Here is a 263555-nt window from a genome sequence, read left to right as displayed (position 1 = left end):
TCAATATCTTATTTTACAATGTATCTAGTTTATCTTTTATCTAATTTCTATCAAGTTTCATCGTTCATTTCCCCGGGAATCGAGTAGATTTAGTTACAAATTGTTAGTTTGGGTAAAGTGAGAGATGCGCTAATCATTTGATTTTTATTTATTTCAAGAACTCGCAAAGAACTTCGATTGGAATCCTTTGGTTTTTGGCACGATTTTGATCTCCCCCAACCAACCTTTAGTACCACAACAAGTCATCCTTTAGAAAAGCAGGCCACAAAACGAAAAAAAAAGAAATGAAAAGAAAATAAAAGAAAAGAAACCAAACTTTGGCATGCGAATACAATCGATCGATCGACTGCCAGAATGCCTGAACGATCCTTCGTTCAAACGCATTGATTGAAATAGTTTATTTGCAGCCTCGACCTGGCCCTGGCCCTGGCCCTGTCTTTGGCTACTCTTGGCTGACTGCCTGCTGGACGATGGTTTATTTTTTTTCGTTTTGTTTGTTTTAACTTTTCGTTTTGTTTCTTTCTTCATATTATTTGTGATGTTGGCAGAGCGCAGAGATAATGATGACGAGCTGGTAGCCTGATGCTGGTGATGCTTCTACTCCTTGCTCCTCCTTGTTCTCGTCCAGTGTGTGTGTGTGTGTGTGTATGTGCCTTACCTGAAACGCCATAGACTGATTGGGATGCCTTGGGATACGACGTGCGCAGAATTGACATTTTCTTGTTACTACCATGGGTACAGATGTCTGTGTGTGAGTGTGTGTGTGTGTGTGTGCACAGTGGGCACGATAAGGTCGAACATGGTTGTCTCCCGCACACTGTTGCCCCCCTTAACCTCCTCCTTCTGCCCGGCCTCATTATCAATCTCTTGCTCTGATTTCCAGGCAAAAGTGCACAAATTAAAAATGCTCCACAATTGCATTTCGATCGATTCGATCAGCTTCAGTCTGTGGAATTTTCATATGAGCGCTTGATTTCAGTGAAATTACATACTTTGTAATTTTAAAATGCTACCAACTGCCGAGAGAGTTGAAGCTCACAAAAAATAAAGGAAAAAAAAAATCATCATCATCATTGCAGAAGTTGAAGAATTTTAACCCCAACGCAAAGACCAAGTCTCACTCCAAAACCAAGACCAACTCCAACTCCAACTCCGAGTCCCAGTCCAAGTCCAAGTGGTTGTCTACCCAACCGAACTGATCACTTACGCACATTTTATCACAGCCAAGCTGGAGACATCGCTGTGAGCTACAAGCTTTGTGACTTAACTCCTTCAACTCCTCCACCAGCTTCTTCGTCAGCAGCAGCAGCTCCATCGTTTGACAATAAGTGGAAAAAAGAAGCAAGAATGTGCCAAAGATTGATAGAAACTCGACCAGGAGATTACTTATATATGGCAAAGTAAATACTTACAATTAGAGCAAAGGAAATTCAATGTGATGAAAATAGATTGAAAGGAATTCATTGAATTTTGGCAATTCGAATTCCTTAAAGCTTAGAAATTTTAAAGATTACTATCAAAAATTAGTTATATAAATTGATGTTCTAAGGAAAAGATAACAAACAAAAGCAAATTTTAATCCAAAACTTAATTTTGTCACCTATTAAATTGGAACTTTAGATGCAGCATTCGATCCCAAAAGCCGTGTGGATATGGATATGGCAAAATTTATATTCTGTCCAGACTTGGAAAAACATATAAAACATGGTATTAACAAAAGTACACTCAAAAAGCAAAGACGCTGAAGGGTTCATCGGGTGGGTAATCAATCGTCATCTGCTGAGACCGATAGAAATAACAGAAAATTTAAAAAACGGTGAAATCCTTTATACTTATTTTGAGAAATAAGAAGTTTCTTACTTAGCCTAATTTAATAAGATCTTTCTAATTCTCTAATGAAATATGTCACAATAAAGTTGGCTTTGCGATCGAGTGTTTCTGTGGTAGCTTTATGTTATAGTTGTCCGATCCAATTAATTGTCGAGCTTTACCTTAAATAGGTCAATAAACCGACTTGGTTATATGAACTCTGCTTTTTGTGCTGCTTATAAATATAGAGAAGAAGAAGAAATTATAATGTCTTCTACAAGTGTTTTATAACGATTTCATATTTTAGCAGGCATTTCGGCAGTGTTGATTTTAGAAGAATATTCAATCTTTAAAATCACATTATTTAATTACTCGTCAAAATTCGAGATGATTATTGTATTTTTCTGCCTTTCTCTTTCTCTTGTATGGCAAAGATTACATTTAAATAAGCTATATCTAAAATTTCAGTTAAGATCAAGAAAGTTTGTCTATATTAAGTACTTACTTAACCTTTTGTTGTTCGCCTATTTTTGTTTTAAGTCATAACTTTGTATAAAGAGCCATTTATTGCAGTTACTTATTGAGAAATTTTATAACATGTTTTAAAGGCATTTTGTTTTGGAATAACACTCTCATTTTTCTAAACTATAGCTCAGTGACTTTTCTTGCCAAGATGGAAACATTTTAGGCCGATTTTATTCTATTAAATACATATGTATTGATATTTTGTAGCAAAATAATTGAAATTACTTTCCTGTTATACAAACTCACTTGAGACAAATTAACAGAAATTTGCTTTTTAGAATTATGACGACTTTTTGAACACGATTTGTTCAATTTATAGATGGTTGGTTTTTAGTCCTTTGTCTAGACTAATATACCCTTTGTTTAACATTGGACTCTGGGTATGCCAGTATAAAAAATAAGTTACCGTTCTACGCGCTGAAATTTGTTGTGCCATCGACAACGGATCGAATTGTCGATCCCAAGCTGCTGCTGCTGCTGCTGCTGCTGCTGTTTGCCGTTGTCTCTGGCACTGGCAGTGGTTGTGGCTTGTGGCCCGGACCGTCTGCCTGGAGTGGAAGCACCTACCTCCCCTTTACTGCCCCTTCAGTTTGTTGTCTGCCCCTTCGTCAGTCAGCTAACTGGCGATTTGATGTCAGTTTTTGCTTTAGCTGATCGCTGGCAATCGATCAAGTATTTCGCGTACATTATCCGAGATGCGTGGGATAATTCTGTTCTAATTTGTTGACCAGACGCAACTTTAAGACTTCAAGTCTTCCAGACCCAACTGCCGACTCCGACTTGGACTCCCACTCTCGATCTTTGGACTACGAAATGGGCAACTTGAACTCACATGAAACTGACGTCAGTCGCAAGGGGTAACTTCCATGCAAAGCACGCACAAAATATTTTATCATTATAATTAAATATTGACTGCTTAAAATGCTGGAAATGCGAGGAAGTTCTAAGGCATTGTGTGTGAGTTTCAATGGGCTTCGAGTCGATGGCAGAAGGTGGGTGGACACAAAAGGGGAACCGGACCCATCAGGCCATCAGGTTTGAACTTCCGCCGCTTGCACTTGTCACCACAACCAGAATCGCTCACAATGCATGCAAATGAGCTGATTCTTCGCCGGCGAAGAGGACTGTAATCAGGTGAAATGGTCACGACCTACCTGTTAATTTAATCGTTTTATGATTGTAGCGGTGCTTTTGTTTCCTGTAAGCCATACGGTACTTCGGACCTCTATGTGGCCCACAAGAAGACGAAGGAGAAGCAGTTGAAGCAGTGGAAGGTGACGACTTAACCCCTTTTTCGATTCACCCAAATGGCCCTTCATCTTCCTTCCTTCCTTCCTTCATTCCAACCATCCATCGATTGGCCATTTTATTTAAATTGTAACGACGACAACGAGTTTTTGTCTGACAAGAGGCATTTCTTGAACTCGATCCTCTGTCTGATCCTGATCCTCAGATTCCTTATGCGTTATTCATGAGCCCGAAAAGAAAACAAAAACAACAAAACCCAAACAAACTCAAAACACACTTACAAAAACAACAAAACTGGCAAAACCAATTGGCAATTGGTTCGACTTGAACTTCTTCTTGGCGTTGGCGGTTTTCTCTTTCTGCAAACTGTTTGAATTGGAAATCGAAAGATATCGAAGAAGTGAACAAGGAGCCTCAGTCCTGGTACTTTGGACTACAGATTTCTGCTTTCCAAGGTGTTCACTATGGAAGGCTTGCGGTTAAGTGGTTCATTGTCACCCCAGCGCCCAATTAGACACCTGACGGGAGTTTGTTTTGCATTTGTAAGTAGCATAGATAAGGTTGTGAATGTTTTATAATGATGTTGACTCCATGATCAAGCGGTGGAACATACTCCAATGATCGATTTGCTACCATCTATCAAACAATAATGTTTCGGATAAAAAAAAAATACTGAATATCTAATATTTATAGAACTTAAAAGGACTTTAAAACACGTAAACATTCGCTTAATTTTTAGACTTTACTTTATCCTATAATTTAAAGTTATTTATTAATTCCAAAATAATTTTTGCCTTTTGAATAAATTTGAAGATTTCTTAAATTAGATTTAAACGATCATTTCAATTTTTTTAATTGTCATAAAGACGCCAAACATTTTGTTGTAATGATCTTTAATTTGGATTAAACTATTAAAATCTTTTAATTTTGCCGAAAATTGCAACGAAGTTTATTATTCCTAATTTCCTAATCCTTAATACCATTGCAAAATATGCTAATTTGTGTTATAAATTACCGTCTGAGAAACTTTGCAACAAATATGTTTTTCCATTGACAATATCAAATTGTTTACTCGATAAAAATTAAATTACACTGTCATAGTCGAAAAAAAAAACCATGGCAAAACTCGATGGTTTCACCCAATTTCGGGTCCTGGCCTTTGAACTGCTTCATTATTGTTTTAAGGGGGGTTTCTACCTTGTGTTATAAAAAATTTCGATTTTTTTTATTGCCTTTTTGGATAGGTAAATGTTTCAAGAATACTGTGTAAAAATTTCAAGTTGAAATCTGTAAAATTACGAAAGTTGTCGGCCGTTAAGTTGAGTGGTGTCAAGCGCTCTGTGCCGGAGCGCAAATTTTCAAACGTATTTTTCTCAAAACTACATTTTTGGATCTCATGGAAGTCCTACAGGGCACAAAAATTAACCAATCGCTATGAAATTTTTTACACATGTTCTTTAGAATATTGTTCAGCGCTGGTAGTAGAATTGGCCAAAAATATTGGAAATTGTTAAATTAAAAAATTAATTAGTAACGAAAAATAGGCAAAAAAAAAATTTTTTTTCTAAAAAAGCTCATAACTTTTTCATTTTTGATCCTTTTTTCCCAATTTTACTACCAGCGCTGAGGAAAAATGTCTAGATTAAGAAAAAATTTTTATTTTCGGGTTCAGACTTCATTTGCGAACGGTAGGACTTCCATAAGGGCGAAATGGGGATGCCTTTGGAAAATTCCCCCCACCCCCCTTTTCACGGATCGGCGAAAAAAAATTTAATACATAGAATAAAGTTTTCTCAACAACTGTGGAAAATTTTATTCCTTGATCTATTATCAAAAAAAAATCTTACTTAAAAGCGCCTTTTCGGCCCAACAAGGTAGAAACCCCCCTTAAGATATAACGATGCCATCATACAAAATTTTTTGCGAAAGTTTTTTAACAAATTTGCCATTTTCCATTTTTTCAAAAAGGGTTTTTTTTACTTGCGTCTAAATTCTAAAATATTCTCTTTGTTTACAAACTTTCTTTTACAAAGTTTCTTAGAATTGAACAGGCTACAAATGTTGGAAAGACATCTAGTCCTTAATTCAGTACGTTCCCTAGCTTCGGGAAAAATCGATTCTTTACCAAATTTTGTTTTCTTTCTCGCATTTTGCTAATATCGAAAATTTTCTATTCGAAACTTGTTCATAATATGAGATTTTGGCAGCAGAAGAGATACCAGTCCTACGTATCTAATTTACGATTTAAAATATAACCATTTAATTAATTTAATTCAAACTAACAGCTTTTGTTTGGTTTTTCAAAAATATGGGTACAGCTGGAAACATTTTAAATTTATTTGCATTAGCCAAGTTTTCTTTTTAATAGATATTTGGTTCGAAATCAATTGTAATACTAATACAGATTTATAGCAAAGACATTTAATAATAAAAGGTAAATGCAGCTTAGAGTCGAAAGGTAACAATTTCTGCTCATTAAAGAAAGATTAATTTGGAAAAAGGACGATAAATTTGTAATAGCTTTTTTAGTTTGAATAATCTGATGAATATCTATGATTTTGGATAATTGCATAGTACATATTAAATATACTTTTGTTGAATATACATTAATGTACATTTATGTGTATTTTATATATTTCTTTTGAAATTTTTTGAAACAAAAAACTTGAATTATTTTGGTGGTAATTAAGTTCCTACACATTATTAATATATTTCATGATAGATAAGTCAACCTTTCGGTAAGAATCTTTGCTGCAATTCTTATTCCCATTTTCATCATCATAACAAAAAAATTCCACAAATCTTTTTATTGTAGAAATACAAAAATAAAACAACAACAGCAATAAAAAAAAAAAACATTTCACGTTTGCACTAAAAAAGAACAAAATTTACATATTTAGACTATTTAAAACACTTTGGCTTATAGCTTATAGCAATATATGTAGACCCAAGAGAGTCTATAAATAGTGTCTACCAAAAGCGAAGCTACATGGGCAATAGCAAAACAACAACAACAACAACAACAGCAACTAAATAACAAAAAAAAGAAAAGAAGACAAAAACCAAAAAACAAAAAAAAACAGCAAATCAAAAATGTTCGAAATGGTAAATGGAACAAACATTTTGTGATAAAAATATCAACACTTGCATAGACAGATAGATATAGGAGACACGATATAGTCAACATACATATACATATATGTATGTGAATATGTGTATATAGATATTTGATCTGGCAAAGGTGAAGCAGGATTACATAAATCCAAAGTGGAGCAGGAGGTGGTCATGGTGAGATGTTGGGCAAATCGAGAAATAAATTCACGTAAAATGCTAAGAAAAAACTCACGCAAATAATTAAGTATTAGAAATGTTAAAGATAAATTCCTAGGAAAATGCATGGACAGCAAAAAAAAAAAAAGTTGTTGTTGTTGTTGTTGTTGTTGCTGATGTTGTTCCCAGCTGAGCTTGCAGCCAACCTGGCCAACCTGGCCAGACTAGACAAACTGACGTGCAGTTAGAAAGACAGCCGCATTGGAGCCAGATTCGAGAGACCTCATCCTCCTCTCCTTGTTGGATGGAACCAATTAGTAAGCGCTGCACAAAACGCGTCTACAATTGTGAGAACAGAACAGATCAGAACCGAACTGAACCTTAGACCGAACGGACCCGTGTGAGTATGATGAAATGTCAGCAGGAGTAGGAGATTGTTATTGCAACATTCGATCGAACTTCACTTGTACACCGAGAGGAAAATGTCATGGGAAAAGTTTTTGCTTAACATGCAAACATGCAAAAATTGAACAATATTATTAATTAGCTACAATGTTTTATATTAATAGCTGCAATTAGATTTCTTTCTTCTTACTAATGTTCTCTGACTGTTGTGAATTCAAATGGATTCCCATATTACACATACATAGATCTCCAATTTTAAAAAAAAAAGTCATTTATAATGAAGTAAGCCGTCTCACCGACTTAGGTATACCATACACCAGTAAAGCAAATATTTAAAATTTATTAAACAATTGCATTTTCACATGCTTTTTACAAGCATATCTTAGTATCTCGTTCACTCAAGCATTCGAACACCCTAGCGCCCCCACCAGCCAACGGCCAACTCCGGCCTTATGGAAAAACTTTTTTGTGTATAACTTGGCTATTTTTAGTCCGATTTTAATCAAATTTGGTATTTAGCTGGATATAAGTATCAAATTTAAGTGTGCCAAATTGTACAAGGTAGAAAATAACCGTTACATACATTTCGGCAACTTTAATATACCATTTCAACCAATGTGTGTATGGTATAAAACATATCTTTTTGGCTACGAAATCATATTTATATATGTATGTATGTATATGTGTATGTAAATGACCATATGGGTTTAGTTAAGAACTAAATTTGAAATAATTCCAAAAATTTCATTATTTACAAAGTTGCCAAATTTTTGAGACCTCGAAGGTATATTTTTCTTACTTTGCTGTAATCTAGTTTTATCCAATTACATTTGCGAAAAGTTATATCTGTACATAACACAGACATAGATGGGCTTAAAATAAGAATTATGCCCAGACAACTCGATCGTTTTGTATTTATTTTGTATATATTGCATATACACAATCTATTAGTCATTTAGAAATTACACAAAATTTTAAAATTACTTCGAGATATTTATTGAAAAGAATTGGGACTTCTTTACCTAAAAATCATTCTATTTCTTTCCTTATATGAAAACAGATATCACAGGGGATATAGAAGAAGGTAAACTTTTAAATACTCATTTTGTTTTCTACTAATAAAATATGTGTTTATATAACTATGCACTTCACCTCACAAGGCTCTGAATTGCTGGCGGATCTTTTGTAAGTGAAATGGGGGGAATTTGCCTCTCTCAAAAACGATTTTTGAACTCAAAAAACACATGAAATGTCGGCTTCCAAACCAGTTTCCCTTTCGAAATGAACAATTTCGCCTCTCAAAATTAAGACCAGCCACTGCCGAAATTAAATAAACAAAGTCTGAGTTTAAGTTTTAATAAATTAACCAAAAGTATAAATAAAACAAAATATAAAAATAATCAAATAGAAAAAGGGCAAATAATGAATTTATATTTAAAGCTGTTTTTTAGGCCATTAGAATTTATAAACTCGCCAATCGAAAGAAAATTTACAGGCAGAAAAAAAAATTGTCTCAGAATAGCCTAGCAACCAAATTTGTTAAATTCCTTAGTTCATTACTTTAAAAATACTTTTTTAAAAAAATATTAATAAACTTTTCGAAATTGGGTTTAAAAAAATATCCTTTTAAACCAATTTTTTTTTAAATTCCAAATTCATTCTGATCTTATTTTAAACATCAAGTCCAATGGTGTGCCAAAAGTTCTTTTGGCATTTTGTATTTATAATAATGAGAACTACGACTTTCAGTTAAATGGATTAGCTCCAATATTATTTAGTAGATAGTTAGATTTCAATGCATAGTTAAGATTTAAAGTTAATCCAATCAAATTTAATAATTTTATTTAAACCCTTATGAAGTGCGCTTTAGTATTTTTACTGAGAAAACCTTTAAAAGTTCTATGTGAATTAGTTTAATATCTCTCTAATATCTATTGATCCATCTCTATTCTTAGAAATAAGCAGGAGAAGAGTGTTTCCCTTAAAGATTTCTCCATGTGCATTTGTGGGCCCGCTGCGTAGACGCACCTTATAGAGGCAAAGGCAATGTTCTATTTTGACAGTCATTATGATTAATTTAAATCATTAGGTAGCCTAGGCAGGTAACTGCTAAAAAAAAAATCAAGAAGCAAAGACATAGACTCATAGACTGCGGTTTTATTTTATTATTTTTTAATTAAATGCAGACATCAGGAATCGCAGAAACAACTTGAACCTGAAGTCAACCTCATGCTCAGTCTGTTAGCCATCCTCATCCTCCGACTCGTCTTGATCATTCTGTTTGTCGTTTTTCTTCGCGGAAGAGACAAGCTGGCGACAAGCGCTGCCTCCAGTCTGGAAAAGGCAACGATGACCATTTCAAGAGATGGATAGAAAAATCGAAGCTGGAATGCATCATCATCATTGTCCAGGAGGAGGAACATCAACATCAACATCAACAGCAACAGCAACAGCAATAACTGGGAGCCCCAACTCTCCGTTGGAGAGTGTATCGATGGATATGGATCTGTTAGTCATTGCACGTGGCCAACAGCCAACAGCCAACGGCAGCAAGCAGCATTTTCTTGTGAACATCTATTTAAGGACATGGTGAAATACTCGTACAAGTGGCCCACCAGGCAAATCCTCTAGAGGCATTGGCCATATTGGCCAAAGCACAGCAAATTCTTGGCATAGTTTAAGTGTATCGCTTTTTGCCCGAGGACGTGAACCTGGAAATGGACAACGACATCGACATGGACTTCTGTGGGCCTGTGGGGAATCTCTTCTACAAGAAGATGTTTAAAATTGTTTCTGTTGCGTTTTGTTCGTTGACATTTTCTGAAATTACAAATTAACTTAATCAGCCAAAACTGATAAGCAAAAATGATAATTAAAAAATCAATCACGAACAACAAACCAAACCCGATCAGAGGGAGGAGTCTAAAATACAAAATGTGCAATAGTATAAAATAAATTGTTTAAGTGATCTATGAGCGAACGATCAGGTTGAGTGATCATCAGTCGGAGTCATCAGCCAATCAAGTTGGGGGAAATTATGCATAAAAGTGTTGAATCGAGGGGCGTAGCCATATATATACACGATCTTATATACTATAATTAATTAAGCCATCTACCGAGCTTGAAGCTTAGCGAGACTCTTTGCCCCACACACACAAAGATAGAACTCTCTTTTTTGCCTTTACTCTTTCTCATGCATGAGAGGGGGCCCCATGATCATGGGGGCATATTCTCTATTTCTGTCTCATTCTCTTTCTCTTTACTTGCCACACACACACACACACACACAGAGTGTGTGTGAGAGGTGGCCCCAACCGGTTCAGCTCCAAGTTTGGAGCAAAACATTGACGATGCCATACGTTGGATGTTTATTAGGTATTTGCACGCCATCTGAAGCACAACGAAGGCAACAATCGATCGCAAAAGTTTTCATCGATCCGTATTTACGTCGTTTTCGTATTAGGCATTAACCACAATAAAATCAACACAAATAAAGTAAAAAGTCCAAAAACAAGTGCAAAGCTACAAATAAGTCAAAACTTAAATTCCAAAACAAACAAAAAAAAAAAAAAAATAAAAGAAAGAGAAGAAATACAATACAATAAATACATAGCAAAAATTGATAAAAGAAAATTGATATTGTAACAACAACAACAACAAAAAGGAACTGAAATTCTATATTTCCAAAGACGGCAAAAACAAAAAACAAACCGAACAAGCAAAAACCTTTTAGTGAATTGTATTAACAATTTTCTAAATCGAAATTAAATCAAAGCAACGCAAGGAGAAAAAAAAAATTAAAATATATCAACAAAATACAAGATTCCGGAATTTAAAAATTAAGCATTACAAAAGGAAACTTTAACCAAACAAACAAGACACAAAATAACGTGCAAATACAACAATACAAATAAACAGCAAAAACTAAACGATTGAGATTTCCAATTATAACTGTAAACTTAAAGAAAAAAATCGCACACACACAGAAAATTAAATTAAAACTCTCATTGGAAATAAAACTCAAACTTAATTGTCAAAACTAATCCTCGAAATTAATTGCAATTAATAAAGCAAAGATTTATTCAATTTGTTTAAATTTAGCGCCAATTGCTTGTCAACATTATGCAACACTGCGATTAGTAGCCCTGGATTTGCACCACTCACAACACTGCAGGACTGTCAGCTGTCAGTTTTTTCTATAAGTGTGCGCGACTGTGCATATACGTGAGCGTGTGCGTGCGTGTGTGTGTGTGTGTGGTTGCAAACGCCGTCGTTTTGCAACCAACAAAAACGCGTTAAAAACTAAGAATAATAATAATTCAATCATTTAAACAAAAGAACAAACTGTTGCAGCTTCGTCTGCCCAAGCAGCAGCAGCCGCCGCGCAATAAAGTTAGCAACTACGTCTGCCCCCTCTCGCGTTCGCTCTCTCTGTCACTCTCGCGGCAGCGGTGTGTGTTTTTGTGTGTTTATTTTTGGAACGTACCAGAGAGCCGTTTGATCGAACGGGAAGCGGGGAACGCGTAATCCGACAGGGTGTAACGAGGGGTAAAAAGTGTGCCACAGAAAGGTAGCAATAATAGACGCGCGCGGTGCCTTGGATTTCTACGGCTCCACGGTGGAGAACTTTTACCTCAGAATGGATCCGACGCGAGGTGACTCGCGCTATAATCTAAACTACTCGATGAGTAGTATTGGATTAAGTCTGGCCGATCAGGCCGATATGTATGGCAATCCGGCGGTGGCAGCGCTGGGTGGCGGCCGTCCACCGAGTGGTGGCCTCTTGCAGAGCATGGGTGGCGGCGGCGGCGGTGGCATGCCCATACAGCGGCCTAATCCCCCGGGCGGGGGTGGTGCTGGTGGCGGCGGCGGCGGAGGAGGTGGAGCCACAGCTAGCCAATGTCAGACCTTGGGCAATAGCCAAACACATCACAGTCCACAGCATGTGCAACAGCAGCAGCAGCAGCAGCAACAACAACAACAGCAACAACAACAACAACAGCAGCAACAACAACAACAACACCGAGGACTAAAACGTTCAGGCAGCGATTGCTATGAGGATCATCATCAACAGCAACGATCAGCCGGCTCCGGTCTCTCCATGCAGGGCCTGGACAATTGTGCTCCTGGCAGTGTTGGTCCCGTCGGCGGTGTCGATGTGGATAATAATGTCGATGGCTACAATCCTCTGCCCAATAAGAAATCACCACCAGCCAATGGCAAAAAGACAAAAGGCAGGGTCAAAATCAAAATGGAATACATTGACAACAAGTTGCGTCGCTACACGACCTTCTCAAAACGCAAAACGGGCATCATGAAGAAGGTAAGTCCAGTAAGAGGAAACGATCCCTTTCATCGCCAACCCCATCCCCATCCCCATCCTCAACCCATCACCCATATGGATGGGAGAATTGTCTCTCGGATTGGGACACGTTTTGGGCGCATGTGCAATTAATAAATGCTTCTTCTACTGCCATCCAAGTCGCCCACTTCCCTTAATCTTCAATGGCAGGCAGCAACAGCAGCAGCCGGAGCAGTTCCTTTTTTTTTCCTTTCATTGTTTCACTTTGCTCCTGATGTTGCGTTCTCTCGTTCGTTTATCGTTATGCGGCCATCGCACAGTGGTACCAGAACAGAAAGTCAAAACACATAGCCTAAAAAAGTAAAGAGATCTTTTATTCCAGACAATGTTGACATAACTATTCTGAAATTTTTTTAGGATGTGAATTCGATTTAATTTCTATTCTGATAAATATGACTCTTTGGTTAATTCTTCAAAGAAACTTTTAATTATCCAAAAAGTACCAAAATGAATTGCAATACTTACAATACTATGAAATTTGACTTCAAGGATTGAAAATCTTAATTTAAATGTATATGAAGTTTTAAAAATGTTAATCAAGAAAAGGTCAAAACAAAACGATTGAAAAAAAAAAAAACATTTGATAGGGTGAAAATCACAAATTAGATAGCGTTTTTGGTCTTATTTGTATTATTTTTTCAAATGATTTTTTGGCTTTTTGGAGTAGACTGTCCTCTTCTCCACCTCTGTTTTAAGTGTTTGAAAAATAGATAGAATTTAAGAAGACTTAGACACTCTTACTTGATATGAAAAACCTTTCACGCCAATTTGAACATTTCCATTTTGCCAGATCGTCATTCTGATTGGATTCAGATGTAACATGATCCGCAGAATTTCTTACAAGTTTCATATAATTTCTTATCCATTTAGCTGAACTTCTAGTCAAAAAGTATAAAAAAATATTGCAGTTCGGAAATTAGAGCATTAGCTCCCATCCTTCAGTAATTAAATCTCAAAAACTTTTAGTGCCTTGAGCTAATTTATTTCAAAAGTTAAAGGTTCAAATTAAAAACTCAATATCTTCGTTTAAGGCATGGTTCAGCGAACTCAATGAAGTAATAACTAACGAAAATTAGGAAAAAATGTATCCTTTTGCACTTCTTACTTTTAATATCTGCTAAGTAATTTGGAACTCGAACTCATTGCATCATAATCCATTTAAAAAAAAGACGTTGAAGTCGGGAGTGGGCTTGGCCACAATCAAAATTGTAAATATTTATATTATTCTGGAAATTTGTATTAAAGGCATATTTTATCTAAGAACTAATAGCAAACTCAGAAATTCAAATTCGTTTGAATATATATGAATATATTGATCAGTATAAAGGCTCAATATTCATTTTGCATATTCATTGGTTGGCTAGCCCTTGTAAAGTCTTTTGTATATCTAATGATATCGATTTGCCTATTGATATCATTAGGTCATCATATGCAATACAATAAATTCTCCAGTCACTGTGCATCGCGCATTCATTTTCCAATTTGAAAACCAAGTAGTTGGTCCCTGTCTTTGTGTCTGTCGCCGTTTGCCGTTGTTGGCCTCTTTGGCGGCTTGTGTAAGCGCGGTAGCCACGATTCTGCATTTCCCTTTGTTTTCGGCTGCTTCATAAAATGTTAATTTGCCGCCACAATTGCATTCAAAAGGAGAAGGAGAGAGAGGTTTAACCAACTACTTACCCACAGTCCTCCTACAATTGCGTGCTCTTTGGTTTTGGTCCCGCCAAGCATCCCATTTCCATTCTCTCCAGCTCCTGCGCCTCCACCCACTCCTTCGTTTGGCTTTGGCATTTTCAAATGAACAGTTTTCACACGCAAAAAAAGAAACACCGAAAAAATAACAACTTGCATATGAAATCCTTAGCATTTTTCACATACATAGACTCTGATCACTGGACGATCACAATGCCGATCAAAATCCCAAAAATCGTTGTCGCCGCTGTCTTAAATCACGATCTCAGCACGATCTTTGGCAACCCCGCAAACACACACCAAAAAAAAAAAAAACAAAAAAAAATCTTATGAAATATTTGACCCAAGCAAAAACGTTTTCAACTCAAAATATTTTTGCTGATGGACGTACGAGACATTCGCCAAAAATACAAAAAAATAGCAAAAAGCCCACCTTCTGAGGCGAGTTGGCGGGACAAACATTAAAAAACACTTGCGATCAAAAGTTCGCCTCATAAAGTTGCAACTGTATAAATGACCTTAAAAAGTCCTTCCATATGCTTGATTTTATGTGAGCAAAAATAAGCTTTTTTTAAGAAATAAAATAAATGTTACGATTCTTATATATCAAGTCTACAGTCAATCTGTGATATCGCACACTCGATCTGTAAGACTAAGAAAAGTGTTAGAATATATCTTTTTGCGAATTCTTAAAACTTTAATTTATTGAATTGATCTATAGTTGCATAAAAAACCATTAATTTATCGATCTAGACCTCTATTCTCGACCTTATTTATATTATCCATTCAAACTGCTGAACGTTCAAGAAAATGTAAATACATTTTGAAAATATATATGTGATCCTTTCAAAAGTCAGAAGTGTGCATAAAAGAAAGCAAGTCCGATAAGATAATGTTTACAAACGGTCTATAAAGACAGGAACTTTATTGAGACGGTCCGTTTGTTTACCTACCGGTCTGCTATTTTTCAAGCAATTTTCATAATATTAGACATTTGTAAGCTTCAAATACTCATTAATGAGGATGCAAAATTTCATAACTATGAAGCTACTGAATTATATTGTTTCCAAATCGACCAAAAAAATAAATTTTGGCAAGAAAAACTTTTTTGGTTTCGCATCCGACGATCATTAACTTAATGTGTCATTCTTTGACACTCACTCGATTTTTTAGTTAAATGGTTTGTTAATTGGACACCTGTATTTGAGGAGAGTACGCAAGGGTATATAGAATTCGGCATAGCCCAAATTTATTGTTATTTCCTAACATCCTAACTGATGTTTTGTCTTGAAATAATCGTTTGGTTGTTAGCGTTATCAAAACAGAAATTGAAAAAATCTTTCATTTTTTAAATAGTTGAAAAATTTGTCAAGTGTATAATCATTTTTATAAAGATAAAACTGCAATCGAACCGTTAGTGAGTAGCAAACAAAGTTACTCTTTGCTCTCCATATGAAGGACTGTATCAACAGGATAAGCCTTAGCTTGTTTCATCAATTTCTTCTTTTTTCCCTCTTTGTTTTTAAAGATATTTTAGCTTAAACTATAAAACCTACATACGCTTATAACTACCTATCTATATACATATATTTGACCCCAGAGACTTGAGGTTTTTTGTTGTCCTTCTGTTCTTTCGTTGGTTTTACTACCATCCTGTTTCTGCTACTTATGACAGGCGCACGCCTTGCAGACAGCGGGCCAAAGACAAAAAAAAAATCAGCAAAACAGGAGACAAACTTTTGTTTTTTTTTTTTGTTTTTTTTTGTTGACTTTGATGTGGGGGCCCTCAACGATATATTCCCTGTCCAGCTATAGTCAGTTTCGGGCCAACAGTTGACAGTTGGCAAGACAATGGGCAGTCGTTCCTACCCCCTCCGTCTTCTCCCCGGTAGTTCCTTTTTGATTTCGGCTTGGCGCTACAAATTGCGGCCAATGAACTTGATCAGACGCCATCATCATCATCAATGGCCAATGGCCAATTTTGGTCATTTTTTGGGCTAGCTAGAAAGGCGTGGGCGGGATCGCTGAAAAACGCAGAAAAAGTGAAAAGCGAAGCTACTAAGTGATCTCATTTTGTTGACTTAACCTAATTGCGTAGGTCGATGACGGTGAATGTGGTTGATGTTGTTGTTGTTCTTCTTCTTAGCGCTTAAACTTTTGCATAATGCAGAAAAGAACGAAAATCGAACGAAATGTCCGCGCACACACATGTAAAACAATGGCCAAAACCTGGCCAAAAAGGTGCCGCCAAAAGGTGTTAAATTGAAATCACGAGGCTCTTTTGAGCTTGGGAATTGTTTTTGGTTTTCTTCTTGTTTTTTTTTTTTTTTTTTTTTGTTAGTAGCACGGAAGCAACAGGCAGCGGCAGCCCGCGGCAGATTGTGAACAGATAAGCCGAGACTTGGGGCTATACGCCGCGGCTCCTTCTTGGCTGGCATTGCCCACGTCGTCGGCTTTAGCTTTTGCTTGCTTCTTCTGAGTCTCATGCAACACATGCAACAAGAATAAAAACAACAAGCCAACAATCGCCTTCTAACAAATGACTCTCAGGTCTCTGGGGCTGCCTTGTCCTGTCACCTACCACCAATTCCATCCCCTCCTTCCCTTCCTCGAATGTTGCTTGTCGTGTCCTTTTGTCTTTGTTCGAAATTCAAATTGACATGAATTGTTGGGTTCAGGCTAGGCAACAACAACGTGCCTGCCAATAGGCTACCAGTTTGCCCGCCCCCTCGACACCTACTCATCCAGCTAGTTTTGGGATCATCCTCACTATCCAATATAGCGTCAATTGTTTGCATTTACACATGTTACGATACACATAAAATTGGCAGGCAATCGATGTAGACCAACACCAACATCGCACTCCGTCGCACTACATAATGCTCCGTTGCTTCGTCGCTCCATCGGTCCCAATCGATTCGAGCAACAATTTCATTAATATTAATAAATGCTTCTAGTTGTTGTTTTTTGCTGCCTCTTGCTTAAAAGTTATTTATGCGTTTCTCCACCAAGACAGCAAAGCAAAACTTTATCGCTTTACAGTAATTACGAGCTGTTGATAGCTTGGCTAAGACTACCGTCTAACGCCTTTATGTCTATGCCCTGGAGCGGCTCGCTATAGACACCATCGAGATGGTTGCGTGATTTACCATAATTGCGTGGGAGAAACATTTTGTTTAAGGACATTACTTAGGGAATGCACAATAAGGGAAAGAACTATAGTTTTGTCAGAAAGCAGATTTATAATGAAACCGATTTATAACCAGAATAAGCCATAGGTAAATGTTTTGCACAACTAATTAATTCAAAGAGAGTTTTAAGCAAACGGATTCCTCTTAAAAACGTTTTGATAACTTTTGCAATAGAGAAGAGGTTATAAAGAGCTAATAAGTAAAGTTTTTAATCTACTATACAGTCGCCCAGAAGCTGCCAAACAATTTGAAAACACAAAGTTTAAATAAAAGTTGAGAGTTAGGCAAGATTTTTGATAAAAACTTCCAAAAATAAACATAAAGGTTACAATGCTGTCACTTCTCAAAATGTTTTATAAGCTTATTACACTGTTTCTTATTGTTAGGAATAGGGTTAATAAATTAAATTTTAAACTACCATTTAATATAACATAAGCTGCCATGGCTTTCAAACGTAACTATATACTAGTATAATACAAAAATATATTTTTATTCCGCTTTCTAATCAAAAGAAGAGCTTTGTGATTAACTTTAACTTTAAAGATCGATCTCTGATATTTATTTTTTCGCCAATACTGATTAGTAAAAGCCACGCTAAATGATTCTTAACAAATCTCAACAAATATTATGTCTAGCTTAAAAAATTTCATAAAATAGGAACTCAAATCAATATCAAATAAAAAATAACTGCAAGTTTTTCAGTAACCAAAAGGTGTCACATTGCCGTCGGTTCTTTGTTCCTTCCTTAACAATTGCTCTAATTTAAAGTAAAACTTCTTTTAAAAACAAATTTAAGACCACCTCTATTACCATATATCACGTTCCCATCGCCAAAAATGTTTTTTTTTTTGGTGTTTTTAAAGAAAATCTGCAACGTTTATTTGCCTGCCTCGTGTTATCGCAGCAACATAATCGCATAGTTTACTCGAGGGGTAAAATTTATGTGCCGTTTGGGCAACACGCTTCGACAGCTTCAGTTTTAGCCTTTTAGCTTCTTCCTCCAATATACTTTTTGATATCAAAGATTGCAAACGAATCTACTTAACACAAAACACACACACAGACCATTTACCTCTCTAACGTTCTCTTCTTCTGTTCTGTTCTGTTCGCTTGCAGGCCTACGAGCTGTCAACATTGACTGGAACGCAGGTAATGCTGCTGGTTGCCAGCGAAACGGGTCACGTCTACACATTTGCCACGCGCAAACTGCAACCGATGATCACCTCGGAGGCGGGCAAACAGCTCATACAGACCTGCCTCAATTCACCAGATCCGCCCAGTGTGGGCGGCGGCGATCAACGGATGTCGGCCACAGGCTTTGAGGAGACCGAGCTCAGCTACAACATTGCCGATGAGGACTCCAAAGTAAGACAATTGATTTATGGTCATCATGGGCACGCTCATTTAGCCCATCCGCCAGCGCCACCCTCCCACTATAGCCTCGAACAGAGTCTTATGCAATCGGGCTATAGTGGAGGTCAGGCATCACCATTATCCCATGCCCAGGCCTATGGGGGTCATCATGCGCATGTGCCACACGTGCCACCGCCCCATTCAACGCATTCCCATATGTCGCATACGCATGCGCAGCGTTAGAATTAGATTTGAGGCAGATAAACCATAGTTAAATCTAGAAAAAAAGTGAGGTCTAAGGGTCATGGTTATCGGTTGTGATTTTGCATTAACTTTATACTAAAGATCGAAAAATATAAATAATAACAATCATAAGGCTTTGAAATATTGTCTTTTGCGTTTTAAAAAACATATCGAACAATCATTTTTATACTGAAGACCGAGATCGAAAAATTTAATATTGAAATATATAGAGTTCAATGATTTTGATACGGCGATTTTGTACTAAAATGGTAACAAATTTTGATAAATATTGAATATATACCTTTGGTATATATCTTAATCCAGACTCAACTTTTCAAAATTTCTTTCTTTCCGTAAGCAAAATCACAATAATAGAGTATGACCACAAACCAGACCAAGTAAATGTACTTAGTTAGTTAGCCTGGGCAGAGTAAATGATAATGATGATGATTAGAAACAATATATATATATATACGATATATCTTTTTAGCAGATCCAAAGTGAAATATTTGGCTTCCATTTCATTCCATCCCCCCGCGCTCGTATTTTAAAGAGAAAATTTCTTAGACAATATATTCATCAAGGGGCGGATCTAATAGTTAGCCATATTACGATCTCGCCGCTCGTTTTGTTTTATACTTTAAACGAAATGGGCGTGGCAAGCTCAATTTGAAATAAACAAAGCAAAAAAAAAAAGCATTTTGTTTTAATTTATATAGTTATATACTAGTCAAAACTTAAAGGCAATTGTGCCATAGCAAAACGCAAAAGCTACAGCTCTCTATCTCTCTCTCTCTATATCTTTGAGTAGCCATATATAGTTACATATATACATAGATTTGTATGGGGATCCCCTCTCCAAAAATCCACCCACCCCCCTCTCGCCTTAAAAGCAATAGCAGTGCCATTCTGAAAGCAAGAACAAAACAAACAGAAAAAGATTTAAAAGAAGTTTGAGACAGACTCACAAATAGACGAGACTGCTTTAGTTAGTTAGTCGTTTCTTTTTTTTCGTGTTCTAAACCATAAGTGCAATATATATACTATATAAAAGACAATAATCAAGACAGATCGTTTAGAGATTTATTCATATTAAATAATTGTAGGAATTGTAAAACTTATTACTTATAATGAAACAGATTTTGCTGCACAGAGTCTAAAAAAGAAAAAACAAAACTATCAACTAATCTTAAATTGTTTAGCAAATATATATACATACATATATATCCCTCTCAATAGTAGTTTTAGATATATATATTTACATATATCTGAATTAGATTCTTTAGCCTGACGTCTGGGCCAATGAGCGTGCTCTAAGTAAGAGTTTCTTTAAGTTAATTTATGCAATTTATTTATACAAATCTAATATATATATTAAAGACACACTTTTGCATCGTTTTTCGTTTGAACCTTTGAGCTGCCTGTTGCTCTCCCCCTCTCACTCACACAGTCTTCTCCCTCACTCTATTACTAATATTTATTGTATATTTGTTTTTAGTTTTAAAGAAAAACCAAATTCTTACAGCAGCTCAAAGCTTTTTACCTCTTTTACAAGACCAATATTTTTTAAATCATTTCCAAAATTTTAAAATTTAAATTGCATTATTTTTTACAAAAAACAAAAAAGAAAACCTAACTTAAATTTAAATTTAAAAAGGAAACTAATTTAGTTTAGTTTTTTGTTGTTTTCTGTCAAACAGAATTTACGAGACAAAACAGAAACTAACCATAGTTAAATTTATTTTGCAAAACATTTAACACAAAAAAAAAACGAAAAAGACAAAAACAATTTAATTAAATGTTAAGTACAAGAAGAAGATGAAGTTAATGAATGAATATCTATTACAAATACACAAAAATATATATATTTTATTTAGCGCAATATTATTACAGAAAAAAAAAAAACAAGAAATAATATAAAAATAATAATAAACAAAACAGAAAAAATTAAAAATTATGGTAAACACATAACTAGAGATAACGATTTACGTACTTGACCAAAACGTAAACCACATCCAAATCCTGACCAGTTTGATTTGTTTTTCTCAGTTTTTCAGTTAAGATTCAAGAGCAAGGTGAAGCCTACACATGGCATACAGTGAAAAAAATCAATGCGTGGGTTGTCCATTGCTGTTTGAATGAATTTTCAAATTTCGTTGTTGTAGTTGTCGTTGTTGTAAAAGAGCTTCCGCTATACTGGCCTATTGACAATTGGTTTATCTAGGTGGGTTTTCTGTTGTGACGTCACACTGGCGTCGAGTTCATAAATCGATCAGGCAACAATTGCCCCATCATCATCATCAACATCAACAACATTGATGTTGTTGTTGCTGTCGTCGTCGTCGTCATGCACCATCAGCTGCTTGGTCTGTCTTTTCTCTCTCTCTATCTCTGTGCTCAGACACAGTTGCCTCCAGTTGGCATGCAAATCGCGTTTTCTTACTTTTTCAATGCCAGAGTCGGAGTCGGAGTCGAAGACGGAGACACCAAGCTCATGGCGTAGGCTTGGGCTTCGCTTTTGGATCTTAGTTTATGGATGACGTGTGCGCGCCACTGAAAAACTTAAACCGAAACTCAAACTCTTTCAATTCTGCCAAATCTTCTCAAGCAGCTGTCGTTTCATTCAGTTTCATTCGATGAATGAAAGTTGTAGGTGTCACCAGTAACCACCAACGCCGGTTCAGGTCAGGAACGTCATCATCATCATCATCAACATCATAAGCAACATTTAGTTGGTTTGTTATTGTGGCTGTTAGCCAGCTGACTTGACTGATAAACTACCAAAGCTCTCTTGTCTGCTGCTGTAGATCGTTTTGCCCGCCAACTCTTTGTCCAGTCGCCAAGGTTAATAGTCATTTTGCAGTGGGCTGCACGAGCTTACGAGTATTTTCTAGTTGGGCAACTTTTGCTCTTACACACATTATATATATATTATTATATATGTATATATATATCTGCGCGGGTGTTTTGACTATATAGTCAGCATAGGCAGGCATACAACATTACCTTCTATGGGATCGCTCACCTGCGCATCATCTTGAATAAAAAATCGCCCACTACCAAAGGCAAAAAGACAATATTATATATATGTATAAAAATATATATATATAGTTATTTTTTGTTGTATATATACCAAATGTTTGGCAAGTTTATTGGCATTTAATTAATTGTTGACTTTTGAATTGGATACAGATTTTCAAAAAGAAAGTTTTTGCTAATTATGAATATTTTCACAATTTCTTTTAAACTGATGTTCTCCTTTTATGGGGTAGAAAATTTTAGAATTTCAAGCAGAAATAAAAATATTATCTCTTCTTATTTTATTTCGATTTTATACTATTTTGGAATTATATTTAGGTCTTAAAGATTTTCCTATTTTAGAATTTATTTATTTTAACTTGGATCAACATTTGAAGGAGATTCTCGAAAAGGATGAATTTTAGACTTATTTGTTAAATAGAAATAATGTTTAACACTTTAAACATAATTCTTATATAGTTAAAATGCTTCTAGCTAGACTTTAAATTTCCATCATAATTTTTCAATATTTAGAACGTAAATTAAATCCAGTTTTAGGATTCTTTTTTTTGCACATTCAACTTTTTTATCCTTTTTACCACTTTGCCGCAGTTTAATAAAGCTTTTAATTGAATATTCTTCATGTTTATAAATAAATTCTTTAAATTCGAAGCTAGTTATGTCTTTACGGTCTGAATGGTCAGTTTACCTTTTAAATCATAAATAAATTGTAGCTTGGATGAGGAAATTAAACATTAGACATCAATAAAAATGTGTCATCTGAAATTGAAATCATAGAACTGATAGTTTACTTTGTTTTCTATTGACAAAAAACGTTCACTGTCGTGTTAGAAAACTATTATAGGAATTCTAGGAAATTGCAGTTTCTTGAAATACCAAATGCGTCTAACTAAGCTTTTAGTATATGGAATTTCAGATGATTTGCTAAAAATTTGGCGATAAAATTGTTTGTTGGTGCTTTTGACAATTTTGCCTCTTCTCTGTATTTTCTTTGGTATTTTCTACGATATGGCCAAAAAATAAAGCTTGTAACCAATAATCATTAATTTAAACTAACTTACATATAATTTACGAAGATATTTCACTTCATTTGGCTAAATAAATGAGTTTAATGAGTAGGCCAAGAGATGGTTATACAGCAAAGTCTGATTCATTATTTGAATGCAGGTACAAAGCTCAACCTTGTCTGCTCCTTGTGACTCTGCGCTGTTGCCCACTAAGTACACACATATCAGTTTTGCCTGTTTTTGCCAGTTTTGAGAAATTAAAAGCATTTTGCGGTTCGAATACGACTATCGAAAGCAGCCGCGTGCCACCGCCACCGCCACCACCGCCGACGAGGAGAAGAGCCTACTCCTGCTCCTCCTTCTCCTAACGACATTTCAATGATTTGCTGCTGCCTGTTGCCTGTTGTTGTTCCCTGTTGCCCGCTGCTATTTGGGGTCGCCGCCGCCGTCATGAGGCTTACGTTGGCCACGTGCGAAGCACAAGACGCACAAAAGCATTTGCAATCCTCGTCGTCGTTGTCGTCATCGTCGTCGGCCAACGATTACATACGAGGGCGACCTCTGTCAGGCAACAGTCCGTTTGGTAGCTGCTAGCAGTGGCCAGTTGCCAGTTGCCAGTTTGTGTCCAGGTTGTGTCCGAAAAAGCCACCAACAACGCAGCAACGCCAAGAATCTTGAATCAGCCTGGAACTGAGACTTGGCTCCGATGGGTTTTCTGCTGGATTTTGTGTGTTTAAGCTGCCGCCGCAGATCAGCAGCAGCAAGTTCTAACCACATGCCGCCACAATGTCCTCTTAATTTCCTAGGCAGCTGCGGCTGCGCTGCGATGATATCGTTCTTGCCGCTTCAGGTTTCCCCCCATACCCCCATCCAGTGGTCTGTCCAGAGTGTGTGTGTGTGTGTGTGCTCGTTTTTTAATTCAACTGATTGTACTGTAGCTTCTGGAATTCGGCATTTCTTAAAGCACATTGTGCGAGCCTCCGCTCTGACTCCGACTCCAGCATCAACTCCAACTCCTGCACTCGCTCCCTCGCAATCTGAAAAGGTTAAGAAATGACAATTTGTGAGCTTTTTTTTTTTTGTTTTTTAAGTTTCTTTTCTTTCGTCTGTTTGTTTGTTCTGTTGGCTGGTTACTTGGGTTTTTGTTTGTGTATTGTTTTTGCCATTGCGATTATTTAAAAGCCCCAGCGAGACTCTTTTCTTGTGGTTGTGGAGCCCTAACGAGACGCTCTTTTGGCCTTTCGGCAGGATTCACATTTAGTTAAGCAATTATTGGCCCATGGCCAACAAATAATGCGTACATTGTATGCGTTGATCTGTTCCTGCTGCTGCTTCTGCTGCCTGCCCCCCACTCCATCATTTTGACTTACTCCAATGATTTTCCATGTTAATCAAAATTCTTTGCTATCCACTATGAAAAATCTCAACGACCTTCCCCCCGTCTCCTGCCAAAGCAAAAGTTTTCCTCTAGCGCCGAACCACGCCCAATATACTTAAGCTATGTATATATATATATATATATAGATAGTCTCCCGATCACTGAAGCATGTTAAACTTACGGTTGAGTTTTCTGTTTGTTTCCTCCACCAATTGACTTATTTTGGTCAAAGGCAGAAGCAGCTCCTCTGCGCTTGACTGCCCATTTTATGGCTGAGAATTTGTTGTAGATACTTTTTTTTTTGTTTTTGTGTGTCTGCTTTTGCTTTGATTGCTTCATAAATGAGATTTATAGAGAAATTATGCCAGCTTTTGAAAACAATTTATGCTTCTATTAAGATTTCATGATATAATCACCTATCAAACATAAATTTTGTATTATAAATATTAATCAAAGCACTTGGAAAAGGTCTTAAAAGCGATTTATTTGTGAAGATGGAAAGTTTTTAAACAGTTGTTTCAAAAATTTAAATCAGTTAGTCTTTTTAAATGGCTTATTTTGGAATTTAATCCCTACTAGGATAGATTTGTTCCATAAATTTTTGCTTTTACCTCTTTCAAAAAAGTTGTTGACCATCAAAATAAGTATCATCAAATGTTGTATTTTAAATTTAGAAACTATAGAAAACAGATTTTCAAGTTTAATATCACTACAAAAATCCTGTTGATTTCTACAAAGATGATCTAAGATATAGATTCTTCGTTTTCATAACTCGATTGTACCTTATGATCAGAGAATTCTAGCAGGCAGACAGGACTTTGTCACTTTCTTAATTTACTTACTTACTTTCACTTTAGTAATAAATTCATTATAGAGGCATATTTATTTTGCTGACTTAGTTTGGCAAATATTTTCTATAAATTGTTTAAAAAGGAAATCTATTTTAACAAAGCTTAAATCTTTTCAAATATACAACTACGTAAACGCATTAAAAAATTAAAAAAAAGAACGTTCTTTAAAGTTTAAAATGAAAATCTTTTAAAAGTTATTGAAAAGTAATTGACATTTTGGTATGTCAGCTAAAACAGAGTGTCTAAATTTTTAAAAGATTTGAGAAAGCTTTTTGAAGTATATTTGTGGGTTTCAGATATAGTTAAAGTTTTCCTTTGAAAAGTACTAAATTTCCTAATAGAACCTTATAGAAGGAGCAAGAATCTGTGAGTAGCATAAAACAAAAACTTTTATTGGCTTTTGCTATTTAGAAACCTTTTGACATTATACTTATTTTAATTTATAGAGATTACAATTAGAAGTGACTTTTGTTATTTGAAATCCAAAATACAAAACTTAGTAGATTTTATATTAGTTGCTTTGTGAAATTTAAAATATGGACAGATCATAAGCTTAGTTATTATCCCTCATAGACTTCGAATTGTCACCCAATAAACTATATAAATAGTCTTGGTTATGAATTTAAAATCAAATATTCAAGCCTTTTGTATCACACAATCAGATTTTTCTTCACAAGTATTTTTTAAATTCAATTATAATAATAATAAAATAGCACAACGAACCAACAAATTTATACACATACTTTTGTGTATATAAACAAATACATCTACATATATATATGTGTATATCAAATGCTTATATACATTTGATTTCAACATTTTGTTTTTATTGTGGGCAGGAAGTGAACCGAGCTAAACAACGATTGCTCTCTTGTGCTGGTTGTTGTCATTGTGCTGGGTTCCCGAGATCTGTGGGTAGTAGAAGTCGGTTTAGATTGGCCCTGGTCGTGTGGGTTGTCCGCGTGTGCTGGTTCATTATATAATGGATGGGGCAGATGATGATGGCACCACAATACGAAATATAGATGATTCTATTCTAATGTAAACTCACTGAAGAGTAGTAGATGAACATGTGAGATTATATTGCTAAAATTCTTGAAGATGATTTTGCGAAATAGTTAACCTTAACCCTATAAGTGTTGTTGTTAACTCCTTCAGAAAAACAAAATTCTGCACTTTAATGAAAGTGCCATAAATTTTCAATTAAACTTCAGTAGGCTTCTGCCTGCCCTGTTGTTATGCAATCTTCTTCATTTTCAGTTTCAGTCTAGACATATGGAGGCCCAACCTTAGTTTGTTTGTCTGATTGGCGCCGATTAAGCAACAACTTGCTGCGAGAGAGAGAGACTTCTTCGCATTATTATTGCTGGCAGTTACCTACAATTATTTGCGAATTAACATTTATAAAAACACTTGATCCTTGTACGCGTATCCGTTGGGATGGAAAGCATTGAGACGCTTCAGCGCATTTAAAAAGTATTTTTGTGCTGCTGCAGCAGCAACAGCAGCAGCAACAGCAACAACAAACACAGCAACAACACCAACAAGAGCAATGCAGAAATATTTTGCAGCATTTCGAAAAGCCTTCAAGTCTGCTTGTATGTCTGTTATGCGGATTCATTGCAACCGCAATCACTTGTTGCTGATGTTGCAGTTGTTTCTGTTGCTGTTGCTGCTGCTGCTACTGCTACTTCTGATGTTGTGCTAAATTTCACACCAACAATGAGCGCGCGCCAACAATGAATGAAAACGACAGACGACTGACAATGACGATGACGATGGCGATGGCAAAGGCAACCACTGAACTGACGATTTGCTGGAGCAGGCAAGATGACCGTCTATATGTACTTAGTCTGACCACTACCGCGACCTGCTGGCAAAGGCTAAATCGATACCTTAATTCAAAGGAACGCCAGACCGCATTTTTGGATAATACACTCCAATTCCATTCATCTCTCATCCGCTCCAGTGAACGAACTCTATGTATTTAATTTTTGTTGTTGTTGTCTGAGTCGCTTTTGGCACGCGTGAGATTTCCTGTCCCAAGTTTCAAGTTGCCTTAAAATGACCAAAAAATACAAAGTATACATGCCCAAATTTGCAACAACTACACTTTGGGGTCAAAGATCGGAATGAAGTTTAACTAGCCTTTGATTCAAAGATACATATATGTATACAATGTAAAGCAAGCAGTTTAGTCCACACTTAAGTTGACTTGCGTAGTTGGTGAAGAAAGTGTAACTAGTATAACTGGAGTTACTTTAGTTGAAAATCAAATCATCTATTCCCAAATGAAAATTATTACTTGCCATCAGATTGTTTAATAATATGTATCTGTATTCAACGTATTAAAAACATTAAGATTTGTAAAAAAAAGAATGTTTAAATTTCAAATAATTCTTCCTTCCTTTATTGTTAATTTTAAAGTAATGTTGATAGATTCTTTAATGGACATGACATCTTTTTTGTAGAGGACTTGCTTAAGTTTTAATAATACAATAAATGTGATTTCTTTCACAGAATGTGTGTTTAACGGTTATCCCTATCATTATTATCATTTATTTAAACTGCTGCTTTAATGAGTACATACTATTCAGATAATGGTAAACTGTGAACAACTCATATTTTAGTTTTAATATTTATCAGGCATAATTGTTATCCAATTAAAAAAATTCCAAAAATTTTTTTTCCTATTTCTTGTTCACAGAATGTTCTGTCCTGTTACAACTTAAGCTAATTCTACTAATTACATCCCAAACTTCAGTTGATGTGGAATGAATAACTTCTTTGACCTTTCTCCAAGTTTAGTTTGTTGTAAAATGGCTCGTGTAATATTGTTTCTCTGTTTCTATAACTTTTATTTTTATCGGAAAACATAAATTGCTTTTCTTAACAACATTTTGTGTAGAATAATTATATAATGGTGGACAAAGCGTTCTTAAATTACAAAAAAAAAAAAAACAAAAAAGCAATCCTAAGATAAAGAATACCTGGCATTAATGCTTTTACTAACATAGAAGATCAAAAATGTATCCCTAATCTTTGTCTTTTAAGCCTACAGAAATGCATTTTAAATTTATCTGTTAAACTTCCCGTTTTTGATACTATGAAATGTATCCAAAAAGCTGTGAGAAATTGTAAATTTTATTCAAATATTAAAAAAACAGTTTGATTATTCTGCCATTTCTCTATTTCATTCTAAAATGATTTATATTTGATCATATTAGAAAATTAGAACATACTTCTTATTCGATAAACTCTAATGATCAGCATTTAGCAGAATACTTAATTTTTAAACATTTCTACAATCAGAAAAGCCTAACTCAGCTCTCGATTTCAAATCTTTCTCAAAATATTTCAAAGTCAACAACTTTCATATGTCACAGAGTACTAATTGATGAACATTATTTATGTGACAATTGCAAACTGCATTAAGAATTGAAAATCAATTCTCTCTGCGGCAAATGAAAACAAATCGAAATAGGCTAAACTATAGTATACTTTTACGTTGCAAAAATGGTTTAATAGAAGCAATAAAATCCCCATTTATTAGTCAATTTGAAGAACTAGTTTAATGTGTTTGAAAGTGAAGCTGGTTTTGGCATCAGCTGCAGGTCCTTTTGACAACACCTACGTCTTATGAAGCACAAGTGTAAGATTGTGTATGTTATTTCTGTTGTTTGGGTTAGTTTTTATTTTTGGCGCTTCCGATGGCTTATCTGCCTGGGAATTGTGGCACACAGCCCGAGTGTTTTTTTTTTGGGTTTTTGTTGTTGGTGGTGTCTTTTTTTTCTTGTTGATTGTTGCTTGTGCAATGCCTTTTAAAAAGCTGTTAACATGCGTTGTCATCGCTGCCATATGTTGCACGACAACGGCAAACGACAACAGCAACGACGACGACGACGACGACTTCGATTTCGACTCCTGGTCGCCATTGGGTCGACAATTGTTGTTGTTGTTGTTGGCGGCGGTGGTTGCTGCTGTGAATTGACTTGGTTTGACTTTGTGTCAACCACCTGGCACAACTGAACCAATTTTGTGATGGTTGCATCAACTCGCTGAACTTGAGTTTGTCAGCATACGTTGATTTCCATTGAAATCTATGCGAAAGTGGAAACGCCAGTGATTTGCGTAGCATACAGCAATAGTTATAGCTTCCTCAGTTCACATGTGCCGTCCCTTATTTGGAAGCTTGCAAAGCGCGCAAAAACCAAACACACACACACACAGACACAGATTGATATAAACGTAAGCAGCAACGAAACAGAGAGAAAGAGAGAGAGAGAGAGGAGGTAAAGTCACTACCGAGTGCAACGAGTCGTCGTCGTTGTCGTTGTCGTCAGTCGCCACATTGGCTGACTTATGACGAAAATAATTGCGGGGCTATCTGTGACTGGCGATCGCGTCATCATATGTTTTGGTAGAAAGCTCAGCTCACTGGGTGCCTGGTCCCTGTTTTCATTAGCCTCGTCGTGGACGTCGTCGTCTGCGTCGTCGTCGTATGCGGCGTATGAGTAATCAATAATAATTTTATCGCCAGTTTTCTAGCTTCAGCTCAAAGCTGAACTGCTGCAGCTCTAGCTTTAGCTGCAACTTAAAGTCTGTGTGGTCGTCGGTCGATCGCTGCTATAAAGCATTTAATTTTCATCAAATCGATTGCCATAATAATTTCACGCAAATATAGCACAGACGACAAACACAACGATTGTAATTTAGTTAATTCGCCAGAGAGCTCAGAATACGCAGAAAAAAAAAAGTGAAGAAAAACATTGTCTATGCATTTGGCTTACATGCGGTTGTTGTTGCGACTGCGCGGCGTCGGTTTGTTGGCCACGTTTGATATGCAAATTTTCACAGAATTTTGTGGTTAGCTTGTTTTTTCTCTCTCTCTCTCTCTCTTTTTTCTCGTATTATTTGTCTGTACTTTTTATGCTGTTATTGTGTTGTTACAGCGCATGGAAATTATATATACGCAAGAAAATTGTATTTTTATTGTGGAACATTGTCGCACTTTATATACATATAGAAAAATAATTGAACTCTGCCTGCCACCCAGTCAGTTGCTTGAAAATGGAAATTGCATTCAAGGGATTTTAAGGACTCTATGTAGAAATAGAATAATAAGCTAGCTAGAATTTATTGAACTTCAGGGACTATATTTATCAATCTTTGTATAACATTTGATGAAAATCCTACTGAAACGAACCAATACTCAATGAGAAGAAAATCTCAAAGTGCGCCATATGGTCTTAAAAAAATTGTATGTTTTTAGCTTTCTATTTTAATTTCTCAATCGTTTGGAATCGAAATGTCAGTCTTTTTAACAAACATTGAAATGAATTTTATAAAGAATTTAATCCTTCGTTTGCATTGTATAAAACAATTATTTTAGACTATATCTGCATAATTTATTTTATTATTTGTTTTAACACGTTTGGATTGATAAATGCTCAGTTAACTATATCACAATAAACATAGAATAAATATTTTTTGATGTAGATATGAGAAAGGACTCAAACGTTTTGTTAGTTTGGTAGCCTTTTAAACAGATCCAATAATATAATAAATTACAAAGGTATAAAAACATCAACATAATCAAACTTAGATTTTTGAAGTTGAAGTAATTTACACAATTCACCAAGTTAGTATTTGTATATTTTATTTGAGAAATTAAGTGCCCTAAAAAGCCTTCGATACTATCAAGAGAAGAAATAAAAGCATAAAACATATTCGATCGATTAAATTTTTATATATTTAAACTATAGGAAATAAAAATATGAATTCATTTAAATTACAGTAAAAACAATCTAAGGCAGATGGCAAACCCATAGAAGTTTTTGCCTGATTCCAGTTTATAAATATAAAATATTTAACCTCTATTTTGATGGGATACGCATCTGAATTAAGAGACTTGCAATCACTCCAGCTCATTCCAAAACAATTGTCGACATCAAAATAGTTTCCCTTAAAAAAAATCTAAAACTATCAGAATTGAATTCTTTGATTTTTTTGCTGTTTTTTTTTTTAGCCCAAAAGTCTTCCAAAGCCTTTCTTTCTATGTGTTTTGCCAATTCGTCTTTAAAATTTTCATTTTCTAATTCATTCATTTATAGCCTCCTCTATCTCACTCTCCTCTTTTTTTGTTCGACTTGATTTCTTCAATTAATATCAATATTTTCTATCCTTAAGTTCTGTTGCACGATTACGGATCGTAAATCCTCAATTTATAATTATTCATCTCGACATTGTGTTCTAGGAGATTTTCCTTTCGGTATGCTTACGCCGCAATTCCATATAAAAAGATTTATTAATCAGATAGAATTTACTGTACTTTCACTGCGTAATAACCAGAAAATTTTTGTTGTAATCCAAGAAGAAGGAATAGGCCACAAAGTGTTAGGACGCTTTGTATTTTATCTTGGAAATTGTGCCAAAATGTATGACTTTTGTGTCTCCACTTTACACGTTAGATTGAGATGTTTTAGAAGCAATGATTTAAGTTTTAAATTGTTCATTGAAAATTTTTGGAGCCTGCCATTGGCGTGTGTCGTGATAAGGATTATTTGTTAGATGTATTTACTAATAATTAACTAGTAACTATCAATAAATAATCGTATATATATCTTTGAAGTCCCAAAAATTTTTATTTCGGACATCCCGGACTTCAATCAGAGCGATCGTATACTCTAAAAAGTTATTAATTCCTCAAAATCAGCAAAGATTTAGTATTAATAAAGGACATACCATTAAGGACTTCAAGGACTTCTACTCATTATTATAGACCAATCAAAATCTCTTTTACAATAAGAACACTGAGAAACTAGGATTATTTTTGTTACATAAAAACTTTTATCCATTCCCAAATGATCTATAACTGATTTCCCAAAATGAAGAATTAAAAAATCTTGTCTGTCGATTGTAGATTGCAATATTATTGATGACTCGAAAAGTTTAATATTCGCATTGGAATTCTCATTTTAACTTTTTTTCACGTTTCACGTTTACTTTTACTTCATTTTGCTTCGCCAAGATACTCCAGCAGCCGTCGCCTATTCGGAGAACATGCTCTCATGCTTCTCATTCTGAATCGAATCGAAATTCATTGTCACATTTTCTTTTTTGTTTTACGTTTTTCCTTGTTGTTGTTATTGTTGTTGTGACTGTCAAAGATACAACGCGGCGTATGCGCAATATTTGCCACTGTAGGCACCTTTGGGCTGGGCGATGGCGATGGCGATGCCTTGACATGCCCACACGTCCAGCATGGCAACAAAAACAACACCCCAACAACTTTGCAACATGCCACAAAACTTTTGGAATTTATGTTGCGCCTTCTCTTGTTTTGTATTTTGTTATTTGTTTTTTCTGTTTTTTTTTTTTTCTTGTTTTCTTCTTTTTCTTTTATATCGGCGTGTGAGAATTTCTTTTGAAATGCAATTTACGCGTGTTCAAAAGGTGATTTTTTGTTTTTGTTTGCTTAGTTTTTTTTCTTTATTATATTTGTGTAGAAAATTGATAATGTGGCACGCAATTAATTCACTGGCAAACAACTGGCAACTGACTGGCGAAGGCGCAAAAATTATCACACCATTCAAATGACGCTCACGATGCGATGCAATGCGATGAGACTGTGTGTTTATCTTCTCCTTTTGGCGGCGGCATTTAACAAGCTCTGGTCGGCTGGTCGGCAGGCTTGCTGGCTGGCTAGTCGGATCGATGGCTATAGTGGTGGCGGCCTGTCTCCAAATGCATCGAGAGATGCCACCTAGAAAGCGCACGCTAGGTGTCCAATTGGCTACCAAGAAGAGAACCGCATCGCAATCGTTGTTGTCATTGAATGCGGACAATGGTGGTCCCTTTGTCAAGTCTATGGACTTGGCCTGTCAGCGCTAATTTGTTGTTGCTACTGGCTGCCAATTCGATTCGATTCCGTTTCGATGCGGTTCGTTTCGATTCGAGTTGTTACTGCAAGTTCTCAAAAATATAGCCATAAATGTTTACGCCGATCAATAAAAATCTGCATGTCCTTAATGCTGGCAACGTGCCAGGTTTACAAATTACAACAATGTCCGATGTCTGATGTCCAATGTCGGCCAGCAGATTGCTGCTTATGCGAATCGGAACGAGTATTTTTCCCACGTCTCATTAAAATTGCAGTTTAAATGCGAAGAGATCGATGAAACGATGGATGGATCGATCACTGCTTCTGCTTCTGCTGCTTCTTTTACTTTCTATCCGAAGACCAAAAGCAAACAGCAACGTCGTCGTCATTATTGTCAACTCTCAACGACTTGCCAATCGTCTGTCTGTCTGTCTGTATGTCTTTCAGTCTGTAGTCTGTCTGCCTGCCGTTCTAGATTGATGTCTCTTCAGTCAGCAGACATCAGCAGGCAAAATCTACTGGAAGGAGGACCAGGAAAAGGAGTAGTACCATCAGGAGCAGAGCTTGGCACAGTTTGCGCACTTTTTTTGCCTGCGAAAAGGTTGTGTTTGCTTGTTTTTTTGGGCCATGTCTAACATGTTGCAGTTCATTGGAGATGTAGGAGAACAAAAATCTAAGATTAGAAGATGAAAATCGTTTTAATTTGGATTGTCCAGTTTTTTAGTCATTAAAGTCAGAAACCGTTTTTATTTTTTGCCTCAATTAATGTTGTCTAACTAAACAAGCATATTGGCTTTTAGAAGGAGTTTGTCGTCTAAGTATTATTGAATAAATAAATATTTTGGAGGTATCCATTCTATTGGATGTCACGAATAAACTCAATGCAATGTGTCTTATATATGTATTCAATCTGTAGTCGAAGTGATAGCATAATATAAAGGAAGTAGAAAAATAAAATTTCAAAAGAGTTGGGAATATCATGCAACAAGGTATTAATATTAATTAGATTAATCGAACTTTTCCACTATTCAAAATGAATTTTTCTTTTATTCATATGAAAAAATACTTTTTGCAGACAATTAAACGCCGTCATACTAAATGGTCACACAAATTCTTCCATTATCAGAAAGTCTCTCTTTTCTTAAATGAAAACCCATAAGCTATGTTTAACAGCTGTGAAATGCAGGGACCATTGCCCCCTAAAGTATGCTTTAAGCAATCCAAGAATTCGCTTTTTGAAACATATAATGAAAATTTTGAATGTCCTGTGGAACAAAGAAAGCCTAGAGACGCACATTTTCGATTGATTATTTTTAGGTGACAATGCAAACGAAAAGTCATGAATTTGTTGGAAACAATGAATACTTTTCCATTATATTAAATAGATTAAGTGGCAAAGTTCTCCCATTTCAGAGCCCTAGATGCGCCTATGATGTGTTTATCACTGGGTTTTATTTCACTTTCAATATAGTAGATCTGAATATGTAAGATTATAGACTAGAGGTTCTATAAAGCTATAGTTGATTTCCATAAAAAGCATCAATTATGATAATAGGAATGTATGAAAATAAAATATTCTTACTATCAACTTCGGGATACAATTTAAGCTCATCACAGTAGTGGTTAAGGAGTAGGTTTAAACTTATTGGTATCAATTTTTGTCAAGATTGCAAACTTTGCAAAAAATATCGAGTAATTATCGAATACGGTAAATAATATCGATAGTAGCTTGATAGATTTCCACCACTATAGTAGAATGTAAAGTGCAAGTTCGTGAGTTCGTTCTGAAGTAAGGAATTAGAAGATGCTAGAATTAGAGACTACTTTCTAATCTTGATTAAGAATATTTTATTGACCTCATCAATAGAAACTATAAATAGAAAGTAGGCAGTTAGAAACTTATTAGCCAATTAGTTAATCGAAATCTCTATAAATCTCCTTGAGTAAGGACCTGTAATATCCTGACTTCCTAGGGGATAAAGTTCTGTTTCGTTGAACTATTTAAACACAAGTTAGGGTATCTAAAATTCCACGTTGTTATATAGTTTAATTAATATAATTTATATTATTATTTGTGTTTTGTACACTGCCCACATGTCGGCGGTGACGGCAACTTGATTGTTGTTGCTTGTGTTATTGGTCTTTAATATACATTTGATTCGTTATATATAGTACATACAAATATATAAGTGTATAAATTTATATATATGTTTGTATATAAGAGTATGTGCGCCTTAATTAAAAATTGCTGTGTGCTGACTGACTCGTAGGAGTTAATTAGATTGCGGAGGTGTTTTGTGGGTTGATTTCTCTCTCCGTCGATTGTCGTTCGCTTTCAAGTCAAGTTTTAGCTATTAGTCGCTCAATATTACGCGTTTTGCTGTACAGCATTGTGTTTTAGTGATCTCGAGTTCTTTCTGAGGGGTAGAGGGTGAGGAAGTGGTGAGTGGTCACAAGTGGGAGGGGTGGGTGGCAGACTGATGCTGCTGCTGCTGCTGCTGCTGCTGCTGCTGCTGTTCACACGCTGCTCATCAACAATTGCTGTCACGAATTTTCCACTCGGCGCTTTTTGCGCGCGCTACTTGTTTGTATTTTAAAATTTATTTATTTGTGCAGCATCCACACACACACACACACACACCACATATACACAGATCCATAGAGTGGTTGTTTTTGTTGTTGTTCTGTTAGTGTTTTCTTTCGTCCTCCTGGAGCGCAGTGAAGAATGCATTTGATCAGATAATGTAATTCGCATTTTAAATTGAGGCGCATTCCCAGTTATACTTCTTCTCACATGCATTTTACCTTTACCTGGCTTACCTCCTCGGTCTTGGGGGCCAATCCCTGGCTCTCTTGTCTTCTGTCTGTGTCTGGGTCTTGGCCAGCATTGCGGGCGTTGCATTATTACGCACAAGTAAATCATCGTCCAACGTTGTCGTCGTCGTCGTCGTCATCGTCATCGGTCGGAGTCCTCCTTTTGGTCGTTGTTTCCATCCAACTGGCTTGTTAAGTAATTTAGTTGACTTTTTTTTTCATTCTCCTCATTGTTTTTTCTTCTATATTTATTTCAGTTTTGTGGCATATATATTTGTTGTTTCTGTTTCTTTGTGGCTTTTTTTCTGATTGTTCATATGCAATAAATTGGCATTCAATTAGGCAATGCGTGAGAGAAGGTGTTTGATAATTTGATGAGAGACTGTCAGTTGGACATGTTTTCAAGTTAATATTAAATGATGTCATAGATAAAGATAGATCTCTTTTCAAAAACTCTTGTTACTTAGGCACTTTACAAGAGACTTTGGGAGGGTAAACTACATTCTTCAGTGGAATTCTGTTTAATAAGGGGAAATCCCATATTCTTTAGTTATAAAATATTTCTTGTTGTATTAGGGAGAAATTTTATATGTTCAAATATTGAATAAATAATCTTGTAGTAGTCATTTCTGATAGCTACTTTTTATCTCTTTCATAAAATGTTCAAAGAAAGTGACAATTTTTTCTATCAAATAATTAGTGAAAACTTTCTAATGAAAAGCAAACTTGTAGAGTTTTTTAGGTACTTTTTACCAATATTTAAGTATAGAATAAATTCTTCTATCTTAAGTTTTTGAATGACTATTTTTATTTGGGTTGGTTATTGCAATTATCGATTTGAATTTGTATAAATTTCTTGGAACTCTTGTATGGGAATTCTAATTTCTTTATTGTTTGTAATGTTGATGTACATATGTATGAAGGAAACTTCTCTTCTGATTTCTTTATTGTTTGTAATGTTGATGTACATATGTATGAAGGAAACTTCTCTTATGGTTGATTTATTTAATTCTAAAATATTTTTAAAATATTCCCATATTTGTCTTCCAGTATATAAACTAAATTTAGACAATTCGACAGTTTCGATAAATAGTCTCTATAATCGTATCTAACAAAAAACGAAACTGATTCCCCATTTTAAGGTAAACCTTTTTTCTTATTTTATTATGCTGATATTGAGATTTGATAATTGAATTGAATTCAGTTTGGAATCTATCAAGATCTACTCTCAGCTTCCTCATCATTGTTGAGTTGATCATGATGGTCGATCATGATGATGATCGCTTTGATATCACACATATCAACTTCAAGTTTTCTTCTTTTTTTTGCCTGTGATGGCATTAGCATATCGATATGCTGATCTATAACTTGGCTCAGTTGGCCAGCTCCACCCGCCTGGTTTATGGTTGATCCTGGTCGAAGCTTTCTAACGATTGCAATTCTTGTTGTTGTTGCTTTTTTGATATTTGTGACACGCAGATTTTCCATCAGTGTCAACAAGGCATTGTTTTTATTTTTTTTGCTGTTGTTGTTGCTAACGTCAACGTGGTTGGTCCTCTCATTCAGTCGAGTCAACGATCGTTCGTTTGGGTTCAGTCGATCGTTCGAGCCACAAAATGCAGAAAGCCAAAAGGAAATATCAGGCAACAGAAACCGTTTGGAACACGGCGCGTACATTTGCATAGACAAAAAAAAAAAGAAAAACCAAAAAAAATAAAAAAAATTATATGAGAGAAGTTGAGAGAGACGACCGACGGCAACGCAGTTTGGCTTCCTGGTCCTCTGGATTTATGTACCCACACAATGGTTTAAGACTGGGTTGCTTGGTGTTGCTTTTTTTTTTTTTTTTGTTTAAACACCATTCTTGTGGTTCGTTTAGCTTGTTTATTGGCATGGAAAATCTATCAAACAAAAAAAATTTGGTATTTCTTTTTTTTTTTATATTTATTAGACATTAATACAAAATAAATGTGCTTGACATTTGACCCGGCCCCAGCGACAGCGACAACCAGCAACGTGGCCACATGTTGGTTCCACTTCACACACACACACACACACATGGAGTGTAGTTACTCCTCCGCTGCCGACTCCAAAATCGATTGATTATGAAACGGCATTTGGAGGCTTTTGTCGGTATTGTCTTGGAATTTGCATTCTAACACAAATCAAAACAGGCTTTCAACACTCGCCACTTAAATGCTCGTTTATAATGTTGTTAAAATACAATAAATAGCCAGGACTCTCAGCAGGCGGCATTCGTACATACATGTATATCGTATATATCTACAGATATATATATATGTATGTACCTAGTGCTACCCCCACTCACAAGAGTTTCAGACTAAAGAGTTCTCTAGCCTGCTGGCCTGTGATCATGCTGATTTATGAAATGTGGACGCCGACATGGCGGTCAACAAAACTAAAAGGCGAACCATAGGTTTAGTCCAGACTCTTTGGACCTCTCTCTGAGTGTGTGTGATTGTAAATCTTTGATTGAGTTGTTGTTGGCATGCTGAGCTACTGTTTGGTTTTTTATGTTTACGTTTAGCCCCGTTTTTTTGTTTTTTTTTTGTTTCCAAACTCCATTTTGCTTTATTACTTATTTCATTAACCAACTTTTTCTGACGGCGATTTTCCCTTGTTTAAAAATTATTGAAAATTATAGTTATTACTGCTCAAAAATCGTCAATTTTTCTGCTGTCTTTATTTGGTAAAATTGTCCTTAAAACATTTTGTTGTTAGATTGCCGATTTGAAATTACCACACTAACTTTTTAATATTGGGCTTTAGTGAATTGAAACCAACATTCAGATGTTGTAAACTTTATATTAAACATAACTTCCATAAAATTAGGGCTTTGACTTTGGATCAGGTAACTTGTATTCGATGGAGAAATAAAATCTTTCTTGGCTAAGTAGTAAAGGATTCATGTTTCCAGCAATACAATTTTCGAAAGAACAATCTTAAAGCCTTTTTAGAACATCATCTTGATCTAGATAAAATTTCCCACTAGATTTAAAAAAAGGAATAATATCTCGAACTTGCTTTCGAGCAAGACAATATAAGATTCCAAAAAAATTTGCAAGTTTCAAAGTTACCATTTTTAGCTTAATAATCTTATGATATTTGATTTTTAAGTTATATTGATTACGTTGTATCCTTTATCTTCCACATTAAATAATAAATCTAGTATCCAATGACCTTTTTGATCTTTATGCAAAATAAATTAGAATTCCATTTTGACTATACATAAAACTTGTCGTCTCAAAAGAAGATAACTTTCAACTGATGACTTAATCACAAGAGAAAAATTGAAATTATAAAAATTATGACCATGATCAGTGGCGGATCAAAGGTTAAGGGAATGTAAAGTCGGGTAGTTTGGACGGACATTGATTAGTCCATTAGATTTCAATATAACGTAGTTAAATTAAAGTTCAATTGAATCATTATTGGAGATTTAAAGATAAGCTGACATTTTCCCCAAGGATCACCCTATGATATTAATGATTATATATATATAAGAAGGTACATAGGGTTATTATATTAAGTGTTGCTAAACGTCTGATAAAAGTATTAAAGTTAACTACTGTTATTTGCATTCTTTGTCTCATTTGTTGGTTATATGATTCCCACAATAAATTTTAGATAGAATGTAAAATCTAATAGTGAGGTGGTGAAAAATAATGAACCATAATTCGATGTTTATAATCAACAAAACATAAAAACTCAACTCTAGTAAATAACTATGAAAGAATGAAGAATTCATAAGAATTAAGAACATTATCAATGAAAATTGAATATTATCTTAATCAATCTTTCCGATCAAAGAACTTCACAAAGCGAATCGCTGGATATAGTTTGAATCAACACCTTTATGCCACAATTACACATTCAATCGGACAACTTGCATTATGCATTTAAAATCTTTTATGTAAAACACACAATGGCCAAACTAGTTAATAATCACAATTTAATTTGTAAATTCAAGTTTAAGTATCATTCAACTTACCCAACATTTTAGTGATAGTTTAAATGTCTTTGCCCCTCACTCCATATATTAGCAGTTAGCAGAAATTACCATTTTGGTTGTTTTGGTTGTTCAAGTCTTACGATCACTTCACTTCACACTTGATAGTTAATGTGCCATGTGGCATGGTTTAGTCACTTTAAATGAACATTTCACGTCTTTGTTGCAATTGCACGATCGATTGAATCAATCGATTCTCCTCAATCGTCGTGCAGCTCACGCAGTTACTCACAGACTGAAAACGTGGCCAGAAAATCACCGACTCTTGAGTCCTCCAGTTGGCTGAGAAGTCCAAGTATGAGAAACTTGTTTGTTGCCACTTAAGAGCAAAGATCGCCTGGCAGTCAAGTCAGGCCATGTGTCTGTATGTGTGAGAGAGATACTCTCTTCTGTTTACAATTTACTCTTAAATTTGTCTCCCTGCTCACCATTTTGATTAGAGACACTTATATTTTATATACATTTTATATACCTGAATTGTGGGCGTGACTTGGAGTCGACTTGACTTGAGTTGGCTGGCTGGATGGCTGAGTTACTAGTCGGGCTTGCAGTTCGTGTGTGCTGCGTATTAGATTTTATAGACTCGCTTGCTCACACATTTCCATTTTGGGCCGTGGCTTATATACAATTGGCTGAACTGCGTGGGGGACAAATGAGCAAACAAATGAGCGACAATTTATGTGTTTGCTTTTCTCGACTTGCACACGTCTCAGTCATAAAGTTTTTGCTTTGCTTTTCGCTTGGTTTTATAAATTAATTCAATCAAACCTATATTCCACAAATATATGTATTTGCCTGCCTGTTTGGTTGGGTGTAACCAGTTTTCTCGAAATTCGCTATATGAAATCAGCGAATTTCAAATTTTAGTCTTTTTGTTTTTTTGTGGGCGTGGGCACACGCAAGATCTGTTGTCTTTTTTTGCTCATTTTTGTAAAATGACACAATTCAATAGAAATCTTTTGGTGTTGACTAATGATTGGTACACAAAAAAAATTTGATTTTCAAATTAGTTGACACATTTTTTGTCTATTGACAGAATTATTTGACATTTAAACATATGTATCTAACAGAAATCAAATGTACATTTAAGGAGACAATATTTAATGAAGTTCTTTAAAGTTATAACATTGTGTTCAACTTTTCGTACTAGTGTAGCATAATCAACTAAAATGAAAGATTATAAGGTCTTATTACAGAAACGTACATTGAAATATGTAATTATAAATAAGATTTTAGTAGGTGACAAATAATTAATGTTCAAACATTTATATTTTCCTCTTCTTATCTAATAGTTTTTAGCTTTGGGTTTAACAACTTTAGCTTAAACGGATTAAACAATTTTATGTAAGATTGACCTCGAAATGGCTAATACGCATTTGGAATACATTTATAAAAGTTCGAAATCATGACAGATTAATAAAATAATTTTGTTATTTGTCTTCCGCTCTTGTTGAGCGTAATGAGCTTCGATTTGTAACTTTCATAAATAAAGTCTTAAAGTAGAACCTAAAATATCCATTTCGACATAGAAGAACACTTGAACGCTTAGTTTTTTATCTTAATCATGACAGTAAAGGTCAAGTAGTAAATTCTTTAAATTTACTTGTAAAAGGCATAATTGTGTGCCTGGGTTATTGATTGATGAATAAAGACATTCCCGGTTATAGTTTTATGGTTATTTTATATAATACTAGGATAAGTATTAATTTTTAGATAATATAGATTTAAATGAATTAATGTTTAATGTCTTTCGTCGTTTTTGTCAACACTTTTTGTCGTCTTCGATTCGTCATTTTCGTCTTACTCTTATGGCTTTTCGTCTTAAACGTTTCGTCTTCTCAAATCTTGACCATTCCCACATAATTCGAACTTATATTTTCAATCAGCTGAAAAATTTCGTTTTTGGTAGTAAACTGAAGAAAAATAACTGAAAAAGTTGTTGATTAGTTTACGTCCTTTGTGAAATTTGAATCAAACCTTGCATTTAAGCCGGCTCGAGATCAATCTTCGAAAGAACAATATTCCAATGGCATAACAAAGAGGTGAGCTCATTGTCATTGTCTATAGCTATTCCAAGAACCACCAAACCAAATCTTCAACTCTAGAACTAGTTGGGAATTACAACTGTAAAATTTTCAAAGCTTACAATAGCAGTGTCTTACTAAATTCAAATCGCCCAATCTTGTTTAATTCAAATAGTTTATTTAAATCCTCATAGAAAAATCTTTTTAGTTTATCGACATATTTATGCCTTTCAGTTTCAGTAACTCTTTATTTGACAGCAATACAGACACTTTTTTGATTAAAGCTTCCGTCAACAAAATAATTTAAATAACGTTTAAACAATGATGAAAATAACAATTTTCCAATTGTTTTATATATAGCCCCAAAAAGTTGAATTTTTTTAATGATTGTAATTAACTAGCAACACATAGACTTACATAAAATTTGTCCAGAATTACACAAAAGATTCTTTGTTCGTAGATATGGAAGAATGAAATCGAATTAAATTAATAGCCTTTATTCATCTGTTGACCAATCAATTACATAGTGCTTATAGTGCAAAATAAATACTACTGCAATTTATTATATAGTTAACAAAATTTCCATTTTCGTTTTCAAAAATATTCCAAAACGAATGTTTCCTCTTAATTTTATTGATGATTTTATCATGGAAATTATTAAAATGCATTGTTGCAAATGTTAAAAGTTTTTAAGGGAGATAAGTTTGTAAATAAATTTATGTATAAAAAATGAATCCAATTTCACACAATAAAGACTTTAACCAGTCTTTAAAACTAAATAGAAACTGTGAAATTTCAAAGACACAATCTAAATCCAATTAAAGATAAGTTTTCAAGTATTCTTATATTCATTAATGTTTGTATTAATGTCTATCAAAAACAAATTATTGTCGTCAAAAATCTCAGCAAAACTTTAATATGTATGAAATAATAACGCCTTTAAAGGACTTAAATTATATTCCAAACAAAAAGTTACTTTAGTAAAAGGAACCTTTGCAAGTCTCATCCAAATGCATTATTATCAGCTTCTTTTATTCCCTTTAATAAATTGATTATTTTTGTTGCAGATTTATCAAACACAATAAGAACTATTTTGCTAACATTATTGACACAATCGTCTTTCAATAGCAAACACAAAAACATTTTGTATCTTTGTTTTTAAGTTTAATCGCTGTCATTGGATACGAGATACCAGATTCTATGGTCAGTTTACGTGGCTTTTGTTTGCCTAAATCTAGCCAAAAGCATTCGCGGGGCAGGCAGCTTGTTGTTGTCTCATCCACCCCCACCTCTTCCATCTACTCGTCCTTCTTCACAAGACTGTTTCACATGTTGCACAGAAGGAGGCACCTAGTGAACTGGACTCTCGTTTACGTATAATTGCAATTTCCATTCAACTGTTTGTTTGTTTGTTCGGTTTTGTGGCCAAACTTCATTTCATTTGTTTGGTTTTTTGCTTGTACTTTGCGGTTTGTTAGTGCCCATCATAAATTGCTGGATTAAAAGATGGTGAAGAAGGAGGAGGAGGCAGAGGACAAGATGGAGGAGGATTGGCGGCTAATCGGTGGCGTTTCATCTGAATACTCTGCGGTTGCTACTGTTCCTGATGTTCCTCTATGTTCACTAGCTTGTTTGGCTGTCGGCTCACGCATAATTAGGCCTGACGACAATCGCAAAATACACTGCAACACAAAAGGCTAAAATAGATAATAAATGCTTTCTATGTTTAGTAGCAAGCTTATAGGTTTTTTGTCAAGTGTATTTTAACTTGGCTCAAACTGAGAACAGGCAAATAATTGCTTATTGGCAAACAATAAGGCAACTCGATATCGTTACTGCTTCTTCGATTCTATGGTTAGGCCAATCGTGGCATCTTAATGCCCTGATGACATTTAAATAGATGCTAATTCCCTCATCATAACTGCAGTAAACAGTTTGAACTAATGAATTTGAACTCACCGATTTACGATTCAACTTCCTGTTGGCTTGCTGCTCGCTTTCTTTGCGCGTGAATCCGTGTAACCGCAAAGAAAGAAAAACCGAAAACTGTGATTTGACCAAAACGAGAAGAAAGCCAGCCAGCAAGCTTGCGGATATAAACGCTTTCGGAAAATACCTCCATATTGTGGTCGGTCGTCTCGTCGCCCGGATGCGACACAACGGCAATGGCAACAGCAACAGCAAACGATGACGGCGACAACTTTTCTGAAGACCAAATGGCCAAACTCCAACTCCAACTCCAACTTTAGCTCCAACTTCAACTTCCAACTGGCAAATGTCTACGCAACTTGGTTTTCTCCTCCCTCAGCAATTGTTGTTGATGTTGTTTTCGGTATTGCTGCTGTTGCTGTTGTTGTTGTTGTTGCTGTTGTTCATTCTCGATTGCTGCTGTTTTGTGTCAACTGGCTTTGGCTTTTTGGGGGCTTTTGGCTTTTGTTTGCTGAAAGCCGCCCCATTTTGCCTGCTGCTGGCCATAACATTTGCTTAACCGTTTCCTGTTGAAAATTTTTGCCTACAGTTTGCCTGAGTTGTGATTGTAAATGTTTCTTCAACTCCCTAACTCCTACTCCCACATTTCTATTCCTGCCACATGCGCCTTGTACTATCTACAGTGGATAACAAACCTGAAATTTGTAATCAGAATAGAAATAATTGAATAAGCTTCAGCTAATCCTCTAAACAGAACAAAGAAGCATAGGGAAAGCAGTTCTTTAAAATTTATTTTTGTGTAAGAGAAGAACGAAGCAATTAAAACAAAAATGAGTCCAAATAAAGGCTTTAACTGGAAGTATATATTTGCATATATTTGTACTTTATTTGTGTTTCTTTTTACATATATTCATGAAAAACTTGATAAATTGGTTTAAGATCACATGGTATAATTTAAGGACGCATCATCTCTAACAATTTATTCATATCTAAAAGCATTTAATTATTTAAAAGTTTGTTATATAGACTTAAAAGATGCTTTATTTAAGGGTGTTGATCTATACCAATATATATCATCTAAATATTGATTGTAATTTACAATTAGATACCTTGAATTTTTCTTTATACTTCGTTTTCAGCCAAAATCTTGTCCAAAAGAAGCAAAAGAGTCTAAGACGCTACTTCAAAACACAAACTCTGAAACAATATATACATATACACTAATTAAGACTATTAATCCTGTTTGTTGTTAACGTGTCACATTCTGCTTTTCCGACAAGATTTTTTTAAAGAAGTATAGCATCAAAACGAGGTCTATATTTTCTCTTCGTACGCCGTCAAATGCCACTCTTCTGTGATCCTCTAGCAAATTGAATTGATATGACCCTTGTCCTTATAAGGCGTGGGGCATTCAGGAACTAGGTCTGTCCTCGAACTTGTAGCTTTTTCGTCCGACCCTCAGTGTGTCGACACGAATGACCGACAGTCGGAAAATGTCCCTTTTAAAACTAATTAAAAGTTTGACTAACATATAAGAACAATTGAAACTCAATAAATAAACATATACTATCTGAGATACTTTCTTTTGCGTCATTTATCTTCCTAATTTCAATTTAAAATGGACTCTTTAAGGAAAATCATTTATAAGCGAAGTCCTTTATTTAATCTTTAGAGTAGATCCAACATTTTGTATAGACTTTCCTTATCTAGAGCAATCAAATTATATCCAACTTTAGATTTCTTCACAAATGCATTCTCAAATTATCAATTTGAAACTAATATTTTTCGATGTCTGTTTGCCCCATCACCCATTGTCGTTTCTGTTGTCGGAACCTTCATGTCCGTCTATGTATCTACCCCTCTTCCCTGGCTGACTGGCTCTTTAGGCCTTGGCCGGGCTGCCAGTGCTCCTTCCTGGCAATTGTGCGTTAGATTTAAGTGCTTTCGTTGCCAAGGCTTAATTTGCATTTTTATTTTTATGTTTTCATCGAGAGCGCCAGCATCAATGGAGCCCGCTTCCATTTGGCTATTCCTTTGTTTTGTTTCGTTTGGTTTTTGGTATTCTTTTTGTTTTTATTTTTGGCTTTTGCTTTATCAGTAGCGGTAGATGCACACGGCAACAACAACTACAACAATAACAATAAGAAGCAACTGCAAAAACAACAACTACAACAAGAATAACATGCAAATGCAAATGTTTATTGGCCAAATGGCTTAAGAAAAAAACAAAAAACTGGCCAACTGATACGTCTGTCGTACTGACTGACTAAATGGCCGTCGGCTGAACATTCCTAGCGGGTGCTGACTACTGCCACAAGTTTGTCGCCTTTGTTGCCTGCCATATATCTCTCTCCCCCTTCCCCCACTCCACTAACTTCTCTCTCTCTCCCTCTTGCGATCGTTTGATCCCATGCCTTTGTGACAACCATTTTGGTAAAAACAACTAATCAATCGGCAAATGTGCCATCCGTCAATCATGGTGGTTGGTCGGTTGGTTGGCCTGGCTACTTGACTGTGGTGTAGGTCACACGACACCAACCACCACCACCACCAGCAGGCCAGAGTCACCAAATTCGAATTGACTCGCATTCACTTTGGCAAACAGAAAACTGCCAATACAAACAAATAAAATAACAAAATGCCACCTTGGTTGTGAATGTCAGTTGGCCAATTTGAAAATTCATTCATACGACTACAGTGTTAACTGGTTGAAAAGGGAAACGTTTTCACAACTTTAATGAGCACACAATGCCTAAAACAGTTTGAAAGATATTAAAGTTTGTTCCTCTAATCAACATTCAATATTTAAAGTAAATGGCTAAGTTTACACTTCCCTATATAGAAACTATTATATTAATGTCTTAAACTCGGGAATATGTAAAAATGAACTCAAAGAATTAACACCTTCTACAAGAATATATTAACCGTATCATAAGATACGTTCAGAGAATTAATCTTGAAATAAATTTGCCTATCGTTATAATTTTTTAATCAGAAAAAATATTAAAATATTATGTTAGTTAATTTAAGAAATATTTTTCTTGTTTATTTTTAAACATGTCAATTCGTCATTAGGTTTTCATTTAATATTCCTCAATAAAGTCGCTTTGAGATATTTTAGTTTGTTAATTATTCATATTTTCTTAAATATCACAAAGGGAGAACCAACTTGTTGATAGTAGAGAGAAAAATCAAAGAACTTGTCACTTGAAAATTTCCCAAAAAGGGAAAGTGACGTTTATCTTGAATAATCATAAACATAATCATTAAATTTTTATGATATTTTCTTTTTTTTTTTTTTTTACTAATCATTGAAGATCCAGTTACATAGATTATCAATAACCCTCACACATTTCACTAACTTAAATTTACAATGTAAACAATGCTTAAGTTTAATTTTAGTTAACAAATTAAAGAATTGTCAAAATTATTGAATTTAGTTAAGCTTTATCAACTCTTAATATAATTTAATAGCCAGTTTCTTAGTTTTAAAATCTTTTGCAAAAAGTTTTGCTAATTGTAAGACAAGGGAAAAAGTCCTTATGTTTTCCTATGCACTTAAAAACTTTTGAAGAGTTTACTGTAGTTCAATCAGTTTGATGACTGACTGCCTGAACTGACTGACTGGCTGACTGTTTGCTAGCATTTATTATTAGCCTTTCCCAAATTGCCTATTTTTGGAGCTGCTGATGGCCACACAGCAGCAGTAGCAGCAGCAACAATGAGCAGTTGCAACAACAACATGCCGCACATATCACAGCAAGACAAATTTCTATATAATTGCATTTTGTGGCAGGCTCTCCACCACCACCACCACCACCACCACCACCACCACCACCAGCACCAGCACCACCTCCAACCACCAACCCCACCGCCAAGCCCAGGCAGCTTACAGCGAGGCCGCTGACAATGCCTGGCATTATTTTTATATAAATTGCATGCCATTGGCCTGGCCAGGCATTCCAATTGTTGTATGCCTCCTCCAGTTTGACTTGAGGATTGAGTTGGGCTGAGCTGCTGGACTGGGGCAGGGTTCGTTGCAATTCGCATTGCTCTTGGTCACTTTTGTTTTTGTTGTTTGTTGCTGCTGGCTGCTGTTGCATTTGTTTGGTTTTTGCTCAACTCTAATTGTCATTTAATGAGACACGCTCGGCATTTAAGCACGACACACGACTGACTATCAATTTAAAATGGAGAAGCTATCGATGAACTGATTTTGAAATCACTGCTTAACTCAAAAGGAGTTCTCCGCTTGGCTAAAAGGAATTTCATGGAATTTCACAAAATTAAATAAAATCAACTTGCAAAATTGAATTACTGCAATTGCAAGTTTGCCTCCTTTATGTCACCCAAAGTATAGTTTATTTACATTTTATGGCATCAAGTGAATTAAATACAATATAAACACGAGAAGGAATATAGAAAACAGAAATAATGTCTGTAGTTTATTAAAATCTATTAAGATTGTAATTTTTTTTCGAAAATAATAAAGCCACATTGGAAATTGAAACTTTCCCTGACACTAAAAGAGAGTCATGTATCTTTTCCACAATTGAATCTTTAATGTTAACTGTCCTAAAATTCTAGTAGAGCTACATTTTCTTTTAATTGTTCAACATTATGTTAAATTAAATCTTTAGTAGATGGGATTATGTTTGAAACATTTTTGCTATAGATTGAAAGTATTTCATATTTCAATTTCAAACTGCACATTTATCCAATAAAGGGCAATAAATAGTGTTAAATATTTTTAGAAAAAATTTAATTTTTCTATATTAAGATATATTTATAATTTACATATCAAAGAACTGCTGTGAGAATCCTCTTTTTTCCTTCTCTGATCATGAATCAGTTCTTTGATCGATTAATCGTTTAGGAATCATTTCTGTTTATCAATCTCAATCCAAAGTCATAATTTGAATGGACACAAAAAAGACTCATCAATGTAATTTCTGTGAAAACAAGCTTACAAATCTGCTTGATCGAGTACACCGATCAAGTTCTTGATATTTCTAACTTGCTAAATTTCAAGAATGCCAGATTGATATGGTTTTTCAAATCGAGTTCGAAACAAACCATGTATAAACTTGTAGTCGCGCATCTGTTTTAGTCCTAGATTCTTGCATGAGGAGCAAAACACCTTTTTGATAGTTTCAAAATCTTTTACTTTTTCGAACTTCATCATTATAAATTCACAGAAGACATTGTGATTTTAAATTAGGTGCTCACCCAAAGTACTCACACGTTTTCAATTATAAATATATTATTTAAGACTTTGTGTATTCGATTACAAATTTAAGTTTTTTCTTTTTTAATCTAATATTTTAAATTTTTCAATAATTATCAATTAAATTAGTTTCTATTTAAAGTTGAAAGTAATTAAATATAATTTTTTTTAGTTAATTACTTCTGTTGCTTCCTTTATACGTAATATCAATAATAAATTCAATCTGAACCAATTTCAAAATTTTTTTTCTATTATTCTATTATCAATTAATCAATATTATTACTATATTGTATAGAGGTTACTTTTCCTTTATGAAAACATACTTAAAATAATGCCTAATCCCTATTAACAAATAATTTATTTGACTACTTAAAGTGTGTAATTGTAATTTTTATTAACTTTGTATATAGCGGACTTAATTAGTTTATCGTATGTTTAATCCAACTCAAAGCTGTTAAGGAAGATTTTTACCAGCAAGTTCAAAAAAACATTTTTTATGAACCATTAAAAAAAATACTTAAATTACGTGGACCACCCATTTAAAAATTAAATTAACAAAATATGAATAATTGATATTTGAGCAAAGATCACAAAATGAATATTGATGATGTTATTAGTGAACTTTAAACGAGTTGTAGATATTCAGTTGCCGAATTTATCAACTTTTGAAATGTTAATGTTTTGCGTTTGCGATTTTATTTTTTTGTTGTTTTTTTTTTCCATCGTTTTTTGTATTGAAACTTAAACTTTGGAAATCACATGAGAGACAGACCTACATGACCATTTTGGTGACTGTGTAACCTTTGCATGAGCAGCTCATCTTTCAACCAACCAGCGAGCGTAACAACAGTTGCACTTGTTGCTCGTGTTGCTCAAGTTGCTGGAGACAGTTTGTCTTGGCTTGGGGTTTTGCTAATTAAAATGTCTTGTGGCTGTCACTCAAAAGGCGGTCGTCGTCGTCGTCGTGGTCTTCGTCGACGACGACGACGCCCATTTTAGTCCAACAATGCAGCAATTTTACCTTACGTGTTTAACGCAGCGACAACAACAACTGCTACAATTTCATTGGAAGTCTGCGTGTGACGAAGACTTTGGGAGACGTGGCGTATGCGCAATATATACACACACTCTCCCACTCTCTCTCTCTCTCTCTGTCTACGCCTGTCTGTCTGTCTGTCTCTGTTTTTTTGTTTTTACACTGGCAAAATGGCGATCGCATTGTTACAGTTTGCAATTATTTTTCGCCTGACCACTAATCAAAATTAAAATGATGCGATTGAGCCACTTACAACAACAGACAGCAGAGAAGGAGATAATGATTATGATGACGAAGCCGACGACGACGACGACGACGACGACGATGTTGACGAATGTCATTGTTGGACGTAGGATCGCGACATTCGAGGCTCAGAAATCAATATTCTAAATTCTTTAACGCGTGTGCACATTTAAGGCAAAAAGCTCATTGAGATGCGTGGCGGCTAACAGCCTGGCCAGCACTTATACGCAATTTCGCGCCATATTTGGAGCAAACATATTGGTTTTTTTTTTCGTTTTTTTTTTTTTTATCTTACTTGCCTGGCATATAGAACAGGCCAAAGAAAAACGATCGAGGCAATCTTCTAACTACAGACTTAAGCTTAAGATCATAGCAGACTGTTTGGCTACAACAGCAAGTCTAATCCATCTCTCTCTCTCTCTCTCTTTTCTCTGTTTCTCTTTTTCTTTTAGGATGAACGTTCACCTACTTCATCTGGCAATGAATCGGATGATTCTTCGGATGTGGAAATGCCAAGTGAAGTCACAGAGCTGGACAGCAGCAAGGCAGAATTAAATACTGTGTCAGCAGCAACAGCAACAACAGCAGCGGCAGCAGCAGCCAGCACATCGACTATAGTGACTGGAGGGGGAGGAGTGGGAGCAGGGGGATCTAAGGCAATGCCAGCATTAAACCACCAGACTGATCAAGGACCCTCATCGTCAAAAGGCTGCAGTGGGGCTGCAGCAGTGCAGCCAACTGCCGCATCATCGGATAGCAAGTATGTCTATCCGGCTGCCTCGTTTGCCAATATACCGCCGGATATGCTAAGACAACTGATACAAACCGGACACTTGCAAGTCCATGCTGAAGAGGGTGAGTAGTAAACAATGTGGAAAATTCTAAATGAGAACAAGAGATAGAAAACTTGACAAACATTTTTCTTGGCAGATGGCAATCAATATGTGACTATACCACTGAGTTCTTCGGCAGCCAGTCTCATCAAGGGCAATAAGATGGCAGCCTCAAGTAGTACACAGTCTTCTAATCCTGCTCAAGTGAAGTCTGAGCAGGTGGCAGAGAAACCCCTATCTATCAAACAGGAATACGATTAACCCTAGCCTTCTAGCACCAAATAACAAACAACAAAAACTGGAAAATGCTTTTATACAGAAAATCTATACTTGCCCCATTTGCAGAACCCCGAAGCAGGCTACAATCATAATTTTCACGCACACATTAATCAACCAAAACCAGAAATAAATACTATCCAAAGTTTTCATCTTTCATTGCATAACCGGCCTGCTCTCTCATCTAAGTCATACATACGTATATCTACTTTATATCTATTATATAGAGCATATATAAAACTATTTTTATACCCTAAACTGCCTTTGGCAGATAAATATTTACATAAATGTAAGTTTTAAAGTTTCACAAGGATTAAGATGAATTCATAATAAAGATGATAATGCTTATGCTAATGCTAATGATGATGATGATGATGATGATGTTCCTAACAGCTGCAGAGTTAATGAACAAACAAACAAAATATTAAAAGAAAAAGATACGTTGCTTTGTTAATAGTTTATATTGTTTTATTATACTATATATATATACACATGAAATATGAAAAAAAACACATTACAATACATTTATACATATATACGTACATTATAAATCATTTTTTTGCAAACGAAAATAAAAATGTTTCGAGAAATTGTATTTTTAATAAAGTGAACAAGAAATTTAATTTCGAAAAGGTTTAAGCACTCATCAAAAACAACCCTTATTTTCTCACCCGTCTCTCACTCCCTCTGCAGACAAATTCCGTGCTCGAACTCGCCACCTTTTTCCCCTTCCCCCTTAAAATTGGTCTTTGGACGTCCTTCTATCCACAAGTTCGACGAAGATCGCTCGCTCGAGCCAAAAAAGATCCTTTTATGACCTGTCATAAAACTCGAGGCATGCAAATTTTTGTGTGCGTCGACTCGTAAAAGTGCCCTTTTTCTCTGCCCAGCCTCTGCCGTTAAAGAGCCACGGGAGCCAAAAGAGCCACTACGTAGCCATCCTTGGTCTAGAGGATCCTTAAAAGTTTATGCAAGGCATACTAAAGGGATTCAGAAACGTCTAGATAGTCTCCGTATGCGGTACCAGTAGGTTAGCCCGAGTTGAGACGTCTGTTTAGTAAAAATAAATAGAATAACTAGGTCTATTGAGATTTGAAATAAACCCAGATCTGTTCGAGCAAACTGAAACAGGCTAGGGGTCAGAAGGGCCTATAGGCAAATATGTATATCAAACAGGAAACATTTAAATACATGAGAAACAAACAAATCAGATTTTCTTACTATGCTGATATATAAGAGGTTCTTCTGGATTCTTTTGGCAACATTTAAATATTTCGTAAGTTCAAAGGTTTTGACTAGATTCATTAATACACATACATATATGCTGGAATTTAAAAATTATGTTATGAGCTAACTCAGTTCAACTAGAAAATTTCGTGTTAAGAATGCAGATAACGAAATACTCTTATCACAACACACGCCGAAATATATATTGCAATGAATATTTAATAAATTAAATCATTGCTCTTGGAGACATTATCTGAGTCGCAAGTGTAAAGTAAACTCAACATAAACTCATCTTGACAAATAAATAAATTTCTGAATACTTTCCAAAATGAGACTACCAAATGGTCTTGCCCTTTGTGTTCTCTTCCTTCTTCTGGGATTCCGGCAAATAATCTCAACAACTCTTTCAATATCAGATGACCACGGGGTGAGTGCATAAAAGAATAGTGAAAAGTGTCGTTCAATCTAATTGATAAATCTGTTTACTTAGGAGTGTGGATTCTCCAGTGACGAGGAAGATTTGTGTGCCTTATATTGCCATAGGTCTATGAAACTCGGTCTAGCTTATATTATTGAGTTGAAGGAAAAAATCAAAATACTCGAGGAGAATAATTCAGAGAGGGAAAATAGTCAGCTAAGCAAAGCAGTTGAGAATTTGCAAAGTAAAATTGATCAACAGAATATACAGATAGCTAATATTAACGATTTTATCACAAACTCAGTTAACAGGCAAAAAGAAATGGATGAGAAAGCCAAATCTCAAACTGAGATAGACAAATATAAGAGCACAATACAACAGTTGAAAGAGAATTTAGAAAATGTTCAACGTCAAACATCAAAAGATAAGGAAGAAAGCTTAGCTGAACAAAGAAATAAAAATAGTGAAATAGAGAATCTAAAAGAGAAATTAGCTACACAAAAATCAGATTTAGACAAAGCAATTAAAGACCTCGAGTCGAAAAACAAGGAATTTGAAGAATATCAGATTAAAGAAAAGAATTCCAGCAACAAAATTGGAGAATTGAATTCTAAAATTTCATCCTTACAGAAAAAGTTAGAAGAATCTGAGACTCAGTTGACTGATTCGAATCATTTACTTGAAAGAAAACTAAGCCAAACTAAGGAAAATTTAATCGAGTGTCAGAAGAGAATTCCAAAAACCGGTTGCAAAGGCCTCTCTTCGGGAATTCATCAAATTGGGATTCCCGGGATTGATCCGATTTCTGCTGTCTGCGAGGGAGATTTAAAAGGTGGTGGGTGGATAGTTATTCATAAACGATTTGATGGCAGCGTAGACTTTAATAGAACTTGGACTGAGTATCGGAATGGGTTCGGAAATAAGGAGGGAGAGTTCTTTCTTGGTCTGGAGAATTTGCATCGTATTACCAATTCCCAAACCTATGAACTTTACGTGCAATTGGGATATCACAATATAGCTTTCGAATTTGCTAGTTATGATAATTTTAGAATTGGCAACGAAACTACGAAATATAAGTTGGAGTCATTGGGAGAGTTTAAAGGAACAACTGAGAATTCTATGCAGTACAATTTAAAGCAAGCATTTTCCAGTTATGATCAAGATAATGATCACTGGAGTAAAAATTGTGCTCAAAACGATGGAGGTTGGTGGCATAATAAGTGTAGCTTTGCGTAAGTAACCAATTTAATTATACAAGAATGAACAATTGTCAAATATTTTGTTTATCTTAATTAGCCAACTCAACAGAAAATATTTTAATACAGATGGCAAGGGTTGTTCAACTATGAGCTGGTGGAACTGTATTTCTCTCAAATCTGTCCAGATGCTTATCCGGCCTAGATAAAGATGAACTTCATTTCAAAATAAACTTAAAACCTGGAAAACTATGCAATCAAAAAAAAATTAATATTTCAGCAACAAAACAAATAATTTTCAAACGTAACTTATAGACGGATCCAATCTTGAGTGGACAATTTTCGTTTTCTGTTTTGTCTCATTGTTATATGAGACTGACTGTCTCCCTTAAAGAATGTTTACTGTAGTTCAAATGCAAATTTAATCTTACTTTTTGTAATTTCCTATAATGATAAACACATAAATAAAAAAAAAATCAAACAACAAAATTGCGACATCTTTTTCTTATCTAGATAATATAACATGCGTTCTATTCAATTTCTCTTACAGTATACAAATATGTCCTAACCAAGGAACATGGCTTACGATTATTCGATCATGCTGAAGTTTGTATGCTTTTTTAAGTTCCTATATTCTGTGACCCCTTGGCAAATGGGCAAAACTTGTTGTTTGGAAAGAAAAGAAAGAAAGAGCATGACGAGGTGAGTTTATAATGTTAGTGTGTATGCCCATCTGCGCTTCTAAGTTGAACCAAACGGCAATACAAATAGAATGAATTATCCCCTCTTTATCAGAAAATCTAAATAATAAATAAACCAAACTAACCAATTCCCAAATTTATGAACTTTATGTGCGATTGGGATATTACAGTGGAACTTTCCTAGTTGCTAGTTATGATCATTTTAGAATTGGCAACGAAACTACGAAATATAAGTTGGAGTCGTTGGGAGACTATAGAGTAACAGTTGAGGATGCTATGAATTAAATTTAATATTTAAATGGATCATTTTCCACTTTGGATCAAAATAATGGTCAAAGTCTTCACTTTGGTAGATAATTCAAAATTTTAATTCAAATACAATGAATCTATCTAAATGATAGATAGAATAAATAAATAAATTAATAGAAAGAAGAGTTTAAATACCCTTGCAGTCCTTGGCAATAATATTTTTCATGCCCAAAATTCTTTTTCTGTAACTCAATTCATCAATATGTAATGTAAAAAAATTCATCTCGATAGTTTTCTAGCTCGATGAGTAAAACGGATAGCAACCAAAAGTTGCACAATGTGGCTGTCAATGTCTCACTGTAATTTAATAAAAACTCTATTATTATTTTGTGCAATTCATTGAAATTATGTAGTTGTAAATATGAAATTTGAATCAATAAAATATGTGGTCGGAATTTTTTCCTTTTATATCTAGATAATAATCCATTCAAGCAGTGTCCAGTTGTTAATTTATAAATACATTATAAATGAAATGTACATATATTACAAGATAGCTTTTCCGACACTATAAGGATGTATATCTCAGTATTACCAGCCGAGTCGATCCGTCCTATGCAAATCTGTCAGAACTAGAGTCAACATAATTATTCAGGTTAAATTGCTTAAAAAATTTGTATACACTGTTGAGGGTATTATAAAATTGGTCAGATGTTTGTACCGCAGAAAAGGAGACGTTTACACCCCCTAAAATTCTTAAATGAGTAATGATCTATTGATCTAAATTGTTTAGATTTCAGTCCTTTATTAGGGAGGTTTTACATTTTATAAGTTAAAGCAGTGCCTGAAATAATAATTGAAAAAATTGTTCAGCTAAAATGAATTTAAGTATCAATCAATGGAGACATTTGGTTAATAGTTTTATTCTTTTAAAGTCGGTAAGTAAGAGTGGCTCTCATTTCTGTTTACCTTTCGAAGATGTCCTAACCAGATGACGACATCTGAAGTGAATGCACATGTTTGAGTATGCTTCGGGATCAAGTTCACTTGCAGAAAGGAAAAACGTCATTAAGTACCATAGAAGTGATGGCAGAGGAATGAACAAACAACGAAAAAAAAAAATAGAAAGAACCTTGCCTTTTGGTATTTAGACGCTTGATTGATGTCCATGGATTCGTTCAATTGATTGATTGACGACATAATCTTATTGACACTTAACCTAATTAAACGACGCTCAATTCTGCTCATTGCTAGGTAGAGTAGGTGGCTAATAGGCAGTCGATAGTTTGAGTATGTATGTACCTGTTAGTAGCCACTTGAGATTGAGATTGAGGTTGCTAAGAGGAGGCCGAGGAGGGACAGGGTGGGAGACGGTCTTGCTTCCGCTCCAGGGCACTTTGCATACGAAAGACTTGTTGACCACAAAGGCGAGACGTGTGTCTCATATTAATCGAACGGGCGGTGGTTGGCACGCGCCAAGAGCTTCCTCCATAGAGAAAAAGGGACAAAGAAAAGGCAGCGAAAGAGAGAGAGAGAGAGAGAGAGATCGGGATAGAGATGGAGAATCCAAGTTTTACCAGTTCAAAGCCGGAAGCCGTTACAATGTGTGTGTTTGAGTGTAATTTTTGTTTTCTTCTTTACGTGGCCAAAAGAAAAAAAGTAAGGTACAAGAAATTATGCTTTTGGCTGTGGTTGAATTTTCTGTGGATTTCTGGTCAAAGTTGAGTGGGTCAGTAAACTTTTCTTTATGGAAACGCAATTAGCTTTGGAGTTGATTGACATTGTCCGCCTGGAATGCCTTTGGCTTTATTAAGCGCACCCACGCAATGCCGCCACTCCTATGAACCCTCATATGAATATTGATCCATAGACAGGACAACTCACTTATTCTGTCTGTCCGACCCCGTCACCCTCTCTCATTCTCTGTCTCTTTTAGTCAGTGATTATTATTAATGGCTGGTCACGCGCGCAAAACTTTGCATTGCAATTTCTCAACTTTTAGTCGCCTTTTGGTTGCCCCAGCAAACGGCCGTAGTTTTTTCTCTTCTATACGTCCGTATAATTTTGCAAAAAAAAAAGAAAATCAATACTAATGAGCCATTAAACGTTGTCTATAGTCACTCTGTCTCTCTCTTCCTCCCTGACTTGATAGCGGAAATTGAATACGGAGGCAATCCAAGCGGATGCAGCAGGAAATCGCATCAGCATCAGGTAACTGTGCTACTATCCCAGAAACCAGATACAGAGAAAGAGAGGGGAAAAAATACATCGTCAACGGAAGTCTTAGGCCATAATGCCCCTTGCGCCTGAATAGCTGAGCTGAGCATAGCATGGGCTGCTCGAACACCAAGTCCAGTACCTCTATTGACGATACCAAAGCACCAGCTGCACTCTCTCCTGCGCCAGCGCCAGCGCCAGTTTCAGCTAAATACGACAAGAAAATGGATTCAGCACGAAGGGAATACCGTAAGTTGTAATGTGCCACTAAAATCAAATGTTTCATATTTCTTGCTTGGTAGCTGCTTCGGAAGCTTTTACCATACCTTTGGATAACGAGCTCCAATCAGATGTGCCCCTAAACGAGACCCTACGACAGCCACCCAAACGGATACAACAACTCATGGAGGAGGCAGCCAGCGTTGAGCCATTGACTCTGGAGGAACTGGAGGATAAACAGCAGAAGGCCGAACAAAGACGTCAGGAATTGATGCAACAAAAATTGGAAATTATACAAAAGAATGCCCAAATGCTAATGCGGGGACATAGCACGGATGGCGGCGCCGCCGATCAGAAGGAGGAGCAACAAGAGTAATCATTTAAACATCATTAACTTTTTGATAGAAACAGAAAAACACAGCACCTCGTAGTATTTAAGGTTTGAAATACATTTGAAACAAGTTTTGCACAAAATAATCTTAAACTTGAAATATTTTAAAGTAGACACGGAAACAGAAGGGCACAAATAGATTTTTACATTTACTTACAATGTTATGACTGCTGGATTCTGTCCTTCATTATTTTATTCCTTTCCAGGAAAACTAGCTATATTCAGATAAGGGATAAGGCTAAGATACTTTTCAAAGTCTAAACAATAATTGAATCGAAACGAAAGAAAAGTCAACAAGTCAATTAAGTCGACTTAAACATTCGAATTTTGAATATACATAAGTAATCTACATACAAGCATTCAAAGTGTCAAAAGAAGGCCTTGAATCAGAATCAGTAAATCTAGCCATGCCCATTAATTTATCTGTTCGTCCTTGCAGATCAAATTTTTTTCTTCTGTAGAGAAACTCGAGAGACAACCAAGAGTTTTCCTCAATATTTAAACCACTACATTCAAAAAAGGCAAACCAATACTTCAAGTAGAATTTCATTGTTTTACTGTGCTTCTACAAGTAACGAATTGCTTTTGGATTATTCCAGTAATCTTTCAAATTTTTGGTGGCTTCATGGAATTAGGAATTGGTCAAAGGTGTAAACGAGTATTCGTACTATCTAATTGAAATATGGCACAATTGCAATAAGCTTTGACTTTTGATGATAAAGAAATTGATTTATATAATGTACTGAAATTATATATAATTATATTTGTCTAGATTTCGACCTTATTGAAGTTAATCAAAAATTTTGTTTGAGCAGGCTTCAGGTCAATCTTACTGATTTATTTGTAAGACTTTAAATCATAGGCAGCACAAAAGGTGAGCAGGTTGTCTGTATAGCTATTTCAAGAACCACCAAGTTCTATCATCAGCAGACTTCGCTAAAGAATCCACAATTGTAATGGCCATACCATATCTTCAACACTAAAACTAGTTGGGAATTACATTGCCAACTAAATGAAGCGAAAAAAGAACGGCAAAGCTTGCAACTGCAGATTCCACCTTTTTTGTGTGCATACCCATGGGCGCCAGCTGAATTAGTGTAAAGGGCTTCGCCTTAACCAACTAATCGTCGCGCCCAAATATTTTGTAATAGTATATTGTACTATATGCAAAAAAGAGGGTTTTTACAGCAAGTGTAAAACGGCGGGCCTTCCGTTTTTGGTATTTGTCTAGATTTCGACCTTATTGAAGTTAATCAAAAATTTTGTTTGAGCAGGCTTCAGGTCAATCTTACTGATTTATTTGTAAGACTTTAAATCATAGGCAGCACAAAAGGTGAGCAGGTTGTCTGTATAGCTATTTCAAGAACCACCAAGTTCTATCATCAGCAGACTTCGCTAAAGAATCCACAATTGTAATGGCCATACCATATCTTCAACACTAAAACTAGTTGGGAATTACATTGCCAACTAAATGAAGCGAAAAAAGAACGGCAAAGCTTGCAACTGCAGATTCCACCTTTTTTGTGTGCATACCCATGGGCGCCAGCTGAATTAGTGTAAAGGGCTTCGCCTTAACCAACTAATCGTCGCGCCCAAATATTTTGTAATAGTATATTGTACTATATGCAAAAAAGAGGGTTTTTACAGCAAGTGTAAAACGGCGGGCCTTCCGTTTTTGGTATTTGTCTAGATTTCGACCTTATTGAAGTTAATCAAAAATTTTGTTTGAGCAGGCTTCAGGTCAATCTTACTGATTTATTTGTAAGACTTTAAATCATAGGCAGCACAAAAGGTGAGCAGGTTGTCTGTATAGCTATTTCAAGAACCACCAAGTTCTATCATCAGCAGACTTCGCTAAAGAATCCACAATTGTAATGGCCATACCATATCTTCAACACTAAAACTAGTTGGGAATTACATTGCCAACTAAATGAAGCGAAAAAAGAACGGCAAAGCAATGTAATTCCCAACTAGTTTTAGTGTTGAAGATATGGTATGGCCATTACAATTGTGGATTCTTTAGCGAAGTCTGCTGATGATAGAACTTGGTGGTTCTTGAAATAGCTATACAGACAACCTGCTCACCTTTTGTGCTGCCTATGATTTAAAGTCTTACAAATAAATCAGTAAGATTGACCTGAAGCCTGCTCAAACAAAATTTTTGATTAACTTCAATAAGGTCGAAATCTAGACAAATACCAAAAACGGAAGGCCCGCCGTTTTACACTTGCTGTAAAAACCCTCTTTTTTGCATATAGTACAATATACTATTACAAAATATTTGGGCGCGACGATTAGTTGGTTAAGGCGAAGCCCTTTACACTAATTCAGCTGGCGCCCATGGGTATGCACACAAAAAAGGTGGAATCTGCAGTTGCAAGCTTTGCCGTTCTTTTTTCGCTTCATTTAGTTGGCAATGTAATTCCCAACTAGTTTTAGTGTTGAAGATATGGTATGGCCATTACAATTGTGGATTCTTTAGCGAAGTCTGCTGATGATAGAACTTGGTGGTTCTTGAAATAGCTATACAGACAACCTGCTCACCTTTTGTGCTGCCTATGATTTAAAGTCTTACAAATAAATCAGTAAGATTGACCTGAAGCCTGCTCAAACAAAATTTTTGATTAACTTCAATAAGGTCGAAATCTAGACAAATACCAAAAACGGAAGGCCCGCCGTTTTACACTTGCTGTAAAAACCCTCTTTTTTGCATATAGTACAATATACTATTACAAAATATTTGGGCGCGACGATTAGTTGGTTAAGGCGAAGCCCTTTACACTAATTCAGCTGGCGCCCATGGGTATGCACACAAAAAAGGTGGAATCTGCAGTTGCAAGCTTTGCCGTTCTTTTTTCGCTTCATTTAGTTGGCAATGTAATTCCCAACTAGTTTTAGTGTTGAAGATATGGTATGGCCATTACAATTGTGGATTCTTTAGCGAAGTCTGCTGATGATAGAACTTGGTGGTTCTTGAAATAGCTATACAGACAACCTGCTCACCTTTTGTGCTGCCTATGATTTAAAGTCTTACAAATAAATCAGTAAGATTGACCTGAAGCCTGCTCAAACAAAATTTTTGATATATAATTATATATAACAAGTACGCATGTACGTATATACGTGATAAGAAAAAAGTGTGCAATATGAATAAACATTTGCATTGACTTTGGAACTCAGTTCATTTATAAAGACGGTTCACTACAATTTAGCAAATGGCAAAAGTAGATAGTTACACCAATTAGTTATTTATTTTGTATAAATAATCTTCAACGAGGTATGGAACACCATTGAGGGATTCGAAAAGGAAAATCCAAATGCTTCAGGCGCTTTGTCTGACATAAGTACTACTATCCTATAGTAGCTTCTTTTCCCATACCTTCTGGTGACTTCAGAAACTGTTAAGGCCATAGTTTAGCTCGTCTCAAATCTGAGTTCAATGTTGATGAACCCCAAAAACTAATATGATGAAATTTTAAAAAGATGGATTGTTATGAAAATACTTACACTGTTCTTTCTTAGAATTAAACACAGTGTTAATTGTATAATTTATTGATTCGTTAAAAGAACTCGAAGATGGAAGTTAGTCAACTAAGCAGTGGAAAAATCTTACCGTCTGCCGCAAAGCTAAAAAAAATATACGAGGATTACAGGGTGCTCACTGGCAGAATCACCGCACACTACCCTATAGCAGTTCACTTGCATCAGTTGTAGAATCTGTAACAAAACGTATAAAAATGTCCAGCCAGAACAGCGATAAGGCTTACTTGATAGCCTATCTATTGAACTCGTTATGAAGCCGCATCTGGTCAAACAAACAAATTTCGCTTTCGCCAGAAGCACTCAAATTCGAAAAGATAGAAACATCCGATAGGTATTCTGCAATCGGTCAATGTGGGACCTCGAATTGATGGCCACAGCCTTAACAAATAGTTTCAATTCGTTTATACAGAAGTCTTTAGGGAAATATTAATAGAAATATTGTTAAAACATATACTATACATTAGAGAGCTGCATGAATGATAGAAAAATCAATTCGAGTTAACAACATTGAAAACCAAATGAATGAATTAAATAAATTTGAAAATCAATTTCAAGTATATGAGTGTGCGACTTAAAAAACTGTCCACAACATTCAAACGAAACAAAATGAATTGAATGAGTTATAATGTAAGACAATGAGTTGCTATGATTCGAATGGACTCAGACTACAATACTGTTGTTGTCGGGTACAAACACCCCATACAGAAAAATAGATGCATTTTTTTCCAACTAGTGAAGTAATATTAAAATGTGATGGATCTACCTTTGTGTATATGATGGATTAGAGAATATTATTTGTTCATAATATATAAGATAGCCTTATTTATGTTTTCTCGGTTCGTGGCAACTAGGAATCTAATTTAGAAAAATTAGATTTTACTAGATTTGTTTCAAATTGTCCGATCCAAAACTGCGCACTAAAGTTGTTGGCCCTCATTTCGCCATTATTTTCTCTACATTTTTTATCAAATAATTAGTTTTTGTTGCTTAAAAACATCCCAATAAAAATGAGACAATTCGAATGATTCGAGTGCCATAGTACATTTCGATGCTTTGACACTCAGTTCATTGCCTTTCATTAAACAGAATTACGTATTTTTAGAGATTTGACAAGTATTAACTCACATTCATTCATTATATTTTGTACTTGTCACTCATTCATTTGAATTCCATTCGAATGGATTCATTTGACTTTGACTTTTCTCTCATTCATGCAGCTCTCTATTAAACATGCGCACGGCAAAATCGAATGCGTTTTCTATTCTGAAATATCTAAAGTAAGTTTGGAAAACCTTAAACTTTTATAATACTCACCAAATAAATATTAAAAAGATGAAACTGATCTTGATTTCGCAATATAAAAAACAAATGGCTAACAATAAGTAAAATTTTGATCTGGATTTGCAGTATAAAAGTTAGATGCTCTACGGATATTTTTTTTTAGCCCTATTTGATTTCAATATTTAAAAAAAAACCGACTCTATGTAATTTTAGAAACAAACAAAAAAATTAACTAAGTTTTAGCTTAAGGCCTAGTAGTAAGAAGATTGGCTGTAATTTTCAATCACTGTCCAATCACATTATAAATAAATAAATAACCAAGTAAGTCGCTTCGCCGACTTTGGTATACCATGTACCAAATGTTTTTACTCTGTCTAGCGCCGCTACCAACCTACGGCCAATTCCGCCCTTATAAACTGTTTAGCAAAATGCAGAATGACACTGGGAATGTTGCATGGAATGTTGAGTTTGCAGGATGAGAAGCATTTTTGCTTTAGCAACATGGTTCGAAACCAATGTTGAGAACTGTCTTCAGGTCAGGTTTTATATAAGGAGGTGCCTCAGTGGAACTAACCACACAGCTTCTCGGAAATAAAAAGTAAAAAGAACAATAAAAACCAGAGAGCCGGGGATAACTTCGACCGCGTCTAAGTTTGTATACTCTTGCAACTTTTATGATAACTCTTTCCTTACCAATAGCCATCAAAGTGGAAAAATGTTCAAGCTAAAAAGGCTAATGTTTGCGTAAGAACGGCCAACAATCTTTGCATAGGAAAAAACTAAGATATTGATCAAAGTCACTGATTTCCACCGATCGTTCCTATGGGAGCTATATGATATAGTAACCCGATCTTTATCAAATTTGGCACAGTCGTTTATATGTGTAAGTAACTCACCAATATTAAATTTCACGACAGTAGCTCAGAAAATAACGAAGTTATTAAGAAAAGTCACTGTTCATGAACTCGTCTCGTCGTGCTGATCAAGAATATATATACTGTATATGGTCGGAAATGCTTCCTTCTATGCGTTGCACACTTCTGACCAAAATTAATATACCCTTTTTGCAAGGGTATAAAAACTGCTAATCAACACAAAAAGCTAGATCGACTCGGCTGCTAATCAAGAATATATATACTTAACTTCTGCTTGTTACATACATTTTGGCGACATTGAGTCACCCTATGGGTGGAGGTATAATGAGACGATTGTCTATGTATTTCGCGTCTTCGGTTTGGCTTTTTAGAAGATTTCAATGACAACAGATTCGAAATACATGAGTCTGCAGTATATATTCTTGTCAATTTTGTAATCTTTCTGACTGAATAGCTGCTCTGATATTTATTTCAAATGTTTCACCGATTTACTTACCGCTTTCTATAGCCATTCACATGAAACTTTAAAATTTAATTATTGAAAAAAAAAAGATTCTTTTGTATCGTTCACATGTTTGGGTTTTTGTGTTTTATTGTTGTTTAGCTTTAATTCATATATGGTATTGTTAGTTTTATTATTTATTATATATATATATATATCGTAGTATATATCCAAACAATTAGATTGTATGCAATTAAATCTCTTTTACCACCATTATCAATATGCATTCTGTGTACCATTTTCCTCGTTTCCGTTCTCTTTAATCGATTAATCGATCGTTTGATTAGCCAAACCACAAAAAACTTGGCTATTTAAGCTGCTTCTCTGCTCTCTGTTCGTTTGTTGTTGTTGTTGTTTATCATTATAGTAATTAGTTTTTTGTTTTGTTGTTCTTTGTTGCAGATATACATAGTATTAATTCATATCATTTTGTTTTTGGTTTCTGGATGTGTGCGTGGTTGTAAATCATGTCTTTTGGGTTTGTAGTTTGGTTTGCTCATTTTTCTATATAAATTTTTGTTTTTTTTGGTTTGGTTTGTTATATATAGAGATATATAGAACTATATATGTATATGTAGATCATATAATATACTTTTGTTTTTGCATTGTGCCATTTTGAGACTACAAATGTTGCTTTGATTTCAGCTTAACAAACATTATTCTTAGTTGTTGTTGTTGTTGTTGTTAGTTTTGTTGTATTAATTTATTAAACTACACATTGATAAAAAGGTGTATGTGTGTAGGTGTGTGTGTGTGTATGTCTCTGTGTATTTGTGTATATTTCTGTTATTTGTTTTCATATGTATTTAATATGTTATATTTCTCATTAGTTAGTTGAATTGTTTGGTGCAAGATTTCTTTGTTTCTTTGTTTGTTTGTTTGTTTATTGTTGATTTCACTATTATTAACATTATTAACTATGACAATTTGTTCGATTTGTGTTAAGTTTTGTGTATTTGGAAATGGCAGACAGTCACAACAACAGTCGATGGCTTTATCCTCTCTCTGTCAACTACTGAAACCCGAAATAAATCCCATATTTCTCTTCCTTCTTTTAAGCATCAAACACAACCATGACTTTGCCTATTTGTTTAAGGTAAAAACTCATATATTATATATTGCACAGGTCTCTGTAATAATAATATTAATACATATTCCAACCATCGACTGTTTTATCTTCAATTTTTATTTTGATATCTGCATCTCTATTGCTCTTTAATTCATTCAGCGAAAAGTTTCTCTCGGCGAATTCTCTTGAATTCTCTATGCTCAATTGGCATTTACACAAAAAATGATTTTGTTCTTAGTTAGTTGAACTATGGTGGGTTACGTTCTTAATACATACATATATCTGTATATATGTATATATGAATATATACTGTAATTTTCAATTTTTCTTTTCCTTTTTTTTGTTTTTGGTATATATATTAACTACAAATTTGTCTGGTTTTTTGTCTTTAATGCATAGTTGATGTCTTGTTGATCTTTTCCCTTTTGTTTTTTGTTTTCTAAATTAGAAAAATAACTAAAACATAAAAATAAAAACTAGAAAAACGAGCAATACAATCACATTTAACCCCTTTGCTTACTCACTCACATAATGTTACTCTCCCTCTTAAGCATCCTTATCCTTCATACATATATAAACTCTATATATATATATATATATATATATTTTTCAAAAATCAAATGAGAATTATTTCTTTTGCTCTGGCCCGCTACGATTCGTATTCGTTGACTGCGGTACAACTGCAACTTAATTACTTTCAGTGTAGTTTGAACTGTATTAAAGCTTTTTTGGTTTTTCCATACGATTTTTTTTTGTTTGTTTGTTTGTTTTCTTCTTCTCACTTTTTTTACGCCTTTTAAACTTAAACTTAATTATAGGTATATTTGCTTTATGTATGTATAATATAATCATATATATGTATGTATATACGTGTGTGTGTATATATATACATATATCAATATAATCCAAATCGTAATCCATTATATTTGTATTAAATTCTTGTTTTGCGTGGAGCAATGTGCCTACCTAAAAGTACATAAACGCCTAACAAAATGGGTTTGTTTCATGAATTCTGGGATGAGGATCGGGATAAGGATTTGACATTGGGCAAGGGTTATCTCAAAAAGGATTTCACAAAACAAAATCTAAAAGTTTCGGTTATTTTTGTTGAAAGTATTGTAACGAAAAGTAGCTTTCTTTAATCATTTTACATTCACGAATTTCTATTCGGTTCTCATTAGGTTCCTTTTTGACCTACTTTAATTTCGTTTATCCTGTTCTCAAATGGAATATTCCAACGATTTTGTATCTATATATAGGCAAATTCAAACTATCGTTAGTTTATTTTATTTGAAACATACGACCCTCGATAATTAGTATCCCGCTAAATCGAAAATCGAGATAAACCAAAAAAAAATTTGTATCTCCTTCAAAAAAATTCTTTTGATGGAAATCGCGATAATTTGAATTTCTCTGTAAGACGAAAGAAACTGATTCCCTTACCATTTCGAATTATACGAACTCGACTGTGCATAATTTCGGAATTGTATAAATCCTTGATTTTGAGGCAGAATTTCAATCTTTTACTTCTCTTTACGAATAACTATTCAATGACTTTTCTATTGAATTGAAATACTTTACTGAAACACATCTTCATTCTCTATATCAAGTGACAACTAATTTTTAAACATATAAAAAATATTTAACTGAATTAAATTAAATAAAAAAGTTGAATTGTTATGTTCATATTCTTCGTTTAAAATAAATACAAACAGAGATATCCAATCTCTATCCAAAGTTACAAACAATTAAATCAAAATGTAAAAACAATTCAATTTTTGTTATATATTTCAGTAAGTGAAAAAAATCTTTTGATTTTGTTATGCAATAACAGTATAACATTTAATAATCGAAAGAGGTTCCTTACAGTTCAAATAAGTTACATATATGATGTATAAATTTTCCTTTCTTTAAAATTTTTTGAATTTTTCTAAACGTTCTATACTCATTTGTTATTTTATTTACCAATCTATATAGATTGATATTTGTATGGAATATATATTTGACCATTGTATATTTCTTTTGTATTTTTCTGAAATTTTTCTCACTTTAAGAAAAACCTTTAAATTAAAATTTTTAAACAAATGTTAGGAGCAAAACGAACTACAAAAACTGTAAATCTTTTTAAATCACCTACAAAATTTGTGTGTGAAATATCCAATTCACAAGATACAAACATTTATGGAACTTGTTTAATTTATTTGAAAGGACATTTTAGTTTAATTATCTCTTTTAAGACATAAAATATTTTAAGTTAATTCTTTTATCTGGTTCTTCTTTTCTTCTCTTAGAAATTTATCGAAAAATGCTGTCAATTTTCAAATTTATTTTGACTCAAAAACTTTTCAACAACTTTAACCGAAACTTTTAGATCAAGTCGCTTATTGCATGTGTGTGTTGTGTTTGTGTGTGTGTGTGTGTATGTTTTAAATTAATTAATATTAGTTATGTATATATATTTTGTATATATGTCTGTGTATATAAGTATATTCGGGGGCTAGACATCAAAAAATCAGTACTGCTTTTTGTCAAATGTGTTTTTTGTTTTTTTTTTTTGTATCAATCTTCACAATTAAGCCTAATTTTGGTTTTTTTTTCGCTAAACATTTTTTTTGTGTTTTGGTTTTTATTTTTTTTATTTTTTTCTTTATCATTTTGCACACAACATTTATTGCAACTAGTTTCATTTCTGGTGATGATTTCGAATGAGGGATTAGTAGGCGAAGGAGCTGGTAGAAAGGAGCTGTATATATGTATATATGGATTTAATTGTAAACACCCCTGACCATGCCCTCGCGATTTCTGGTATGCCATTTGCAGGTTAGGATGCGGATATAAGTACGCCGGAATGAGGCATTGCAGAGGGCATAGCACATGGGATTAATGGTTGAATTAATGTAGCACAGGGCATAGAAGAAATCCCACAGCTCGGTGGGTATGCAATCCGAGCAGGTGGTCAATGGTTTGATCAGCACCAATATATTATATGGCGTCCAGGTGATAATGAAACTGAGCAGAATCGCGGACAAGGTTTTTGCTGCCTTCGACTCCTGACGCTTCTCTTGCGACTTTTTCTTTTTCTTTGCAGCATTGCGTGCATTGAGCAGGGCATGTTGGCCAGCGGCACCACCAGGGCCACCACCAACCCCCTTGCCGCCCAACTGCTTGGGTATGACTTTGGCATTGAGCAGGCGTACATCGTGTGGCGCATGGGACATGCGTCGTCCGAGGGGCAAACTAAACTCAGAGTCTCGCGATGGCAATGGCCGGCGAGTGGTTGCAGTGGGTGGCACTGTGACCACATTACCACCACCACCCAAGGCACCACTTAGGCCCACTCCGCCAACGCCGACGCCAACGCCAACGCCGACACCTCCGCCCATGCCTTGGCCCGAGCTGCCACTTAGCAGTGTCGAGGCCGTCACATCCTCGTGTATCATCTTGATGGAGGGTGCACAATCACCATGGCCACCGGTTAGGCCACTCGCTGAGCCACCACCGCCACCATTGGCACCACTTAGGCCAGACTGATGGCCGGAGATGCCGCCAATGCCGCCGCTGGTGCTATTCGCTGCACTTGCTCCATCCGAGGGCAGACGTATGAGTATCGTGTAGACTGAGTCCTGGCTAACTGAACGTGAACCAATCCGATTGCCCACTGGTAGGGCACGTGAGTCGCGCATTGTTCCATTGCTATTTGTGTTGTTGTTGTTATTGTTGTTGTTGTTGGTGATAATGCTGTTGGTGTTGTTGGTGCTGCTGCTGTTGACATTCGCATTGCCATTGCCTGTCCCATTGCTCGCTGTCGTCGTCCCATGGCCCCCATTGAGGTTGTGGTTGAGGTTCAGGTTGACACTGCCGCTGCCACCGGCGACCGCATTCATTTCCTGCATTTGGGAAATGGAATTGAGCGGCGGACGCAATGGTGTGGGTGATACATCCGGCAGTAGTATGCTGGGCGGACGTACACCGCTCACACTGCCGCCCATTGAGTAGTTATCCCGCATGACATTCATCGAGGTGCATCTACACACAGATAGAGAGAGAGAGAGAGAGAAAGGGGAAGAGAGAGAAAGAACAATCGTATGTATTTTTGTGGTGATTGGCATCGGGAGGCAAACGATTCTCAACTCTACTCGACTCAACACTGACACTGACAGGCTTAGAAAATAATAATACAACAACAATCAAATGCTGACAAGCTACAACAACAATAACAGAGAGAGAGAGAGAAGTTTAGTGTGTGAGTGAAAGGGGCGCAGGGTGGACAGCAGGCGGATGCAGTTGCTCGTCTATCAAATAACTAAAATACATACTACGTAATACACAGATACACACTACACATACAACTAAAAAGTATACAAACACACACACACACACACAGCACAGTGCCTCAAAAATTGCCGACAGGGATGGTTATTTGCCAGATCAAAGTATCAATATCTTTTTTTTTTCAATAAATTGTGTTAAAATTATAATTTGATAAAACAAAAACAACCTACATCATTTTTTATTTGTTTTATTTTGTTGCTAAGATACCAAATTTTAGTTTGGTAAACAAGTTCCAAATCATTTCTTAATAATTTAAATTTTTCCTATTATTCTCTAATTAGATGAAATGACTTTTTTTATCCAGCTTCTGCTTAATTTTAAGTGTAAATCTAATTGATTAAAACCCCCAATTTCTACTCAATTTATTAGATAAATTTCCACAAATTTTTACCAAAATTAAATGAAATTGAAGAAATATTCATTAAATTTTGAGTTGGAAAATGAATAGTTTGTAAAATATATGAATGAAAACGACTATATAGTAGACTATATTTCAAGTTACTAGAAGTAAATGATTTGTTCAAATCAAATGAAAACAAAATATTCCCTTTCTACAGTCTTTGTTATTGTAGTTAATATTTTAATTAAAATAGAAAGCATTTTCAGTTAAAAAACATAAACGAAGTTGACCATTAAGAACTATAGAAGAAAACTTCCTTTGGCTGAAAAAATTGTGCTGAAAAGGTTCAAAAATCTATGCTCAAATCTGGCAAACTATTCTATATATATCATATTTGATGATATATTTGATTCACAAATTTTGAATGAACGCTTTTAACCAACTTGAATTGAACGAGACAAAGGATCGTTAAAGTAAATAGCACACTGAATTGTCATATGAATCCCTTGATTTTTTATTATTAAAAAAAAACGCTAAGCCATTTCCAAAAATTTTTTTTTAACAATTTGCACTCTTAACTTGTTTACAAACTATTTACTGAAATGTAAATATAAAAATTAATTTTAAACAAATAATAAATATAAAGATGGTGAAATCTGCAGCCGTAAGTTTTGTCAGTCTTTTTCCCTTTTATGTATTTAGAATTCCCAACATGTTTTAGCGTGATTTGGTATAATCAGTAGAACTCTGAAAATCTGCTGATGATAGAACTTGGTGGTTCTTGAAATAGGTAAACAGACAACATAAGATTTATTGACCTCAATTTGTATCATAATCTATTATCCGAAATACTTTTCTGCAATAAACATTTATATCTTTGTCTTTTATTAACCTAGATAGTCCCTTTAATTGTTACTAACACAAAAAAGAATTGTAAAATTTACCCTTAATGAAATCCTAAACTATTACGACTTTTGTATATGTTTTGAAATGAAAAATAGATTAGGGAGAGATTGTTGAAAGCTTTCAGAGATGAATTGAACATAGGATAAATGAGTCCAACCATTCTATATACAAGTTAGGCGTTATTTTTTTAAATTCTTAATAAGTAATGAAGTAAAATCAATCTTAATATCCTACTATCAATAACTTCAATATAATATTATTTGAAATCAGGCAGGTACAAGTCTAAATTTGATGCCAGCTAATAAAATTCCTTTCAACTAGAGCCCTTCTATGGTTGGGGCAACTTTACTAACATTTTTTATAGGTTTTAGCTACGAACATTTTCCGAACTCGCCTCAGGCGTTGAAATAGTTTACGAGTTTTCTCTGCTTTGAAATATTTATATAATTAGTTGATATCTAACATTCTTTTTCCGCAGGTAAGCTAAATATTTTCATTGGAATTATGCCCAGATTCTATGGATTCCTCTTGCCACACATTCAAAACTTTTAATGCCCCCTTTTAATATCCCTATAAGTATGCAACATTTTTTGCTTTTTCTAAAACAATTCGGTAAACAAAATAAAAACTAAAAGTGCAATCAGGCAAAAACCACAAGAACAAAAAAAAAGGAAAGAAAATAAATTTATTTGTCTATATAAAATAAAAGACATAATCTATAAACTAAATCATCGATAAGAACACTTTAAACTTCTTTTGAAAAGTTGGCAAGTTTTTGTTTTTGTTTTCGTTAGTTTTCTAGTTTTCTTTTTCCATCCCTGTTCATGCCAGGAGCTCTTTGCGTGTGTGTGTGTTTGTATGCGTGTGTGTGTGTGTGCTTAGTTTCGTTTTCAGTTTCAGTTTTGTGTTTTCTTTTCATTCGGTGCAATATGATACCCCTTTCTGAGATGGACTGATGGAAGTTTTTCTTTCTTCTCTCTTTTTTGTATTGTTTTTGGCAAACATTGAACCGAATTTGATCGTTTTTTTTTTTTTGTTTTGGTGCTTTTGAGTGCAATTGAGGCGATAGAATGGAATGCAATACACAACATGTGTGTGTCTGGTGCTGGTATGTTGATTGGGGTGTTAAATAAGTGAGAACTGTGGAGAGTGCTGTGTTTCGACTCTGTTAGTCGAGAAAAAATTATTTAGTTAGACGTTTAACATGAATTGCATTGATTTTTGTTTTTTTTTTCTGATTATTGTTGTATTTAAATATTTTTTTTACTACCTGGAGACGGAGCTTTGTAAAGGAGTTTCAATTGTTACTGGTGTTGCATACCCTAAATCAGATGGCTCCTCCTGTTCATAGGCAAAATCATCGGAATCCTCGCGTCCAGAATGCCACCACGCTATGCACCATTCTTTGATGCTGCCAAAGCATGAGTATGGCTTTTTGATTGTATTGGTGCTTTTGATCTATTGAAAAGGAAGTATATTTTCAGTGAGTCCATCATCCAAGAAATCATAATAAAAAAACTCACGCTCGATTTACGTGAATGCATGCCATGGTAACCGGAATCGATAACCATATTGGTCATGTATACACTTTCCGCATCCGCTGAACTCTCCGAACGTGGCCTTCGCCAGGTATCATGGTCATTGCCACCAAGTTGGGCAAAGGCAAGTAGTCCACCAGCTGCATGATTAACCACCGTATTCTCATCACTGTAAGACAAAAAAATTTTATTACAAATAAAGAAATAAATGGAAAAACTTAAAAGAATTGTAAAAAGGCTTTTAAAGTTTGAACTTGATTTCAAACCTTGTCAAAACAATCAGTTTATACTTGGTATTAGATAATCAGATAGTCATCGAAACACCTTCTATCAATCATAAAAAAAAATGCCAAATAAGTCAGGTGGGTTCTCGATTTTTAATCGAGATTAAAACCAAATGCATTTTTGGATTCTTTACTCGTTCGATACCGAAAACGCTCAATTTCTTGCAAAAAATTCGTCGCGTTGATGTGTATGAAACAATGCTTGCTGACCATCAGGATGGTCAGGATGAGCTTGGCTCAGGACAAGCTCAAATGCATGATTACTGGAAATAAGACTTGGATTTATGCTAAAGGCCCTAAAACAACCGACCAATCGAAAGAATATCGTGCTAAAGGCGAGGCCAGGCCGAAAAGAGCACGTCAAAGTTATGATAACAGTTTTTTTTTCAATTTTCGTGGTGTGGTGCACTATGCATTGCTTCCATCTTGCCAAGCTGTTAATAAGGAATATTATTTATCGTGATGAGTCGTTTGACCAGAATTATGGGCCAACAACTCTTGGTTTTTGCATCACGATAATGCGCCGTCTCACACTGCACTTGTACTTAGCGATCATTTCGCCAAAAATTCGACGCATATCGTTCCGGAACAACCGTATTCGCCTGACTTGGCTCCGAGTGACACAGTTGGTCGCGTTTCGAGTCGATTGAGGAGATAAAAGGTAAATCAAAGAGGGCGCTGATGGCTATACTGGAAAGGGACTATTTGGCATGTTTCCAGGATTGGAAAAAACAATGCATTGACATAAGTGTATTTTATCGAGAGGGGATTACTTTGAAGGGGATGAAATTGTTTTACAAGACAGTAGTATGAATCAGAAAAAAAAATACCTTAACTAACTTGCAAAATCATATAAAATGATTCCCAACATACATACTTGTGGAAAACTTATCATTGCAAAAAATATACATAAATTTGTTGACTTTTAATTCTGATTTAATGCAATTTTTATAGATTGTTGATGAAGAGTTTTAATAAGTTAATCTATAGCATTAAGTTGGTCATTATATTGAGTAGTGTACCGTAAATTTTGAGAACTTAGATTTAAAGATTTTTGTTTAAAGTGAATTTTTATGAAAAGACCCATATTTGGAATCGGCAATAAAAATGTTTTTTGTGTTTTAATGTATCTTGTTAAGCTACAAAAAGAGTGATCTTTAAAAGCAACTTTTAAAAGAGGGATTACTTGTCGTATGGGCAATGTTACTACCGCTGGTTTAAGGCAATACTGCTTTAGTTCTTTTCTATGCAGTTATCCAATAGCTGATAAAAAAAAGGGACTTGGTCAGGGGGAGTAGTAACGTAAAAAGTGGGCCTAAAAGTCAAAACTAAGAAATGCGTTATCTTCGTAAGGTTTCTTAGAAATTCATACTAAGAGATGTTCGCAGAGGTATCACGACCAAAATGAGATTTCGGTTGTTAAATTAAAGAATTTGGAGCACATTATATATATATATATGGAGATTTTAACATTATGTAAGTGTTTGGTAACCAATTGTTTAATTTGTTCCGTATTATGATTAGCCGAATCAATGGAAAATATTCTCGAAGTAAAGTCCTAGAAGGTTTTAATATGAGCTGATGCAATTTTATTTCCCTCAAATCTGTCCAGATGTTTATCTGACCAAAATAAAGTTTGCCTCAACGAGAATTCAACAAAAGTTTACAATCAACAAAATTTTATAAATAAATTTTATGACAGGGATAACCGTCTTGGAGGCGGAATCTTGTTTTGCGTGGACAATTCCCTTTTTTCGGACAATTGTGTAATGGTCGCTATCTGCCTTACAGAATTTTCGACATTAACATTTAATCATATTTGTAATTTAAATATAAAATAATAATCAAATTGATACAATATAATAATAATCACTCGACGAGTATCGATTGTGCTGGCATTTGCTTGGTAAATTTTGGGAAAATAATTCTAGCCACAACATTTTTATTGAAATAACCAACATTTTTGCAGATTACAAAACAAACGCACAATACTAGACAAGTTAAATGTTAAAAATTTGGGTAGTTCAGTTAGAAGATTTCATTTCATCCAGTCAAATCTTCATAAAATTCGAAAATGGAGTTTTTTATGTTAAATAAGACAAATAACATTAAATCTTTTACAATTTATCACTAAACATTTTTTGTAGTTTTTTATGTAGTTTTATGACTTCACATGGCTTTAAATATTAATGGTCTGTGAGTTGTGTGGAAATTTGGAATAACAAATTTTTTTTTGCATCAATTATTAATGTCAAGCTTTATTATTAGATTTATGATTTTTCAAGTTTCAGTTTTGTATTCAGTTACATATTCAAGCTATGAAATCTAATCTAAATAAATGACCTACGGTAAGAGAACTCTAAATGTGAGAGAGACAAGAGAGACCGGCAAATCGGTCTGCTGAACCAGGAACCAGGAACCAAGGTATCAAGCCCTTTCGTTTTTAGATCTATTGAGAAAAATGACAAATTCTATTCAGTAGAAAACAACCATACTATAATTGAACCTTGAACTTCAAAACTTCTAGACAATATATAATGGAAAACCACAATATGTGCTAGTTCCTGCTTTTAGACCCCTAACTTTTGAATGAAAATGGTCATATGCCATGAGATGATCTAGAAATGTATGCATTAGTCTGGAAAAGCATTAACTATATATTATTATTTATAATAATTATTTGTCTATAAGCAATGTTCGCTTTGAAGATTTTTTATATCCAAAGAAGATTACAAAACTTCTTTATACATTTGTGTCAAAAATCGAATTCTTGGACTGCATTTTGCATACTTTTAAGGGCAAATTTCCATCATGTGTTTAGATACCAAATTGTTTGAATAAAACCTTTTTGCCAAATCTTTTGTTTTGATTGCTTGTTTTAACTTAAAAGAATTCTGAACTCTTTTTTAAATTACCTGCTATTCGAACGCTTGCTGGAATCCTTTTTGCCAGCCTGCAAATTGGGCAAATCCTTTTGCCGTTTCTTCGTTTCGCGCCAAATGCGATAGTAGAGGAAACACATGATGGTGACAGGAAAATAGAATGCCGCCAGGGCAGTGCCAAAGGTGATATATTGATTCGTTTCGATGAACTGTATATAACACTCGTCCTTGGGCACTGTGCGCTTGCCCTCGATGTAAGGCCAGCTATAGATCCAGGGTGGCCAGAGTAGCAAACTGATGCCCCAAGCGGCCCCAATCATCACGGCCGCTTTGTTTGTGGTGCGCTTGGCGCGATACGTTAATGGCCTCGTCACACTGAAGTATCGATCGAAACTGATGATCAGCAAATTCAGCACCGAGGCATTCGAGGCCAAATAGTCGAGGGCCAGCCAAGTGTCACAGACGTGGGGCCCCAATGGCCAATAGCCCAATATCGTTGTGACCGCAAATAGCGGCATGGAGATGGCGCCAATAGCAAAATCCGCTATGGCCAACGAGAATAGGAAATAATTGCTTATCGTTTGCAATTGCTTATCAATCTTAAAGGATATCATCACCATGACATTACCCGCCACCGTTACCGTGCTCAGAATCGCCGCTACGAAGCCCATAACCACCATCGAGGCGAGCGAATATCGCGGCCCCTTCGTCTCGAAACCCATTGTTCCATTTGTCTGATTGCCATACGAATCGTAGAGTCCATTCGCTGCGGTTGTTGTCAAATTCTCCAATAGAGCCGTCAGCAATGTGGTCCCAGTGGGGGACATGGAGCCGGGACTGCTGGTTGTGCTCGTTGTCGAGCTGGGCGTGCTTGTCGTCGTGGTGGTCGTTGTGCTCGTAGTTGCGGTTTTAAACAACGGCTCTAGTATGCTGGGCGGGCCATGGGCTGCCAAAGCTAAACTCATCACTGGCTCCATGGCGTATGTGTGATATTTTCTCTCGGTCTCTCTCTCTCTCTCTCTCTCTCTGAGAGTGTGTGATATTGATTTCTTATTATTATCGTTTCGTAGTGGAATGGAGTTTCTTTTTTTCCTCTTTTTCTGTTTTTTGTTTGTTTGTTTGTGGTTTGCTTTCAGTTTGCTTTCTTCTTCAGCTTATCCTTGATGCACCCACGCAAAGCTGTCGCCATTTTCGCACTGGTCCTGCAAGCAATAAACAAATTGGAAACAAGTCAGAAATTGTTATGGGAGACAACAATACAAAACACAAATGACTTTTATATACACTATCAAAAGAAAAGTCATCATAGAGGGAAACAAACAAATTTGAATATATAACAACTTTTATAATTATTCCTATTTGTTGAATTTTAAAAATTAGAATTCTTTCTTTAAATTATGAAAAGATTTTTTCCATTTCTTTACTTATACATTTCTCATATTTTCCTTTTTTTATTTGTTTTGAATAATTTTAAAATAAATTTGGCAATTTTTTGTTTGTCTATTTGTAAATAATATTTTTAAAGAATCAATTAAACATGTCAAGAAAGAGTCAAACACTCTAATTATTATAAATAAAAATTTCAGTCACTGCCCAAAAAATTAGAAAAAGAAGTGTGAAACTTTGTGTGCTATTTTCTATTTAAGGGGGAACAAATTTGTAGAAAATTCTTTTTTGGGAAATGTTTTCAAAACTTTTCACAAATCAAATTGACCTTTTGGGATACTTTCATTGACTTGTTCATAAAGATGAAGTTCTGTCAAAAGAAGAGAAATTATAGAATGTTGTCCACAGGCCTTTGAAATATCTCATTTTCCTTCTAGGCACACACACCAACACACACACGAACAAACACTGTGAGTCACATTGAGAGAAGAAAATGGAAAAATATATACTCGTATTTACAATGCCAGGGGCCGACTTGCTGCCTTTGTCCGCAAAATGACATTTTCTGTGTGATTTGTTTTAATGAAAATGTAAATGCAAAATGAAAATGAAAACTGCTTGAATGCGTTTCCTTGGCAGGCGGCAATAGCCACCATCATCACCATCACCATCATCATCACCACAACCACGCCCACAACATTTCTCTCTCTCTCTCTCTCGCTCTCTCTATCTATCTCTCTGTGTGTTATCCTCTGCTTGTTTTTGTTGTTCTTGTTATTGTTTGAATGGTGCAAAAGGAATGGAATGGGGGCCAGGGAGGCAGATGTAGGATGACAAACAATGAGGCATGGGCATGGCCATGCAACAGTCCAAGTCGAAGAAAACTTGGCTTCTACCCGGGACACTTTGGCACGGAAATGTTCAAGGCGGCTTCCTGACACTTTTCAAAAACTATTGATGTAGTCATTGGCTATATACACACACACACACACACACACATTATCTATCTATGTATCTGTATCAGTTTCTGTTCATTTGGCAGCCATTGTGATTTTGATTTTGAAAGTTTTCTCCCGCTGTCGCTGTTTGATGCTCATTCTCGCTGAAAAATGGAAAAATAAGTTACACACTCACATATTGTCGTCTGATTGATAGCATATGATATCGCCATGATTGATTCGCATTGAAAGTTTCATTTTTCTGCCTCCAATGCGAGCATTGTGCGAAAGCATAACAATGCAGCAACAACGCATACAAAATGAACAAAATATTAAATCATATTCCGCAAAAATCACAACTTTATAATTGAAATTCTATGGCCACAGCATAAAAACACACAATGCTGTGTATGTGTGTGTGAAAGATTGAACTGATTTAATGAAAAACTTGCTAACAATAAATGGATTTTCATTTTTACACAAGAGCACAAATAGGTTTATATACAGCTTTTGTATAAATCTCTATAGTTTATTTATATTTAGACCATCTTGCCAAGAATTTCAAAGGGGATTACAACATCAAAAAACATTAAAAGAATCAAATGTGTCTGTTCAAAGTTAGGTTTTACTTTTTCAAACTTATTTTGCCTTAGATGGTACACTGTTGTTAAATTGTTTTGATGAACGACTAAGGCGATAAAATATTGACTTGCAACTAATTTAAATGTTTTTAGATAAATATTAATAAAAAGTATCTTCGAAATTTCCAAAAGAAGTGGCTTAGAGTAAGGGAGCCTCAGGCTATTAAAACAACTCCGAAAGGAAAAGTTTCTGCATATTTTTTCGAATAGTTTTTCAAAGGGTTTTGACTGATAACTGTAATTCAATTTTTGGTGTATCTTTTACCCAAGTCAGAACGTTCTGTGAGTACCAATTGAAATTTAAAACCAGAGGGCCGGGGCTAACTTCGACCGCGTCAAAGTTTGTATACCCTTGCAACTTTTTTGGTAACTTTTTCCTTACCTATAGCTATCAAAGTGGAAAAACGTTTTATCTAAAAAGGATAATGTTTGCGAAAGAACGGCCAACAGTCGTAGCATAGGAAATAACGAAGTTATTGGACAAAGTCACAGTTTTCCACCGATCGTTCCTATGGGAGCTATATGATATAGTTACCCGATCCTTATCAAATTTGGCACAGCCATTAACAGATATATTAAACTAACAAATGTTTAATTTTAAAGCAATCGCGTCAAAAGTAACAAAGTTATTGATAAAAGTCACTGTTTTCGAAAGATCGTTCCTATGGGAGCTATATGATATAGTCACCCGATCTTGATCAAATTTGGCATAGTCGTTTATATGTGTAATTAACTCACCAATATTAAATATCACGACAATAGCTCAGAAAATAACGAAGTTATTAAGAAAAGTCACTGTTCGTGACTTTGCTGTTTGTATGGGAGCTATATGATATAGTGGTCCGATCCGGCTGAATCCGAGATATACAACGCCTGCAGTATATACAAGCCTACATGCAAAATTTCAGCTCTGTAGCTCTCACGGTCTAGGAGGAGTTTGCGTTGATCCAGACGGACGGACGGACGGACGGACGGACGGACATGGCTATTTGAACTCGTCTCGTCGTGCTGATCAAGAATATATATACTTTATATGGTCGGAGATGCATCCTTCGATGCGTTGCACACTTTTGATCAAAATTAATATGCCCTTTTTGCAAGGGTATAAAAATTACATCGAAATTGGCTTCTACAATTTGTAAATAAATATACAACAATTTCCAAAACCTTTTTTATCCTCATTTTTAAGCGAAGTGACCCTTACACTATTAAAGAAATCCGCTGATGATAGAACTGGTTCTTGAAATAGCTATATAGACAACCTGTTCACCTTTTGTGCTGTCTATGATTAAAAACCTTATAATCATTAAGATTTATTGACCTCAAGCTGGCTAAAACTCTAAACTGTGATACACTTTAAAAAGGTCGAAGTCTAGACAAATTTTCAGAAGTTAAATATGATTTTTATTGCGATTTGTAACTTATTTGTCTCTTTTTATAAACTTAACCCCATAGTTCAATAAGTCTTTAGGGGTCAAAACTTTAGCCGTTTGTATTACTTGTAATTCCTTTTACAAATTCCTTAAAAATAAAAATTTTCTAATGCCATTCTCGACTGCTAAATTACGCGTTGCTTGTCGCCTAATAATTTTTCAATGGGTTTTTAAACAGCATTTCGCAAAGCTGTAACAGATCAACAGATCCACTTTTGTATATAACAGATCCTAACAGCGGATCTACATTTCTATAACTAACCTACTCGGTGGCTCAGTGCAGACCTTCTAAATCTACAATTCTGGTGTTCTCGAGTTCGAACCCCGACGAAGGTGGAGTTTCCCCCTGATGAAGCAATACTGAAAAGTAGTTTTGTCGGGGATAATGGAAACGTTTATGGATAACGAATAACTAGATATTTCAATTAAACAAGCTCTGTCTTACACGTTTGGGATTTTTGTTTCTTCTTTTAAACCTTAATCCAACGTGACTGAATATATTGAACTTTGTTGAAATATATTTTCAAATGCTTTTGTGTAATTGTTTAAATATTGCATTCTATAATACTCACTCCTTAAAAGACAATAAACACAATGTGAATAGTAATGGTAAATAGTTCCAAGAACAGACATTCGAAATAGTTTTCGAAAGATCAATTCTTTAAAGTTGGACCTTATAGATTTAATCGGCCTAACAAACGCATTGAAATCGTCTGTAGAAATAGTTAAATATGTCGAATAAAAAGTTTACTTTAGCCTCTGTGGATGACCTGGAACGTAACCCTTTATTTTGGATGATATCTTTCTTAACATGGATTCGGTTCACACGGAGTTTTCAAGAACCTTTAACCCCGCGAAGAAAAAGTATCATTGTATCTGTTATTCTACAATATGTTTTCACATAAATATTGTTTTTTTCGGTTGTTCCTATGGTAGTTAATTGATTAAAAATATCGATTTCAGCAAAACTTCGCGAAAGGTAAGTTTTAGTCCAAAAACTTAAGAGACAAAAATGTTTATCTTACTAAGGCATGATAACCGATCGGTTCTTTGGCAACATAAGATATCGTAGATGCAGAAATTTTATCTAGTTTTATTTCAATGTCTCTTAATCGAACAATCCACTGAAGCAGATGACCACACAGCCAGATGATGGAGATAACAACATGGACTTGGCTTATTGTTGATGCTGAGCAAGAATAATCAACTGTAAAATATCCCCTTCTCTCGGTAACAAACATTTGACTAGTTTTATAACATTCCCAAGGCGATCAAACAAGTTTAGAAAAATATTTTGCATTACCAACTAAAATAGACATCACAGTAAAGAAAATAAAATTTAAGCCAAAGCGTTTCGATTGGTTCCTGGAAAGGGACTTAATATAAGTTTCAATATGTGCACAGTAAGAAACAAGAACTAAGCTGACAGATTTATTTGGTTCTCACAAAAATGGATTTAAAAACCTTTTGCATAAAATAAATAAAATCATCTTTTAAATCTCTTTTAATTGACAAAACTACAAACGGGGTTAAAAATCTTAAAATTCTTGGAAAAAATATGCATTTTGGCATTTAAATAATTCTGTAAATTGTTGACTATTTCAGTGGAAATTGTTAGTTTGACTGTTTAAAATGTTAAATGTTTGTAAATTGATGAGTTTTGTTTTTGTTGTGGCTTTAGTTTATCGGCAATTATTTTGGCTAAATCAAATCGATGGCCAATTAAACGCAGTGCCAAGCAATAAATCAATCAAATCTTTGTATTTATCTATCTCTCTATGAAACACACACACACACACACACAGAGAGAAAGAGATTCACATGAATGGAGTGTGGGGTATAAATCAATTGCAAAACAAGCAAACTGGCAACCAGCAGGGCGCCATAAATTGAGCCGACATATCGTATTGACAACAACAACAACAAGAACAACAACGGTAAGAACTAACTGGGAATGAGAACAACATGGCCAATAAGTGAAAAACAAATCGCAAGAAGTCGAATCGAGTGCCCTGTACACACATACTACATATACACATATACATATACATACATATATGTATGTTGCGATGTCCTTGTATCTAAATATGCCCGAGTATGTGAGTGTGTGTTTTAGTCAGTTATCCTGGCCGAATCCCTTTTTGCGTTAAAAGTAGTTGCAACTTTTGGAGAAAGAGAGCGAGCGAAAGAGAGAGAGAGAGAGAGAGAGATTGGAAAATAAACCTTCCCTACGTGCCTCAGACATGGCCACGTCAGCTTATGTTTGGGCTGGTCCTGCTAGCGCCTTTTACTCCTGGTTACTCTAACTGTCGTCTTTGTGTTACATTCAAATTTGTCAGGCAGACATCTAACCAGCCAGCCAGCCAGCCAGCAGCTCCCTGGCAAATAATCGAATTGAACGTCTTAGCCATGCCTCGTTTTCTTTCCATCCTTCTTTTTGGTTGCCATAAAAAAGGATTTATGGATTTATTATCAAAAGCGATGGCAAGGCATAAACAAACAAATACACACACTCACCTACACACATACAAGGGCATACATGAACACATATATACATATACATATGAGCAACCTGCGGCCCTCGCGGATTTGTTTGCCATTTATTAAGCTATTTTTATGACACACACACACACACACACACACACATCGACAACTTGCTAGGCGCCAGTAAATACAGTAAGTACACGCTAATTGAGACCATTGAACTTGAAAAGTTGCCTTATACATTTGCAAATTACATTTAGAATTTTTCGCATAAAAAACAATGACAGTTTAAAGAAAAAAATAAAATCGACCACAAAAAAGTTGCTTAGTTAATTAAAGATCGAACAAAAAGTATAAAATAAAATATACTCAGCATTAATCTTAAATCATTGTCTTGGAACTAATTACAACTACTTGAATGAAAAATAATTAATTAACTTTAACAAAAGTATCAACAACAAATATTCACACGCAAAAAATTCACACACGAAAACATATTTAGAAATATTTTTTGACATTTTGATAAAATTGACCAAGTAGACCTTGGGTTAAATTAAAAAATGAATTTGAAAAACATATTAAAAGCACCTTATGGTAAATCAGAGAAGGAGACAGATTGTGATTAAAAACCTTTCTAAAATTTATATTGAATAACAATTTTTTACACTTAAATTAATGAAAAATTCTATAAATTAGCTAAACATCAATTTCTTGGGAAATTTCTTGTGTTAGGAACCCATGCTATATACTAACTATACTAAGTTGACATGCAATAAAGTGCAGCACGACACGATTAAGTAATGATGCGGTTTTAAAAAGGGAGGAAGAAGCAATAAACGGAGAGTCCTAAAGAATACAACTCAAGTTCAAGCACTCAAACAGATTAAGATTGTCTTAGTAAATTATCCAAATACAGGTCAATAAAAATGGTTTCGGTATAATGGGAACAAAATAGGCAAAGAACATGAATATCAAGAGAATGATGCAAAATACATTGTTTAGTCCAACAGCTTGAAGATTCTCTCCAATTATCCAATTAAGTTCTACGCAAAATATTTCCTAAGACTTAAATGTAGATTTGAACGCGTTTTGGATGACTTATCTGCAGCTATTTAACTTTCCAGTACTGACCCTAAGACTATTTGTATAAAAAAAGGATTTTCTTATTATATCATGGTAAAACTTGTATCGAATAACCCATAGTTCTATATTTAAGTGTGAATTTCTGTTGAATTCGAATCCAATTAGGCATAGAGGATTACGATATACTTTCTAGATGACAAAAAAGCTCCCGATCCTAATGTCTGGGCCTTAAAAGAACGATGCTACGACCCAATTTCAGCGTTGGTAGACGTTCAATTTTTATGAAAACTCATTATTTTTACCACGTTTTGACCTATTGAAAAACAATCCTCGTTGTAATCCATCTATCCTGGATGCACTTTTTAAAATCCTGCCATGCTTAAAAACGTAATTTCTTCATTTGTCTTGATAAAAAGGATCCATACTAATGTTAATAAACCACTTAAGCAAAAGTTGTTATAGTCCTTACAAGGCAATTTAAGTGTGCTAACCTGACATATTTACATATTTAAAAAAAAAAAAAACAGAGTTTTAAAACTTGGTGTAGCCTACTTTGTTGGGCAAATAGCAAGGAACTATTTCATGTATATCCTTCAAAATTATATTGACCAACCATAGACCTTAAACACTTTACAGTTTTTTCGCTTCATTTAGTTGTAATTCCGAACTAGTTTTAGCATTAAAGATATCGTATAGCCATTGCAATCTTTAGCAAAGACCAAGATGATAAAACTTGGTGGTTCTTGCTCACCTGCCCGCCCTATTATGTCGCCTTTAAAAATATTTTCCTTTATAAACTTCACCACAAGCCGGCTTTTATATCAAAAAGGTCGTAATAGATATATAATTTAACAATTTTATCAATTGACACTCCAAATCATGAATGAATTGCCGGCTCCAGGTCAATGAATAAGAACACAAGGGTTTATTCCTTTCTTAATATACTTCTATCTCCAAAGGAGAATATCAGGCGGAATATTTTTTACGTTAGACATCTGTTTTGTCCCCCATGGAGTTTTAGAGGGTTTGACTAAACAAAAGCTTAAATTGTGTAACTTTAAACTAAACCTTAAACTGAAACTCTCATAAATTTTGGCACAAACAAACTATGGAAATGTTTTCCAAGAAGTCAGGGTCAAGCAAAAATGTTTTTTTATGTGTTTTGTTTTTTTTTTTTTGCTCAATTTAAAATACAAATCACTTCATTCTAACTGCCAATTTGACCCTTTTTGTCTCATGTTTGTCAGATGACAAACATAGATATGTAGCTGTAATTGTTGTGTATGAAATGATTTCGGTTAATGTTTTGTCTTGGCTTTTGAATTTAGCATACACAAATACGCACGTACAATTTCCTTTTATCATCTTAAAAGTTTCTAAGCCAACTCATTGTGGTTTTTGACATTTGTGGTCTAATTAAATTTGTAATTCTTTGCATATTTCGCAGAATTTGTGGGTTTTTTTTGTTTGTAATGCTTATGAATTGATTTGGCATTTAAAGGTTACTTTGTGGGTGGGAATAAAATGTAAATTTGCATTTAATATAACTCTTTTGGCTTAAAACATATATGTCTATGCTTTTAATCAGATTCTTTTGCCTATCTACAGATGATCTAGAGCTAGAAAAACAGCAGTTGCCTTTTTTTCAAATGAGATATTTTTCGGTCCTTTGTATTTATTTTTTTTTTTTTTTTTTTTTGGGAATTTTTATGCGGGCAACACGCGCCTACCCACACACACACACACACACAGACACATACACACAGACACACCTATTTTCGCTGGCACACAGAGAGAAAGCTTGGGCAACAACGAAAAAAAAAAAAAAAACTATATAGCTTGCATACTTTTGTGCGTCTTGTCAGAGGTCCTACGCCTCCGCCTGCTGCCTGCTGCTTGTTGTTGTTGTTGTTGCTGCTGCTGCTGCTTTATGTTAATTTTTGCGCGAGTTTAATTGCTTGCCACATGGCTACGTCTTGGGCTGCCTGCCTGGCTGGATGACGATGATGATGATGGCCTTTGCCTTTGCTTTCGCTTTCGCTTTCAGACCTGACTGGCTGGGGCTGGCTCTGGCTCTGCTGCTCTGCTTGGCTTGTTTGCGGAAATTAAATTGCTGGACTGTTGGCTTTTACCTTATGCTTGGGCTACCCGCTAAGCAGGCATATTGCTTTGTAGGTGGTTAAGAGAGACATGCGGGGGAGATGGGGTAAGTATGGGGTAGTAGGGTATAATTTGCCGCGCCCCACCAACCGACCTACAACACTCGCACAAAGTTTTAATCAAAACGAGAGCACTGGAAACAACGAAAACGAAGTCACACAGACACACAGCACACACTCACATACACTAATAAGGAAAAATGTTGCTTGACTCTCACTTACATGTGAAGCGCTGATGGTTCTCTCTCTTGCTCTCTTGCTGTTGCTGTGACTCTCACACACTCTCCCGATGCGTATGTATGTGTGTGTGTGTTTGGGTAAGTGTTGGCGTGTGTGTGTTTGTGTATGAGTGTTTGTGGAATTCTATCTCTTTTGAGCTTATTTGTAAACGCTCAGCATCAGCATCAGCCTCAGCTTCAGTTGTAACGTTGACATTGTTGTTGTTGTTGTTGTTGTTGTTGTTGTGCTGTTGATTTTGGCCATTTGCTTTGCCGCTCCCAAAAGTATGCTTTGTAATTTTTTTGTATTGTGCGCGCACATCTTTACTTGGCCTCACCGCCCCAAAGCCTAGCCTAGCCTAACCGCCCGTCGCCTGCCGCCCGTCTTCGTCGTCGCTGTCGCCTCCACCACCTCCGCCACTTCCGCCTCCACACTTCTCAGATGCTGCTGCTGCCGTTGCCGTTGCCGTTGCCCTGCTCAATTCATTTTGCCTTTCGCCAATTTTATTATACACAATGCCATCCGAACGCTTTGCGTGCCCAAAGTTTTCACATTTAACATTCTCGTAATCCAGTTAGCTTTACAATTATTATTTCAACATTTTTCCCCTGTGATCACGCCATAACAATTATATATCTCTATCACTATATATATATTTATTCTTTTTTTTATATTATTCACAACTATTTGTATATATTTTTCATTCGGTTTTTTTTTTTTTTGTTTTGTGGTTTTGCAAATTTTACACGTTTTTTGCACGCCTTTCAAATGGAATACAAAAAATTTACTACTTTTAGTTGAAAGATGAGTTTAGCGTGAGAGAGAGACTGAATTTATCGAAGCGCACGTTGGCAATTCTCGTCCGGGACTGAATCTGAAAAATTTTCAAGCATATACCTTAACGGTACTAAAGTCGCCCAGAGAAGCAAAGTGAGAGAGCGAGTGCGTGTGTGTGTGGGAGAGCAGCATCCCAGCAAATGAGAGAACACGATTTCGTCTTCGGCTTTTTTGTTAGCAGGAAACTGTTATCTCTAGGCTTTTGTGCTGGAATTTGTGTTTGTTGGGCAACATGGCGAGCATCCTCAGCAAACACCCTCAAATAAAAGTATGCTGGCTGAGGGGGATGGGAGGGAGAGAGAGAGAGAGAATCGGAGAGAGAAAGGGAGAGAACAAGACTTTGGCTAATGCGTGGGTGGCAAAAGCGGAAAAACTGTTACAATGTGAGTGTGTGAGTATGTGTATTTATGTGTGTGTGTGTGTGTGTGTGTGTGTTAAGCTGCAGCAAAAAGGAAAACGAAATGGTTGAATATGAATGAAACAGCCGCCACAGCCAAAATGCAGAATACCGACCGACCAAACCCATGAAGTGTTGGACGGAAAGCAAAGGGATGGGGAAGGGAAAGGGGGACGAGGGACGAGGGACGGGCATTGTGGGTGAAGAGGTGACTCTGAGTCGGGCTGAGTGTATCCCATCCACATCCACGAGCCCCACGGGGCATTGCTCAACTCAAGCATTCTTGCCATGATGTTCATGATGGGTATTTTTTTTTTTTTTTTTTTTTTTTTTTGCTTTCTGCTAGAAACTTGGCTTTGCCTACGATTGCTGTTTGTGCTCTTCATCAGCCAAAAGGCAACTTGGCCGTTGTCGCGTTTTATTTTTCTTTTTCACATTTTGGTTTTTTTTTTTTTTCTTTTCGCTTTTTCTGCCTTCAATGGGACTCTCTGGGCGAATTGAGAATGAGTGTGAACGCTAGAAAAGCGCATTCTCACATTTCAATTAAATAATACCACGAGCGTGTTTCAGTTTTATTATTATTATTCGAGGGGATTTTTTATTTTTTTTTGGTTTGGACATAAAATGTATCTCTTTTGCAGGCAAACAGTGGATATCAAGGGTCTATGGGATTTGGCAAGAATTGCTTCTGACTCCATGCTCCATCAAGTTCAAGTTCATATGTTAAATTAGTAAACTGTTGCCTTAAATATTCATAATATTAAATAATTCAAAAATTATTATATATTCACCTTTAAATTATTAAGAGAAGTTTCCTTGCAGCAAATTGTCTAACTAAAAATGCATGCTTTAAATATTTATTGCTTGCATTTAATTATTCTGGAAGTGCAAAAATTTTCCATATTTTTTTTTTTGTCCTTTTAGCTCAACGACAAATGTAAATTTTTATAAATTGAATGCCTTAGCTTTAATTATATATTCAAATTGAGTGCAGTCTATTCATTTAATAAAAACAAAGAGTTTCAGTAAATTTCAAAAACTTTAAAGTGTTTAATCGCTTAAATATTAAATATTATTTTTGTAAAAAGGGCAAACAATATTTTCAGAAACATAAATGTATTAAATATTTTGTAGGATACCTTCTAATTTTCTCAACTTCCAGAAACTAAATAAAGAAATGTTTTTTAGTTAGTTTTTTGGTTATTCCATTTAGTTTTAACAAAAAATACATAATTTTCTCTGAGCGAACGATTAGCACTTTCATAATATTTAATTTAATATACCATTTCACCCTGTGGGTGTATGGTATAATTATAGTTTAAGTTAAACAGCAAACCAAAAATGTTCAAATCAATAATAGTTTTCTTGTTGATCCGACTTTATTTTTATAAAAAAAAATATATTATTTTTGAACTACAAAAAAGTATGAATTGATTAATCCCCGTCGATTAATACATTTACGACATTTTTTTATCAAAATATATTATTTATGAACTACAAAAAAATATGAATCGAATTCCCCGTCGATTAATACATTTTTCATTCAAACCCGATGCAAATTAATAGAAAGCATAAAATAATGTAAATAAACAAAAAATTCAACAAAAAAAAGATATTCAAATCGGTAAATTATAGCAACTTAATTAGTTTTTTCTTTAATTTAACTAAATGAAACAAATTTTCTAAAATAAAAAAAATAAACTTGTAATTCTTATTTTTATTTAAAATTAAATGAATAGACTTATACGTAAAACAAAAAAAAATTGCTAAATCTTAAAGAAATTATCAAGAATCATAAAAGTTTGTAATTCTTATTTATATTTTAAACGAATGGACTTTTCATTTATTTATTTTATTTATTATTTTTTTTGGTTATTTATATATAAATAAGAATTATTATATTTATATCAACTAACACGCAGTCGACAAAAAAGCTAAAAAATATTTATTTTGTAATATAAATATAAATATTTATTTTGTAATAATATAACAAAAATTCAAGTTTTAAAGAAACTTAAGGAGCATAAAAGTTTGTAATTCTTATTTATATTTATATTTTAAATAGACTTTTATGTAAAACAAAAAATTTATAAAAAAAGGAGTCAAATTTTAAAAAAGTTATCAAGAAGCAAAAAAGTTTTTTCAATCAATTTTAAATATTATTAAATGTTTCACAAATATTTCATGTCTATCTAAAATATCAACTTGTTGGTCTAAATATGTTTAAACTACGTTGAAATACTTTATACTTATTTGTACGCAAATATTTTTTAGTAATTTTTAGATCATCCACGAAAAAATACTATTTTCTATCCCAATCGATGGATATAACATTTTAAAAATATATTTATGTTTCTTTGACTTCATTTCAAGATCTCCAAATGATTGAATTCTGAGTATTCTTTACTTAAGTAGGTATACAAAATTCGTATCCTTTGTGGATTTGTTCACTTTGTAACTTTTGTTGTTGTTGCTGTTGTTGTTGTTGTTGGTTTACTCTCAAGTGGCTGTGCGGGTATTAATAGCAACTCGTGTTGCGTTTAAACTGGACACACAACAATGGATCTAACGCGCCCAGTCACCCATTTCGCTAACCCAAATAACCCCCCGACCTCAACTCCAACTCCCCAACTCCACCCGAAACCTCAAGCCCCCTAGGGCACATGTTAAGGTTGGCAGAAATTTTCTATATGTTCGTCATGTATAAAAATACAAAATGGACAATGCAAGACAAAAAAGAAACAAAAATAAAGAAAGACACATACAAAATAAATGTGTGGAGGTAAGGGAAGAGTGTGTTAGAAATGTGCACAACTCAACGGTCAATTGGGGGCGAAGGAAGTTCAGGCTTATGGATTTCGAAGGTCCTCGTTGCCATTGCAATGGATATTGCTCGTTTATTTGAACTGAAATCTAAGCTAACTGGGAGGTCAAATGTATCCGTGTCCAATGCATTCACTAAATTCGAATATGTATGTATCTATCTATCTAGATTCATATGTATGAATTGGAAGTTTCTGTAATCGACAGACAAAAGCTGAAGCTCATGCTCAAAGTGGAAGCAGAAGCAAAACGGACACCACTGCGGATGAGCCATACATCTATGTCACTCATACGCAGCGTTGGTCAAATGAAAATGTACTTGAGTGGAGGAAGCATGAGAAAGCATTTTCAACTACATATTTCGCCATTAACCATTTACAAAGTATTTCTCCCTATATTCTGTGCTTACCACCTACTATTCATCATGGTGAACCTCATTGCCGAAATCAACACAGAGCAAACTTTACACATTAAACTCAAGTTGATAAATTAAAATTAATGGTAAGCAAAATTCCTAATTATATTATTTAATATTGGACTAAGAGTTTCATTTGTTTAAGTTAAGCTAACCCCCTACCTAGGTCAAATTTCAGTTGGACCAAATTTCCAATAAATTATTAAAGTGTACGATCTAGGCCAGAAGTTATCGATATCAATGAGAATTCCTTTGGAAACTTTGTCATCACATTTTACTTACGTAAAATACAATCATAATAGGGTTCAGGTCAATTGAATTAATAAAAATAAAACACCGCAGTTATTATTCTATGTTTTGAACCGATATATTTCGGTCATGCCTTCAGAGCAACTACAAAATAACAAAAACAAAACATTTTAACAATTACACAAAATTTGAAATAATAACATACAATATTTAACAAGTCAGCGCCGTTCGACGTGAAGTTAAGAACTAATTTTTTGTCAAGTAAATGTCTGTATATGTGGGCGCAATTATCGGTGTCAGTCTTCAAGTTAAGCCGTGTGGCATTCGGGTTATTGATGATGTGTATTGTTGTAGTGCCGCTCTTCATCTAGTATTCATCTAGTATCATGTACATCTAGTATCATGTCCACTGGTTGCACATTGTGTCATTAGTGCTGTTTTTGGTGAGTCTGAATAATGTCGCATTCTATAGATATGTGTTGAGGTCCTCGTTATACCCTTGCAAAATGGATAATTTAATTTTGGTCAGAAGTATGCAACGCATAGAAGGAAGCATCTCCGACCATATAAAGTATATGTATTCTTGATCAGCACGACGAGTCGAGTTCATTAAGCCATGTCCGTCCGTCCGTCTGACCGTCTGGCTCAACGCAAACTTCTCCTAGACCATTGGAGCTACAGAGTTTACATAATGCATGTAGGCTTGTATATACGGCACAGTATATCTCGGATTCAGCCATATCGGACCACTATATCATACACCTCCCACACAAACATCAAAGGCACGAACAGTGACAAACATTAGACTTCTCATATAAAACCTTTTTCACTTTGACTCATATACAAGGTAAGGATTACAAGGATTAAGATTAACAAAACAAACTTGCAAGGGTATACAAACTTCGGCGCGTTCGAAGTTAGCCCCGGCCTTCTGGTCTTATTTTGGTTTGTATTAACAGCTTAAATACTAATATAGTAACTAAAAACTAAAACTGTTATGCAAATGCATTAAAAACTGTACTGGAAAGAATGTCGTATGGCTGACCCAAAAGAATAATTTTTTTAAAAAAAGATTGAGGCCAATATGCAAAAATTGTAAGTATACAAATAAACTTTAACATTTATTTTTGATTGTTTGATTAGATTTTCTTTGATTTATTTTACACATTCAATTTTATTCTGCTTTCGAAAGTTGTGTGAGTGATTTCGGAAATGCCCATATACATACATATATATAAATAAGAGATAAGAATGAATTGTTTTAATATTTTCGTACACAACCTTATCGTTTTGGTCAATGTCAAAATGCAAACACATAATTGAATTGAAATAGATTTTGCACTAAGAAAAGAATAAATTCTTATCGCGACAAACGACAAGACAATCCGAAAAATATATAACTCAATGAATATTTCAAAATTAAATCATTGCTCTCAGAGACATTATCTCAGTCGCAAGTGTAAAGTATATTGAACATTAATAAATTCATAACTTTCGTATATTCCGCATTACTTTCCAAAATGAGAAGGAAAAATGTCCTCCCACTTGTTGGCCTTTTCCTTGTTCTTGGTTTCCAGCATGTAATCTCAGAATCTCCTCTCCCGAAGGACGATCACGGGGTAAGTGGCCAAGTGAATATTACAAAGTGAAGTTCAATCTAATTGATAATTCTGTTTACTTAGGAATGTGAATTATCCAGTGACGAGAAAGATTTGTGTGCCTTATATTGCTATAGGTCTATGAAACTCAACTCAACTCATGAAACAAATAGTCAGCTAAGCAAAGCAATTGAGAATTTGCAAAGTAAAATTGATCAACAGAATATACAGATTGCTAATATTAACGATTTCATCACAAACTCTGTCAACAGGCAGAAAGAAATGTATGAGAAAGACAAATCTCAAACTGAGATAGACAATTTAAAGACAAAAGTAGAACAATTGAAAGAGAATTTAGAAAATGTTCAACGTCAAGCAGCAAAAGATAAGGAAGAAAGCTTAACTGAACAAAAATATTTAAGAAATAAAATTGAACAAATCTTAAGAGACAAGAACACGGAAATAGATGGGGCTAGAAATAGAGAAATAGAGAATCTAAAAGAGAAATTAGCTTCCCAAAAGACCGATTTAGAAAACGCAATTAAAGACCTCGAGTCGAAAAACAAGGAATTTGAAGAATATCAGATTAAAGAAAAGAATTCAAAGAACAAAATTGGAGAATTGAATTCTGAAATCGCATCATTAAAGAAAAAGTTAGAAGAATCTGAAACTCAGTTGACTGATTCAAATCACTTAATTAAAGAACATTCCCTACAACTAAACCAAACTGCAGAAGATTTAGTCGAGTGTCAGAAGAGACCAAAAACTGGTTGCAAAGGCCTCTCTTCAGGAATTCATAAAGTTGAAATTCCCGGGATTTATCCGATTTCTGTTCTTTGCGAGGGGGATGTAGAAGGTGGTGGGTGGATAGTCATTCATAAAAGATTTGATGGCAGCGTAGACTTTAATAGAACTTGGATTGAGTATCGTGATGGGTTCGGAAATAAAGAGGGAGAATTTTTTATTGGTCTTGATAATTTGCATCGTATTACCAATCCCCAAACCTATCAACTTTATGTGCAATTGGGATATCACAATGGAACTTTCGAATTTGCTAGTTATGATAATTTTAGAATTGGCAACGAAACTACAAAATATAAATTGGAGTCGTTGGGAAAGTTTAGAGGAACAGCTGAGAATTCTATGAGCTACAATTTAAATCAAGCATTTTCCAGTTTTGATCACGATAATGATCAATCGGAAGGTTTTAATTGTGCTCAAAGGCGTGGAGCCTGGTGGCATAATTTTTGTGGCTGGATGTAAGTAACCAATTTAATTATACAAGAATGAACAATTGTCAAATATTTTGTTTATCTTAATTAGCCACCTCAACGCAAAATATTTCAATAGAGAAGACCAGGATTGTTCAAGTATGAGCTGGTGGTTGTGTATTTCTCTCAAATCTGTCCAGATGCTTATCCGGCCTAGATAAAGATGAACTTCATTTCAAAATAAACTTAAAACCTGGAAAACTATGCAATCAAAAAAAAATTAATATTTCAGCAACAAAACAAATAATTTTCCAACATAACTTCTGGACGGACCCCATCTTGAGTGGACAATATCCGTTTTCTGTTGTGTCTCATTGTTAGATGACATTCGCTGTCTTTTTAAAAGAATGTTTACTATAGTTTAAATGTAATCATAATCTAATATTCTGCCATAAAATGACCATAATGATATATAAATAAAAAAAATTGCGCCATCTTTTTCTTATCTAGATTTTATAAAGTGCGTTGTATTCAATTTCTCTTACAGCATACAAATATGTTCTAACCAAGGAGTGAACCAAAGAACCTGGCTTACGGTTATTCGATCATGCTGAAGTTTGTATACCCTTTCAAGTTCCTATATTCTGTGATCCCTTGGCAAATGGGCAAAGCTTGTTGTGTGGAAAGAAAAGAAAGAAAGAGCATGATGAGGTGAGTTCATAAAGTTAGTGTGTCTGCCCATCTGCCATTCCGTCTGGATCAACATGCAAACTCTATATCCCGTTAAAGGTATATTGCTAAAATTACAATTTTAAAATTTACTCCTTTCATTTCCTCTTTTAAGTTTAACCAGACGACAATAGAAAATTTCTATTAGAAATAGAATCAAATTATGTTTTTATCTTATTTTGATCATAAAATCTAAATAACAAATAAACCAAACCAAGGAATATTTAATCGAGTGACTGAAAAGAATACCAAAAACTGGTTGTGAAGGCCTCTCATCGGGAATTCATAAAATTGAAATACCTGAACTTCATGCGATTTCTGTTCTCTGCGAGGGAGATTTTGAATGTGGTGAGTGGACAGTTATTTATAAACGAATTGATAGACTTTAATAAAACTTTGACTGAGTATCGTAATTGATTCGGAAAAAACGACGAAAAATTCATTATTGGTCTTCAGAATTTGCATCGTATTGCCAATTCCCAAACCTATGAACTTTATGTGCAATTAGGTATCACAATGGAACTATCCTATTTACAAGTTATGATAATTCTAGAATTGCAATCGTTGGGAAAGACAGATAAGGATATTCTGGGAGTGGATTTGGATCATAGGAACGATCGGTGGAAAACAGTGACTTTGATCAATATCTTAGTTATTTCCTATGCTAAGATTGTAGGCCGTTCTTTCGCAAATATTAGCCTTTTAGATAAAACGTTTTTCCACTTTGATGGATATTGGTAAGGAAAGAGTTACCAAAAAGTTGCAAGGGTATACAAACTTTGACACGGTCGAAGTTAGCCCCGGCCCTCTGGTTTTTGGCTAAATTTGCGATTTCTTGGTTAACGGTTTGTGCGACGCAAACGAAAATTACAGAGCACTCAAATCGAAAACCACAAAAAAATTGTTTTCGAGGGCCTGATGTACATATATTATCGGGTCAAAAACTCGATGCATCGATGTACATATGCCCGATGTAATTGGCCTAAGTTACAAAAAATATTTGTAGGTTAAGCAGACGTTTCCGACCCCATAAAGAATATATATATCTTTTTCAGCATGAGAAGCTAAGTCGATATAGCCATGTCCGTCGTGGTATTTGAGCTACTTATAGCCTGGTAAGATAAAGTATGAAAATCATTATGATATATCATATAGTTTTAGAAGAATCATAATTGAAAAAATTGGAGTATCCCCATGAAATACTAATAAGTATGATAATATTGGATATAAGACCTCAGATCCCAAAGTTTTATTTTGATCGGTTAAATAGAACACAAGTTACAGCGCATGATGATCGAATACTCGTAGGCCAGCTTATCTAGTTCACTCCTTGGACATATGTATTTGTATACTGTAAGAGAAATTGAATAGAACACATTTTATATTATCTAGATAAAGAAAAAGATGTCGCAATTTTTTTGATTGATTTTTTTATTTATATATTTTTATATTAAATTGCAGAAAATTGGATTATGTTTACAGTAAACATTCTTTTAGGCAGAGAGCGAGTGTCATCTAACAATAAAGCAAAACAGAAAACGGGAATTGTCCACTCAAGATTGGGTCCGTCCATAAGTTATGTTTGAACATTATTTGTTTTGTTGCTGAAATATTAATTTTTTTTATTGCACAGTCTTACATGTTTTTTGTTAATTTTGAAAAGAAGTCCAACTTTATATTGGTCGGAGAAGCACCTGGACAGATTACTTTACATACTTGAATAATCGTCGACTTCTCTATTGAAATATTTTGCGTTGAGGCGGCTAATTAAGATAAACAAAATATTTGACAATTGTTAATTTTTGTATAATTAAATTGGTTACTTACACCCAGTCACAATGATTATGCCAATCTGTTATCTGTGTTGAAATTGAATGCATTTGCATTTTGTTATTGCTAACTATACACCTTTCTGCTTATCTCTTATATTAAGACAATCATACATATATTTACCTATGTATATAATTTTCAAATCTCAACATATATTATATATTCATGTCATATTTCATTCCATTTAAAACGCTATGATACTCTATAATATTTTCCTCTCCTAATTCTTAATTATATTTAAAACTTTTGTACTTACGACACATTAAGAAATTAATAAGATTCTTCCTTCTTATAGAATGAAAGCTCACGCAGGAGAATATCTCTTGTAGCCGAACGAATATTAGGTCCCAAGATTTTTAGCATGATTTTCATTCAAAATAAGTCCCTCTTGCGAACGCTTTGAGGGCCAGTCACGGACATGATTTTTTGAATATTTTTATGCAAACTTTCCTCGCAGGCGGTCACTTTTTAATAAAAGATAACGATACGTAATTCTGCTAGATATTATTGAAAAGCCAATAAAAACATAAGACGAGGCATTACAAGTGGAACGACTAAAAGAATTAGCAATCCTTGAGTTTATATTTTACCAAAACCGTTGCTTTGAACACTTACAACTCAAGCTTAAATAAGAAATTAACGAATTAGCCGATTTTTCAAAATGTAACGAAACGACGAAATAAGTTTACATTTACTTTAGCCTCACGCAGACGGACGAAAATACTGGAATCGTGACTGTCCGCACACGGAAGCTTTCACTGTAGTTGTAAATTATTAACCTAATATCTCTTTCAAGCACTAGCAATTATGGCATTTGGTTTGGAGGAAAGATACATCCGTACACTAGTCTGGGATTCGACACCGAATCCTTTTTCTTCAGTTGCCTAATTGACTGGGCCACTTGGACAACTCGCCCACCCAGGACTACAGATAAGTACATACATGGTATAGATGGGTTCTTCTATGCGTTGCACACTTTTGACAAAAATTTGCTAGGGTATAAAAAGTTTGATATAAATTTCTAGAACACGTGCAACCTAAACAAGATAGATATTTCCTTAACAAAGTAAATGTCATTAAAAATTTATGACAACTTTCGTAGTGAATAGAGAGAAATTTAACTTTTAATACTCTATTCATTTCAAACTTCTCATTATATTAAAGAATTTCTTTAAAAATGTAAATATTTCTAAACGTTTTTAAATTATTTAAGTTCACACAATTCATGGAATATTATTTCATTTGTATTAAACAAAAAAAAAAAGTTCAAAATGCTTTAGTTTTTAAATTTTCTATTATTGTTTATTTAATTAATCCTTCCTTTACGTTTTTCCGGTTTAGTTTTAATTTAAATATATATATTTATATATATAATAATATATTTATATATGTATATGTATATATAAAATATATAAGCATAAACGTTTACAAATATAAATATCTTTTATCGTTTCCCCGTTCTTCTACCGACCACAAAAAAAAAAAAAGAAACAGAAAAAAACAACGTATTTTTTTGTCTTCTTATTTCTTCTCTTTTCTCGCCTTATACGTTTTCGTGTTTCTTTCGTTTCGTTTTAGATTTTGTTTTTGTTATTTGTTTTTGTTTTTCCTGGAATATTTCACATATTTCTTTTTGCTAAACTTTCTCAACTCGTGTATATAGTTTCTATTTAGATATAGATAAATATATATATATTTATATATATATATGTATTTACAATAGCGATAAGGTCAACAAAATAATTGTTTGAATTGTGTAACTAAGTATATGTATACATATCTCTGTGTCTATTGTTTTGTGTTTAAGTGTGTGTGTTTAAGTATTATTAAGTCGATTTACATCTGATCTTTCGATGTGATTCGTGCAAACATTTAACATAATTTTATACACAGCTTTTATATACCTACATATATATAAATATATATGTGTGTTTGTGTGTGTGTGTGTGTGCAAATTTTGATAGACATCGGACATTTACAATAATAATTATAATCGTATTGATAATAATAATAGCATAATAGTCTAAAATACAATGCAAAATAATAAAATTAAGACTTATGAATTAAAAAAAGGTTTACGACACAAAATATAAGCTTGACCCAATGCACGTCTATTTGCTGCTTGGCATTATGTGTATATATATATATCATATATATATGTGTATATATGTATAAAGACGGGATGGGGGGATAATGATGACGGGGCGGAAGCCTTTACGAATGGCTGACAATTGATGTATACGCATAGCTGCTGCTGCTTCTGTTGCTTCATCATATTCCTGGTTGGTTTACTTCCTCCATCCTTTCGCTCTCAACCCTCGGAATATGAACTTAGACTGCTGCGTGTAGAGCCTGTGAAATGATCCCGCTGCAGTGTATCCGATGGCATAGAAACAATGAGAGCTCCGCCGTATAAGGTCTCCATTTCATCCAGCTGCTGAGCAAATGTCTCCTCCAAACGCTAGATAAATCATTTTTTGTTTTCAAAATAAATTACAAAAAACAAATAATAAATTTAGTTTTTTTTTTCGTATCTTTGAAACTTTCGAATCGAACAAGCTAAAACAACGGAAACAACAGTCATTCAATCAATCAAATCTACACCCATTAATTCTATTTAGATTAAGGCGATATATATCAAGCATGCATTAGTAGGATCTGTAGTGCATAGGATATGGAAAATATATACTAATATATATACAATATGTAAAAGTTAACGAAAAGGACTAACCTCTTGTTGCAGCCGCTGCTGTAGTTGCTTTTTGAACGCAATTAGGAGTAGTAGTAGTAGTGGGAGGAAGAGGAGGAAGAGCCGGCATGTAGTTTATATTTCAAGTTTTGTTTTTTTTTTTTTGGTTTGTATAAAATTTTGTGGTATATTTTGGTATAAAAAAATGTTAGCAGCATTTGTTTTTTTTTCTGTTTTTGATCTTGTTGTTGTTTTGTGTGTGTGTGTGTGTGTGTGTGTGTGTGTATGTTTGTGTACAGTGCAAAAGCGCATTATATTATATATGCAGATATTATTGTTCAGATATTCAATGTTATATGTATTGAGAGGACTGCTGTATTTGAAGTCTGAAAACTTGCAAACTTTCTTATCAATTTGGAAATAATATATTAATTTTTCATATCAACAGTCCAAGATTTTAATATATATATATATATATATGTATATTTAGTGATTACTATAAAGTTTTAGTAAATGCTTGGCATGTATTTTATATATATATATTTATATATATGGAATGTTTAACTATTTCCCTTTCTTTGAACTAAGTACTTCTTTTTCTTTTTATTTATTCAATAATACTGCTTATAAAACTGTTTTGAAAATGGAATGATATTTTTTCACATGATAAAAAATATAATAATTATTATTATTAAAAAAAATTAAAACAAAAAAAAAACAATGAATTCATTTTTAGAACTTTGGCAACACATAAATATTCTATATATATGGCAAGTTTCTCATTTTCGGTTCTCATGAAGATGATGACAATGGAATAATGGATGATATTCAAGGAGCAGTTGGTTATAATGTTGGGATATGCTTGAGGAGGATTAGTGTAAAGTGTTTAGTAGTAAGCCAGCACCAAGCCATGGATATGGATATGGATAAAGCAGTTCCAAGTTCCAAGCAATTAGTAAAAATAGTTTAATTAGTATTTAGATGATGTAAGCAGAGACGTAGAGTAGCTGACGTTGACGTGACTTGGCGACGTGGTGCAGATTTCATTCCAATTTCATACAGCCGACGAGTCCTCATCTAGGCTAAGCTGACGATGATTCACACGTGGCAATTTATACTTCTGGGCATATAAATCTTGATAGAAATCATCCGTTGAGGCAGCCGAATCAGCTGAAACAGAACTGCCATTATTCCGATTGTGTCCACTGCCACCATTCGAAGGTTTAACCGATGATCTCAACTGCGGCTGAACTTCATCTAGAAGGGCAGCCGCTTTGCGTCCCGAATCGAATATCAATTCGGCATCGCTCATGGTGTGTCTGTTGTTGGCAGCAATCAGATCATTAATATTGAACATGGATTGGGCGCTGCTCAGTGAGGATCTGCCACTGCTGCGACTTGCCAGCGAGGGTCGCTTGATGGCAAACGAAGTGGAGTGCAGCAATCGTTGGGTCTGAGCCGTCAGCACAGGGCCCTCGTGTATGCGCAACTCAACAGGTGCATCGCCGCCAGCGACATCCATGCGACCAAAGCGATTGGTTACCAAACCCAACTCCTCAGGAGTTTTTGGTGTTGGCGGTGTCACTGTACTTTGTCTGAATGTGCTCATGGCAGGCTTGGCAGTTAAGTCCTCGGCGCTGTTAAGAGCTGGAGTGCTTGTCACCACCTTGACCACTTCGGCTTGATTGGTGGCATCCGCCGGCATTTGGGTGATTAGACGTAATTGATTTTGTGAGGGCATAGTGGCTACACTTGCTCGCTTCATTCGCTCGGCCATGTCATCAACATCATCAGCGTCCTCTTCTGGGACCTGTTCATTAATCATTCTGGCCCTTTGCTGCTTATGCATTATCGGAGTACTGGGCACACTGCGACTCAAGTCCGGAGCCGAGCCACGGAAATTCAATGATGAACGATTGCCACCGCCCATCATGAGAAGGGATGATCTTGATCTGGGCATTTGTTGGACATCAATGAATGTGTTGCGTGGCAAGAAACGTGAGGAACGGTCATTGAATATGCCCCGCAAACGCACAGGCAATTCAACCTCAAGATCCTCGAATTCGGAACGATTCTCCACCAATCCATGTCGTTTCTCATGCTGGGTAATCAAGGCTTTGACCATGGAGTTTAATTGCTATAGTTGGTCGGTCGATCGGACGATCAGACAATCGGTTAACACACATGCAAGGCCAATCCATTTGATTGGTTTAATAGTTGATTGATTCAGTTGATTATGTTGGTTAGTAGTAGTATTTTTTTTTTTTTTGTGTGGAAAGCACAACAGCAGTAAGCATATATTTTTTTATTTTTTATCGGTTATCATGGTTTGTTTTTTTTTTTTTTTTTTGTTTTAGTTTTGTAGGCCACCAAAGTGTATGCATTTGCGTGGGGTATAAGAAGAAAGAGAGAGAGAGAGAAAGAGAAAAAGTTGAAAAAAATAATTGGATTTAGTTTAAGGCACACTTTCAGTGTTCTAGGCAACAAAACTCTCATCGAACGCATTTCTTGGATTGGCAAATTTCAAACAAATGCAAAAAATATATAGAAAATAAATTAATTATATTAACGTATTATGTTGAAGTGATAATACAAAGATCTACTAATTATTATTTATTAAAGAAGAGATCGATAATTAAACTTTCGGCAAGGTTGACTCTACTTTTTTTTAGTTGAGGAAATTGGATATGAAGTGAGACTTATTGAGTTACCTCAACAATTTAGAATTTGTGAATACGTTTATTTACATCAAACTTTGCGAGAATTTTGAATTATTTTTAAATACAACTTTCTTTTATTCATTTGCTTTTAAGAGAGTTTCATTGAGGATGTAATTGAAATTAAATTTTATGATTTGAAATGGATTGTAAAAATGTATGTCACAGAAAAATAGTATTTCTTGTTAAAGTTTATCAAAATTTAAATAAATTTAAAGATATCAGCTACATATTTCTCTCAAAATTATATTCTTATTTGATAAGATTAAAATATAAATGTTAAAATCTTCCATTAAGTCAGACGAAAGAAATATATGGTTAAAATATTAATATTGAAATCTTCAAACTCAATCTATAAAACGCAGACGAGAGATTTGCCAAAACTGCTGAGATCGATTTGGAACATGAGGTAGAGGGTATTGGCGGGGTGGGAAGGGGGAATAGGGGAACACAAAACACCATACAATTCACCAGTTAAACAATTAATTAATACAATATTGAAAATATACCAACTTTAAAAAAAAAAAATACTAAATATAATAATAATCATAATAAATCAATTCTAATTTGAATATATACAAAGTTGGTAGAGATAAAAGACTAATAGAAAAAGAAAAAAAAAACAACTACACAACTGTACAAAATAACACAAAACACCAACAAATAAAGGCGGAGAGCATATATATATAGAGTACTATATATATATAGAGAGAGATCTTCGATTTGGCTATGGGATACACACCTGTTTTCGTGGCACAAGTTGCTCCCGCCATTCACGCAACTCAGACTTAAGACGTTCATCGATCTCCGAGAGTTTGGCATGCTCATGCTCAACCAAAGCTTTGCGTTTCTCATTCTGCAGCTGTTCCAGTTCTCTGCGGGATAAAAAGATGATTAGTTTTAGCTCTCTAATGGATTTTATCACTCACCTTATGGCGCTTTCGCGTGTGGCGCGGAGTTCTTCCAGTTGCTTTTGATGTTTTACCTCAAATCGACGTTCTTCTTGCATGTAACGTTTCTTTTCCTGCTCTTGGAACTGGAATAGATCAAGGATTTTAGGTTTTTCACTGTTGGCCAAGCAAAGTTATTCTCTGATCAGACTTACCTTCTTCAAGCGATCTCTTTCCATCTCTGGATCGAGATTTGTTGATATGCGCAACGATTCACGGAACATGAGATCGCGTGCTTTGCGTTCAGCTCGTATGCGCTTCGGCAAGGCGCGTTTCTCTAGCGTCTGTTTCTTGACCATATCCTCCTCTTTGCGTTGCAGCATACGCTTAACCTGATCGAGTTCCTTCTCATGCCTAATGATCATCTGATGTCGTTGCATGAAGCACAATTCCTTGACATGCCTCTTGGAGAGTTGATGCCGTTCATGCAATTGCTTCTCCTCCAGCTCCCAGAGTAGAGCCTCACGGGTGCGCATGGCATTCTGTTTCTGTTGCAGGAAATTGCGATTTATTGTGGCCAAATGATCGCGATGTTTCTCACTGAGACGTCGCAGTAGCAATTCATGACGCTCCTTCAGCGAATCGAGGAAGGCACGCTCCTTCTCTTCATGATCCAGTTCCATGGCAGAGCGACGCTGTTTGAACTCATCCTTACGCTTGTCTTTGGGAAAGAGATCCACTTCTTGCTTGAGAAGGCGTATCTCTTGTTTTAGATTCTCACGGAAAATCTTAAGCTCTTGCTCCTGCTCGGAACGTATGCGTTTCGATGAGGATCTCAGTTCATTCTCTTGCGTCTGTTCGGTCTTTTCCACTAGCTGCTTGTGCTGGCGTGCCAAAGTATCCATATCCGCTTCGTAGGTCTTCTCAAGCGATATGCGTTCCTGCTCAAAACGTCGATCCTGTTGCTCCTTGGCCATTTGCTCTTTAATATGCAATTCAGTTTGTTGCTTCTTCTCCTGCTTCTGCAGTAACTTGAGTTCGCGCAGCTCCTGCTTGCGGAAATCGTGATCATCGTAGATACGTCCGTTCTCCTCATCGCCATAGATCACCCGACTGGTTGTGGTGGTCATTTGAACACCATCGATCTCAAATTTACGCGTTCGCTTGCGTGTCTTCTTACGCAAATTGCGCAGTTCGATTTCCTCTTTGGACAGGCCCTGTGAACCGGTCTTGGGTACTGGACGCGGTGGCTTATGTCTGATAACGACCTCCTCTTCCTCATCAATTACCGATGGATTGGTCAATTGGACAGGCAGAGGAGGTAGCATTTTGGCATTATTTGTATCCACCTCGTGCCGACTCTCCTGACTAGTGTTCGTGCCTATGCTATCCACATCGGAGCCACTGACTTGCACCTCAATGATGCCGCCACCACGTCGTCCATTCTCGCTCAACGAGCCCTCTTGATCGGCTATCGCGGGCTTGAAGCGATTCACTATAATATTAACATCTTCGGGTAGGACGCCATTCGGCTGTCGTTTGATTAACTCATTACTGCTATCCTTAACCTTGATCACTTCATCGCCAACGGTAACCACTGACACATGACTGGTGTCCATTAGCTGATCACTGTGATCATGGCTACCCGAGGCAGTATTATAGGCTGAATCATCATCCGCGTACGAGGAACTTACTATTAAGACCTCACTTTCGTCTAGCTTGCGAGCATGAACGGCCGCGGCGGCGGCAGCAGCAGCAGCAGCTGCACCAGCAGTTGGAGCAGGAGCAGCTGCACCAGCTGATGTTGTCTCATTGACCGCCAGTATCATGGAGGATTGCTTATGTGGAGGTGTTGTGGCCTCACCTAGACTATCATCCAGCGAGGGGAAATCATCATCTGTCGATGACTCATTCAGATGAGTGCTCTTGTTCATATCATTCGATACAATGATGACCTCATTTTGCGGCTGCTGCTGAGGTGGCACAGAATTATCTATAATAACAGGTGGATGGGTGCTAGTCACAACAGTGATTTGACTCACAGATTCCAAGCTATTCGGTAAGATCAAATGTTGAGCCGGGCCTGCTGGTGGTGGTGGTGGTGGTAGTACGCTAGCTGGCGGTGGAGCAGCTGGCGCATCACTGTTAATGGTAATCAATGAAGTGCTCGAGCTCAGAATTGGATTCGATACACTGCCTCCGCTCGAACTAGAGCTAGAGACCACCGATTGCACCGATATTATGGAGGAGGCTGTGGGCGATGGTGGTTGCTGTTTCGTTAGCTCCAACATATTGCCATCTTGGCCAATGGCCACTTCAATGGCGGATGTGGGCGAAGGTGAGGGTGATGAAGGAGCTGTTAGCTTCTCCGGCGACTGTCTGGCAATTGCGGCGGCTGCGGCAACGTTGGCCGATGGTGGAGGAGGTGGGGCTTTGCCCTTTTCCTTTTTCACAAAGTGCTGTTGATCGAAAAACAGAAATTACACGATGGATATCAGTGAAAAAATATGAAATGTAGTTACCTTTTTATCCGCTTCGGATTTATCGGCCAATTCCGGTGCAGTTGCTACATCTTCTGGTATCTTTTGTAGTGGTTGTTGTTGTTGTTGTTGTGGTGGTGACGGCGGCGCTGGTGCTGGCACTTTGGTATGAGCCACCGGTGCTGGCTCACTACTAACCACTGGCGCCGCATTTTCATCCTTAATTGTGTTTGGTTTATCTGGTATTGAGGAGGCCTTAATTGTTGTTGTTGTTGTTGTTGCTGCTGCTGCTGCCGCTGGCAGACTGCTACTTGGTTGGGATTGCTCTTTGGAATCCCGCGATATGGATGTAGGTGTACCTGGAACTAAACGAAACAATGAATTAAACATTTCTGCTCACTATGCTCCATGCTTACGTTTGTCAATATCTTGGCTCTGCAGCGAAGCAGAGTCATCGTCCAGGTCGAGCTGGAGCGCCGAGTTGCGGGGTTCCTGGTTAAAAAAGACAGACAGAGAGACAACAAATTAGTATTACTTTTCAATGGTCATTTAATTTTATTTTTTCCAAGCTTAACTACTTTTAGTTGGTCAAGTGGCAACAAAAGCCGCTTTAATTAAATAAATATTTTATTTCATTATGGTGAAATCACAATGAACTAGTAACAAGTCCTTAAGAAATAAAAGAATGCGCAACATCCTTAGATATCTTTTTCAGATTGACTCTCTTCGTTAAACTGTTTCCGAAGCCTTTCACCCTTACAAGCTTGTTAAAGATTATGTAATATATTTTTTGAGTCTAACAAGAAACTTAAGAGATAATATTTCCTCAAAAATCCTAAATTGAGTTTTCTATTTGATATTTATCTTATGCTTTATCCATCTTTGATTTCTCCTGCCTTCGCTTTTTAAACTAAAAATGTAATCGCTTCTGAAATTGTCCACCCCCTATGTATATATATTCGCTGTCTAATCGTTTGTGTCAGTGCACATTGGGCGTAATAGCCAAAAAGTCAAAAAGTTCATTAAACTAAAATTCAGTTTGAATGTTACAGATATAAAGTGAATTGTGTATCCATAACTACAAAGAAGGAATCAATCAAAAATATCGACAATTTCTTCGAATTTCAAATTCAGCTGATTTATAAGCATTTTGTTTGATAACAAAAAAATGTTAATAAAAGTGTTTACTTTAAAAATCTATAACTAATGTGGCGCAGGTGAATTTATAAATATTTAACCGGCTTTTTCAATAACTTTCTCTTGAAGGTATCTATAAATCCATTAACCCAACTTAATAATTACGTATACGCAATGTAATCTTATATTTCTAGTAAGAATAGGCGGCTTAGCCAAAATAATCCACAAGATTAAATGGGCCAAACGAGCAAGGGTTATATAAATTGTTGTATTTCTCTTTAATGTTTTCATTTAATTTATGATATCTCACGTTTCAAGGAATTTTTTATGGAAATTTTCTTGGAAATTTTGAAAGAGTTTACATTTTTTTATAAAGTTAATCAAAAATTCATAAAATCTTCTCTTTCATAAACTTATGATGGTTAAGAAGCCATTAAAATAAATGCAAATATGTATAGTTTTAGTAAGTAAAACAATTAACATTTATAGTTGATGATTTTTTTTTAAATCAACAAGTTTGCCTATCTATTTCTAGTAAAAGAAATTCCAAGAATGTCCCAACAAGGCCTTATAAATATAAAAATTTGTTAATCATTTTATAAAAATATACCTCGCATATCTTTACTTCAGCTTAAGACAAGACAAATTTCCAAAATTGATTACTGATTAGAAATATTAATTGCATACAGTATATACGAAACATGAAAACCTTTAAGAGACTGATAGTGCTACTGGTCTACATTAAACTACATCAAGTAGCCTTCACTACAAGAACAAAAAACAACAAGGTGGTGATAAACAGCATTTGGCAATGCTGATAAAAAATAATTTGCCCCTCGAATCCGCTTATCAGCCACGGAACGGGAACAACAACAATAAAGCAGAAGCAGCACACACACATAAGAAACCAGTGCCAGGATGTACTTAATTTGGATATCTTTTGGGAGAGGTGTGGTTCTGGGTTGTTCTGGGATCGAAAGCGGAAACTGAATCGGTTAAAGGTTCAACAATCTTAATCGTGTTTCTGTAGAACGACTTACCAACCCTCTGATAGAGCGAGCGCCGCTTCACTTGGCGTTTAAGCTTCTAAATTAATTTTAACAATTTCAACACAAATAATAAAAACAAAAAAAAACAATTTTTTTTTGATAAGAAATAAATTTGGCGACATGGCGGTAAAAATACAAAATTGTGAGAAACAAAACCAAAATAAAAATTATAAAATATTTTTCGTTTTTTAGGCAGCAGCGTGTAGAAAAAGAGAGAGATTAAGAGGACGTGAGAGAACGTTTATCATTAGATGGGTGAATATATATGTTTGCTAGCTTCCTACATATATAGATATATGCTTATGGGTTTGGTTATATGGGTAATGGTTTTTATCAAAAATAGAACTTACCTCAGCCTCATCATCGACAACCTCTTCAACAACCTCAGCCTTGTATTCCAATAATAAATCCTTAATGGGTTTGGCATCTAGATTTCGACTAATGAAACCATGCTGCAGCAACACGTCTGTGGTAGGACGCTGTTGGGGATCCTGTAAAGAGCGATGGAGGAAATAGACGAAAAGTGAAAATGAATATCTAAAGATATGTAACCCTATTTTAGAGGTAAATTTATATTTGTCTGCAGCAAATCACTGAACAATATACATATTGCAGCTACGTGCTTTATTGGCTTTCTCTATATTTTAGATGCTAAAACTGGTTTTCAACTCAAATAATTGACGTTAATCATCCTGCATAGCTTAGCCAAATGACCAGGCCGTTTTTCCAAGAATTGTATCTCATTCAAATATTATAATTCTATGAATAATACAACATATGATGTAATATTATGAGTAAATTACAAAAACTTTACACTTCAATTCATAAAAAAAAACCAAATAAAACAAAAATAGCCAAATAACTTTGAGGATTAGCAAACGAAAATGTTATCTGTTTGCCTTAAAAAGTTAATAATTTATAGATTGTTAAGCCTTTAACAATTGTTTAAGTAATATTAATTAAGATTAATTTTTTTGTCACTCACTTTGACTAAAGATATCTTGAGGAAATCATTAAACTCTTTGCTCCAACGACTCGGTTGCTCCAATTTGGGTGGTTCACTCTTTTGGATCTTAAGTAGGACACGCATGGGTGACATTTCGCTATTGGGCGGTTCCATTTGAGCCAACTCAATTAGAGTTATGCCCAGTGACCAAATGTCAACTTTATGATCATATGGATTATCGCGAAATGTTTCGCACAACACCAATTCGGGTGCCATCCAATATGGTGTACCAATAAAAGTGTCATGCTTTTGCATTGTGTGCTTGTTTTTGGCCGAAACACCAAAATCCGCTGAAATTGTAATGGCAAAAATATAAATAAATATATCTCAAATATAAAATTCTGTTTTGCCACTTTATTTACCCAATTTGACCCCACCATCCATGGTGAGTAGAACATTGCCAGCCTTTAGATCACGATGTATGACCTTATTCTTATGCAAAAATGTCAGACCCTCGGTCATGTGTTTGCAAACATAGGCAATTTGTAGCTCAGTCAACGGCTTCTCCAATTCCACCATAATGCTATCCAAGGCTCCACCATCGCAATACTCAATAAGCATCTGGAGAAGGGTAATACACCTATGATTATGTTTTATATAGCTAAAAAATGTTACTTACCCATAATTTATCTTCCAAGGAGAAGGCCTCATAGAGTTCAACAATATTGGGATGTTTTATTTCCGAGAGTATATCAATTTCTACCATATGATCGCTTAGATTCTCCTCATCCTCCAGAGTACACATTTTGGCGGCTGCAAAACGTTTCTGTTCCTTGTGTTGGGCCTTGTAGACCTTGCCAAAGGCACCATCTCCCAATTCACCGACCATTTCCCAAAATTCTGTTGGATCGGTATCCATTTTAATATTATTATAGAGGCGTTTCTTTTTCGCCTCGCCACCGCCCAGGTGGAATACCTTCTTCAGGTTATTTATAAACGACATTTTTGCGTTTATTTTGTTTGCTGTTGGCTTTTTTTTTTCTTATTTTTTGTGTTTTTGTTTGCTTTTTCTTTTAACTAAGAAATACAAATTTTTGCTAGTTTTGCGTTGTTGTTATTGTTGTTGTTATCTTCGGTTTTACAATTTTTGTTTTTTTGTTTTTTTATTTTATTTTGGCTCCTACATAGTGCAGGTGCAGGAGGAGCTGAGCTGGCCTAGCGGCTGAGCGGCTCTTGGCACTTGTCCACAACGAAGAGAAGAAAAAAAAACTAGATTTGGTGAAAGCTGCAAGAAAAGCAAGAAAAAAAAAAAACGACAAATTAAACAAAATGTAATGAAGAAAAAGAAAATTTGCTAGAGTTTCATTGATTGATTTGCCAGGTTTTGTGTGCCAAAGCGGATGATTTGCTTGGCATTTGTAGTAAATCAAAAAACAACAAGTAAAATAATATATTGTTTTCAAAGATAAGCATTTCCGACAAATTTGAAGTGGGACTTTTTGCAATAAGTTACTAAAAATATACATAGCTTTTTTAGTAGTAGTTCTAAAATAATATCTGAGAGTTTGATTCAAATCTGAACAGTAACAAATTGTAAATAAACAACTAACTGATAAGACATCCGTTAAGTGGGGTAAAAATTGGGTAAATTTCTCAATCACAAAATCATTCGTAATAGATAAACGGAGGAATAACTTGGTTCGGACTTTTTGGCGTATGAATATGAAATCCGCAACGGAACTCTCAGAGGTTTAGACGTGTATGTATGTATATGAAGATGTGATAAGGAACTCTATGGGGGACCAGAGTTTCAATGGGAGAAAGAGAGAGAGGCATCGTTTTGTGGGTGGGGTCCGAAAAAAAAGTTATTAGCCTTAAAAAAATTATGAAATTGTTTCGCTCTTGGCATTTTGTCAACATTATGATTTACGACAACAAGTTTGGAGTTTTATTGTTAGGGCAATAAGGAAACCCAAAAAAAGGAGAAAATAATTTGACGGATTGGTATTTCTGGGGGTGTGCACACCCTCTTCTTAGGTCCAATGAGGTATAAGGGTATAAACTTCAACTTCCAAAAATATGGCATTATTTGACTTAGATTGGATTATTTTGTATATAAGCCTGAGGAAAATTAGATACAAATACATGATTTGCTTTATTTTATGTGTGAATATTAAGCTGGAATAGCCAAAAACATACTTACAAAGAAGGCTCACACAGGGGCGGATCAAAAGGAGAACAATTAAAAAAACTCAATGTTTGTTATTTGTGACATTTCATCACAGCAAATCGAAAAATGCAAATAAGAGTTGCCAGATGTCAAAATTGTTTAAAAAGTTTCACCAGAGTGCGAGACAAATGTCACATTCTATTTAAGCCTCTGCGTGCGAGCGAGAGGCGAGAGTATGAGAAAAAGCATCCAATATTTGTATTCTATTTGTAGAATTACGTACAAATGTTTCCACATATGTACGGAATTATGTAACGTTTTGAAGGGGAGAAGTGACCCCCAGTGTTCCCCCACTGGATGCGCCTCTGCATACATATGCAAAATAAAAATCTGCTCGATTAATGGAATTGCTAAATGCCGAAATAATGCGAATAGGAGAAAAGTTATCTTCGCCTTAGTCATGCCTATTAGACAAGTTCTCATCGAACTTATTGCCTCTCAATTTGTTGCAATTTCAAAATAAAGCATAAAGACAATCATAGGCGTAGAGCCAGAGGGAAACAGGATGACCGACTCAAAAGGAAGATTGGCCATCAAGGACAGAGCAGCGAGGTGACTGCCAACCTATTCACAATTTTATCATTACCCCACTCCTAAGGTCAACCTGGTGCCAATTGTGATATTGACTACGCCCTTGTTTGGCAACTTCCATGTAATATGGTAATTTGAATGATTGTTTAAATGAATTTATATAACATTGTTAAAGAACATTTTTTTTCGTCTGATATTGTATACATAAATTATTCATTGTATTTTTGCAGATGAATTTGATTGTAAAAGCATTCTGTCACGCCGATTAACATACATAGAACGGGTATTTATTTATATTTTTCTAAGAATTTACAGTTAGTTTTGTTTTATTGATTTTGAACTGTATTGGCGGTTGGTATGCGAAACGAAACGAAACGGTAACGGTTATGAGTTAAAATTTTGGTTCACATGTTTTTAAGCGAATTCGAATGGCATTTTAATTGGATTCAGTCTTTTTGTTGTTTTGTTTGTTTCAATGTCCTTGGATTTGCATGGTGAGTATGCGGATGCGCGGATGTGTTCAATTGCGGATATAATTTAATAATATATTCAATAATTGGCACTTGATTTTAAACCCACACACACCCAATAGTTGATATTGCTGTTGTTGTTGGTATATTTTTAATGTTTTATTTATTTTCTTCTTCATGCCGCCAACAACAGCAAAAATAGGGCAATACACATGAAGAAGAAATAAGTGAAGAGTTACGGCTTGGGGGTTTTGGGTTTGGGTTTGGTTTCGGTCGTTGTCGTTGACGTCGTCTTCTTTCGACGCTTCTGTATGTTTTATAATTTAATTAGCAGCTCTCGAGCTCTAATATTTGTAGAAAAAAAAAACACACACTCGTACGAATGGGAGGAAAATGATTACAAACGAGAAAAAAAAGTAAAAGACGTAGACAAAAGAGCGTAAGCGTGCGTATGTGTGTGTGCGTCTGTCTAATTTTGTTGTCTGTATGTGTGTGTGTTTGTGAGCTGGTCTCTGGTTTAGTTTTTTTTTTTTTTCTCCTACTTTTATTTCTTTTGGCACAAAACTTGGTGAAACTTTTTGTGTTGTTGTTGGGTTCAGTGATAACACCACGAAACAATTTGAATTATATTCCGAATGCAATTTCGGGGGACACACAAAATACGCGCAAAGTCGCGTTTTGCATTGGCGAGACAGCAAAACGGGCGACCGACGGACAACTCATTCTTCTGCTCATTGATGATTACGCCGCCGCCAGCGACAGTCTTGACGGGGAGCGTTGGCAGCGGAAGGGGGTAGAATGGGAATGGGCGTGAAACGGGCACAGAAATTACCTCATCCTCGCGTCACTATTGATCATCGTACACTTATTCATTGATATCAGTCGGCGGGCGGTAGATTTTTTATTGTTTCACGAATTAGATAAAACTCAACTTTAGTCTTTCTTTGCGCTTTTCATTAATTGCCTGCGTTTGCGTTGCGTTTGTATTGTAATTTCTCTCCCGATAGTCAAAGATCTGGTCACACTGAGGTACGACAGAGACGACATCACAGACACGCGCAAAACAAAACTGGATAAACTCAATATTCACCACAATGACAAAATACTCACCAAACACAATTTATTTGTCGCTGTTTAAGAATTTGAAGAAAATGTTCCTTTTACTCTTAAGCCTAAAAGGTGAGTTAAGGTCACACTAATCAGCTATCTACACAAGGAGACAATATTTTACATCCAAAAAACGGAACCAGCTCGATTTCAGAAAACTTGTAACAAATAACTTTTAAACTGGCACATAAACTAAACAAGTCACATATAGTAAAAAAAATAAAATTGAACTTAAGCAGCATCTATGTAATTTTGCAGCTATATACATATATATGTACATAATTTATTAATTTTTTGATATTTTTTAATTCTTATTTAATTTGATTTCCAAAACTAAATGTGTTTTGAATTAAAAACGATTAATCTCTCTCTTTAAATATACATAAATATACCTCTTTATCTGTCTCTCTCTCTTAAATTCTAAGCAAGAAATTAAGAAAATTTTGATTGAATTCATATATAAAAAATTTAAATATTTTGCCACATATGCATATATTTATTAATTATTGTAAAAAGTGTTATGCAAATTAAAATTTTTTTTTTATAACAAAGTGGATAACTAAATGACTAAAAAAAGTAACTGTGTAAAGTAATAAAATTGCTGCGTAAGTTTTTCACACCATCTGGCAGCCCAGAGAAATAAAGATACCGTGCGAATCTGGCAACACTTGCAACGAATTTTGCTTGTCATCAATTTTGCCGCAAATAACTAAATTTTGTGGCCAATTCTATAACAAAATCCACTCCCCAAATCTAACGCTGGGTGTGTAGCAACTAAAAAACACAATTCGAAAGCAAGCGAATAAAAATAGAAACAAGAAAAATGCCATCTCTGGAGGTAAGTGTAAACAAGGTGATAGTCCATCCGCTGGTGCTGCTCTCTGTGGTGGATCACTTTAATCGCATGGGCAAGATTGGTAATCAGAAGCGTGTGGTAGGCGTCCTTTTGGGTTGCTGGCGTTCCAAGGGCGTTCTGGATGTGTCCAACAGTTTTGCAGGTAAGTTTAAAGACCTCAATGAAGGAGAAGTTAATAATAATACATATATTTTTTTCTAGTCCCCTTCGATGAGGACGACAAAGACAAATCAGTTTGGTTCTTAGATCACGATTATTTGGAGAACATGTATGGCATGTTTAAGAAAGTCAATGCCCGCGAGCGTGTGGTGGGCTGGTATCATACAGGACCGAAACTGCATCAGAATGATATTGCCATCAATGAGCTCATTCGTCGGTATTGTCCCAATTCTGTTTTGGTTATCATCGATGCCAAACCAAAAGATTTGGGATTGCCTACCGAAGCGTATATAGCTGTGGAGGAAGTGCACGATGATGGTTCGCCAACTAGTAAGACATTCGAGCATGTGCCGAGTGAAATTGGTGCCGAGGAAGCGGAAGAGGTGGGCGTAGAGCATCTGTTGCGTGATATCAAGGATACCACAGTGGGCAGTCTATCGCAACAAATCACCAATCAGCTGATGGGTCTAAAAGGTCTCAATGCTCAATTGCGCGACATCAAGCAATATCTGCAACGCGTGGGTGATGGCAAAATGCCCATCAATCATCAGATTGTCTATCAACTGCAGGACATTTTCAATCTCCTCCCAGACATTACGAGTGATCAGTTCACTGGCACCATGTACGTGAAAACAAACGATCAGATGCTGGTCGTCTACTTGGCCTCGATGGTGCGTTCCATTATAGCATTGCACAATCTGATCAACAACAAATTGGCGAATCGAGATGCTGAAGAGGGCAAAAAATCCATTGATTCCAATGATAAGGATTCAAAGGACAAGAACAAGGAGAGCAAAGACAAAGATAACAAGGACACAAAAGATAAAGACGCCAAAAAGTCCGAGGAGAAATCCGACAAGAGCAAGGACGATGGTGGCAAGTCAACAAAAAAATAGGAGCGAAAGAAAAAGCGCAAGCCTCGACGCAAACGCAAGAAGCAGCCGCCCACACCGGAATAATAGGAAACATTGCTCGTTACATTAGCAGGACGAGGATGAGGAGGAGCCACCAATCACCAAAATTAATTATCGTCAAAAACAACATTGTCAAATTGCATATATATATCCTCATCATTTCTCCATCAAAATATCTGCTCTAGTAATTATATTATAATATATAGATACACAGAAACTTGCTTTGCAATTTAACAAACAAAAAAAAAAACTCCTTTGTTATTATTTTTGTCCTCATAACACTTAAAGGCCAGATTTATGTAATTAAAATTTAATTAATTTAAAACCAATTTCAAACGCTCAACGTTTTTCAGCGAAAAAGGGGACATTTTTCAATTGGATTCGATATGGATAATCGAATGCTAAATATATGTTTTGCTTGATCTATTGGAAAACGACTCTATTCTATTTCTAAATGTATATCATTTATTGTAAAAGATGAAACATTTGTAACTAACTTTATAGTTTTCTAGTAGTGTCTTTTTTACTGGAGATTTACACAAAAAGAAAATATTTCAAAATTTTTAACCAGTCCGTAATATTCATATGTTGTTCAAGAGATCTTTACTTAGAGCAGATAATTTTAGCATTATTAAAGCTTCATTTTCTTTAATAATGATTTTAAAACTCATTGCAAACTGGTTGCCAAAAACTCTAAAATATCGGAAAAAGTATGTTCATTTGGGTATCTCCCGATTAAAGCAAACGAATATTTTCAAGTACGAGTAATGTAGAGTATAATGATTTTAAAATGAAGAAACCCATAATAATTATAGCATATAGCAGTCCTAGCAGATGCTACTGAAATATTGATTTATTCATTTACCAAAATGCCGTCCAATTAAATTTGAAAAATTCTCATTTTATTGGTTTTAAATAAAAATTTAAGTTTAAGTTGAAGCAGCAAAGTATTCCAATAAACTTTAATTTCACTAATATGTTTGGTATGTAGCTTTAGACCGATTTCAATCATGTCCTAACTTTCACATTGGAAAATTTTTTTTGTTTTTTTTTAGCATGTGCAAGAAGGCATGTGAGAAAAATTTAATATACGCGTTAGTTAATTAATTTGTTAAGTAGCCCTAGCCCTCTGTTTTTATACCGTTGCAAAAATGGTATATTCAACGCATAGAAGGAAGCATCTTTGACCATATAAAGATAACCATGTCCGTCTCTGCGGATACTCCTAGTCCTTTAAAGCCACAGCGTTGAATATTTGCACAGTATATGTCGGGTCAGATATCAGCCGGATCGGACCACTATATCATATAGCTCCCATACAAGCATCAAAGCCACGTACAGTGACTTTTCTTATAAACTTCGCTATTTTTTGGCATAGGTATTGTTGTCTATACCTATTGTTGTTTACACCTATGTATGTATAAACGACTGTGCCGAATTTGATCATGATTGGGTGACTAAATCACATAGCTTCCATAGGAACTTTGATCAATAACTTCGTTACTTCCCATGGTAAGATTGTAGGTCGTTCTTTCGCAAACATTAGATCTCTCATATAAAGGCCACTTTGACTCATATAGATAAGGAGAGATTAACAAAACAAACTTGCAACTTGCATACGAACCTCGTCGCGTTCCGGCCTTCTGGTTTTATTTTGGTTTGTATTAATAGCTTAAATACTAATGTAGTAACTAAAACTAAAAATGCAAATGCATTAAAAACTGTACTGGAAAGAATGTTGTGTAAGTGACCCAAAAGAATCATTTAAAAAAAAAGTCGAGGCCAATATGAAAAAATCGTAAGTCTATAAATAAAGTTTAACATTTCTTATGTATGCAAAAAAAATTCAAAGTTCAAAATTCTCACACAATTCGCAGATCTCGTATGAGTCGCTCTTTTGGAGTATTTTTCTCAACAGATAAAAACAGGAGGAAAATTTTTAAAAAAATTATTATTGCTGAATTGCAAAAAAATTGGACTTTCTTTGAAAGTCGGAAGTCGTGTGAGTGATTTCGGCTTAATGCTTATATACATATATATAAATAAGAGATAAGAAACAATTGTTTTAATATTTTCGTACACAACCTTATCGCTTTGGTCAATGTCAAAATTCAAACACATAACTTTAATAGAAATAGATTTTGGACTAAGAAAAGAATAAATTCTTATCGCGACAAACGACAATACAATCCGAAAAATATATAATTCAATGAATATTTCAAAATTAAATCATTGCACTCAGAGACATAATCTCAGTCGCAAGTGTTAAGTAAATTAAACATCAACAAATCCCAATTTGTATATATTCTGGATTACTTTCCAAAATGAGAAGGAAAAGTGTCCTCCCACTTGTTGGCCTCTTCCTTGTTCTTGGTTTCCATCATGTAATCTCTGAATCTCTTCTCCTAATGGATGATCACGGGGTAAGTGGCCAAGTGGATAATACAAAGTGAAGTTCAATCTAATTGATAAATCTGTTTACATAGGAGTGTGGATTCTCCAGTGACGAGGAAGATTTGTGTGCCTCATATTGCCATAGGTCCATGAAACTCGGTCTAGCTTACATTATTGAGTTGAAGGAAAAAATAAAAACACTGGAGGAGAATCATTCAGAGAGTGAAATTAGTCAGCTGAACAAAGCAGTTGAGAATTTGCAAAGTAAAATTGATCAACAGAATATACAAATAGCTAATATTAACGATTTTATCACAAACTCAGTCAGGCAGAAAGAGGTGGAAGAGAACGCCAAATCTCAAACTGAGATAGACAATTATAAGAGACAAGTAGACCAATTGAAAGAGAATTTAGAAAATGTTCAACGTCAAGCAGCAAAAGATAAGGAAGAAAGCTTAGCTGAACAAAGAAATAGAAAAAGAGAAATAGAGAATCTAAAAGAGAAATTAGCTACCCAAAAATCAGATTTAGATAAAGCAATTAAAGAGCTCGAGTCGAAAAACAAGGAATTTATAGAATATCATACTAAGGAAAAGAATTCCAAAAACAAAATTGGAGAATTAAATTCTAATATTTCATCCTTACAGAAAAAGTTAGAAGAATCTGAGACTCAGTTGACTGATTCGAATCATTTAGTTGAAAAACATTCCCTACAACTAAACCAAACTAAGGAAAATTTAATCGAGTGTCGGAAAAAACTAACAAAACCCAATTGTAAAGGACTCCCATCGGGAATTCATAAAATTGAAATTCCCGGAGTTGGTCCGATTTCTGTTCTCTGCGAGGGAAATATAGAAGGTGGTGGGTGGATAGTTATTCATAAACGATTTGATGGCAGCGTAGACTTTAATAGAACTTGGACTGAGTTTCGTAAAGGGTTTGGAAACAAAAAAGGAGAATTTTTCATTGGTCTGGAGAATTTGCATCGTATTACCAATTCCCAAACCTATGAACTTTATGTGCAATTGGGATTTCACAATGGAACTTTCCGATTTGCTAGTTATGATAATTTTAGAATTGGCAACGAAACTACGAAATATAAGTTGGAGTCGGTGGGAGAGTTTAGAGGAACAGCTATGGAGCTTATGAAGAAGAGTTTAAATTGCGCATTTTCCAGTTTTGATCAAGATAATGATCAATGGGAAGATGGTAATTGTGCTCAAAAGTGTGGAGCCTGGTGGCACAATGATGGTCAATATAGCTGGATGTAAGTAACCAATTTAATTATACCTACAAGAATGAACGATTGTCAAATATTTTGTTTATCTTAATTAGCCACATCAACGGAAAATATTTCAATAAAGAAGTCGATGATGTTTCAAGTATGAGCTGGTGGTGGTGGATTTCTCTTAAATCTGTCCAGATGCTTATCCGACTAAAATAAAGATGGACGTCATTTCAAAATCAAGGAAAATCTGGCAAAACTATGCAATCAAAAAAAAAAAAAATACATATTTCAGCAACAAAACAAATAATTTTCAAACATAACTTCTGGACGGATCCAATTTTGAGTGGATAATTTCCGTTTTCTGTTTTGTCTCATTGTTAGATGACATTTGCTGTCTTTTTAAAAGAATGTTTACTGTAGTTTAAATGCAATCATAATCTAATTTTCTGCAAAAAAACTATTGTAACATAATGATATATAAATAAAAATTGCGCCATTTTTTTCTAATCTAGATATTATAAAATGCGTTCTATTCAATTTCTCTTACAGTACACAAATATGTATGTCCTAACCAAGGAGTCAACCAAAGAACCTGGCTTACGATTATTCGCTCATGGGGCAGTTTGTATACCCTTTCAAGTTTCTATATTCTGTGATCCCTTGGCAAATGGGCAAAACGTGTTGTTTGGAAAGAAAAGAAAGAAAGAGCATGATGAGGTGAGTTCATAAAGTTAGTGTGTCTGCCCATCTGTCAGTCCGTCTGAATCAACATGCAAACTCTATATCCCGTTAAAGGTTTAGTGCTGAAATTACAATTTTGAAATTTACTCCTTACTTTTCCGCTTCTAAGTCTAAACAGACGGCAATACAAATAGAATGAAATTATGTTTTATCTTCTTTTGATCAGAAAATCTAAATAATAAATAAACCAAACTAATGAATATGAACTTATGGAATTTTAAGAATTGTCAATGAAATATACTTTGGAGTCGTTGGAAAAGTTTAGAGTAACAGTTGAGGATGCTATGAATTAAATTTACTATTTAAATGGATCATTTTCAGTGAAGATGGTAGATAATCCAAAATTTCAATTCGAATAACCTAAATCTTAATGATAGATAGAATAAATAAATAAATTAATAGAAAAACATCAAGAAGCTAACTTCGGCCGAAGTTTAAATACCCTTGCAGTCCTTGGAAATATTAATTTTACATGCTCAAAATTCTTTTTCTGTAACTGAATTCATCAATACGTAATTGCCTTCACCTACTTTTCTTATATAACTATATGAAATAAAGGTCCGATCCGCCGATTTTTATACCTGACCTCACGGTAATAAAAAGCCCCAAAAAAATTCATCACGATAGATTTTTTAGCTGGCTGAGTAAAACGGATACGCACCGACGGACATGGCTTTATCGACTCAACTTCTTATGCTGATCAAAAATATATATATATACTTTATGCAGTCCTTCTGTGCCTTACAAACATCTGATGAATTGATGATGAAGGGGTATAAAAAAAATAAGACAGATAAGAGGTTTTAAAAACCAAAATCCAACAATATTTTTATACCCTTGCAAAAGGGGATATTAATTTTCAAGGAACCATCTTTGACTATATGAAGTATATATTTTTTTGATCAGCACGACGAGACAAGTTCAAATAGAGATGTCCGTCCGTCTGGATTAACTCCTAGAGCGTTAGAGCTACAGGGTTGTAATTTTTCATGTAGGCTTGTATATAGTGCAAAGTTTGTATATCTCGGATTCAGCCGGATCGGACCCCTATATCATATAGCTCCCATACAAACGGAAAAGTCACGAACAGTGATTTTTCTAAATAACTTCGTTATTTTCTGAGCTATTGTCGTGAAACTTAATATTGATGAGTTTATTACACCTATAAACGACTGTGCCGAATTTGATCAAGATCGGGTAGTCATATCACATAGGAACGATCGGGCGACTATGTCATATAGCTGACATAGGAATAATCGTTGGTAAAGAGTGACTTTGATCAATAACTTCATTATTTCCCCTGGTAGGAATTTAGGCTGTTCTTTCGAAAACATTAGACTTCTCGTATAAAAACCTTTTACACTTTGACTCATATACATAGGTAAGGAAAAATAACAAACAACTGTCAAGGGTATACAAACTTTGGCCTCACCCCTGTGTTTTTTTCTTAATTACTTAGCAGATGCGTTGCGACGATCGAAATATATATATAAAGAATTCAAATTCAAATATGTACTTCAAATATCAATTAAACATATAAACACAACAATTTTCCCAGAATATTCATTACTTCACAAGAAACTTTGAATGTGATTTTTTTTTTTTTTGGGTTTTAAAAACCTCACTATATAATTTTGTTTAAATCGTAGTAAAAACTTTTTAATTCAGATATCGAAAATCCAACAAGAGAAACGGAGAAGAGAGAGAGAGAGAGTTCAAGAGAGGTGGACACCTAGTAAATATGTTTTGTTTTCCGTGTTTTGATGTCAGGTTATTTAGTTTTTGTTGCAGGTGCTAAACTCAGATCTCCTGCCAAATGACACCTGTATCTTTCAACTTTAGCTAAATTTTCTTGAGCTTGATGAGAGCATTCCGGAATTAACCCCATGTCCAGGGTGAGGTCCACGTACATCACCTAAGCCCCCCCACTCGGTAGAAACGTCTTATTAAGGCGTTTCGAGTGTCGAAAATTTGATTTAAATTCAAAGAAAAGTACAAAAAAAGGATGTACTAATTCTTAATAAAAACAACTATTAAAGTTCTAGGTACTAAATTTGGCGCTTTCGAATAAGTTTTTAGCTTTATGTCCTAAATCGGAAGATGAGATTGAAGCAGAAATTGTAAGATAAATCGGGTTGTGAATGAAAAATTATAAAATATTACATTGGTTAAAATTGAACCAAAAAGCAAGCAAATTGAAAACAATTATTTGTAAAAGAAGGATTGAGAAATAAGAAATGAATTTTTCAATAAAAAGAACTCGATTTTTCAGGCACCTCCAAAGAGCAAACCCCTCCCAAAGACGAAGAATTTGTGTGTCGGTTTTGTTTATATAAACTTTTTCCAACCCATTTAAAAAGAAAATTCAAATTGGTATATGTAGGTTTTTGTTTTCGTACAACCGAAATTATATTTCAAAACTAATAGATAAAACCCAAAAAACTGACTGGGCCAAGAACAAATTGTAAAATGGCTGTTTTACAATTGGTTCTTCTAGTTGGCAAATTAATCAAAGATTTGGGTTTGGGTTTTTGGTGCTAAGCTATATAGCCATTGTACAGGGTGTTTTTTTTTTTTTGGGTTTTAGTTAAAAAGCATTTTTACCAAATTTTTAGTTTTACCTACGAGTTCAACTTTAGTTTAACGCTTACTAACTAAATTCTGGACAAATACAAACATAGAGAATACTTTGTAATAGTTTTTTATGTATATTTTAAGCTAGAGGATTGTGAACGATCTGAAGAGATCTCGACGAGGCAAAGATCCTGCAAAATGGCTGATTTGCAAGATCTTTTAACCGTGACGCGATCGATAAGAGGAATTTAAACCAACCACTCGCTGGCCAAGGGAAACTTGAGCGGCTTGCAGCTGCTTAGTTCCAAGGGGGAGCAGTTATTGTCCTCGCCAGCAGCTGTTGTTGTTGTTGTTGTTGTTATTAGATTGGATTGATGTTGATTATTATCGCGACTAAAGCTAAGACTAGAGCTAACATTATGATTAGTAATATCATTAGCATTCCGTTGCAGATTGCCCTCCGTCTCGGCATCCGTGTAGTTAAGATTATTTGTGTGATAAGCGTAGTAACTGTTAAAGTCGAGCAAACGTTTGTTGCTACCCTCGGCTGATGGGGCTGCCGCTGCAGTTGTTGCTGTTGTTGTTGTTGTTGTTGTTGTTGGTGAAAAACTTGTACAATTCAAATTATAAATCTTAATATTGGTTCTTTGGGTATGTATATTCAAATGCACAGCATTATCATGTCACACCGTAGTGCCCTGTTGTCCTGGCACCACAGAACCACAATGATCGTCCGGCCTAAACGACTCCTGTAACCTTTGCCGACAATCACCCTTCGAGGCAATGCAGAACTTATAGAGCATATAGAGGGGTATGCAAAGCACCGATGAGCATGTCACAGCCCAACCCACTTGAATGCTCCATGGCGGATAGTAGAACTCCTCGCCCAACATTTCCTTGTAGCCCAATATCGAAAAGATGAAAATTGTCTAAAATTGTTGAGAAATTTTCTAATTAATTATCGACAAAATCCAATGAAAAGTCTCTCATCTTACCAATAGGAAAACTGGACTTATATAGGTCCAGCAAATGCGCCAAAATATTCCTGGCTTGGCTCCAAGCATTTGCTCCACATCGGCACTAAAACGATCCACACCGTAGAACCAAAATACTCCAGCTGCCTCCACAAAGACCACAAAGAGAATGGCTAATCCTGGTCCATAGACATTAAGGAAATTCACCAAAACAACGCCACCCTGCAAAACAAGAAGGAATTTATTTAACAAATGGAAGGATGAGACAAATTTTTACGGTTTCTCCTGTTTAATTTCCATATTAATCAATATTTGACTCATTGTCAGTTAAAATTTCGACATTAAGTGGGCTATACATTTTGGGATCTTTCAAGCCATTTTAAAGATTTCATGAAATGCATAATTAAAGTCTTCAAAAATATCTGAAACTTATCTTACAAGTAATTCAACTTATGATATGCTTGCAGTTTATTGGATTATAAGCTTGGACCTCTCAACTGGTTCACTCACTTTTATTATTAGGTTAAAACGGGGCTAAAATGTGACACTCGAAAAAGTTTTTAAAATCTGCCATAGCAGACCAGGAACTACTAAAATTCTAAATAAAATTAATAAATGTAAGGCACAAATTGGACAAATTATCCTGGCTTCATCATAATTTTCCCAATTGGCGATTCGGGTTCTTTGCCAGGGCATATAGGCCAAAATGGGAAACTACATTGCTGTCAAAGTTAATGGCAAAAACTCGGAATAATAAGAGTTTTTCTATCACGATCACTTGAAAACTTTTCTCTGTGATCGGTAAAAATCATTGAGATCAGAAAATTAGTGAATCGAATTATTGAAAACTAATTAGAACTGAGGCCATTCGTGAGACATGAGGTAGTCATACATTTTTTGTTCATTCTTAGTAAAGATAAATTTCTTTATGGACAGCCAAGCAGCCATTAAAGCCATTCGGTCGGCCAACATCCGTTCCAAAACTGTCCTCAGGAGTTGATGTGCCGTGGATGCTCCAAACATCAATAAAAAGGTGTCCAGGTGTGGAGCTACCCATTTGGAAATTCTAAAGACCTATCGAGTAAACTCGAACTCGCTGTATAGCCAAATCGAAGTGCAGCAAGTGCTACGATAGAGGTCTGAATCCCCTAAACCTACTAGACTGCTCAACTGCATCAACAGGATATTTAGGGCGACGGATGTAAAGAAATACCTCCTATGCCAATGTTCAGCCTAGGCAGAGATGTGGGATAAGTACCTGGGATCCCATCAACTCTTGGCCTTCGCAGGATACACTCACTCACTCCTGACAGATATAAGCCCCCGCTGGGTACTCTACAAATCCGGCAACACATTGGGATTATGTGGGACTCTGGTTGGATATCCATCTGCTGCACTTAACCTAACCTGGTTAAGATGCCAAACAATGTGCTTACTAAATAAAAGGAATCCTTTTTTTATCTAAGCCCAAGGACCCAGGAAAAATCTATAACCGAAATGTATTTTCTTAGATACGGTGTGCCCTATTCAAAAATTGGAATGAAAATGTATGATATCTAACTTGCTATAGTTCACTTATCCTTAACAAAAAAGAACCTTTATTAATGTGCAATATTTTTCAAACGCTTTTAACCGATCCGCTCCAAATTGTAAGAGATTTGGAAGAGTAATTTTGTCTGAAAGGTCTAATGATTAATTTTCTAGTTTTTAAACTTCTATTTTTGAAATGGTTGGTTCAGCTTTTTGAAAAAGTTCTTTAAGTTCTTTTGCACCACTAATTCTAACCCTATAATTCTCAACTGCTTTAGGCACTTGAAGAGTTACGGCATAACAATATGTAAATGGTATTTTTTGAATAAAATCGATATATGTGAATGTAGAAGAAACATTTCTATTATTTAATGGGAAAAAGTAAGACTATTGATTTTTCGGACATGTTTGGAATCAAATTTTTTCATATCAAAATTAAGTTTAGCTTAAAAATTAATGCCAAGATTTTTTCTTCAGCATGGGCTCGTTTTCTTTCACCCATTTGAAATTTACTTTCATAACTAAAGAGAGCAAACAGAATACTGTCATAAAAGGTTTTATCTTTACCCAGATAAATGCATCACCCCTAAAACGTCAGTTTAGCTTAGCCCAGTCTGATTAATGATGCATCTCTCTCTTTCTCTCTCTCTCTCTGTCAATGATATTGAATAGGTTGATCCATTGACCGGTAGAAGTTAAGTGGCTCCAGGCCGAAGTAGGTAAAATATATAGAACGCAACAAATTACAATTTCAAATGTAATCAGACAAAGTGGTGGGGGGGAAGGAGGAATACTGAAAGCGAATTACGGGGAAGATGGATAAATTCAAGAAGAAACCCAAGGCGTCAAGTGTTTGCCAATTTGGAGATGTGTGTGTGTGTGTGTTGAGTGTCCAGTTCAAACAGGCAAACAGACAGGTGATAAAAATGCAAAAGGACGAACGAAGGCAAAGAGAAACGTCTTGAGTATGTGAGTATTAACTGAAGGAACGATAAAAAGCACTTAACATGGCAATCCATCGTTGGACAAGACAATGGTTCAGTTCACTCCTCATTCGGGAGGGTTGGTTTTGCTTTCGCAAGTGGCGATTTAATGAGCCTTGTGATATCCCAAAGAGATGCATGCATATGTATAAGGACCAGCTACCTCCCGCACTAACGCACTTAGAAGTTAATTAAGCAAATCAGTAGATACAAGTAACAAGTAAACCAACTTACATAGGTCATTGTGGGCAGAGCGCAAAGGAATATGAAGGCCAACAGAAGCAGAACAAACAATTCCCTTCGTCTGCCAATCACACGAGGATATTCATCACACAAAGCGGTTATCATGGCCTCAAGGCCACCAAATGTGCTATCCAGTCCCAAGGTGATGAGCATTAAGAAGAATATAATGCTCCAGAAGACCGATCCACTCATTGTGGCTATGGCCTCCGGATAGACAATAAACACCAGGCCAGGTCCCTCCAAACCCACCTTATCAATGGAAGTCTTTTGCACATAGGCCATGTATCTGAAAGAAATCGTTCACTTTCAAAAAAATCCAATATTTTGTTCATCTCAGTGTACTCACCCCAATACTGAGAAGATGACAAATCCGGCCAGGAAACTCGTCAAACAATTAATACTACTCGTTATAAGAGCATCTCTGTAGCAATTGTTATTAAATTTATTATAACTAGATAAAGCCAATAAGGTACCAAAACCAGGGCCCAATGAGAAAAATATCTGCGATGCTGCATCTATCCAAACTTTAGAATTTTTCAGCTTATGCCATTCGGGAGTTAGATAATATTTGATACCCTCATCCGCACCAGGTAACGAAACGCCGCGTACCAATAATATAATCAAAACAACGTATGGAGCCAATGCAGTGACCCAAACAACTTTGCCGGCACTTCGTACACCCTTCCACAATGAAAAATAGACCAAAACAAAGACCCCAAAGACACACAATGCCAGAGTCGGTTTCACAGGGCCCATAAAATCCAGGCCATTACTCTTATAGCTCTCTAGAACTCTGCGCCTGCAAATGATTGTCCAAAGATTACAATTTTCCACAAAGGACATTTTCTTTCACTTACTCAAAGAACTCCTTGGCCGGTGATGTGGCCAGTTCGGTGAAATTTTCATTCGTCACTGGCATACAATTTGCCGTGTTCCATGGATTATCACAAGATGTCCATGGCAATGTTGAGGTAAATGAGGCAAACAGATAATAAACTGCCCATCCTATAATGGTATTGTAATACATTCCCATATAGATATCGATTAGGCAAATTGCATAACCAACACCTGCGAATAAATGAAAAAAAAATTTGTACATTAACATGGGTAGGAGTTATATTAGAAGTTCAGAGTTATCTTAGTTAGTTATTCAGAGGGACAGAGAAGAAATCGCCATTAAATAGTTTTTTTTAGCTTTTTCTTTAAGGAATTAAATTAAATTACAATTACTTTATGCAATTGCAAATTGTTGTAATTCGCAAGTAGTTTTAACTTTGAGTTAGCAACGAATCGAAATTTTTAATTGCATTAGTATTGCAAAAAAGTCAACGAATTTGTTTTTGTTTGTTGGATCAGAACAAATTTTAACACTGGCAACACATAATTGCTACACCAAAATTTCACAATAAATACGGATCACTACAAATTCATCACGCTATATATTCATATAATTCGTATAATTCAATAAACATTTTAAAACTTAAATCAGAGACACAATCTCATCCGCAAGTGTGCAGTGTGAACATAAAAATAATTCATTGCAATTACTTTACAAAATGAAACTACAAAGGGTTCTTTAAGTTTGTGGGGTTCTTTTTCTTTTTGGTTTTGAGCAAGCAATCTCAGCAAATCCTTCAGTGTCACAAGACAATGGGGTGAGTAAAAAAGGGAGCTGTAAAAAGTGAACTTTAATCTGATAAGTCTCTAATCTTGTATAGGATTTCGGAAGGAATACTAAGGAGAATAACCAACTCGAAGAATTTAATTCTGAAATCTCATTCTTAAAGAACAAGTTTAAAAAATCTGAAAACTAAAACTGAAAAATATTTTCTACAATTAAATCAAGCTTATAAAAATCTAGAGTGTCAGGAAAAAATACCCAAATCTGGTTGCAAAAGCCTCTCTTCGGGAATTCATCAAATTAAAATTCCCGGACTTGATTCGTTTTTAGCTCTTTGCAACGAAGATATAGGTACATACATACATAGAAGGAGGTGGATGGATAGTGATTCATAAACGATTTGATAGCAGCGTAGACTTTAAAAGAACTTGGACTGAGTATCGAAATAGTTTCGGTGATTTGGAGGAGAAATTCTTTATTGGGTGAGAGAATTTACATCGTATTATTAATTCCCAAACCCATGAACTTTCTGTGCAATTGGGATATCACAATAGACCTCTCCTATTTGCTACTTATGATAATTTTGGAAGTGGCACACTGATGATTGTAACTTGATGTAAGTAATCAATTTAATTATACAAAAATTAACAATTGTCAAATATTTTGTTTATCTTAATTAGCCGCCTCAACGGAAAATATTTCAATGGAGAAGTCTATGATGATTTACTAAGTATGAGCTGGTGGTGGAGTATTTCTCTCAAATCTGTCCAGATGCTTCTCCGACCAAAATAAAGATGGACTTCATCTCAACATTAACGAAAATCTGGCAAAACTATGCATAAAAAAAAAATTTATATTTCAGCAACAAAACAAATCATTTTCAAACATAACTTTTGAACGGATCCAATCTTGAGTGGATAATTTCCCTTTTCTGTTTTGTCTCTTTGTTAGATGACATTAGCTGTCTGCCTAAAAGAATGTTTACTGTAGTTTAAATCAAAACATAATCTTACTTTTTGCAATTTACTATAATGATATAGATGTAAATATTAAAAACGTGAATCAGAAAAAAATTGCGACATCTTTTTCTTATCTAGATATTATAAAATGCGTTCTATTCAATTTCTCTTACAGTAAAGAAAAATTTTCTAACCAAGGAGTGAACCAAAGAACCTGGCTTACGATTATTCGATCATGCGGCAGTTTGTATACCCTTTCAAGTTCCTATATTCTGTGATCCCTTGGCAAATGGGCAAAACTTGTTGTTTGGAAAGAAAAGAAAGAAAAAGCATGACGAGGTGAGTTGGTAATGTAAGTGTGTCAAATTTACAAAAGTTTAACCAGACGGCAATACAATTAGAATGAAATTATGTTTTTTATCTTCTTTCTTACGGGTTTCTTACGGTAATATACTTCATAAAAATTAATCAATAATAATTAAAGGTTTTAAAAATCGGTGGTCAACGGAAAGTTTAGTACTAGTACCCGTAGTGAATTTATAAATATACAAAGAATTTCGTACGATTCCTTTAATTTATTATATTGAGGTTTCACTGTCAGTGGGCAGTGACACAATACCAAATTCTGCATCAATGTAGGCAATTGGTAGAGTGGGAAACACATGGGGCATCAAATTGATAATCGGAGCCAGAGTCAGAGTGCAGATGTGGATTACCACACGACTGCCATGTGCACACCGCTTGGCAAAAAACACAGATAAGAGTACATTCTTCTCACGAGAAATGGGAATATAAGTATACTTAATTCAATGAATATTTCAAAATTAAATCATTGCTCTCAGAGGCATTATCTCAGTCGCAAGTGTTAAGTAAATTAAACATTAACAAATTCATAATTGTCATATATTTTGGATTACTTTCCAAAATGAGAATGAAAAGTGTCCCCCTTTTTGGCCTCTTCCTTGTTCTTGGTGTCCAGCATGTAATCTCAGAATCTCCTCTCCCAAAGGACGATCACGGGGTAAGTGGCCAAGTGAATAGTACAAAGTGAAGTTCAATCTAATTGATAAATCTGTTTACTTAGGAGTGTGGATTCTCCAGTGACGAGAAAGATTCGTGTGCCTTATATTGCTATAGGTCTATGAAACTCGGTCTAGCTTATATAATTGAGTTGAAAGAAAAAATCAAAATACTCGAAGAGAATCATTCTGAGAGGGAAATTAGTCAACTAAGCAAAGTAGTTGAGAATTTGCAAAGTAAAATTGATCAACAGAATATACAGATAGCTAATATTAACGATTTTATCACAAACTCAGTCAGGCAGAAAGAGGTAGAAGAGAAAGCCGAATCTCAAACTGAGATAGACAATTTTAAGAGAAAAGTAGACCAATTGAAAGAGAATTTAGAAAATGTTCAACGTCAAGCAGAGAAAGATAAGGAAGAAAGCTTAGCTGAACAAAGAAATAGAAATAGAGAAATAGAGAATCTAAAAGCGAGATTAGCTAACCAAAAATCAGATTTAGATAAAGCAATTAAAGACCTCGAGTCGAAAAACAAGGAATTTGAAAAATATCAGACTAAGGAAAAGAATTCCAGCAACAAAATTGGAGAATTGAATTCTGAAATCTCATCATTAAAGAAAAAGTTAGAAGAATCTGAGATTCAGTTGATTGATTCGAATCATTTAGTTGAAAAACATTCCCTACAACTAAACCAAACTAAGGAATATTTAATCGAGTGTCAGAAGAGAATACCAAAAACTGGTTGCAAAGGCCTCTCTTCGGGAATTCATCAAATTGGGATTCCCGGGATTGATCCGATTTCTGCTCTCTGCGAGGGAGATATAGAAGGTGGTGGGTGGATAGTTATTCACAAACGATTTGATGGCAGCGTAGACTTTAATAGAACTTGGACTGAGTATCGCAATGGGTTCGGAAACAAAAAAGGAGAATTTTTTATTGGTCTGGAGAATTTGCATCGTATTACCAATCCCCAAACCTATGAACTTTATGTGCAATTGGAATATCACAATAAACCTTTCCAATTTGCTAGTTATGATAATTTTAGAATTGGCAACGAAACTGCAAAATATAAGTTGGAGTCGTTGGGAGAGTTTAAAGGAACAGCTAGTGATGCTATGGAGTACAATTTAAAGCAAGCATTTTCCAGTTATGATCAAGATAATGATCAATGGGATAGTAATTGTGCTCAAATTAATGGTGGCTGGTGGCACAGACGTTGTAGTTATACGTAAGTAACCAATTTAATTATACAAGAATTACCAATTGTCAAATATTTTGTTTATCTTAATTAGCCGCCTCAACGGAAAATATTTTAATACGGAAGTCGAAGAATTTTATAGTATGAGCTGGTGGAACTATATTTCTCTCAAATCTGTCCAGATGCTTATCCGACTAAAATAAAGGTGGACTTCATTTCAAAATCAAGGAAAATCTGACGAAACTATGCAATCAAAAAAAAAAAAATTGATTTTTTAGCAACAAAACAAATAATTTTCAAATATAACTTCTGGACTTGACTACTTCTGTTTTGACTAATTGTTACATAACATTTGCTGTCTGCCTAAAAGAATATTTACTGTATTTTTAATGAAAATGTAATCTTACTTTTTGCAACTTACTATAATGATATATAAATATAAACCAGAGGGCCGGGGCTAACTTCGACCGCGTCAAAGTTTAAATACCCTTGCAACTTTTTTGGTAACTCTTTCCTTACTTATAGCCATCAAAGTGGAAAAACGTTTAAGCTAAAAAGGCTAATGTTTGCGAAAGAACGGCCTACATAGGAAATAACGGAGATATTGATCAAAGTCACTGTTTTCCACCGATCGTTCCTATGGGAGCTATATGATATATCCTTATCAAATTTGGCACAGTCATTAACAGATATATTAAACTAACAAATGTTTAATTTGAAAGCAATAGCGTCAAAAGTAACGAAGTTTTTGACAAAAGTCACTGTTTTCAACCGATCGTTCCTATGGGAGCTATATGATATAGTGATCCGATCCGGCTGAATCCGAGATATACAACGCCTGCAGTATATACAAGCCTACATGCAAAATTTCAGCTCTGTAGCTCTTACGGTCTAGGAGGAGTTCGCGTCGATCCAGACGAACGGACGGACGGACGGACGGACGGACATGGCTATTTGAACTCGTCTCGTCGTGCTGATCAAGAATATATATACTTTATATGGTCGGAAATGCTTCCTTCTATGCGTTGCACACTTTTGACCAAAATTAATATACCCTTTTTGCAAGGGTATAAAAACATCAATCAATCAAAAATTTCGACATCTTTTTCGTATATAGAGAATATAAAATGCGTTCTATGCAATTTATCTTACAGTAAAGAAAAATGTTCTAACTAAGGAGTGAACCAGAGAACCTGACTTACGATTATTCGGTAATGCTAAAGTTTGTATACCCTATATTCCTATAGAAATCTGTGATCCCTTGGCAAATGGGCAAAACTTGTTGTGTCGAAAGAAAAGAAAGAAAGAGCATAACGAGGTGAGTTTGTAAAGTGAGTGTGTCTACCCATCTGCCAGTCCGTCTGGATCAACATGCAAGCTCTATATCCCGTTAAAGGTTTAGTGCTGAATTAAAATTTTAAAATTTTCAAAAGTTTTACCAGACGTCAATACAAATATACTGAAATTATGTTGGGACCTTTTGAGGGCACAGCTGAGGGAGTTGTAAGAGAGGGTTATATGCAACGATTTTCCACAGTGGTTCAAGACAACGATCCATACGATGATACTAATTGTGCTGCAGTAGCTGTTGCCTGGTGGCATGATAATTGAAGCTGGATGTATGTAAGTAACCAATTTTAAAAAGGCGTATAGTAGCAAGTATTAACAATTGTCATATCTTTTGGATATCGTTATTAGTCGATTCAACGCGAGTGCTCAATGAGCTGGTATAATTGCATTCCTCTCAAATCTTTCCAAATGCTTATCCCACCAAAATTAAGTCTGCTTAAAATATGTACTCCAAATAATTCATATTTCAACATCAAAACAAGAATCTTCAAACACGTCTTCTAGGCGCACAGAACTTCTGAGTTTTGCTATCTGCCTAAGATAGTTACATACATTAGATACTCATACTAGATCATTTTGTGAACCCCACAAGTTCTTTTTTGATTCGATTGCTATATTAAATTAATAAAAAGAGAAATGTTTCTGTGCCGAATCTACACAAAAGAACGGAGTTTTTAATATGCGTCTATACTGTAATCCAAACATTTAACAAATGGGACATATAGCTTCAATGGAAGATATATAATGAAGTCAATCGATTTAAAGTTTGCCTTTCAGTGTTACCAAACTGCATTTCATATTAAAATGTAAATCGCTAATTTTTGAGAGTCTGTTTTAATATTTATAATTGATGTTTGGGTGTTTATTGATCTAAAAGATTATATATTTAAAAATGTACCTCGGATTAAATTCTCGGATTCTTTTTCCAAAGTTGATTTTGCATAAATCGGAATTTTGTTGGCTAAAAAGTTAATATTATTTGGGATCAAAAATACATAAATAAGCAGCAAAGAAGGCGTATGACACAAAAGTCAAAAAAGTTGACAGTAACGAGACATTTTGAGTTTCTTCCCTGAATCTTTTGGGCCAGTTTAATCCAAAAAATAAGTTGTAAATTTCATATTAAGTGAAAAAGGTATTCAAATTTATACTTGTCCAGGAGTTTCTTATCACAAATTAATAATTATTAACAATTATTAAAAACGCTTTCAAATAGAAACCAAAACTTTTTCACTTCTGGAGTTTGGCGTTGTTTCTTATAGCCGAAAGGTTTTTCTGAAAACATGGCAACGGATGGAAAAGACGGATTGCAGGAATATAACAAGAGTTTGATTAAAAAGGCCGAGACAGTGATTACGAAGAGCTTTCCCGAGAAAATTGTTCAGCTAAATGAGTTGTTGGCCTCGCCAATGTTTAATCTGAGCATTTTAAGCGAGATGAGTCATGACCTGAATATTTCCCTTCCGGATCCCGTGTTGGGCAATGAGGATGAGGAAGAGGTTGATGCATCTTTAGATAATTTGGATAACAATGATCATAGGCCGACGAATCGGGCAATATGGAAAATGATTACAGTTGTTAAGCCAATTATCCGTCAGCTAACGGAAGATGCAAATACATTGAAAATGTGGATTGTCCTCATGGTACCCAAAGTAGAGGATGGAGATAATTTTGGTGTATCCGTTCAGATGATAACACTGGCCGAAGTAGAAGAAACGGAATCAATGGCTAAGAATTGGTTTAATGGGATTTGCCGGTACTTTCTATTGCGTGCCGAGATCATTTCCTCATTGGCCCAATTTCCATATATAGAAGACTATCAACGCGCCCTGGAGGACCTGGATGAAAAGGAGCTTTTTAGTATGTGGATGGTTGCATGTGAAATACGGGATCGGTATCTTTTACTTTATGATTTGTTTACGAAGAATATTAAGAAACTAAAAGAACCACGATCCTCGAATGGTGGAGGGATCTATTAGTTGGATAGATGGTTATGCATCGATATATGTATGTCTGATGTGTTTCTAAATTAATAAAGTTCACTGTTTTCTAATAATTAAATGAATAAGGTATTAATACAATATTAAAACCCGCTGGTATATTTTCTCATTGTTAGCGTTATCTTTCAAAAACTATTTGTTAACGTATTTATGGGCTTTACTTTCCGATATAAAATTTCGTTTACCTGATTTGGGCTTATCTTATTCAATTTATTGTATCTGTTATCTCTGTTGTCAATCTGAAAAAAATGCGCTTTAAGTTATAGCTTAAGTAAGTTTGAAAGGCCCTTTTAAAGACAACTTCATTTAATTATATGATAAAATTTGATAATTGGCAAATATAACCGATGTTTTGGTGAAACATCAATACGTCCCTGAATATCGCCATCAACAAAAACATCGGTAAACATCGCCAAGAGAACATCGATGTTTTTTTACATCACTAGCTGCTACGCCCTTCAATAAATATATGTTTTATTAAAAAGATTAAAACAAAAAAATCGATTTTTTTTTTTGGTTTTTGCATTTTTGTAATGTGTAAATAATGAAAATAAATGAATATGTTTCGAAATTTGTGAGTCCTTGTCAAGGAGTAGAGAAGCGACTTCTAAATATCTTAAAACATGTTTTTAAATTCCGATAATATAGTTTTTTTTCTCCATATGGTTTTTTTTTTTGTTTTGCATTGAAAAAATATTTCTTTCTTATTCCAAAAATGACTCCTTTGGTTTTAAAGTTTTTTAATTTCAGATGATTTTTGACCACAAATCGCTTGGTTTAAATATTTGACAATATGTAGAACAACAAATAAGATATTAAAATATTTAATACTTTGTGCTATGCACTCGTATGTTTGTATAAAGTGATAAGTGTCCTAAGATCGCATTATGGTAGGCTATATTTGGATAATAAACTTAGAAATATCCAATTCGTAGTGTCCAAAATTTTTGGGATTTTGAAATTGTCAAAAATCAATTTTTTTCGCCGAGAAATGGTTTTAAAAACATTGAATAAATTTTTATAGATGTTAAACACTTCTTTTTTTTTTTAACACTTCTTTAATATTTTTAATAGTTTTAAAATATTTAGTTTAAAATGCTAAAACTAAGGATGGGGCAAAGTGGCGCATAATAACTATATTTAATTAAAAGTCCGATATATAAATATTCGATATACTAGTTATTGAAAAAAACAGTACATTTGCCAGAATCAGACGGATCAGAGTACTATATCATATAGCTGCCATACAAACGATGAAATTAACAATCATAATTGAAAGTCTAAACGAATCAACATTGTTGGTGAAAAAAAAAGTTTTTATATTAAACTATGTTTAGTTTTTTTTTGAAAAATCGTTTTTTTTTTATATAAAAAACTTGTAAAACGCCAAAGCGCCACATTGCCCAACTATTTTTGACAACGCCAATTTGGGGTATGTTCGAAAAAACCGCTATAGCTTTGTAACGGTAAATTATATCGAAACGTATTTTTGATCAATAGTTGGACAATGAATTAACCTTTTATTTAAGTGCTCATATGAGAGGATACGAGCTCCCGATCAGGATATATGAAGGAGAAAAAAAAGATGCGCCGATTAGCTCCACTCTCCCCTACATAAATAACTAATAAATTAATTGCTTAGTTTAATGAAACCCTTACCAATAAATGGAAGAAAAACTATATTTTTTAGAATCTAGATCAATTTTTTACAAGCTTTAACCGTTTTTGGAGTGCTTCAAACATAAAGTGAATCGTTTTCCTTTTCTTTTAGTTGCAATTCTCAAGTAGTTTTAGCGTTAAATGAACGGTAGAGTGTCTAGCAAATAGTTTAATCAACGTATTTCAAGTCAACTATGAAATATTTATTTTTATTTATTTATAAAATTGTAAAAAGGACTAAAAATGACAGAACTATAGTTGCCAGGACACGAATAAAAAATATTTTTGTTGATATAAAATTGTTGCAGAAATTTGAAATATTTTACATTTGCAGCATTCATAAAAGATATTCAACTTTTGAAATGGTTGAATCAACAGGTAACAAGGGAATACCAATAACTGATTGATACATAACAATGCGAAAGAAATTCCTTTGCTCTCATTCTTGTTATTATCCTAATCCTCATCATCATCATCATCATCATCATCATCATTCTCACCATCAGCAAGTTGAATACTTTTTATTCCCGCGTGACAATTTGCTTTTTTATCCAAGTTGCATCTACTTTACTTACCTACTATGTATAAACCTACTCACAAACAAAACGTTCCCCCCAGTCCGGGGGGTTTCCTTTTTAGCTTCAGTGTACTTATGAGGCCAATAAGACACGTCACGTGATTTTCTCTATATTATTTTCCGGGCTTCCTTCTATTTTTCGCCTCTCGCTCTGTCTCACTTCTTCTCTTAGTGGAATGGCAAAACGTTTGGCAGGGCAAACACTTGTTGAGCACAAAGTGATGTTTGCTGTTCTACTCAAGAACCAAACTCCGGCACTAGGCAATCCACACTGACTCAGCTCAAAAAAAAAAAAAAAATAAGGACGAAAATGAGAAGTTTCCCTCCCCATGTACATACATACACAGATTGATAGAGGCAAGTTTAAAGGCAAAAGTTACTTGTTACTAGATATGGTTTTCCATTTTGTGTTCGGCATTTAATGAAATTATCAACATTTGATATGTAAACTTTTCATTGGACTGCAAACTGTAACTGAAACTGAAACTGGAAGTTACTGAATTGACACTGTCTTTTTGTCTGGGGGTGTTTGTAAGTCAATTTTAAGCACAATTTAATTAGAGCTTGATTTGAGCCTTTTGTGTGTGTTTAGATATATATATATATACATATGCCCATGTCTTTTGCTTTGCTCTTCCGCATGAATGCGGCATTAATTGTTGCAACAAGAAAAAAAAAAAAAAGAGAAGAAACAAAAAACAAGAGGAAAACGAAATGTTATCCTTGTACCCTTGATAATGTCGCCAGCAACAACTGCTTGCAACATCTGCGGGTGATTTTAGATAAGAATTTTTCGGCTTATGCTTCACAGAGCACATTCAATCTATTCCAACATTTACACATACACACACACACACACACACACATATGTTAACATGGCCAATCTTTGGGGTAACCAATGCGTATACGCAACATTTGAGTAAACACTCCCCCGAAGGCAGTAAATTTTTTTTTTGTTTTACAATTTTTATCCATTTTTTTTTTTTTTTCTCAATATGCAATTTTATTTTTGTGATATTTTCCTTTTTCAATATTTGTAATTCATTTATTTGGGGCAAACGACGCCCAACGGCAATGGCAAAATTTTAATGATTACTTCTTTTATCGCCTACTAAAAGGTAAAAGATGAACATATTAATAATGTTTATTGACTTGTCGCAATTTTCCATTTTTTTTTTGTTGGTTTTTTTTTTTTTATATTGTGTGAAATTAGTGGGAAAATGTGCAAATTGTCATATGAAAAAGCAGGACCGGACTTAAAAACGACGCCCTGGTCATATCTAAGAAATTGTTTATCGTTTGAAATTAGGCATAGAAAAATATTTGAAAAATGCTTATTAAAATTAAAGAGTTAATAGAAGTGTATATCAATACAGTCGTTCATAATCTGCTGGACAGGATTGCCTTATTCATTCCCAACTATATGGTCTGTGGTGGATTATTACCAAACGGATAATAATATAGTTGTAAACTATCAACTTACAGCCTCGATACTCAGAAAACTCGTTAACTGAGACACTTAGTTACTGCGGTAGATACCAAATGCTTTATCTGTTTATTGTTCTATAGGCTCTTAACTAAACTCAGTATATTTATCCCAGCCTAAATTCAAGAAGTCTAGAATTCAGAAAAGAAACAATACGAATTTGCTATTTATTTACATGTCCCTAGAATTGGTCCCTACTTTTCTTTAGCTTAATAAATATTTTATATTTTTTTAATTTTTTCTACGACTCGTTCACCTAATATGTGTTCAATTTCAGAAGGATCTTATAACAAGACAGAGTCTAGTTTTTGTGTTACTTTTTTTTCTATGAAATAAATGCAATATATTTTTTATTTCATTTGGTATTACCATTAAGAATTGATATTTAAAATATTTTTAGTGCGAATTTGTAATTTTAACTAATATCGATGAATCGACCATTGACAGAAAATGGAGCAAACTTAGCCCAGATCAATCGAGTGCTTTTTTCAAATTACGGGGGCTGAAAGGGGCGTGCCAAAATCTTTACACATTCAAAATGTGCTCATTTACTAAGCAAATATACATACCAAATATGATGTCTCTAGCTAGTATAGTTTTTGAGATAAACGCTTTTTTCAAATTGCGGGGACGGAAAGGGGCGTGGCAACAATTTGAAATAAACTTGATCACTTTACACACTACACGAGACTACATACGAAATTTGGTGACTCTATATCTTATCTTATCCGAGATCTACGCGTTCATACGGACGGTCGGACGGACGGACAGACGGACGGACGGACAGACGGACGGACGGACAGACGGACGGACGGACAGACGGGCGGACGGATGAACGGATATGGCTAGATCGACTCGGCTGTAGATGCTGATCAAGAATATATATACTTTATGGAGTCAGAAAAGCTTCCTTCTGCCTGTTACATACATTTTGGCGACTTTAATATACCATTTCACCTTATGGGTGTATGGTATAAAAATTATTATTAATGGTTTGCCAAAAATTTCATTTTCTTTGATTTATTTTACATATTAAATTTTATTCAGCTTCCGAAAGTCGTGTGAGTGGAAATGCCCATATATATACATATGTATGTATAAATAAGAGATAAGAAACAATTGTTTTAATATTTTCGTACACAACCTTATCGTTTTGGTCAATGTCAAAATGCAAACACATAATTGAATTGAAATGATTTTGCACTAAGAAAAGAATAAATTCTTATCGCGACAAACGACAAGACAATCCCAAAAATATATAATTCAATGAATATTTCAAAATTAAATCATTGCTCTCAGAAACATTATCTCAATCGCAAGTGCAAAGTAAATTAAATATTAACAAATTCATCATTTTCATATATTCTGGATTACTTTCCAAAATGAGAAGGAAAAGTGTCCTCCCACTTGTTGGCCTCTTCCTTATTCTTGGTTTCCAGCATGTAATCTCTGAATCCCTTCTCCTGGGTGATCACGGGGTAAGTGGCCAAGTGAATAGTACAAAGTGAAGTTCAATCTAATTGATAAATCTGTTTACATAGGAGTGTGGATTCTCCAGTGACGAGGAAGATTTGTGTGGCTCATATTGTCACAGGTCTATGAAACTCGGTCTAGGTTACATTATTGAGTTGAAAGAAAAAATCAAAATACTCGAGGAAAATCATTCAGAAAATGAAAATAGTCAGCTAAGCAAAGCAGTTGAGAATTTGCAAAGTAAAATTGATCAACAGAATATACAGATAGCTAATATTAACGAATTCATCACAAACTCAGTCAGGCAGAAAGAGGTGGAAGAGAAAGCCGAATCTCAAACTGAGATAGACAATTTTAAGAGAAAAGTAAAAGAATTGAAAGAGAATTTAGAAAATGTTCAACGTCAAGCAGCAAAAGATAAGGAAGAAAGCTTAGCTGAACAAAGAAATAGAAATAGAGAAATAGAGAATCTAAAAGAGAAATTAGCTTCCCAAAAAACCGATTTAGATAAAGCAGTTAAAGACCTCGATTCGAAAAAGAAGGAATTTGAAGAATATCAGACTAAGGAAAAGAATTCTAACAACAAAATTGGAGAATTAAATTCTAAAATTTCATCCTTACAGAAATCGTTAGAAGAATCTAAAACTCAGTTGACTGATTCGAATCATTTACTTGAAAGACAACTAAACCAAACAAAGGAATATTTAATCGAGTGTCAGAAGAGAATACCAAAAACTGGTTGCAAAGGCCTCTCTTCGGGAATTCATCAAATTGAAATTACCCGGATTGATCCAATTTCTGTTCTTTGCGAGGGAGATATAGAAGGTGGTGGGTGGATAGTTATTCATAAACGGTTTGATGGCAGCGTAGACTTTAATAGAACTTGGACTGAGTATCGTAATGGGTTCGGAAACAAGAAAAGAGAATTTTTTATTGGTCTGGAGAATTTGCATCGTATTACCAATTCCCAAAACTATGAACTTTATGTGCAATTGGAATATCACAATGGAACTTTCCAATTTGCTAGTTATGATAATTTTAGAATTGGCAACGAAGCTACAAAATATAAGTTGGAGTCGGTGGGAGAGTTTAAAGGAACAGCTATGGAGCTTATGAAGAACAGTTTAAATTGCGCATTTTCCAGTTTTGATCAAGATAATGATCAATGGGAAAGTATTAATTGTGCTCAAAAGCTTGGAGCCTGGTGGCACACTGATAATTGTAGCTGGGTGTAAGTAACCAATTTAATTATACAAGAATGGACAATTGTTAAATATTTTGTTTATCTTAATTAGCCGCCTCAACGGAAAATATTTCAATAAAGAAGTCGATGATGTTTCAAGTATGAGCTGGTGGTGGTGGATTTCTCTCAAATCTGTCCAGATGCTTATCCGACTAAAATAAAGATGGACGTCATTTCAAAATCAAGGAAAATCTGGCAAAACTATGCAATCAAAAAAAAATTGATATTTCAACAACAAAACAAGTAATTTTCAAACATAACTTTTGAACGGATCCAATCTTGAGTGGATAATTTCCCTTTTCTGTTTTGTCTCATAGTTAGATGACATTCGCTGTCTGCCTAAAAGAATGTTTACTGTAGTTTAAATCAAAACATAATCTTACTTTTTGAAATTTACTATAATGATATATATGTAAATATTAAAAACATGAATCAAAAAAAAATTGCGACATCTTTTATTTCTCTTACAGTATACAAATATGTCCTAACCAAGGAGTCAACCAAAGAACCTGGCTTACGATTATTCGATCATGGGGCAGTTTGTATACCCTTTCAAGTTCCTATACTCTGTGATCCCTTGGCAAATGGGCAAAATTGTTGTGTCAAAAGAAGAGAAAGAAAGACCATGACGAGGTGAGTTTATAAAGTTAGTGTGTCAGCCCATCTGCCATTCCCGTTAAAGGTATAATACTGAAATTACAATTTTAAATTTTACTCCTTTCATTTCCTCTTTTAAGTTTAACCAGACGGCAATACAAATAGAATGAAATTATGTTTTTATCTTCTTTTGATCAGATAATCTAAATAATATATAAACCAAACTAATGAATATTTAATCGAGTGTAAACTTATGGAATTTTAAGAATTGTCAATGCAATATACGTCGGAGTCGTTGGAAAAGTTTAGAGTAACAGTTGAGGATGCTATGAATTAAATTTACTATTTAAATGGATCATTTTCCACTTTGGATCAAGTTGGATCATCAAAGTGAAGATGGTAGATATTTCAAAAATTCAATTCGAATAACCTAAATCTTAATGATAGATAGAATAAATAAATAAATTAATAGAAAAACATCAAGAAGCTAACTGCGGCCGAAGCTTAAATACCCTTGCAGTCCTTGGAAATAATATGTTCACATTCTCAAAATTCTTTTTATGTAACTGAATTCATCAATACGTAATTGCCTTAACCTTCTTTTACTATATCACTATATGATATAGTGGTCCGATCCGGGCGATTTTTATAAAAAAAAAATTCCCCAAAAAAATTCATCTCGATAGTTTTTTTAACTGGCTGAGTAAAACGGATACGCACCGACGGACATGGCTTTATCGACTCAACTTCTAATGCTGATCAAGAATATATATACTTTATGCAGTCCTTCTGTGCCTTACAAACATCTGATGAATTGATGATGAAGGGGTATAAAAAAAATAAGACAGATAAGAGGTTTTAAAAACCCAAAATCCAACAATATTTTTATACCCTTGCAAAAGGGGATATTAATTTTCAAGGAAGCATCTTCGACCATATGAAGTATATATTTTCTTGATCAGCACGACGAGACAAGTTCAAATAGACATGTGCGTCCGTCCGTCGGGATTAACTCCTAACTCCTTCAAATTGGTTCATAAAATTTAACTAAATTATGGAAAGTAATCTTTAAGGTATGCACTATGTATCTATTGTATAATGTTATTTTATGTGTAGTTCCAAAGATTTAGTCTTGGGTAATGTCCAATTTATGTGAATTTTTTTTTAGAAATTTAACATGCGTTCTTCGTGTTTCGTGGAATATAACTAATGTGCCGTTCGATGCTGAAAGCCACTTATTGGTCCAGTTTGTACTTGTGAGTGTTGTCCTTAGCCACAAACCAAAAACTCATCCCCGTTCGTCCCCGTTTTCGCACATTTTGTTAATATATAGGAACGTTCGATTGGAATTCTGCTAAAATGCTAGAGGCTTGTATTTTTCCAGTTTTTGCTGAAATTTTAAAATTTTTAGACTATACTAAAGAGTTTTAGGTAAAGTGGATTAATTTTAGTTCGTCTTTTATCCATATAATGCATCGTAATAATAATGCAAAACTAAAATGATTTTTCGAATAATTAAAAATGCGCCTAAGGGTATGCAACTTGGTCAAATTTTACACTTTTCTCCAAATCACAAGAAATTAATGGTCGCATTGCAAAAAAAAAACTAAAATTATTTTTTGGTCTTACAAACCTGTCTACGAAATTTCAATTCGCTGGCATTAAAATTGTAGTTTATGCCAAAATTTTCGAAATCTGGACCATAGTGCAATGGAAGAGATTTTTATTTTTATGATCTCTTTTATCTCTTATGGCTTTCTCCTGTCTGGATATAATTATACCTTAAGGTAAATATCTCCCAATTTTATGTAATTTTTTGTGTGTAAAAATATGAAAATGCATACAAATTTTCATTAAAGCATACACAGAACACATGTAAAATATATTTCGTTTTTCTTTCAAAATCCTTATAAAGAGTATTTTAAAATTAGTCAGATGGTAGGGAGAATTTTTCAACCCTATGAGCCGGATATAATATACTTATAATGCTCTTTGTACAAGACGACACAAAGACATGATTTTTATGTAAAGATAACTTCCACATTTTATATAAAGGTATGATAGGATTTGATCAAGGACAAGCATTATTCTACTTACCCTTCAAGGCTGGACAAATGCGTTTCCAAATACTGAGACAACCACATCGATGAAATTGTCCTAAAGCCAATTCCATATAGAACAAAGGCAGACCGCCAAAAATTAGGAACAGGCAATAGGGAACTAGAAAGGCGCCACCACCGTTTTGATAGCTATTTAATAGAAGAGAAACCACATTATGGCCTAAACATTATAGAAGAGGAAGAACCATCAAAATGACTTCAGCTTAGATTAAAAAAAGCTTGTGCCTTTACTTTTTTAATCGACAAGTCATTTATCAAATCATAAGTTAGTTAGTTAGTCATCATATTTCTTACCAAATATATGGGAATCTCCAAACATTGCCAAGATCGACAGCAAAACCGATGACAGCCAAGAGGAACTCAGCTTTCTGGCCCCAAGTTTCGCGACGGCGTTCCGTCACGGAAACAACCAAAATGCGCTAAAAGAGAAATGAAAGGAGTAAATTGAAGTAAATGGCAAAAGGATGCGTTTTGCAATTGACATGCCGGAAATTAACTAAACTGGTGTTGCACATGAATTTACCTCGTTGTTGGCAGTTAAACGCGGCGCCAATGGATCGGTCACTTTGGCTGGTGTGGCAGTTTCGCCATCATCCTCATTCGAGTCATCCTCGTTGCTCGGCGACTCTTTGTTATTGCTCCATGGCGTATGGGAGTTGGCACCCATCGATGTTACTCCCATGGCTCCAACATTTGCAGAGGCTGCAAACTCGGAGCTATTGTTTTTACTACTACTACGATCCATGGTGGATGGTGAATGTCGGTGCGGATATTCGGGATATGGATGCGATGCTGTGGCTGTGTATGCCGATCGCGGCACTAACTTGGCCACCTGTCTGGAATGCGTTGTCAAGGTCTTGCACTTGTACTTCAACTTAAACACACTTTCTGTGCTCTTGCCTTCCTCTTACACGTCAGTTTAGTGCCAAACTGGGTTTTCTTTTGCCCTTCCGTTTCCGGGCACGACTTTAGCTTCCTTGCGGCGAAAATTGCATTTTTTCCTTACAGTATTTACATGCTGCATTAACTGAGTAGGGGGAGAAAAAAAAACCAAGAAACAGTTGTCAGTTTTTCCAAACAGTTGCAGTTATCTCTATCTACTCTTTATTTGTTTGGGTGTTTAGTAAAACGCTAAATTTATCATAGCATACTTTTTGAAGTTTCAATGAAATTATGGTTTATCAGGTAAATTCAGATAATCAGACTACTTATTAGGTACTGATTGACAGAATTCCAGTTATAACCATTTAAGAATGTTTAAAAATCAATGGACAAACTACATTTGTCTAACATAAGTGTCGACAGTCGTTTTAGAATTTTTCCCTAGTATCCCATTACACAGGACATGAATTTTTAACCAATAGAAAAGTGCATCAAGTTTACTGTGGTGTCCTCATAAAATTATCAAGGGCTAATCGAAAATCTGTGCTTAATTTCAGTTTAAAAAATACATATATGTAAAAAAAAAGAACTTCGTCTCCCAAGAAAATATTTTACTTTTTTAACTGACAATTTCGTTATCCAATATAGTTTTCACCGATTTTTAATTTTAAACAGAAATTTTTTTTTTTTAACAGAAAAGAAAATTAACTATTGCTGCATTTTGGTCTAAATTGGCATCTTAAAGTATGCAATACGAGATTCATGAGTTTATTGTTTGTAAATTCTAAAGAATTTAAAATGTTTTTGTAGTTATATACAATTACCACCTATACTATATTTTGCATATTTTGGCATCTCAATTACCAAAAAATTGATCTCAATTTGATTGTTTTAAAGTATCAAAAATGCTGAAATGATAATAAACAATTAAAGTAAATTCATTTTGGGAATCAGCGTAGCTTAAAAAACTGTTGAAAAACAAAAATTATTTTTGAATATGTTATTAAGGAATTAATAAACGATTACATTAGTTTAGATTTAAGTAAGATTTATCGGCTATCAAAACTGAAACTAAAGTTTCAAAAAATTTCATCACTTGTGCTAAGTCTGAACTAATTTTTTCTTTTCAATAGCTCTAGTTTGTGAAATACATCTTAAATTTTGAAGAGTAAGTAAATAACAATAAAGTGGTTAAGCCGATTTTCATAATTTTTAGGGCAGAGGACGTCCTAACTCACGATGTACTGCTTATACTTCTAAAAACAAATCTAGCGAAACGAAAAAAAAAAAAACTTAAAAATCTTAATTATTCTCTCAAATTTATCAACTTTGATGTTATTTTTCAATTTAGTTTTTATTAACCATCCAATTTATTGTGACTGTATAAAAAAGTAAAGATGATTGCTGATCCCGGAGAGAGGGAAAATAACCCAATCTTCATTCATTGAATTCAAAATATGAACTGATTTTATTTAAAGAAATGTTGTGTATATAAATGAATTCTAGACGCCCCTTTACACCCCCAGAATTTACACAAAACTGTTTTTCTTAAAAAGTATAGCAGATAGAGACATCAAGTTTGGTTTATACTCGTTTAGTTAGCGCGCAAAAAATAATTATTCCAACTTTTTGCCACGCCCCCTTCCGCCCCCGGAATGTATAAAAAACTGATTTTCTTAAAAGCTATGACAGCTACCGACATTAAATTTGGTATGTATGTATGCTTAATAGACGCGCAGATATTGACTATTTAATATGTTGCCACGCCCACTTCCGCCTCCATAATTTAGAAAAAACCGATTGGCTCTTGCAAGTTTTTGACCATCGCGATCAAATTTGGCAGACTAATAAATCTTATCTATTGCTATCAAACTACCAAATTTGATTGAAATCGGACTAGAAACATGTAAAATATACGTATGAACGTATTTTGCTACGCGATCCATAAGGGCAGAATTGGCCGTTGGCTAGCGGCGGCGCTAGAGTGCTCGTATGTTTGTGGAGTGAGCGAGATAGCATATGTTATGAGGCATGTTAGTCGAAATTTTAAATATTTGTTTCACCTGGTGTATGGTATACTCAAGTCGTCGAGTCGACTTACTTCATTTTGGTTTTAAGCAATACTTGCCATATGAATTTTTATGACTTATTTTGTTTTATTTATCTGATTTGGTGAAGCCATTTCAGCTGACCACGATGTTTAATCTTAAACAGTTGCATTTTTAAGATTTTTATCTACATATTTCTATTTTGACTTACGGAGACTTAAGGAGTTTGAAAGAGTTTCCACTCCGCTTGTCGACGGCTAAGCCGATATATGGCCAAGCATTTACCGTCCCAAATGTAATCTGGCAAGGTCTATTTGCCAGTTATCAAGATTATTGTCAATTTAATATAGAAAAATGACAGTTAAGATAAATGAAGTAAGTTTTTTTCACTTTTATTATTCTTTAAATAGCTAGTTTAATGAGTTTTTCAAAGGTAATGAGAATTTGATATATGTATTATGTGAAATAAATGTCGTCATGTCAGCTTTCGTTTTTTTTTTTCAGATGCATTTGAACAAGAAGCCCCGAATTGGCCTGGAAAATGTTTAGCAGGTTGTTTCTAAGATCTTTAGATACTCTTATGTACCCCTTTAAGAGGTTGTTGTTCTGAGAATCCTAAAATAAACTGCATACCACAAATATTCCATTTAGCACCAGCATTCATTTTAGGGCCAGTCAACATTTTGGATTTTTGTATGTAATTCTTTGGGTCTTTTGGCCCGAAGCCGTTTTATGACACTCACATATATTAAAGAACTGACCACCATTGTCAATACATAAATGTATAACTGATATTTATAGTAAACGAGGGATATTTCAGAAATGACCAAAATCTCGGTATTGATTATCTTAATTCAAGATCAAAGAAAAATTACTCATAAGTAAAATAGGCAAAAAGCGTATGAAAAACGATGGCAAAAATGAAAATCACAAACATTCGATTTACAATTTGTTATTAAGTTTTCAAATTGTTACTCCTCTGTGTAACCTTCGCATGGCACACGCATGTTGGGGTCCCCAAGGTGTCCTTTATGTTCTGGTAATCTATGCCTTCTCTCTGCCCTATTGGCGGCCACTTGGTGCGCATCGTTGCACTCGATGGAACAAAAAAAAAAAGGGGAGGGGCTAAATTGCCGTTTGGTTTCAATGTCAATGTTGAACATGCATAATTCTTCTTTTATTGACCTTTTTGTTGTTGTTTGTCCTTTATCCTTTTTCCCTTTTGCTTTATCAGTTAGCTATTACCGTTGCGAGTTTTAAATGTTTATATTTGTTTATGCGAAGGAGATTTTGAATATATGTTTGTGCATGAAAGTTTGCATTACATTTTAATTGCCATTTAATGACGCAAAACGCGTATGTGAACAACAACAACAATAACAACATTCCGTGTACAACAGTTGGAATATTTCGAAATGAGAGTGATAAGACAAATTGCTAAAAATACGTTAGAGCAGACCCAGTTAAAAACAATTAAAAGACACTTAGAGATATGAATGAAGGCTGACAAGCAGAAGACACACTCGATTTGATGATGGTTTCGTTTGCTTTGCATTCTCTTAAAGAATTTGTATAAATATTGTTAAGAATTAAAGCAAAAACTGTATTTTTAATTTTTAATATTCGGCAGACGTAACTGCCTTTGCTATGAAGTTTAGAAAGACAATTTTCAACATTACAAACAAAAAAAAAAGGATCGAGATTAAATTTGTTAACATTTTGACCTTTATTTCCCTAATAAATGGAAATAGGGACTTGACGTCTTTCCAATATTTGTAGCCTGTTAAAAACTTTGCTAAACAATGTTTGTAAGCAAAATTAATATCTTAGAAGTTAAAAGTCAAAGAAAAATTTGAATTTTTAAAGAAATTGGCAACTTTGATTAAAAAATTTCACCAACTATTTTTGTATGTACACATTGTGAAAACTTAAAAAAACTAATGTTCAATTTCAAAGACACGAAAAATGATGAGTCTTACGGGTTTGGTCATTTGCTTGAAACATTGTTTCAATGAATTAAAATTATCAAAAATTATCAGTTTTTTCTTTCGCGCATTTTGTACAATTTGGTTTAAGGATTTTTTAAAAAACTTATAAAGTATGAGGTGAAAAATGTCCTTTAAACTAATTTTAAAATATTTGGCTCATTTATTTATAGAAGAAAAATAATCTGTCACTCTCTTTCTTACAAAAGACTTTCCTTACTTTTTTTGAATTTGTATTAAACTTAAAAAGATGTAACAATAGACTAGTTTCTTTTTGGAAAAAAAAAAATTATTTAAAAATTTTTGAAGAGTTTTGCAGAAAACAGCAATGGGTACTCATTTTGACTCAAATTTAAATTTATTTCAAGCCCGAAACTTCTCAAAAAATTTCATTAATAATAACTCAAGTTAAAACATAATTTGGTTAATATTTTAACACTTATAACAATGAATGAATAATTATTAAGGATTTTTGAGGCTTTTAAAAGAAATAGCAATCGAAAATGTTAAATATATTTCAACAGAAAACCAAATTTGAGAATTTTTAAAAGTGTTGTGAAATTAAGATTTATAAAGAAATCAAAATAAAATTTGATTTTGAATTTTATGTTTAACATTATGTTGTTAAAAATTAAAATTGTTTTCCATTTCTTTAATTTATAAATGAGTTTCACAAAAGTTGATAGTTTCTTTTAAACTTCGTTTTATGATGAACTAAAATTTTAAGTTTTTTAAATTTAAAGCTTCAAAATTATAAGGAATGTAGTTTTTCATTTCACTTACTTAACAAAGTTTCAAATCTTTAAGATATTTTTTTACTTCCTAGAGCACATTAAATTGCACTTTGTGTGGAACACTCAGTAGCCATTGAAAGTATTTAATTTTTATAGCACTATTAAATTTATTTACAAAATTGATTTCACTTTTCGAGAAACGCGCGTTGCTTGACTTGTGGCTAACTGCGACATCCTTTGGCCTGGCGCCTCCTTTTATACTGGACGGGAATGTCGGCTTTCGCTTCGTGTTCGTTAAGGATGAAGAAAAAAACAAAAAAAAACAAATCCGAATTTGTCTTCGTGATTTGGCTATGCGAACAGTGTGTGTGGGGGAGGGAGGTGAAGGGGTCTGGGAGGCAGTATCTAGTCTGAATTGGACAGGTGGTTAACTTTAACTTTAATTGCAACAAACTGTTGCTCTATTACCAACTCGAACAACAACAACAACAACAACACGTTAAAAGTGATTGAGAATGTGTTGTTCAAAGTGGGCGTGGCAATCGTAATATTTATTTTTTAACTTGATAACAAATAAACACTAAAGGCATTATTTTATAGAAAAGTTTTCAATTTCGAAAAACTAATTTAAACATAGGCGAAATTTCATAATGTTATTATTAAAAAATTTACAAAAATAAAAAACAAACTATTTATCAATGTATGTAAAATTTGTTTTTAATATAATTGTATTTTCGAAAAATATTCAATTAACAAAAAAAAATACAAAAGAAATTAACTTTGGCTTAATTATTAACTTGATATTATTAAGAAGATATTAACTTGAATTCCAATAGGTCTTATACGCCCTGCGATAATAGTCCTAACATATACATATGAATAAAAAGACATCTATATCTGTCTATATCTAGTGTCTATACCAGGGGTAGGCAAGCATACAATCAAAAAGGAGACTTTGCAACTTTACGAAACGTTTTCTTGCTTTACACTAAAAAACTGTTAAGCTAAAATAATTATATTAAAATGTTTCGAAAAAATTTTAAATGCATTATAATTTGGTCATAAAGGTAGTGTAAAAATTATTATTTAATGCTTTGTAACCAGATTTAAAGGAATTTGATAGAAAATAACGCATTGCACATCAAATCCAAAGTTTCAACAAAAAAAAATTAAATTTTTTCAGTTGTCAACAAACATTTTTATACCCTTGCAAAAAGGGTATATTAATTTTGGTCAGAAGTGTGCAACGCACAGAAGAAAGCATCTCCGACCATATAAAGTATATATATATTCTTTATCAGCACGACGAGGCGAGTTCAAATAGCCGTGTCCGTCCGTCCGTTCGTCTGGCTCGACGCGAACTCCTCCTAGACCGTAAGAGCTAAAGAGCTGATATCTCGGATTCAGCCGGATCGGATCACTATATCATATAGCTCCCATACAAACGTCAAAGTCACGAACAGTGACTTTTCTCAATAACTTCGTTATTTTTTGAGCTATTGTCGTGAAATTAAATATTTATGAATTTATTACACTAACAAACGACTGTGCCAAATTTGATTAAGATCGGGTAACTATATCATATAGTTCCCATAGGAACAATCGGTGGTGAACAGTGACTTTGATCAATATCTTCGTTATTTTCTAAGCCGTTCTTTCCCAAACATTAGACCTCTTACACAAAAAACTTGCAAGGGTATACAAACTTTGACGCGGTCAAAGTTAGCCCCGTCCCTCTGGTTTTAAATTAAATTTATTAAGTATACATACATGATGAAAAATAAAAGCCTCGTTTATTTGGTTTGTTTTTTTTTTAATCTTGTTTAATTAAAATTGCTATAATATGAATTTCTGTGTAAATTAAAAAAGAACTGATCCCCTTGCCATTTGGATTTTTCGGGTATCGACTATATTTCGACTTCTATAGAAGATCATCCTTATAGTGGAGTTTTCCTGAAGTGAAGTTTTCAAAATTGACTGTTACAATTATTACGATCAGCGCTGGTCCTAGGATGAGGCCAAGCAATACTGTTGCTCCAGGGCCTCTATAACAAGTCATTAATGCCTTCAGAAAATTTCAAATTGCTGTTACAAGGCTCCAAACTATGCTTCCCTTCTTTCACTTCATCCAGTTACAATTCGCAACTGGTTTTAGTGTTCAAGTAGTCTGCTGATGACAGAACTTGGCACTTCTCGAGCGTTATACAAAAAAATTACCTTTGATAATGGGTCGCTAAAATAAATGTCACGACTCCAAATATATAGGTACACATAAATTGTGGTATAATAAATAATTCTGAAAGTCTTTTTCAATTTTTCAAAATTTTCAAAATTTGTCACTTGATTGGTGAAATAAAAAAGTTTCCTTAGTTTTTATAAATGTATGTACATATTCGCATTTTGTAAATAAGAGCAAATTTTAAATTTCTAACTAACTAGTTCAATATTTATTACAAAATAGTTTTGTCACATTTGATAACATATTATTGAAAACATTTCCTTAACAATATAGTCACTTGGGTTGATTGATTAGATATTGACACTAAATTCATAATCATATTTAACATAATATTTTGTATATTGGATCAGCTATCCATTTTCTATATCCCATATTCAATAATGAAAACAAAAAATTACATTTAGTTTTTGTTACTTTTTTTAATTGCCGGATTGTTTACTAGATTGAATTGGTTTTAGGTGGTTTTTTAATAGACGCACTTCTCACTATGGAATTTTTAATCAAAGTAGAAACTTTGTTTTTCACATTTGGGGAGTTCCAATGCTCTCCCATGAAGAAAAAAAATTGTTGTTATCTGATTTTAATGATGATTTCTGAAGAGTTTATTTTTATAACAATGATAATATTCATTTGCTAATTATTTTTTATTGTAGCTGTTGGGAATTTGACGACACGCGCCCAACTAACTAACTGTGCCCGACCGAATGACTGGACTGACTGACTGACTGACTTGAAGTAAATCAGTTTTAATTATAATTGCTAAAAAGGGGGGAATGGCTATTTGTGAATGCGACGGATAGTCGTATCTGAACTCAACTGATTCAATGTGCCTTGGGTTGGACACGTTTTATGTGGTTGAGGTAGGCAGTAGACATCAGACTTGTGTGTGGGTTGGATAGCGATTAGTCAGATCAATCTGTCTGCCTGTCAATGGGAGCACCCATTGAGCTAATGCAGCAGCAGCAGCTGCTGCTTTGTCCGTTATGGATTCTTTGCGTTTTTTAAACTATTTTTCCACAAAAAGTCATCTTATATAATTGTAATCCGATATCGAATTTCCTATAGAGTGAGAGAAGCTTATAGAAAAAATAAACCACAAAATACGTCATCACGCAAGTGTTTGTCATTAGAAGGCATCAATGGCATTTATAATGAGTGGAAATTTATAGTAAATAATGATACTACAACAAATACAATATGTCAGGAATTAGAAATCAACTAGTCATAGTGAAGGGGAGAAGAATGTTATTACTTTTTATGGAAAAATATCTAAACTGAAACTAGAGATCTAAGATTGCAGTGTTTACGTTTTAAATTTTGCGGCCCAAAATGCCTTGCTTAACAGTGTTGGAAAATGGTAAAATTTAATACTTTGATATTAACCATTCAATTTTTATACCATGTAACCATAAAGTGAAATGGTATATTTAAGTTGCCAAAAGGAAGGCAGAAGGAAGCATTTCCGACCCCATAAAGTATATATATTCCGAGTCGATCTAGCCATGTCCGTCCGTCCTTCCGTCTGTCCGTCCGTATGAACACGTAGATTTCGGAGACTTTAAGAGCTAGAGTCACTAAATTTTGTACTTATGTTAGACTCCTGTATACCTACGGTAATCAAGTTTATTTTAAATTTTTGCCACGAAACTGATTTTCTCAAAGACTATACCAGCTTTAGAAACCAAATTTTGAATGTGTACTAGTTAGGTATACGCGCAGATTTTGATTTTTCAAAATTTTACCACGACCCCGTCCGCCCCCGAAAATCCAACAAAAGAATTTTCTCGAAAACTAACAAAATTAGAACCACCAAATTTGATCTGTATGTAGATTTGTTTGATATGCGTCCAGATTAATAATATTGCCTTCCGCGCCCACTTTCGCCTTCATAATCTAGAAAAACTGAATGCCTGTCGCAAATTCCGGACTATCGAAACCGAATCAAACCACACTAATGAGCCCTATTAATATCTACCAACCTACCAAATTTTATTTAAATCGGACTAGAAACATGGAAAATATACGTATAAACGAGTTTTACCAGGCGGTCCATAAGGGCGAAATTGGCCGTAGGCAAGTGGCGGCGCTAGAGTGCTCGTGTGTTATGAGGCAAATTTAATAGACATACATTTGTCATTTGAAATTTAAAATATTTATTGACCTGGTATACCGAAGTCGGCGAGACGACTTACTTATTTCATTAACATAAATTTCGAATTTAGTTTACAGAAATCTTAATTCTATAATAAGAAAAATAGTAATGAATTTAAAATAAATAAAATTTAAGAATAATACGCTTTAGCTAACTGGTGAAAATTTGACATAAACTTAATGATAATGTTAAATATTTTTTTGCCTAAAATTAAAATTTGTTCGCTTCAGAGATATTGAATCAAGACCATATGCTCTTTGGGACTATAAATAGGGTTCGGCCTGCTCCTCAATCCAGGCGGAATGATGAGCCACACTTGCATAGACACCAGGAAAACCTTCGCGTCCGCAACCCACACCCCAGGACACAATACCAACAAGGACACCATCAACAGCCAGAGGACCACCAGAATCCCCATCGCAGGCATCTCTGCCGCCGTCCTCCGACCCGGCGCACAACATTTCATCGGTGATTGTGTAATCCTTGGTCAAATATTGGGCGCCGCATACGCTCCTGTCCACAATATTCAAGTGAACGGCCCGAAGCATGGCCGGCAAAGCTGTATCCTCTTCGGTACGTTTGCCCCAACCACTGACCACTGCATGAGCTCCAGCCACCGGTGAGTCCAAGGCCAGGGCAATGGGTTGCACTTGCGCTGAATACGCCAAAGGTTCTCGAGTTATAATCATGCCAATATCATTGACATGGCTCTTTTTGTTATATCCAGTGTGATAAATTAGCTTGGAAACCTTCACGCCCATCTCCTCGAGATCCGCAATTGAATTCTTTCCGGCCACAATTCTGATATACGATGCATAGCGTCCTTTAATGCAATGGGCCGCAGTCAGAACAACATTCGGTGCATAGATACTTCCACCACAGATATGTAACAGCATATAGGTCTCCAATCTGACCGATACCTGATATGGATAATCTGATATATCAGCCTCCGAACCGCCAATAACAAGAGGCTGGATCGATGCCGTTTGACTCAGGGCCACGAGGACCGAAAGAATTCCGACAAGTGAAAGACACAAGCGCCGCGACATTTTCAAAACGTTCAATATTAAGCAATCAGACGATCCATGGTTTATATAGCCAGCCTTATCAGTCCTAAAAAACGCGATTATCCACGATACCATTCTTCGATTTCCATATAAGCACACAAACGAATAAAAATGCACATGAATTCGCCTTTTTTTATAACCATTAATACACATTGATCGTCTTCTAAGGTGGAAATTGAAGCCATAATAAAGAATTGGTCAATTAATACAGATTCATTTAAAACAATAATGTCAATGGGATTATCTATAAATTATAGTTGAGTCACCCGACAACTAATTTTGTTATGAACTTTGCCTTTAGTATGGAGACGTCTACCCTGCCAATCAGCAATATTAAAATAATCTTAATTGTTGTCTGGAGATTAGGCAAACACATTAGGCACTGATTTATTAAGCGAGTAAAGTAATCAAAAATTAACCTAATAAAATCATATCTGAACACAAGTTTTGTTTATTTATATATGTACGTAGTATTTATCCCTTTATATCGTCTGAAAGTTTAACAGTAGCTGAAAAGAAATGATTGGTAATCATGACTGTATTATTACTCTTAGATAAGAAACCAAATTTCTGGAATATTTACAATTTGTCAGACTTTCCAGGGAAACTGCTAGTAGAATTTGTATTGCTGACTTTGTCATATTTATTTTGAGTGGCATAGAAATGAGTGAAAACAATCACTGACCAAGACAAGGGCTTAGTCAGCAATGGACAGCAATGGACCTTAATCGATACTGTCATTTAAGGACAAGATATCATTCTCTTAGTCTACAAACCTAAGTAAGTACTCCTACATCCTAATCTAAATTCTTTTCATTTTAAAAAAAACCTTGTGTCTAAACTCAACTATAAACCTAAGATATGAAAGGAGAGAAAGCTTGAATTACCACGCAAAATGTGATCTTCTTATCAAAAGCAGAACATAATTATTTTCATAATTTTTTATACTTTTTATACCCTTACAAAAAGGGTATATTAATTTTGAACAGAAGTGTGCAACGTATAGAAGGAAGCATTTCCGACCATATAAACTATATATATTCAGGATCAGTATAACGAGACGAGTTCTTATAGCCATGTCCGTCCGTCTGTCCCTCCGTCTGGATCAACGCAAACTCCTAGACTGTTAGAGCTACAGAAATTTTGCATGTAGGCTTGTATATACTGCACAGTTTGTATATCTCAGATTCAGCCGGATCGGATCACTATATCATATAGCTCCCATACAAATGGCAAAGTCACGAACAGTGACTTTTCTCAATAACTTCGTTATTTTCTGAGCTATTGTCGTGAAATTTAATATTGGTGAGTTTATTACACATATAAACGCCTGTGCCAAATTAGAAAAAAATCGGGTGACTACATCATATAGCTACCATAGGAACGATCGGTGGAAAACAGTGACTTTGATTAATAACTTCATTATTTCCTATGCTATGACTGTAAGCCGTTCTTTCTCAAACATTAGACTTTTTAGATTAAACTGTTTTCCACTTTGAAGGCCATAGGTATGTAAAGAGTAACAAACATCTTGCAAGGGTATACAAACTTTGACGCGGTCGAAGTTAGCCCCGGCCATCTAATTTATTATATTTTTACCATTAAAATTTTAAACAAATGGATCGTTTATAGATCTGATAGCACTGTGCAATAAATTGTAGGTTGTTTAAATCAAACTACAACGGACCTTTTTTCTGAAAGTACATCTATTGAAGAGCAAAACCCTATTTGGGTTTTTCAAAGTTTGCTTGTTTTTTTTAGCGGGTTGAAATTTTCCATTTTGAGGTTATTTTTTAGTTTGTCATATGAGCTAAATATAACTTAGATATCAATTTCTTTTTCATGCATTTGTACTAAATCATCCCCGTTTGTTGAAGAAATATTGTTAATGGTTAAATGAATTCATTTTATGAATGTCATGCCTTTTCAGCAACATTTTTCGATTTGATTTTTGGTGTTGCACAGTGTCATAAGCAGAAGTGCTAGATAAATGCGGGTGGGCTATAAATATGATAGGCACTGTATTAGTTGTCCTGAATATGCTGCCCTTGTCAAGATAAAGATCAAAAAACGATTCTGCATTGTTCCACATTGATCAATGGATTTTCTCACCCTTTTTTTCTTTTTGCAAGTTTCTTTTCCGCGACATTAGAAGAACGTTGCATCACGTCCGGCATGTTGCATTCTCGGGCATTGTTCTTCTTGATTGTTATTCTCCACTGGTCTCCTCCACTGTGCTCTCTCCTCTTTATCGAAGGTCCATATACCACATATCCATTGAGGCAATGCCCTTGTGAGTTAGCTTTATGTTCTTTTTCTACTTATTCTTACTAAATGTCAGATATTAATGAAATAAAATAAATATATTAAATTAATAATACTTTTATTATTTTTTGGAGTATTATGTTTATTATTTTAAAATATTTTTATTTGAGTTTAATTTAATTTATGGGTGGTGGGATTCGCACAATTAATATGCGAAAAGATCTAGGACACTATGTTTTAAAAAATTAATAATATTAAAATTAACTTACGAAAAGTTGGTATTAAGTTGTCACCGCAAAATATATTTGAGTATTTAGTAATTTAATGATATTTCCCTGTAAAATGTTTATGTTTCAAATAGATGATGTTTATATGCTGCTGGCATGAAGTTTTAATATGCCCAACTTTGGCGATTATGAGTTTTAGAGAATTTCTGCGTTTGGAACTAAGGAATGATTTAATTAAAAGAAAAAGCACATCCCATTACATCCATACCAACACAATATTTTAAATAAAATTGAATTTCCCACACTTGAATATTCCCCTACGACGGTTTGTAGTCTACATCGATAAGGATCACAAGTTTTCCATTGAAGATAAACTGTCCCAAATAAACAGGCTCCAACAAATGTCAAATATAGCCCCATAAGGATTTCTTAAGGCGCGACTAGAATCCCAGGATCTACACATAGAAAATATATACATATATATATTGAGATATTTTATTTTAGTTGTGGTGCGAAATGCTTTGTAGCCGTGGACGAGTTGAGTGTTGTCAATTTTTATGTGAAATTTAATATTGGGTAATGTTTTGTTCCCCAATATTGCATAGCTCTTACAATAAATTGCATTACTTTATACAAATGTTTGAACGTCGTCTGCACTTTTTGTAATTCCAATATATCTAAGAATTTTATTCTTGCATTAAAAAAGAAAACTCATATCTTTCATTGCTTAGTGCAATATTAAAACGAAAAATAATTTCAATGTTCTAAAATTTTACTTCAATTGCACTGCCTGGGCAACAAAGACTACATTTTATTCATTATGATTTTATTATTTTTTAAATGTTGCCGCCCATCCAAAATGTCTGACCTTAGCACTTCCGGCTCAGACCTTAGCACTTTTTACTCAGCCTTAGGACTTTCGACTCAGTTCTTAGATTGGCGGCACCGAGCAAAAAGTAGCTAAAAAAAAAAAGGGGAATTCATCGATAGTCCACTCGATAAAAGCGATGAACGAAAATCGATGTGGTTACCATCACTATCTGGACATACTGACGTGAAAACTCGAGAAAAATCATTTCAATTAAAAGAAAAACTTTGCAAATAATTAATAAAATTGCTCAATAATTAAATAAAACAAGATGTCCCTGTTTGGTGCACTGATGGGTGATTTCGATGATGATCTGGGTTTCATGAAGTAAGTAGAGGTTCAACAATTTGGAGTCCTGCATGTTTTTGTGTGTGTTTGTGTGTATATGTACTTTTTGTAGAGCTTCGTGGGGTTTTTGTTGTTTTGACTTTTCTCTTACATGCATAGTTGTAAAAATGATTTCAAATCAATTATAGAATACGAAAGGGCCACTATGGGGCAGAAAATTGAAAGTACTTTTAAGAAATGTCCACCTGCACTCAAGTATACACACACATATACGCATTGAGCTAGTATGTGTGCAGCATGCTTGACCAAAGTGGAGGCAAATTTTAATCGATAATTTTGATTGAACTCGTCCAAGTTAAGAAAAATTAAAACAGTTGCAACAGAAATGCGTTAATAACTGTTCTGCCTGATGCGTTACGCCTATTCCTGTTATTTCCAATGAAATGAAATGTGTTGCTTTAGTATGTGTGTGTGTCATTGTGTAGACGAAATACGTACCACCAAAGTGCAGCGATAAAGCAAACCACATTCGAATGTGCAGGAGCGGTTCGCACTTTGCAGAGCGAATTACGAATTGCGATTTTTATATAATGTTAGTGATTGCTTTGATAGTTAGAAATGACAGTTTGATGTGATAATTTAAATCGTTAGGTTGGTCATTGCATTGAGATGATGTACCGTAAATTTTGGTCAGCAAATTTGGAAGTGGCAAAAAAAAAAACATTTTTAAATTTTTTAAAATTGATCGTACCCTAAGAAAAGGTTTTAGATCTATTAAAACTTGGCCCCACTATCCAATTTGGAGCCATTGAAAATGTTGGTCTCTCTTTTTGAAGTATATTATATTATTTATTATTGTCTATTATGAATATTTCATCAGGATACGTTCCCTGATTCTAGTTCAAAACTTCCGTTCTGCAAATATGTACTAATTTAGTCGTTACTCCGTCTTCGAGAATATCAAAAATCTTTTTTCTATATTGTTTGTTTTACAAATACAAACATAATACACAAAAATTACAAAAACTTGTTAATTTTTAAGAAGTCAAGTGGTTAAAAATGGGTTTTCTGAGATTTAAAAAAATCTCATCATCCGCCATCTTAAGAGGGATCCCGGGGAAAAAAAAGTATCAAAATCATTAGGATCGGACTACTATATCATATATTTCGAGAAAAAACATTTTTGCAGAAATTGGAGTATGCCAATGAAATTTACCAATATGATAGTATTGGATATAAAACATCAGATCCCAAAATTTCAATCCGATCGGATAAATAGAACATAAGTTTCAGTCAATATATGTAAATCGGCTCGAGCAATGCCTACTACGTCATCAGCAAATCAACAGAGCACACGCATACACACATAGACGCAACGCTGCATAAACTGTATGTGTGTGATTTGCTTAGGGAATGATGGAAGAAGAAAAAATTGTAGTAAAAAGAGAAATAATGTTTTGTTTGTGTATTAATGAATTGAGTTGCAGGGAAAGAAAAATATTATTGCCAAGGACTTCTTTGATATTTTTCTATTAATTTATTTATTTATTCTATCTATCATTAAGATTTATGTTATTCGAATTCAAATTTTTGAATTATCTATTATCTTCACCTTGTTTATTATCTTGATCCAAAGAGGAAAATGATCCATTTAAATAGTAAAATTAATTCACAGCATTCTCAACTGTTAAGAGGAAAGTTCCACTGTGATATTCCAATTGCACATAAAGTTCATAGGTTTGGGAATTGGTTAGTTTGGTTATTTGTTATTTCGATTTTCTAATGAAAATAAGATAAAAAACATAATTTCATTCTATTTGTATTGCCGTCTGTTTAGACTTAAAAGCGGAAAAGTAAGGAGTAAATTTCAAAATTGTAATTTCAGCACTAAACCTTTAACGGGATATAGAGATTGCATGTTGATTCAGACAGACTGACAGATGGGCAGACACACTAACTTTATGAACTCACCTCGTCATGGTCTTTCTTTCTTTTCTTTCGACACAATAAGTTTTGCCCATTTGCCAAGGGGTCACAGAATATAGGAACTTGAAAGGGTATACAAACTTCCGCATGATCGAATAATCGTAAGCCAGGTTTTTTGGTTCACTCCTTGGTTAGGACATATTTGTATACTGTAATAGAAATTGAATAGAACGCATTTTATAATATCTAGATTTTTTTTTAACATTTTTATACCCTTGCAGAGGGTATTATAAAATTGGTCAGATGTTTGTAACGCACAGAAGGAGACGTTTCCGACCCCATAAAGTATATATATTCTTGATCAGCATGAGAAGCTAAGTCGATATAGCCATGTCCGTCTGACCGTCTGTCCGTCGGTGCGTACGCGTTTTACTCAGCCATCTTAAGAGCTATCGGGATGAAATTTTTTTTGGGAGCTTTTTTTTACCCGGGTGAGATAAAGTATGAAAATCTTTGGGATCGGACCACTATATCATATAGCTCTAGAAGAAACATTTTTGCAAAAATTGGAGTATCCCCATGAAATTTACCAATATGATAGTAATAGATATAAAATCTCAGATCCCAAAATTTGAATCTGATCCGATAAATAGAACACAAGTTACAGTCAATATAAATCGGTTCCAACGCTGCCGGCAGCGCTGCTTGCTGCCTACTACTGCCATCATCAAATCAACAGAGCACACGCATACACACACAGACGCAACGCTACATGAACTGTATGTGTATGCGTGCCGTGCTTTGCTTAGAAAATGATGGAAGAAGAAAAACTTGTGGTAAAAAGAGAAATAATATTTTGTTTGTGTATTGATGAATTGAGTTGCAGGGAAAGAAATTTCAAAAAGGAAAAATATTATTGCCAAGTATACTGCAAGGGTATATAAACTTCGGCATAGCCGAAGTTAGCTTCTTTGATATTTTTATTTACAATCTGTCGTTGGACAATCAGTAAATTTGGAGATACATAAAACATAACAGGAATAGTCGGCTCCACTGAGTCAACTATTATATATGTATAAACTCTAAGTTGTACGTAATGAGTAATTATATCTACTTAAGTATTTATACAAGTCTCTGTGCAAGGGTTTCATTTTATTTGGTTTATATATTTAAATTTATGTATATGTACATATATAAAACAAAAGTTAAATTCTATTTGGAAGATCTAATATATGTAATCTTTTTAGCCTTCTTGTTGGTATATTATCAAGTAGACCCCTAATGAGTTGGGGTGATTGTGCAGTCTGTCAATATATCTAACACTAAACTCTGCTATTTCATCCTTTACAAATGGTATATTAAGGTCCTTATGAATTTCAGCATTGGAAACATACCAAGGTGCGTTAACAATTGTGCGTAGGGTTTTCGATTGATAACGTTGCATAATTTCAATGTTCGATTGGCTCGCGGTTCCCCAAAGTTGTAGCGCATAAGTCCAAACAGACTTTAATATTGCTTTGTAAAGTCTTACTTTGTTTTCGATGTTAAGCTGGGACTTGGTTTTAATATTCAGCTACTTCTGTTTTTCCTTGATATGTGTCTTCCAAGTTAACCTTCGATCAAGATGAATTCCAAGATATTTAACGGAATCTCTTTGGGGGATTTCACAATCGTTTAGTAAAACTTTTGGGCAATTTCCTCGTCTTAAGGAGTATGTTGCTTGTACAGACTTTTGCGAGTTTACTTTGATTTTCCATTTGTGTAACCATTTTTCTATTAAGCAAATTTCTCTTTGTAGGTATTCTGTTGTTCTGTTAGGACTGCTGCTTGATGCGATTATCGCCGTATCATCTGCATATGTATGTAGCCACGTTGACATTAGATGCGATAGGCAAGTCAGATGTAAATAATGTATAAAGTACAGGGCCTAGAACACTTCCTTGGGGAACTCCTGCATTAATAGTAAAGAGATTTGAAATTTCTCCTTGTTGTCGAACATAAAAATGTCTGTTGCCAAGATAAGACTTTAATAATAGATAGTAAGGAGCAGGAAGCCATTTTTTTATTTTATACAGAATGCCATCGTGCCATACTCGGTCAAACGCTTGCTACACATCAAGGAAAACTACGGAGCAGTATTCCTTACATATTTTCAGATAAAAGATGGCGCAATTTTTTTTATTTATATATCATTATGGTAATTTCATTGAAGAAAATTAGATTATGATTACATTTAAACTACAGTAAACATTTTTTTAAAAAGACAGCGAATGTCATCTAACAATGAGACAAAATAGAAAACGGAAATTATCCACTTAAGATTGGATCCGTCCAGAAGTTATGTTTGAAAATTATGTGTTTTGTTGCTGAAATATGTATTTTTTTTTTTTGATTGCATAGTTTTGCCAGATTTTCCTTGATTTTGAAATGACGTCCATCTTTATTTTAGTCGGATAAGCATCTGGACAGATTTGAGAGAAATCCACCACCACCAGCTCATACTTGAAACATCATCGACTTCTTTATTGAAATATTTTCCGTTGAGGCGGCTAATTAAGATAAACAAAATATTTAACAATTGTCCATTCTTGTAGGTATAATTAAATTGGTTACTTACACCCAGCTACAATTATCAGTGTGCCACCAGGCTCCAAGCTTTTGAGCACAATTACGATCCCATTGATCATTATCTTGATCAAAACTGGAAAATGATGCATTTAAATTGTGCTTCATAAGATCCATAGCTGTTCCTTTAAACTCTCCTACCGACTCCAACTTATATTTTGTAGCTTCGTTGCCAATTCTAAAATTATCATAACTAGCAAATTGGAAAGTTCCATTGTGATATTCCAATTGCACATAAAGTTCATAGGTTTGGGAATTGGTAATACGATGCAAATTCTCAAGACCAATAAAAAATTCTTCCTGCTTATTTCCGAACCCATTACGATACTCAGTCCAAGTTCTATTAAAGTCTACTCTGCCATCAAATCGTTTATGAATAACTATCCATCCACCACCTTCTATATCTCCCTCGCAAAGAACAGAAATTGGATCAATCCGGGTAATCTCAATTTGATGAATTCCCGAAGAGAGGCCTTTGCAACCAGTTTTTGGTATTCTCTTCTGACACTCGACTAAATCTTCTGCAGTTTGGTTTAGTTGTAGGGAATGTTTTTCAATTAAATGATTCGAATCAGTCAACTGAGTCTTAGATTCTTCTAACTTTTTCTGTAAGGATGAAATTTTAGAATTTAATTCCCCAATTTTGTTGCTAGAATTCTTTTCCTTAGTCTGATATTCTTCAAATTCCTTGTTTTTCGACTCGAGGTCCATAATTGCTTTGTCTAAATCTGATTTTTGGGTAGCTAATTTCTCTTTTAGATTCTCTATTTCTCTATTTTTAATTCTTTGTTCAGCTAAGCTTTCTTCCTTATCTTTTGCTGCTTGACGATGAACATTTCTTAAATTCTCTTTCAATTGTTCTATTGTGCTCTTATATTTGTCTATCTCAGTTTGAGATTTGGCTTTCTCTTCCACCTCTTTCTGCCTGTTAACTGAGTTTGTGATAAAATCGTTAATATTGGCTATCTGTGTATTCTGTTGATCAATTTTACTCTGCAAATTCTCAACTGCTTTGCTCAGCTGACTATCTAAATGATTCTCTTCGAGTATTTTGATTTTTTCTTTCAACTCAATTATATAAGCTAGACCGAGTTTCATAGACCTATAGCAATATAAGGCACACAAATCTTTATCGTCACTGGATAATTCACATTCCTATGTAAACAGATTTATCAATTAGATTAAACTTCATATTGTACTATTCACTTGGCCACTTACCCTGTTATTGTCCTTTGAGAGAAGAGATTCAGAGACTACATGCTGGAAACCAAGAACAAGGAAGAGGCCAACAAGCGGGAGGACACTTTTCCTTCCCATTTTAAAGAGTAATCCAGAATTAATGAAAATTATGAATTTGTTAATGCTTAATTTACTTTGCACTTGCGACTGAGATAATGTCTCTGACTCAATGATTTAATTTTGAAATATTCATTGAAATATATATTTATACCCTTGCAGAGGTTATTATAAAATTGGTCAGATGTTTGTAACGCACAGAAGGAGACGTTTCCGACCCCATAAAGTATATATATTCTTGATCAGCATGAGAAGCTGAGTTGATATAGCCATGTCCGTCCGTCCGTCTGTGCGAATGCGATTTACTCATAATGCGTTTTACTCATTTCATAAAAATCGGAGTATGCTATGAAACTTACATATGTGATTGTAAAATAATTGTAAAATAGAGAGTAAAATTGTTTTGTTTGTATATTGATGAATTGAGTTGCAGAAAACAAATTTTGAACATGTAAAATTATTATTACCAAGGACTGCAAGTGTATATAAACTTCGGCATAGCCGATGTTAGCTTCTTTGATATTTTTTTCGGATTGTCTTGTCGTTTGTCGCGATAAGAATTTATTCTTTTCTTAGTGCAAAATCTATTTCAATTCAATTATGTGTTTGCATTTTGACATTGACCAAAACGATAAGGTTGTGTACGAAAATATTAAAACAATTGTTTCTTATCTCTTATTTATATATATGTACATATGTATATGGGCATTTCCTAAATCACTCACACGACTTCCGACTTTCAAAGAAAGTCAAATTTTTTTGCAATTCAGCAATAATAATTTTTTTTTAAATTTTCCTTCTGTTTTTATCTGTTGAGAAAAATACTCCAAAAGAGCGACTCATACGAGATCTGCGAATTGTGTGAGAATTTTGAACTTTGAATTTTTTTTGCAAGAAATGTCAAACTTTATAGACTTACGATTTTTTCATATTGGCCTCGACTTTTTTTTTTAAATGATTCTTTTGGGTCACTCTCACGACATTCTTTCCAGTACAGTATTTAGTGTATTTGCATTTTTAGTTTTAGTTACTACATTAGTATTTAAGCTATTGCTACAAACCAAAATAAAACCAGAAGGCAGGAACGCGACGAAGTTTGTATACCCTTGCAAGTTTGTTTTGTTAATCTTTCCTTATCTATATGAGTCAAAGTGGAAAAGGCTTTATATGAGAAGTCTAATGTTTGCGAAAGAACGACCTACAATTGATCAATAACGAAGTTATTGATCAAAGTTACTGTTTTCGACCGATCGTTCCTATGAGAGCTATACGATATAGTCGCCCGATCTTGATCAAATTTGGCACAGTCCTTTATAGGTGAAATAAACTTAATATTAAATTTCATGACAATAGCTCAGAAAATAACGAAGTTATTGAGAGAAGTCACTGTTCGTGACTTTGATGTTTGAATGGGGGGGCTATATGATATAGTGGTCCGAGTGAACGGACGAAAATGGTTACTCGAGTTCGTCTTGTCGTGCTAATCAAGATATATGGTCGAAGTTGCTTCCTTCTATGCCGTTGCACACTTCTGACCAAAATGAATATACCCTTTTTGCAAGGGTATAAAAATACTCATGTCAATCAAATTAGACTGAGCGACGAATTGAGTCACCCATTATATAAACTATTATTATCAATAATTAATATAGATTGAATAATGTTTTTTTTTTTTGCTTATTCATTTGATTTGGGTTTCTATGCATTCGATCATTGAATCAATGAAATAATTCCATGTCAGAACTTGTAATTAATTCAATTTATTTCATAATATATTTGTACAATTTTGCTTTTACCTACCGAATTTCGAATTATGATTTACTCGGATTTCGCAATGATAGAATTGTATATATGTGAAAAGCCTTAACAAAATTCAAATTTTTAAGTGGATTTCCAGTGATTCTAGGAGGCAAATCTTTTCTCGAGCTTTAACAAATTATTGAATTTCTAAAACTAATTTCTTACCATAATGTCAATATTAAATTTTTAACTATTACGCCAATTTATTATTATTGTTAACTGTATCTTTTATATATGTATAGGAGTAATATGATTGCACTATTTATTTTATTCTTAGGTATATTAATCTGGCTTTGAAAAGAGTGATGGGGATTCCATAATAAGTTGCTCTATAAGTAAATGCCATTAATTTTGGGTTTAATAATCAATAGGAACTTAGTTTAATACCAAAAAGATCGGTTGTGAAATTTTCTTCTTGTTTGAAATCTAAGTCAACTGTCATGAATTGGTTCTTAGCATTCTAAGTGAATTCCAAAATCATTTCAAATTTCAGTGTTAAGTTATATTTTCGTTGTATGTCAAGTTTATTTAGCTTCAATTTGGCCAACACTATAATTTCATTTTCGGCTATAGTTTATTATGCATAGAAAAAATAAACGAAATTCAGTTAAGAAACAAAAACTAAACAGACAGCAAGAACATTCTCCTCCAGTAAACGAAGAAATGGACTTTAAGTAATAATAATGAACGAAGGAAAAACCAACACAAACTTTAATTAATAAATTTCTGCTTTTGTTTTCTTTTGTGGTCTATTTAACAGCAATCACATAAATCATCAAATGAATGCAATGAATATGCAAATGCGTTCAATGAATCGCCTGATGAATTCATTCATGCCGGACCCATACCAAATGCAAGCAATTGGATCTCCATTTGATCCACCAGGCTTCCCACAGCCAGGAGCTTTAATGGAACGCTCCCAAATGGGTGCAATGCCAGCCATGAATCTATTTGGCATGCCGGTAATGCCCAATTTCAATCGATTGATCAATGCTGGTGAGTAAAATTGTCCGTAATAGTAGGCATTGAACGGATTAATTGATTGAACACATTATTTTGCAGACATTGGCGCTGGTAATGGCTCCTCGTTTTGCCAAAGTACCGTGATAACAATGTCCTCGGGATCCGATGGACGTCCACAGATCTATCAGGCCAGTACAAGTTCCAAAACCGGACCAGGCGGTGTCCGGGAGACACGAAAAACCGTACAGGACTCACGTACTGGTGTGAAAAAAATGGCCATTGGCCATCATATCGGTGAACGAGCCCATATCATTGAAAAGGAGCAGGATATGCGCTCGGGCCAATTGGAAGAGCGTCAGGAATTCATAAATCTAGATGAGGAAGAGGCCGAACAGTTCGATCGTGAATTTACCACACGGGCCACCAGCGGCGCCGTTGCCGTTGGAGGACGTCGTAATGGCGGCCGAGCTTTGCCAGCCATACGTGCTGCTCCAGCAGCAGGACCGACTAGCACCTCCACCCTGACCATTGAACCCTTGGACGATGACGACGATGATGATGATTGCGTTATACAGGAACAGCAGCCGGAAGTTTCATCAGTTCGTCGTCCAATGCCATCTTTGCCTCCTCATAGCAGGTAATTTAGCTGAAGTGTTGTTTTGCCATGGCTGTTCTAACCACCACCAAGCCAAGTTGGTAATGACTGTAGGATATATCTATGTCTATCGTATTCTTGCTGTTTAAACTTGTTTGCCTAAATTATTTAAAACCAAATATTTGTGTTTACTTGCAGATATAATTACTAAAAAAAAACAAAAAAAAAAGAAAAGAAAACAAACCTTAAAAAAAGAAAGAAATGAACAGAGAAAAAAATTACTAAAAATGCAAGAGAACAAAAAATGAGAATATATTTTATCAGAACAATGAATTGCATATATTACATATATATATTTCTGCTAATTACATTCCTAAAACTACGTTAATTACAACACTAAAACAAAAAAAAAAAAAGATAAAAAGATAAATACCAAAAAAAAAAAACCTTAAAAATTCACGTAAGACAAAAGCCTAGACCAACATATTTTGAGGTAGGCGGAACATTTTTTCTAAGATCTTGCCAAAAGAAATTCCAATTTTAGTTTTTCAAAATTTGTTTCTTTCTTTCCTTTTTTTGTAAAATTCATATATGTATATATAAAGTACTAACTTTTTAGATTCATAATCATTAATTCCATAACTCCATTCTTCTCAACATGGCAAAAAAAAAAAAAAGTAAACCCCCATTCAAATCATTTTGTTGTAATCAAATTTCGACTTCGACTGTAATCGCAGCAACGCAGCAGCAGCAGCAGCAACAACAACGACAACAACAACATCGCCACGTCGAACAACTCCCAACGCAGCAACAGCCTCCGGCACGGTCTACGATCTAACAAACAACAACAACAACTATTTGGGCAATTCGCGTCGCTCGTATATGCGTAATGGGCAACATTTGGCCACTCCCCGTCGACCATTACGTACACCTCCCTCATCGCCGTTGACCACAATATCCAGCACTAGCCACAGCATTGCCGGTCCGCCAAGGTTTGTTTGTGTGGCCAAAAATAAACATACAGAGAAGTGTTAGACATAGCCACCACAACTCATTATGCCCACACTCATTATGTTTAGAATCTTTCGTTTTCAAATCAATTTAATCTAGTCTAATCAAAGACTCGGTTCATCTTTCTAACACCAACATCATCTACGAATTCAACGAACGTCCCTGCAAATGAACTTGCCTCCGTCTGTCGTCTGTTCAATACAATATTCTTCCTATAATAGGATTACTTAAAAATTCATCGAAATATTCTCAAACGTCCTGAAGCTCACGTTTTATTTCGTTGTACTATATGTTTCATATTGATATATTGAACCCAAACACTGAAAGAGGTGTGAGAAAAAGGAGAGAAATCGTAACAGAAAAAGGTCTTGGGTAAATTAGTTGAAACTACAAACTAAAATCTAAAAAAAAAATCGATATTTTGGCGATGTTTACTGATGTTCTTTGTCAATAACACAGGTTTACAAATTTCAAACATGTTTCTTGCTCTCTTTCTTTCTGTTTTCGCTCGTTGAATTCAAATCTGTTGCCCGTTTCCAGCCATTATGTCAGGGTTAAAAAGAAGTGTTTTACCTGCTTGGGTCCAAAACCTTGAAAACCTGTGTAATCAACATTGACAATTTTATTATGAAGTCATGTTATTCAAAAGACTTTTTGAACTTTAATTATTATAGTATAATAACATTAATAGTAGGGCCGAAAAATACTTTTTACCATAGTTTTTGAGAGATATGGCTAACAATAAGAAAGAAGAGAAGCATCTTTTAATATTCTATCGATAAATACTTAATTCATTAATTCAAATACTATTTTGAGAGTATACGTTTGTTGAGAAGAAGTAAACTTTATTAAGAGGCGTTTCTACCTTGTTAAGTCAAAAAATTGTTTTCTGATAGATACAAGTTTCAAGAATGTAACTGCAAATTTTCATGTTAAAATATTAAAAATTTTGAAATTTAATTTCTTGAGCGTGAGCGCCTTTTTTCTCACGCCCCAAATTTAGAAAACCAATGAACATACATTGAAGAGATTTAAACAACAACGATAATTAATATAAGGGCATCAATCAACATTGACATCGATGTTTTTATTGAATTGACAGCAATAAAAGAAAATTTGAAAAATATTTAATGAGCCATAAAAACTGGTCATTGATTAAATTCTTTGCCACAAATATCAATATTTTTTGATGAACTGCGAAATAGAGTCGGTTCGGATAAATCAAATCAATTCGTTTCGCCTACTGGTTTATCCCAGTTTAAAAAAAAAATTGTTTAAATTGGAATCTTGGCAAATACAGTTCGAATTTGGAATTGCCAAAGGCTGAATTAACTTTGCATTGAAATTTAAATAGTTTTTATATCAGGCATGTTCTCGTTACCCATTCCGAATATTTTTCTCAAATAAATTCGATGTGAAACATAATTAAATTTATTTGTCAGGGGACTAGAATCCAATTAGCTTAAAAACCATTCACAAATGAAACCTTAACTATTTTTGGAAGAATTTGCACTCAAAAATAATTATAAAATTCGGCCACCCGTAAGCTGATAAAGTAGACGAAACAAAAGTGTTTGAAATATAGTTTCGAAAACGAATAACATTTCACTTTGAATTGAAAACAGCAGCAATTGCTCTCGATTACGTGTGAAATTGACTCGAAAACGAGAAACGGGCGGCCTATGAAATTTTGAAACGAAAACGGATTTTACAATTATTCGTTTACCATTAAATTTTCTAGTCGCCTTCCAAGTAAAACTTTTCTAATTTAATAACAGCATTAAATTTATTAACGAAAATTCTTCTCAAGATATTAAAAAATAATAACGAAATGAGCAAAGGCAAACGATTTTAATCCGGGTCAAGTTTTCAAAACTATTCCAAAAAAATCTTTCAAAGTACTCTGGAGATCAACTTTTAGGAATTTTGAGGAAATTATGAATAATTTATTTAAGTTATTATTATTATCATTATCAGTATAAGATATTGTTGTAAATATAGTTAGATTGATAGCTTACAACTACATATATCTTATACTAATATTAATAAGAATAGTTTGCAAAAATCGTTTGTAAATTTCTTTAAATTTTTGCTTTAAAATTCTTGAAACATATTTCCGAAAAGAAATGGTGCAAAATTGTATAAAGAAACATACTTATACATAAAATCAGTGTTTAAATTGCTGTAGTCGAATTAGTAAAAGTCGTAAATTTTGTGCTATTCATTGCTGTGACTGTTTAGCAAATATTGAAACGAATATACTTTGTTTTGCTTTTGCTTCCGAAAAAAAACCAAAAGCGCAAAGCCCGACAGCAAAAGCAACAGCAAATAACCGAAACAAATTGCTGTCATAGCAACAGCCGAATCATACATTTTAAAACTAGGAACTGTTCCGACTGTTGCTATCGGCCAGGTTCGGAAGTTGCAGTAGAACTGTTTAATTTTGGTAGTTTGCTTCAGCCTATACATGCATAAACAAAAAAGTACATATTCTTAATACTCTTTTCTTTTTATTGTGCTGTGTATTTTGAATACCCTTTAAAATATAAAAGCTTATGCATTTTAACAAACCAAAAGTAAATCTATTGACATAAAAACTGATTACAAATGATTTAAAAATAAACGAATTATAATTTAAAATGAAAGCCCTTTACATTTAAGGAAAGGGTATTAAGAATGTGTACAGCACACATCAAAACTGTTGACAGTTTTCGCAGTTTTCAAACCCTGTATAAGATCATATAAAGTCAAATCATACTATCTTTGATATATCTTTAGTAAAGCGATTGAATGAATTTCGTTTTAAACAAATTTGCTACACACAATTTAACATAGATTTTTGGAAAGTAAAAATGCAAGTTAAGCTCGGTTAAATAGAGTATGGACATGAGAGATTGTTTGCTATTTTGTGTGTTATTTATTACTAAGTAAAGATTCTATTCAGAACTAACTTACGTAGTGCAACGATTTGACATTTTGTGCCTTTTTCCAAACATTGTGGCATGAAAATAGGCAAATGAGTAACTATTCGTTACTGTCTAGATTGTCTATATCGTAGGTTGTTCTTTATATATTAATATGAAACTGATAGTACACATCCTACTATAATCAATATACTAAGAGAACGTCGAATTTAGCTTATGTCAGGCTAAAAAGTGTTTTTTATTCTGCTGAGAACATAGAGAGTACTACGAAACTATTCAATATTTCTCTAAATGGCATAAAAACAACTCTAATTAACAACAACACTTGCTCTTTCTCTCTCTCTTTCTCTCTCTCCCCCTCTCTCTCTCTCTCTCTTTCCTCTTTATCATACATGTATATTAATTTCAATTTATGCAGAGATTGGCGTTTATATAATTCACGCTGCTATCGCAAATAGACATGAAAACGCTTATGAAAGAATAAACATAACAAATATATATAAATACATAAATATAATAATAATAATAATCATTATATAACATCACAATATGAGAAATCAACGTAATTAGAGAGAATCAACATACGGCTCGCCATCCACTACTAACCACGGCGTTTCCTATATGCGACGACTACTCCAAATGCCACCGCATCCTCCTCTACGCTCGCTCAGCCTCCTCCACTGCCTACCATCTACTACTACTACTACTACTACTACACAACATCAAATGCGTCCAACTCTGAGCTAAAACAACAACAGACTACAACTACGTGTAAGGCTGCCCGCAACCAAAAACACCTCTCTATTTCTCTCTCTCTCTCTATATATATATATATTAATAAAAATATATGATTTACTGAATTAAGATCAGAACACTTAATAATAATAATTAGCATGCAGCGTCCGCATTTTGTCCTACAGTCTCCAGCTAAATAGGAATTCAGAAAACCAAAAAAAAAAAAAAAATCTACGTTTCTCTCTCTCTCATCATTACACATAACAATATGAATATCAATAATTATTTTCCTTAAAAAATTGCATTACCTTATTTTTTGGTTAATTATTTTTCAACTAATTATTATGTGCATCAAGACAAATTCATCGTTAACTTTGTCGTCTGACTTGTCTACGCTACGTAAAATGCTAAAAAAAAAAAAAGAAAAATAAATTGGTAAAACCAAAAAAAAACGACAAATTCAAAGAACTTTCGACGCTTATCAAAATTTTCCTAACGCTGTTGTTGTTGTTGTTGTTACTGCTGCTGCTACTACGACTGCGACTGCGATTTGTTGTCTTACGTACCGCCACCGTCACCACCACCAACCACACACACACACACACACACACACACATACACACAGCCAGCCAGTCAGCTAATCCTAAAAACACATAACTAATCCCAACAAAAGTTCAGCTTAAGCCTCCTCAGCATCATTTAACCGCAACCCGCTGTCGTCTCTTTAGCCCATCTCATAATTATTGATACAATTTAAGTTCGAATTGGCCAATTTTTTTGTCTCTATTTTACCTTGTGTTTTGTACCCTCCTCCACCTGCTCCTCCAATTGTGTTAATTATTGAAATCTAACTAATAGTTAACAATTTATTTCTATTACATTTAGCATACATCCACATCCCTATGCTGGTCACGGCCATGCTCGACGTGCTAATCATCATCATCATCAGCAGCGCATAAAGCAGCAGCCGCACAGTGCGGAAGATGAAACCAAGTCAAAGAGGCGCTCCAAAAAATAAAAGGCAAAACGACAGAAACAACAGAGGATGAAGAAGCAGCCAGAAAACAGCAGACGGAGGCACACTCAGCAAGCAGCAGGAGTAGGATTATAATCTAATACACTTAAAAAATATATAGGAAACACCAAAACATTCAAAACCCAGATGGCCAAAATCAGGACACTCACACACACACACACACACACACGCACACACCCTTAACAAATTTAGAAATGAAATCTTAATTTTTTGTGATTTTTCTGTTTATTAACGATCGATATTTTTGTTTTTTTTTTAATTTTGGCCTAAAAATTTCGTTAAAGCCTACGAAATTTCCTAAGAATATATATAGTTTCGACAACATCTTCAGGATATAGACATTCTCACACATACACAGACACACACACACACACACATTCTCTCTCAGCCAGAACAACGCAAAATTTGAGAGTTACAATTAAAAATTATTAATAATAATAAAAAACAAAAATGGAACGTTAACAAAATTTGCAATTGTCAAACGGTTTAGTTTTAAGATGGTTTTTTTAATTTTTTGAAAAGCAAACAAAAGAAATTCTCAAGATTTTTTTCTAGACTTAGCTTTAAATTGTTGTTTGGAGCGGGGGAGGGGAATGAAAGGAGAGGAGTAATTGTGAAAGTATTGAAAATTATATAAATGGAATGCGGCTAAGAATGGATATTACTATACATAAATCCCCATCAAGAAAAACCCCTTCAATAAGAACAAAAACCACATGTATAAATATATACATCTCTCTATATACATACATATAAATATAAATATTAAGGCTTAAGTAAATGTTGAAGTGAATTTAATTTGAAAATCAGTATATTACAATTACATCATTAGTAAAAACATTACAAAATGTCTCATTATTTTCACAACTCGATAATAGAGAAATGGAGTCCATTGAAAATTTATCTTATTTAAACGTGTTCTATGGGCTATTTGAATAGTCAATACACCAAAAATTTTAGTTCGCCGTTTTGAATTGAACATTTTGGGTCAAATCTTGGAAAGTCGCATCTAAAAGAATTTCCTAATTGCTATCTAATATATTATAAAAAATATTATTCGCTAATCTATCATATACACGAAGGATCCTTTTATCTTTTTGTATTACTTCACTAGTTGGGGGAAAAAATTTATCACTGTAGGGGGTTAGAAGCCGATGACAATAGACTACAATATAGTCTGATATAGTAATCACATATAGTTCAAAAAAATTCAATATAAATAAATACTAAAATCGGAATTGGCATTCGAATCATAGCAACTCATTGTTTTATCTTCAAACTCATTCAATTTGTTTTGTTTCGTTTGAATGTTGTGCGACTGAGTTCTAAGTCAGGACACTCATTCACTTGAAATCGACTTTCAAAAACATTCAATTCATTCATTTGGTTTTGAATATTGTTAACTCGAATTGATTTTTCTATCCTTCATGCAGCTCTCTAGTAGGTAATACCTACTATAAATCAACCATCTTCTACATATCGGTTGCAAACGGATCTAATCCCGTGAAGTTCCACTACACGAAATTTTGAGGAGACTCGTTCAGAACCGGTTTTTGGTAATCTTCCCTTGAACTCAATTTGGAAGGTAACTAAGCCATTTGACGATAGCGTAGACTTTAATAGAAAGACTGAGGACTACGTATTGTAATGGTTTCGGTTAAACGGAGAGAAAATAATACTCCAATTCCCTAGTTTATAAACTTAACGTTGAACTGCGATTTCGCAATGGAACTTTCTCAGTTGGTATTAATGATGATTTTAGAATTGGTAAAGAAAATACGAAATATAAATTTGAATCGTAGGGAAATTTTAAAGGGACAGCTAAGAATCTTATAAAGACAAATTTAAATCAACCGATCACCAAATTAAACCAATTTAATTTTAATCTTATGCAATATTTTTTGTTTATCTCTATTAGCCGGCTCAACGGAAAATATTTATATATATATAAATTTCTATTTTCTAATATATAAATATATATATTAGAAAAGTCCGCGTCGATTTTCAAAGAAAATCTAACAAAAATATGCAATAAAAAATGTATTTTTCAACAACAAAGTAAGAAATTTTGAAACACATCTTTCGGACGGACAACTTTCTGGATAGAACGAATGCCCAAGGTAATTTTTCCTATAACTCAAAATCATATTCTTATTAAAATGATTCGAATGAATTAAATATGGTTTTATCGAGCTAATCAAATGTCTTTTATGTATATATAATAAGTGAATACTCACACATGAACTAAACTAATTGAAATTTGAATATCCTTTGAAGTAATTACATTACTCAAACCCTTGATGTTAAATACCAAAATGACAAAACTTTTTGTGTCCTATCAACCCGAAAGAAAGCACCATATGGAAGGAAGAACCAGATTCAAGATTTTCTTTTTGGTATTCCCAACACTTGAAAAAATTTTTATTTCAAATTTTTAAAAAGTTTTCTTTTTGAACACATTTGAAAAATTTGTGAAAATTTGAAGGAAATCGGAATTAAACTGACACAGATATAGCGCTTCAACTGATTGGCCTTCAGTTAAGCTGTTCGAGTATAAATGAAGTAAGTATGTCGTCTCGCCGACTTAGGTATACCAGTAAAACCAAATATTTCAAATTTATTAAACAAATGCATACATATTATATGCATTACTTGGCTAGTTTTAGTTCCATTTTGAATAAATTGGGTGGATATTAGTATCAAATTTAAGTGTGCCAAATTTGATTGCATAAGGCATAAAAATACGGGAGATAATCGTGTTTTTTTTTAAATTACGGGGACGAAAAGGGGCGTGGCGAAATCTTTACACATACATAATGTGCGCATTTATACTACATACCACATATGGTGTCTCTAGCTAAAATAGTTTTTGAGATAAGCGCTTTTTTTAAATTGCGGGGGCGGAAAGGGGCGTACCACACGAGCCTACATACCAAATTTGGTGGCTCTATCTCTTATAGTCTCCGAGATCTAGGTGTTCATTCGGACGGACAGACGGACGGACATGAATAGATCGACTCGGCTGTTGATGCTGATCAAGAATATATATATATATATATATATATACTTTATGGAGTCGGAAAAGCTTCCTTCTGCCTGTTACATACATTTTGGCGACTTTAATATACCATTTCATCCTATGGGTGTATGGTATAAACAGAATGGGAGTTATATGATTTATGTCATCAACAAATATATCAAACAGGAACAGATAAATGCATGAGAAAGAAACAAATCAGATTTTCTTACTATGCTGATATGTATATAAGAGGTTCTTCTGGATTCTCTCGGCAACATTTGAATATTTCGTAAGTTCAAAGGTTTTGATTAGAATCATTAATATACATACATATATGCTGGAGTTTAAAAATTATGTTATGAATGTTAAGAATGCAGATAACGAAATATTCTTATCACAACACACGCCGAAATATATTTTTCAATAAATATTTAATAAATTAAATCATTGCTGTTGGAGACATTATCTGAGTCGCAAGTGTAAAGTAAACTCAACATAAACTCATCTTGGCAAATAAATAAATTTCTGAATACTTTCGAAAATGAGACTACAAAATGGTCTTCCTCTATGTGTCCTCTTACTTATTTTGGGATTCCGGCAAATAATCTCAACAACTCTTTCAATATCAGATGATCACGGGGTGAGTGCATAAGTGAATAGTGAAAGTATATTTCGATCTGACAAACCAAATTTTATACAGCAGGGCGGATTCTCCAGTGACGAGAAAGATTTGTGTGCCTTACATTGCCACAAGTCCATGAAATTTGCTTTAGCTTATATTATTGAGCTGAAGGAAAAAATAAAAACACTCGAGGAGAATCATTCAGAGAGTGAAAATTGTCAGCTGAACAAAGCAGTTGAGAATTTGCAAAGTAAAATTGATCAACAGAATATACAGATAGCTAATATTAACGATTTTATCACAAACTCAGTTAACAGGCAGAAAGAGGTGGAAGAGAAAGCCAAATCTCAAACTGAGATAGACAAATATAAGAGCACAATAGAACAATTGAAAGAGAATTTAGAAAATGTTCAACGTCAAGCAGCAAAAGATAAGGAAGAAAGCTTAGCTGAACAAAGAGGTAGAAATAGAGAATCTAAAAGAGAAATTAGCTACACAAAAATCAGATTTAGACAAAGCAATTAAAGACCTCGAGTCGAAAAACAAGGAATTTGAAGAATATCAGATTAAAGAAAAGAATTCCAATTCATCCTTACAGAAAAAGTTAGAAGAATCTGAAACTCAGTTGACTGATTCGAATCATTTACTTGAAAGGCAACTAAACCAAACTGCGGAAGATTTAGTCAAGTGTCAGAAGAGAATACCAAAAACTAGTTGCAAAGGCCTCTCTTCAGGAATTCATAAAGTTGAAATTCCCGGGATTTATCCGATTTCTGTTCTTTGCGAGGGAGATGTAGAAGGTGGTGGGTGGATAGTCATTCATAAAAGATTTGATGGCAGCGTAGACTTTAATAGAACTTGGACTGAGTATCGTAATGGGTTCGGAAATAAGGAGGGAGAATTTTTCATTGGTCTGGAGAATTTGCATCGTATTACCAGTTCCCAAACCTATGAACTTTATGTGCAATTGGGACATCACGATGGATCTTTCCAATTTGCTAGTTATGATAATTTTAGAATTGGCAACGAAACTACGAAATATAAGTTGGAGTCGTTGGGAGAGTTTAGAGGGACAGGTCAGAATTCTATGAGCTACAATTTAAATCAAGCATTTTCCAGTTTTGATCAAGATAATGATCAATGGAATAAAAATTGTGCTCAAAAGTATGGAGGCTGGTGGCATAAATATTGTGGCTATATGTAAGTAACCAATTGAATTATACTATTTAATTAACAATTGTCAAATAATTTGTTTATCTCAAACAGCCAACTCAACGGAAAATATTTCAATGGAGAAGGCTATGATGATTTACTAAGTATGAGCTGGTGGGGGCGGATTTCTATCAAATCTGTCCAGATGCTTATCCGACCAAATTAAAGATGAAGTTCATTTCAAAATTAACAAAAAAACATGTAAAACTGTGCAATAAGAAAAAAGTTATATTTCAGCAACAAAACAAGTAATTTTCAAACATAACTTCTGGACGGACCCAATCTTGAGTGGACAATTTCCGTTTTCTATTTTGTCTCATTGTTAGATGACATTCGCTGTCTTTTTAAAAAAATGTTTACTGTACTTTAAATGTAATCATAATCTAATTTTCTGCAATTCAATATAAAAAAATCAAACAAAAAAAAATTGCGACATTTTTGTTTTTTATCTAGATAATATAAAATGTGTTCTATTCAATTTCTCTTACAGTATACAAATATGTCCTAACCAAGGAGCAGGGCGCCAGCTTTGTGATAGAATTGCCCTTTGACTTTGAAAGTTGGCATGAATTGGGCAGCCACAATTTCCGCACCAAATGACGTCATTTGGAAGCAGGAATTATATTTCCTAATGTTTGATAGAAAATGCTTCGATTCAGTAGTGGATCCGGAAAGTAGAGTCCACAGTGGCTCTGGTGGTGCTACAAGTTGAGGTAATTTGATTTTGCCGCCAGCACAACACATTGCTTTTGCTCATTATTGAACTTCAGAGCCTGACAGTAAGTGCAGACATGACTCTTCTGGCGGATGGAGCCATAATCAGCAGATGGGTCATATCGAAATGCAATACGATGGTATTGCTCATATCGATCTAGTCTTACCTGTGCGCAAGATTCAGCTACTCTTCCTCTAAGCAATTCACTTCTTTGTGAGCGAAGCAATTGAATTGGTGCAGACCGCGACTCTCGGGCTCGCATACACGCTGCACGCCTTTCGGCTGGTTCCATAAGAATCCTCTGCCTTTGCTTCAGCCGCTCCGTCTCCCATTTCTCCTGATTCTTTCTGCGCTGCGAGTACGACGACCCAAATTCGCTTTTTTACGAGGCACTATTTCTTTTGTAACTGAAACAGGAGAATTTGTATTTTAATGAATGCACCACCTGCTGCCGTCGATATACGAAAGCCGTTATAAAACCTATTTTATTCGCGCTCGCGAGTATGATATCGAGATAAAAAGTAGACAAAAACCGCTTGGTTTTAATGCTTTAACCTGACTCCACAGTTTGTCAAAATTTGAACGCAATCGGCTTAGTAGTTTCTGAATGCATAGCGATTGTAGATTGAAAAAATCATAAAAACACAATTTTATAAAAATAATCGTTAAATTAATCGATAATATTCATTTTTTGCGATTAATCGCGATTAATAATCGCAACGGAAGAAATAATCATATGATAAAATAATCGATTTATTAATTATTTTCGCCATCACTACATATGTAGAATATTACTTTATCTTTACATAAGTAGAAAATGCTTTGTAGCTCTTAACCTCTAATATATCACTCTCATAAACTACATATATGAATGTACTTATCAAAATTAAGAAAGAAAAGTACACTCGGGTGTACTAGTACTGTAACTGTAAAGACGCAGAAAAATCTATGAAATGATTACAATTTTAGGTTTATTTTCATACAAATTAGATGGCATTAAGTGTTTGCTTTTTAAATAGGCCTTTCGACCAGTCCAATTGGTTGCCACTTGCCACCTATTGCGCGTTCAACGGTTGGTGGCTTATCCACGTTCACCAATGATTTGACACGGACCCACAGACCCTGGTCAGTTCTTAGGACAATTCATTGAGCTTAATTGCTCACTAAACGTTTGACGCAACAAGTCGAGCTTTATAAATGTGTTTAAAAATCAGTTCACGGTGATTTGCCACGAAATACTGAACACAGAAGTCTAACAATAAACTGTATGGAATGACAACTGATTTCACACTTATCCCTATCAACAAACGTTACTTATAAATACAATACAAGTAGATTTTACTGAAAACCAATTCTTTCATTAGAAATTTAAAGTAAAATGGTTAGCAATTTTCTGTAAAACAGACTATACCCATCCAATAGGTAAGTTTTTATACCCTTACAGGGGGTATTTGTTTGACATAGTCATGATCAGCTTAAGCATCTTAGTGAATATACCCACGACTGTTCGTTTGGATCAACGCGAACTCCTCCTTCGGCATTTGGGACTCTTGGATTCTTAGGCATTGCATATAGAATATATTTTCGACCTTTGATAAAGACAATGATCGATTGGATGACGAGATCGGTGCCTCGAGGCACAAGAGGTGTGCCATGTAAGTAACCAATTAATTGTTGTCTTATGCAAACAAGAAGTAACATTGTCACTCAACGCAAAATATTCGAAAAGTCAAGTTGAAGATTGTTCCTACATGAGCTGGTGGGAATGCATTTCTCTTACATCTTTCCAGATGCTTATTCGACCAAAATAAAGTTTTACTCTGTCCAAATGTCCTGCAACAAAATTATATAACAACACAATAAAACTTATGATAAACCAGAGGCCGGGGCTAACTTCGACCGCGTCAAAGTTTTTATACCCTTGGAATTTTTTTTGAAACTCTTTCCATACCTTTACCCATCAAAGTGGAAAAACGTTTTATCTGTAGTGGCCTACAATCTTAGCATAACGAATTTATTATGGGAGCTATATATTATAGTCAACCGATCTTGATCAAATTTGGCACAGTCGTTTTTAGATGTATTAAATCCATGAATATTAAATTTGCCGTTTGTATGGGAGATAAACAAGTCTACGTGGAGAAGTTTGCGTTAATCCAGACGGACGGACGCACGGACGGACATGGCTATTTGAACTCGTCTCGTCATGCCGATCAAAAATATATATACTTTCAATCGTCGGAGATGCTTCCTTCAAAATTAATATCCCCTTTTGCAAGGGTAAAAATTTTGGTTTTTAAAATATCCTATCTATCTTATATTTTTATACCCTTGCTGAACGTATTATAAAATTCATCAGATATTTGTAAGGCACAGATGGAGACGTTTCTGACCGCATGAAGTATATATATTCTTGAACAGCATAAGAAGTTGAGTCGATATAGCCATATCCGTCTGTCGGTGTGTATCCGTTTTACTCATCGGGCTAGAAAACTATCGAGATGAAACTGCGTGAGATCATGTATAAAATTCGCTCAAATCTGTCCACTATATCATATAGTTATATAGGAAAAGTAGGTGAAGGATTTTACATATTGATAAATTGCGTTACAGAAAAAGAATTTTGGGCATGTAAAAATATTATTGCCAAGGACTGCAAGGTTATTTAAACTCTTCTTTCTATTAATTTATGTATTTATTCTATGTATTCATTCATTTATTTATTTATTCTATCTATCATTTAGATAGATTCATGTTATTTGAATTGAAATTTAGAATTCTCTACCATCTTCACTTTGATCATTATCTTGATCCAAAGTGAAAAATGATCCATTTAAATTCTAAATTTAGTTCATAGCATCCTCAACTGTTACTCTAAATTCTCTCAACGACTTCAACTTATATTTCGTAGTTTCGTTGCCAATTCTAAAAACAACTAGCAAATCATAGAGTTCCCCTGTGATCTCCCAATTGCACGTAAAGTTGATGGGTTTGGGAATGTAGAGTGATCAAATTTACTTCAAATTTTGCCACGCCCTTTCCGCCCCCGCAATTTAAAAAAAGCGTTTATCTCAAAAACTATTCCAGCTAGAGACACCATATTTGGTATGTATATGCGCTTAGTAAATGCATACATTTTGTATGTATAAAAATTTTGCCACGCCCTTTTCCGCCCCCGTAATTTGAAAAACTTGATTATCTCCCGTATTTTTTTACCCTATGCAATCAAGTTTGGCACACTTAAATTTAATAATAATTAATAATTTGATCAAAATCGGACAGAAAACAGTCGAGTTATGCATATAAACGTTTTTCCATATGTCCGGAGTTGGCCGTTGGCTGGTGGGGGCGCTAGGGTGCTCGTATGATTGAGTGAGCGAGATACTAAGATATGCTTGTAAAAAGCATGTGAAAATGCATTTGTTTAATACAGTTGAAATATTTGCTTTACTGGTGTATGGTATACCTAAGTCGGCGAGACGACTTACTTACTTCATTTTTATTGACTTTTATTTATTTATATATTATAGTAAATTTCAAAAAGTAAGATTATATTTGCATTTGAACTACAGTAAACAATTTTTTAGGCAGACAGTCAGTGTCATCTAACCGTGAGACAAAACAGAAAATAGAAATTGTTCACTCAAGATTGGGTCCGTCCAGAAGATATGTTTGAAAATTATTTGTTTTGTTGCTGAAATATAAGTTTTTTTTTTTTTGTCATAGTTTTGTTATGGTTTTTATTAATTTTGAGATAAAGTCCATCTTTATCTAGGCCGGATAAGCATCTGGACAGATTTGAGAGAAATACAGTCCCACCAGCTCATACTTGAACAATCCTGGACTTCTCTATTGAAATATTTTGCGTTGAGGTAGCTAATTAAGATAAACAAAATATTTGACAATTGTTCATTCTTGCATAATTAAATTGGTTACTTACATATAGCCACAATAATTATACCACCATGCTCCTTGCCCTTGAGCACAATCAACAAACGAATGATCATTATCTTGATCATAACTGGAAAATGCTTGCTTTAAATTGTAATGCATAGCATCCTTAGCTGTTCCTTTAAACTCTCCTAACGACTCCAATTTATATTTCGTGGTTTCGTTGCCAATTCTAAAATTATCATAACTAGCAAATTCGAAAGTTCCATTGTGATATTCCAATTGGACATAAAGTTTATAGGTTTGGGAATTGGTAATACGATGCAAATTCTCCAGACCAATGTAAAAATTTCCCTCCTTATTTCCGAACCCATTACGATACTCAGTCCAAGTTCTATTAAAGTCTACGCTGCCATCAAATCGTTTATGAATGACTATCCATCCACCACCTTCTACATCTCCCTCGCAGAGAACGCAAGTCGGATCAATCCCGGAAATTTCAATTTCATGAATTCCCGAGGAGAGGCTTTTGCAATTTGGTTTTGGTAGTTTTCCCCGACACTCGATTAAATATTCATTAGTTTGGCTTAGTTGTAGGGAATGTTTTTCAACTAAATGATTCGAATCAGTTAACTGAGTTTCAGATTCTTCAAACTTTTTCTGTAAGGATGAGATTTTAGAATTTAATTCTTCAATTTTCTTGCTGGAATTCTTTTCCTTAATCTGATATTCTTCCAATTCCTTCTTTTTCGACTCGAGGTCTTTAACTGTTTTATCTAAATCTGATTTTTGGGTAGCTAATTTTTCTTTTAGATTGTCTATTTCTCCATTTCTATTTCTTTGTTCAGCTAAGCTTTCTTCCTTATCTTTTGCTGCTTGACGTTGAACATTTTCTAAATTCTTTTTCAATTGTTCTACTTGTCTCTTATATTTGTCTATCTCAGTTTGAGATTTGGCTTTCTCTTCCACCTCTTTCTGCCTGACTGAGTTTGTGATAAAATCGTTAATATTAGCTATCTGTATATTCTGTTGATCAATTTTACTTTGCAAATTCTCAACTGCTTTGCTTAGCTGACTATTTGATTGATTCTCTTCGAGTATTTTGATTTTTTCTTTCAACTCAATAATGTAACCTAGACCGAGTTTCATGGACCTATGGCAATATGAGGCACACAAATCTTCCTCGTCACTGGAGAATCCACACTCCTAAGTAAACAGATTTATCAATTAGATTGAACTTCACTTTGTACTATTCACTTGGCCACTCACCCCGTGATCATCCATTAATAGAAGAGATTCTGAGATTACATGCTGGAAACCAAGAACAAGGATGAGGCCAACAAGTGGGAGGACACTTCTCCTTCTCATTTTGGAAAGTAATCCAGAATATATAAAAATTGGGATTTGTTAATGTATAATTTACTTAACACTGAGAGCAATGATTTAATTTTGAAATATTCATTGAATTATATATTTCTCGGATTGTATTGCCGATTGTCGTGATAAGAATTTATATTTTTCTTAGTGCAAAATCTATTTTAATTCAATTACGATAAGGTTGTGTACGAAAATTTCAAAACAATTTTTCTCTCTCTTATTTATATATATGTACTAGCTGACACGGCGATCTTCGTACCGCCTTAGCGTTGCAATGATGCGTATCTTAGGTATGAGTACCTATTCAATTTGAACGAATCCTCCATATAAAAATGAATCCATAATTCCCTGGTCTCGCTATACCTGAAAATGACTTTACTAATCTATATATATCTGGGATGGACCGCAAAAGGACGGTCTAGTTTATCGGTGAAAAATACTTGTGGATAACCTGTAACTGGTTGTCCTCGTTTTCGTCGTTGGAATTTTTTTGATGATTGATTCCAGGTATAATATCTTGGCATTTCTGAATAAAGTAGCGTTCTGGTAAAATCATCATTCTGGCACATTTCAATGTTCATGTATAGGAAACGAAAATATACGCCACATGCCTTGGCAAAATTTGACGTTTATGTATTCTTTATATTGCAGAGTAATGGCGAAAACGGAGAAATGGTATTTAATATTCCACATGGACCATGTATCATATTTTTTGTAATAACCTCATGTAACAGTGGGTCTTCATTATAATCGGGAATTTCTGTTGATATCACATAATCAATATCATTCGGTCTTATCCTTTCAACCAACCAAATGAGGATATGTGCATGTGGTAATCCGCGTTTTTGCTACTCAACTGAGTACATCCAACAGCGCGTCTCGCCGAACACGCGATGCTTAACAATAAAATCAATTTCATTTTGAACACCCTTGCAGTGATAACGTGGCGATCAATGAGTGATTGGCTAGTAAATAATTCTTGTTGAATTTCTGTCCACTTTGGATTGCATGTGAATGTGATAGACAAATTTGATGTGCCATAATGTCGTACATAGCAAGTATTTCGAGTTCTGCGGCCTAAGCTTGCACGTCTGGTTGGTGGCATTGTTAAAAACGAAAATCCAACTGCAAATACTATAATTTTATGAATAAGTTTCTGTGGATTTCAAATCGGCAAACGTTTGCTTCTGATTCTTTCGACCCAAATTCGCTTTTTTAGGGGGCATTTTTTCGTTAGTATCTTTTCGTTTGTAACTAAAACAGGAATGAATGAATTTCCTACAACGTGGTTGAGATGTAATACACTTAAATGTTGTTTGTACAATTAAAACTTAGTCAAAAATTTGTCCAAAAACGAAATTTGTACTTTAAAGCGGACACCTTTTACATTTTAGAAGCAAATTAATTTTTATTTTCGTTTGGATGATATTGTAACTCAGCATCGAGCTTACCACCGCAAACCCTTCTTTTTTCATAGAGCCTTAGCAGATGCATTGCAACGGATCGAAAAATATATAAATAGAATTCAAAATTTATTTAAATTGAAATTAAAAACAAAATGGAAACAATTTAAAAAGAAACGAAAAATTATAAGTAAAAGAAATAAAATTTGGTATTAAAGGCAAAACTTTAAGGATCAAGACTCCAATTATTGGTAGTATCTGCCTCCTGGTCGACCGGATTCTGTGTGGATGTGAGAGAATTAAAAGCCGGACAAATGGTACGAAATAAAACCGTTTCATCTGCATCGGGCGGAAACAATAGCGACGACTCCGCGGACTCATCAAAATCTCGATTTAGAGTTAAGGCCACATCGATTATGCGAACAACAGTGACCAGATCCAAGATGAACTCGGTTGGTTCGTTAAGTTGGCTTAAATTTTCAATATTTTGCTCTTTAGGAAAATGCGACCATAGGCTGTCCAGCATGGTTGAAGTTAAAGAATCTCGCTGTCTTCTGTCCATCTTTTGGATAAGATTTCGCATACGTTGTCGATTGGGTTCATCACCGCAAAAGATTCGCATGTTGGCCAGAGTCAAGACCTGTTGACCAGATGACTTTTTCAATATATTCTTTATATCCTCTCGATTCGGATGATATTCTATTTCGACTATGCCTTCGGTGTGAGGTGGTAGAATCATCTCACTGGGACGAACCACGAAGGCATCGCTTAGGCGCAGTTTCATCAGCAATGTAGATTCCACGGAGATGCTAACAAATGCCGTGAGTGGACCCTTATTGAGGAATCTGCAAGTGGCCCTTAGGGGGAAAGCGCCCGAAGAAAATTCACTAACATCTCCTATGGTAAGAAAACTGGAACCAACTGGCCCTTTAAGGAGACCCTGTATGGATATGGAAGCATTGCCACCATAGCCAAACAAAGGAATCGCCAATTCTGCATGAGTTCCAATCAACAAGAGGGCTCCGACAGCTGCTCCACAAACAGTTGGACAAAAGTTAAGCGTAATCATGCGACATTCCATGGCCTGCAATGTAATGGTCGAGCATTCATTGCCCACCAATTGATAGCCTGGTCCCTGCATGCCCAAACGTATGACGAGTCTTTTCTGGGCAATATTCTTGATCTGCAACGATTTCCTAACATCTGTGCGTAACTTGGTGCTACCCCAGCACAAGCTGGTATGTGTTACCTTTAGGGGTAATCTTTGTCCATCACGATGGCTAAACTCACTGGAGGAACTTGAGCAACGTGAGATAAGGCCATCACAGCGATCACTGCCAGATGGCGAGTATTGGCGAGTTTTAGGCGAGCTTGTGCCACGAATGTCCAATGATTTGCCGCTTTCCTTGTTAGACGTTGTTGGTGATAATCTCGAAATTGAAGCCACTGCATTGCATTCCTCGTGACGTGTGGAACAAGTCAATGCAAATGGTTTATTTACAGGAGTTTTCTCATCACCATTATCTTTATCTTCTTCATCTGTGGTAGTTGTTGCTGTTAGTGTATGCACTTCACGGCTGCATGGCTTCAGACTCAAATTCAAACGGCGTAGTTTTAGTCCCGCTGATTTAATGGGTGTGGTAAAAGACTCTGAATCTATAGTAGTAGTTAATTCAGGGGGCAGATTTAAAGCGTTTTCTATAGTCTGATCGTTTTCCTTATTTTCGTCGTTTTCGTGATTATGCCATCTGTCACCCTTTAGTTGATGATACACTTCGATGCTTGAAGTGTCCGAATCTAAATCTAAATTTCTCAACGCCTTATCAATAGCCGAAAGACTTAAGATTTCCGAAGATCTCTGTCTCTTACTATTCCAGGGATTATATACGTTCTCAGTTTTTCTCTCCACAGTCTTAGTGTAGGTTTTATTTTTCGTCTCGGGTGTCTCCACAAGAGGTTGACAGCCACTTCTCCTTGCTGAACCCACAATGTTGCATATGTTGTCGGAGCGAGTTTGAAAATAGGCACCCATTGAGAAATCCTGATCTTTAGCCAAAGTAGAACTGCAAATGCAAAATGTTTGTTAATTTAAATGTTTTTTGCCTTTTCCATACAAATGACTTACTTGGCTCTGGAATTCTCTATGTCACTGGTACCGAGTGGAGCTCGTATCTTTTCAAGAGCTGGCCTGCTTAGCACAGCTGTGGGCATGGCCGTATATTGCTGGGCCCATGAGATTTCGCCTGCTATCAACTTTGATTGCATCAGTTCAGCGGGAGCAAAAGTCTCATCACAATTCTGTTCAGTTGTGGAACCAAATGAGAAGCCCTCTCCGCCATTTAAACTGGAGCAGCGGCTTATGGAGTCCTTTAAAATGGAAACTGAATTGGTTGGTAGTTTCTTCTCCAGCTGGCGGGCCTTCGCCGCAAATGATGTTTTTAATATATCAGAAACCGAGATGGCCTTATTCCTTAGTGGCTTCTTTGGCCGGTTCAGCGAAGTTTTGCCCAAATTCAAGGTGCTGCCGGTGGTATTTATATCAATTGTTTTATCACTGATTAGATCGGATACATTTGTGCTTATGGAAGATGTGGGTAAACGCGGCTTATCCAGCATCGCGAGAGCCTTGTGACGCTCTGCCTAGTAAGGAGAGATTAGTTTTAACTGCTTCATAATCAGTTGCGACTGACCCCTTACCCTTAGTTTTTCATTGACATTCGCAAAGGAACACTCGGAAATGTCTCCAAATACTTAAAAGAAATTTTCGATTTAATTCTTTTTCTGTGTCGCACAATTCTGCCGCTTACCTTTAAGATTTTCCATATTCAATATGCCCAATGAGTCCTGATCTCTGGAACTCCCCATGTTTCTGTTCCTGATGTTTTTGTCCATATGAACAATTAACTAAAACAATATTTAACAATAAACACTTGTAACCAAACAAATTTCGAGTATGTTGAAAAGCGCGGGACTTTTGTTTAAATACAGCAACGATAATAAAAATATTCCAACTAATTGTATTTAACTGGCTATTTTGTATATCACATGAAAAGTTGAAATTCACATGATGCTTGTTGTTTTCTCTAACGAAATTTTTCAAATATTGTTTACATTTTTTTTATTAGCGTCCTTTTTTGAAGTAACGTAATCTAATAGTAGAATGGTCACACTAAAATCAGCTGTTTTGAGTTTTTGATATCGATATATTGTATCAATACTTTTATCATCCCTATCACTCCCAAATCAGCTGTTGAAATGTACGCAAAGTTTATTTTGTTATTGTTTGGTAAGTTTTTTTTTTAAATAAATAAATAAAGCCAAAAGTCACCAACTAATTAATTATATTTCAGCCATCTGTGTCCGGCAGATGGCAAATGCTGAGCTGTCTGGCCTGTTTAGCGCCCTACAATACTTTGGTCTCTACTCGAATGGAACTGCTTCAAACGAATCGTTGGGCCAATCCCGGGGCCAAAGTCACTATAGCTTCGAGTCCTTTGCGCTCATGGGTGATCGTCTTACATGTGCCCCCGATGATGAGCACATTTTGCATTTGAATCAGGCTCCACCAGTGCGCAAGCCGCCCATTATGATAAAATGTCTGCAACCGGATCTGTATAATAGCACCGATTCTAATGGGGCGCCAGCAATCGAGCCGCATTTGCTGATAATGAAGAGTTCCAAGGACATTGTGAATCTTCTCAAGCCCATAGGGAATGCCACCAAGCGGCGTGAACATGGCAGCTGCGTGGTAATCCATTTCTGCACTCCGACAAGCCTGGAATGCGCCAGAGTGGCTCCGATTATCAATTTGCTGCCCCATCTGTTTCCCACTCTACCAATTGCCTACATTGATGCCTACGAATTCACACGATTTAATGCAGAATTTGGTATTGTGTCACTGCCCACTCTGTTGATATTCCATCAGGGCAAACCACTGATCAAATATGATCCCGTCTGGGCAGAATCCGAGAAGCGAAGCTTTGGTCGTTTCATTATGCGACACACGAATGTCAGGACTGTGGATCGTAAGAGCATTTCTCCTCAAGTTCTAGCTCGAACACAAAATGAACCATTACCAAATGTACCCGAAATTCAAACGGATTACTATTTGGGATTGGCCTGGGCATTCATATGCGTTTGCCTGGCCAACTATGTCCGGGGCACTGGTTTTTGGAAGCAGCTGGTGGATGCCATCCAACGCAATTGGCGGGAGTCCGAGGAGACGCAAATGCAGATGGTGGACTAATCTAGTCTCGAGGTACATTTTCGATTGGGGGTTATTACAATTTCATTTAATTTCAAATGCTAACTAGTTTAATTTTAATTATATGTGAAAGACAAACAGTTTAAAAATCCTTCACCTTGATTCCTTTCATTCAAAATATAAATGTTCAGTTGGATTTTGTTAAAATCGTTTCGGTAGAAAATGCAAGAATCTTTCTTGACTTGATATGCTTGATTTTAAATATCTTAAATTAGATACTGCTCTAACTATTTTTTTATGTTATACATAATCAAAAAGCCAAACACTATCCACAACAAAATACTATTACCAATTATTTGTAATACTTTTCCTTACACTCTAGAGAAAAGTCAAACTTATACTCAAAATCAGTTGTTTCATGTTTCTGTAGAAGCTATATAGTATAGTCATTTGATTTATGAGTTATCTAAGTGGCTATTTAGTTAAGCTGAATCTGGCTCAATCAGTGCTTGAAAGACCAGTAAGATTGACAGTGGAACCTCAATATAATAAACCAAAGGAATCGAACGAAATTCTTTGTATATTTATAAATTCACTATGGGTACTAGCACTAAACTTTCCGTTGACCACCGATTTTTAAAAACTTTAATTGTTATTGATTAATTCTTATGTAAGAAAGAAGATAAAAAACATAATTTCATTCTATTTGTTTTGCCGTCTGGTTAAACTTTTGTAAATTTTAAAATTGTAATTTCACCATTAGAGTTTGCATGTTGATCCAGACGGACTGGCAGATGGGCAGACACACTAACTTTACCAACTCACCTCGTCATGCTTTTTCTTTCTTTTGTTACCAAACAACAAATTTTGCCCATTTGCCAAGGGATCAGAGAATATAGGAACTTGAAAGGGTATACAAACTTCCGCATGATCGAATAATCGTAAGCCAGGTTCTTTGGCTCACTCCTTGGTTCGGTCATATTTGTATGACTGTCATCTAACAAATGTCATCTAACAAAGAGACAAAACAGAAAAGGGAAATTATCCACTCAAGACTGGGTTCGTCCAGAAGTTATGTTTATAAATTATTGGTTTTGTTGCTGAAATATCCATTGTTTTTTTCTATTGCATAGTTTTGCCAGTTTTTCGTTGATTTTGAGGTGACGTCCAACTTTATTTTGTTCGGATAAGCATCTGGACAGATTTGAGAGAAATCCACCACCACCAGCTCATACTTGATCTATTATCGACTTCTCTATTGAAATATTTTGCGTTGAGTTTGCTAATTAAGATAAACAAAATATTTGACAATTGGTAATTCTTGTATAATTAAATGAGTTACTTACATTGAGCCACAATTATTATGCCACCAGGCTCCACCCAATTGAGCACAATTTAAACCTTCCCGTTGATCATTATCTTGATCAAAACTGGAAAATGCTTGCTTTAAATTGTACTCCATAGAATTATAAGCTGTTCCTTTAAACTCTCCCAACGACTCCAACTTATATTTCGTAGTTTCGTTGCCAATTTTAAAATTATCATAACTAGCAAATAGGAAAGTTCCGTTGTGATATTCCAATTGGACATAAAGTTTATAGGTTTGGGAATTGGTAATACGATGCAAATTCTCAAGACCAATGAAAAATTCTCCTTTCTTGTTACCGAACCCATTACGATACTCAGTCCAAGTTCTATTAAAGTCTACGCTGCCATCAAATCGTTTATGAATAACTATCCACCCACCACCTTCTATATCTCCCTCGCAAAGAACAGAAATCGGATCAATCCCGGGAATTTCAACTTTATGAATTCCTGAAGAGAGGCCTTTGCAACCAGTTGGTATTCTCTTCTGACACTCGACAGCCAACTGAGTCTCAGATTCTTCTAACTTTTTCCGTAAGGATGAAATTTTAGAATTTAATTCTCCAATTTTGTTGCTGGAACTATTTTCTTTAATCTGATATTCTTCAAATTCCTTCTTTTTCGACTCGAGGTCTTTAAATGCTTTATCTAAATCTGATTTTTGGGTAGCTAATTTCTCTTTTAGATTCTCTTTTTCTCTATTTTTATTTCGTTGTTCAGCTAAGCTTTCTTCCTTATCTTTTGCTGCTTGACGTTGGACATTTTCTAAATTCTCTTTCAATTGTTCTACTTTTCTCTTCAAATTGTCTATCTCAGTTTGAGATTCGGCTTTCTCTTCCACCTGATTCTGCCTGTTAACTGAGTTTGTGATGAATTCATTAATATTAGCTATCTGCATATTCTGTTGACCAATTTTACTTTGCAAATTCTCAACTGCTTTGCTTAGCTGACAATTTTCACTCTCTGAATGATTCTCCTCGAGTGTTTTTATTTTTTCCTTCAGCTCAATAATATAAGCTAAAGCAAATTTCATGGACTTGTGGCAATATAAGGCACACAAATCTTCCTCGTCACTGGAGAATCCACACTCCTAAGTAAACAGACTTATCAATTAGATTGAACTTCACTTTATACTATTCACTTGGCCACTCACCCCGTGATCATCCAGAAGAAGAGATTCTGAGATTACATGCTGGAAACCAAGAACAAGGAAGAGGCCAACAAGTGGGAGGACACTTTTCCTTCTCATTTTGGAAAGTAATCCAGAATTTATAAAAATTATGAATTTGGTAATGTTTAATTTACTTTACACTTGCAACAGAGATAATGTCTCTGAGAGCAATGATTTAATTTTCAAATATTCATTGAATTATATAGATATTTTTCGGACACTGCATTGTTGTTTGTCGTGATAAGAATTTATTGTTATCTGTGTTTGCATTTTGCCAATGGGAAAAATCTATTCATAGGATTTTTTGTATAAAAACATTAAAATACTTGTCTATTATTTCGTATTATTTAATAAATCTCTCTTTAAAAGAAACAAAAAAAGATATATATACATTTATTTAGGATCAATATTTGGGATTTGCTTTCATAAGTTTGTGTGACATTACTTAGATTAATCTTTAGACTTCTGAATTTGGGCAAATTTTTTTCTAATTATGTGAATCTGTTAATAACTTAGTTTTGCGATTATCGCACAGGAAATGATAACCTGTTTTTGCAGGGCAACGAAGTGTATTTATTTATTTTTATTTATCCGATTTTTATGAACAATATCTCATTTGACGAGAAATTTAATTCACTATCTTTCGTAGTTCAAGTGTAGTTTATGGTTTAAAATGAAACTGCTCCAAACTGGATCCTGAGGCAAATTTGTGGTATGCAGTTTATCTTAGTTTTACTAGACCTAAAACTTAGGGTCCAAAGGGTGACCAAGAAATATTGTAAAATGCTTAGTGGGCATCTTGCCCGGTCCTCGTTTTCAAAATAATGGTTGTAACCGGCAAATAAAGTGGGGGTCGGATAAGAATATCGAAGCTGGATAAAATATGGTTTGTCTTGTTTTTCTCTCTTTCTCGCTCTTGTTCGTTCCCTTTGCACCACATGCAGTGATGTCATTTCAGCTTTTTTCCGGCCAGATAAGGCTGTTTTGGAATTGAGCTGCGAATTAAATATGGTCATACTGTATTTCATTGTTGTTGTTTTTGCCTTGTTTTTCCACATTGTTGTTTTTGTTTTCTAGGTAAGCGGTCGTGGGTGCCAGTCGCTGAATTTGTTTAAACTTTTTTGGATAAAAAAGGGTGAGAAGCAGAATAGGGGAAAAAATAAAATTACTGAAAAAAAATATAAAGAAAATTAAAAATAATAATTAAAAAAAAAAAAGAAAAAACAACAATTGTGAAATGGAAATCAAGCCAAAAGTGATTTTTGAGTGTAGTGTACCTGGCAAGACACCCGGTGGTTTGTGCAATTAACAAATATTTTGAGCTCGTGCTCTTGTAAGCGGCAAAAAATATTGTCAAGCTTAATTTGTGTTTAAGCCATTGAGCCGGAAAAGGCTCTTTGCGGGCAAGAATAACTGTAAAAGCGCAGCCATATCGATTTTTCACGCCGTTGCCGGTTAACGAGACGCCGTTAATTTACATATATAAAATAGATGTACATACATACGTGTATGTGTGTGTTGTGTGTATGTGTATTAAAAAGTGTGTATAAATTAAATAATATGACATAATCGACGTGTGTGCATCTGTGTGAGTGAGCGGCTATGGCGCTAAATTGACATAGTTTTTGTGTGCAGAATACATAAAAGTGCGGTAAAAAGAAGAGAGAAGAGGGAAAAATCTTAAAGGAAACAGACGAAACAAAAATGAAAATACAAAATAATATAAATCGTGATTAGGCAATGGTTTTTATGCAACGCATTAGTTTAGTTTTTTTTTTTTGTGTTTTTCTTTTCATTAATTTATTCGTTGTTAATATTTTTGGGCGTTGCAGGATGATACAATTTCCAGTCTTCCAGTCCGCTTTGCGGTCACTTTCCACAATTGCTCTATAGAGCCGTCTCACTCTTACACACGTGTTGGAAAGTGTTTTTACAGTCTAACCAGAAATAACACGTACAGCTACAATTGATTTAAAGCGGAATTTATTTAACTTTTATTAGCAATAACGAAAAATGTAGACAAAATTTGCAATTTTGCAAACTGTTATATATTTTCGATAGTCAGTCAGTTTAGTTAGTCTATGAGTTTGAATGAATGTCTGCTGTACAGGGAAATTTTTGGAGTAGCTGTGTTTAATTTTGATTTTGTTTTCTTGCCCATTCGTCTTCGTCGTCGTCGTCGCACCAATACAGAGGCAATATAAACGCAACGCAACTCACATAAACGAAGATTTTTTGACGAAAGAAAGCCGAAAAGGAATATCACAATAAATAACGGCCAGAAAAGCAAAAGTACAACAACAACAGCAAACATATAACCCAAATCAAATAGGTAAGTCTTTTTTAATAATAAATTTTAAATTTATTACAAAAATATGCATACATATACAAATACACAAGTTGAGTTGCGATGAGGCAAAGCCAGAAAGAGATAGCTAGACGGTGACGCCATCAAAACATAAAAAAAAACGGTTACCGCTAGAATACACGTACACATGTACATACATATGTATGTTTGGGTGTATTTAACTGCAAAGAGAACTGTAATTTGGTTAAACAAATTTATTAAACTATTTGATGGTTATTTGGTTTTATATTTTTTTTTTTAGCTTCCTCCTTCTTTTGGGGTGGTTTCCATGTGTTCGCAGTCGCTCTTTCTCTCTCTATCTGTCTATTGAAAATATGATTCATTTCTACTATTCTCAGAGTGGCTCTCTTGACTTTCTAGATTATACAGTTACATGTCATGGTCATCATAAGTTAACAGGTTTCTCAATTTTAACTGGCCAGCAGTCAGTCTGCTTTATCAGTAATTAGTTTTCCTCACACACACACACACTCATAAAGAGAATTTAGCAAAATCTTCTTTACTCATACATAAGTATATGTATGTGTGTCCAATGCATTTGTCTGCTGCTCATCTGTTTGTTGCCACCTTGTCTTGTCCCTCTCGACTCTGTGACCCACATTTTGTCTTTAGTTTTTCTTTCAGGTTGTTGCAAATAAAGTGCAAAATACAAATACACACTTACATACATATGTATGTACATATGTATGTTACCTACATACTTATAGCCAGCCGACACAACAAGTGATAAACAGATTTGTAAATATTGGAAACTTGTTTACACAAGATTTGACAAGCAGCAGCAGAAGAAGTTGCCAAAGCAAGTGAGAATATGCCAAAAGGGGGGCGGTTTTACAGTGGTGGAAAAGACATTTATGTATGTACATGTATATTTTAATTAATTGCTTTTTCTATGCAAATTTAGATTACGGTCAAAAATACATACATACATACATACATAAAAGAAAGGACCTGCAATAGTACATTTTTATGGAAGTACAAAAATTCCCAAATTAATTACAAAATATATTTTTAGTCATTGTAAATAAATTGTACATTTAAATCCAGTTAGACGGGGTTGGGGATCTTCATTATATATACATACATTAAAACTAACTAGATTTTGAAAACCAATAATTTTTACATTATTACAAGACAACAAATATCTGTGGAATATGGAGCAATTATAACGATATTGCTTTTAACGATATAAAAAGTAAAAGTCAAGACAAAAAAGAGTGCAGTAGCGGTCGGAACAAAAAGAGTCAAATTTAATTTTGGATTTATCTAGTAATTTAGTTTCGACGCTCTTTAGTATACATACTAAAGTGACGTGTAAACTAGGAAAAGCTATTCAAATTCTCCAATAAAAATTAAAGATATGGTCCAATAAAATTCAATAAAATAAAATAAAAGAAAGATAAAACCCTAATGGAAAGTACGGACAAAATGGTACTAAAATGGTCGATAATGATAATCATTTATTGATAGAAAGTAAAATTAATATCGTGTATCCCATTGATTTGGTCATCCATCCTGTGGCTTTTGTCAAGTTTCTCTGTATCAAAGTCCATAGTGTCGTGAGTGTGGAATTTCTTACAAAAAAAAAAACCGTTTTGCACTAAGTGAGCCGTTGCTTTTTTTTATTAAGCCATTTTTGCGGTAGTGTTGACCCCATTAACAGAAGGCAATTTTTTACGACCAAAAAAGCGAATTTTAATGGCCATTAAAATTTCAAATGGAAATTAAAATTCAAAGCACTGCAAATGAAGTTTTGTTTTTCTTTTCTATTTTGCCGAAATTGCACATTTCATCTGTAGATTATTAATAAGTAGATATTTTATCTCCCCCTACAAATATTTTAACAAAAGCTTCAATCTTTTTATATATATTTTTTAAGATTCTGTCATAGATATCTGAATAATTTTGATAGCTAAATCTTGATCAGATTTGGTTTTATGAAGAGATAAATTCAAAAATAAACATTTGTTATAAATAAGTACATATGTACATATGTTTGTATGTACTTATTTACCTACATATGTATATGTATCTAGCAACGAGCTAAAGTGTTGACTTTTTTCACGTTTTTTAATTATTATTTAAATCTATAAAAATGGCGGGAAAGTGTCCCGGGTAGAGTTTACGTTAAATTTACATACAAATCTAATTTTAATCTTGTCATTTGGAAAAAAAATGAAAGATTTCTAATAAGTTTTTGAAAAGTTGTATCAAAATTCCATATTTTCAAACATATTTTAGATTGATAATTTTATTTAAATTAGTAAAACTCAAACCAACCAATTTAAAACCTCATTTAAAGTATAATATAACTTTTAAATAATTAAAAGCAAGAAAAAAATTTAAAAATCATTGATATGTCACGTAATTATTTTGATTGTTCACATGTTATCTATATAACCCGATTCTACAGAGTAACTTTTAAAGAGATAACATCGACATCAAGTTGATGATATTATTCATATTTTTTTTCTTGCGTGTATTCTCCACTAACGCACACCTTCAAAGTTCTCTCTAGATAGAAATTCGTTCGTCATTTTTGAAAAAAAAAAAAAAAAAATCATGTGGATAAAGTAGGGAGGGTAAATTGACTTTGCCCTCTGTCTCTTTGTATCTCTCCTCTCCACACTCTTTCCGTTTTTTCCCTTTTGATTCTTTGCAATCGCATGATAATATTTTTATACCCTTGCAGAGGGTATTATAAAATTGGTCAGATGTTTGTAACGCACAGAAGGAGACGTTTCCGACCCCATAAAGTATATATATTCTTGATCAGCATGAGAAGCTAAGTCGATATAGCCATGTCCGTCTGACCGTCTGTCCGTCGGTGCGTACGCGTTTTACTCAGCCATCTTAAGAGCTATCGGGATGAAATTTTTTTTGGGAGCTTTTTTTTACCCGGGTGAGATAAAGTATGAAAATCTTTGGGATCGGACCACTATATCATATAGCTCTAGAAGAAACATTTTTGCAAAAATTGGAGTATCCCCATGAAATTTACCAATATGATAGTAATAGATATAAAATCTCAGATCCCAAAATTTGAATCTGATCCGATAAATAGAACACAAGTTACAGTCAATATAAATCGGTTCAAACGCTGCCGGCAGCGCTGCTTGCTGCCTACTACTGCCATCATCAAATCAACAGAGCACACGCATACACACACAGACGCAACGCTACATGAACTGTATGTGTATGCGTGCCGTGCTTTGCTTAGAAAATGATGGAAGAAGAAAAACTTGTGGTAAAAAGAGAAATAATATTTTGTTTGTGTATTGATGAATTGAGTTGCAGGGAAAGAAATTTCAAAAAGGAAAAATATTATTGCCAAGTATACTGCAAGGGTATATAAACTTCGGCATAGCCGAAGTTAGCTTCTTTGATATTTTTATTCAGGTATTTGTGTGTCATGTGACGTCATCTTTGGCACAAACACACACACACACTTGCTAATCAAAAATGAAAATAATTTTTATTTTTTACTCTTTTTGTTTGCCGAGCAATTTTATTTTTTTTTTCCTTTTGTATTTTGTTGCTAATTCGAATTTGCGCTTCCTCTACCCCACACACACACACACACACACAGAGAGAGAGAAACGCTCACACACATACTTACTAACTTATGTGTGATAGACAGAGATAGATGGAGGTTAATAATTTGTGGCCCATGCTTGTCATTTTTTGTTTCTTTCTTAGTTTGTCTGCTTTTATAATATTGTTTGTTTTTCGCTGTAAAAAATACCAACATTTTAAGTGCAATAGTAAAAAAAAATTTATTTACAAAATAATAATTCAAAAAAATAAACATAATTTATTGAATTAGTGTTTTTAGTTTTACTTCTTATTTCTTCAAAATAAAAATTTAAAATATGTAATTACGTTTATTATTATTTATGTATGTAATTGTTTTCGTAATTTTAAAAATCAAATTCAGTTCGTCCCTGAAATAAACCGTTGAATTTGTTGTGTATTGTCAATTACCGCTATGAATTTCCTTTGCCAAGTGACAAATGTGAATGTGTGTGTGAGTGTGTGGAGACAACGCCAATTTGTAGATGTGTGCATGTGTGTGTATGTGTCTGTTTGTGTGGGAGGAAGTGCATAGTTAAAACTGTAAACAATTGTGAAAGAAAATAGAAAATGTTTGAATGAAAATTAGTTTACGGAAATAGGGAAATTAAAAACAAAACAAAAAATAACAAAAACAACTACTAGACATAAAAAAAAAAAAAAAACTAAAAGAAAGAAAGAAAAACATAACATAAACTAAATGTGAAAAATTTCATTTTTAGGGTGTGTCTACCTCTCTCTCTTTCATTTTCTCTCTCTGTCTCCCCGTTTGTCTTTCCAATTAGAGAAATGCAAATGATGTGAAAATCCTGCTGCTACTGCTCATTGTAAGATTGATTAGAAGTCTTAACTTAATGGTTTTTAATTGAATTATTTTGTTTACTAATCAGGTTTCAATCTCTATCTCTCTCTCTTTCTCCCACTCTCTCTGCATGTTATCTAATTTTCCACTGACGTCACTTTTATTTAATGATTAATCGAAACAGAAATAGAGAAAAGGCAAATGAAAATAAAAAGTATACGAAAATGTAAAGATTAAACTGCATAATTGTGACATTGAATTGATTAATGAAGTCCGACAACGTTGCAACTCAACCGACAGTCTTACGGCAGTCTATGCGACTTCAATATACCCTATAACAGAACACTTGGAACAATCTCACATCAAGCTGACCTAAATCGCTCTCACTTATTCTTATCAGAATGCCGTACACGCTCTCCTTGGCTTTATATGTTTAGCTTCATTTTTAATATGACTGTATTTTAGATAATTACTTAAAATAATTTACAGTAAATACACTTCGCCATTAACTTATCAACACACATCTCCATTTTTTGTAGTAAGCAAAGTATTTTTAGCAAAATATTTGCCAGATTATTTAGTATACAACATGGACATCAGTCGATTAGATTTTTCGGTTTACAATACTGAAATTTACACTATTCGAATTTTCAATGAATGTTTACCAACACTAACTACAAATGTAGCAGTTTCTCGGACTTTTTGCTTTTTCAATTCTAAAATTTCAAGTAATTTGAGTAAATTTTATTTCCCAAAATATGGTTCAGTGTGCAATTTAGATGCAATACACAATTCACCAGTTACCAACACTAAATGCAAATACTATCCGAGAAATTTCAAGTGTCTTAAGGAAATGTTTACCAATTTATCTCCTCACAAAAGTCTGTCGCCCTTGGCGTTGAACGTAATATAAAGTTCTATTTACTTTCATTTGAAGAGGGTATAAGGGGGTTTTGTTGTCCACTCCATCCAATATACCCTGTGCTTCTCAACGGTGGCTGGAAGGGTATCAAAAAAAGAAATGTGTCTAGGCAACTTGCATACATACATATATAGATGGTGGGGTGGAGGGAGTGGGTTGGAAAATTGATGGCACAAAAGAGACCAAAAAGACCAAGAGTAAAGCAAGCTGAAAGCAAAGAAGAAAAGAAATAAACGTTAACTCAATGTTGCTGGTGCTGGAACTCGTCTCGTCTCGTCTCACTCGTCTTGACTTGTCTGTCTGTCGGATTGTCTCTGCCCCCAAGCATAAATAAAGAGGCGTACGTGCCAAGCTTCAGAACACAGAGACAACAGAGAGACACACATGCAATAAGTAAGATTAAAAAGAGATGTTGCAGTTGCTGTTGTTGTTGCTGCTGCTGCTGCTGGCTAAACAACAACTGCAGCTCATCAATAAACAACAACATAAATGACACTGGGCGGGAAAGAGACAAAGGGAGAGAGAGAGAGAGAAAGAGCAGGAGATAAATGACAACAAAGCAAGCCAACAGCTTGGAGCTGAATGAGACGCAAAGCAATAACAAATGTACAGTTGCAACAACAACCACCCGAACCGACTCTTGCTGCAACATAAAACATCAATCTTATTTTTGTTTTAAAGGTTAAGCCACAAAGTAATGCTCTTCCTTCTCTCTTGACTATAATACTCTACAATAAAAAAAAAGAAAATACATTTTTGCGTATCATAATGCGAAAGAAGATTAAGGTGTATACGATCCATGCCGGATGGGACGACACGGAATTCGTGTTCTAAAATTATCAATGGACACGCTTTCTGCAGGCTCAGGCTTCAACTTAGACTACAATTGGCCCTAAATGGCATTTATTTTTTTAATTTTTAATTCCAAGTTCTGAAAAATATAAATAAAGTTGTAAAACTCATCATATTACAGTCGAATCTCGATAATTCATAGCCCGCTAAATCGAAAACCTCAATATTTCGTAAGAAACTGCTGGTTCGTTTTTAAAGAACTTCGTTGTAATAATTCGCGAAAAATTCTGTTCCATTGCCATTACGAATTATTGAGACTCGACTGTATATCAAACGTTTCGTCATTTTACTGTCTAAGGGTCTAGTAATAACATTATGGGCAAGGGGAAAAAGTTCAATTAAATGTTCGAAACTTCAAAACTAGCCTCGTATAACGCTCTATTTCGAGTTGCCATTACTATATTAAATGAAATTAAAAATTGGAAGATATTCCAATTGATGATCATATACCATTTGTTCCAGCATGATTATCGTAAAGCGAAAAAATATTTTCGTTCCAGGTTGAAAAATAATACACTTATTAGATGTTTCAATAAAATGCAAGAAACCTTTTGCAGAACCGAAAATTTGAGCCGTAAAAACATTTTAAGTTCAGCTTTTGTTAAAATCAAAATGAAACTGATAACCTTTTTTAAGGAATTGAATATGCATTGGTCGGAAGGGACACGTCTGAAGTAGAGCTGGCAAACTATCGATAGTCGTGCCATATGATATTTTCGATAATTTAAGGGCACTTATTTGATACTATCGATAATATCGTTTTTTTTATTAAAGTACTTCTAAATAGAAGGATAAATAAATTTAGGATAAATATCCTAAATTTGAAATACATTTTTCTTTTTATCAATCTATAATCTATAATTTGTTACAAATAAATTGTGTATAAAATAATTGCAACCAAATTTAAAGCATTGAATTTTTGTATATATTTCTTTTTTAAAACATTTTAACAAGCATTTTGAATTCATTTTGCTTAACATTAATTTCAAACTTAATATCTTTTTCAGTCTTCTCCATGCCTAGAGCCACCCACATCCATTTAAGTTAATCTATAATACATTTTCGTTACGAAAGTTGTTGTATTTATAAATTGTTTGCATTTTCTTACCCAATCGTAGTATTAAAAATACTCTGCACTATCGATAGTGACAAAATACTATGGAGAGGTAGGAAGAGAAAAATGATATTTTTTTGTTTGTCGTTATTAAAAACTTTGTTATTAACTATTACCAGAACTTGTTGTTTAAATGACATTAGTTGTTTTTAATTGACAGTTTACCTTAAGCTTAAAGTTATTTTGATTTGTTTAACGTGAAAAAAAGGGTTTAAGATGGAAACCATTAAAGCCAAGATCTTAAATAACTTGAATAAGGCTGCAAGTTTCTTTAACTAAAAGTTAAAAGAGATCAAGAAATGAATTTTAACCAAATATTATGGTAAATAAATCAGAGACAAATATAAAGAAAATATTTCAAAAAGTTTTTTTTTTTTTAAACAATTAACTCGTTTTTAGCTGTCATGGCGACAATGCGACAGATAATTATATAGAAAAGGCATCTAAATGAGGGGCGACAAGTAAAAAACGCAACTTGTGAGAAAGGCATTAGAAAAATTTCAACAATTTCTATAAAGATCAGATCAGATGAAGCTGCTGTCGGCTTTTAGTTTTAGACCGCGATTGCTGTGAGTATTTCTGGGGTTCTTGTGTGTGTGTGTGTGTGTGTGTGTGTGTGTGTGTGTGAGTCGTGGAAACGGGTTGAAAGTGATTGAAGGGCTCACTGTTATTATGGTTGGAGTGCGGTCGGTCGCCCGTCCTCGATGTTGTTGGATTCGCTGTCTGATGAACCAAATTTCAATTGGAATTTAGGCTAATTTTTATTTCTCTTCTTCTTAATGTGGTGGGAGGTTCATTTGTTGTTGTGTAGTGTCGTGTGTGTGTGTGTGAGTGAATGGGGCGTGGGAAATGATCTAAAGTAAATTGCAACAATTTTGTTTTGTAATTAATGTAATTTGAAAGTAAATACTAGGAAATTAGATGTAATTTTCGGTCTCTACCTAGCACAAAATTGTCAAAGATTTGACTATATGTATATAAAAAGCAGATATGTATGTAGGAATGCGATCAGATCTTCTTTATATATGAAGAAATCTTGTTTTTACTTTATACAAAACATTTTGCAATAACTAACTAACAATGGGCTAATGTAGAAAGAAGAAGCTGCCGACAATAGAGAGAGAGAGAGAGAGAGGAAGGGGTGGGGCTGCTCAACGTGTTGCTGCATAAATGAATTCATAATGCAAAAAACAATCGAGAAAACACGAAAGGTGGCTTACATAATCGGTATTGCTCGATACCATCATCGACAACAACAACAATAAAAGACCCATCATATGTTTTTCTTTCTTGCCGCAAAAACCAAGCCGCAGTTGCATGTTCAAGCCACTAAAAAAAAGAAAGAAAAAATTAAATTATTTATTAACACCAAGAAATAGTTGCACATTTAAAGCAATAACATTAACATTTAGTTGTGCTCCTCTATTTTTTTCTTTCTTTCTTTCGTGTTTTCACGCAGAAAAACTCCCATTTGATGTATTTTTCTACGCACTATTAAGCAATTTTATGATCCCAGCTGTAATTAGAAAACCAGAAAGATTTTGCTGTTAAAGTGTTTATAATTAATATGCGTGTTCATCGTCTACTAAACAGATTTCAATTAAAGAAACTGTTTAACTGCTCGCTCGCCCATTGACGTTAAAAAGAAGGCGTCATCTTTTAGTCATGCTTATTGAAACTAAAGAAAATTAAATATATTCAACATTGTTACGTGTTTGCCCGCAACTTACTCTATTTGATTATTATCTTGTCTATCACAGATGTCACATATGTATATAACCCCATAACGACGAAATCAACCCAAATGTGATTGTAAGCAGTAATGTTTTTGACAGTTTAAAAATCTTCCCACATTTGTCCCACAATATTTCGATAAAATGACACTTCTAGCTACCGATATACGTACGGAATAAAGCCATGTTGAAATAAGTTTTGATTGTTTTTGGATGGAATTTCTCTTAAGCTATAGACGAAAATGTCCCTTCTTATAGGAGATTTATTGTTTTTCGAAAACGCATTTAAAAATAAATTATGCAGAGGACCAACCTGCTGGAACTAGTATATTTCTATACAAAAAATGCACCAATCGGGCAACTTTGTAGTGATATTGACCCAAAAAAGACAGCTTTATTCTTTTTAAAGACCTTTTATTGTAGCGTAAGTATTTATTAAGACTGCATAAGTGCGCAATATTAAGCGTCAGCAATAGATTTGTCGATTTAAAGACTATATTAATGTTTGTAATTGATATTTTAAAATTTTAAGCTTTACGTTACATCTTTTAATTATGCAAATTTTTTCTAAGCAGTAGAATTTTAGATGTTTTAGCCATCGCGTAAAAGGAATGATCAATTGTTTTGTAAAAGTAGTTCGACTCTTTTCATATTATTAAATGCCTCTGGAAGAGCATTTAAAAATGTTCTGACAATTTTGACTATACAGTATATCTTATTGTTAGATTGACCATCCATAACTTCAAAATCCTAAGGGATTTTAAACCAAATTGAAACAATTTGTTATATTTCACCACAAGAAATTACAATTAAACGTTTTAAATGAATTTGATTCAGGTTACCATATTTTTTTTTTAATTATTTAGCTTTACATATCAAACTTTTTTGGTAAAATTAATGTAGGGGGTCTAAAATGAAGCATTTTTTTTAACTCCATCTTCGATTCTCAAATGTCCTGTAGTGGCACAAGTGGCACAAAATGGCGGCGCAACACACGCAGAATCGAGAGTCGTTTCCTTGACATTATATGATGTCCTTATGATTGAGCGCCTTCAGCTTGCCAGTCTTCCGGTCAATATCTTAGCATAGCAATCTTCTCTAACGTAAAAATGATAATTCAGCATATGTATTACATATAGTAACTGCATTAAAATTAATCTAGCAAACGAAAGAAAAACTTTGCAAATATTTAGACAGCGGAAGTTTGCGTGCTATTTTTTATATTTAATTCACCCATTTTTGTTTTATTCCACCTGCACATAATTATATTTGTGTATAATCTATTTAATAGAGGTGTGATTCAGCCCCTAAAGATTCTTTGGCAAAGCTATCAGTTAATAAAATTTGTTGCTACATATGCAAATTGTTTCATTGTAATGTTTAGATAACATGCAAAGTTTTTATTTAAAATAAAAACACACACCAAATAAAAGAAATGCTAAAAATTTGTGGCACATGGCTGAATGTGTGTGCCACCGCCACCGCCCTCAGGCACAACCAAAGCCCCCCTGCTCGCCCCTTGACGGCGTTCAAACTAGAAAAGTTTGAATTGTTTTGTTTGTTGCTTGGTTCTCTCTCTTAGACTCTCTCTTTCTGTCTCTTTTCTCTCTCTTTCACTGGCGATGTCTGGGGCAAAAAGCGCACAATATAAAATAACGAGTAGTACAAAAATATTTCAACGCTCGGCTAACTAAAAATATTTTGCATGACATCATCGAAAGGCGGCGGCAGCATTGTCTATGTGTATGTGTGTGTGTGTGTGTGTGTGTGATTTGGAAAACGTGAAAACTAAAAAATGGATTTGGTCAAGGGCTATTAAAAAAACGCACAAAAGGCAAAAACAAATTTCACTTTGTTGAATGTTGTTTGTTAAATAATCGACAGCGCATTGAACTTGCATTTTAAAGCCGCTCAAAGTTTAAATAAAAATGAAAACAATTTAAGACCAACAATAAAGTAAAAAAATTTTAAATCTCAACCACACCCGTCCGAATCACATAGTCAGGCATTTGCTCCTTGACTATTAACAAGTGCAAGCAATAAAAAACGCCAATCGTAAAGACTTGCGAATACCCTGTATGCTCCTTTGTCATGCAGACATATCTAACGCGGTTTGAAGAATGTTAAAAATTCTCTATCAAGCCAATATACCTCATCAACCTTTCAAAATAAAGAGTATCAAAGTAAAGGGAACTCAATAACTAATGTTGACTCTCTTGTGCGATATGTTTTCTTGTTGGTTTTTTTTTATCTCTCGACAGAAATCAACTAATATTTACCTTTGAAATTTTGCAATGATTGTGATTGATGCGTTTGTGTGTGTGTGTGTGTGTGTGAGTGTGTTGCCACACCCTCCACAACAAGTCCCCCACACAGATATGACAATGTATCTAAAAAGAGGGGGGCTACAGTTAGATAGTTGTCCGGATGGTGTTAGTTGATAAACTCTGTAGATAATAATATACATTTCTTCCAAAAGCTTCTCTATTCATTTTTAGATATGCTGTGATTTCAATTTGTTTAATTTTTTAACAAAGAGAGAGAGAATCTTTTGTGCAAAATAAAAAGGAAAACTAAATAAAAAACAAATTATTGCACAAAAAAAAAAAAAAATGATTAAGATATGCGAAATGTTATGGAAATCGAAATTTTTCCTTAGAAACCATTTTAGCAATTTTCATTTTATTTCACAGTTTTTGTTAAGCACGATTTTGTTTTTTTAAATAAATAACATTAGTTTAATAAAGTATATTGCTTAGATAGATCGAATTGTGCTCTTAAAAGTTCTAAAAAGAAAATTAGACTAATCATTGGAATTAGACTAAGCGTTGGAACTCTTGGTTTCAAGAAAAACAAGCTTAAAGATTGATTTTTTTTTAGAGAGTTTTACTTAAACATGAAAATACGAATGATTAATTGAAAAGTTCTTCATAATTAAAAAGAAGTTTCTCAAATTGATTCTCAAATGTTTTTATTTTGGAAATAATTCTAAAAATAAAATCCAGCATATGCTTTTTTGGGAGATGGAAAACTTAAAACAGGTTTCTATAGGTGTTAAGGGACAAATACATTTATATTAATATAATGTACTTAAACTAAAATCAAGCCGTTTGTAGGTTGAAATCTAAAGATGTCAAAAGTCTCTTGAAAAAGTCAAACGACTATATAGTTTTATCTAGCTTCGTAATAAGAATAATTTAAAAGAAAAGAATTAAAGCATTACTTTAATGTTGTTTGTATTAATTACATTTTAATTGGCATACATATCTATGTAGGGTAATATTTACGATAAATTGAACAAACCAAGCGTGACTAGCAACTGTTTTGTTTTTCTATTGCTCTCATACTATAACGAATCAAAGTTTGAATGATGTCAGTTTCGGGGGAGGACTTGTTTAGCTGTCTCTCTTCCTCTTGTTCTTTTTTTTGTGATAATTTAATTTTATTCTCGCATATTTTTGTTTTGCTATATTCATGTCAATCTTCTTCTTTGCTTTTGCATTACACGCATAACTTCACCTCTAATTCAATTAAGCTTGACCTTTGTCTTATGGTTACTTTCAGAATTTTTTGCTCTCAGAACTCTCCTACACCTATTCCTCTCTAGTTCCCCTCTCCCTTCATCGTGCTGTCTCTATCCCGTTTTGTGTTGTGTTTTATGCTTCAGCTGGAAATTAAATTAAATGCCACTTAAGCGTTGAGTCTGGGTTGCCAATACATATATACACATACATACATCATGTACATGTGTGTGAGCGTTATGTATCATATATTATACATAGTAGTGCATAAATTTTGATTTACCCCCATTAAACAGACTTGCCTCTGGGCCATATGAGAGCAACTGGGGATCCATCCATTGGCAGTTCTTTCAACTCGCTAAAATAAAAAAAAAAAGAGATTCGGTTCGCTTTAAAAATAAAAGAAATGGGTCGTTGAACTAGGCGAAAAAAAAGTAAAATACAAAAAATAAAACTCCGTTTTCGTTTTTGGCCATAAAAATGTGTAGTGTACCATCTTGTTTTTACAGTTAATATTTTTTTCGGCGCTAAATATTGCACGCTTGATTTTAATGAGTTTTTATTTTAGAATTCATTTTTTTTTATACTCTGAAGTTCGACAAAGAAAATACTGCTTTTAAGAGAGAAAAATTAGGGCATATTGGAGTCACTATATTCTAGTAGGTGATTTATCCTTTAGACACTTTATGAGATATATTTTTTTTCTCCTTTTTTAAGGGACAGTGGGTGGGGCTATTCGGCTCGAGGGGCATTCAAGGGCGATACGGAAAGTGATAAGTGTTGTGAGATTCCATTATAGTAGGCTATATTTGGATAATAAACAAAGACTGATGATTTCGATGCTTAATTTTAATCGATAATGACTGGAAAAGTTTTCGAGATGCATTAAAGTCCTGCGTTTATTTGAATAAAACTCGTTATCAATACGGATCAGACTATTCATAAAAAATAATAATATTAACAGTCATACTGAAGGCATTACACAATCTTGGCAACAATTAACAATGTTATAATTATAATAATAAAATAAATTGCTTCAATTTGAATGAAAAACAATTATGATTTCTTTAAAATACTCATTTGACACGATATGTTTTCTAAGTCAGGATATATATAGGATAAAAATGGGAGTGAGATATCCCAACGCCATGTAAACCAAAATTATTTACTAATACTTACAACTTTCTCAAAAGGCGATATTTTAAAAATCTAATGTAACCATGGCTAGATTTTAGAATAGCGTTTAATAATTTGTCTTTTATTTTTAATTTTTTTTTTTAATAAACTCTTATCTCTTATGATTTTTAAAAGAGTAGCAAGGTTCTCAAAGAAATCTTTCTTAGTTATCATTATTCAAACAAAATTTCAAAACTAATAGAAAATGAAATGAATGGATTGTTGAGAAGTTTCATCTGATTTGGTCATTCTAAAATCTTAAAGTTGTATTATTTTTGTGTCGTCTGGTGTATAAGAAATTCTTAGGAATTCTATTATTTTTGGTCTTTTAGGTGTATAATTAACTCCCCTTAGAGCCAACTGTACCCTTCTTTGGTAAATGCAATTTAATCGTTATTTTTATGCTGCAAAATGTACTCTAATTACTGTCGCGTTTTGTGTGGGTTTTTCCTATCTACCTAACCACCCTTTCGCTCTCTCTCCCCCTCCCTGTGTCTTTCTCTCATCGATTAGCTAGTGAAACTTGAACTAACATATAGCACGCACACGTCAATGGCAAGTTCAATGACCAACTGGGCCCCTCCCCCCCACACACACTTGGCAACCGGCGCTTTGACAACTTTAAATACCTGTCGAGGACAACGCCCTGCATTTCACCGGCTTTTCATAAATGTGTCCTTATACCGCTCTGTCGCCAGGCGGCACATTTTCTCTCCGTTATTTTGCCGGCGCCAGAATTGTGGCGCCAGAGCAATTCCATGTTAATATTTACACACGCGACTCGTAAAAGTATCCTTAATAACAGGAAGTGACGTCACTTTGACTGACGGCAGCTCCTTCAGAAATGGGGTTGAAATTTATATTGCTTGAGTTTAGGGTGGGGGTGAGGTTGAAATTTTGAGGGTGGCATATAAAACATTGAATCGTAGTGAGCTAAATATATGATGTCATACCATACTACTTCCAGTCACTTTCCATCTCACAGATTAGGTCACAGAGAGTTCGAGAAATAATGATCGAAATCTCGATTCCAAATCCAATTGCTGATCATTAGTTTCCATTGAAGCATTAGTGCATAAAATTTTGATTTTTTTTTTTCGTTGGCTTTTCAAGTACTTTTATTTATTTGGCAATCTTACAAAAATAAAAAGAAAACAAGAAATATGTTCATTTATTAAACAACATTTGGCTCTTGGCCAAGTGAGTCAAGTTTACATGCAGAAAGCAAAACAGACAAACGTCAACGGATATAATTTAGGGCTTCAACAACAGCAAACCAGCTGAAAGAGCATGAAAATAAAATAAATTGAAGCTCAAATAAAATGAGAGTATATGAGATTTGTTGTCGGACGCAAATTAGTATACAATTTTACAAAGAAAGAGAGAGAGTGATCAGAGTATACTCAATTCCAGTTGAGGTTCTGTGGATCTGACTCTATGACTCTTGTGATGTCTGAAGGTGGCCCAAAAAATCATCGAATAACAAAACTTTAGACTGATGAGTGCTGATTCTTATATTTGTGATCGTTGAATTGTGTGGATCCAATTTTTATCTTAAATCCCAAATTGATTACAATTTTATATTAACAATGTCTTGATAGAGAACCTACACCTTAATTGAGTTAGTTTAAATGATATTCACAAATTAGGTATTCAAATCGTGTGGAGCCTTTGAAAATGAAAATGAGCAACTTAAAAATATGTGAATAAAGTAAACTTTTTTTCTGTTATCACTAACAGTAAATTATGGCTATAACAAAAGCCTAGCCGATCATAATGATATAAAAATATAAACCTTTGGCTACTTTTCATCAAAAGTGCTTTAGAATTGTGTATATCAGGATACTGAACTAATTCAAACCCTATAAAATACTTTACTATATCCTTAATTCATGAATTTCTAGTACCTAGGATAGGTCAGGAATGGAATTTGTTGCCAAATTGGTTGACTATACTTAATAATGTATTTATCTTTATTGGTTTGTTCTTAAACAATTTTTCATGTACTAGTTAAAATAATTGGTATATCAGTGAAAAACGAAGAGTATGACATCTTCGACTATTAAAAATTCTTTCAGTTGTGTAGAAGATGATGATTTATCATTCATTTAAGACGAACTTGTCGCATGTCTTTCTGTCTGTCTGTCAGTTTTTTTGCATACATATTCATACACAATTTGTTGTATATTTATATATATTTTATGCACTTGATCCGTCAGAGTCGTTTCGCTGGTGTCCCTCTCAGTCTTCTGTTTGCTCTTCACTCTGCTATAATAATTCCCATGCAATGGGCGTTGCTTCTTGTATCTTCCTCGTCTCTCTGAGATTATACATTGTATATTGTAATTCAAGCCACGCGACTCGCACGCGACTTTCGGTAGTCATGCACATACTCTCAGGTCCAGTTCAGCAGAAGTGGGAAAACACATAAAGTCAGTCAGACAATCTGGCAGCAGCTCGTTAGCAAAACAAACAAAATTAGCAGACCAAAAGGCCCCACGGCTTCTTCGCCAAAAAGAAAAACAAAACCAAACCAAACCAAAAAAGAGATAAAAGCTCGTTTTTTTAAATGACATATGCTTCAGATTATAACCTAGCAAACAGTTGTGCTCGAGGCGGCAGGCATTTGTAATAACTATATTTTTAAAACTACCAATTAGTTATCTAAAGATTTGCTAAAAACCAAAAATTGAAGGTAGAGAAAAGCCAAAAGACTATAAATAAAAATAATAGCAAGTTTTAATTGTCATGATGTAATGTAACGTTTTAACCATCTCTTATAGATAGGAGTAGAATAAATGACAAGGATTATAAGGATAAGAATATAACACACTCTGATATTGCCATTGGTTAAAGAGCAAAGGAACTTGAAAGAGAATACTACGAGTTTTGGCGAGTTCATAAATGACTGAACAAAAAAGAGTTGTTCATTAATCTCAGCAACTGAACAATTCTCTTTCCATTGTTCTTTTTTTGCTCACTTACTAGATCACTCGACCGTTCTTTATTTTTCCAAAAAAGTTAGTTATGCTTACCCAACATATAGCTCAGCTGAATGATTTGCCTTTAATATTATCACTTAATGGAGTATATGCCTACATTTAAATCCAATTTTATTAAGCATTAGCGTAATTCTCAATTCTCAATTATATTTTTAAACAAATTCTGCAGTCTCCATGGAAATAAATTTTTGTATTTCAATTTAAATTCAATTTTTCTAACCAAAGTTTCTAATAGTTTGTAGGTTTGCAGTCTTTCTATGTTATCTAAATTAAGACAAATTTATCTACTTATCAATTATAAATAAATTTTGATAAAAAAAAAAACATAATTTAGAGAAGAGATAATGATTTCTCAATCAGTTTTTTTTTCAAATTCTTTCACTCTGCCCCACAGTTTTAAAATACGTTCAACTATTGATTTATTTCAATTTCAATTACAATGACAAGGCCTTCAGGCTAACTTTCAACCAATTTTATGACAATATTCTTTAGCGAAATAAACTTTATGCAAAATTTTACTTACAATAAATTTTGTTTGTTTAATGTTTCGCAAAATAAAAGCTTTTGTATAATATTTCACGATGTACGTGCCTTCCTAGTGGCCTACAGCGTTAAACTTATACAACAGAGTAATTTAATATTGCCTCAAATTGAATCGAATCTTATGTATGTGTATTTTATGCCTAATATGATAATTCCTTAACTTTCAATTTTATATATTCCGAATTGATCTATTTAAATATAAAGCAAAATAAAAAAAAAATTTGTGATTATTTACACTTGACGCTCTATTTCCGTTGCTGTGATTATTATTATTTTTTATATGTTTATACCCTATCGAAAAAAAAAAAAAGTTGTATTCATTTTGTGGAGAGCCTTTATAAGTTTTTATCTTTTATCATTAAAAGGACCCAAATGTAAACTTATCATTGTAAATTCATCATATTATTCAAGTACAGCTCTTTAGGAGAAAGAAGCAGTTTAGTATTGCAGAAATACTAACTTTATAGGACTGATTGTGAGTATAGAGTAGAATATAGACACTGTGGACACATAATTCAAGTTGTCTCATCCCACTGATTCTTTTTATTGTTCCCCTGGTTTATACCCTATCGGTGTGTTGCGGTGCCTTTGCCACAATTCCGTGCTGCTGTCTGACTACATCATCATCTTTGTTTGTGCCCCACTGACTGACTGAATGACTGAGAAATGACTGAATGAGCCGCTGGTTGGCTGACTGGCTGGGCTAGCTGGCTTGCTGAGTGACTTGTTGCATTATTAAAACTGAATGAAATCATATTTACTTGTCTGTCCCATATCTGACCTTATTTCACACTTAAGAGCATCTGTATACTTCTATTACGTAAGTCTTTGCGATTGATGATAATTGAGTTTACTTGAAAAGAAAAAAAGAACTTTAATTAACGTCGTAAGAATAAGAAAGAAGAGAGAACGAGAATGTTTCTCTATATATTTCCTTTTTTTTTGTAGGTGTCTGTTAATCTAATTTGTGTAGATATGTATATCTATATATTTTATGGGTGTGTCCCTTCCAACACAAACAAGTGTGATGTAATTGCATAATGTCAACAAATGGTCGAAGTCGTCAGACAAGCGGCGACGTCTTCGTCGTGGCGTCACTTTGGCGTCGATGACTGCACCTAAAATTAATTGTTGTCTTCCGTGCAAAAAGGTCAAAGACAAAAAAGTATCAGAGTGAAAGGGATGGCTAGCATGAAAACGTATTGACTGAATAAATGAATGAACGATTGGACGAGAATGCATGGCCAAAGTTCAGTAAACTGTTTGAAATAAAATGCATTTGGCATTTTGTGCAAAGTTTTTTTTTTGCTGACACTATTTCGACATAAGTAGAAACCAGTGTTTCCTTATCAGTACGAATCACACGATTACTTACTACCAAAATGGGTTGTTAAATACTCTTACCAAAAAAACAAAACTAAATAACTTGTATTCACGAAAGCAAATAAGTAATTTTAAGCTAAAACTTTATAATCAAGTTTATAGAATACTTTAAATATTCAAATTGAAATCTTAGTTTAAAGAAACTGAAACGATTGACAAGTACTTGGATAAAGTTTTTATTAACTTTTAATTAGTATTTACATTGGAAAATATTCAAACAACTTTTAGTTTGAAAAACATCTCTAGTATCTTCTATCTAACAAGGACACAGTGGTTTAAAAAAAAGTCGATACAGTTTATATTATTTCATATCTGACGAAGAAGATATAACTATTCTTTATATCTCTTTTATCTATTACCTTTTTTTAAGGTTTTTCCACTACCCTTTTTACTCGAGCCGTCTATAATATGAATGTACGAATATTTTTAACAAAACTCAGATCCTGAGAACAGAAGTTAGAGTCTTAATCCTGAAAACTCTAAAAACAGATGTTTTCATATGTTTGATTTATTTCTTACTGTCTGTGTTAATCTTTAAGTTTTTAAGCTAACTTTTAGAAAGGGGTTGCAGTCCATATTATTTATGTTTAATTTGAATGCAACTAAAATTTATTTTCTCTTCTTTTTCTCTCCACCTACATGAACGGTTGACATCTTCAGTTTGAACTTTTGAATTTTGTAGGGCAGCGTTGGCAGCAGCGGAATAACCTGGCCCCGGGATGGCCTACCTACGCTCTGCAATGTTGCCTCGTTAAGTTTTATTGTACACCCACTTCCACTACACTACACTACACCACGACTTCGACTCATTCACTCCTCAATCGCACATACATACTTTCCTAAGTGTGTGTGCGTCTGCATCATCGTTTTGTAGCCACTTAAAAAGCATTTATTCAACATTATTCTACCTCGAAAAAAAAGAAACTTCTTACAAAAAAAAAAAAAAATGCTTTGCCGCCTAAGCCCACGCACATTGGCGGCACGCATCACGTCGAGTGAAGTAGCTGAAGGGGCGGAGGAAGGGGAAAGTTCAATTACCTGCCACAACGAAGATAATGATGACGCGTCGTTGTCAGTTTTCAGTTAAAGTGCATGCGAAATGCATGTCAATACATCATAATTAGCAATGAGAGAAAATGTAAAGATAACCACCCACCGACCTTCTATCACACTTTCTTTGCAATTATGCAAAAAGAAAATGAACAAACTAAGAAGATTAATAGTGTGGGAGGGTATAAATTGGGTCATAGTAATTATTGTTTATGCATCATCTTCTTCCAACACACTTAATCTCTCTTTCTCCCTGTCTCTCCCTCTTTCTGGATTAGAAGAAAAATTGAAGGTTAATCCCGCTCGACACGTCTTTAATGAAAGCAAAAATGAGAATAAAAAAAAACGCATCTTTCAAAAATGTTTATTTTATTTATTTTAGACAGCATTTGCTCTTTTCCTCTTTCCCCTACCTTCGTGTTTTGGACGCCAACCCCAACCACTTCTTCCTCAGGGTTTCTTCATGTGTTTGATGATGATCTTAAAATAGGCTCCGCGCAGGCAATCTAAATATTTTCCAAAGAATCGTTCTTTAGCTTTGCTTTTTCTCTATATAAGTATATCTACCACCTTCCAACTGTCAGGCAAAGTGAAAAATTTATTTTAGCCCAAAATTAGAAAGAATTTCTCCCTCACGCCTTCAATTTGCCGTTTGCTTTTGCCTTACCCATCGTTCGTTCGTTCGTTCGTTCGTTTGTTCTGTCTTTCTTTTGCCATTCACCACGAAACACAGACACATTCTCCCACTTCTCTTCGGCTCTCTTATCACGCTCTTTGCTCTCTTCAACTCTCTGGCACTTGCTTTGCTTTCTCTCTATTTCTCAAATAATTTTTTGGGTGGTTGCGCCTTACTCTCTCCCACCCTCGAGAGAAAAAAAAAATTATATGCTGCAGTTGTAGATTTTGCAGCCCAGTGAGAAGTAGGAAAATAAAAGAAGAATTTTCTATATTAAATTATAATGTATTAAAAAAATTCTTATTTTTTTAATGTTTATTTACAGCATTTGCAATATAAGAGGAAAATATATAAAGTGTAATAGAAACGTAAAACGAAAAAACTAATTGAAAGATGACTGAAATTGAGCAACCGCCACAAAATGGCATAGACCCAACGGCAGGAGATGACGATGAGAACAGTAAAGCACGTCCAGCGGATATTGAACAGGTAACAACTAAACAAAAGCCTACGACTTAAATCACAACTATAATATACAATTTTCCTTTATCCCGCAGGATATGCGTGAAATGGAACGACGTAAACGGGTGGAGGCCATCATGGGGTCGAGACTTTTCCGTGAGGAACTCGAACGTATTGTTGATTCGGCACGTGAGGGTGGTGCCGGTGCCAGTGGGATACTCCAGCAATTATCGGATATTGTCGGTGTGCCAGTTAATCGTGTGGGCAGCGTCTTTAAGAGCACCAATTGCATGGTACCCATCAATGATATACGTGGCGTTGAGTCCATGGGCTATGCCAAGGGTGAGAAAATACTCAGATGTAAATTGGCTGCCACATTCCGTCTATTGGATCTATATGGCTGGACACAAGGTCTTGGGGCACAGATAACAGCACGACTAAAGGTTGATCAGGAATATTTTCTGGTTAATCCCTATGGACTGTTGTATCATGAGATCACTGCCTCATCGTTGAATAAGGTCGATATGCAGGGACAAATTGTAGAGCAGGGTACAACCAATTTTGGTGTTAATAAGAGTCGTAAGTTTAAACACAAAGAGATCTAAACTTTACAATTATTTAATTGTGTGTGTTTGTTTCTAGATTTTGGCATACATTCGGTTGTGCACGCCGCACGTCCTGACATCCGTTGCGCCATTTATATTGGCTGCAGTCCTGTGGTGGCCATTTCATCACTGAAATCGGGGTTACTGCCACTGACTAAGGATGCCTGTGTCTTGGGCGAGATCACCACGCATGCCTATACTGGTCTCTTCGATGAGGAGGAACGCAATCGACTTGTCCGCAATCTGGGACCGAATTCCAAGGTCATTCTATTGGCCAATCATGGTGCTTTGTGCTGTGGTGAAACCATCGAGGAGGCTTTCTTTGCCGCCTGTCACATTGTTCAGGCATGTGAGACGCAATTGAAACTGCTGCCCGTTGGTGTTGATAATCTGGTGCTTATACCCGAGGAATCGCGCAAGGTTATCTATGAGCAATCGCGTCGCCCTCCAGAGGATTTGGAAAAGAAATTCGCTGCCGTTGTTAGTGCCGAAGATGGTGGAGCTGCAGCGAGCAAGGATGATGCCACACCCAAAGTGGGTAGTCCACCAAAATGGCGTGTGGGTGGTGCTGAATTTGAGGCTCTGATGCGTATGTTGGATAATGCTGGCTATCGCACTGGCTACATCTATCGTCATCCATTGATCAAATCAGATCCGCCAAAGCCCAAGAATGATGTGGAATTGCCACCAGCTGTTTCTTCCTTGGGTTATCTTCTAGAAGAAGAGGAACTCTTCCGGCAGGGGTAAGAATTTGTAGTTGAAATTTCTTTAATTTAGTTCCTAAACTCTATTTCTCTTTGTTTTTCCTGCAGCATTTGGAAGAAGGGCGATATACGCAAGGGCGGAGATCGCAGCCGCTGGCTTAACTCACCAAATGTGTATCAAAAGGTTGAAGTTCTGGAAACCGGCACACCAGATCCCAAGAAAATCACAAAGGTAGAGATTATAACATTTGAAGATATGAAGGCAACAAAAGATGAGAAAAAGGTGTCGGCTAACCTAAAGGAGATTGAGGGAAAATAGAAACTAACTAAAGCCACAAGACCAACTGCTGGGTCACACACACTCACACAAATTAAAGAAGAGTTTAGGGCAATTCATTTTACATATGCGTCCCCCCACCCACCTTTAGTTAGCAGCAGATAAAACATTCCATCAGCAATTTTCATTCTTTTTTGTAAAAGCCTTACCCTCTCTCTCTTAACTTTATAAGAGAAAACAAACTAAGAAAAAAGCGCATAAACAATATTATTTCTTTGTAGCATTTAAGAAGAAAAAATAAAAACAACAGCATCCAATTAGTAAACAACATTACCCATACATATATAAATTTATATTTTTAATATATTAAACACAATTTAACTGCTTAACGAAAAACTATATATTGTAATTTCGCTTAAATCAAAAATAAATGTGACAAAAAGAATAGAAAAACCATTTTCTCTAACTGGCTCTTTAATGATTTTGTGCCTTCCTCTCTTTAGGATTGATTTTCGTTTCATTTCAAGAACAATGCAAAGAAAGAGAAAGAAATTTTGTATTAATAGATAATATAATAATCTAAAATTCATTCCATATACTACTATAATCATTATGTCATCATATAGATAAATCAATTTAATATCATATTCAAACAAAAAAATGTCTTTTTCTTTGCATGTTTTATTTTGTTTTGTTCACTTTTGATTTTGATCTTCTCTTTTTAAGGCACAAAGTCATTATCTTGCTTGGTTTATTCTTATGTTACATTATTTGTTGGTTAATTATTTAATTGAACATTAATATATCACATGGAATGTTTAACAAATTTCATCAGAATGATATTTACAATAAGCTACGAAAAGCGTTAGGAAATAAGAGGATTGTCTTCCCATATCAATACTTACACCTTTTATAATTAAGTCTACATATAATATTTGGTATTTAAAAACAAATTTCTTTCTCTTTCTTTTCTCTATTTTGCATTGAACGTTTTTCCTTCCCTGCCACCCGTTTTCCCCCCCATCCAATGTTATGTCCAAAACGCAATATTTTTCACCTGAACCGTGAACAAACAAAAAACTTGTAGTGGGTCGCCGAGGGTTCACCCACCCATTCAACGCCAGTACGGATCGAAGATCCATTACAATTTGTGCCAGCTGGAACCACAACCAAGGAATTTAAACGCGTTCAACAACAAGTTAGTACAAAGAGCAAACGTAAACTCTTGAATTAAATATACTAAATACATTTTGCTTTCATCTAGATCAAGGATAACCGTCGTGCGGATAAAATATCCGCAGGTCCACAGTCACACATCTTGGAGGGCGTCACCTGGGATGAAGCGAATCGCATCAAAGATGCCACTGTCTCGCAGGCCGGCGATCATGTTGTGCTAATGGGTGCCGCCTCTAAGGGCATCATTCAGCGTGGCTTCCAGCACAATGCAACTGTATATAAGGCTCCTTATGCCAAGAATCCATTTGATAATGTGACAGATGATGAACTGAATGAGTACAAGCGAACTGTGGAACGCAAAAAGAAGAGTATCCATGGGGAATGTAAGTTTAGATTCAAAATATAAAACAAGGATTGCAACTAATTCAAACAAAATCGCAATTTCTCTTAGTCTAGAGAGGAAACTTGTTTTTGTTGTTCTAATTTCTATTATCGACAGTAACAAAATGAAAGCTTATCTAAATTTTTGTTAAAATTAATGGAATAATTAATGAAAAAAAGAACAATACTACAAAATATGAGTTTTATGCTATCAGTTGCAATACTTAGTATATATCGATTAGATTATTTCGTTAGCTATTCTAGTTGCTCAGATTCATTCTCTGAAAGATAAACTGAAGAGGCTCTTAATAATTTTCAATAATATTACAGATACTGATACGGATTTCTCGGAATCAGAGGCCCTTAACTCAATGCAAGCAGCCGGAGCTTTGGCTCATGCAAAACATGCACAAAGCGAACCAGAGACCGGTAAAAACAAAACAAAACCAAACAAAATAAATTGTAAATTGTTTTTAGCAATATATAACTAATTTAAATTATTATCCCCGCAGAGCACCAAGTCATACAGATTCAAACGCAGCAAGCGCCCATTCCCAGCCAAGCGGAAGTTGTGCTGAGCGATGGTAAGTCCAATTTATGTTCCATGTTGCCCCCCATAATACCAAAAATTCACCCTCCTTCAAAACCGATCTTTTTGTTTTATGTTTTTATACATTACATCAACAACAATATAAAAAAATTAAAAAAAAAAACACAATTACCACAGATATGCATAAAGATGTGATCTGTTGTGCGTTATGTCTACTTTATCCATTATCATTCAAAATCATAGAAAAAAAAATGCAACAAGAAAATTTTTACAATATTATTTTAGTTTTTTTAAATTTATTTTTAAGTTTTTTCTTACCTTTTGTTACACTTTTAACATGTTAACATGTTTTTAGTTACAGTTTATTAGTTTATTCTTAGTAGTTTGATTATTTATTTTAACATTATTAATATTTTATGCCTTTTTTTTTTGTTTAAACTCTTTTTCTCTTTTTGGTTTAATTTTATGGCGTCTATATTTCCACCGACTTTACACACACACACACACACACATACAAAACAGTTAACAAAAAAGTACTCGTAGCACTTGATACCGTTTCAACTTCTTTTCTATAATTTATATATCTTTTAAATCTTTTACGTTGTACAACAACAAAAAAGGAAACTGCTGTTCGTGTATTAAGTGATTTCTAATTTGTTTCAATCAACAAAGAGAACAACAAACAGCACTATACAAAAAAGGTTTAACCAATTTCCGGGTCCTACACTTTAAACTCCTTCCAACAACCTATTACAGCTGCAGTTTTTTGTTTTTTACAATAATTTTTTGTAATAATTTTGTTAATTTTTCCTTAGTTTTGTTTTTTGTCTCTATCAATTTGGCTAATTGTAATTCAAAATTTGTGATATTGTTATTGTTCATTCCTTCCTTACTTCCTAAATCCTTCCGATGTGTAGCGGAACAAAAGCGCAAATGAATTGGCGGCTCAATCAAGAACAAATCTACAAATTGTATAAAGTACTTTAATTTATAATTAGTTAGCACAGAAACAGAAATTAATTAATCAGAAAAAAAACACAATTATTGTTGTTGTTGTTGGAGAAATGTGTGTAGAAAAAGGTGAACAATCAGCAACCAAAATAAAAGAAAAAACGCAACGAAGAGCTCAACACACAACTATCTACCTACCACCTACTTCTACTAAGTACTACTACTACTACCAACCTACTACTTTTTCGAACCACACTGCTGCTGCTCTTCTCCTCCTCCTCCTCTGTGCTGCGCTTTTGAAAATCTACACTAATTTCTATTTCAAAACAAAACCAAAAATATACACAAAACACAGTTTAAATTTTCATTTGAGAGGTGAGTGAGTGGTCTTAGTGTGTAGTTCAAACAAAAATAAATAAACCGATACACCAACTAAATAGTTTATAGAAAGTTCAGCCATTACTCCATTACACACTATTTTGCATACACTTCATAAAACTGCCTTTCATGATAGTTTCTTTTTTTATTTGAGTTACGCTTTTCCAATGTCCAGTTAACTAAATAAAGAGTCAAATTTTCGTTACTCAAAACTATTGCAAAATGTGACCATAATTTGTGTGGCTATTCAACACTTTGATAAAGTGTAATGTTTTCCAACACTGAGAGAGAGTGTGACCACATATTAAACATTTATTTTAAAGCTAAAGTTTAACTGGATATTGCGAGACTCGTTAAATTTTCTTAGTGTTTTCTCTTTTTTTTTATAATTATAATTTACATTTGCTGCAGCTGTATTTTTTGTTGGTTGCCTCTCTATCTCTCTCTCTCTCTTAGCTTTTTCCATAGCTTTGCATTACTAAACTCACCTACTTCTACTTCAGCATGCCTTTATCACGATTCAGATTAACATTTAAGTATAATTTTAATTATAATTATATATAAAGATATAAGACTCTTTACACAATACTCTGAATGGTTTTTTCTAACGTTTGGTTTTCTCTTTTTTTTTGAATATGCGAATCTTTTTATTCATGTTTATGTTTTTTATATCTTTCGATAATGTTTTTAGCCACACTTAGTTTTATAAACGGCGAACGCTCTCATACAGCTACAAATCGCAAGCCACCAACTGGCCGAGGTAACTTGAAACACAATAATATAATTCATTGTGTAATCCCCACTTCTCTAATTGTTACTACCCCCCCGCTCTCTAATGTGTATATATATTCACAAAATATCCAATATATATAGCAAACTAATTTTGGTGTTTTAATAACCCAACAAAAATACACAATCCAAAATACACATAAAACGCGTTTGCACCAAATAACTAAACCCTTTAGCTATAAAATTATGTGGTTTTTGATATAATACTTACCTGTATGTACATCTAAATTAAGTCCATAGGCGAATAGTATTATTCCATATTCCATTCAAATTTCCTATACTAGGTAAAAAGTGTTTATTTTTCAGAGTTTTTAAACATAATATATTACACACAACACTCCTCCTTCTTCTACACGTACGTATTTACCTCGACAAGCCGCAACTAAGAATTGCTGGCTTTAGATTGATCTGTAGATCTCTTGAGTCTTAAGTTTTTATTGGCATATAATTGACACATGCATTTTTGGACTTTTTTTTTCAAAACCTTCCTCCCTCCATTCCCCAATGATGATGTGTTATTAGTAAAACAAGTTGGTGATGTTGATGCTGATGATGATAGAATCGATCTTAGCTTATACGATGAATTGGACAAGGAGAATCAGCGAACAGCTTCAACTTCCATTACCGCTTCGACTAGCAAGTGTCGTCGTGGTTTATTTGGTGCAACTGATCCAAATTTACCGAATGAAATGAATGGCTTGGACTTGGAGCAACAACAGGAATACAATATAGAAACAGTTCCCGATGCGTCGGAAATCTATTCCTATGCCACAGGCTGTAGACAGCCTCACATATGTTTAGCTCTATTGGGTAATTTGCAAATGCCTGATCATCAGTTTTATTATCGCAGTGCGGCCACTTCAACAACAGGTACAATCTCTACCAATACATCGAGTACTCCAGGTCGTCCGCCATTGATGCAGGCCAATATTTCTACACCTCCACCATATCGTACTGTGTCACATTTTGGTTTTATTTCGCCACGTCAGCCGCCTCGCTTGGAGCACAAACACCTGCCCTTGGTGGTCCAGCCATCAACGGCATACAATGCGTATTACTATCGTCCCATGCAGCGTGCCATCAGCTATGAGGAGATCTTCTCCACACCACGCTATGAGAAACTGTGTCAGCCATGTTTTGATCATTTGTTGCGTTTGAAACCAGAAATTCGGCGTATTACAGCCAGTGCTCCGGCAAGTAGCAGCGAGGATGATGTCGCCAGTGGCAGTGGTAGTGGCAGTGGCAGTGGTGGCAGTGGCAGTGGCAGTGACGGCAGTCGCAAATTGCCCACTTTGCCTGAACTTGATGATGAGTTAGCAGCTGCAGATGATTCATTCAATTATGAACGCCTGCTGCAGCACCAGGCACAACCACCGGGTTTAAATCCTATGAGTACACAAACCTTCACCTCAAGTGGTCCCAATTTTATCAATTTAATTGAACGTTTTAACTTTTCCGAAGAGTCTGCTGATATCAATTATGAGCCGAATCAGCACGGTGTCACAAGTGATTTTAGTTTAGGAGATCATAGTCAAGCGGCCAGTCCAACCAGTGGCCATCCTGCACCATCAAGTGGTGCTCCCATTGCCAATATTACCGAAATCTGGGACTTTGGAAACTGGCAGGAGAAAGAAAATGAATTTGACCAACAACCTCTAACCGAACGTCGTATTACTTTCGAGATAACACAGTTTTTTGGCACACAAGAGCAACCAAACACAAATAGAACTACTTCACGTCCGTTAATGCATCGCGATGAGCGACAACAACGTAAAACAGAATTCCAGGAGCTTTGGGAGGATCATCTTGAGTATTTCGAAGCCAAAGAACAAATGGAAAGTGAGGTGTCACCCTTGAAGGTAGAAAATACTGTACAAATTCCATTGGATGAGTCTGAAATAAAATCTCTATTGAACAAACAAGATCCAGAGGAAGATGATGAAGAGAATCAAGAACAAGTAGCTGAAGGCGGCATCCCCAGCATTGAATCATCACTTACTGAACCCAAAGAAGTGGTCGATGTGCTGCCACAAATGTTGCAAGAATTTGAAGAAAGTCTCAGCCGGGCAGGTCAAAACCTAGGTAGATTGGTTGAGACAACAAGAAAACTTCATGCATGTCTTGACACTACACCAGAACCAGAAGAGGAGAATCAAGAATGTTCAATATTTCGTTCGATTACATTTGAAAATTTGAGCAATACCAACGATGCTGCGGCATTAACCGTGGAAAGGTCACAGCCACTTAACTCTTTATTCGATGATATTGATGCAATCGAAGCGGAGGTTACCGATTCGGATCATCCAGATTATGAGGAGAAACATGATGATGAAAAACCTGTGACACCCTCATCAATGCGAACAGAGGAATCCACCACAGAGAAGGAGAAAGATCATGTGGGTGAGAAAGATGTAGATGAGGTCGAGTGTCCCACCAGCACAAATGTTCCCGAAACGGACACTGCATCTCACCATGATGAGATGGCTACAGCATCAACTACAACTCAAGAACCTTTAACTAATGATAGTGATATCTTTTCACCCTTGGAACGTGAAATCTTGCAACGCATCGAATCGGACAATCTCAAAGAAGTGGACGAAATATTTGGAAAAATAGATCATAGCATACGCAACAAGATTACACCATCGAAATTGGATAATTTGATCAATGAAGAGACTTTTACCACTTGTACCCACATTTATAGCCCACCAGATGGTGACAAGACACCCTGCCCCCCGCCAAGTTCGTCATTGTCGTCGTTGTCCATGATGCATAATATTAGTGCGCCATGTAGTCCGGCTGCTCATACTCATGTGATTATACGACAAGTGCCACGTTTGGCTGCAGCCTCAACCAGTAGTCCACGTCCTAATTCCCGTTCATCCTCGACATCCTCTAAGGTGGAGTCCTTGGAGCGTAGCATTTCATCAACAACCTTTGTTTATTCCAGCAATCCACGTAAAAGACGTAATTTTGTACAGGAAAACATTCGAAACGCCTTCAAGCCGCGTTCTGGTGTAACGAGGCCCAATCAAAGGAAGTTGAAACCAGCAGTTCATAGTGACACTTCGTCACTCTGTGCCTTTCAATCGGGGCAGAGGGATAGTGGGGCACGTTTGTGGGTCTCTTTGCCGACGCCTCCACGTCCAAAAACCAGTCCCCATCGTCATTTATATACATCGCCGCGTACTCCATCTCCATATGCAATACGTCGCAAGCCCCCGGGCCATCAACTGGCACGTCAATGTGGTGGTGGCTTCATTTCCACCCCCTGCACATCGAGTGCATCTCTCGACTGTTCCCTGCATCGAACCCTCTCGAGTAGCACATTTCTTATTGGTCTCGATGAACCAGCCGAACTAGAAAATTATGTTCGTGACTCTTTTTCCACAGAAACTTTTGAATTTGACTTCAATAATGAGTCCAATGTAGAAATCAGTGAGGAGGAGCAGGTGGAGGATGAAACCGTACGACCAGAAGAAGACGAGGCAGAAGAGGAGTGTACTGCTGAGAGAACATCAGATGATTATGTCTTAAACACTGAAGAGGCAGTGGCAGAATCTAGTTATGCCGAGGAAGAACCCTCAACTAATCAAGATTCCCATAAGGGTACAGAAGAAGATGAACAAACAGATCAACAACTGAATGAAGATGAAAATGTGAAGTTTCATTCTCAGGTAGTTAGCCAAATGGAAAATTCACTTAACATAAATCCTATCGAATCTGAATCTGAAACAAACATACCTGTCATAAATTTCAATTTGGAGACAGCTCAGGAAGCAACTGTACAAGGTACAAGCAGCTTGACCGAACAAAACTCTTATCAAATCACCATTAACGAGGAAATAGTAGAAACTGAAAATTCTATAGAACTTCAACGTAGTTATTCCTCTTCTGAAGAAATGTTTGCTGATGATATTAAAGAAAAAACCAGTCGGCGGGAGGAGATGAGAAGGAATCATGACACAGGTGAAGGTGATGAAATTTGGAAGGTAAAGCCAGAACGCATAGAATCTGGAGAAAATGTTAACGAAAACAAATCTTCAACCGGCGAAAGTAACAACTTGGAACGTTCACAAGAAGATGAGAATGATCAAGATGAGGACGATGAAGATAATTCTGAAGAACCGAAAGTAACTACAAGCGATTCATTTGAAAATAGAGAATTACCATCTGAAAATTCTAGAAATTCCCATGAAAATTTAAACGATGCAGAAGAGCGTGAGGTAGCGGGTGGTCACAATTTCATTGAGGATTCTACAGATGATGATGTTGCGCCTGCCGTTCCTGGTAGCCCTGTAAAGGTAAATTCATCCGGGTATTCGCTTACATCAGTGGGTGGCGCCTTTTGTATACGTTCCACGAGGCCAGTAAGAAAATCCATCGACGACAATGATGATTCAGATAGCATGGACGATACACCATATGAGAAACTCATATGTGTGACTGATGCACAGAATACCAATAATACCCAAGATGACACACAGAATGCATCGACTTCGCGTAGCAAGGGAGGAGCTGAAGACGCTCAAATGGATGACCATGCCAATGCCGTCCAAGAAGATGAAATTGTGCTGAACACATGTTGCACCCTTACCAATGAAACGACGCTATATGTTATGGAAGAGCCGTCATTGGATGAAATACAAACTCCACGCTTAGGGGAAAATATCGAGGATGCGGTTGTACCCGATTTGCATTGTGTCTTCCCGGATAGCTCCTATTATCAAGAATTTGAAGATGATGTCTTATATCACGACCACATGATGTATAGTTCAAATAGCACTATATATGATGAGGACGAGGATGAGGATGACATACAATTCTCACCCCAACCAGGGTACATAATTGATGATGATTTTAATGATATGCCTGTAGCTCCTTCAACTCCGGATGAATTAATACTGGTAATAAGGCCAAACGATTATATTCAGCAGATGAATTCAATTCCTATGGCCGACAATAATCAGATAATGCCTTATGCTAGCACAGATGATGATTTAGACGATTTACATTTAACAGCATCTTTTTTCTGCTCTGATGTGGAGGATATTGAATTGGAAGCTTTCAATATAGATATATCCAATGTTCAAATTGATAGCTTGATACCTACGCTAAGCAACGGGCTACAGGAGGACTTCGAGATTAGAGAATTTAATGTTGCACCAAATGCTAAGCAAGAAGTTGAATTAAAAGTCACTGGAGAATCTTTTCAGGAGGAATTAAGCGGGGAATTTAAGAATGAAATTTATGGAAATGATAAACAATTGAAAGATGCCGCCATTTCAAATGACAATCTATACTTCGAGCCATCCAAGGGAGAAGATGATAAAAATTTAAAGAACTTTTCACTTTGCAATATCAATGATCCAGAGATTTTACGTAATGTTGATTACTTAAGCGATAGCTTAATCAATGGCGATTTGATATGTGATCTGGGGGATATTAAGCTGACCACATACACCCAGCAGTTGGAAGATAGAATTTCCGATATTAACGAAATGATAATGGAAGAGACAATGATTGGTAATAAAACTGATGATCAGGCAATGGGCTTAGATACATATCACAATCATCTAAATGAAATGGGTCAATTGAAACGTAAGAATACTACCGCATCCGATATAGATATTGGTGAGCCAGTCAGTCAGAAATCAAAAGAGAGTCTACAAACTGATGAGAAGAATTTATTTTGAGCCACTATACAAAAAGTTGTTTGACTTTTAACGTAGGGCCTACTCCTTATCTGTTGCGACCAAGTTCAAGATCATTCCGAGGCCCCCCTCACCCAACCCATCAAGTAGCATCCTTTGGCTATGGTATTTCATAATTCAACCATCATAATTTTTTTTTTCACTCTTTTTTGTTTGTTAATTACTAACTAACTTTACATTGTACTAAAACAAAAAAAAAAAACACTGAATGAATTTTTGATATATACAATAAATGTGTATTTAATTATTTCTACTTTTATATAATATCAAAGAAAATATTGAATAAATCCTAATTATTTTGGTTTTATATATTATTAATTTTGGAATTTGGTTGTGGTAAAATTTAAATTTAATTACATAGTTAAAGAAAATATTAATTTTAAGTTTTCTAATGGAAAATGTTAACTTTTGTCTTTATAATAGAAATTGAATTTAATAAGAGAAAAAATGTATAAAAAAGAGATTTTAGGAATAAGTTCCTATTCAAAAAATAATCTCCAGATAAGTTTAAAATTTTGTAATGTTTTAGAAAAAGTTTTTAATAGTTTTAATCTTTAACTAATTAAATTCAAAAGTTCCTTTTTTTTCTGGTAATATTGTGATAATAGTTTGAAAACCGATCGGTTATTGTTATGTCCTGTCTGCCGTTATGTAAGTGTCCTTGTTCAGTTGGTTTGTCAACTCTCTTACCAATCATTCTCAAGCGTACACATAATTTCAGAAATTTCTTTAAGTCTATTGGATAAATATGCCTTTCTCTATGATTCGCGAAATTATCTTAACACATGCTCAGAGGTATATCAAAACAGAGAAGAACAGATTTATGTAATATACAAGGTCGAAACGACCAGCCAACATAACTATCCTCCCATTAATGAAACGCACACGACTATGAACTACTCCTCATCCTTCGCTGCTGCTGCTCCATCCACTACCAGCACACCTACACGCCCTAACGAAGCAACATCATCGTCTCTCTCATCATCCAGTGAGATGCCTTTTCGTACTCTGTCACACTATGGTTTCAATTGTCCAAGCACAACTGAGCCAAGTATTTTGCTGCATCCAGCACAACAATCGATATGGCTAAGTGTCGCCGAGCAGCGGGAGAAGGTTGTCTCATTCATAGATCTCAATGCGATGAGCTTGGAGAAACGTAAGCTACTCGAAACGCTAAGCATAACCAAGTCAACTATAGCTGCTGAAACTCTTCCGCCATCCTCTCCGTCGTATGTATCCCAGATGCACATTGAATTGACGCCACCGACACCGAAGCATAAGCATAGAATCTATAGTAGCATTGCCAATACCAGCACCTCAAGCGGCGGTGAGGGTAGATCGAGTCTTAATGATTCCATTGATGCCTTGGCCGATATATTTGCAACGGGATTCAATTTACACACACCACAAAGAGCTGCAGAAGCAGCAGCATCTCGTAGCTTTTTGCCCGATAATCATGCCTTGCCCACTGATTCTCAGGCAAGGGAACAACCCGAGGCTGATATGATGGAGGATAGTGGCATAAATACCACCATCAATACGGCAGGCGGAGGAACACGTCGTCAGCGGCGAGTGACTAGCAGCAATGATTCATCCGTATTGAGTACCAGTTCCATTGAGCTATTGATTAACATAACGCTGCGTAATTCGGATTGTGCCCAAGCGATAGAGCAAGATTTTCGTGCTAAATTGGAAAAAGTCATTGACGAGGAGATTAATAATATAGCCCAGCAATTGGCTAACCAACAGCAGCATCGTTTCGAGTTGACACGTGAGCCACTGGGAACGCCGACACCGACATTATTTCAACGTTGCAACTCCTCGCCGGCTTTATGCCACACCTATAGCTATGTGAATCTGCCGCAGGCACCAGCTCCATCGCCAGCCGCCATAGTCCACACCGAGCTGGATGATTTGCAGCAATTCCTTAGCTCTCTGGACCAGAAACTTCAGAAGCTATTGGCTAGCATTATGGAAGCCTATGGCCTGCATCATAAGGCTATAATCGATTGTCGTAGTAGTATCTCGAAATTAGCCGATGATTTGGCAACTGGCAAATTGAGATTAGGCATTTAGTTAAACAAATCGAATAAAAAGTTATTCAATAAGAATTATTCAATAAGTTGAATTTATGTTTTTTGTTTTTCATATAATTGATTTTGTTTGAAACAATTTGATATTTTATAAAATGTTTTTGATTTACTTTCAACTTATTATTTGTTAAAAAAAGAATGTATATCTTACTTTAATTAAATTCATTTCTGTATTAAACAAAAATATTCCTTTATTATAAGTTCAAAAAAAAAAAAAAAAAAACACAAAAATCCCTCAAAATCCATCATGAAACAAAGGTAACCACAATTTTATCATTTTGCATCTTGTAAATGTTTGTATTGAGTTGCATGGTAATTAGTTTTGGCTTATAACATTATATACTAACATCATTCATTGTCTGTGTCTCACACATATTAAATCACAAAAACATATTTGTTTAGTTAGTTTATGTTTTGAGTTTGTCCAATGTGTCGCGAAGGTGAAGGATATACATATAATCAAAATAAAAACAATCATATTTTGTTGTGCCTTGTCCAACTAAGTTACATCTGTGATGTCCACTTGTATATAAGAGAAATTGTTAAAATTTTTGTAATTACTAAATTGAAATTTTTACAGGTGAGAATGTACAAAATGGCGATCATTCGGAGGCACACTTGAGCACCTTCTCACAGAGCAGTAAAGAGGTAAGTAAAAAGATAGAGAGAGAGAGACAACATTATTCATCTTCATCGACCAATAAGCCGTTCAAGGATTACGTAATTAAATTTAGATTCTGCACATGTAACGTTTTTATGTAGGATCGGACAATTTTCATTTCTGTTCACATTCACTTTAACACAAAATTACGTAAGACTATAAAGTCAGTGTAACGTTAGTAAGTTACGTTACGTTAAGCTTGAGCACTTCATATGAGGGCTCATTTAACGGTCATTTGAAATATTTTCAACTAACTTTAATGCAAACGATATTCTCACTGCAAATTTCTATTACGGTTCCAGGATGTGTCCACGGACGGTTCTCCCAAGAAAGACAAGAAGAAGAAGAAGGGTCTGCGTACGCCATCATTTTTGAAAAAGAAGAAGGAGAAGAAGAAGACCGAGGCCTAAGCAGAGCAGCTGCAGCAGCAGCGACGACAGTGAAAATAAACGATAAAGCAAACGACGAAACAGAATATGAAATAAACACAACAAAAAGGAAACAAAAAAGAAAAGGAAACCATTAATTAAATAAAATTATGAGAAGAGGCAATTCAACAAAAAAGCAAAACAAGAGCAGCTAATAATGAAAAAATAATTTAAAACGATTTCAAATTCATTTAATTTTTTAATTGCAAATGCTAAGATGAAAATGAACAATTTATAAAAAGCAAATCTTATAGTTCTATAAGCGCTTAAATCTACTACGTAAAAACATTACATAGTAAAAAACAAAAGAGAAAAACGAAAAAACCAACAACAAAACAAACCGAAAACAGCAAAAACAACAGACAAATTTTTCAAATGTGTGACAAAAAATCAAATTTCTTTTGTAATTTATGTGCTTATTTATTTTTTATACAGACAAACACACACATACGGCCATACACACACACAGACACACACACGCACATACAAAAACGTAAAACTTATTATTATATACATATAATGCAATATTTTTTTAAAAAACAACTTTTCTGATATTCTTTTGCATGTGTGTTGTGTGTGTCTCTGTGTCCATGTGGGTGTGTGTGTGTATGTAATTGTGTTTTTTTGATAAATTATAACAAAACAAAAATAAAAGCTTTGTATGTTTTATGTTCGTTTTGAGAAATTATTTTTTTTTCGACAAAAAAAAAATATAAACAATTTGCAGCCAGTTGGCACACAGCAGCTATAGCACATAAACACACACACACACATATATATATAAAAACAAAAATATGTATTAGTTTTTTTATATATAAATAATAATTATATATTTTTATGTACGTAAAACTGTTTATACATCTACATATATACATATAAACGAGAAGAAAAACAAAAAAAACCCCAATAAATTATACAAAAATAATGCATAGAAAAGCAGAAACACAACCGAAAGAATCGATGGACAAAAAAATTACACACCATTAAATACCAAAATTCAATTTCAACTTTCAGCATTTATATAGATAACATATAAATACAAACATATATCTCTCTCGATTGTAAGTAGTTGTGCTTGATTTTTTTAAATAAATGCATATACGAAATTTACTCCCCGACAAAAAAAAAGGAAACAAATTAATATTATATACATATAAAATATAATATATATTTATATTAACTGCCATAGCATGTAAAAATTACTAAGGCACAAAAGAACAACCAACAACTAATTGCATTTTTCACCTTTCTCCACCTCCGTTAATATAATAATTTTGATAATAAATGTTTCTGCTTTTCCTGAATGCATTAACAATTGCAACAAAACAAAAACAACAATCACATGCATTGCTAAGCCTTAATAATAATATATAAATATTTTGAATAAATTAATTATTTGCGCAACGATTCGAAGCTTATTTCTAGCAACTTTTTTGCACAAAATTAAAAAAAGCAAAAAAGTTTGTAAGATTTTCTTGTTCTTCACACACAAAAAAAACAAACAAAACGAAACGAAATGCAAAAACAAAACTTTTAGAAATATGTCAATATTCCAATTCACTGTGCAAATAAATAATTAAAAATAAAAACTTTTTGATTACACGAAAAAAAGAGGAATATATATTCATATATATTCATTAGCTAGCTTTTAAGTAAATGCATAAATATATATTTAAATTTCGTATTATATAAAATCAACACACACACACAAACGCCCACTCGACACAAACACACAAAAAGGAATGCAAAACAAAACACAACAAAAAAAAAAACGGAATAAATAAAAAAAACACTTGGAAATTGTACAAAATTTTAACAATTAATTTATTGCTTAGAGGTTCTACTGTAATTGCAACTGGGTGGCAACGCCCTCATTTAGTTTCTTTGTTTTGATATTTTCTGAGTCATTTTTAAGGCGTCGTAGAGCAGCAAAACATAAAAAAAGTTATCAGTAAAAATTTAATATTTCAACCATCAACATGACGCTGGTTACAGATCAGGAGTGGTCAGAATATAAGGTATTATCCTTCAGATAGCTAACAACACAATATACGATGGAGAATCCAAATGTAAACAACCCATGGCTTTCTTTTAGGTCAAATTTAACAAAAGCTATGAGACAGAGGAGGATTCGATGCGTCGCAAATTGTATGAGAAGTCCAAGGCCAAGATTGAGGAACATAACAAGAAGTTTGAAAGCGGTGAAATCACCTGGAAAATGGGAATTAATCATTTGGCCGATCTAACTGAAGATGAGTTAGCCATGAGAAGTGGCGGCAGGAAGCAGCCGCCCAAGTGAACAGTAAATGAGAGCTGCGAATCTCAATGACTTGTCATTTAATTGAAATAATCTCAATCTCTATATCTCTGTTTTTTATATGTATGTATGTTTATATATTTTTTTATAGCAATTTAAGACAAAATAAACATCAGCTGTTTGCATTTATGTATATGTAAGTGCGTTGGTGTTTGTTGGTTTTTTTTGCCATTTTTGCTATACGGTCACACTAAGGAACTTACTGGCTCATATGAAAAGTAGAATTGTAAAATTCAATATTTAAAACCAAAAACATTTATCTGATTTAGATTATTTAGTCTTTAAGTTAATGTAAAACGAAAAAAGTTAAAAAATACAGTTCTATATGGAGGAGATTGTATTGTTAATTAAAATAGTTGGCATACCAAAACAGTATATGAAACATGTATTTTAATGTCTAAATAATTTAACCCATAAAAAAATATTTCATTCTTATTTGTGAAAGATAAATAACGAATATTCATTTGAACAATTGAGTAAATGGAATAATCGGAATAATTGTGTAGCTACTATAAATAATATTTTATAACTACTAAACGAAGAAGGTAATACCCTAATTAGCAATATTATTATTTTAACATATTATATTTATTTCTTCAAGTTCATTCTCAACAGTTACCATAGCTCATTGGCTCATATAAACGGAACCGATTCATCTGTGTTTCGCATCACTGACGAATCACTAGTTCCTGGCTGGTGCCGACTACGAGCGGTAGTTTCATACACACTAGAGCTGGGAATCCATCGATGGTTGCTCCACTCGATATTTTTTCCATCGATGGAAAAAACCATCGATACTATCGATGGTACCATCGAATATTTAAACGAGTTATTCAACATATATATTTTGGTGTCGTTTTTCAATATTACACAGTTTCAAATATTCATATGTCTATAATCATCTATACGAATTATCTAGCGTATAATTTAACTATAAGTTAGCCCTTTATAAATTAATTCAACCAAAAATATATTAAAAAGACTTAAGCTTGTAATTTCTGAAATATTCTTAAATAAAAAAACAAAATGTATAGTTTCAAGATAAAAACAAAAGAGTGACGTCCTAAGTCCAAAAAACGAAAACTAAAAACTCTTTAAGCACAACAAAACAATGGGCGATTTCCAAACTTACTGCTAATAAGAGGTTCTTATTTAAAAAAAAAAAAAAAAAACCAAAAAAAACCTTACAAAAACTTGTCCATTTTACAAGAGGAACTGCCAGGGTTAAATAGGTACTTTGATAGAATTAAAGTACGTAGACCTGTATGTAAAGAAAGGCAGAAAAAACAATACATTGCAATTTACTTACACCCATGTTGGACCCAAAAAGAAATTCGATATATCGACATCGAAAAATTTCCATCGATTTATCGCACTCCATCGGTTCCATCGATAATATCGATGGTGCCATCGATGGTTTTCCCAGCTCTAATACACACACAACAACTTTTTCAAAAGTTTGTAAACTTTTTGTTTCCCTTTTTTTCGATCGCACAAACACGTACTTAATTGTTGTATTTATATTAACTAACCACTAGAATCCGCAGGCAATCGCGCGGTCATTTAATTATTAACCAAAAGCGGTCTCTCAGCCAACTAAAACTCACAAACATTTGCCTTGTTGTTGCAGAGGTCCCCAGTCAACGACAACGCGGAGCAAGCCAAAAGCAGAAAAGAAAAAACGAGCCAATCATGTCCGGAATAATGCGTGTGCCATCGATTTTGGCCAAAAATGCAGTTGCCTCTATGGTGGGTATTGACTAACTGGGTGCAGTGCATCATAATTGTGATTATTTGCGATATATTTCTGCCATTGAATACTATAAAATGTTTACTAAACTGGCCGTGCTCTCGTGACTTAAAAAGCAAAGTTAAGAAATTTATCAACGAAATGATTGTTATGTAATTTTTTTTTTGGATTTCCTTTCAATTCAGGTGGCAATTGTTGCTCATGGTCAGGTGAAGAAAAATGTAGATATAAATTCATTGAATTAATTAGTTTAAATTTTTCGGGTTGATTTTTCTACAGTTTTGTGGAAAATTTTTGCAGTGCCTTTGAATGTGTGTGTGTGCCATGCAGAGGTTATGTGACGCACCCCCACCCCCTACGGTGTTTAGAATTTGCGTGCAACAACAATAATAATAACAACAACAACAACAGCATGCATTTGTTGCAATTTGTCAATTATTTGACGGCGGCATCTTTAATAACATTTAATTATTTAATAGTTTGATAGCAAGCGAACAAGTGTGTGTGTGAAAGAGCGAGTGAGCGCAAAAGAAGGAGAAGGAGGCACGTCCGCAACAGCTGATTATACAATTCCCCCGTTAGATGTCATACCGTGCCCCGCCTCTTTGAATTCGTTATCACCCCCTCCCTTTACATAAGTCGAATCTTTTTATTTAAAGTCTAGCTCAAATTTTGAACTATCAAAATCTTGAGCATGGTCATGGGAATATTCCTTCATTGTGGGCGTCGGCATCGTCGGCGTCGTCGTCGTCGGCGTCGTCGTCGTCGGCGTGTGCGCCTCTCCATGTGTCTTGCTTATCTCTCTTTTTGCGTCAAGTTGTCGCTAATTTAAATCGTTTCGACCAAACAAAAAATAAGTAACTAATACACTGGCTTATCACTTACCAAACGATCGATGCTAAGTCACTATTTTTTTATATACCCCAATTAAGAACGGGTGCTTTAACTGCAGCACTAAGAGTTACTAATGCAGTAAATTTCCCTAATTTCCTTCTCTGAGAATCCAACTTTGTTCCTTTAAAAAGTCTTATTTAGTGGGTTATATCATTTCAAAACTATATTAGAGTCTAGTCTATTCATTTACTTAACCTTTGCTTAACTGGTGCAAAATTGTACTAAAAACACAAATTTTCAAATAGGATTCAAATAGTTCGATTAGTTGAACTACATTAGTTCTTTAGTTATTTTCATCTATTCTCAATTTTTAAGATATTTTCAAAGTCATACATTTTATCTTAAAAGTCAATAATCTGATAACTTACCTTTGAGTTACATATAATTAAAAAAAAATACAAATTTTTTAAAATTATGCAATAAAAACTTACTGTCGAATAGTGAGCGAAAATGGGTTAAAGGTCATGAAAATTATCATTTAAATTTAAAGAAAGAACTATAACAGGTCAATAAAAAACTATATTGTATAGATTTGGAAGTTGTAGATTAGATCAGATTCATTATTTGAAAGGGTTCTTGAAAAACTTAGCTTGGATTTTGGAAAGTGACTTAAATGTTTTTTACTTTAAATTTTAATATACATTTATTATGGGTAGACCTGAAAGTTATTAGTTTAGCGATTTGTAGAAATAAATACAGATAGTATTTTAACAATTTTAGTCCCGTTGCGAAAAACTATCTTAGGTAATTATTAGATATTCCTTTGGAAAAATTACCTCAATGTTGCTTATTCTATTAACCAATTTAAATAACTAAAAAACGAATTTTGTATACCCAATTCATATAATTCCATTCCATAATGATTAAAAAAGATACCTTTAAGGTTCAATAAAAGTATTTATTAGGGTATTGAGACGTCGACTCGACATGAACTAAGCCTATGAGCCTGCGTATGTACATTGTACAATATTTATTTCGCATTTTTCCGAAAGACTTATGAGGTATTTGTTGCATCCGATTTGATAAGACATGGAACATTGCATTCATTATTATTCTGGCCAACTAACAAAAAGAACTCGAAAGCATAATATATGCAAAGGTTAATATTAAATATCTTATCTAAGCTAGTTTAAATATTATATATGTACATATACATACCTACTTTTATGTATATATGTACATATGTATAGTATATTGTTTGCGTAACCGCGAATTCACAATTTGTTTTCAATTTGTGATTAATTAGCAACTAAAATGTTGATGTCTTTATGACAAATAAAGTCACTTGGATTATTAATAGCTCATATTACTCTTTTTTAAGTGCTTCAATTGTATAGTTAACTGATCATGATTTGATTTTTTTCCCTCTCCATGACAGCACCGAGTCGCTGCTGTGGCCAGCCAACGAAGCTATCACATAACACATGGTCGTCATCAGGCAACGGCTGCTAATCCGGACAAAATCTCCAAGCAATATCCCATTGTCGATCATAGTTTCGATGCGATTGTTGTTGGTGCTGGTGGAGCTGGTCTGCGGGCTGCCTTCGGTCTGGTTGCCGAAGGATTCAAGACAGCTGTCATTACCAAATTGTTTCCAACACGTTCACACACCATTGCGGCGCAGGGTGGCATCAATGCTGCCTTGGGTAACATGGAGGAGGATGATTGGAAGTGGCATATGTATGATACGGTCAAGGGTTCCGATTGGCTGGGCGATCAGGATGCCATTCATTATATGACACGCGAGGCACCCAAGGCGGTAATTGAGTTGGAGAACTATGGCATGCCCTTTTCCCGCACCCAGGATGGCAAGATCTATCAGCGTGCCTTCGGTGGTCAGAGTCTGAAGTTCGGCAAGGGCGGACAGGCGCATCGTTGTTGTGCTGTGGCCGATCGTACAGGTCACTCCCTGCTGCACACTCTGTATGGTCAATCGCTGAGCTATGACTGCAATTACTTTGTGGAATACTTTGCCCTTGACCTGATCTTTGAGGATGGCGAATGCCGTGGTGTGTTGGCTTTGAACTTGGAGGATGGCACACTGCATCGTTTCCGGGCACAGAACACTGTGATGGCCACTGGTGGCTATGGACGTGCCTTTTTCTCGTGTACCTCGGCTCATACCTGCACTGGTGACGGCACTGCTATGGTGGCTCGTCAGGGTCTCCCATCACAGGATTTGGAATTCGTGCAGTTCCATCCCACTGGCATCTATGGTGCTGGCTGCCTCATCACTGAGGGATGCCGCGGAGAGGGTGGCTACCTCATCAATTCGAAGGGTGAACGTTTCATGGAACGTTATGCTCCAGTCGCCAAGGATCTGGCCTCCCGCGACGTTGTCTCACGCTCAATGACCATCGAAATTATGGAGGGTCGCGGTGTGGGTCCCGAGAAGGATCATGTGTACCTGCAATTGCATCACTTGCCACCCAAACAATTGGCCGAACGTCTGCCTGGTATCTCGGAGACGGCAATGATCTTTGCCGGCGTCGACGTGACACGTGAACCCATCCCCGTTCTGCCCACGGTCCATTACAATATGGGTGGAATACCCACTAACTACCGTGGCCAGGTCATTACCATAGACAAGGATGGCAAGGATGTGATTGTTCCCGGACTGTATGCTGCCGGTGAGGCAGCCTCCAGCTCAGTGCATGGTGCTAATCGTTTGGGAGCTAATTCCTTGCTCGATCTGGTTGTCTTTGGGCGTGCTTGTGCCAAGACCATTGCTGAGGAAAACAAACCCGGTGCTCCCGCTCCCAAGCTTAAGGATAATGCTGGTGAGGCTTCTGTGGCCAACTTGGATAAGCTGCGTCACGCCAACGGTCAAATTACCACCGCCGATCTGCGCCTGAAGATGCAAAAGACCATGCAGGGTCATGCTGCTGTCTTCCGTGATGGCCCAATTCTGCAGAAGGGCGTGGCCAAGATGCAAGAGGTTTACAAGGAGTTCAAGGATGTCAAAGTGGTCGACAAGTGAGTTACAATTCTTGAACGGGGAAACTAAAACACATTTAAAAACAAAAAAAAAAACATTTCCTCTTTTAGATCTCTTATCTGGAATTCGGATTTGGTGGAGACGCTGGAACTGCAAAATCTGCTTGCCAATGCCCAGATGACCATTGTGGGAGCCGAAGCACGCAAAGAGTCACGTGGTGCTCATGCTCGTGAAGATTTTAAGACCCGTATCGATGAATATGTAAGAGAATCGTGAAATTCCAATTGTTTGGACAATTGAGTTACCTGAATATTTCGTTTCTTATTCTTTAGGATTACAGCAAACCTCTTGAGGGTCAGGAGAAAGTGCCAGTTGAGAAGCATTGGCGCAAGCACACACTTTCCTGGGTCTGCAATGACAATGGCGATGTTCAGTTGGACTACAGAAATGTGATTGATACCACACTGGATAACGAAGTGTCGACTGTGCCGCCAGCAATTCGCTCCTACTAAATGGGAGGGCTAAGAATCATAAAACCCCAACGCATCCAAACCACTCACAAAAAACAATGCCAGTCTACTTAAAGGAGGTTTTGGAGTTAACGGAGTTATCTTAAAGCTTAAACCTTCTTCTTCACATATATATCCTCTATATATATATACATATATATTATTTGAAATCAGGAGTTTCATTTTTTTTTACCCTGCTGCCCTCCCATACACTTAACTCTTTGGTTGTTTCTACAATTTCCAATTGTTTTGATTTACATCTATCATTAAAACCCAGTGAAGGTCTCCTCCTCCAAGTGACGAAGACAATGCCGACGATGTCAGAGTGAAAATTAATAATTTTCTAGTATTTGTTAAACTTATTAAATTATTGAAACGAAAAACTGTGTAAAAACAAATAAAAACAAAAAACATTTGCTAAGATATTTAAATATGCATCAATATGAAAGTGTGGAAATTGAAAATTAGCGCCCAATTGCGTGGTGTGTTTGAAACATCGTGGGTGAGTTATTTAAAACAGCTGTTATGCCAGGGCGGACTATCATAGTTGGCGTTGAGTGGCAACCTCTTGTCAAATAATTCGACGCTCTCTATTTGTATTTTGCGTATTTGTTATTAAAAAAAATAATTCAATCTAGTGGAGACTAAAACTAAATATTAGAAAAATGTCTTCGTTTTTCGAGTGTTTTAATAATTTTGTACAAAGTGGCGGTAATGTGGAGCAGAATGTATCTCAAGATCAAGAACAACAACAGCAGCAACAGCAACAAATGCAAATTATTGTTGGAGCTGAAACTGCAGTTGAAATGCGTCGAACTACAACGCCCACACCCAGTGAGAGTGTAAGTTATTAATAAAATTTACAACACATTATTTGGCTAAATACTATAGCAAATTTGGCCAAGTTTTTGGTGGGAAATTATTTTGTGCAGAGGGGTGAGAGCCTGCATTTTTAATGGTGTTGCCATATCTGATGCCACAGCAACTTGGTGGCAACTCTTCACACAGGGCACGCCATATTTTGTACAAGAGTTTTTTTTTGGCAAAAACAGTGGTTAATTAAAATAAGAAAGAAATACGCAAATCAAGCAGATAAAAAAAATTGGGAAAAAATAAGAAATATTAAATATACAACAAGCGCCTAGCGTAGAGTAAATTATTAAGAATTATTTGCAGCCTCTTCGTTAAAAACGAACGGAAGAAGACGAAACAAAGAAGAAGAAGACGCAATATAGAGTAAAAAAAAGAAATAATAAAATGATGAAACAAACAATGAATAGCAACAACACTAGTAAATCTGCTGCAAATAGCGGCAGCAAATCGCGAATTACTACGCCATCTATTATCACATATAGTCCCAGCAAATTTTTAGCCCGCGTTGGCTCCACCACCGACCAAATAACAACAACAACAAAACACTTGACAACACAAACACACAAACAGCAGCAGCAGCAACAACAACAAAAACAACAACAAAAATACACAACAACAACAACAACTATGGGCAAAAAAACCGCTACTTCACCCGCTCCATCCACTTCGTCTTCGTATTATGTGGTCAAAGCGGGTTGCATGGGCAGCGCTGCCTCCATGGGAGGAACCCTCAAAATAAATAGAACACCACCAAAGACGCCCGTCACGCCCACACCAACAGAGAGTGTAATGCGAATAGTCTTTAAACATTTATCCAGCACCATTCCGAGCATGATTTAATAACCATCCATCCACCATCCACACTTCGCACTAACTAAATTGATGTCATTATGTTTAGCCCGATTCTAATCTATGCTTTTTCTCCCTCCCCAGTCTAGCACTATATCGGCGCATAGTGAAACGTCATTGGTTGATAAAATGGAGCACAGTTATATGCGCGATCCGCCGGCACGCAGCACCACCAGCAATAGCATCACGGAGACAAGTGCCAGCAGTGGTTTATCTTTAGCCCGTACCATATTGGTACACCATCCCCCACAGTGTCCATCGTGTCACACTTATCCATCGCATCAGGATCAGGATTTAATGGGTGAACAGCAGCAGGCTCATGTGCCTCCATATGATGAAATAGCCGCCAAAGAGGCCATGAACGAATGCACACGCATAGCCAAATATGTAAAGAACAATAATCCCGATGAGCAGGATTGGCAGGAGAGGATCAATCAGTGAGTAGACAAAAGAAACTGCCTTGGAAACTAAATAGTTTAATAAATATTAAAATTGATTTTCATTTTCAGAATTGGTTGGACTCCCGCGCAGACTAAATTGTTTCAACAGGTGGCGAATATATTGGATCAGGATCAATTGGCACGTCTGGCCAACGATAAGCGCCAACATGAGCCCGTCTATCGACGCATTACAGTTGACAAATCCTCGTCTCGGATGCGTCGTGTATTGGCTGGAGTTTTCTGGGAATCGCGCATCATTCAATGGTTGCATGCCCTGCTCATGGATCACCTGTCACCCTCGTATATGGCTTCATATTTGGATATTTTGCAAACATTGAAAACCAAATTGCCCACATTGATGGATAAGATGCTATTCGGTCGTCCGTTAAGCAACTGCCAGGAACTGCTGGCTCCGGTGATGAAGAAACGCTGGGAGCCGCATGTATTGCCCAAATCTCGGCAAATCTATCATAATGCCATTATGGTGGTAATACCAACAATGCCAACAAATGGCACAGTTCCCGAGAGGATGCAGAAATGGTATCAATCTTTGGCCACCATTACACAGATTAGCACCATCAATTTACCCAACACAAGTAAGATGAAGCTTCAAATTTGTATACATGACATGTTAAACGATAATAATCCTCAATCCTTTGCCAGACAATCGCATGGCCAATCAGAATCTGGATCAAGTGGCGGAAACAATAGTCTCTTTGACCAGAGTGCGCATTCATGAGCTACGCTCAGAGAATCCCAGTCGTGGTATTATCCTCATTGGCTTCAATGCCGGGGCAGCTCTGGCTCTACAGGTGGCATTGTCGGAGAGTGTGGCCTGCGTCATCTGCATGGGTTTTGCCTACAACACGTTGCGGGGCCCTCGAGGAGCACCCGATGACAGGATGCTGGATATTAAGGCTCCCATATTGTTTGTCATTGGGCAGAATTCCGCACGCACCAGTCAAGAAGAAATGGAGGGTTTACGGGAACGTATGCAATCTGAATCGTCTTTAGTTGTGGTGGGCAGTGCAGATGATTCCTTAAAGGTTCCAAAAAGCAAGCGGAGAATCGAGGGTGTCACCCAGTCAATGGTAGACTCTATGGTAGTGGTGAGTCTTCCTATATCCTTGTCCAAAGTGAATGTATTTCTAACTGTTTGTTTCCAGGATGAGATCTATGAATTTGTCAATAGGACGCTTAGCAATCCTCCAGGTCCTAGAATGCCTAGCTCTTTGCTACCCTATCAGCAGCGTCAACCCAAGCAGGCGCAGGGCCATCTAATGGTGGATAAGACAATCTCCAATCAAGTGGGACGCAAACGTAAAGGAGAAGTGGGACAGGATGACTCTAGACCTATGATCAAGACCAGAATAGTTCAAGCGAGTGAGTTACGAACTGGAAGCTTCTCTTACTTATCCAGCATCCATCATAATCCTCTACTAATTAACCAAATCCTAACCTCATATTCATAAATCCTATTCTGCAGAACCCCGTATACCCCGAGCATCAAAACCCAAGCCCCCACGTCTCATAGATCCATTTGCAGCTAAGCGAAAGGGTATCCAACTAAATCATACATAATACTATAATTTCTGATCCCATACTAACCCAAATAACCCACCTACTATTCCATCGCATGCTTAGTTGGAAGACCACGCACCCGTCCATTGCCCCAAGCCATGAATAATCAAGAAGCTCCCAAGCCACCACATTCACCTGCACCCCTGTTAACTAATGATGAACTTAATCAATCCATTGAATCTATATTAGATGAGACACTGGATTACGATGACCCACAGCCCACAACAATGTCATCGGCCAGTCAACAAATAGTGACCAAAGTGGTAACACCAACCGGACCTAAACCCTTGGGACCACAGCCAGTGAATCTGGCAGCTGGCACCAAAATCAAGATGATACCCTCAAATCAGTTTGTTCATCTGAAGATGCCTGGATCACAGGGTAAACTTATCAATTACACCATTAATAAATCGGGAACAGCTGTGCCCACTATAGGAAGTGTGGTTAAGACCAGCAGTCCCAGTGCCGGAGGAGCAGCTGGAGGATCACAACAGTTTATCACATTAAAGGCGCCACTAAATCAATCTCCAGGAGCAGGCGGAGGAGGACAAATTGTCTCGGGCTCACAAAAATATACAGTATACAAAAATCTCAATGGCATGACCATGTTGCAGGTGGCCAAGTCACCAGCCCCAACAGTTGCTTCACCAGACGCAGCTCAACAGGGCGGCTCTAGGCAAATGGATTTATCAAATATCATTGATATGCCCATTGTCTTTGCGGATAACGAGGGGAATATAGCTGATCAGGCAGAAAAGCAACAGACAAGTAAGAATTAAAACTCAGTATATCGTTTAGTTGGAAACTCACTAATAATAATGTTAATTTTCAGCTCGTCCTGCTCCTAGTAAGGGAAGTCCATTGATTATAAGCCAAAAGATAATTAAAGAGGGCACACATCCACCGCCAGGCAAAAGTCCTTTACTGATTAACAAAGGAGGCTTACAGCAGTTGTTCACCACAACGACGAGTTCTCCAGGTGGTGTAGCAACTGGCTCCTCTACATCTTCACCAGCCACCGCCACTTCAAAAGTTGTGTACCTCAATCGGAGCACCATTAAGCCCATGGGCAATGCGGGCGCCCGTTTGCCCATACGCATAGTAAGCAGTGCTACTGGCAGCCCCAAGACCACAGTCACCAGTGCCGCTGCGACAAGTAGTACGACTCCTTTGATCCTAGACGGCAAGACAGTGAACCTGCAGACCATTACAAAGAATGCTGGCGGCACATTGCGACAGTCATTGCCAATTATTATAGGCAATAAATCGTATCCCCAAGTGCAAGTGATTAATCCAGCAGGCTCGGCGAGTGTCACCTCAACGCCAACTGGCAAGCATGTATATCTAAAATCGGCCACAGGACTAAAACAGGTCCCCGTACAGATGTTAAGCAATCGTGTCACAACGTCTGGCGGAGTCAACATGATACCCTCATCCACACCAGGCGGTGCTGCAGTGCGTCGTGTGGTCAATATTAGCGCTTTACCCAAGGATGGCAAGGTCATCAAATTGCTGACAACTGCCACGAAACCGGGATCTATGACACCAGATCCCCATAAAGGATAGTTTTAAGACAACTTCATGAGACCTTTTGATCAAATAATGTTGTAAAGAATTACGTTTAATGTTTATTTACCAAATATGTTGATATTGAATTAAATTTAAACGACATTCGAATTGCTTCCAGCCATAAAAAGAAACGAAATATGGAGAAACTATTTTCGAAATGGGTGAACAACAAAAACTAAATAAAAAGCAGCTAATTCATATGCAATATTCGATTAGCCTAAATCGCTAAAACTAGCAGAGTCAATTTGTCGTTATATATAAGAATCTGAAGTATGAAATTCAAGTTAATTTTATGAGTTGTAGTTGTTTTGGTGTTTCAAAATGTTTAAAGATTTTACTTTTGACAAAGCCATTCGCTATGAGGCATCAAGTAAAATGCCTGACATTTAAGTAGCGTATAAATGAGTTTAAATTCATTTAATTCATATAGGAAAAATTGTTATATCCGTCCTAATCTACAATCTAACTTTTGGTGGTCCCCAAATGTAAATTAATAATTAGCTTAAACCAACGATAAAAAAACAAAAAAAAACGAGACAAATCGGGTATCATGGACTATCAGTTTCGAAACTGAAATTTCAAAGTAAAATAAAATTAGATACAAGTTTTAAGGCTAATAGAACTGTGGCTTAAACACAACTTGAATACAATTATATGTATGTACATATACTCTAGGTTTGTGTCTTAATATGATTCTTCTTGTTTTCTGTTCTTTTTCAATTGCAATCAATTTCAATCTACAGACATACGCCTAAGATTATGCTAAGCATTGTTGTTTTCATAAAGTTAACAGAACATGATTTCGATTTTGTGTTTTTGAAAGTCTACGAGGATCACATAATAAATAAGAAAGATTTTATTTCAAAATTAAAGTTGCAGATAGCGCCAAAAACATAAATAGTCACAGAAAGTTTCTATATAAGACTTAGCAGGTAAACCAAGTTAGCTCCAACATTATTGTAATACCAACATACTTTAAAATAAACAAAAGACTTACTGCAGGGGTAAAATGTTTAATATTCTAATTACAGATATCTGAATTAAGAGTTGTTTTATTGCTTTAACCATACATTGAAGAGACTATGCCGGGGTTACACTGGCCTCGTTTTGGATTCATTAAGAAATAAAATATTTTAGAGCAAACGTTTGCAAATTCCAAATGAAGCTCCATTTCCATTTCGGTTATTTAAGCTGCAAGAGAGAGACAGAGAGAACAGGAAGAAACGCCCGACGTGGGAAAAACTATATACAGCAAATATACGAAATTCCAGGAAAGTTGACAACTTTTTAATGCAAGCCTAATAAGCAAGAGATAAGAAATGCAAATTCATACATATATGGTTATATAAAGAAAACATATACATATGTATCTATATACATATATCTGGAACAACTTCTTACGTAAGCAAAGTTCACACGCTGCCATGAAGTTCAGGCAACAGTGCATGTCAAACTGGCTTTAAGCTTAAAACTGTTTCTGGCATAGCAGGGAGATGCATATAAAATCTTGTTTTGGATTTTTAGATGTTATTTTTAACCTTTAAGAATTTAAATAGAGCATAAACCATAAGCAATTTCTTTCTAGTAAAAATTTATACACCTTTCTCTCACTCTAATCGGCAAACACGATAACTCAAAGAGGTTATTATTCGATCTTTCGAAAATTATGCAAATTGCTCCTTTATGATATTACTTAGTATATGAACTGATATAGTTTCAACTTTCTTAGACAGAGTTTTCTTTAGAAGCTAACAACAATTGCACCAAAGTTTTAATTATACCATACACCCATAGGGTGAAATGGTATATTAAAGTCGCCAAAATGTATGTAACAGGCAGAAGGAAGCATCTCCGACAAAGTATATATATTCTTGATCAGGATCAACAACCGAGTCGATCTAGCCATGTCCGTCTGTCCGTCCGTATGAACAAAATTTTGTATGCAGTCTCGTGTAGTATGTAAACTTATCGAGTTTGTTTCAAATTTTTGCCACGCCCGCTTCCGCCCCCGGAATTTACAAAAAACTGATTTTCTTAAAAACTATGTAAGCTACCGACATTAAATTTCGTATGTAAGCTAGCTTAATAGACGCGCAGATATTGACTATTTAAAAACTATGCCACGCCCATTTCCGCCCCCGAAAATTAAACAAAACTATGCGCGCAGAGCACATATATTTTAATATGTTGCCACGCCCACTTCCGCCTCCATAAATTAGAAAAAACCGATTGCCACTTGCAATTTTTTGACCATCGCGATCAAATTTGTCAGACTAATAAATCTTATCTATTTCTATCAAACTACCAAATCGGACTAGAAACATACAAAATATACGTATGAACGTATTTTGCTACGCAATCCATAAGGGCAGAATTGGCCGTTGGCTAGTGGCGGCGCTAGAGTGCTCGTGTGTTTGTAGATTGCATATGGTATGGCATACATTTGGTTTTCGAAATTTTAAATATTTGTTTCACCTGGTGTATGGTATACTCAAGTCGGCGAGACGACTTACTTACTTCATTTTTATCTGAAAGCATTGTCTCTTCCAAAGGAAAATGTTTTTCGAAATTTTCTTTTTAGGTTTATATAATAATTGCGATATGCTATATGATAAAGTCTTCCGATCTTCATAACATTTGTCACAGTCATAAACAGATATACATATGATGAGAGAAATCCACCAATACCAGCTCAATGAGCTCAGCTTGATTCATCATCGACTTTGACAATTGTTAATTCTTGTATAGTTAAATTGGTTACTTACATCCGACTACAACTATCTTGGTGCCACCAGGCACCATAATGTTTGCCTCAATTACCATATTTCCATTGATCATTATCTTAATCAAAAGTGGAAAATGATTGATTAAAATCGTCGTTCATAACATCCCCAGTTGTTGTCTAAACTCTCCCAACGACTCCAACTAATATTTCGATCTTTCGTTGCCAAATCTAGAATTACCATAACTAGCAAATAGGAGAGTTCAAGGAAATAGGTGAGTTGTATTGTGATATCGCAAAAAATAAATTCACCTTGTCTTGCTATTTCTTTTTTCTTTCAAGTTTTGCCCATTTGCCACGGGATCTCAGAATATAGAAACTTGAAAGGGTATACAAACTTCCGCATGATCGAATAATCGTAAGTCAGGTTCTCTGCAGCGATGCCAAGTCAAAATTTGAGAAATACGTAGCCAGGCTCCAAAATCTACGTTTTTTACGTAGCACAATTTTGCTGAAATACGTAGATCTACGTACTTTTTTTTAAAGCTTAAAAACAATAAAAAAATTAATAAACCAATAAATTTTTAAATTAACTGTATTGTACTTCGTTGTTATTAATTTCATTTGTCGTTTTAGAAAGCAAAATACATTGTTTAAATTATACATATTAATTTATATACATGTTTTACAAAAATTTATACATGTTTTGATTAAAATATTTTAGGGGTTTGTCAGAAGGCTCTAAGTTTTCCTTTAATCCACTTTTGGTGAGAAGCAATCCTTTTAAAGTCTCCGTGTCTAATTTGTTCCTGTTATTTGTCTTAATTAAATTAATTTCTGAAAATAAACGCTCAACATTACCACTGCTATGTGGCAAAACAATTTTGGGTTAACTCCGTCAAGATGGGAAACATGTGGGTTGAAATTCCGTTTTTTCGAAACGGAAACGGAATTTAGTGCTGCTTACCCAATTTAAATCATATCATCTTTTTTATTTAATTCATAATATATTGATATTACCCAAAAATATTGGGTGTTAAAATTTTTTTTCAATATTTTTTAAAAGTACGTAGTTTTAGTCTCTTTGTACGTAGATACGTAGATCTCCTTCGAAATACGTAGATCTACGTACAAATACATACGTAGACTTGGCATCGCGGGTTCTCTGGTTCACTCCTTAGTAAGAACATTTTTGTTTACTGTAAGAGAAATTGAATAAAACGCATTTTATATTATCTAGATAAGAAAAATATGGCTCAATTTTTTTTTATTTATATATCATTATTGCAGAAAATTAGATTATGATTACATTTGAAATTCCATAAACATTCTTTTAAAAAGACAGCGAATGTCATCTAACAATGAGTCAAAGCAGAAAACGGAAATTGTCGACTCAAGATTGGGTCCGTCCAGAAGTTATGTTTGAAAATTATTTGTTTTGTTGCTGAAATATCAATTTTTTTTTTTTTGATTGCATAGTTTTCCCAGATTTTCCTTGATTTTGAGGTGACGTCCAACTTTATTTTTGTCGGATAAGCATCTGGACAGATTTGAGAGAAATACTCCACGACCAGCTCATACTTGAAACATCATCGACTTCTCTATTTAAATATTTTCCGTTGAGAGCGCTAATTAAGATAAACAAATTATTTGACAATTGTTCATTCTTGTATAATTAAATTGGTTACTTACGCATTGGTGCAAGATTTACCATGCCACCAGGCTCCACGGATTTCAGCACAATTAAGAAACCATTGATCATTATCTTGATCAAAACTGGAAAATGCTTTATATAAATTGTCTTCCATAGAATTAACAGCTGTTCCTTTAAACTCTCCCAACGACTTCAACTTATATTTCGTATTTTCGTTGCCAATTTTAAAATTATCATAACTAGCAAATTGGAAAGTTTCATTGTGATATTCCAATTGGACATAAAGTTCATAGGTTTGGGAATTGGTAATACGATGCAAATCCTCAAGACCAATAAAAAATTCTCCCTCCTTATCTCCAAACCCATTACGATACTCGGTCCAAGTTCTATGAAAGTCTACGCTGCCATCAAATCGTTTATGAATAACTATCCACCCACCACCTTCTATATCTCCTTCGCAGAGAGCAGAAATTGGATCAAGTCCGGGAGTTTCAACTTTATGAATTCCCGAAGAGAGGCCTTTGCAACTGGGTTTTGGTAGTTTTTCCCGACACTCGATTAGGTTTTGTGCAGTTTGGTTTAGTTGTCTTTCAAGTAAATGATTCGAATCAGTCAACTGAGTTTCAGATTCTTCTAACGATTTCTTTAAGGATGAAATTTTAGAATTTAATTCCCCAATTTTGTTGCTAGAAATATTTTCCTTAGTCTGATATTCTTCAAATTCCTTGTTTTTCGCCTCGAGGTCTTTAATTGCTTTATCTAAATCTGATTTTTGTTTAGCTAATTTATCTTTTAGATTCTCTATTTCTCTATTTCTATTTCTTTGTTCAGCTGAGCTTTCTTCCTTATCTTTTGCTGCTTGACGTTGAACATTTTCTAAATTCTCTATCAATTGTTCAACTTGTCTTTTAAAATTGTCTATCTCAGTTTGAGTTTTGGCTTTCTCTTCCACCTCTTTCTGCCTGTTAACTGAGTTTATGATAAAATCGTTAATATTAGCTATCTGCATATTCTGTTGATCAATTTTACTTTGCAAATTCTTAACTGCTTTGTTCAGCTGACTAATTTCACTCTCTGAATGATTCTCTTCGAGTATTTTGATTGTTTCTTTCAACTCAATAATGTAAGCTAGACCGAGTTTCATAGACCTATAGCAATATAAGGCACACGAATCTTTCTCGTCACTGGAGAATCCACATTCCTAAGTAAACAGATTTATCAATTAGATTGAACTTCACATTGTACTATTGACTTGGTCACTTACCCCTTGATCGTCCTTTGGGAGAGGAGATTCTGAGATTACATGCTGGAAACCAAGAACAAGGATGAGGCCAACAAGTGGGAGGACACTTTTCCTTCTCATTTTGGAAAGTAGTCCAGAATATATGAAAATGATGAATTTGTTAGTGTTTAATTTACTTTGCACTTGCGACTGAGATAATGCCTCTGAGAGCAATGATTTAATTTTGGAATATTCATTGAATTATATATTTTTCGGATTGTATTGTCGTTTGTCGCGATAAGAATTTATTCTTTTCTTAGTGCAAAATCTATTTCAATTCTATTATGTGTTTGCACTTTGACATTGACCAAAACGATAAGGTTGTGTACGAAAATATTAAAACAATATTTTCTTATCTCTTATTTATATATATATATATATATATATATATATATAAATATGGGCATTTCCGAAATCACTCACACGACTTTCGGAACCGGAATAAAATTTAATATGTGAAATAAATCAAAAATCTAAATTTTTGCCGAGCTACCTACATTAAATTTAATGTAAGCTACCTTAATACACGCGCAGATATTGACTATTTAAAAATTTTGCCACGCCCATTTCCGCCCCCACAAATTAAACAAAACTGATTTTCTCGAAAACTAACAAAGCTAAAGTCACCAAATTTAGTATGCATATTGGCTTAGTATGCGCGCAGAGCACATATATTTTAATATGTTGCCACGCCCACTTCCGCCTCCATAATTTAGAAAAAACCGATTGCCACTTGCAATTTTTTGACCATCGCGATCAAATTTGTCAGACTAATAAATCTTATCTATTTCTATCAAACTACCAAATCGGACTAGAAACATACAAAATATACGTATGAACGTATTTTGCTACGCAATCCATAAGGGCAGAATTGGCCGTTGGCTAGTGGCGGCGCTAGAGTGCTCGTGTGTTTGTAAAGTGAGCGAGATAGTATATGGTATGGCATGCTAAAACAATTTAATACATTTGGTATTTGTTTCACCTGGTGTATGGTATACCCAAGTCGACGACTCGACTTACTTACTTCATTTTTATACCCTTGCAAAAAGGTATTATAAATTGTGGTCAGAAGTGTGCAACGCATAGAAAGAAGCATCTCCGACCATACGCGACGAGTTCAAATAGCCATGTCCGTCCGTCCGTCCCTCTGTCCGTCTGTCCATCCGTCTGGATCAACGTAAACTCCTCCTAGACCTTAAGAGCTACAGAGCTGAAATTTTGCATGTAGGCTTGTATATACTGCAGGGGTATATCTCAGATTCAGCCGGATCGGAACAATATATCATATAGCTCCCATACAAACTGCAAAGTCACGAACAGTGACTTTTCTCAATAACTTCATTATTTTAAATTTAATATTGGTGAGTTAATTACACATATAAACGACGATGCCAAATTTGATCAAGATCGGGTGACTATATCATATAGCTCCCATAGGAACAATCTTTCGAAAACAGTGACTTTTGTCAATAACTTCGTTACTTCGTTACTAATTGACTGTGCCGAATTTGATAAAGATCGGGTGACTATATATACAGCTCGCATAGAAACGATCGGTGGAAAACAGTGACTTTGATCAATATCTTTCCTATGCTAAGATTGTAGGCCGTTCCTTCGCAAACAAAATTTTGATGGCCATATATGCAAGGGTATACAAACTTTGACGCGGTCCAAGTTAGCCCCGGCCCTCTGGTTTACTTTTAGTTTACTTATCTCCTAATGGCGTATAAATTTTAAAAATTAATCTCTTATAAAAGTAGCACTGCCAGCCCTTTGAATAAGAACAACCGAAATTTGTTTTTATTCGTTGTGGCATGTTAAAACTCTTTATACTCTTGACATGGTTTTAATTTTTAATCAAAGTTTAATTATTTCCCATGAGAATACATACACAAAGTTGCCACTACAGTAGAGCTCCTTTCAATTTTTTTTCCCGATTTCTCGATAAGGCATTTTCATGTCCTTATATGCCAATATTTTTCCTCTTTCTTCGGTGGTGAGCCAATTTTTTCGACCCATAGTGTATTCCAGTTTGTAGGAAATATGACTTTGTTGTGAAAAAAAAGAAAAAAGAAAAAGTTGATACAACTCAAGCGAACGTTCACGAGACACTAATAAGTCGTCTGTTCTTATTCAAGTGACGCATAAAAAGCTCTATTTTATCTGACTAACTGCATTCTAAGTAATATGCGAAACTAACTGTATATTTTTTTTGGGTTCTATCAATAGTCAATGAACGGTACTTTTGATCGATAAATAATTAAAGTTCGTTGAAATAGAGACGGAGCCGAAAAAAAAAACAAAGCAAAATGTATACAAGAGTGTTGTTATTCAAGTGGCTGGCAGTGTATATACCAAATTATTTTTCGACAATCTTGGGTATTTTCGAAAAAACAGGTTTAACATGTTTACAGTAAATCACATCTGAATGTATCATTGACCAAAAGTTAAAGAATGTACTAACCTGCGATTTCAGTGCTTATGTGACAGGATGCGAGTTCCCGTTCAGGAGAGGTTCCGCATACTGTGGGTATTTTATATTATTTATATTCGAAGGCCTTTGCTAATATTTATACATTATAAGTAAATTGTATTTAATATTAATAATAATGTACATACATACGAACTGATAGATTAGCCATTTGTAGTCATATCGTAATTGGAAAAACATTAATATCATTGTCCATTTTGGATCCAATGGCTCTCAAGGATTCGAAGGGGTTCCGAATTTCGCTTGGTTTTCGCTTGGCCCAGTCAGTCTCCTGATCTGAATCTCGTCGATTACTTGTGGGGTGAGCAATAGAATCAGTCGTGAACAGAAAAAAGTGCCAACAATCAACAATTGAGGGAGTGCGTCAAAGAAGATTTCGATAGGGTCCTGCCAAACTTTGTTTAAGAATATCCCCAACCAGATGGAAAAAGTAATGGTAAAATAAGGGTGGATACATTGGATATTAATCAAATAAAGAAACAAAAATAAATTTTTAATGATTTCAAAAAAAAAAAAAATAATTAAATATAACTTAGTCAATTGAAGTGTACCTATTATTTTCATCAAGCACGAAATTATACAATTGAACATGAATACAATTTCATATTTTTTGTTGTAACTTTTAAATAAATTTATTTTTCCTTACCAAATTAATGTATTTTATAAACAAATGTTCAATAAAGAAAGGTGCATTTAAATTTTAAGTTGTGCTAAAGTCCAAAAAGTTAAATTTTAAGGGGTGTACCTATTATTTTCAGCATGAGTGTATATGTTAGAATCAGAAAATCTCCATAGACCTGAAAACTAATTAAGAGCATACTTCTATGTATATAGAAAGGGTTATGATTTGTTATGTACTTTTCAGTATGATCTAATGGAATTAGAAGTTTTTAAAAAGACAAAATGATTTTGTTGTCGAGGAACTGCTATATACATATATAATTTTTTTTTTTGCTAAGATTTGCATATTTCATGTTGGATCAAGTGGGCGACACAGAGCCAGAGTTATAGACAGAGGAGTATAAGGGGCAAGTGTAAAGGAGGAGCAATGTGTTTCATTTGGTTTAGTTTTTTGTTTTTTATTCATTTATTTATTTTTTTTTTTGACCACTCAGCAAATTGATGAGCCAAAGAACATGGATGAGACGCGACTGCATTTTGTCTTTAGTTGTTTTTTGTTTTTGTTTTTGAACTTATGTATTTAATTACATATTTTTTTTTTAGACGTACAGTACGACAAACTGCCGTGGCCAGTTCGAGGAAGTTCTCCTGCATTCAGTGTGCCAGTAAAGTCGTTCGAGTGTGGATTGATTCCTTAGTGAAGTGCAACCAAGTGTTGATTAGTCTGAATCCTGAGTTAAGGATTTTTGTTGAGATATTAAAAGTAATTTGTTGTTGCTGCACATTGCAATGGCTTACGCAATTGCAGGCAATTCCCAAGACCCAGAAAATCGAATTTGATTTAAATGTGTCTGGGATTTTGCGATAGTTTATTTTACTTCTTTTTTTTCCCCACCCCCCTCTGTGGTTCACTTTTGCCACCTGCAGTGAGACGCCTAATTTGTGGCAATTTGTTGGGGCAATTGGCAAATATCCATATCCAGTTGTGTGCGTGGCCAAATGGAAAACAAATGCAAAAAAAAAAAACGAAAATAAAAAAATTGCATGGGCAAGAAAAATATTCGTACACTTGAACGAGTGAATGTCAAACTGCAGAGACTCGAAAACCTAAACAGTGACAGTAAAACTTTAATTTCGGAATTCATGAGAATATCCTTTCACTTGGCTTGATGAAATCTGTCACTTTCTCCAAACAAAATCTCAAATCCTATGCACAAATACTAATAACACAAAGCACTCAAGGATTTTCCCGGTTTCTCTAGGATGCGACAATTGTGGGGGCAAGTTTCGCCCCTTTTTTGCTGCCCCTCACTTGGCCATCACTTGCAGTCGCCGTTTAATAACATGCAAATGATGTGAAAATGGAGAAAAACCCCCAAGAATCGAGAAGGGAGAAAATGCCACTTACAAATTTTCCGACAAACGTTGCAATTTTCGTTCCTTTTTCACACAGATTCTCTTCCTCTTGCACACTTATCGCCTCTTCCTGTGTGTGTTGGTCCTGACACTTTCAATATTTTTCTAGCGCAAATATTCCATCTGATTATGCAGCAAATGATTGAGGACGTGCAAAGAGAAGGTACCGAAAACAGAAATGAATGTCCTTTAAGAATATTTTCGTTTTCTTTGCTACGAGTTCGAGTACAATAAATGTTTTGGGAATTGGCCACTACCTCGCAGTCACGTGATGAGAGAGATGCAAGAGGACTTTGTATGCCATTTGCATTTAATATTTCATAGTTCATGTGATGTGACGTAGTGGAACATTCCTGAGCTTTAAAGTCATCAAGAAGGAAAGAAAAACTAAACCTTTTTTACAGTTTAAAGGCAACTTGTCGGCGGTGGAGGTTGGTTGGTGTCTGTATGACTCTAAAACTGTTGCATATCCAGTGGTTTTTTTTTTTGCATGTACATATGTATCTTATCTTTACCATCTTCTGCAGCTCATTTCAAGTCACCTGGGAGCCCCGATGGTTCGCCAAAAATGCAAAAGTTTTATAACAAAAACAAAAGCAACGAGGAACAAAAAGAAGCTGAAGACGAAAGACGAGGAACAGCAGAGCCAAAGCACATGGTGACAAACTTGAATAACCTTGAGGCATGAGCTAAAAATAAAAAAAAAAAGTCCAAAGCAATGCCATCCCCAAGGATTCACCCCGCACCAGAAACCAGCATCAACCAGCAGTAGCAGCTTGGCATATTATGAATTACAATTTGCTCAGGTCGCGTAATTCGTGTAAGTGCTGAAACAGCAAACACAAACGCCTTCCCCCTGCCACCCAACCGCTCCCATTTCCACTCCCAATCCCACTACCGATTCCATGCCCATTTCTCACTCCTCCAATGCCTCCTCTGTTTCTCTTTATTCTGGTCTGTTTTTTTATACCCTGTACTCATAGACCGAATTATCTTTTCTTTAAATGTTAAATTAAATCATTATTTCCTTTTGTTCATATTTGCTATATATTTGCTATATATAAATTAAGCCTTAGTATATCTGTATACACTCAGACTGTATAGACTCAGACTCACTCTCATGCATCATTTTCTTCTGAAGAGGCGACTTCTTGAGCTATGAGGGAAATATAGAGCTGGAATCAAACCTAAGTCTATATATTTCATCTCAAAGTATATATTATAGAATCTTTTGCAACTGCCTTTTAAGAACTCGGAAGGAAAAACAATAAAGAACATTGGTCAGAAGTTCATTATTTTTTTCTACTATAAGAAATTCCCATGCTGAACCTTTTTTTTTTAAGTCGAGCCTTTAGTTCAGCCCGTGTCACTAAAAATTTCTTTATAAATTATTTTTAGTACATGTGTACTAAAAATTTACTCGTAAAATATTAAATTGAATTGTGCTTGAAACATTTGTTAATAATATTTTTATTGACCTGGTTTAATGTATGCTAAATCAACTGATGAAATTGATTGTTTCTTTATAAGGATCAAAGCAAACTTTCTTTTTTCTTACTCGTTGTTTTTATTTATAAAATTTGTTGGTTTGGTGATTTTTTGTGGAAATATTAAAAAATATCTTATATTTTGCCTAATCATTAACATAAATACACAAAACCAAAATATTTCTTACTCCTTTATTTTATATTTATATTAAATATAAATGTATTTAGAACATAAACTGAACAGTTTAAAATTTAAAATGATTTGAGAAAGTTTTAGACACAATTTAAAGTTTAAGTTTGGATGAATTTTAATTAACATAAGCTGAAATATTTTAAAATCTTACTCGATTTTATTCTATTTGAAACAAATCAAATCAAAGTGATTAAATTCAAAATTTACCAGAAATACAAATATAAGTACAACAAAAACGCATTATTTTTATCAGAGAGAAAATTAAAAGCTTTTTGAGTAATAGTAATCTTTAATATTTAGTAGAGAGAATATTTAAATCCGGAAGTAGATATGAATTACAAAAAAAAAATTAATTTTTCCTGGTTTTTTTTTTTGGTTAATTTTCCTAATTTTCTTTATTTTTATTGTTGTTAATTTTCCTAATTTTTTGATCATTTATGCTCAATTTTTCTTAATTTGTTCTTATGTTTTAATAATTTGTTTTTAAATGTTCCTTCTGACTTTTCCTCTAGGCTTGGGGAATTAACTCTCATCTATCTAAGACGCTGTTTAAAAATATTCGTTAAGGATTGAAAGTTTTTTGAGCTGTTAAAGAAGTGGAAACTTTAATTTTCCTTCTTTTTTCTATTGTAATTTGTTTAGATGTACTTTAATTTACTTCTTATCAAAATAATTCGTTTGATTTTGTAAGTCAAGTGAATTGAACTCTTGGTATATTAAGTCACACTCTCTTCTTGTTAATATAGGACATTGCCAAGTCGTTGTTAATCAATATACTTTTATCGTTTGCTGCTGACAACGTGACAGTTTACAGGTTAAAGCTGGTTTTAGCATAAATTTATGATTTGAATTCGTTTAGCATAAATTTCTCATTAAATAATTACAGACAGAAGGGGAACGGGGGAGGAATTGGTTGGGGGAATTCGAGGAAAAACTGTAAGTATTTCAATTGGCTTTTCTTTTAGGCCATTTGGCTGGGCGTCACGGTTTGACAAGCATTGCCAATTGCTAAACATTTGGCCCCGAACACTTCCTGGGCTCCCCCCGACAAACACTTTCGCTTGCCATATTTATGCAATGCGATTTCCCACTTTTTCTGCCAGTAGCTAGTATATACATTTCGCTATACTTGTTGCAGAGATGCAAATGCAACAACATTTATGCAAATTTGGTTTTTTTTTCTTCGTATATTTTGTTGGCGTCTTTTCTTCTTTTGTGGAGCTGCAAACATTTTCATTATGTTGCAAAACGCATGCCACGCCTCTTGGACCCACAACTGTCAGTCATTTGGGGCCTTCGAAAAAGAGATCTCTGGATGTCTGACAGCCAGTCGGCCAGTTAGCCGGTTGGGCTAATATAAATCACGAGGTTAGTGAGCCGTGAGCCGCCTCCTTTCCCATCTTCGACTTGACTTTCACTACTTGCTTTGCCACCCATTTGGCAATGTTTCTGCTTTGCTGAATTTTGATCTGCCCAATGTGATCCTCTTCTGCTCCAACTGGCTTGCCCTCCCCCCTCTCCGCCATTCAGACGCCCTGTAAACTATTTTGTTTCCTTCTCATATCGAAAGCGAAAGAGTCGGTGGCAGTGGGAGCAATCTGAAAATCTTGTTTCAATCCTAGGCCTAGGCATACGGTGGTCAGTACGTCAGGTTTGCAGCTGCATTTGATGTGTCTGGCAGCCTCAACACCCCTCAGCCCGCCGACTGCTCCACCAACTCGTCAGGTATCCTCCTCAGCATTCCCGGTATCAGGCACTGATTGTTATTTATTTCGTCTGCTAAAACTTTTGCCAGACACTGTGAGTCTGTGTGTGTGTGTGTGTGTGTGAGTGTGCAGGAGGCCTCTTATGAAAGTTACATACACGCAAGGTGTGCTGAGGAGGCGTGGCAGTTGCAAGCTATGTAGTTACAGTCAAAGTGCATAGCTCATAAATCGCCTAAAGTGAAGCAATGACTCTAAAACTTTGCCAACAGAACACGCACAAGCCGATGTAATATGGTAAAATGCGTAGAGGGAGGCACAAAGGGAAACAAAGGGAGGCAGCTGCTAACATACCGATGAGATGTTTCGTTGTTGTTTCTAGTTTGTTTGAGTTCCGCCGCCAGCACAGTGACCAAATATCTATAAAAAAGAAGTTCTTACTTTGAGAATAGAAAATAAAATTGAATGCTCTACACTTAAGTTTAAATTGTTTTAATTGAGAAATAAATTTGAAAAAGTTTCTTCAAACTTTTAAATGGGCAGAATAAAATGACAATAATTTCCATGCCAAAAATGTGAGAGAAAGACAAAAATCTAGGTACATACCATATGGTTTACGATATTATTATATGAGTGTCAAAAAATATGAGAAAGGTATAATCATTTAAAAGTAGATTAATCTAGTTCTATTAATTCCCCATTTATCCATTCCTTATATTTAATGACTGTAACTTGTTCTATTTATCGGATCTGATTGAAATTTTGGCATCTGATGTTTTATATTCAAAACAATCACATTAGTGAATTTCATATACATAGATTGTTCTTACATAACTAAATATATGAATTATCATCCCGATAGCTTTAAGGATGGCTGAATAAAATGCACACCGGCCGTAGATAGACAATAATTTATATAATACGATATCTGGTTTGAGTCTCTTTTAAGACTTAGAGGGTTAGAGAAATATATAAATATGGAATTAAATCATTGTATACAACGACTGCTAATGAAATATAGGTACATATTTTCAAATTATTGGTCATTTTATAAAGTTAGTTTTTAAACGGTTGAAAAAATAATTAATGAAACTTTAAATAAAGGCAGCTTTTCAACTCTGCTTTATAGACATTTCGTTTACCAACACTGTTATCGTAATTTAAATTTATTGTGATAGGAAAAGGTATTAACATATCTAAAAAGAGCTTAATGATATTATGATTCTTTTAAAAAATGTATGGTCATTTCGACAAAGGGAATTACATTAAGCATATTTAAATTTATCATATTTCTCAAATATAAACGAAATTTAATATTTATTTATAGTAAATTTTTAAATTTTCAAGTGTTAAATGAATTAGGTAAACAAATTATGATTCTTTATTTCTAATGCTCGTTTTGTTTTAATTTTTATTATCAATGTAAAATATAAGGCATTGACTATTGATCTTATTAACCACAATATATGTATGTACAAAGAAGTACGCAAAATATGCAAATATTTATATATGTATGTATATATGCTTATTGTTATCTACTTTGAAAATCATTAAACTACTAAGTACTGACTTAAGAGCAAAAAGGGTCTCCGATTGCGAAAAGGGCGGTTAGTCAATTGAATTCCATATCGTTTTCTCGTTCCACTGTGGCTCTCTCACGTGTTTGATTTCATAGTCCGATAGTATGCACTATATAGCTGGGCACCAGCAACGAAAAACAATAACAATTTCACTGGAAACCGCAAAAACAAACATAGAAACTAGACAAATAAACAACAGCAACAAAAAAAGGCAACCGGCTACGTGCACCGCCTGGTCGCTGCTGCTACCTCAGCTAATTGAAACCGTTGCCGCAGATGCGTCTTCTGCGAAAGTAACTGGAAATATATATATATACAGTGGTGGTCAGCGGGTTAGCCCCTTTTTTTTTGTTTGATTTTAAATTTGATTTTCTCGGCTCCTAAGAAAGTTAATGAAGAAATTTTTTCAGTAATTTGTTGGTTATTGTATTTAGATGATGGCACGTAATTATTGTCATGCCAGCTTTCGGCGTTTTTTTTACAGGTGCGTTTGATAAAAAATAGGCCCCCAAATGCTGGTCATTAGTTTAGCCCGGTCTTTCCAAAATCTTTAATATTATAGTTAGACATGTGTATTCTTTGAAGAAGTTGTAGATCTAGGTAATCTAAGATAAACTGCATACCAAAAATTTTCATTTTAGCCCCAGTATTTGTTTTGGGGCCCATCGAAATTTCGGCATTTTGTATGTAATTCTTGAGGTCTCTTGGTTTGACGCCGTTTTACGATACCAATTTAAACTAAAGTAATATTTTCTTATTCTAAGTATTAAACTGAATTGAATTTCCCGTCAAATGATACATGTTTCATAAAAATCCGACAAAAATTAGATTGATTTCATCGCCCATACTTTAAAAAAACTAGGTAAGCAAAATTTCCCACACATCCTCCATCTCTTTCTTTGCACGCATGTATGGGAAATTTTTTTAATTTATTTTACCTGGTTATTTTTTAAAGTATGGGCGATGAAATCAATCTAATTTTTGTCGGATTTTTATGAAACATGTATCATTTGACGGGAAATTCAATTCAGTTTAATACTTAGAATAAGAAAATATTACTTTAGTTTAAATTGGTATCGTAAAACGGCGTCAAACCAAGAGACCTCAAGAATTACATACAAAATCCCGAAATTTCGATGGGCCCCAAAACAAATACTGGGGCTAAAATGAAAATTTTTGGTATGCAGTTTATCTTAGATTACCTAGATCTACAACTTCTTCAAAGAATACACATGTCTAACTATAATATTAAAGATTTTGGAAAGACCGGGCTAAACTAATGGCCAGCATTTGGGGGCCTATTTTTTTTCAAACGCACCTGTAAAAAAAACGCCGAAAGCTGGCATGACAATAATTACGTGTCATCATCTAAATACAATAACCAACAAATTACTGAAAAAATTTCTTCATTAACTTTCTTAGGAGCCGAGAAAATTAAATTTAAAATCAAACAAAAAAAAAGGGGCTAACCCGCTGACCACCACTGTACATACATACATACATACCTCTGCTTACATAGGTTGGTAGGCAGATAGGCGTGGTTCATGGTTTCATATGTTTGTATGCCAATTCAACAAAGCAAATGCAGAGCCAAATACATTTGCATGCTAATCAAAATCAAAAGCCTGATGAATTGAACCAGAAACTACTACGAGTAAGTGGCAACCAAAGTAAGATTGACCCGAAACAACACAACATTATGACCTCTAATCAAATGCAGTTGCAGTCTTCCTCCCCCCCCCCCCCCACACACACACACACAAAGGAGAAGTGGGGGTGGACACGGATAGAGAAGTTCACTTCCTTCCTAATAGTGCGTGAAATTTCGAAAGCTAACCAAAATGAAAATGCAACCTAATCAAACTACATATTCAGCGGGAGCGCTGGCTAATCGAGGCCAAAATTAGTGTGCAGATGGAAAACTTCCCCAAAATTTTGCACAAATTTTCCACTAAACTACTTTGCCTGCCTCAAAGCTGACCTCAGTAGGTCAGCATGGCCATTAACTGGAAAATCGAAAAAATTACATTTTCCATCGATCATTTACATAAATCAAATAGATTATCGGTCAATGAGGAAACTCAAGGCGCGAGATGGTATACGATTTGAAATTCTCATCAAAAATGAGAAGCAATATATCGACTCAGCTTCTCATGCTGATCAAGAATAGGTACATATATATACTTTATGGAGTCGGAAACTCGCTCTCGCCTACTCTCACAAATACAAACGAGCACCTAGCGCCGCCACTAGCCAACGGCCAATTCCGCCCTTATGGACCGCCAGTAAAACTTGTTTATACGTATATTTTCCATGTTTTTAGTCTATTTTGAATAAAATTTGGGAGGTTGGTAGATATTAATAGGGCTAATTAGTGAAATCGGGTTCAATTGTCCAAAAATTGAGACAGGCATTCAGTTTTTTTAGAATTTGTAGGCGAAAGTGGGCGTGGCAAAAATTTTTAATATTATTCTGGGGGCGGAAATAAGAAAACCAGTTTTATGTAATTTGCGGGGGCGTAAGGGAGCGTAAGGGAATTTGGTGATTCTAGCTTTTATAGTCTCCGAGATCTACGTATTATATATGGGACAGACAGACGGACATGGATAGATCGTCTGTTGGTCCTGATCAAGAATTTATGTACTTTATAGAAGCCTCCTTCTGCCTGTTAGATAAATTTTGACGACATTTATATACCATATCACCCTATGAGTGTGTGGTATAAAACTAAAAAATGCCACACAATGCCTTTTCCTTTAACAAATGCGCACGGAACAATAAAGGTGACGTTAAGTGCTTTATTTGAACAGACGACATAGTAAAAACATCCGAAAGAAATGAATCTCGTTGGCATTAAGAGAAAGCTTTTCACTTTGTGCAACTCTGAGATCAAAATAATCGTATGTCATATATTTGTTGAGCAAATACAATTTGAATTTAAATTTATAAATCTTTTTCTGTTACATTAAATAAATAGAGTATTTATATATAGAAAATATTGTTTTAATATTTTTGTACACAACCTTATCGTTTTGGTCAATGTCAAAGTGCAAACACATAATTGAATTGAAATAGATTTTTGCACTAACAAAAGAATAAATTCTTATCGCGACAAACGACAAGACAATCCGAAAAATATATAATTCAATGAATATTTCAAAACTAAATCATTGCTCTCAGAGACATTATCTCAGTCTCAAGTGTTAAATAAATTAAGCATTAAAAATTCCCAATTTGTATATATTCTCGATTACTTTCCAAAATGAGAAGGAAAAGTGTCCTCCCACTTGTTGGCCTTATCCTTGCTCTTGGTTTCCAGCATGTAATCTCAGAATCTCCTCTCCCAAAGGACGATCACGGGGTAAGTGGCCAAGTGAATAGTACAAAGTGAAGTTTAATCTAATTGACAAATCTGTTTACATAGGACTGTGGATTCTCCAGTGATGAGAAAGATTCGTGTGCCTTATATTGCTATAGGTCTATGAAACTCGGTCTAGCTTACATTATTGAGTTGAAAGAAAAAATTAAAATACTCGAAGAGAATCATTCAGAGAGGGAAATTAGTCAGCTGAGCAAAGCAGTTGAGAATTTACAAAGTAAAATTCATCAACAGAATATACAGATAGCTAATATTAACGATTTTATCATAAACTCAGTTAACAGGCAGAAAGAAGTGGAAGAGAAAGCCAAATCTCAAACTGACATGGACAATTTTAAAAGACAAGTTGAACAATTGAAAGAGAATTTAGAAAATGTTCAACGTCAAGCAGCAAAAGATAGGGAAGAAAGCTTAACTGAACAAAAATATTTAAGAAATAAAATTGAACAAATCTTAAGACACAAGAACACGGAAATAGATGGGGCTAGAAATAGAGAAATAGAGAATCTAAAAGAGAAATTAGCTTCCCAAAAAACCGATTTAGAAAACGCAATTAAAGACCTCGAGTCGAAAAACAAGGAATTTGAAGAATATCAGATTAAAGAAAAGAATTCAAAGAACAAAATTGGAGAATTGAATTCTGAAATCGCATCATTAAAGAAAAAGTTAGAAGAATCTGAAACTCAGTTGACTGATTCAAATCAATTAATTGAAAAACATTCCCTACAACTAAACCAAACCGCAGAAGAATTAGTCGAGTGTCAGAAGAGACCAAAAACTGGTTGCAAAGGCCTCTCTTCGGGAATTCATAAAATTGAAATTGATCCGATTTCTGCTCTCTGCGAGGGAGATATAGAAGGTGGTGGGTGGATAGTCATTCATAAACGATTTGATGGCAGCGTAGACTTTAATAGAACTTGGACTGAGTATCGTGATGGGTTCGGAAATAAAGAGGGAGAATTTTTCATTGGTCTTGAGAATTTGCATCGTATTACCAATTCCCAAACCTATGAACTTTATGTGCAATTGGGATATCACAATGGAACTTTCCAATTTGCTAGTTATGATAATTTTACAATTGGCAACGAATCTACGAAATATAAGTTGGAGTCGGTGGGAGAGTTTAAAGGGACAGCTAAAAATGTTATGGATTATAATTTAAATTCATCATTTACCAGTTTTGATCAAGATAATGATCAACAGAATTATAATTGCGCTCAAAAGTTTGGAGCCTGGTGGCATAAAGATTGTAGTTGGATGTAAGTAACCAAATTAATTATAAAATAATTAACAGTTGTCTAATATTTTGTGTACCTTAATTAGCCGTCTCAACGGAAAATATTTCAATACAGAAGTCCAGGAAAGTTCAAGTATGAGCTGGTATTGGTGGTGGTCTCTCAAGTCTGTGCAGATGCTTATCCGACCAAAATAAAGACGGACTTCATCTCAAAATTAACAAAAAACATGTAAAACTATGCCATTAAAAAAAAAAAAAAGTATATTTCAGCAACAAAACAAGTAATTTTCCAACATAACTTATGTACGGACCCAATCTTGAGTAAAAAATTTCCCTTTTCTGTTTTGTCTTATTGTTAGATGACATTCGCTGTCTTTTTAAAAGAATGTTTACTGTAGTTCAAATGTAATAATAATCTAATTTTCTGCAATAAAATTACCATAATGATATATAAATAAAAAAAATTGCGCCATCTTAGTTAGATATTATAAAATGCGTTCTATTCCATTTCTATTACAGTATACATATATGTCCTAACCAAGGAGTGAACCAAAGAACCTGGCTTACGATTATTATATCAAATGGGTTCGGAAAAAGGGATAGAGCATTTTTCATTGGGCTTGAGAATTTGCATCGTATTACCAAACCTATGAACTTTATGTGCAATTGGGTTATCACAGTAAACCTTTCCAATTTGATAGTTATGATAATTGGCAGAATTGGCAACGAAAGTAAGAAATATAAGTTGGAGTCGTTGGAAGAGTTTAAAGCTGAGGATGCTATGAATGAAATTTGCTATTTAAATGGATAATTTTCCACTTTGGATCAAGATAATGATCAAAAAGAAGATGGTGGATAATCCAAAATTTCAATTCAAATAAATTTAAATTTAAGTAAATCTATCTAAATAATAGACAGAATAAATAAATTAATTAATAGAAAAAATTAACAAACTAACTTCGGCTATGCCAAAGTTTAAATGCTCTTGCAGTCCTTGGAAATAATATTTTTACATGGTCAAAATTCTTTTTATGTAACTGATGATGTGAATTCATCAATACGTCATTTCCTTCACCTACTTTTCCTATATAACTTTATGATATAGAGGATCGATCTGGGCGATTTTTATAC

General features: G+C 34.8%; 20 protein-coding genes and 1 long non-coding RNA gene across 38 annotated transcripts; 14 read left to right on the top strand and 7 right to left on the bottom strand.

The window, feature by feature from the left end:
• The first annotated feature begins 11435 nt into the window (after positions 1-11435).
• Positions 11436-52028, top strand: LOC6643402 (serum response factor homolog). Its single transcript, XM_023176256.2, has 4 exons — positions 11436-12580; positions 18616-18864; positions 51008-51410; positions 51486-52028. The coding sequence occupies exons 1-4, from the start codon at positions 11897-11899 to the stop codon at positions 51647-51649; spliced, it is 1500 nt and encodes a 499-aa protein (XP_023032024.1). The 5' UTR covers positions 11436-11896; the 3' UTR covers positions 51650-52028.
• Positions 52029-57543: 5515 nt separating this feature from the next.
• Positions 57544-58352, top strand: LOC6643403. Its single transcript, XM_002066114.3, has 2 exons — positions 57544-57918; positions 57972-58352. The coding sequence occupies exons 1-2, from the start codon at positions 57783-57785 to the stop codon at positions 58262-58264; spliced, it is 429 nt and encodes a 142-aa protein (XP_002066150.1). The 5' UTR covers positions 57544-57782; the 3' UTR covers positions 58265-58352.
• Positions 58353-68153: 9801 nt separating this feature from the next.
• LOC6643385 (muscarinic acetylcholine receptor DM1) lies at positions 68154-86792 on the bottom strand. Of its 2 annotated transcripts, none has more exons than XM_015178219.3 (5): positions 86178-86792; positions 75865-77033; positions 72651-72834; positions 72398-72585; positions 68154-69575 (listed from the first exon to the last, which is right to left on the bottom strand). In XM_015178219.3, the coding sequence occupies exons 2-5, from the start codon at positions 76806-76808 to the stop codon at positions 68315-68317; spliced, it is 2577 nt and encodes an 858-aa protein (XP_015033705.1). In that variant the 5' UTR covers positions 76809-77033; positions 86178-86792; the 3' UTR covers positions 68154-68314. The 2 variants fall into 2 exon arrangements, with proteins under 2 accessions (XP_015033705.1, XP_002066151.2); XM_002066115.4 differs by having other exon boundaries at positions 72449-72585.
• A 5308-nt stretch (positions 86793-92100) lies between these two features.
• LOC124459855 (fibrinogen-like protein 1) lies at positions 92101-93980 on the top strand. Its single transcript, XM_047009625.1, has 3 exons — positions 92101-92514; positions 92578-93752; positions 93817-93980. The coding sequence occupies exons 1-3, from the start codon at positions 92416-92418 to the stop codon at positions 93923-93925; spliced, it is 1383 nt and encodes a 460-aa protein (XP_046865581.1). The 5' UTR covers positions 92101-92415; the 3' UTR covers positions 93926-93980.
• A 3941-nt stretch (positions 93981-97921) lies between these two features.
• Positions 97922-109218, bottom strand: LOC6643386 (serine/threonine-protein kinase 10). Of its 4 annotated transcripts, none has more exons than XM_015178218.3 (11): positions 108851-109217; positions 108594-108792; positions 108211-108521; positions 107576-107716; positions 105456-105531; positions 105082-105404; positions 102775-105018; positions 102599-102705; positions 102412-102544; positions 98995-99021; positions 98294-98724 (listed from the first exon to the last, which is right to left on the bottom strand). In XM_015178218.3, exons 1-11 carry the CDS (start codon positions 109172-109174, stop codon positions 98575-98577), a joined length of 4035 nt encoding a protein of 1344 aa, XP_015033704.1. In that variant the 5' UTR covers positions 109175-109217; the 3' UTR covers positions 98294-98574. The 4 variants fall into 4 exon arrangements, with proteins under 4 accessions (XP_015033703.1, XP_015033704.1, XP_023032118.1 ...); XM_023176350.2 differs by lacking the exons at positions 98294-98724; positions 98995-99021 and adding an exon at positions 99526-101089 and having other exon boundaries at positions 102775-104532; positions 104602-105018; positions 108851-109218; XM_015178217.3 differs by lacking the exon at positions 98995-99021 and having other exon boundaries at positions 97922-98724.
• Positions 109219-113158: 3940 nt separating this feature from the next.
• Positions 113159-114872, top strand: LOC6643387 (26S proteasome non-ATPase regulatory subunit 7). Its single transcript, XM_002066117.4, has 2 exons — positions 113159-113507; positions 113567-114872. Exons 1-2 carry the CDS (start codon positions 113333-113335, stop codon positions 114418-114420), a joined length of 1029 nt encoding a protein of 342 aa, XP_002066153.1. The 5' UTR covers positions 113159-113332; the 3' UTR covers positions 114421-114872.
• A 6383-nt stretch (positions 114873-121255) lies between these two features.
• On the bottom strand, positions 121256-148166 carry LOC6643388 (sodium-dependent serotonin transporter). Its single transcript, XM_002066118.4, has 9 exons — positions 148109-148166; positions 142934-143437; positions 142705-142829; positions 142388-142539; positions 125963-126173; positions 125452-125904; positions 125097-125391; positions 122371-122571; positions 121256-122304 (listed from the first exon to the last, which is right to left on the bottom strand). The coding sequence occupies exons 2-9, from the start codon at positions 143153-143155 to the stop codon at positions 122059-122061; spliced, it is 1905 nt and encodes a 634-aa protein (XP_002066154.1). The 5' UTR covers positions 143156-143437; positions 148109-148166; the 3' UTR covers positions 121256-122058.
• Positions 128579-130325, top strand: LOC111518735 (fibrinogen-like protein 1). Its single transcript, XM_023176344.2, has 3 exons — positions 128579-128706; positions 128770-129935; positions 130000-130325. Exons 1-3 carry the CDS (start codon positions 128611-128613, stop codon positions 130106-130108), a joined length of 1371 nt encoding a protein of 456 aa, XP_023032112.1. The 5' UTR covers positions 128579-128610; the 3' UTR covers positions 130109-130325.
• Positions 132304-133316, top strand: LOC124459921 (proteasome activator complex subunit 3-like). The gene is made up of 2 exons (XM_047009724.1): positions 132304-132390; positions 132472-133316. Exon 2 carries the CDS (start codon positions 132539-132541, stop codon positions 133232-133234), a length of 696 nt encoding a protein of 231 aa, XP_046865680.1. The 5' UTR covers positions 132304-132390; positions 132472-132538; the 3' UTR covers positions 133235-133316.
• A 4486-nt stretch (positions 148167-152652) lies between the features above and the next one.
• On the bottom strand, positions 152653-153620 carry LOC6643353 (trypsin beta). The gene has a single exon (XM_002066120.3). The coding sequence runs from the start codon at positions 153590-153592 to the stop codon at positions 152714-152716; it is 879 nt and encodes a 292-aa protein (XP_002066156.2). The 5' UTR covers positions 153593-153620; the 3' UTR covers positions 152653-152713.
• Positions 153621-157028: 3408 nt separating this feature from the next.
• On the top strand, positions 157029-172916 carry LOC6643354 (myeloid leukemia factor). Of its 4 annotated transcripts, XR_006953875.1 has the most exons (6): positions 165318-165486; positions 165573-165808; positions 165875-166412; positions 167108-167362; positions 170724-171076; positions 171926-172060. XR_006953875.1 is itself a non-coding variant. In XM_002066121.4 (5 exons), the coding sequence occupies exons 1-5, from the start codon at positions 157149-157151 to the stop codon at positions 172056-172058; spliced, it is 1218 nt and encodes a 405-aa protein (XP_002066157.1). In that variant the 5' UTR covers positions 157029-157148; the 3' UTR covers positions 172059-172916. The 4 variants fall into 4 exon arrangements, 3 of the variants coding, with proteins under 3 accessions (XP_002066157.1, XP_023032032.2, XP_023032034.2); XM_002066121.4 differs by lacking the exons at positions 165318-165486; positions 170724-171076 and adding an exon at positions 157029-157204 and having other exon boundaries at positions 171926-172916; XM_023176264.2 differs by lacking the exon at positions 170724-171076 and having other exon boundaries at positions 165319-165486; positions 171926-172916.
• Positions 172917-178958: 6042 nt separating this feature from the next.
• Positions 178959-183813, top strand: LOC124459920. 4 transcript variants are annotated; one of them, XR_006953873.1, is made up of 4 exons: positions 178959-179066; positions 179133-179299; positions 183151-183419; positions 183564-183813. It is a non-coding gene; the product is annotated as an uncharacterized LOC124459920 (long non-coding RNA). The 4 variants fall into 4 exon arrangements; XR_006953874.1 differs by lacking the exon at positions 183564-183813 and having other exon boundaries at positions 183151-183538; XR_006953871.1 differs by lacking the exons at positions 183151-183419; positions 183564-183813 and having other exon boundaries at positions 179133-179525.
• On the bottom strand, positions 181187-182940 carry LOC111518741 (angiopoietin-related protein 7-like). Its single transcript, XM_023176354.2, has 3 exons — positions 182805-182940; positions 181585-182741; positions 181187-181520 (listed from the first exon to the last, which is right to left on the bottom strand). The coding sequence occupies exons 1-3, from the start codon at positions 182901-182903 to the stop codon at positions 181412-181414; spliced, it is 1365 nt and encodes a 454-aa protein (XP_023032122.1). The 5' UTR covers positions 182904-182940; the 3' UTR covers positions 181187-181411.
• Positions 183814-184499: 686 nt separating the features above from the next.
• Positions 184500-187416, bottom strand: LOC6643355. The gene is made up of 4 exons (XM_002066122.4): positions 187123-187416; positions 187013-187065; positions 186441-186955; positions 184500-186378 (listed from the first exon to the last, which is right to left on the bottom strand). Exons 1-4 carry the CDS (start codon positions 187205-187207, stop codon positions 184542-184544), a joined length of 2490 nt encoding a protein of 829 aa, XP_002066158.2. The 5' UTR covers positions 187208-187416; the 3' UTR covers positions 184500-184541.
• Positions 187417-187522: 106 nt separating this feature from the next.
• LOC6643356 (thioredoxin domain-containing protein 15) lies at positions 187523-189091 on the top strand. Its single transcript, XM_002066123.4, has 2 exons — positions 187523-187601; positions 187666-189091. The coding sequence occupies exons 1-2, from the start codon at positions 187571-187573 to the stop codon at positions 188559-188561; spliced, it is 927 nt and encodes a 308-aa protein (XP_002066159.2). The 5' UTR covers positions 187523-187570; the 3' UTR covers positions 188562-189091.
• A 3026-nt stretch (positions 189092-192117) lies between these two features.
• On the top strand, positions 192118-229019 carry LOC6643357 (protein hu-li tai shao). 5 transcript variants are annotated; one of them, XM_002066124.4, is made up of 13 exons: positions 192120-192190; positions 193249-193387; positions 214096-214259; positions 214328-214811; positions 214875-215580; positions 215650-215773; positions 216906-217016; positions 217083-217377; positions 217706-217804; positions 217888-217959; positions 219946-220014; positions 228431-228498; positions 228814-229019. In XM_002066124.4, exons 3-13 carry the CDS (start codon positions 214164-214166, stop codon positions 228919-228921), a joined length of 2232 nt encoding a protein of 743 aa, XP_002066160.2. In that variant the 5' UTR covers positions 192120-192190; positions 193249-193387; positions 214096-214163; the 3' UTR covers positions 228922-229019. The 5 variants fall into 5 exon arrangements, with proteins under 5 accessions (XP_023032120.1, XP_002066160.2, XP_015033718.1 ...); XM_015178232.3 differs by having other exon boundaries at positions 228808-229019; XM_015178235.3 differs by lacking the exon at positions 219946-220014.
• Positions 220021-225982, top strand: LOC124459919. The gene has a single exon (XM_047009721.1). The coding sequence runs from the start codon at positions 220499-220501 to the stop codon at positions 225737-225739; it is 5241 nt and encodes a 1746-aa protein (XP_046865677.1). The 5' UTR covers positions 220021-220498; the 3' UTR covers positions 225740-225982.
• Positions 229020-230824: 1805 nt separating the features above from the next.
• Positions 230825-231396, top strand: LOC6643358 (protein CTLA-2-alpha). The gene is made up of 2 exons (XM_002066125.4): positions 230825-230957; positions 231035-231396. The coding sequence occupies exons 1-2, from the start codon at positions 230919-230921 to the stop codon at positions 231236-231238; spliced, it is 243 nt and encodes an 80-aa protein (XP_002066161.1). The 5' UTR covers positions 230825-230918; the 3' UTR covers positions 231239-231396.
• A 1247-nt stretch (positions 231397-232643) lies between these two features.
• On the top strand, positions 232644-237517 carry LOC6643359 (succinate dehydrogenase [ubiquinone] flavoprotein subunit, mitochondrial). Its single transcript, XM_015178236.3, has 5 exons — positions 232644-232713; positions 232887-233005; positions 235279-236876; positions 236949-237099; positions 237171-237517. The coding sequence occupies exons 2-5, from the start codon at positions 232949-232951 to the stop codon at positions 237348-237350; spliced, it is 1986 nt and encodes a 661-aa protein (XP_015033722.1). The 5' UTR covers positions 232644-232713; positions 232887-232948; the 3' UTR covers positions 237351-237517.
• Positions 237518-237999: 482 nt separating this feature from the next.
• On the top strand, positions 238000-242893 carry LOC6643224 (KAT8 regulatory NSL complex subunit 3). 4 transcript variants are annotated; one of them, XM_023176269.2, is made up of 8 exons: positions 238000-238189; positions 239154-239506; positions 239579-240105; positions 240173-240618; positions 240676-240892; positions 240996-241067; positions 241154-241858; positions 241923-242893. In XM_023176269.2, the coding sequence occupies exons 1-8, from the start codon at positions 238013-238015 to the stop codon at positions 242654-242656; spliced, it is 3231 nt and encodes a 1076-aa protein (XP_023032037.1). In that variant the 5' UTR covers positions 238000-238012; the 3' UTR covers positions 242657-242893. The 4 variants fall into 4 exon arrangements, with proteins under 4 accessions (XP_023032037.1, XP_023032039.1, XP_023032038.1 ...); XM_023176270.2 differs by lacking the exon at positions 238000-238189 and adding an exon at positions 238816-239006; XM_023176271.2 differs by lacking the exon at positions 240996-241067 and having other exon boundaries at positions 241280-241858.
• A 3780-nt stretch (positions 242894-246673) lies between these two features.
• LOC124459865 (fibrinogen-like protein 1) lies at positions 246674-248406 on the bottom strand. The gene is made up of 3 exons (XM_047009636.1): positions 248300-248406; positions 247074-248236; positions 246674-247009 (listed from the first exon to the last, which is right to left on the bottom strand). The coding sequence occupies exons 1-3, from the start codon at positions 248396-248398 to the stop codon at positions 246901-246903; spliced, it is 1371 nt and encodes a 456-aa protein (XP_046865592.1). The 5' UTR covers positions 248399-248406; the 3' UTR covers positions 246674-246900.
• Between the last annotated feature and the right edge of the window lie 15149 nt (positions 248407-263555).

Source organism: Drosophila willistoni, assembly GCF_018902025.1.
Source record: "Drosophila willistoni isolate 14030-0811.24 chromosome 2L unlocalized genomic scaffold, UCI_dwil_1.1 Seg168, whole genome shotgun sequence".
Taxonomy (NCBI): Eukaryota; Metazoa; Arthropoda; class Insecta; order Diptera; family Drosophilidae; genus Drosophila; species Drosophila willistoni.
This window is presented reverse-complemented; position numbering and strand designations above follow the sequence as displayed.

Coding starts and splice junctions, on each gene's coding strand:
- LOC6643402 (XM_023176256.2), top strand. CDS start 11,897: ATGGATCCGACGCGAGGTGACTCGCGCTATAATCTAAACTACTCGATG. Junction 12,581..18,615: donor AAACGGGCATCATGAAGAAG/GTAAGTCCAGTA, acceptor GTTCGCTTGCAG/GCCTACGAGCTGTCAACATT. Junction 51,411..51,485: donor GCAAGTCCATGCTGAAGAGG/GTGAGTAGTAAA, acceptor TTTTCTTGGCAG/ATGGCAATCAATATGTGACT.
- LOC6643403 (XM_002066114.3), top strand. CDS start 57,783: ATGGGCTGCTCGAACACCAAGTCCAGTACCTCTATTGACGATACCAAA. Junction 57,919..57,971: donor TTCAGCACGAAGGGAATACC/GTAAGTTGTAAT, acceptor CTTGCTTGGTAG/CTGCTTCGGAAGCTTTTACC.
- LOC6643385 (XM_015178219.3), bottom strand. CDS start 76,808: ATGGAGCCAGTGATGAGTTTAGCTTTGGCAGCCCATGGCCCGCCCAGC. Junction 72,835..75,864: donor AGCAAGCGTTCGAATAGCAG/GTAATTTAAAAA, acceptor TTTGTCTTACAG/TGATGAGAATACGGTGGTTA. Junction 72,586..72,650: donor TGCATTCACGTAAATCGAGC/GTGAGTTTTTTT, acceptor CCTTTTCAATAG/ATCAAAAGCACCAATACAAT.
- LOC124459855 (XM_047009625.1), top strand. CDS start 92,416: ATGAGAAGGAAAAATGTCCTCCCACTTGTTGGCCTTTTCCTTGTTCTT. Junction 92,515..92,577: donor TCCCGAAGGACGATCACGGG/GTAAGTGGCCAA, acceptor CTGTTTACTTAG/GAATGTGAATTATCCAGTGA. Junction 93,753..93,816: donor CATAATTTTTGTGGCTGGAT/GTAAGTAACCAA, acceptor TATCTTAATTAG/CCACCTCAACGCAAAATATT.
- LOC6643386 (XM_002066116.4), bottom strand. CDS start 109,174: ATGTCGTTTATAAATAACCTGAAGAAGGTATTCCACCTGGGCGGTGGC. Junction 102,706..102,774: donor AAAGAGATCGCTTGAAGAAG/GTAAGTCTGATC, acceptor GATCTATTCCAG/TTCCAAGAGCAGGAAAAGAA. Junction 102,545..102,598: donor ACACGCGAAAGCGCCATAAG/GTGAGTGATAAA, acceptor TTTATCCCGCAG/AGAACTGGAACAGCTGCAGA.
- LOC6643387 (XM_002066117.4), top strand. CDS start 113,333: ATGCCATCTCTGGAGGTAAGTGTAAACAAGGTGATAGTCCATCCGCTG. Junction 113,508..113,566: donor TGTGTCCAACAGTTTTGCAG/GTAAGTTTAAAG, acceptor ATTTTTTTCTAG/TCCCCTTCGATGAGGACGAC.
- LOC111518735 (XM_023176344.2), top strand. CDS start 128,611: ATGAGAATGAAAAGTGTCCCCCTTTTTGGCCTCTTCCTTGTTCTTGGT. Junction 128,707..128,769: donor TCCCAAAGGACGATCACGGG/GTAAGTGGCCAA, acceptor CTGTTTACTTAG/GAGTGTGGATTCTCCAGTGA. Junction 129,936..129,999: donor CACAGACGTTGTAGTTATAC/GTAAGTAACCAA, acceptor TATCTTAATTAG/CCGCCTCAACGGAAAATATT.
- LOC124459921 (XM_047009724.1), top strand. CDS start 132,539: ATGGCAACGGATGGAAAAGACGGATTGCAGGAATATAACAAGAGTTTG.
- LOC6643388 (XM_002066118.4), bottom strand. CDS start 143,155: ATGGATCGTAGTAGTAGTAAAAACAATAGCTCCGAGTTTGCAGCCTCT. Junction 142,830..142,933: donor GTTTAACTGCCAACAACGAG/GTAAATTCATGT, acceptor TTTCTCTTTTAG/CGCATTTTGGTTGTTTCCGT. Junction 122,572..125,096: donor CTCTGCCCACAATGACCTAT/GTAAGTTGGTTT, acceptor CTTGTTTTGCAG/GGTGGCGTTGTTTTGGTGAA.
- LOC6643353 (XM_002066120.3), bottom strand. CDS start 153,592: ATGGTATCGTGGATAATCGCGTTTTTTAGGACTGATAAGGCTGGCTAT.
- LOC6643354 (XM_023176264.2), top strand. CDS start 165,392: ATGCATAGAAAAAATAAACGAAATTCAGTTAAGAAACAAAAACTAAAC. Junction 165,487..165,572: donor AACGAAGAAATGGACTTTAA/GTAATAATAATG, acceptor TCTATTTAACAG/CAATCACATAAATCATCAAA. Junction 166,413..167,107: donor TCTTTGCCTCCTCATAGCAG/GTAATTTAGCTG, acceptor CTGTAATCGCAG/CAACGCAGCAGCAGCAGCAG.
- LOC111518741 (XM_023176354.2), bottom strand. CDS start 182,903: ATGAGAAGGAGAAGTGTCCTCCCACTTGTTGGCCTCATCCTTGTTCTT. Junction 182,742..182,804: donor TATTAATGGATGATCACGGG/GTGAGTGGCCAA, acceptor CTGTTTACTTAG/GAGTGTGGATTCTCCAGTGA. Junction 181,521..181,584: donor TATAATTATTGTGGCTATAT/GTAAGTAACCAA, acceptor TATCTTAATTAG/CTACCTCAACGCAAAATATT.
- LOC6643355 (XM_002066122.4), bottom strand. CDS start 187,207: ATGGACAAAAACATCAGGAACAGAAACATGGGGAGTTCCAGAGATCAG. Junction 187,066..187,122: donor GAATATGGAAAATCTTAAAG/GTAAGCGGCAGA, acceptor ATTTCTTTTAAG/TATTTGGAGACATTTCCGAG. Junction 186,379..186,440: donor ATAGAGAATTCCAGAGCCAA/GTAAGTCATTTG, acceptor TTGCATTTGCAG/TTCTACTTTGGCTAAAGATC.
- LOC6643356 (XM_002066123.4), top strand. CDS start 187,571: ATGTACGCAAAGTTTATTTTGTTATTGTTTG. Junction 187,602..187,665: donor GTTTATTTTGTTATTGTTTG/GTAAGTTTTTTT, acceptor ATTATATTTCAG/CCATCTGTGTCCGGCAGATG.
- LOC6643357 (XM_023176352.2), top strand. CDS start 214,164: ATGACTGAAATTGAGCAACCGCCACAAAATGGCATAGACCCAACGGCA. Junction 215,774..216,905: donor ATCCCAAGAAAATCACAAAG/GTAGAGATTATA, acceptor AAAAACTTGTAG/TGGGTCGCCGAGGGTTCACC. Junction 217,017..217,082: donor TTAAACGCGTTCAACAACAA/GTTAGTACAAAG, acceptor GCTTTCATCTAG/ATCAAGGATAACCGTCGTGC.
- LOC124459919 (XM_047009721.1), top strand. CDS start 220,499: ATGCATTTTTGGACTTTTTTTTTCAAAACCTTCCTCCCTCCATTCCCC.
- LOC6643358 (XM_002066125.4), top strand. CDS start 230,919: ATGACGCTGGTTACAGATCAGGAGTGGTCAGAATATAAG. Junction 230,958..231,034: donor AGGAGTGGTCAGAATATAAG/GTATTATCCTTC, acceptor GCTTTCTTTTAG/GTCAAATTTAACAAAAGCTA.
- LOC6643359 (XM_015178236.3), top strand. CDS start 232,949: ATGTCCGGAATAATGCGTGTGCCATCGATTTTGGCCAAAAATGCAGTT. Junction 233,006..235,278: donor AAAATGCAGTTGCCTCTATG/GTGGGTATTGAC, acceptor TCTCCATGACAG/CACCGAGTCGCTGCTGTGGC. Junction 236,877..236,948: donor GATGTCAAAGTGGTCGACAA/GTGAGTTACAAT, acceptor TTCCTCTTTTAG/ATCTCTTATCTGGAATTCGG.
- LOC6643224 (XM_023176269.2), top strand. CDS start 238,013: ATGTCTTCGTTTTTCGAGTGTTTTAATAATTTTGTACAAAGTGGCGGT. Junction 238,190..239,153: donor CGCCCACACCCAGTGAGAGT/GTAAGTTATTAA, acceptor CTCCCTCCCCAG/TCTAGCACTATATCGGCGCA. Junction 240,106..240,172: donor CATCAATTTACCCAACACAA/GTAAGATGAAGC, acceptor ATCCTTTGCCAG/ACAATCGCATGGCCAATCAG.
- LOC124459865 (XM_047009636.1), bottom strand. CDS start 248,398: ATGAGAAGGAAAAGTGTCCTCCCACTTGTTGGCCTCATCCTTGTTCTT. Junction 248,237..248,299: donor TCCCAAAGGACGATCAAGGG/GTAAGTGACCAA, acceptor CTGTTTACTTAG/GAATGTGGATTCTCCAGTGA. Junction 247,010..247,073: donor GGTAAATCTTGCACCAATGC/GTAAGTAACCAA, acceptor TATCTTAATTAG/CGCTCTCAACGGAAAATATT.